General features: G+C 38.0%; 2 protein-coding genes, 1 long non-coding RNA gene and 1 other non-coding gene across 6 annotated transcripts; 3 read left to right on the top strand and 1 right to left on the bottom strand.

Annotated features, from left to right (window-relative positions):
* Positions 1-93,226: 93,226 nt before the first annotated feature.
* On the top strand, positions 93,227-153,533 carry LOC104562333 (bifunctional heparan sulfate N-deacetylase/N-sulfotransferase 3). 2 transcript variants are annotated; one of them, XM_061992626.1, is made up of 13 exons: positions 93,227-94,277; positions 116,917-117,004; positions 119,981-120,135; positions 123,865-124,050; positions 126,670-126,798; positions 140,229-140,411; positions 142,122-142,218; positions 143,051-143,174; positions 144,746-144,920; positions 145,880-146,050; positions 151,284-151,393; positions 151,968-152,070; positions 153,260-153,533. In XM_061992626.1, exons 1-13 carry the CDS (start codon positions 93,297-93,299, stop codon positions 153,377-153,379), a joined length of 2,622 nt encoding a protein of 873 aa, XP_061848610.1. In that variant the 5' UTR covers positions 93,227-93,296; the 3' UTR covers positions 153,380-153,533. The 2 variants fall into 2 exon arrangements, with proteins under 2 accessions (XP_061848610.1, XP_061848612.1); XM_061992628.1 differs by lacking the exon at positions 145,880-146,050.
* Positions 153,534-161,057: 7,524 nt separating this feature from the next.
* On the top strand, positions 161,058-209,194 carry LOC133625119 (uncharacterized). 2 transcript variants are annotated; one of them, XR_009818436.1, is made up of 6 exons: positions 161,058-161,186; positions 161,573-161,634; positions 200,715-200,863; positions 204,258-204,415; positions 208,010-208,084; positions 208,918-209,194. It is a non-coding gene; the product is annotated as an uncharacterized LOC133625119 (long non-coding RNA). The 2 variants fall into 2 exon arrangements; XR_009818435.1 differs by lacking the exons at positions 208,010-208,084; positions 208,918-209,194 and adding an exon at positions 205,093-205,738.
* LOC133625258 (small nucleolar RNA SNORA24) lies at positions 161,294-161,424 on the top strand. The gene has a single exon (XR_009818572.1). It is a non-coding gene; the product is annotated as a small nucleolar RNA SNORA24 (small nucleolar RNA).
* PRSS12 (serine protease 12) lies at positions 169,103-212,184 on the bottom strand. The gene is made up of 13 exons (XM_061992718.1): positions 211,842-212,184; positions 203,176-203,314; positions 200,711-200,889; positions 199,187-199,337; positions 194,569-194,747; positions 193,781-193,922; positions 192,591-192,787; positions 189,661-189,802; positions 182,746-182,951; positions 182,035-182,113; positions 180,060-180,182; positions 171,149-171,429; positions 169,103-169,410 (listed from the first exon to the last, which is right to left on the bottom strand). Exons 1-13 carry the CDS (start codon positions 212,182-212,184, stop codon positions 169,103-169,105), a joined length of 2,469 nt encoding a protein of 822 aa, XP_061848702.1.
* Between the last annotated feature and the right edge of the window lie 11,685 nt (positions 212,185-223,869).

A 223,869-nucleotide genomic window follows, 5' to 3' on the forward strand; every position in this document is an offset into this window, starting at 1 on the left:
GAGTGTAAGGTGTAAGAATGGAAGATTTGGGCCTATAAATATTTTAGACAGTGAAAATTATTTCCTCTTTTTCTGAAGAAAAAGTTTTTATTTTTTTCTGAAAAAGCCGTAAGTATTTATAGTCAGAAACGTAATATTGTAATTGAGGTTGGCCATTATAATGCAGTACAGGAATTCTCTGTAGGTCAGGCTTTGTGGTCCAACCTGTACCTCAAGCAATACACCATAAATAGCCTCTCTTCCTTCTATCTAGCAGAAGTATTTGTCATGGGTATCTGTCTCAACAGTCCAGAGTAGTGTTTGGTTATGAGATCTCAACATAGATATGCAAGAGGGGTTCTGTAGTGCTCTACATTGTTGCACCTTAGTTTAAAAAAAAAAAAAAAAAAACCAACAGAAAACCAGAAAAGCACATGTCAGTAAAAACGAACCCTTTTTTCCACCCAAGAGCCCACGTGCACTTCCCAGGGCACATTCTTCCCAGTAAACAACTCGAAAGTCACAATCTTGGAGCTTTTCTTCTTCACTTTGCTGTGAGTTCCTTGATGCTGGCACAGTCAGAAAGGGATAGGTTCTGTCACCCTTACTAATGCTCAGGAGTCTTTTCCTGTTTAAAGAAGCCTACAGTAATCAGCTGGGCTGTTTGTAGATTACAGTGATACTATTTCAGAAGAAGAGAAATTAAAACTCAGTGGTGTCTCATGCAGTCTTATGCTTAAAGAGAACATTAAGAAGAGCCTCTGAAGCTATTTGTGGCTCTTTAGAGTTGTGTACAGCAATATTTACTAAATTAAATGAATTGTACTTCATTTGTGTGTTACTAGCCAACAAAGCTCAAAGAAAAACTTGATTAAAAGCAGAATTACTTAACTAAGTTGGGTATTTTGCATCTGTGAATAGATGTGGCTGGAAGAAGGGCACAGAAAGAGGAGAACTAGAGTTTCAGCTTTGAACAAGGGTTTGCTGGACTGAAATGGAGAAGTAAAAAAAAAGCATGGAGTTGTATTTTTTTTTTCAAGATGGCTCCTTTTAACTCATCTGTGTGTGGTTTAGAACCTGTCTCATTTGATATAGAAAAAGCCCTTCCTTTTCATTCTTTTACTCTGTTTACCAGCTCCTTGCTTCAAATAAATCCTTTGATCAGACAGTGTCCTCCATTTCCTCATTTCTATTTGCTACACTGAATTAATAGGAACTAAAAGTGTTTTTTCCTCAAAGAAAACATTAACCCATTCACTGCCGTCACCACAAACATTTACCTAATCATCCAAATACACAAACTGCAAGCAGTTCTCTGTGTTCCTAATGCCCAGCTGTTCCACAACTCCCAGCTGTTAAAATAGCAAGCATTCATCATGAAGATGTCTCTAATTCAGTCATAAGTTATCAGTAAAATATCAATACATTAGTAGTGACAAGAATTTAGAGACAAAATTAAATCATATTTGAGGTAAAATAAATAATATTGGCTATTGCAATGACTTTTCAGTTCTGGTTAAATGCTGCAACACTTTTATTTGGACTGCCTAAGATTTGCTGTTTTGCTGTACCAGAGGAGAGCATCGATGCATGATAAAGTCATCATTCAGGTTCAGAAGATTATTGTTGGTCCATGCTAGAGCAAAGGCTGTCATCACCTTCCAGTGTACTTTGGCTGAGAAAGTCCTTGAGACCTATCAGACTTTTCAAGAGTGGTCACTTGCTTTTGGTAAAAAAAATAATCACAAAATGCTAAGAAGTACTTTTCCTATGCTTGTTACTATTGCCCAGTGGATAGTAAATATATGTTGCCAGCCTGAGAATTTTTTTTAAATGGAAAGCTTGTGAGTTATAAAAAGCAAAAGAAAAAAACCCTCTGATTGTGAGGTTTTTTTCTCCACAGTGTTGCTTTTTTTGTTTGTATTTGCTTTTAGAGTTGCATGGCAATATCATATTATTTAATGAAAATATATTTTCTTGTAAAAAAGTCCTACTGTCATGGATTGAAAAATTAGAGGAAATGGAGTCTTTGGAATTCTAAGAAAGAAAGAGAACTCTCTTAATATAAATTAATCTAAATAATCTAAAACTTTTGCATCTTTCTTACACACATACTTTTTTTTAAAAAAGGATTTGAAAAATAAACTGTAAAAAAAAGCTTTCCTCAGAACTTTGCCATTTCTGAGTTCCAACCACAGTCTCTAGATTTTAGGCTTCTATGTAAGATTTATAGTGTACAATTACATTTTTAATTAGATTTAATATAAAAAATATTCTTTTCAATTATGGAAATATTAGTTTTCATAATACCATCTACAATATTTATGCATTTATACTTCTATTTACAAATAAAAGAACTACCATGAATAACAAAAAAGATGTATTGACAGGTAGTTTTAGCTTTTCATTGTCCTATCCTGTACTTTTACTCAGGAAAAATTTCTACTGGTTGAGACTTCTTATAGTCTCTCATCTGAGGAAGATTTATAGTAAATTTAGAAATCTTCAGAATAAAATGTCTATACTATTACAGAAGTTTGTCTGAGTCAGGTAGCTAAAAGCCAAAGTACTTGAAACTGATTCTTTTCATTCCCTATACTCATCCACTCTATCCAAGAAGCCTACTATAAATTTGAGAGTTGAACATCTGATTTTAAATTTCTTTTACTTCTCAGACCTGATGAGTGGAAAAAAAACAAATCTCTAACAGCTTAAAGGGTTTAGTCATTGCAAACACACAATGGAAATGCTCACCAGGGCAGTTGTTCTACTGTTAATTTTTTGTTGCAAGCATATTTAATCTGTTAATATAAATATAGGGGGAAAAAAAGACAGCATATTCTAGCATCTGTTCTGATTCCAACATCAAGGTGTATGCAAAAAGCAGGATGTTTCCAAAGCCAAGTATGGCTGTTTTTCTTGATGAGAAATTAAGGACTGAATTGTGAGAACTTCAGGTCATGTGTGGAAATGTTAGTTCTGCCATTTGCTCAGAAGAACCCCAAAGACATTCTATTGGGATTGTGCTACATTTATTCTTTGTGTGACAAAGTATCTGGAACATATTAGGCACTGTGTAAGGGCAGATTTACATTTATAAATACAAGAGCATTAAAATTCAGTACTTAGATAGGACTTCAAAATAGTCTCACCTTAGTTAATTTGCTAAGAGGAAAGCCATTTCTGGAAGTTCTGTATCACAAAATAGTACTATCATGTTTGCAGTTAGTGTTTCCAGAAATAAGACATTCAGCAGCATCTTCACAGGTAGGTAAGAAAAGCCTTTTCCTGTTTACAAGATTCTGGTAATGAACCATGAAGAATAGTGCTTTGAAGCCATCTGTCAAGCAGCTGATTTCTTTTGGTAATTGAAAGTGATTTCATGCATCTTAGAAAAGAAAGGTTGAATCATGTGCTGTAGTTCTTACCCTCAGTACTTCCTGTACAGAATTGAGAGGCCGCAGTTTTCTGAGGACAATAAGATTGATGCACTCTGCGTACATCCAAAAAGTGCAAATAGACCCTCTGCCTTGCGGTACTAATTGAATGTATTAACAAACACAAATCTTTGCTAGCAAAGAAATTAAAGGTTAATTTCTTTATAACATTTGCTGCCTCCTGCAAACAGAAGCTCTTTTTCAAGTATTTGCAAAGCTTTACTGCACATTTTTTTATAAAAGTGAATTTCACGTAAAGTTCTCCTTGTGAAAAAATTTTCTTTGCACCCTTTTCCAGTAGTAACCCCTCTGTTGTTGATAACATTCATTGAAAGCTTTGCATATCCAAACTTGTATGCATCATGTTAAATTGTTATAATCTTCCCCTACCATATAGTGTATTTTAATTTTCACTGTGCAGGCTAGAGGTTTTCCCACTCCTTGCAGACCTCTAGAGATTATGATTGTGACAGGAGGAAATAATGCCCTTACCCTTCAGTTATATCATCTGTCCTAGGAAAGAAAGAATGATTTAACTGCCGATGAAGATGTCAGATATGTCTAATGAAATGCAGGTTCTTCAGTAAGGGAGCCAGGTATCACACTTACCCATCAAGGGGCTAGAAAGCCTGAGCCACCTCCCTGTGTGAGGTTACACGACAAAGAGAAGTAAATATTTCCAAATTATTCTATCTTGGTGTAAATAATCAGTCTAGGAAAACAAATTAATCCAAGTTTTTAGGAGGATTCCTTCTTCACTAGCCAGAGTAACAGGGAGTAAGATGACAGGTAAAATGAACCCACTGTGGAATAAGATTCTTTGAGCCTTTCATCATCTTTTTTTTTTTTTCCCACAAAGACTGACTGTGCAACTTTTTATACACAGTGTAGCCTGTCCCATACCTATCTCTTGTACTAATTTAGATAACCCTGCTAGTTTACAACAGTAAACACTGGGAATTTAGAGTGGGAAATCTAAGCATGCTTGTTTCCATGCTTCCAAGCATCATGATCAATCTTTATTAGAAGATAGAAAGGAAACAAGGAACTATTTTTAGGTTTATTCCTAAAAGCCTTTATAGTGTAGTGCCTTCTGCTTCCCTAATTAAATACTTTTTAATAAGGAAGAATCTTAATGCACTCTCATTTTTGGGAGAGCAGAAATTGGCAATGTTGATTAGTGCTATTATTCCTCCCATTGTTGCTAAAGTTCAGGAGCTTCTTGAGGATGTGCTTGAGCATATATATGCTTAAAAAGGGAAGGGAAATGTGTATCAAGCTTTCATTTCTGGTTCTAATTTAATCATTTCTTTCCTGGAAAAACATGGACAATACATACAATGTACCTGACAAGCACCTGCCAGAAAAAAACAAAAAATACCAAAAAAACCCCCTAAACAACAGCAACAAAAAAACCCACCTCCTGTTTGGAGGTTAACTATGGTAGTCCAAATCTCATGTTGAAAAAGTTGACCAAAATTAAGACAACTTAACCAAGTGATAAAAACTTCACCAAGCTGATTGTAATTCAATCTAGACTGATCTAAACAGTGGTGTATCATTAGAGTACTAGAAGACAGTGAAAGGGAAGTTCACCTCTTTTAGTCCTCCCGTCCTGTATTATCCTGTTCACTGAAAAACCTTCACGGATGCAAATGTAGCATTATAGATTAAATGGATCATTTCTACATTAGTTCATCTTCCTTGTTTGTGCTTAATTTCCAGCACAAATATCTTGGTTCACCAATTTCTAATCTCTGTTCCTCTTTTCCTTATTTTTTCTTTTCCTTATTTTTTCTTTTCCTTACCATAATTTGTACTTCAAAAGAAAAAAACTTAGTGCTTTTTTATGTAGGACAAAAAAAGAACAATTTAAACCAGATAAAACATTTTTGTTTCTTCCATCTTTACGCAGAAAACAGCTGAACGGTTTAAAAGTAACTTTAAAAATTACATCTAAGACAACTTATATGCCAAGCTTGGGCCAAAAATACTTTTGCAGCCAAATTATCAAGCCCTCTGAAAGAGCGTTTATAATGGAATTGCTGATGCAACCTTTATTATAGGGATATGAATAGCTATAATGAAGGCTTCAGCTGATGTTCTGGCAAGCCTACAGCTAAAAATTGTTCTGAATTTATCTGGCATTCAGAAAATGCTTGAAGTGGCCAAAATGTTTACACCATCATTATCATTTTGACAATACCTCTTTTATCCCAAAGGAAGTCAGTGATGAACAAATTCAAGCAGTGTGTAAGATGTGCATATTTAGCATCCTTTATGCATTCTCTTGGCAGCATTGTTTTATGTAAGTCAGGGCCAAGGGCTCAACCACCAACTTGCAAGCAGTTGTGTTGAATCAGACATTATTGCCTATTGTGTCAGTTTAAAGTATATTAGTGATCTGCATTATGTTTTTTCAGACGATTTTGTTTTGATTTCTAATCTAGAAGCTCCCGTGTCTGAGCAAGAATGTTAAATTCAGCGTGGTAGTATTTTTGAGTTCAGTGTCTTTCCTTTGGTTCTTTAAAACCACCCTTTTGCACAATTTTGAGATAACATTCACTCTTTCTTTTTAGGAAAGTCATATAAAGCTTTGTTGATCGTGGGCTAATTGCAGATATGATATTTTCCTGTGAATGCCTAACTCTAAACTCCTGGAGCAAATCTAGGTAGATATCTGATGATAGAAAGTAGTGGTTGGCTTTTGGTGCATCATAGCATAGGTGCATATGTGCAATTGCATCTTGTAGCAGCCACGTTTCTTTTGCAGGCTTACTTTTTAAAAAACGCCACTTCCTCTACTTCTGGTGGTTTGGCTACTTGTGAGATTGCACTGATTAATCAAGTTTGGGTGCTAAATTGATTTTCTTAATCTCTTGTTCAGGGAGTCATCGGGTGAATTAAACCTGTCTTGTATTGACTTCTCTTAAGTCAAGAAGGGCTTGAGTTATACTAAATCAATATAAATCAAATGTAAAATTATTTAAATGAGTGCACAGAGGTGTTTGCACCAGTATAATGAAATAAATTTTAAAACACAGTATAGAAAAGTTCAACATGATGTAATTCAGGCTTCTGGCTGCATTGTCTAAGGATTTCAGTGCTGATGGCAGTATAATCAGAATGTCTTTTAAAAAAAAACTTCCACATGAAATTTCTTAAAGGATAGGGTTTTTTATTAAGAAACAATTGTTTTCCCTCATAGAATTTTCATACAGCAAATGCTAGAATTTCTATTGGGAAACTTCTGCACTATTTCAGAAATGTCAAATGAAAGTAGTGGCATAGCATCATTTTGAAACAATTTTGTCATTAAATAAATGAATAAACCTTTTTCAATTGCAAATGCTGGTTTGTGTCTCTTATCACTGAAGAATATGATTCTGTAGAAATTGTGAATCCTTTATCTCTCTCTTTCTTCTTTGAAAAATTTGATAAGGAAATTGAGATAGAACCAAAAAAAAATCACTTTAATCAAAAAGCTTTAAATTGTATTTGATTTGAAGAGCTTTACTACCAATTAAATATGCTGATATAATGGTTTTAACAAAACCTCTGTCTCAGTGCAGCTGGGATATTAGCCCAGGAGGAGGGAGCCTCTGATTTCTTTTCTTCTTGTCATGACATTCAAAGCAGAAGATTTTTTTTTTTATACCAAATCATTTTAGATAAGATGGAAAGATATTTGAAGTTTGTCTTGCACAGCCCCTGTACTGAAGGAGAAATTTTAGTACATCTTCGAGAATTAAAAAGCCTAATGTTCAATCGGGAGGGGAAAAAAAAGTTTTCATGAAAATACTTGCAAAATTTGACTCTAGAAATGAGGAAAAAAGTATGTTCTGACATAAGGGAAGTTGCTGTGAAATTGAGTTCCTCTTTGTTGCCACATTCTGGCACGCAAGTCCTATATAGCTCTAGAGTTTTCTTCAGTTGTTCGGATTGCACTTATTCAACACCAATTGCTTGATTTGTCAGGTTACTACTGTGTTTTTGTTCTTATCACCATTTTACCTCTTTCTCTCCCCAAGCAGCTGGATGTCTTTGTTCTGAAGTTTATGATTATACATGAGAAAACTGGAAATTACTAGGTGCATTGTGCAATCCTAATATTTTTTTTCAGGGGCGTGCATTGCGTGGAGAAGGAATCTTATATTGACCAACAAGAAAATACAAAAATTGGCTCTTAATGATGGTACTTGGCACAGTTACAGCTCATTGCAAGCTTAACTGATAGTGGGTCCTTTCTCAGTGTGAGATTTAATTTTCTTCTAGGTAGCTAGCTGTGCTTGGTGTCAGTATGTATAAACCGTCTTGTCAGCAGTTGGTTGCATGCTGAGATGGGAAAGTGCCCCATGGGAAGGAAGAAGAAAGCCATTTCTTAGCATCCTATCATCTATAGGACTCTGTGCAGTGCTGTCATCATGTCAAGGTTGAGCTCATCTGTTATGGATATTGAGCTACAGGATATCTTATAATTTGAAGCAAAGAAGCTGAGGTGCACTGGGAGAGTGGGAGAGAGGGAGAGATGATGCTAAGTACTGCCATAATAATAAGCCACCAAAATTACACGGGATTAGTCAAAATACCTATGACACAACTGAGCCCATAAAACATCTGAAATCAAACCAGTATTTGCCTACTATCCATATATATAAGCATGTGTATATATTTTTGAGTGACTAACTGTAATACTGTGTGTTGTGGTTTTACCCAGCCAGCAATGAAGCACCAGAACAGTCTCTTGCTGATTGTCCCCCATTCACCCCTACCCTCATTAGGATGGAGGAAACTCCAGTGAGATGGGACATTAAAAAAATAGCCAAGGTTGTTGTGGATTGACACAAGGGCAGGGAGGGCTTGCTGCCAATTACAGCCCCAGGCAAAACAGACTCCAGTACTCGACTTAGAGAGGGAAGTAAGGAAAGTTTATTCCACTACCTACAAGAAACAGAACAGAACAAAAAGCAAAAGCAGGGCAGGATGACAAGAAAACTACAACCAGCACTGTCAGATCTCCCTCCCCCATCCCTCCTTTCTTCCCGGGCCCAGCTCACTACTCCCCATATCTCTACCTCCTCTCCCCTCAACAGCACAGGGGGGTAGGGAATGGAGAATGTGGTCAGTCTCTCACAGATGGACTCTACTGTATCTCTCTTCTCAGAGGAGGACGATTCCTGGCATTCTTCCCCTGCTTCAATACAGGGTCCCTCCCACAGAACACAGTCATTAATGAACTTACCCAACATGAGTGCTTCCCAGCCATTACAGCTTCTACGAATATGGGGTCCCTCTGACAGGACACGGCCTACTCTGGGCATAGTCACTGCCCCTTGCATGGGGTCTTTGAAGAAGTGCAAACAAATCTCAGTTTCACCAGGCCTCTCCAAAGGATTCAAGTGAGTCTCTGCTCCAGAACACCTCCTCCTCTCTTCCCTCGCTGACCTTGGAGTCCTCATGGTTGCTTCTCTCTCCCAACTCCTTGCACCACCACCAGTCAGAAAAGAAAAAACAGAACAAGAAGGAACAGGAAACACTCTTCTTGTTCGGCTTCTTCTTAAAAAATGAATGTGGAGGCACTTAATTGGCTCAGCCCCAGAAGTGGGTCTGACTTAGAGCTGGGGAGAGTTTTGAGAAACTTCTTACAGGAGCCAACTTTGCAGCCCCTTCTCCCTTACCAGAAACAGCTCCGTACAAAATCATGACACTTTGATTTCCTTGAAAGTTAATGGAGAATGTTAAAAATAGATAACTGTAGGTCAAAGCAGATGCTACTTGAGGATTTTTTAATTTGAATAGAGATATATATATATATATAAAATATATATATATGTATATATAAAATATTATATATTTACTGTGTGACAGTGTAAGCCTGTTGCAAGCTTGGATTAAAACAAGCAATAAATAAATAAATAAATCGAGTAACCAGAAGAAAACAAAAGGGTTGTATGGAGGCTATTAGCTAGAGCAAATGATCCATTTGTAATCCCTTGGGTACTCTGCGTCTCTCAGGATCGTGTACTTTGAAATACCTGAACAAGTCCAAAACCACATATACAGCTTTACAAAGGATCAGAACATGACAGATCAGTAATGGTCTTCATTAGTCCAAACTTTTCAAAGTTCCCACTTGGGATAAAAGGTAAATTGAAGGACATAAATATAACTCATAGAAACTATATGTTCTCAATTCACAGGAGAGCTGTGAATTTCTGGTTATTAACTAGCATTATCTGCTCCTAAATTGTCTTATATTGTCATATATTAACAGGAGGACATATAGGTTTGGTTTTTTCTTATTTTTTTGAGCTAGCTAAAAGAGCATTTTCACCTTTTTTGAGGGAGGCCTTCTGCACAGAAACATCTAAAAATAGCCACCAAGTACTTTATAGACTTCTAGCATTCAGTCTCTACCAGGTCAGATTTTAACCTTGTCCTCGAAGCCAAAGAAAAAATTTTCACACACTCTGTGTGTCACTGTTAACGTATGTCAAACTGTAGGAATGCTGCTTCTGCTAATGAAGTTGCAACACTTAAAACATACTCAAGTAATCTGCACACAATCCATGAAACTACCTTGCAAACAGAAGTGAGAATTTAGCAGGTAATAAATGGAAGAGCAGCACATACTGTCTTTGATCTAAGGTTACTGTGGGTATTACAGAACACTCACAAATATAATAATGTCAGAAGCAAAGCATTCCCATTGCAAACATTTTCAAGCTTCAGATACTACACAGCTTGATAAGTAATAAAGCTGTTGTATTTGCTAGCTCAGGCCATACACAAGAGGGTGCTGGGAAGGAGCAGCTAGTCAGTGGGAAGGAGATTGATTATCTTTCCCTGGTGCAGCAGGGCAGCCCAGAGTTATGGGGAGTGAGAGATGTTTCTCAAGGCAGCTGAGCACATTCAGATGAGAAAATCTCCAGAAATACCGGAAAGGCCAGACAAGGAAAGAAATTGTGGCAGAGTTGCAGACTGGGAGATTTCTAAAAAAAATAGCGGGCCTGCACAATTCAAAGAGCAAACACAAAATCACACTTTAGAAATGATGGCAAGAACAAGACTTCCCTGGAAATTCAGGCAGAGCTGTCTTGAGGGTGCTCAAGCTGGGAAGCTACTAAAAGTCATTTGCTAGAAGAAAGCCCAGGAGGTCTGTCATTTTATTAGAAGAGTTATAAAACAAGATTTCTGTCTCCCAGTAAAAAGTATCCTTAGAGGCTTTTGGTGTCTTCGGCATATGTACAGGGAAACAGTCCTATTTAAAAAACAGGATTTCTGTTACAAGATTTTTGAAAGGCAAGGTAATTTTTCTCTTGTTCAAAAGTTTTCAAAACAAATATGTACTAATGTGGAGAAAAAAGGCAAAACAAAATATGGACTTGAATCAAATTGGTAAAAGTTCCCATTGAAAAAAAAATGAAAATAAATTTTAAAACTTGTTTTAGAGGTTTTAAACTTTTTACAATTTGGGGAAAAAAAAAAAACCATGGCCTGATAAAAGTTTTGGTTGACCAGAGGGAACTTCAAAGGTTTTTTCTATGAGAAAATGACGAAATTTTGCTTCAACTGATCCAAAATGATTTTTTTTAAAAAAATAGTGGAGGGTGGAGTTACTTACACAATTCAGCATGTCACTCAGTTGAACAGACAAAGTTCTGACAATTTCTGGGTCAACCCTAGTCTTTTGTCAATTCTATAGTTAATATAGATTGACAGCAAGCAATCTCGGATACAATGGTAGTTAGGTGTCTTGTGAATGCCCGACATCATTGTTTACTTTGGAATATGTTTTCTATATTGGTCTTCTGATTGTCTTTTCATAGCAGAGCGGAAATAAACAGACAAACAAAAAAGCCTGCTTAAGCTCCTAAGCCTGAACTGAAAAGATAGCATTGGCAAGAATAAATTCAAGTGTTATGTCTTGTATCTTAAAACTCCAGAGTAATCATGCAGTAGCGTCAACCCAGGAGTGACTGTTGAACGTTGAATCCACATGCCCCATGCGTTTCAAGGGGCAGAACTTCCTGCAATGCTTCATAACTAATTTAAGACTATTGATACGAATTGCTATGAGTGCAGAGGTATTTTCCCTCTGGGGAAAGAAGAGAGTTTTAATATTTTGCTTCTGAAAGATCCATTTTGATTCAATCTCCTTTGAACTAAACCTTTTGCATTTGGGAAAAGTCTTTTACAAGAATCCATTTCACATTACTTTGTGTAACTGGCTTGTTAGACCAGCAGTACTTCTTTCTACAATTTTTTTTCTACAAATTGATTCTCTTTAAAAAGTTTTTTAAATTATTGGAATTTAATTGAGTTTTCAAAAAGGTTAGTAAATGTACTTTGCAAGGATTAAATGTTCCCCAAATGTACCTCCTATCGTATGATTCTTCACAGTGGAATTAGCCAGGTGTAATTTAGGGCAAAGCTGGGCCCTCAAAGGGTGGACCTAAGCCTAGCTTTAAAAGTGACAAATGCATTCAGCAGCAGAAGCTGTAGTTCGTGATATCATATGAAATGTGTTCTAGTCACAGAAAGTATTTAATTTAAATGATTCTAGTACTTCTGATAGACAGAAACCGGGAGGATGGCGTCAAATATTAACAGCTTCATTATTTTTTAAGCTGCCAGTCTTTAGCTAACTTCTCCCTTGTTAATAATAATGCTTGCATGGTTCTGTTCTGAATAATGGATTGAAGATTTTCACCACCAGCAGGCAGGCCAGTGAGCAACTGTAATTTTAAAAAGCAGGTTAGTAAAACTATATTTAGAAACCAATAAAAACAGTTTAAATGGAACTTGAGCTGGATTGAGATGCTTTATTAGGCAAAGGATGCTGACACACAGTAGCAGAACTTGATCTCCCCTACGTGCCCGATGCTTTGAGATTGTAGACTTTAAAAAAATAATGTTTAAAACTTGATTGCTCAAAAGAGTTGTGCAAAGACAAAGAATAATAATGTAACACTACTTTTTGTTTTCTTTTTAACTAGTGTCCTTTCACTGAAAGGAATATTGCCAACATGCCAAGAGAAGGTATCAGGAGCCTTGCAGGAAGAGCTTCCCAAGAGAGGCAGACCCAGTGACCCAAAGAATTATTGTTATGTAAGTGAAATTTTAATTTATTTATTTATACACATGTGTGGTAGAGTTGCAGAGGCAATCTCTTCTTTCAAGAATTCCACATCAAAGTGATTGCCTGACCGCCAGGGGAAAACTGTCTCAAAAATTGTTTGTAAGTCAAAAGCTAAATAGAGAGACAACTCTACTGACTCCTTTACAAGTGCCCTTTACCCCGGACTTGGTAAACAAAATCTCATGTATTAACCCTCAAAAGGTGGAATCCTGCTAGGGTAATAGGTACTTCAGAATGTTTATTGGAAGAACAAGGTTGCTGGGAAATGTACTGCTTTCTGATGGAGTAAGGCAGACTGGAAAATAAGCACATATTAAAGCTTTAGTGTTTCAAAGTGGAGGAAGAATTGATAGTACTCTTTAACATTTTATGTTAGATGGGGTCCAGATGTCAATTTCTTTTTGTTTCTTTTCCTAACATTTCATACAAATATGAATGTGTCATTTACTCTTTGAGGGCCTATGTTTTGCTGAATTTTGCACCTTGGTGAAGTAAACTAAACTAAACATGAGCCAGTAATGTGCCCTCATGTCTTGATGACATCCTGAGATGCATCAAGAAGAATGTAGCCAGCAGGTCAAGGGAGATTCTTCTCCCCCTCTACTCTGCCCTGATGACGCCTCATCTGATGTACTGTGTCCAGTTCTGGGCTTCTCAGCTCAAGAGGGACAGAGAACTTCTGGAGAGAGTCCAGCACAGGGCCACCAAGATGATCAGGGAAAATCTTTCATACAAGGAAAGGCTGCGGGAACTGGGGCTGTTTAGTCTAGAGAAGAGGAGACTGAGTGGGGATCTTATAAATATTTTCAAATGTCAAAAAGGTGGGTGTCAGGAGGTTGGGACATCCCTTTTTTCAATGGTATCTAGCAACAGGACAAGGGGTAATGGGATGAATCTGGAACACAAAAAGTTCCACTTAAATATAAGAAAAAACTATTTCACTGTTCAGGTGAGGGAGCCCTGGCACAGGCTGCCCAGAGGGGTTGTGGAGTCTCCTTCCTTGGAGGTCCTCAAGACCCGCCTGGAAATGTTCCTATGCGACCTGATCTAGGTGAACCTGCTTCTGCAGGGGGGTTGGACTAGATGATCTCTAAAGGGTCCTTCCAACCCCTACCATTCTATGATTCCATGATGCTATAATTTTACAAAGTAAAATGTATACCCTCAGGAAAGAAAGTTGTTTGGTTTGGATTTTATTTGTGAATTATGTGTAAAATTAATCCTACGGAATCTATTATAGAGGGTGATAATTCTCCTAAAACATGAAAATTTTACAGTGATAACAAATACTGCCTAAAAAGGATACTGCAGAGTCCAGAGAAAAAATGTGGTTTTTTTTCTGAAAGACTAGTTAGTAATAAAAATTATCACCAATGCTCTGTGAGCCCAATAAAACACAAAAAAATCTGTGTAATATTAGGATGACTTAAATTATTAAGGTTAGTTGGCATTTTTTCCAAAGTGAAAATCGATCTTTGGACACAAGCTGTGAGCTGTGTAAAATCGCCTCTGCTAAATGTATGCTAATTGGCATATGAATGAGATTTTATTAATCTTTTTCTTAAATAAATAGGTAGAGAAAAGCTGGGAATGAGTACTCATTTCTCCCTCATAAGAAAAAAGTCTTGCTATCAGACTAATTTGTACTAGCAAATAAAATGCAAATATATATTTGTAGATAGAGCAAACAATTAGCAAGCATTATTTGCGAACAACATACCAAAGTACATGTTCCTGCTTTCATCAGACATTTCCAAGGATTAAAATTGACAGAAAATCACCCAGGTAGTACAAATAAAGATGTTGAATACAGTTTTGGGCTCCCTAGGTTTCTTCTACCATAAGAGAAATTTTCCCAAGAAATCGTATATTCAGGTAGATGAGGTGCTCCAATGTCCTAATGGGGCAGAAAATTTAAGTAATGGAATTAAATTTGTGGCTCAATAAGGGTTCTCACTTTTTTGTTTCAATTCACTAACACAATTATAAACTGCTATTATTTGAAGAATAAATGATTGAATGTTTACGGGCTTTATAATCTTCCTTCAGGTTTGGCTTAGTGCAAAGCTGGGGCTACTCAGCTCTCGCACACCTTGTCAGCTTATTACCGGGCACTGCTGCCTGTTGCCTGGCACACTCTGAGAAGGACAAACTTGCTGTGGCCCTGGGAGGAGGGAGCAGCACTGTATCTGTGGCGATTAAGGAGGGGAAAAGGCTGGGAACCATATGGAGTGTGGATCCAAAAATAAGAATGATGGGAAATGCTTTTGAAGGCAATTTCTTCAATTTCATCCCTTTTTGTTTGTTTGACTTTTTATTGGTTCTCCTTCTGGAACAAATACTTTCTTTCTGTTGCACGATTTGTGGTTCCTATACCTTAGCATTTCCCCATCCCCAGTGGGAGATAATTAGCTGGTCAGCCTCACTAGCAAACGTCCAAGAGTTAAACCGCAGCATCACGATTTGCAGTCTTATTTCTTACTCTGGCAACAATTCTGTTATCACTCTGGTTTCCATTTTGTTGAATTGTAGCTTTTCCAATAAGAACAATGTTTTGAGACACTGGCCAGAAAATGTAGTAGTAAAGGATGTTACAGTCATGTTTCATTTAATACCTATTGGCAATATCTTTCTGAACTCTCTAGATCTTTCAGCTTTTGCCTTATTCATAAAATACAAAAATTACATTGTATTAAGCACTACATAGATACTTGCACAGAATCATAACCAAATGTAAGTGTCCATCAGCAGTACTGCATACTGAGGACAAATCTTTACATCTTTAAGGTGCTCAGCCCTATACGTAGCTCACATTTATTATCTCAAAAATGGAAAGTGATTTAGTCTCTCACAGTAATACAACACATAAAACAAAGCAGAATTTCAAAGTGTGTGTGTGTGCATGTGTGCATTTTTTATGTGTGTGGACATAACTGTAATGAGCTGAGCCTTTGCTTAATGAGGCTGAGGTGCTTAATGACTTCTTTGTCTCAGTCTTTAGTAATAGGAGCATTTCCACTGAGGAAAGTCAGCCCCCTAAGCCAAGAGACAGGGGTGAGAAGCAATATGTTGCCCCTATAATTCAGGAGGAGATGGTCAGTGACCTGCTGCTCCACATTGACATGTACAAATTTATGATGCTGGATGGGGTACATCCTAGAGCACTGAAGGAATCAATCAGCAAGGATGCTCAACAAGCCACTGTCCATCATTGATCAGCAGTCCTGGCTGAGTGGGGAGATCCCCTCTGATTGGAAGTCAGCCAATATAACACCCATATATAAGAAGGGATGGAAGGATGATCTGGGAAATTACAGGACTGTCAGTTTGGCTTCAGGGCCCAAGAAGCTGAGGGAGCTTCATCCTAAGTTCAATTATACAGCACATGCAGGACAACCAGGTGGTCAGGCTTAGTCAGCATGGGTTTGTGAAGGACAGGTCCTTTTTGATAAACCCGATCTCCTTCTATGACAGGGAGACTCGCTTGTTGGATGAAGGAAAGGCTGTGGATATTGTCTTCGTTGACTTTAGTAAGGCATATGACACTATTTCCCACAGTGTTCTCTCAGAGATATTGGCTGCTCTTGGCTTGGATGGGCAGACACTTTCCTGGGTGAAAAAATGCTTAGATGGTCAAGTCCAAGGAGTTGTGGTCAATGGAGTTAAATCCAGTTGGCTCAGTATTGGGGCCACTCCTGTTTGACATCTTTATTAATGATCTGGATGAGGGGATAGAGTGCACCCTTAGTAATTTGCAGATGACACCAAGATGGGTGGAAATGTCAATCTGCTTGAGGATGGGGAAGCTTTACAGAGAAAAAAAGGCTCAGGGGAGACCTTATCGCTCTCTACAACTACCTGAAAGGAAGTTGTAGCCAGATGGGGGACAGCCTGTTCTCCCTATAACAAGCACTAGAACAAAAGGAAATGGCCTCAAGTTGCACCAGGGAAGGTTCAGGCTGGATATGAGGAGGAATTTTTCACTGAAAGGTTTGTCAGGCATTGGAACAGACTGTTCACGGAGGTGATGGAATCACCGTCCCTGGAAGTGTTTAAGAGATGGGTGGATATTGCACTTAGGGAAATGATCTAGTGGTTTGTAGGGCTGGGACAAAGTCTGGACATGATGTTAAAGGTCTCTTGCAGCTGAAATGATTCTATGATTCTATGATTCTGTGCTTTGCCTAGGGAATGGCAGGCTGAATACTGGCTGATTTCTTTCCTCTTGGGGCACCATTTTGCATTGATTGGTGGTGGCCAACAAACTTTTTATCCTGAAGACCAATTCTGGTCTTCTCCTCCAAAGGTGGAAGCAATTTTGGATCTTTTTGTTTATAAGAATAGGATAAAAGGCATTATGGGAAGAGCTTCAGCAGTTCGATGGTCCTAAAACCTTTTTCTTCTAGAAGTTGACAAGCCTTCCACTATGATGTTTAATATCCTTTTTTTTCAATAGCATTTCTTTCATAGTGGAAAGAAATTTCAACAACCTGAAAAAAACTGCTAGTGATAGGCTTCTAAGGAAAAATATACACTTATCTATTGCTATATAATCTTTTGAGGGATATATATCTATGAAATTGTATGTACTATAAACACATATATTCTGATTTTCTTCGCAGTAAATTCAATTTAGCTACCTTAATGAAGAAACTAATAGTACCTTATGGTACTTATGCATTTTTTAGCATACCTAAGGCAAAGTTCATTAATTATGTCAGAAAATTACCTTTGTGTAACTTCAAAGACAGCATCTGTTATAAAAATTGTTTAATATATGAACATAATGCTCTGTGTCTTATTCATACTATGCTTAGTAAAAGAGGAAAAAAGAAAAAAAAAATTGACTGCATAGGTCTGTATGTATTTACATCCAATAATATGTTTTCATACTAGTAAGCATCAAAATCACTCATCCTCTCACGACAAATGCAGTTCTCAAAGTAACTTCTTTTTCCTGTGTTAAATTGACAAAATTGAGGAATGGCTTATTAGCTGCAAGGCACGCTTCATTACATAATCTAGGTAGTCCTTCCCACTAGCTTCACAGAAGTGTTGGTAGTATTCACTAGTCACCTTGGCCTTCACTGCTGCCAAGAGTAAAAACATTGTCAGGTATGACATTGAACCTGCAATAGTAAAATCTATTTGCTTTTGTTTATTTCCAGTCTATATCAAAAAATAACACATTATTTTCTTTTTCGCTGATATAAACTCATTATGTAGAGAAATTTGGCCCTAGAGAATAAACTTCATTCAATACTATATATTTCTATATATTTCTTGTCCCACCCTGTAGAGCAAGCAAAGTGATAAGACTTTAATCAGAGAAAGGATTGTCACAGAGGTGTTGAACCCTTGTCTGCATACCCAGTGCGTGAAAACTGACCATTACCTTTCATGTATGACAGGACTTGCCTATAGTCCATTGTAGCATACACTTTTTATTCTTTGTCTAGGCTCAGTCTTATGAAGATATGGGTATCTTTTGTAAATTACCAGAGTTCCATCTTTTTCTCCTTTGTAGGGAACATAAAAAGTATCTCTTACCCCTCTTAGCAATTTGCTTTAGAAACATGTTTTTTAATCCATCTGTTAAGATGTAGTCATGAACAGGGGAAATTATTTTCATTACTGTAACTTGCAATTATTTTATGTTATAAATGATACAATATTGTAAGCTTAAATAGTTTTTTTTATCATTGGAAATTATGTTGGTATTGAGCTAGTGATGTACAATGCTACATGGAGACCTTTAACAGGGCAATGTGATGGTTTTCTCTGAGGAAGGCAATTCAATCCTATCTTGTGGGATCCTCTCTGAAGACAACCCTGATTAGTAGAAGTTCTAGTTTCCCTGTTAGTGTGAATATGGTATGATGAGCTGTAAATAAGTGATAGATGTTGTGTTGTCACACCCTTTGGAAGTATTCTCAGAGGTCAGAAGTATGTGTATCTGCCATGATCCTCCAGTGGGTGATGGGGACCTTTTCCAAGCTAACTTCCCATTTCTGTGACCAGCTCTGGTCTTTGGTATAAAGAAGATACAAACCATGCTGGACTGTCTTGCAGGATGTTGACATGCTCAGAAGCAGCAGATTGTTTACTATCACAGTCCTATAAAGGTGCTCCTGGGCTTCTGACACTGTAGGAGGTCAAGGAATTTGACCTTAAGCATAATGTCAGTGGCATTGGTGCAGGAAAGTATAGACAACAGTAGACACCACAAGAGAGTTGTTGGGAAAGTAGATGCTACTTACTGAGAGCAAGAGTAGGAAAAAGCAGCTTGTAGCAAATTCTTCTGCATAATGAAATAACATATTTGAAAAAGTCAAGAAATAACATATTTGAAAAAGTCATCTTAATGGAAATGAAACCAGGAAACTGTACAAACAGTACAAGCCAAAAGGCATTTTCAGAAAAGAATAGTAACTGGATATGAAGCCATCAAAATGAATGTCACCCCTGTGATCACTGCATGCTTCCCTTATTGAACTACACTGCTCCCACATAAGAAGCTGGCTTGAAACAAACTTTACAAAACAAAAATTGCAGCATAATGTAACCAGTCAAAAAGTGTTCAGGAAGTAGAAGGGTAAATCTTTTCTCTGGGAACAGTAGCTAATGAAATCAAATATTATTAAAAAAATCTTGCAGAACATAGTTCAAAAAGATGATTGGAGAGGAACCTCCTCTATTTTAGTGATGTAAGTATGTAAATAACATAGTGTCTAAAAAAGCCATTTTCTTGATTGCTTATAAAATGTTACTGCAGCAGGCTTTAGAGTCAAGGAAATAATAGAAGCAACAAACTATTTTGCAGTGTTGTCCACAGCAAGAGAGATCTTTCACCAGCATGTCACAGACTTTCTTCAAAGCAACTTTGTGTTACTAAGAGTACACTGACAAGTTTTTTCATTCTATTTTCAACATGAAGCAGAGTCAGAGGGTTTTAGACTATTCCCTTAAAATAAATACATCCCATCCTCAATAGAATCGTGGAATTACACCTAAAATGCTTATGTATTTTATTGTCCATCTGCTTATGCTTCACTCTTGCATCAGGAGAACAGCTCCTTTCTGAAGGCACGTTCTCCAACCAATTAGATATCCACTCTATTTTTGTAGTGGTACTGTCCTACTTGTAATTGAACTTAACATATATTCAGCAATGCACCATTCTATATCCTTTTCACTCCCACCTGTGAGTTGTGTAACAAATTGGTCCAGCTCCTTTGAAATGCAGGGAAAGAAACTTATGGCTAATAAGTTCCATGATGTATGAGTACAGCTCCGTGCTGGTCTGACTTACTGAGTATCTAGGCTGCATAGACCTTTTGCTGACAAATGAGCAGCATTTCCAAGAATGAGAGCAGATAGGATATGCTAAATAAGTACTAATGGGCTACAGAAAATATTGTACTCAGCTATGAGCTCCTTTTTTTTTTTTTCTGTAATTCCAGATAGCAAACTGTATTAGCCATGCTAATGTAACACAGTATTTGTGACTGCTAGGCATTGTCCACGTAAATATTCAGGAAACTGCTTCTTCCACATATCCATGTGCAAGCACATTGTGCTGGCTTAGCGGTAGTCAATTAAGCAGAGTGTTGTCAACTGCAGTTGAAACAAATAGCGTGGGCTACTTCAGCACCAAGTGACCTGGACTCATTATACAAAAACTGGCATTTATAAACAGCTCTTCTGTGAGATTATCTTCAGCTTGATGAGTGACTAAGGTAAGAGGTTACACCCTGGCAGCTGTTGTATTCTATATCTGCTAAGGCACCTTTCACATCTTGTGCTCATTCAGTTTAAACAAACAATCTACATCTGGATACTAGAAACTGCCCTTTTACTTTGTGGTGAGGAGTTTGCAGGTCTGATGTCACTTGTTTATCTGGCAAACTTGAGATTGATAAACTCACAGGGAATTCAGATCTCACACCACGTTGTGCTTCCTAGGGAGGATTAGCCAAAATGAAATGTCTGACAGCTCTGTGTCAGCTTTTCATATCACAAACCCAAAACATTATTTCTTTTCATTGACAGTCTCTGAAGGAAATGAGAGAGATGTTAAACTGCATGTCACTTAAATCTTGGCCATTCATTAAGCAAGAAATGTTATATCAAGTGAGTAATTTTGTCTGTCTGAAGTAACCTTCACTGTTAGCTATTACTTAGGAACATGTCAGCCATTACTGACATAAGCTATTTAGTTTGAAGATCAAGTCTAATCATTAGACCTACCATTTTTACCCCAAAACCTTCCCATGTATAGCACTTCTTAAACTAGTACCTGCTAACGTAGGTTGATATGACAGACTCAGAAGCTTCCAGGTAACTGGAAGAAGTAATCATGGCATATGCTTTTCTCTTTTTTTAAATGAAGATAAATTAATATCTCTTGCCATGCTGTGACACAAACAAAATGCACTAAGCTTTTCTTTTAGGCAGGGGGATTTATTTTACTCATTTAAAAGTAGAAGCAGGTAGGTGGTAGACAGCCTTATCTTTTTCTGAAAATCTCTGCTGATGCTATTTTTAAAGACAAAATGGATAGAAGTCCCTTAGGAGATGCAGAGAAAGACAACAAATATTTCCTATCTCTCTGCCTTTATTTTTTTTAATAACTGCTGATTTAAAAATCTGTCACATCCTGTTTATTTGGATGTGCAAGCTTTCACACTATCTTGCCTGTTATTGTCTTGTTTCAGCAATGCATAGAAGTTGTATTATATTATCAGGACATGAATACATGACATACCATCATTGGCACAGTTTAGGTCTTTAACCCTAGAAGAAAGACCCTTGTTTACCATGTTGTAGCCTCAGCTGAAGTCTTTTCTACTATTTGTCCTCCATCTCTGCAGTAGGTTTTCAGTATCTTAGTCACTGAGATACTTAAACTTCAGGGAATTTTAGAAATGAATGCTTGTTCAGTTTATTTTCAATTTGTTCATAAGTCTGTAGTATTTTGGCATCACATTTTGTCATAGAATCATGGAATGATTTGGTTTGGAGGGGACTTTTAAAGGTTATCTAGTCACATGCCCTGCAATGAGCAGGGAAGTCTTCCACTTAATCAGGTTGATCAGAGTTCCCTCCAAGCTGACCTTGAATGTTTCCACAGCTGAGGCATCTACCACATCTCTTATAAGGATATACATTCCACATCAACGAAAGTAATTTCTGGATGGCAGCAATAAATGCCAGCTGCTTTCACAGGATCTAAACAAAATGGGAAACAAATGGAAGCAGCAACTTCCTGCGCCCAGGTAAAAGGAGACCTAACTAGATCCTCTCGTTGAAGGCTTGGCTGAATCTTTCTCTTAAGGTCAAAGAACTTCTGCTTTGTGTTTGGGTCACATCTCCAACTAGCTGAAATAAAATGGGTCTCTGTGATTCAAAACTCAAAAGAAGAACAGGGAAGCACTGTCTAGTATTTTCAAATGTGGAAAGAACATAGGAAAAACACCAAAACCTCTTATGATTTGGGTTGGTTTCTGTGGAATTGCAGCTTGTCATATCATTTAAGATTGTTACTTTAAAAGCAACAATAATACCGGTACAAAGATAAATTTATTTCTGAAAAACTCCCACGCTTTCTCCCCTTTTTTTAATGGATTTTCTGCATATTTTAGCAGTGAATAAATATTAAATGACTTCTATATTAGATGATGGAAAAGCACTTTAGAACATGAAAAAACATTCTCCATTTCTTATAAATTACTTTGTAGAAAATAAATTGCAGCATATATTATCAGGAAAAAAATCCCAGATTATTTACACTTTATCCTGTTTTGGTGAAGTTTTCCAACAAATGGGGGATCTGGAGATGTTGTTAATCTGACAAAAGTATTTTTTTCCTGGAAATTAGCCTATCACCACTTTTTTTTTTTTTTCCTCTCTCTTTTATGTTTATTTCATGTCATGCTTTCTAAATATCCTCAGACTTTCAGTACCACCTACTGCTGCTATCTTGTGTATCTTTCGGCAAATCATTGGGCGTCTTTTTCAGTAAACTCCATCTGCTGAGTGGGGACAGTGCTTCCGTATCTCTCTGGAGTTGTATTTAAATGGACTGATGTTCATAAAATCTCTTCAATGCCTCCTGTCCAAAATTCAGAAAGGAAAAACATTACACAAAGAGCTGTGGATACTAGCTATACTTTGAAAAAATTGTAAGCAACCTCTTTTAGTCTCCATTATTTACTTTATTTTTTTTAAATGTGGAGACACAGTAAAATCGAGGCAGGAAAAATAGGGAAAAACTCGGACGTGTATTTTGCTGCTGAATTAGAACTTCAAACACAAAGGAAAATAAACCCTTACATTGTTTATCTATCTGACCATTTATCTTTGCCTAGTCCTTGAACTCATTCCTGAAACAGAGACATTTCATACATGTGACATGAGCCAAGCGTCACGTGAAAAGATAGGCTATTCCCGTAACATTGGGATATCTATGTTAATGGAAAGCTTTACTTAAGCTAAAAGAAGCACCTAGAGAGCCTGTGGCCATGTTATTCTTCCATTTTAGACAATTTGTTCTATTGTCTATATATATATGAAAGTACACAGGAGATACATGCTTCCCTATAGGGGATTAATAGAAAAAAGATTTATAGATCACAAATGCTAATTCCACAACGTAAAACCCATATTAAAAGATCCTCAGATATGATAAGAATCTCAGCCTACTGATAGCACAGAAGATTTATGTTAATTAATGGTGACTACTTGCAAAGATGGATCATGTACTGTTTTAGCTATTAATGAGTGACAGTTTCCCATTTTTAAAGGAGTGTGTAAAAGACAAAGTTGAGTAAGTCTTAGAGAATGACAGCTAAGAAGACACTGAAAGAACTAGGAATGCTTTTCTATAGAGACTGGGTGTAAAGAAGGGAGAGAGGTGGAAGGAGAGGGATGGGTAACTGTAAAGGGTACATAAAAGCCTGCTACAAGAAAAATGTACATGTCATGCCCTTGAGGAACAGAACAAGGACACATGACCAAAAGCTGCAGGAAGAAAGATTTAGGGCAAACAATTGAAAACTGTTCTAGTGGTCCAGATAATTGGACACTGGAGTAAGATGCTTAGGAAGACTGTGTAGTCTGCTGCAGATATTTGCAAGTACATTAAAGAATTACATTGCTATTATTCATTTCCTAGAGCAAGGGGTTAGGTTAAATTTCTTGAGGTCTTTTCTAATACTAATTGTCTTTCAGTCTATCTATGATCTTCATAGTATCTTTAGCCTGCAAACATAAAAATTCTTTGCTTGTATCATCTAGAGGTTTAGGATTCTCTAACAATAGATATAAACCTGGTGCTATCTTGCTGACTTTTTAGTACAGTCACATGAATTTACTAAATTAATACCTCAGTATGACTTCTTTGATGAAGTTGAAAGGTAATATTTATGGTATAGAGTTCCAATTCCATTCTGTAACTGTGACTGTGTGTCTGAAGCAAACGGCCTAGAAAGCTGTAACCACATGCAGTTTTGTGGGAGAAATTCTAGAGGTTTAGATTGCTGTTACTTTAAAGTACTGCCAAATACCTTTCTAAGACTTCTCACTTCTGCTAACCTGTCAATGCAAAACAACACACACTAAATCTACTTTATATCAGGACCAAAATTAGTACAAGAAGAATTCTGATATTTGTTGTTGGAAGAGAATGAGAGCAATGTGGTTCAAGATATTATAATCTTTTGGCTATTAATATATATACAGGCTTATCCCTTTTGGTGGAAATTATATTGCAACTCTGGTCATACATATGTAAGGTAAAGCTTATTTGTACATGCAAAAGCATTTAAGAAAAATATACTTTTCAGCATTCATATTAAATTAACTGGAAATAACCAAACCCTGACTAGTAAGTATAATGACAATTAGGAATGTAGTACTACAGCAATTAGTTTCTCTCCACTTAGTAGGATAGCTCAAAAGCAGTTGTAAGTTATTTTACCAGTCCAGGAGTTGTGGACGTATAGCTATCGTGACCTGCTGCACTGCTCATCACATATACTGTACATAAAATAAAGAAAACTTGTATGTCTGTAGCCTATGTCAAGCAAGTCATTCCTGAATTCTAAACCTTTTACTTTTGCTCTATTATTTCCTTAATGAGCTTAAACTCCTGGGAGTCAGTGCAAATTTTCAGGTTTATTTTCTGTAATTTGCATCCCATGTTTTCAGTATGTGCTGTATCTGTCACCTAACATTCTATTATATCCTCAGGTGTGAAACACAATCTGTTCTGTGTGCCAAGTGGTTACTGAGTAATTTCTGCTTCCTCTTAAAACATACTTTTACAGGAAACCCTCCAACATTGACACACTTTGGAAATTAATCTCTAATAAGCATAAATATGTGTATTTGCCAGTGAATGTTTTGCTGCACACTGCAATTCTAGCATTTAAGTTCCATCTTTTGTAGTTCTTTTTTTGCAAAAAATGTCTTTACACAAGATTAAGTTTCACTACCTTTATTTGCACAAAAGGCTCTGTAACATTATTAATAATGACTTTAATCTACAATTTTAAAAATCTGCTTTCCTGCACCTTGCTGTTCGTCATCCTATTTTCTGCTGTCTCAAGGAAGTTTTTAGCTGTGATCTGCAGTTTTCCAAACTACTCCCCATTTATAGACTACTATCCACTCCAGATGTGTATATGAGATCAAAGAAACAAGGTACAGATATTCCTGTTTATCAGGTATTAAGACGTTAATGACATTCTCATTAATTTTAAAGAATTTTAAAGCTTAAAGATAAATGGCTTGAATCCATTAAAGCCCTATTCAAGATATATATTTAAAAAAAGTTGTCTGACCATGGCAACGCAAACCTTTTAAGATAAAGCCTGCTTAAAGGACAGGTACAAGGAGTGGAAAAAAGCTGTGAAAACTGAGCTGACCCCAATTTTGATTATTGGCCCTGAAACTGCAGTTTTAGTCACTTAATTACTCAGGTCCCTCCAAGAAGATTATGGAAGCTGCTTCCAGGTCTGATGGGTTCCCCAACAGGCAGTGCCTGGAGCTGACAGCAGCGCTTTGTCTCCTCCCAGGTACTGGTGTGTATAGCCCCTAAGGGCTACAGTATTAATGAGTGGGTTCTATATAAAGAAAGGTGCTGTTATTGTTACTGTATCATGCTGTGGTTTATAGCTACTGTGGATCATCATTTGGAATGTGTGGTACTTCCTGGGGAGGGGAAAAAAAAATTAAAGGTTTTTTTATGGCTGTGTTCTGAAATGCAAATCTGGCATAGGTCTGAGCTTTCTACTAATGCAGTGAACATTAAATTTTTCTTGCCATTACTGTTAGAGGAATAACAATAATTACACATTTTTTCTTTTCATTAACCTTGTGATTTTGATAGATCTGCTGCTTTTAGAAAGGCACAGGCTAAATCTCTGAAATCCATCTTCTTAAAAACGTCATCCTCTCTGGGAAAAATTCTTCCCAAGACCATGGAAAAACTTCAGCCTGCAGGTTTTTTAAGGATTTTTTGCTGGTGTTCTTTTCTTAAGAAACTGGCTTCTAAGGAGCAGATCTGGTTTCAAGTTTCTTCAAGCTTGTACAAGGAAGAGTGCAACTTATAAGCTCAGGGTCAAAATTTGAGGGAATTTTCTTTTGTCTATACAGTCTTCTGTGTGATGATTTCCTCTCACTCTTTAGGAAGTATGCCTATTACAAGCTAATATAGAGTTTCTAAAATAGGGGCTGAAGGAAAGGACTGAATAAGGCTTGAGAAGATGGATTTCTTTTTGCCAGCCTTGCAGTTGAAAATTTTTTTTCTTGTTATTTTTTTCCTACAAAGCAGGAGTTTTGAGGTGATGAGAGTCTATTTTTTATGTGGGCTTTTCTTTATAGCTTTACCTTTTCCTCCAGTCTATTCTTAATCATGCAACCTCTGAAGAATAGGAATGAAGCAATAACAAGCAACAAGTAATAAAAGTGTCCTTGTTGATATCATTTAAACACAAAAATCTATAAATGCTTTATTGTGATAGTCATTAACTAGACTGACGGCTTTAAAACAAGGGAAGGCAGAACAAGTAGCTAGTTGATTACTGATTGAAATGTTTATTTAATTTAGGAATAATAAAATAACTTAAAACCCTGGTGAGATATTATTAGCATCTATTTGACTAAGACTAACTTTAAAAAATAATTTTATGTTCTTTCAGCAGCCTCCAACACCTCTGCACTTCCTTTGTGTTCTCACAGAACATGTCTCAAGTCAGAGCATCACTCTGAATTGCTGTGCACTTGAGTCTTCTAGAGTGGAAAAGGTTCTGCAGCCTTTCATTTTAGGACTTTTTGCATCTATCATCGTCCTTAGTTCACTTAATTGAAGTAAGCAATGCAAAGCATTTTTCATGTCATCTTTCTACTTTCTCGTGTGTCTTTGAATTGATTTTGGTAAATTCCACCGTTCAACCCTAGTTAACAAACATTAATTTGGGGACAAATAGTTTATTTTGCTTCACTGACAAAGGATATCTTTGAAAATAAAAATATAATCTAGGCTGTTAGAGGTCTGATTTGGTTTATTTTTCTTTCTTTCTTTCTTTCTTTCTTTCTTTCTTTCTTTCTTTCTTTCTTCCTTTCCTTCTTTTTTTGGTATCTTTTTCTCCCCTTTCTTTCCCCAGAAGAGACATAGCAAGCTTCTAGAAAGTATATCTGGGAGCAGAATAAATGGTACAGGCTTGTTTTATGTTCACTAAGGAAAAAGTTTATCAGATTGTTTTTGTTGATTTCTGTAGATTCATTTTTGTGGAGAAAGGTTACCAAAATGTCAGTCAAAGCTTAAGGCAAAGCCTACAGCAATCCTGATGCATTAAAATAAATAAAAAATAAATAGCACTGGTGCTAACCCTTTCAAGCTCAGATTCACTGCTCATTGAATTACTAGAAAGACTTCTCTTTTTTATTGAAGGGATATGGTTGTGCTGGGTCTAGCAGTGTGTATGGTCCTATGGTTTAGATTTGTGATTAAAACAGTGTGGATAACACACTGATGCTTAAACTATGAACGGTGCTTGGCCAGTGTTGAGGCTCTCACTATCTCACTGCCTCCACTACCACCACCACTAAGTAGACTGGGAGTGGGCAAGAGGCTGGCAGGGAACACAGACAAATTGACTAAAGGCGTGTTCTGTGCAATATCATGTCATGCTGAGCAATAACACTGGCTGCTGGAAGAAGGTGAGAGGAATTTTCCTCTCAAGATAGCTGTTGCTCAGAGACTGCCTGGATGTTAGTTTGCTTGTGGATCTTGTTGAGTGATTGCCTTTGCATCACTTGTTCTCTTCCCTCTTCACTTATTAAGCTGTCTTTATCCGGACCGATGAGTATTGCTTTGGCTTTTCCTATCGTCTCCCCTGTCCTGCTGCAAGGGAAGTGAGAAACAACTGTGTTGGTACTTACCTGCTGGCCAGGGTCAACCCACCACAGTTGGACAGAGTATCTCTCATGTTGTCAGCATCAAGGAGGATTTTTAAGTTTTATCTGTACCAGGGTTTGGTTTTGAATGTTTACCACTACTTTTAATGCTGACTTGGCTCCGCGCAAAGTAATGTAAAGCGTCTTCAGACATTTCTAACATAACTGGTCAAACAGAGCTGGAGATAGAACCACTGTCAGCTGTGGAGCTTCAGCTTCTCACAGGCAGGCTAGTTGAGTGTTGCTTCTCTTTTTGGACTGACATCTGCAGTGCAATTCTCTAAGTGTCTCTAACAAAATATTATACCTTTGGAATAGAAAGCACCACCTCCAGTTTATTCTCTGTCCTGTAAGATGAAACTGGGAAACAATTATGTGTGCAGATCCATACAGATTCTTCAGTTGTCTGTGACAGGCCATACATTAACATATCACATAAGCATTTTCCCAACAATAACGTGGAAATAATTACTTTTCATTGGTGGGATAACTGCACCAACTTTCCCTTTAGAATGTCAATTGTGATGTGGTTTTTGAAACTGTATCTCAGGCCCTATATCAACCCATCCACCTTTTGCTGCCCTAAAATTTATGCTGAAGTGTAGGGAAAGAAAATATGTATGATGGATGTGCTCATTCACTCACTGCTCTTGCAGCTTCTCCTTTTTTGTGTGACACTTTGCTCATCAAGCTCTCATCTTGTGTTGCTGAGACATACAGTCAGTCCCATGCTTAAGATAACTTATCTTGCCACAGACAGCTCAGAGGTAGTGGGGAATGGAGGCCTTGTATTTCACAGCATAATAATAAGTTCATGTCCAATTCACTTTGTCACAGTGACCACCAGAAGAAACACACTGGCTTTGGTGTGGTATGTCTGTGATCTGTTGATTGTTATCTTCTTCTCAAGTCATAAAGAGAATCCCCTAATGTTTATATTTAGTTGAAGTGATGTGAAAAATTGATGACACCAGCAGGATCAGATTTCTAGTAAAAAATGCTGAGTTCTCAACAAATATTCACTAGTGTTTTCTTGTTCACAAGTCAAAATATTTCCTAGATAATGAGACGAGAATTGAATTTCATATATTTTATATTTTTTCATGGTCCATGCAAATTGTTTTCTAGCCAACTCTCCCAATAACTGGTATGCCAGTAGCTTCTTACAAATAATTGTGTCAACTAATAGTGGACCATCTGTGGTCCACTCTCCCTAGACTGATAAACAAAGGCAAAAGGAATATTTTTCTTAGTATTTATACCAATTTTAAGTTGAAGAGGTTTACTTCTAATTTGGAACGTATTTCAATCCTTTCAGTTTCAAGGGAGATCTGATTACACATCTGTGAAGGCAGAGGTTTATATGACAAAAACTGAATAAGGGTTTGCACAGCTAGATCCCTAATTACCCAAATGGCAATTACCCTGTCAATTATCAGTTCCCAAGCTTAGATGGCCATTCTGCCTCTGGGTGATCTGGGCTCCTAATGTTTCATGCTGACATGCTCTTTCTTACTGCAATCCAGGCAAAGCCAGAAATTTTTGCTTGTGCCCCTGTAGTGGTTTGTTAGTGGGGGTAGCTACAGGAATGGCTTCTTTACACAAAGATCTGCAAGACGCTTCCTCTGCAGCTAATAGGGCTAGGGCCAGTCAGTTTTACGATGGACTCTGCACCTGACCCAGGCTTGGCTAACTAGTGATGGAGGTAATGCCTCTGTGAATGACATATTTGAGAAGAAGTTGCTGCACAATTGCTAAATTGCAGCAGTAATAGGGAATGAGAATGTGAAAACATCTCCTCAGACACCCAGGCCAGTGGAGAGGACGGGGAGGAGGGTGCTTAGACCCTGAAAGAAAGATTACTCTGTGACTTGTGGTGAAGACTATGGTGAGGTAGTTATCCCACTGCAATCCATGGAGGACCACAGGGAAGCAGAGATGCACTGGCAGCCCATGTAGGACCCCACACCAGATGGGGTAGATGCCTGAAGGAGGCTGTGACTCTTTGAGAAGCCCACGTTGAAGCAAGTTCCTGGCAGGACCTGGAAGCCTATGGGAAGAGAGGAGCCCACATCAGAGCAGGTTTGCTGTCAGGACTTGAGATCCTGTGAGGGATTCAGGCTGGAGCAGTCGGTACCTGAAGGACTGTTCTCCCAGTGGATGACCCACACTGGGGCAGGGTGTGAGGAGCTGTCCCTGTGGGAGGCCCAATGCCGGAGCAGTTCATGAGGAACTGTAGCCCATGGGAAGGATCCATGTTTTTGAGGGACTGTCTCCCATGGGGAGAGACCCCACAATGTAGCAATGGGAAGTGTGATGAGGCCTCCCCCTTCCCCCTGAGAAGAAGCAGTGGCAAAGTCCATCTGTAATGAATTGACTGCAACCCCCATCCCCCATCCCCCATCCCCCATCCCCTCCATGGCTGGAGGGGGAGGAAGGAAGAGGGAGGGTTGGGGTGAGGTGTTTTAAGATTAGATTTTATTTCTCATCTCCCTGTTCTTATTGTTCCTTTATTAAATCAAACCTTTGTCTCCCGATGTTGAGTCTGTTTTGCCCGTGACACTAATTGCTGAGTGATTGATCCTTTTCTCGACTGACAAGCCATTTGTTATATTTTTTTCCCTCTCCTGTCCAGTTTAGGATGGGGGGTGATATTATGACTTGGTGGACACCTGGATAAGCCACCACAGACCTTTTGCTCAGAACCCTCATTGAGCAAGAGGACGCCCTCACTGATCTCCATCAACTGTCTACTTGCTGATATATTGACTTTATTTTAAAGTTAATTTGATTTCAATTACTGACCTAGACCCTTTTCCCTCCCAATTTCTTGGGAATTCCAGCTGATTAACAAAGAAATATATATATGATTTCCAAACACACATTTATTTATTGCAAAAATAAATGGGGGGTGTAGGGTGTGTGTAGTTGCATTAAATTACTTCAGATGGAAAAGCTTACTTTAATTTAGTAAATTATTCTGTGGATAGAGGATCGACCTCTTCTACTTGTGTTCTGACTTTCTGATGGCATCAGCAATAAAAAGCACAGAGGACCTATTTTAATAATTAAAATTGCAAAGCATGTCAGCATGCTCAAGTAAAACAGTAGATGGCATATTTATGTAAGTGCTTTCAAAGTAAGAAATGCTTTTTATGATTGTATCGCTAAAACAATAAAACATGAGGAGTGCAGCAATGAAGTTTTCTATCTTAATTATAACTCAGTTCAATTACAGGTACAGTGTAACTTGCATTTCTGCTTTTCTGCCTATAAAATTAAATTATCTTCATTGATATAAAAGTATAGTACCCATCTGTCAGGTAGATGAGTTAAAAGTAGTAAGAACTTCAGAATTCTGTTCATTTTTTGTACTTGTAACAACATATATTTGAATAGTGGACTGCTGTGAAGTTTCTATGATTTTAATTTAATTTCTCAAGTTATTTCTCCCAGAAGTAAATTAACCCAATGTTGCTGTCTGGGTTGTAAGCCGATTGATTATTACCCAAGTAGAACTAATAAAATGCACATGTTTGCATAGTGATATAAGACATTTTACAGTCTAATGTCAGTAATTGTAACCTAAATGCACATACACAGGTTCTTTCCCTTCTAGAGCAGATCTCCAATGCAACAGAGTAGTGTTGAATACTAATGTGATGTGAACATACATACAAGCTATTGTGAAGTTTATTTGTTTGTAAACGTCTGTGGGGGAATTAACATTCAATCCCGATAGATATTTGCTTCAGACCTGAAAAATGTCACTGTGCTCATTGAATGCAGTAATGAATGCTTGGTTGCAATAGGAACCTGAAGTGAAAAACATGGCTTAGAAATCAAACTTAAGGTGATCAGGAGGGGGCATGATGAGGACCCATCTCCTTCCAACTCTCACACATTGAAAGGACCGTGGCTTTAGTACCTGGTTTGGGCCATGTCTGAATTTATATGGCTGTGCTAGTAAATATTGAGTGAATTCAAATCTATTGATCATGAATAAACTGCTTATGAGGCCTTTAGTTAAGAGAGGGTAAGTGATAACCAGTACCCAGATAAAGTAGGAATAGAATTAAAGGAACATGACAGATATAGTCACATAGTGGAAACTTATTCACAAACCCCAAGGAGACTTTAACGAGACTTTTTCAAGCAGACTGATGTATGGGGTACAAGGTCTTGACTAGGAAGATGAAAGAAGCCAAAATGAATAAATGAGAGAGAAAGAATTGTCCAAAATGTACATTTCAGAAAACAACTGAAAGAAATGTGGATGAAAATTCAGAAAGACAACTGAGGCAGTTTTACCCTTCACTGCTCTTTACAATGAACAGCTCATTGCAAGTTGTATGTGTCACCTGTGGGGAGTTGTCTTAAGTGGATCTATATCTTCATAGTTCATATATGTATTCAAGAGATTGAAAGTAGTGAGAGAGCATTGGTGGGTATAGATTTTCATCTGCTAGTATCTCAGAGGGTTATATTGAGAAAGGGACAATGCAAAAACACTTAGTTTCCATTAACTTTGTCAGTAAACTAAAAAAAATATTTCCATAAGAATTCTAAACTGGGTTTGTAAAACGGAAAACTAAAAAAATCAACAAAAACACAGAGATGTGAGGTTTTTCTTTTTATGAAAATATTTTCCAGGTAGCATTAATGTATCAGCAAGTCTAGAAGAGACAGAAAGATTCAGCATCTAAAAGAAAATAACCAAGTGAGACAAACTGAAACTCTGGGCTATTATTTATTAATGCCATATCTATTCTCGACATTTTGCACAGCTCATGCAGCAGGATAGTAGTGAGCTGGCTTTCCTATGCGTAATCAGTGGGGAGAACAGACTACTGATTGGAATTAGGAAAAAAATTATTTAAAGAAGTCCTTTGTTGAACTCCAGTGATCCCATGTTTGATTACAGAACAATGTCATTAATCTCCCATAGAAAAACTGCCTCTTTCATTCCAGCAGCTTAGTAGCATCCATGTGCCAACAGAGTTATCACACATGCACTTGCTCCCTGATGTTAGAAAAGCAAATGTGGATTAAACAATGTAGAATCAAGCCAGCAGTGAGCAGTATTCCAGAGGAGGTAACTTGTGAGAAAAGATGTGACTAAGTCTATTGGATCTGGAGTGTCCTGAGGACCTGTTTGTCCAGACCAGGGTCCTGGTCAAACTAACCCACAGTTCCTCTCTAGCTCGCTTGGCTAATTATCCTTCAGAGTAAGCCTTGGCACAGGGGAGGGACGAGAAAATAACAATGCTCAAATATACTGAAGTCAGGTTGCCAAAGCACCCACAAGGTCTTGTAAGACTGATGTTTAAACGTATTGAAAAATAACAGTGTAGAGAACATAATTATCAGACAGAAAGGCTAGTGAGCCCTCTCTCTGCAAAGCCATCAGGACCATCCTCATGGTCCCCATATTTATTGTTTTAAATAGATATTAGGCTAAGGAACTTACATTACATTGGTGTGGTTTTTATTTAGGTTTGTTTTCATAGATGAGAGAAGCTGTAATAATAGCTCTGGGTAGCAGTGTTTGCAAAAATAACTGGGTTTTTTTAACCTGTTTCTGGTGGCTAGAGTCTGCTCATTGGCCTCTCACATATACCCAAATGGAAGTACAGACTATCCAGGCAGTGTCACCATAAAATAGTGTTACAAATATAAAGATAATAGTTTATACTGTTTCTGTGAGTTTCTAGCCAACTTTGAAGCATGATCTTATCCACACACCAGCCTTCAAATGAACACCTGTGTACTACCTATGTCTTAGCACTTTTAAAACTTTTAGCTGCAACAATGTATTTTTCTGGACTTCCAAAACATACATCTTCCTATTCTAGTCAGCAATATCACCTAAATAAAACCAGTTATTTCTGAGTACAGCTTAGTTCTATCGTCAGTTGCTCAGAAAAGCAATGTAAGCTGTCCAAAATTTAAGAGGATAAACATTTTTCTTTCACACTATCACATTGATAAGACAAGAGGCAAGAGTTTGGTGTATAATTAACCCTTTGGCTTCTCCCCTGTCCTCTGCACAGTGGGATGAAATTGTTCAGTGAAGAGCTTTCACATACCCCTCAGCAAATCAACTGGTGCAGATAGCACTCCTTCAAAAAATGGGAGAAACGATGTTCCATCAGCATCATCAAACCAGCCACCAGTTAAAAGCCACACAGATACGTTCATGCTTCAAGCCCTGTGTCTAAGAATACTTTGCACCCCTGCATGCCTTCAGCTGAATGTGCTTTATCCCACCCACTGCTTGCAGATATATGGAGTTTTAATGTCATCCTGTTTCAGCATTTTGTATTGCTATTCAGAGTAGTGGGGAGAGAAATACTTGGTTTATAGTTTTGTTTGCATTTAATCGTTTTTCAGCAGACTTTTTCAGTCTCTAGAACAATGTTTAATACATCTTCTACAGATATTTTGAATAAAAACATAGACAATGATTTACCTCTTCCAAATGTTTGGAATGTTTTCCTTGACATCATGTATGGCTATACTTAATATTGCCAGGGAGCTTTTTGGAGATTTCTTTTCCCTTATTCTTTGTTTTCAGCAGCCAGTCCTTGGAATGGCTGCGCTTGTGTTTTGAAATTCTCCATCCTGATCGTGACACAAAGCCTTTTCTCTTGTTTTCTTGTGTTTCTCCATATCCTGATTGCTTGTGTAACACCAAAAAGATTTTCACATATTAACTAAATTTATTGTTTTTAAGGTTAGTGAATTTTAATTATTTGCAGTGAAAGCTTTTCTTGGATCTGTAATGAAAAAAGAGGTAAAAGCGCTTCTTGAAGTCAACAGTTATTCTTAGAAAGAATTAAATGTGCATGTTATTATCTCAACAGCCTCTCCACTTTGTTTGTTGGTAAGTTTTGCTGCTATTTTCAGTATGTATGTACCAAAACTGAGATCCTCTGCAGACTTTAAGCCAGTAGAGGGGAGCAGTGGAGAGGTGAACAATGAATAAATAAACAAGTGACTATAGAAATAGTTTCTCCCTTCTCACTCATTGTATATCCAGCATGAGCCTATAAGAGGAATGCATTCTGTCAGCAGTGCATTCACTGTCCAATATTTCAGGTATTTTCTCTACTTCTGTAGTGCAAATGTGGGGTTCAGGTGATCGAGAGGGCTTTCACCAGTTTTCTGCAGCACTTTAGTTGTATCTTCAGTCCTAATGTGTTTGTCTCCTGTGGTAAAATGCTCTGATGAGACTCCAATAAAGCATCTCCTTGGGCACCTTTTCCCAGTCTCACTACTTGCTGCCCTAGTACCTATGACAGGTTTATAAAATCCCTTGTCTTTCCTTTGGCAGTAATCAATACCATAAGATGTGTGTGTGGAGGTGGGGAACAACACGATTAGCTTGGCTGTTTTGCTGCACATAAGATGTTAAGGGGGCATTCCTTCCTGATACCTTCAGTTTGCACTAGTAATTAGAAATGCTGTCATCTTAAAAAGCTCTAGAAATGTAATTAAAATCAAATATAATACTTTCTGGGGCAGAAATTAGTGGTGATATTGTCTGTTCTCTAGGATATACCAGAAGCAATAAAAATGAACTCTCATTTGTAGACAGATGGGAAGCTTCCTGTGTCAGACATAGGAATATGTGTGGTTGTTTATACCTTCATCTAACTAAGTTGGACCAGAAGTGAAACAAGTGAAGATCTTCAGTCAGCTCTTATCTTCTTTGTGGAAGATGTAGTTTATCTGTCCGAGGGATAATTGGACACCAGATGACAAAGTGAACTAATTTCATAAAAAGGCTGAGGAATAAAGATTTCAGTCTGCAGCTATGCCTAATTCTGTTCTGTTCACAGAAAAAATAATAACACTTTTGACATGGCCATTTTAGCATTTATGTTTCAAGCAACTGGTATGGTAATTTGATAGAAAAAGACATAAAGATTCTTCCTGTATTGCAGCCATTTTGATCAGGATATAAAAATGACCAAGTTGTGAAAGCAGTAATATCTGGGCCATTGAATCAATTTTGCACCAATTTATGACTGTGCAGGGAAATGAAAATGGCAAACAGACAAATAGTCTTTAAGTCCTGTTAACAGATTATATCCATCATTCAAGCTCAGCTTTTCATTTTTGGGATATGAATACCATAAGCATTGGACATGACTCTCAGCTCATAAATCAGTTTTGAAACAAAAATCTTTTGAGATCTACAGGGAGTGTTTACAGAACTGCTGTATAAACCAGCAATACAGATATACAAAAAGTAGATGAAGATTAAACGTTGTATTTATAACCTTAGACTTTGGATAGTTTTAGGAAGGATGTTATCATTTTCATGGGCTGACAAAGGCAGAAACACCATTTGGCTTCTTCCTCATTTGCTCTTAAGATTTCTGAAATTGTTAAGTGCTACTAAATTTCATCAAGAAGCTGAAGTGTCAATCTACCAAATTAATTGAACCTGCTCATGAGAAGCAGTGACAAGTATTTTATTAGAAAATCTGTATGCATGGTGAATAGCAATTCTTTGTGAGCTGCAGAGAAATTCAAGCTGATAGAAGCTCGATAGATTCTGCTTACTGCCTGTTTGGCTGTTAAAGGAAAGAACATGTCAAATCATCCGCTGATAGGAGAGCATGTTGCCAAGACCAAGATATTTTGAGTTAACATTTCTGTATATACAATGTAGAAATGTCAGATGTAGAGCATGTTACCATGTTCCCTTATTAATTTGCTTTTTTATTTGTTTATTGAGACACTGCCTCCACAGGCCCTGCAAATGGTGTTCTTGCTAGAAATGTAAAGAAAAGCTTGTTGCTGTATTTCTTTCTGCAGGCTTCAGTTTATTAACCTGCTAGTTACCTTTCCTGCCACTCTACTTGAACAGTATTATCCTGGACTGGGATTGTAACTGGAGATTTACAGGGCATTTCATGAAATGATGTTGCCAATTTTAATAGCTGTGCTCTGTAAACTGTCACTGAACCAAATAATGACCAGTGCTAGGCCACTCCGTGCCTCCAAACTGGATGGTTTGTCTTTTCTAAGTGTCATCAGAACATTCAAGCATAAAGAGTTTAGCTGAACTGTGAAGTTAATTTTTGCCTATTTATAAGATTTCCTGGGGAACATGTATTTTTTGCGCATTTCTGATCTCACTTGTTGAGTAATGCCTTTAGCACAAGCTGTCTGCTTTCCTATAAATAACTGTATTTTGACTGTGGCAGAGGTGATTGCTGATTATGAAGAAGGGTAGATGGGTAATATTTACCCGTACACAGAAGATCCATTGTCTGTCTTGAGTAGGATTTTTAGAAAAAAGTTTGTTTTCTTAGTTGTTTCTACATCCACAAATAAAATAGTCCACAGAAATATTAGCCACATACAAAATAACTATCTGATAACGTTATGCAAGAACAGCATACCAGTTCATCACTCATGGCTTATTCCCTATACTGAAGGGAACTTGGCTGGAGGGCCATGAGAGTGCAGGGAGTTGTATTTTCATCCTCTTGCACTTTTGTAGCATAAACAAAGTCAAACTCTTTGTTTCCTATCTATAACTAACTTGCACATACAGACTTCTTGCAGATTTGTCCATAGGACAAAGAATCTGATCATCTGAACTAAGCGCACATTGCTCCAAAAGCGACAGTGTTATGGTAAGGCTGCATCTTGCAAAAAATTGATGTGTTGGTGTGTAGTAGGTTCAGTAAAATCTAGTCCTGCTTTCCATGGGATATTCTGAGGTTTGCTAAAGATGCATGTCTTCACACCTTGACTGCTTCTTGATTGCTTGGAGAGGAAAAAGGTTGGGTTTACTTCTATCACTGACAGATATTTTTGAAGTTGGAGTAGATTTTAAATAGCTCAGTGGAGAAACCCCATCCTTCTCTGTCACACACAGACATGACTGTCATGGGAGAGCATTTGGAAAGGAGCTGATGCAAAATCTGAAAGGGGATCTGGAGCTAGGGAGCTGTGCCAGGGCAATGGAAGTGGAGCAAATGAGAGCTCTCTAGAAAAAGATAAATAAGGAGGGAGAAGTGCAGATTGGCCAGCCACCTTGGGCTGGAGGCAGAGAGGAATTGCTGGGGGAATTTTGATGCAGTTCTGACAAGGTGTTCTGACAGTGTAACAGACTTTTGAGAGCTAAAGCCCCCATTTGCTGTTTCAAAGGCCAAAGGACGCCTGCAGGGAGGAAGAGGGAAGAAAGCGTGGGATTTCTGCAGTCACTTCCCAAGCCATTCATTCTGGAAGGGACGTCACGTCACCTGGCTCGCACAAGTACTGCTCACCGTGAGGCTCCTTCTTTCTGGTTTTAGGCTCGTCATGGGTTAGGAAGTTAAGCAGTTAGGAAGTTAGGCAGTTTTAGGAAGTTAATCAGCTGTAGGGCCTCAGGCTCAGTGATGGTAATTTCATTCCTGGGACCTCCCATGTGGACAGTGAGTTTTGATGCTTGGGCCTCTCCTTCTCACGGAAGCAGGGGTAGTCACATTCATACAAACTTCATGGACAAAGGTTTAGCTCTGCCTTTACTGCAAAGACCAGAACTTTTTGTAGGATGAGGTTGAAAACTTGAGTACTCACTTTCATCTCCTGGTAATTTGAGGTTTTCCATTTATGGAAATTCTGCAAGCATGAAGCACTGTTGCTGTTTTATAAAGGAAGTGTCTAGCCTAAATGCAGAAAGGAAGAGGCTTCTAGTGTACTGGCCAGATGTTTTGGTTTCTTGCTGCATCTGATTTCTCCTAATTTTGTGATCATAACTCTCAGATTATCTGCAAATTAGAAACATTTGAATAACTGATCAAAAAGGAGTGTAAATTATACATATTTACAGATAGAGTAAGTGAAGTAGGAGTCCCCTTTTCTCTATTTCTCCTTCAAACTCTTATCCCTCACTTTGCATAGTTTGTTGCATCTGTCTGTATATTTGATCCCTCTTTCTGTACCTCTACCACCAACTCTGAATTTCTGTGGGTTAGCAAGAAATGAGGAACAAGTTTAGGAAAGTGGGTTATCCGTGTGTTAAAATATTTTCCACTTCATTGTCTATGAGCCTGTAATTGGTATATCCTAGAACAGATTTGTTATTCTGCTTAAAGCTTAATCCCACAGAAACAGTGTATTATTTTACAGTCCAAATATGATGCCTGGAGAATAGTGCTTTCACAGATAACTCTCAGGTAGCTCTAAACACAAGTCTGAATTACTGATGTATTTCCATACTCAAGTAATCACTTAGCACGTCTCAAGGGTAGGCAGGTGGGCTTTTTACTGTTCTCTGAGTGTTATAAAGGAAATACTGTCTTCATGAAGCAGTACCTAAAAGAACGTTAGCATGTCATGGAAATGACTTTACTATGATACATTAAAGAACCATACGCTAAAGTTATATGCATGCAAGCACTTCTTCCCCTCCACTTAGCAAGCTGTTTATCTTTTCAAAGGCTGAAAACTCCATTTTCCACAGATTTCCTTTTGGAACAAACAGTATAAATACTACCTGCAAGATGAAGCTTTGGGAATAAAGAGAAATAAAATTGTGCTTAATTTAATTCCTCCTTCCCATCAGTGTCATGTTCCATATTTGCATACAAAATTCATCTCCCACCCTTTCCCATGAGCCTTGTTAGTGTCCTACTGTGCCCTCCCACACACCTTGGCCAATACTAAAAGATTTTTAAATCTGTCTGGAAAATGTATTTTGGGAACTACACTTTAGACAATATTTCTGTTTAAATGAGTTTTTTTCTGTTCCCAAATGTTAAAGAAATGTAAGATAGAAAAGCTAGGAGAAGACCAGGCCCAAACATGCTGAAATATGTCTTTGTTGCAAGTAGACTGCTTGCAATAATTTTCCCTGGACTAAGTTAATTAACCTGAAGTTTTAAGCAGTGAGGTGTGTATGTATATTCATACTCAATTCCAAGGAGCAGAGGAGGGTAGGGAGCTAGTGCATGAGGACCAACATGTATCACCTATACATTACTAGTAAGATGCAGCTGTCACGGAGATTTCTGAACCTTTATTCTCTTTGCTGTAGCTGAGACTTCAGCTAAGATTACCTGTGGTTTGTTATTGCCAGAAGGAATTAGAAGTGGGGCATCAGAGTATCTTGCCCTCTTTCATCTGCAGTTACACATACAGCCCCGACTGAAATCGGAAACCAATTTTATTAAGCATCGTACAAGTTTGTAAACTCAGCTGTTTCTCTAACTAGTGGGAAGCAGCTCTACAGGTGGTTTTTAGAACTGCCTCAAAAGACACTGCTGAAAGCCACAAATAGATCTTGTCTCATCATTCTCAGACAAATGCTCTCACCAGTTGAACATGCTGCAATACAAGCACATTTTAGCACTTTAGTACAGTGATACCAATCTCTGTGATTAGAACTCTTATTTTTTAAAAATTTGTGATTGCTGCAGTATTTGACATTTTTCTTCAAGTGTCAGTTTCTGTACTCAAGCAACTAAATAAGGAGTCTCAACTTCCTTTAGAAACAAAAGTTTCAACCTCTCACAGTTGCAGAAAATTGCTTGAAAATGTGGCTCATTGATTGTTTTTTCAGTTGGTTTTGAAGTGCAGAATGTTTGCATTCTTTTTTTTTTATTCCTTTCTTTATCTTTGCTAACAGCTGTCACTAATAATCACTAAATTAAATATTACTCAACTTTATGAACTAATTTATGACTGCATGGTCATTTGTTATGGCTACACTAAAAAAAAAAGCCTTTAAGGAACACAAGCATATCTTTTTTGCATGGTTGTTGGATGCTCCTCTGCTAAAAGATAGGAATGCTGAGACAGTCAGTTTGCATCCCAGCTGCAGTAAGACATTTCTGATAGGACATCACAACCACCATACCAGCTGCTTTTTCCAGGCTATTTAATCCATCTGTGTCTAAACCTCTTTCCTTTCTGCTTTAAAAGCAAGTACATTTTCTCAAACCTGTTACCATTCAATGAATTCTTTTTAAACCCATTTGGAAAAAATTAATCTGGTCTCCATTTTGTCAAATATTCTGTCAATGAGGCAGGCATGGTTTCTGAGGGAAGCAACCTTGCTGTCAACTAGAGTAACAGTGTGGTGATGGTGCGAGCAATGGACTATCCATACTCAAAGTGTCTCTTGTCCTCTCATCATTTAGTCATCAACTTGTACAGGCTGCATTTTTGCCTGATTTTGAGTGTGTGATCTATGTGGAAATACCTGCGAGTGAAAATGAGGCTAATCCTGGCCTACCTTCTTGAATCAGTGGTGGAAAAATGAGGTGCTTCTCCTTTATTCTATCTGTAGTGTTTTATAATTGTGTTTATTTAAGATTTTAAACAATTTTAGAAAGAGGTATGGATTTCATAGCTGTAAAAACATACATCTTTTCAAACCTTATTTTGAGCCCTTGCCTTCAGTGAACCTGGCAGTGGGTTCATTATGCAGAGCATTGTATCATTTTTAAATTTTTGGCTTTTAAACATCCTCCTTGATCTTATGTTTTAAGAAGGTCTATAAAAATGCATGGCTTATCTGCATAGTACTTTGTAGCCTGGTATCACAGCTTCCCTAAGATGTATCCTCTTTAATCAGAACAGTACTGATCTTCTCTTCCTGCTGCTCATTATTACTGTCGTTTGTGTTACATTATAGTGAGCATTGCACAGACAGAACAGAGATCAGCCCCATAACTTGTTAATTGTCCTTCATATGGAAATGTTTCCATTCCTTTAATCATTTAAGTCGATCCTTTGAGTCTCCTGTCCTATCTCTCTCAAACTTCACGTGTGTGTCTATTACTGATGAGAAGAAATAAATACAGTGTCTTTGCAAAAAAAAAAATGTACAGCTGATTTACACAGCCTCATTTCTTAACCATTCTCAGGGGGTTTTGAAAGGAAAGGTTTTAGAGTCCTCAGGCACCTACCTGCTCTTCCCAACCCCACTGTGAGAAATTTGCTTTTAGAGCTGCTGTGGCACAAAGACAAGAGATTTTCCTGGAGTGTCCCTAATGATTTTATCTAATCTTTCTTGCATATAATTTAAATGCATAGAAAGTGCAAATAGTTCTAAGTTATCATTACTAACAACAATTCTATTTGCTGTCATACTTGTTTGCTTTCTTGGGCTCCTCTGTGTCCTTGTAGAAAACTTTGTTTTCCACATTATAAAATATCACCACATTTGTGTCATGCCCATTTTCCAAATGGCAGTTAAATATATTCAAAACTTGTAGTCTAGAGCCAGTATGAAACCTTATGAATCTCTTTAAACATACACAGTTTACTACTTCTTTCCACTATATTTTCTTTCTTCTAGGTTAGAGCTTTACATCTTGTCCATGCTGCTTGCTGTTTCTGAGTGCATTTTATTGCGCTGATTTTGACTTAGAAGTACAAGGCTGTACATTTTTTGGCATTCATCATTCTACCTAATGTGGTAAAAGTTACTGGAAATGCTAAATTTTTTTATGATATTTCAGTGAAGAGATGAGGAACAGGACTCTCTGAGAGATCCTTTGTTCTTGCAGCTGATTCTGTTCTTGTTCCAAAAGAGCTAGGTTTCCTCTTATACCTAAGGATTTAGTGCTCCATGTTTAGGAGGACACACTGAGGTTTCCCTCATAAACTGCCACAGAGATACTCTTTGAAGCAATTTTACGCATTGTATTAATAATTTAATCACTATCTTTCTTCTCCTCCCAAAGAATGCAGTATAATTGGAAAATTTAGTGAGGGTGCAGGTGGCACGTTGTTCATGAACAAATTCAGTAGCTGAGATAGTCTTGAATTTCATACTGGAATCAAGTCTTTGTTTGGAAGAAGTGAAGACCAGATTTTCCTTGGTTTGTGATTCAGGGATATCTCTGCTAGATATTTATGTTCTGTTAATGTTGTTCCTCTGGCTTTTTAGTCACATAGCCTCCTCTGAAGAGAGAATCCTTTCTTGCTGAGGAAGAAGAGACCCTTTCCACTGCCTCTGTGCAGCTGACAGCACTCCTGAAAGGCCCTGCCAAGCAATAGAGAAGCTATGTGGCATTTTGGTGTTCCCAGGTCCAGATCTAGCTGCTGGATCAAAGTAGATATGTTTGGCTGAGTGTCTCAAATAAAGAACCATGCTGCAGGACCTCTGTTTGCTTCAGAAGTATCCCATATATAAAGCATAACCTACCATAAATATGTGTATGCTTGATTTCCCCCTTCTTCTTTGCTCTCTAATAGTTTTCCCGGAGTTTCTTGAACAACAGAGCAGATGGAAGCCTTATTTAAATTTAGAAACCATGAATACCACATGCTGAGCTCAATGGAGCAATTCAAGTTGATTTCCCTTAAATTATGTTTTTTAATGCGGAATTCCATTTAGAATTTTTAAAATAGCATAAACACGTGATACAAAGTATTTGAAGATACCTGTATTCCTTTCCACATAGTGCCTCACTCATATATAAGGGTGAAAACGTGTCCTAAACAAATTTCACAGCTAGTCATGCTAAAAGACATTAACACTCCATTATTTATTAGAGCCATTATAAAAGAAACTCCTGCACCATCCCTAAAGAGAGAAAATCTGTCATGGTTCCCAGGAAAGAGAAGCAAGGATTATCCTTGAAAGCAATTGAAGGAGAGAATAGTTTTTACCAACTTGTCAGTGGAGTTGCCATGGGCACCAGCCAGAAGCACAGGTTTAAATGTCAGATTTCCCTTCCACTACTGTCTTTTTCTTTTAGTTTGCTTTATTTTTGCTTTCATTCCATTGTTTTCTTTTCCTTTTTATAAAAATTTCTACCTACTTCCTTTTTTTTCTTAACACCGTTTAACTTCTTTTTATGCCTGTCCTCAGATATCATGTCAATCCCAGGTAAAGAAATGTTTGGATTTTTTTTAAAGTAAGACAATATATTCTTGGATACTCGTTTGGAAGTCATTAGCATGTTAATATTTGTCTGGCAAAGAATAAAAAATCAAAGAAAACTGCAGTAGAGACTGACAGAGTTAAGAACGAAACAGCAGCATGGAGTCGGCAGCAGCTCCTCATCAGCGTTATTGCACCCGGTTGTTCAGAGACATGTGGTACGTTTCATTATTTGCTAAAATATTACACAGAGGGGGATGGGGAAAGGAAAAGAGCAGAAGGAGAAAGCTCACATCTGTGGTAACGTCTCTGCAGGGGAAAAAAGAAAAGGCAAATCCTACCATTTGTGGAAGGTATTCATGTCTTGCCGGCTGGCTAAACTGCACATCAATTGCATTAATGTATCCGTTAAATCTAGATAAAAGCTCAGAAGAAGCAGTTTAGAAAACACTTTTTTCTTTTCTATTCTTTTTTTTTTTCCTTTAATTCCTCTAAGCTGGCACAGGACATCTGGGTTGGTTTTGGTTTGTATGCTCGGTTTTGGTTTGCCTTGTGCGTCTTTACTGTCAAAACTCCAAAACAAGCCCAGCTGCCTTAAAAAAAAAAATCCATTTCTGATTTGCTTACTTATTAATACTTTTAGTATGTAAATAAATACATCCAGGCTATAAAGTGAGCAACTCATGAGTGGGTGGAAGGTTCACACCTCCTTTGATTCTATTGTTTCAGTCTGTTTAGCAGCCGGCTTGGTAGGGCCAGAAGAGTACAGCTTTTTGTATAAATGAAGGCAATAGTAGCAAAAAGAAAACAGATTAAGAACCAAATAATGCTGTCATTGACTGGGATGTCTGTAACCTCCAATTGGTCAATAAGTTTGTTCTGGAGAATGATGACAGAACTGCAGCGCTAGCAGATTTTCAAATTTGGATCCCAGGTTTAGTCTCAGCTTTTATTTTCACACTGTGTGCTTCACCGTGGCCATGGAGAATGTGATAAATCAGTACTTGTGGCTTGATACTCTTTTCTGATCTGCCGTCCTGTGAACCTGCTTTGCTTTTAAGAAACTCTGTCTATGTTTCCTTGTGAATTCTTGACACATGAAACAAAACTGAAGTTTCCACAGTTTTTGTTTAAAAATCCACATCTTGAAAATCTGAATCCTGTGAGTTCTATTAACAACAAGTCAGTATCAACCAATCTTTGCTATGAGACTTCGGTAACTCATTTACACTCTGACCTGAAGAACCTCAGCAGCCTTTGGGGGTGCTAGGGAACAGAATGTCCTGCTTCCTCTAAGCTGGATGCTATCAGAGTCACTGGTGCTGACGACTGAAGCCCTCAAATCAGCTCCTGGAAGCTCAATTACAAGCAAAAAAGTCAACCTCTTTCTCTAAAGCTTTAGTGTTCAGTCATTATGGAGAGTTGAAAAAGAAGAAGACCCACCTGGACATGTTCCTATGTGACCTGATCTAGGTGAACCTGCTTCTGCAGAGGGGTTGGACTAGATGATCTTGAGGGTCCCTTCCAACCCCTACCATTTTATGATTCTATGCTTCTATTCAGGGATCCTTTTGAGAAAGACTGAACAAACTGAGCACAAGCATTTAAACAGAAAAAAGAATGATCTCTTCCTGGTGTTATCTAGGGGTGTAAATAAAATAGGGCATGAAATAAAGAACCACAAATCAAAAAACGAGAAAATTAAGATTAAGCATTAAGTTCTTTCAGTAAAGGTTAGTTAGTCACTACAGTAGACTGCCTAGGGAAGCTGCAAAACATTTATCATCAGAAGTTTTAAAAAAATTAGGAGACAGTGTCGAGAATGTTTTCGGTATAATTGTAAAGAAAAGTGCTAAATGTAACTGTCCTGTCATGGGGTAGTGAGAAGGACTGGAGCCATTCTAGCCTAAGCTTCCACAAAGATCCACCGCTTCAAACAGTTGATGAGAAATCTGCCTTTACAGCAGCACTGGTCTATCTACTTATATTTAGAACCAGAAATTATTCATGACCCGGATTCATGAAATCTCCACTCTTCAGCAAGGCTGCAAGTCAGATTAACTCAGAAACCTACACTAATTTCATGGGAAAACTTTTTTTAAAAGATTTTACAGAAGCATGTATCACCATAGTAATCTAAAATCTTTTATGTAAGATTTGTATGCCTTCCTGGCATCTCTGTAACATGTTAGAGAGTAGAGATTCTGGGTATGCTAAAGGTTGGCACTATGTCTTTAGTTATTTCCTAATTTTTTTTCCCAAAACATGGCTGGAAATATGGGATTTTCGGAGGAAAAAATAATTTATCCTGCTCAGCAGGTTAACTGAATGATTGATTCTTATATCTTATTTGTAGTCTAAACCTAAAATAATCCTCACCCTCCCATGCAATACAAATAGTCTTGCTTTTTAATCCCTGTCCATTCAAAAAAATCTGTTTTCGTGTCTCGTTGCGTAGTATCTTAATTTCATTTCCAGTAAAGTATAATCTTAGTCTGAAATAAAATACATTAAAATACATATCCAAAAGATTACCTAGAGATTTTTTTGGTCACGACTTCCTGTTTCTTTATACATAGATAGAAAACTACCTTTATGTCGTTCACAGGTGTTATGCCAGTGAAGTCCATGTGAAGTGCGTTCTGCTAGGGCACCAGCCTTATAACAGGGAGACTCCAGTCCTTTTGAGCGAGACATACCAATAAGGAGAAGATGAAGGGATTGTGACCATAACTTCTAAGATTTTGAAGCCAGAAATCTCATTTTTTATTGTATGTAAATTATGGTACATTTATTTGACTCTGCATATATGATAAATAATGATAGCAATCATATAAAATCACGTATGTTACACTTCATTTGCATTAAAAAGATGTTATTCTTTTTCTTTTCATGCCCTGCCTCCACCATCTTGGAAACATTGCTGAGGAGCAAAAGGCAAAGCAGGTGAAGCTGTATATTGGTTCAGCAACCTTGGCTGTCAGACATGTGAGAGAGTAGAAGCAGGAAATTGGCTTACTACGTAGAAATCTAAAATTGACATAGATATTAATATTTTCAACATTTTCAAGGTGAAGCTTATTACTCTGTTATTAGCAGTAGAAAAACCCAAGGATTAATACCCCAATCCAACACTTAAAAGAAACAACTTGATTGGGAAACAACAGGAAAACTAGGGACTTCTCCTGAAGCATCAGCGAAACTATATGTCTTATCTGTGTGATTAATCTTAAGCTGTTACTGTAGAATGCCATTTACATTAGTTGTGAATTCCAAAGTTATATATAAAGTTAAAATATAAAGCTGTATCAACATGTCACCTTTTCAGGGAGGTTACAAAGCCACTGTTTCCAATGGCTGTCATTCTTAACATTTCTGCATTGGAAGCTGTACATAATATTTAGGCTCTAGTTTAGATTCTAGTTTTGCTTTGATGTATTACGTGTCAGGTTTAAGAATTTTAGCAAAGTTTGTCCTGACAGACATGAAAACGTGTAGTAAGTATAGGGGCTAATTTTACAGCACAAAGCCCAAGGTGCACATCCTGGGAAATCTCAGACATAGCACATATGAAGTAGCTTACTCTGTGAAATGGTATCTGATACCAAGTACAAATCAAAAATAGAATAAAATACAGTGTAGCTGTCCCGCAATAAGATGACTGCCCACAAACTTCTTTGCCAGACAGATACCAATATTCAGAGAGAAAGTAGGATTAATTAGGAGAGGGAACAGTTCCAACCCTGTGCTCAGCTGAAGAGGGAAAGTGGAAGGAGGAAAGGCTGTCAGACTTAGCTGGTTAACAGTAAACTACTTTGACAGCTCTAGCATTGTTCCTGCCTGATTTCAGCAGCTATGTGTGATCCAAGAGATAAATGCATACCTCATCACATCTGAGACCATGTTAGACTGCACAGAGCATAAATACAGTGTCATTCTGGCCTGGCCATCCTTTCCTTGCCAAATGGCAAGTGAGTGTGCCAGCAGCTTGCCCTGACCTAAAGCAGGATTTCACTGAGGTATGCACGCAAAGGTGGGAATTGTGGAATGAGCTGTTCCTGCTCTGTGACAGACTCTAGCTGGGTCTTAGAGCTGTAAGTATTGCAATACAGTTTGATGCTATAAGTGTCTTAATGTCAGGACTGTAATTGTCCCGTGTTACCTGTTCTATGATGTATTTGATGGCACACTAGTAGTTTATTTTTAATGAATTAAGCCAAGATTCCAGGAAGCCAAGTTCCAGTAAAACATGTGCAGGCTAAGTCATACCAGCACACTAATTATAAGAACACAGAATTTGTCTTATTATAGTGGTCTATATATCTTGCTATCCCCGTTCCACTATTGGGAATAAGCACATGCTTGGGGAAGGATAAAGACAGGACAATTTCTTAAAATTGTTTCAGCCCTCACCTAATGGCTGCTCCCAAAACATAAGATGAATGTGCTTTTGCTGTGGTTAGTAACATTTGAGGGGTTCCATGGACTTCAAGTTTCCCCTGAAGTCTCATTTAAACTTTAGCATTCACAATATCCTTATTGCTCATAAGACAAAAATCTGATTAGATGCAGAGTTATTCACGCAAAAGGATTGTTGCCATTAACTGTGAAAATACAAAGTAAAACACTATTCTCTGTCTGAAAAAGGAAAGCCATCTGAAAATGTAGACCAAAACGTTCTGATAGAGGTCTGTATGTTAACATCTATGATTAGTATTTTAAGTGTGCTTCATCATATTGGACTCACAATTTATCATCTCTGCTTATTGGAGAATGATATCATCATGCTATAGTTAAAACATTTGTGCATATGCTGTAGAAATTACAAGAAAATTTAATAGACTTTGTGTGGCAACAGCTGCCCTTCTTATGATGCCAGTATTAAAGATATGAAAAATATAGAAATGAGAGCAAAGAAATCTAAACTAGCGGTGGCAAGGGGGGGAGTGCGGAACCACTGCAAGATTTGTCTTTCTGAAAACTGCCTGATTGCTTTTTAGATCTATACTTTTTTTCCTGTTGACAAGCAAAGCTTGGGAATAATAAGTGCTGCATGAATTAAATCCATCACACTTGACTGACTGGGTACCATGTACTGGATCTTCAGACCAATCTGGGTTCTATCAGTGTGCAGCTATTGATTTCTGTGCTTTGACAGAAAATAGCTGAGAGACAAATGGTTGGGGGGAGGGAGCAGGAATCCTACAAACATTTCTTCTGTTACTATAGCTATAGCTAGTAGATAATGTGACACCAGATTTCTCCTATCTAAAATACCACTGAGTATGTGAGCATGCTTGTGTACATATAAGTCAATAAATTTAAAATATTTCTCTGTTCATACTGCACACTGTTCTTTTGTGTCTCTTTAAAAAAAAAGGATTATTGACAGCAAACCAGGATGGTAGTTACTCTTCTCCACCTACAGCATGTCTATTGCAAAGCATTGTCAGGTTCCCCCTTCACAGTGCAGCCATTCTGTGTCAGAGATACCAGTTGTGAACTCAGATGACAGTGTAAATCCACCCCGTTGAAATGGAAACCAGCAAAGATGTTGCATAGGTCTTTCACCAATTGCAGTTTATTTCACTATAAGTTTTTAATTTTCAGAAAAGTCATTAGTTTTGAAAAGTTTTCCAAATAATTTTGTGGGTTTTGTCTGTTCTGTTTTACTTTGTGTAACAAAGATCACATCCTGTTCCTGGCTGGGCCAAGGACAACTGGGACCAAAAATCTTCAAGAGTTGGCTTGCATAAGGAGTAGCAGAGATTCCTGATGGAGTACTGGGAGGCTACTTCCTTTTTTTTTTTTAATGAAATGTATAATAGAGTAGTATATGTTAAATATTCTCCAGGGTGCACTACAGTTTGCTCCTGGGCATGGGGCATAGTAAGATCAGGGAGTGGAAGGTTTCAGCTAAGTTTTGCTGTTTGCCTTGTGCCACACTCAGGTAAGACACAATATCTTTCTGCCTTGTCACTCATCTCTTCACATTATTAATTGTCTGGGACAGGACTGTTTATCCTGTGCTTGTCTAGGACCTGGAAGAAAGTTTTCATGAGGTATCTGTAGGAGTCACTGTAATTCAAATCATAGATGCCCAAAAGGGAATTATGTATGAATTAATGTGCTGGGCAGGTACACTAATCAATTTCAGCACTTTCCACATTCAGGCGGACAAACAAGTAGCTTTAACATCACACTGCAGTTTCCTTGCAAGTTTCTAGATCTCCTTTTGATTTCTTCCTTCTGATTACTTCATTTTGATTATGATTAAGTCCTAACATTGTGTTAAATGACTTCTCTGTGCATTAGTGAAATCCAGCTGGGTTCATGCCTATTAACATCTGTAGCAGATTTCACCTGAGTGGTTATGGTTATTTTGAATAAACTCTTCATTTCATCAAGGGTAAATATATGTTGCTGTAGAGAATGTATGCAGCAGTCACTGTTTTTCCAAACATCATGTTCCATGACGTTTTCTACAGATGGCTGTGTTGGGGAGAAATGCTAAGCCTTAGGATTTTATCTCTCCTAAGGGAAGGAGAAGACTTTATGTATCTACTTTCTGTTGCCTGAAGTACTACATAGCCTAGAAAATGGAAAAGAGTAAATCATTTTTATGCTTAATAACATACTGTAATAGTCAAGTACAGACCTGATTATGAAAATCTTTCAGTACCTGAAGTGGAAGTTCCTTATTAACACAGGAGTCTGCTCTAAAAACTCATTTGTATAGTACAAATTTACAAGAATTCCTCCCAATGTCTGAGTAATATATTCTAGAATGGCATCACATATCTCCCCAACAGGTATAGCTTAATTTAGCTGGCATGAGAGGACAATACATACTGGTGGCAGTTCAGGAATGCACAGTGCTGATGGAGGGAGTTAAAGTCTCTTCCTCACATGTCAGTTTGTGCCTTACACTGGTGTAATAATAGGATTTTGAATAATATTTTTTTTAAAATCAAACATGGAAGCATTTAAGAGAAACACAATCGTGTCTGCTGCTCGTGGTAGTACTTTGTTTTAAAAAATCCCAACAAACTGTGTAAATCAGTCACACTCCAAATCCCTAATTCTCGTAATCATATTTGTATTTATATGATACAGAAAGTGTTTCATTGTCATATACACAGCCTGTGTCAAGGCTATTGTTTCAGATCTTTTACTTTACTCTATGGCACAAGGTCTCATTGTGGTTCCCTGGAGGTAGCTAGTTTTGCTCTTACAAATTGCCAATGCCACAAGGCAGAAGTGGCCTTGCCAAGAGCTCTAAGGAACAGACTGAATTCTCAAATCCCTCCTAGGGTAGCAGCAGCATCCTTTGTGCTTCCATACCGTGTTGTGGCCATTGAAAACAATGAGCTAATGAGACCATGTCTGATGGGAATTTTGACGCCTCTGCAAGACCTAACCCATTTAGTCTGGTCCAGAACCAGGTTCTCAGTCTGTCTAGAAGGCTCTATGAAAGGTATGTCTTTTTCAGCCTAGCATTCCACGGTACCTTAGACAGCTTGTGAATAAAAGCTTAATAATTTAAAAAGGAAAACCCTTTGGAAAAAATGAAAGCTCTCCTCTCTGCAAGCAGCAGAAACAGTATCAGAGCAAAAACCTTAAGACATAATGCATAATGTATGTCACACTTTCTCAGTAAGCCACTATTTATGACAAGAAATTATGAAAATCAATTTAAATAGCTACTGTTGCAAATACTTTTCCAAGTGGTTTCTACTTTAAAGTTATCTGCATATTCACTTACCAGAATTTTTGGGTATGCTTCATTGAAGAAAGTAATTTTTTCTTTTAAATCTTCTCAACACGAGACAGGTTCCCTATTCCAGCCCAGATAGCAGTTACATTTTGTTTGAATAGTTACAGATCCTTGTGTATTATAACAGTCCTTAGATAACTTGATGCTAACTTTACATTTTCTATATAAATCTTCCCTTATTTTAATAATGGGAATTTTTTCCCTCTGTGTAAGTTATTGTGATGGCTTAGGTTGGAGGAGTTTACCTTTGCTGAATTACAAAAATTTCTCCACCTTCAAGAGACATGTGACAAAGCTCTCAGTATCTCTGGTTCCAGTGATGAAAACATGCAAACAGAAACAAAGATGTTTCCAGTTAGAGCAACAGTTCCTAAGACATGATTAGAAATGTTCGAATTTCCTGTAATGTATGTATATCATATTCCTGTCACCTGCAGCATAGTGATAGGAAACCTTAAGCAGCATGTGCTCTGTGGGAATTTTAAGATGAAATCCAGTCTATATAGGAGAAACATAATGTAGCTATGAGACAAGACATCACAGGTCATTTCCTGAAAGAGTGAAATTTAATCACTTTGGGCAACTTCTGCAGCTACTATTTAGGCATGTTAGCTTCTCTGTCAGAAAGGGAGATGCATGTCAAGATTGTAAGATAACTGAATTGCTGACAACCATTTACTTGCAGACAGCAGATGATTCTCATAGACCATTTGTTTTATTTCTGTGCATTTCATCTTGTGTTTTACTGTCTTTCTAAAATCTATGGCCTATTTATGTTACAACAACAGAACAATAGCAATTATTGTACTTAAAGTATTCCAACAAAAGCAAAGTCTCCTTTCTCCTAAGTTAGTTACCAGAGATCAGTTCAGTTGTTATCTCTACCAGCTTTAAATGTTCTAATTCTAACAGCTTTAGTAACCTCAGGGAAGTGATTTTACAATTTTTGCTTGATAAAAATATTTTTTTCAGCTCCTTGAAGTAGCCAACCTTGTGTGGATTTGACTTTTCCTGAAAGGCTTGCAAGACACTGGAACAAGACATTTAATGGTGTGGAGGTGGGTGACTGCTGCTTTCTAACTGCCAGGCACAGAGAGACATGGGGGGTGAAATCCATGTTATCGCAACATTTATATTACCTGTATTATCCCCAGTTAACATCCTTGTTGCCAGTCTCAGATAACATTCTGTTGCAGCAGTGAAGGAATAGTCATAGTTCCACAAAGGTAAGACATGTCTAACCAGCAGCTTTTGGAATCTTCTGCCGGCCTTTGAGCTGTGTAGTGGCTGCCATTACTCAACAACATTTATTCAGTCTTCCTCATCCTATCTTCTCCTACTGGGATTATTTGTAACCTGCAGTCTCCATCTTCAGTTCTAAGTTGATTGGAGATTGCAACTCAGGGCAAATTTGGCAGAAGGAGAAGGACTACAGGAGGTAAGGCAAGGAGAAACCAATGGGTGAAAATGACATTGTCTCAGTTGCTTTGTCTGAGCTAGATGAAAAATTACATCATTAGCCCATCAATCTCCACATATTGAACAAGTACATTTAGTATTCTTATACTAGTTCTGCAACACCATGTCCACGGCCCAGGCTGAAGTGAATGCTATCCTTTAGAATCAGATTCTTGTCACTGGCTAACAGCACCAACTGAAAGGCCCAACAAAGCCTGTTAACATTGGTTCCACCCTGTGCCTTGCATCCTCTGACACTGATGTGCTTCACTAGCAAGTTATACTTCACTGGTTGGGAACCAGTGCTCTAATTTAGTCCAGGATACTGAAGCAAGAAGACACAAGGATATTCTAGGCTTATTTGTGTAGTCTGGTGAAGGACAAAGGAGAATAATAAACTGCTCCTAAAAATATAGCTTTATTGTAGAGCATAATTCAGGACAGTGACCTAACTGGAGTCTCTTTCCAGGATAAACCACAGATATCAATATACTCCTAAAAGTGAGTAAAGGCACTAAATTGCTTTTTTGAAACAGCACAGTTGTTATAGGGGAGGTGAGAGTTTATTCTAGGTGATTAGCATCCTGCAGACTACTTAGTCTTATCTAAGGCCATGTCATAAAGGAGACTGAAAAAAAATGAAAAAATTCAGGTTTCCATGGCAGTGAATTGGGAATGGCGTCCTAGTTTCAGTGCAGAACATGTGGGAAGAGGAAAATATGATCCAAAGGATTATGGCTAGAGGAAGGAGAGACATTGGGTGGGCTGGAGACTCCATTTGCCAGAAAACATGTTACCGTATTTTCCTCTTTTAAGAGGAAACAATTTTTAAGGAACAATTTTTTCATGAGAAGAGCACTTCATCGCTCAGAAATTTGTTCTCTGAAACGTAAAGGTGCAATAAGAATATGAGGGCACTAGTGAAATGCAGAAACTCCAGTTCTCAAAAGCAGGAGGAAAATAGTATTGGTGGCAGAGAGACTGTCCATTCTTTCATTTCTAGTTGCAATCAGCTTTTGCATTTAGGTGGCCAAGGAATCTTTCTGTTGATATCCATGAGATTTAATGAGGCTATTGAATTGTCAGGGTATCCATAATTTATACAGGTCGAGTTTTGTGATTGATTCTTTTTCTTTTTTTTTTTTTAGCAAATAAAAGCAAATAACATTACAATAATTCACACTCGGAAGAGCATTTTCCTTGTTGCGTTTAATGCAATTTCATTAAGTTAGCACAATCCAAATTAAAATGTGAACAAGGTACTTGTTTAATATATCAAAAGAAAATTAACTCTGGATTTGAAAAGGTGTTTATGGTTTTCCTTTCATAAAATGGAATTAGTTTTAATTTGTCTCTGAAGTTTAAGTGGAAATAAATTTATTGTTGAAATATAAACCAGTAGTTTAAATCCAAACTTAATGCAATTAACAAAGTGAGGAAACTTCATAAGATTCAAATGAATGTTGTTACAGTTACAAGCTGAGAAACAAATCAGCATAGCACAACTGAAATTATTAGAGCTGTATTGGGTAATGCCTTTGAAGTTTACGACCGTGGGAGAGGCCAGGGAAATAAAAACACAAATATGCAGAAAATGTTTGTGTTATCAATAAAATTGCACAGGTAAATTTTGACAAGTGTCCAAAGTGAGATGTTAGTATTTTGAACACATTATCTAAAGTCCAGTATTGGGTGTAAAGACAGACTAGCACTGCAGAGATGTCTTATTTGAGGGTTACAAATTCTCTCTTCCCGTGTTTACATTCTTTTGTTTCTGTTCTTCATACTGTGTAGAGAATGAGTTTACTAAGCCTAATGTGCACACAGTTGGCAAACATAGTGTATAAGCATTTGTCTAAATTACTGGAAACCAATTTTGAATTTGGAAATGCAACTATTCAAGAAGGTTGTAATGGAAAAATACCATACAATCAGTCAAAACTAAATGACAAATACAAACTGGAAACAGTGGACACCTAAACAAGCAGACTAATTTAAAAAAATATTGAAATTTGAAAATTAGGTTGCTCTGTTGGGCAGCTAATTCTGAATTTAATCTGAAGTTTGAGGTGTCTGTCTTTCAAAAGGTTTGTGCTCTTAGCCTCAGGGGTTTTTTTTGTAAAGTTGGAGTAGTGATACTTCCTTTCTTTACAGAGATGGTAAGAGGATTACTTTTTTTCATGTTGCTTTGAGTATAAAAGTCCTATCAAAGCATTCTGTGAAAATTTCAGACAACTCCAATGTTATCTTATTACACATTCATAGGGCTAGTAATGGATAATTGACTTCCTACTTACCTTCATTAGATAAGAGATTTCTCATTTAACTATCAAATAGAAAGATTAAGACTCCTTGTTACTCCAGGAGAAAAAAGTTGCATAGGATGGGAGAAGTGAATAATGGTGAGTATAAAAGTATGGTTGTAAACCAATAGATCTGTTGCAATAAAGGCATTTCAAGACTATCAAATACCCTCTCTAGCCTTTATGGTCACACTTCTAATTCAGTACTTGGAGACACATCACTCTGTATCATGTGAAGCAGAATAAAGCAGCACATTAATTGCATCAAAAATTTACAAGCTGTCTTCATATTTTCACACCTATCACGTGAAGACAGATTACGAGACTCTTCTGTGAGTTAGAGCAGAGCCAGTGGAAAAGCAGTGGGAGCTCTTGATTTCTTGGTTAATTATTACTTATTGTACCTGTGCAAGTTCTTTTTTTGTTGTGATAACACTGGCATGTTTGCTGGGTGTACACAAAACTTTATCTACATTAGAATTCTATTTCAATAGAATCTGGTTTTTCTCTGCAATGGGCAAAGCCTTTTTTAGAAATTTGACCAAAGAGAAGGGTAGAAATTAAGCTTTCAATGTGTGCCAAGTTCATAAATATGTACACAGAAGTGAGGTGCTGTTCTCTCCTTTTGGTTGTCACAGCTTGTGACACTACTGAGAAGGCTTTCCCACTGGAAACTTTCTGCTGTTGGTAGCAGCTGGTACCAGACCTAATTAATAATGTTTTCTGAGGACCCAAAGATGGTTTATGCTCTACTCTGATCAGGCAGAATTTTGATACACAGGAGCAGTTAGTTCTGCAACTCTTGTTGCTTTCTTTGTCTTGTTTTATCCACGAAGCACATTAAAAAGCACTTAGCTTCCAGACAAGTTGGTGGTTTCTGACTGTGCTGTGTCTGTAGAAAACTACAGAAATCTGACAGAGTTTGAGAGTGTTTTTTCCACAGCTACGTGATATTTCTAAACTATTCTTTGGATTTATCTGCAGTAATCTTACAAAAGTAATCCACTTTTATGGCTCCAAAGCTTAATTACTGTAATTCTGGTTTAGTTTTTCTTCCACTGGGGTTTCTCTGCCTCATACAGCTCTAGAGTAGCATTTATCAGCACACTTATTCCTTGAAATAAACTGATGTAGGGAGTTAATGCAGGGTGCTGCCTGTCTACAAAGCATAACTTATCTGGTTAATTTTCAAAACTGGTAACAGAGAGACAATAGTACATTGTAAGGTCACTTTTCTCTATCACCTTCCTCAAAGCTCTATTTGTTTTAGTACTATCCATATTTCTCAGGTTTCCATACTGTCCTTTCTGTAGCAACGAGTGTTCTGTTGCTACTGCGATGTTGAAAAAGCAGTATTCTTCAGAATATTTCTGTCTAATTTGAAATCACCAAAGGGAAAAAGTCTCCCCCACTACACTAATTAAGCAGCATGCTATTTGGGTAATGCTGAAGTTGATGTTATCTGCATCTAGGTTTATAAATAGCATTTCTGTTTATTTCTTCATTTTTCCTGATAAATATATAAGCTACCATACACTCAGCACTTCAGTAATACTAGTAGCAGTCAACCAATATACATGTCCACTGTATGGTATTGATAATGTCTGTGTTATAGATGTATGTCATAAACCATAGTTGTATAAGGTAGTTAAAAGTTCAGTTACCTTAATCTTTCTGTAAACAAGGATTGAGCATAGCTGCTGTCCTTACAGGTCATATCAAATAATAGACACACCATGCAAGTGTAAATGCTGCAACGTTTGATTTCACAGACAGCAGGTCAGATATAGACCCATCCCTCTTCCCATATTGTGCCCATGGCCCAGCAGAACTGCAGACAAACACACATGGGCAGAGAGCAGCTTCCAGAGCTGAGCTTTCCTCAGCCCCTGGAAAATCATCTCCACACAGCCCCAGCTGGACCTCTCTATTGCTTCCTTTCTCCTTTCTGGGTGTTTACTTTGCAGCCACTCCACTGCATTGTTTACACATTTTTAAATAATCCCTGTCAGTCTCTGAAGCACAAACAAGCTATGTTTTTTTTGTGGTGTACTAGCAAACCCTTAAATAAGTAGGACATCGTATTGGTGATGAGAAGAGCAAGCATTTACATAAAGAACAGTTTGACAAACTATACATTTCTGCTGCAATCAAGAAAAAAATAACGCCTCTAGATTCTCCTAGCACAGATTTTAATGATTATTCTATGCTATTATTCGATATGAATATTTTCAGTAAGGCTGTAGGAAAAACATTGCTTGTAGTCATCTCATAAAGGAAAAACATTCATATGGGTCAGGCAATGTCAAGAAGACTGGGAATATATCAGTACACAGCAAAGGTCAGCAAGGTAGAAAATACATAATTATAATCTGGCCGGTTTAATATCCATGGTCAGGGAAAAGTAATCAAAATATTGGTCCATTTTTCTAATTTTATTGTAAATTCTTTTTTCTGCAACCTCTGTACATCTGTCTTGAAAGCAGGAACGGATTAAGAAGTCGCAGACTGATTACAGGACGAGAACCTAGATAGCAGCCATGAGACAGTACATGAGACAGTCAAGGGAAAACACAGCAAACTTAGCTTCTGAATTGTAGCATTTTAATGATTTTCAGAGGCAAACAAAAGTCCTTTCAAAAGTGTATAGATGATTCTCTATAAGAAAGTTTCCTTTGCTGTAGCTTCTTGATACGGATTATAACTCAGAAAGGGAATGTGTGGTTCAAAAGTCAACCATTCTGTGGCATCCATCAACAAAAGGCAGTGACAAAATGAAAGGAGAGTACATGAACAACATCAGTTCCCGTTTTTAGGCATAGACTGCAGAAGAATACATCTGCTTGAGGCTTTACATTGCCATAAAGATATGGATGCCTGAGCCTCTCTAGGGAAAAATGAGCATATTTTATGCACCAGGTACAAATGTAGACCAGTTCATATTTTCCAGACTTCATAGTATTGAATTATAGTGGTATTTTTCAGTTATAAACATTTCAAATTTATGAACAAGACATGATTAAACTGCTCTGTGTAGGAGATGAGATTTTTTTTTCCAGTTAAACAAAATTACTTCTTTAAGTCATTCCGTTAAGAGATCTTTCATTGTGTTGGGGAGGATGGAGGGGAGGATTCTCCATCATAAAGAAATATTGAAAGAAGATGCATTTTGGAGAAGGAAAATTGTTAATAAAATTTGTAGGTGATACTGAGGTGAGAGAGGTGAGAAGTTCTATAAACACTACAGGAATAGAGGCATAATAGAACAAAATAGTGCCTAGTAAGAAAAGTATATGTACTGGAAATACAAAATGAGAATCAACCTGAAAAAAGTGCAGATAGATATCTCCTGGGGAGATTAAACCTGAGTACACACATTCAATGTGCAAGAGAAAATTGGCAAAAGGTGGTAATTAAAGAAACTCTGAGGTGAAGCTAGTCAACAAATTAGTAGCAATATGATACGGATAAAACCATAGTGGAATTTTAGGATATGTCACATTCCTGATATGGTAAATTCCTGGTCAGAGAACTAGTGCAAAGTTTAGACACTAATGTCAGAAGCAAGTTGGCCTTGAGTTTTTGTGGTTCATGGAAGTTCTTATTCTGGTTTACTGCACCAATGAATTCCACTCCTGATGACTGATAAAAATAGAAATTAATTTCTCATAATGTGAAACACAACAGCAACTCTCCTAATTATTATTTTAAACCAAATCATTGTGATTTTCTGATGAGAGAGAAATAATTAAGGAAAATAAGAGGCCTGAACCATGACATTGTTTTTAAATGTATTCAGTTTATACTGTAGTCTGGGAGGAGAGTAATCATTTTTCTTTGTCTTCTGATGGAAAATGTCCTCCTTCCTCCCCACTTCACAATTTTTGGTAAAAAAAAAGTAGCATGATCATCTAGAAAACATCTCAATAGTAAAGAATTGCAATCACCAGTATTATCATGTAAGACCAAAGCAGACATACACTGGTTTGGTGTTAAAGGGCTAAATTCACAAAAGCCAGATTGATCCCTGTATACCACTGAACTCCCTGGTCCCCAGTGGAAAAGAAACAGATAATAAATCAAGTTAAAGAAACACACAAATGTCATCCCAGCACTTTATTTGCAACCTTTCTTGTTACTGGGAAATATGTCATGCGCCAACAAAGGCTGTTAAAACACATCAGTTCAGGGAAGTCCTTGAGTATGTGTTCAATGTTAAACATTGAGCATTATGTTCGATGCAGGGGTGATAATCTGCTGCACTGAGGGCTCATTCCTGTAGTGACCACCTGTAGCTTCAGTGGGAAGGACCTTCAAAAGAAGCATCCAGCTAAAAGCAGATATCAACAATCTTCAAAAATCTGCCACCCCCAAACACCCAAAATGTATTTCCTCAAGAAAAAAAAAAATTGCTTAGACATTGACAGTTGCTTTCAGAAGAAGTAGAAAGTAATTTAAATTTCATCCATGACTAACATTTTCTTAAATTTACAAAGTACAGGGAAAAAATAACTATGTAAACATTTCTTTTTTGCTTGCTTCTTTACCCAAGCTATGACAGCCCAAATTATACTACGGAGCCTGTTCTACTAAGCTTGGCAAAAAATGTTGATCATCAAGAAGTTCAAGATCAGTGCTCTGATTTATGAAAGCTGTATTTGCTTATCTCTAACTTGTGCTCCATTCTTATCCTGCAGTGAAAAAGAACCTTTATGCATCTCTAGTTTACACATTTTTTTTCATTTCACACTGGGGGAAAAAAAAAAGAGATGCCAAACCTAGTTTTGGTCCCGAGTACATTTATCTAAATCTCTGCCAAAATAAATGGAGTGACTTTGGAAGAATATTTTTCCATGGTCTTTGTCCCATTTTGGATTTGTGTTTCCCTGACATTTGTGTCACTCATCCCGCTACATTTCGTGTGATGACTGTCACTCAGAAGGAGAACAGCAGCTTCCCATATAGTCTGACTGAGCAACATGACATTCAGTGTTTTTTTAAATACATAATACAGTTCATGCAGGGACTGTGAGCCCAGCTGATAAGTGAATGTAAAATACAGCCCTTGCTCTTTTAATCCCCCTTGCTTATTTTGCATAAGAACAGAGTCTTTTTAAGTGCCATACTGGAAGCTCATTATACAAGATGAATACAATTCAGCCTCTTGTTTTTATGGTACTTTTGTTGGAGACGGATCCCATATAGACATCCCAACTATAAAGAAGCCTTAATGTAAAAGAAAAACAATGGGATCAGGGACAAGCTTAATTGGATTTTTCAGATGTTTAAAACATGAGGCCAGTACATTCATGTATGTAATGTATATGAGATGAATTTCTGATACAGAACTAAGTGAAGGATCTTATAATGGCATATGGGTGAATTTCCAGGTTTTGGGCTAAAACCCTTTGTTATGGTGAATCATCCATATTAGATCAATAGTACAAGAAGCATGATGCATCTGCACTAATGGTGCTGAGTTTTGCTGTAGTCTAACAAATTTGGGAAAAATCTCCTTAGGTGCAATGAAAAATGATTTGTTACCTGGGAAGATCTCCAAAAAGACTTACACTTGGTCTGCAGAACAGAGAACCTATGTACAGCTCTGTCCTCTGATCTTCTCAAGAGCAGTAACACATGGTCAGATCCTGCTGTCGCTTACACTGATGTCAGCCAGCCCTTTTCCCGTCCTTCACACGGGCTTTGTCCTGGAAGTAGAATGTTGTTCCAAATGAAATCATTTGTCTGATATGCACTTGGTCTTCCTGACAGCTTCCACTGGATCTCTGTGTCACCACAGAATCTTACTTGAACCACAACATTTCTTCTTTTTTTTCCCCCTATTGTTTTTTCTATCCCAACTACAATTTTGGAGCTTTATTGTACGCTGATTGCTTTGTGTGTGCTATTTTGCAGATTATCTTGAGATAGGTTTGTTTACAGTTGCAAAGTAGCCTCAGAATTTAAGCCACCGCAGTTCTAATAGACATTAAATTAACTTTCCAGGGTTTACTTTTATTTTTTACTTTTTCTTCTGTATCAAGTTCCCTTAGTATAACTGTGTCTGAGCAGTGGAGAGTTTGACATTTGGTCACTGATATGCAGAAATACCATTTGACTTCAGTGGATTTTAGATTACATATTCTACAGGGAATATTTTTCATTTTAGAATTGTATTGTGAAATTAATTTCATTGTAAATTTAAAATAATAAATTGAAACTATAATAGCAGATTCAATTTGGTGAGAAAAAAACCCAAAAGAATAATTTTGGTTCAATTCAGGAGTCTGCTTGTATGCATACCTGCTAAAATGTGTTCCAAGCCATTATTTGTTTGCAAATACAGTTGTTCTGACTGCAGTTTGAGTGCAAGAGTAAAACATTATTGAAAATACAACCATGTGTTATTTGAAGGCTGTTTTTGGGTTTTTTTTTTTAAACAGAGATATTATCATTCTTTTATCTATCAGGATAGTTCAATTAGATTCAGGAGGACTTTTTAATACAGTCACTTGCTGAATAATTTCTTAACATACCACATTTCTGAGTTTCTTCAATTAATAAATAAAAAACCCTCATTTTTTAAACCAAGCTGCAACCTGGGTGCTTCCTGAACTGCACCTGAATTGCCAAGTTGAAGCTAGTAATACTGGAAAAGGTCAAAAACCCGTTGCCAGGGCCCTGGTCTGAAAACCGTTATAAATTCTACTATGGTATGCTTTTATTGCACATTAGTTTTAATAGGATATTATTGGTTTGTGATTACCCTTTTCCCAGATGCTCCTACAATGTTGTTTTTATTGCATAGCAGTTTTAATGTGCTTTTACTGCTTTATAAATACACTTTTTCCCATTCTTTCCTTTATACTGTGGTTGTACCAGTATGCTTGCACATTACCATTACTTCTGTCTTAAAATCAAGGTTAAAGCAATCACAGCAGGGCTTTGCAGAATGAATGATAATTGAAAATGCATCTAGCAGGATGCTCTTGATATTCTGTAAACAAACAATGCAGAATCTTTGTTCATTATTTATCACTTGTTCCTTGTGACATTTCTTTACAAGACATATCTTTTTTCCTTTCCTGGAGCTGAGCCAAAACATATGTTGGGCCAGATGTATACATTTACCTCTCTCCTTTTCTCCCAGCTTGAATTAGAATCTCCTGCTCTGCTTAGGTTCTGTCAGCCACAGACAGTTCATCTCACAACACTCTGCTGCGTGTTCATCACACATGTCGGGCTGCTCTTTAGTCCACATTAAGTTCTGTGCCTATTGGTAGATGGCTGCTTGTTTTCCAGGTAGCTGTTTTGGGTCTAGCTGAGTCACATCTTTGCCACCAGAAGGACCTGAGTATACAGTTTTATACAGATCCAATTCATGTCTACTAATTATACCAGCTGAATCTTTACCTAACAATGTCACGTTGCATTTCTCCAGTAGGGATGAAGGTTAAAATTAAGCTATTCATTATCTTTGGAGTTAGTTCAGAAAAGTATAAGTAAATGCATGTTTTTAACCAAAAATTTTAACCAATTTTTATTTCACTTGATTTGCAAAGAAAAACCACAAACTTGTTACACTTTTATTAAATTAAATCTGAAACAGATCATATCTCACCATACCTGTTTTAATTAGTTGGGTTTGATACCTATAGATCCTGATTCCCTATTCTGACCCTTTTTTGGCTTCCAACTTCCTTTCCCTCAGTTTTTGTTTTAGAATATGATTGCCTACAACTTTTCTCTATCTAGCATATTCCTTCAAAGCTTAACTGCAGGTCTTCTGTCTCCTGCACATGTTTGAGGGAGACAATTTAATGTCATAGCCTTTTTTGGGCTTGCAGCTGCAGCTCATTCCTACTGTTCTCCAGAACACAAATTTACCTGTTTACATTTTCACCAAGTTATATTTTTGTTATGAATTCACCATATTTGCAGCGTATGCCATACAAAGGTTTTATAATATTGGCACAAGAGTTTAATACCTTAATGTTCCATCTGTGTCCTGGTACTCCCAGATGTATAAAAAAGTTTATATAAGTAAAAAAATGCCACATTAAAATTTTAGGCTTCTGGGTAGAAATATTCTAGATCTCCTGACTATAAAACTGTTTTTCCCCACAGCTGTAGTTTAGCATCCTCTTTGTAACTGATAGACTGGAAAGCACCTATTTTCACACAATACATGTGTGAACCATCATGTTTTTTCAAACTTCAGAAAAAAGACTGAGGAGGTAATTCCAACTTTTCTTCATCTCAATTAACAACTATAGATACTTGCCTCTGGTCATCCTAGATATGAGTCTTTAGCAACTCATATGAAATTGTACTTTTTCACCTATAATTTGTACTGGTATCTATCTATTCCTCATTTATTCTGTCCCTAGGTTTAGAAGTAGGCTTTATTTTTATTGTTGCCTTTATTTCTGTACTGAACCACAAGTTGGTTGTAATTCTCTACCTTCTTCACAGTACAGGTTTGATTTAAAATAAATTTTAGTATTATTTTTCTATATGAATTTTCTTCTTTATCAGTCTCGCTCATATTTTCTTCTGGCTTGGGAAATTAACCTCTTTGCAGTATGTATATGTATTTTTGTTAGTCCTCTCAAGCTGGACCTAGAAAGGTTGAGATCACTGTCACTTAAAACAACGGCCTATATCTAGACTTATCTGACCTTCTGCGTCATCACTATAGGCTTATCCCATGTGGGTTGCAATACCTCTTAGGTTAGAAGGATCCTTATCAGTGGAAAAAATGTCTGCTGACTTGAATGAGGCCCATGTTTAAAACTATTTTTTGGAACACTAAACTGTTCTATTTTCACCTGCCTTAAAAAAAAAAAAAAAACTAAAAGAAAGAAAGAAAGATAAATGACCCTCCAGAACAAAATTGTTTTCCTATTCTTTTTTCACTCTTTTTGATTGGATCTGATTGGGGGTATAGCTTTGCAGTTCTATGAGGAGTAATGTCTTACCGTCCTTTGCTCTTTCTTAAATAGTGAAGCACGCTGTATAATTCAATACAATTCTGCTATGTACATATCTTCTGATCTGTGAACTAATTTAATTCCAAATTAACTTCTCTCAAAAGTAATTTTTTTTCCCTTCTTCATTTTAACACATCACAAGGCTACAAGTAACTGTGCTCCCATTTTAATGAGAACAATTGAAGGAAATAACTCTAGCTAAATCAGTGTATGTCAGAGTTAGGATTTAATTAATTAAAAAATTGCTTCTTCCATTGAATTGTATATTTTCACCTGTATAAATGACTGTTTATTCAAATATATTTATGTTAGGCCTACTAAGTTATACTGCCTCCTGCAAATGACATTCTTATGATAGCAAAAGTCTTATTGGCAAGGGATCTGGAAGGTATTGAGATTACTATGTAGTAGTTCTAGTACATGAGTAAATTAAATTAAAACACAACCTGTTCATCTTGATGCTTCAAAAAGTGTTTCTTATTTCTGATGGTGAACATACTATTAGTGACTGAAACTAGGTGACTGAAAGACCAGTTCTTGTGTAGAAGGTAAAAATGCTTTTTCCCTCTACTTTGTACACTGCTTACTTATATAGTAGCTGGTACAGAATATCATGCTGTTAGAAAACAATAGATATATTAACACATCTTAATTTCTGTGGTTGGGATTCTGACTTAGGGCCAGCTTTGGGTATGGCAAGGTAGGCAGTTGCCCCAGGGCAACAGTCTAATGGCAGCACCAAAGAGCCATTCTGCCCATGCTGGAGTAGACAGGAGCCTTACCTGTTAGAGTATCAACCATTTCCTAAGCAGCCAGGCTTCCTAATGAACTTTTCCTCTGCACAGTTGCTCATCATCATCCTGCTTCCTTGAGCAGTTTCTCTCTCCACTTATTGGAGCTATGAAGCAACACAGAGACAACAATACAGCTGCTGGTGAGAGGAGAGGAGAAGATAGGACAGGGAAGCTCTGTTACAAATTGATTACTTCATGGAGAGAGGAATGAGAATAAGGAGAGCATCACAGTAATAGGGATGCTTCAAAGCTCAGCTGGATTAGTAAAAGGGAAAAGCAATATTGGGATCCCATCCACATTCAAATATTTTCTCCAGCTTCTCACTGCTCTTCAAAACCCCACTGATACCTTAGCTTTCTTAACCTAGACTTCTCCGACTTTTGTAATCCTCCAACTTCTTCCCCTTCAGTTATTTTGTCTTTATTTTTGCGTGCACTGCTTGGAAGCATTAAAATTACTTCAGATGCTTTTTTTTGTACGTCCTTGTGTCTGTATTTATCTCTTCCCTGCTATTTGCATTCTTCAGTAGACAAAGTCAGTTTTGTTCTCTGTTTGTCCAGCAGCTAACAAAATGAAGGAGTTCAATGTCAAGGGCTTACAGGAAGTAATTTTGGCAATAAATACTAGGATAAAGTGATCAACTAATTCTACACCAAGATTTTTTTGTTAACTCTAACCTTGTTGTGAGTTTAAATGCAAGCATTTCATCAACTTGTTTCTTAAAGAAGATTTGCTGTCATGTTCAACAGGAGTATGGCAAAAAGATTAAGGCATCCACACACATCTTCATTTGAATGGTCACATATTCAGTTCTTGTGGTTTTCTGCAAAGTCACAGAATCTTAAGGATTTGAAGGGACCTTGAAAGATCATCTAGTCCAACCCCCCTGCCAGAGCAGGACCACCTAGTCCTCAGTCTATGCCTTGTTCTTTCAGCCTGTATAAGGAACTTCCTAGATTTCAGTAAAAAACCCACAACCCCAACCATTTGCATAAATTACCAACCTTTCACATTTATCATCTTAATGATACTTGCAGGTTTTACTCTTCTCCCTCCCTCTTTACACATTCAGAGTAATTTAGAGACATCATCTTCACTCACTCTTAAACAGAACCCATCCCAATATGCTAAAAAATTTTGAAAGGTAGAATTGTATACTGTGCAATAAAGGAAATATTGGATGGTAATAAAGTTGGTATTTCCTAAAGCTTCAATATTGATCTTAACTCTGAATTGTGTATCTAATTGTTTATCTAAACTATACTTGTCCTCTTGTTCATACGTTGAGTGCACATCCCTGTATCTATATGAAAAATAAAACCAGGGAAAATAGCTTTTTGACTTTCAGTTAATTGACTTGAACTGGCTTAGAGAAAGTATGAGGTATTTCAGAGCCTCATTCCCATGTATAATATTTCCACAGATTTTACCCCAAAAGAATAACACAAAATAAATAATTTTAAAGGAGATATATAGCTCCATGAAAAAGAACAAAGACTCATTTGTATATTCATCATAATAAGACCATGGAACTTTATAATAATTTAATTTCATTTTTTGAAGTGGATTGCTCTTCAGGCTGCTCTTCTTGAGTATAGGTCAAGTATCAACCAGAAGAAAAGAGTGATCAACTTCAAGTTACGTAAATAATGGAGGTCAAGAGAAGAGTAATAAATCTCTTCATTTTTTTTTTCAGAAAATTGAAATAAAAATAATCCAGATGGGAATAAAACAAATTAGAGTCACCAAACTCCTCCCTTAAATTCTTCAACGGTAGGAGAAAATAGGATTTTGGGTTGGTTTTGGGTTTTTTCGTGGTTTTGTTTTTTTCTGAATGTAATTCAGTATGATCTCCATGTAATGAATTGAAACTAAGGAAAAGATTCATTATCATCACAACATATACTTGTGCCTGAGTTCAAGTCTTTTAGGTTTGACAAAAGAAAAGACATGCTTTTTGGTCACAAGGATAGAAAACTAATTAAGTTTTCTTTGAAAATGACTGCAAGATTCTCTGAAATTAGATCTTTTTTTTCCCCCTAGCTTTTGAATTATTTCCAGCTGCAGCATAGTCTAAAAGTTACAGACCAAGAATACCGAACCAAGCAGAGCAGAACATTCTCTTAAGAACCTCTACTGTGCCTCAGAGAATTTGTTTGTATATGTGATGGTAACATAATTTGTACTTATTCAGGCCACAGCAACAGAGACTGCTTTTAAAGCAAAACAACTCATAAAACTCAGAAGCTGCCAAGGCTGGCTAGAGCTGTCAAGTTGGCACAAAAAGAACCCATCCAGTCATACCTGAGAACAGAGTGGCTGTATGGCTGCTCCCATAGTACCAGTCTAAATTCTAGTAGCAGTTAGAAACACTAGGTTTTGAATTTTAATCATATCAGCTATCAGTAGGGTGAATGGCATTGAAGGAAAAGACCCGTTAAGTTATGTATTCCTTTACTCTCAAGCATAAATAAACTGCGGGAAGCACTGTACATAATTTGCCTCTAAAAGAACAATTTTTAAAAAAAGAAAATTTTGATAATTTTCTAGGGCTCAACCCTGCAGTAATTATTACAGCAATATTGTCATTAAAATCAGTGAAGGTTTTGCTTCATTGAATAAGGTCTACAGGAGCAAGATAATAATATAAGGAAAGGTAAAGCATATATAAAAGGAACAAATTTGTTCTTAAGGAAGTCAAGCAAGTCAAACCGTTATCTCACTGGTAACTTCTGAGAATATATGAAAATGGAATAGTGCCAGCTCTCAGCCTTTCCTTATAGGAGAGATATTCTAAAGATATGCTATGGTTTGCCTTGAGTATTCTGGTTTTGTAATGCTTTTATAAGAAGTCTGATTTGGCCTTTCAGCAGGGAGTGGTGCAGGTGCAATACTTGCTAGGTCAGCATGGTTTCTATTCATCTGAGTTAATTACAAGGATATGCATATTAGATCCTTTATTGTTCTCTTAAATTCCCTTAGACTCTATTCATATACAGGTATATCTCAGATGAGGTAATTTCTGTGTCAAAGAACTGGAGGAAGAGGCAGCAAAGTTGAGATCCCTTATTGGGTGACCAAATATGATAGACTAAAAGAGAACTGTAGCAATATTACCATCCAGCACACTTTTCTTCTAGCTCCTACAGCTCTCAAGAGGCATTATGGGTTGCCCTACTTAAAGCTTGCCTACTTAAATCCCTTTACCCAGCCTATCATGGCACAGTCCAGTTTCACTGAACAGTTCCAGTATCACTGGATCCTTCCTATTCTGAGCTTTGCTTACTCTTGTCACTTTAACCCTTTACATCTGCGTCTAAAGCTTCATGTTTTTGTGTCCTATTGCCTTCATTTAAAAGAGGAACAAAAAATGTAGCAATATATCCTATTGCTTGGAAACCCCACAAAAGGAAATAGTTTTTTTCTCATAGAGGTAAACAAAATTCAGCAGCAATGTGGACATAGGCTCTGCTCATTCTCAAAAGAAATCTCATCCTGGCTTTCTCTTGCTAGAGGAGAATATTGAAAATGAGCCTTTAAGACTGAATTTCAGTCTCACAGACTGACTGGAGTATAGGAAAGGTTTCATTGTGGAGGAATATTTGGAAGGAAGACTTAGTAGATGTTTTTCAATCACTTGAAACACCAGATAGTCTTTTATTGTGCACTAGATTGCACAAAAACTAAAAAAGAATGAAAAAAGTAAATTTGGGCAAGGGGGGAGTTCACTATTTGACTGAAAGTTGTGGGTGACAGCAAAATGAAAAATTCCTGAAAAGAATGATACTAAAGTACCTGATGTTTTTATTAGCTTTCATTAAGCAAAGTGCAAGTAACTATTGTAAATGTTGGAGGAGTACATATTATGAAGCACACAGAAAAGGCATTTTTGAACAAAGACAGATTATACCAGTAACACTGCTGTCTTGTAACAGTATCAAAGAAAAGGTCATGTGTTTTTTGATCAAAAAAGCATGAAGTCCTTCACCTCATTCATGAGCTGCTGACTGATGAATCAGAATGGAAATAGTGGAGGATGTTTTCCAGGAAACGGAAACTAATCTCCCAGAACACAAAAGTTAAGCTACTCCATAGTCAAGATCCTTAGGATATTCATCTTGGCCTGATAGCCCAAAGAGTGGGTATCAGGGTGGATGGATTTTGCTGGGAATCATAGACCGAACGGAGAATATTATGTGTTGCCTGTTATAGAGGGAAAACAACACAGTTTCAAAACAATCAATGCATCAAAAGGAAGCATTTTGCACTATAGAGAGAGTAGCATTTGGGGAGTTGGCCAATGCCAACCAAGTTTTTGTGCTGGTTATTCCATAGCAGTTCTGCCAGGTGTCTTTGGAAAACTGTACAGCTGTTTTTGTACAAACAGAACACTGAAGCTTTCTCTGCAGACTTCAATTTCATTTGTGTCTGATACTTTAGATATTCTGACTATGTCTCTAGAAAATACAGTGCATTCTTAATGATAGAGAGTTTTACCATTTTATTAGATTTTTTTTCTTGAGGAAATAAAGGTAGATCAACATTGGTACAGACTTCAGGCAGCTTTCAGATAAAAAGAAAAGGCTTTGGGCTGAAGTCAGTCAGTGACATAAATTTTGAATAACATTACATAACTAAAAGTTAACAATAAAAGTATGCATGTGGATTATTATAAGGTTGGTTGTGTACGCAATTTGATCTTAGTTTTCAGGGCTTGTGCCAGTAGTTTTGGTTTGGGAAGGAAAAGGTAGCATTGGATGCTGTGACTTTAAAAACTCATCACAGAGGCCTTTCTCATTTGTGTCTTTTTTCTTGTGCCTTATGTTTTCCACTAAGGCTAAACATAGGAGACTGGTGGTGTTACACACAGTGGATTGGAAGAGGGCATGGAATAAAGCTGAGTTTGCGTTGACCTTGAGCATTGAATGATTGCTGGACACCCACTAGAGAGCTCACACAAAATTTCAGTAACCCAGGAATCTGTTTATAATTTGAGCACTTCTCCCTCCAGTATACAGTAAAATTACAAGTAGCAGTTCAGAAAATGTATAATAAACAAATAGCAGAAGAGGAGACCACTTCTGAAATCCTACTTTTTGGTCAATGGTTGAAGACATGAGTTAAACTAAGCAGGTACTATAATTTCAATATCTATTTTGTCCACAACTGTTTGAGTGTGAGGTGGCAGGAGGGTTAATGTGTTTTAACTTCTCACAGTTCTCCTACAAGAATACTGCCTGGAGCTGTTAATTTAATGCAGAAGTAACTGCATGTGCAACATGGTGACAATTTCCCAGCTCTCTAGTTAAGTACTGGATTTTTCCTTCCTTGGTTCCATTAAATACTTTTAAGGACAAAGTTCTTGGTAAATACCTGATTTCAAAACATAAAACTAATGTACTCTGTTTGTGAATGGCTAGAGATATTCTATCTCTCATATGAAAATTAACACTGCATTATACTAACTCTTGGCTTGATTTAGAAATTGGTATTGCTGCCTGTTGCGTAAAGCTGGATTTCTATTCTTCTTTCACCGGGTGGAAGGTGTAATTTAAATGGCATATCTAATTTAAAAAAAGAAAAAAGAAAAATTAAAAGCTTATACAGACAAAAACATGAACAAGCAAATGCTTCAAAATTCAATTAAAGCTGAAAGAAAAAATGTTGCACTGGGAAATGTCTACTGCAAAATAAGGGGACATTTTCTGTGCAGTAGTCATATAGTTTGAAGAATACAGTTGTCATCACACTCATTAGATGGTGTTGAGAATGCAGCCTACTGATTTTATGAAAAAATATTGCTCTTTTCATTTAAAGAGGTGAGAAAAAGGATATGCTTCATTCTTTTTAAAGCAAAGACCTATACAACTGGGTGTCTCAAGGGCATCATTATATTCCTAGAACTTTTTGCTTCTAGACCTGATATTTCAAGCTGGCTTGTGTCCACATCAGTTGGAAATCACTACGATCTGAGACCTGGTCCTGCATTTCTTGGCACACAAAAAATCCTCTAAAGTCAGTAGTAGCTTTGTATGCAGAAGGAATTCATAATAAACCTCTCAATTGCTATTCAGTGGCTTTTATCAAGTGAGATTTCTCAGTTCAGTTCCAAATACATGTCTTTGGCATGGAAAGTCACCAGCACCACTACAGCTTGTTTTGTCAGGTATCTTCATGGGGACACAGTGAATGAACAGCTACCTACCTACCTATCCACTACTAGTTGTGACCCTGAAATCACAGGGCATTGCCTGTTGCAAATGAAGCTATTCAGATTTCCTGTCCATTGTCCCAGCAAGTAAGAAGTGAGAAATAAGTTCATTTGTTGAGAATCTTGTATCTCACAATCATTGTGTAAGTTAAAAAAAATAATAAGACTTAATAAAATAAGAATGTAAACTGTAATTAAAAAACTTTACAAAACATTTTTCTGTTTAGTGTAGAGAAAATCTTCAGTAGCCTCAGCCAATCCATTTCAAAGACAGGCAGATGTACCAGTCTGTGGAGGAATTTCTGTCTGAAAGAGGCCACCGCCTGGTAACAGTGAACAACCCATGCTTTGAGAACTAATGTGTGGATTGTGCTTGAGCAGTTCTCAACTGTGAGGAAAGAAGAAAAAAGAATGCCTACATGATAACAAGCTCAAGCAGGGAGGGGGCTGAAGCAGTATGTGAAACCACAAGGCTTATCACAGAAAAGCGCAGCTGGCTTTTAGAGAAAGGACCAATTAGAAGTAGTGTAAACATGCTAGCTTTGCTGCTGATTATAAAAGTCTGATGCTTGTTAGTAAAATTTGAGTTATGACCTAGCCATATTGGTGTCCGTCATTTCTCCAGTGGTGCTCTCTCCGACACCAGTCTCCAAATGATCCATAAAGCATTGGTCATCACTGGACTGCTCAGATACTTCACTGCTTGGAGTTCTTCTGGGCACAGACAGCTGGTTTTTTTGAAAGAAACTTTAAACCAGCATGCAGGTAGCAGGTTTTGCCTGCTTTGCCAGACTGCAGTGCGTGGTTTTCCTTCCCTGGCGCTGTTCACAAATATAAGTTTGTGTCACATCGTTGATCCACCACCTGTCTGTGGCACTATTTAGATTATATACATGGCTACTGTGAGTGTGGCTGGGTTTGACTTCTTGGGCCTGACTAAGGTAGTTCCTTGCCTTCCATCTGAGTACAATGAGTCGCTCCATTTTGGGGAGTGCAATATATGCAAAGGACTGCAAGACAGAATACCTTTCCATAATGCAAGTACGGCTTTTAGCTGGTCCTTCTCTGGCTTTCCAATCTCATTGCTTTATTCCTAGACTATCGCTCTATTTCTCATTTGCTTTTCTCCTCAGTTCCTTGCTCTTAAATGTGAGTTTTGTGGGTAGACAGAGAATGCCACAGTTAAGTGTTTCTCATACAGATATGTATATTCACACAGTAATAACAGTACCACCTGAAATGTCATTAGAAAATATTAATGGAAATTTCAAAACTATTGAAAAGTATTTTAATATGCTCATCTAAGAACTAAGAGGTAGGGGAAATTCTTCATTACTCGGACAGTTCTAGAAGAAAAGTTCTAGAAATGCTTGTGTAAATATTGACTTCCTAAAAACTGCAATACTGCTTGTCTCACATGAATGCTGTCACTACTTTACCTTTGGAAGAAGGAGCTTGAAAATCTGTTTTATCCAATGTTTACAGGGGTAGACAGTAAGATATTGTGGGAGGAGACAAATTAAATTTGAGATTGATCACTTTGTATTGAAAGCTGAAGAAAAAGAAAGATGAAGGGAAAAATTAGCTTGTCCATTGTTAATTTACTGCTTTGTTGGTTCGAGCAATAGCTATTATACCTGTCCAATGACTAAGTACAAACTGTATTGAGCCTTTTCTTATACCAAGTGAACATATATCAACAATTCAAGCTTCTTGAAATAGATTTTATCTAGACGAAAGCATCAATTATATTTTATATAATACGTGTATTACATAGCTGTGCATGTGAATCCTCACAAGATGCAAACCCTAGGCTTTCTGTCAAATGTCAACAAAGTTAAATTCTTGCTCTGTGTATAAATTGGTGGACTTTTCCCTCAGAAGTGCCTACAAAGGGACAGAGTATCGTGTATCCAATATAAGGATGAAAGGAAAGAGAAGATTAATTATTTTGCTTAAATAACATCATCAACATCTGGCAGAAATGTGGAAATGACATCTGTCACAGAACACAAGAGCAAAATCATTTTTGAGTGAGTGTTATAATGGGAGCTGTATCTTACAGCTAGGAGAGTTTGCTAGCAAAGGAATCTGCTTCAGTGCTCCTTCAGGGCCACGTGTACTGTGCTTGGTACAGCAGAGATCATCAAGTGGAAAATAAAGATAGCATGCTAAAATACATTAGCAGAAGACACAAGACTGAACATCAGAAATCTATAGATATTTTTTCAGAAGAATGTGTCCCTGTCCAGCCCAGTAATTCATCTTTACCTAAGAAGATACAGAGCACAGTCAAGTGTGCATAAATCATTCTTTAATTGTTCTATTTGTACTACACATGGACAGGGTTAGGGTACTTTGGACACTGCTTATGTCTAGAGAAGAAATATTGCAGTGTTAAGAAAGAAGGAGAATGCTCCTGAGCTATAGGCAAAACATGCACCTCCACCAAGCTGCAGTCAGAAACAAGATTCATATGGCAATTATTGCCAGGAAGAGGACAAGTACCTTTTCTAGCCAAATCATGTAGAAACAATGTCCTGTAATAATTGAGAGGGCCTAGTAAGAGACAATGCCTCTCAGTGAAACATAATCTGCCACAGAAGTGTACTGAGGTGGAATCTTCTCAGCAGGAATCAGAGCTCTTTGGTTCTTCCACTGGCTCTGGTGCTCACTCATTTTGAACTTGGGTCTTTTATTTTAACTTCATATGCCTCAGCTTTCCAATGTGCCCAATAGCATTTAATAGATAAGTCCATCTTAAAACCAGTTTAGTATTCTGCCCCTGTACTCCAGTTGGGTACTAGATCAGTGGGAAAAGTTTATAGGGTAAATGTTATCTTGTTCATTACCTGAGGCATGAAGGAGACCAATAGACTAAATAGATTCAGGAAACGTTCAAGCTTTTTCATCATTTCATTGACCATAGCAAACCACTGTGCTTTTAACATTGGAGTTCATTTGACTGACTAGAGGGATTAGGTCTACCCATTGAACAGAATCATAAGCAAAGATGGTCAGTAATCAATCTCCAACTTCACAGTGAATATCACTTCTGCCATTGTATCACAACCCTAGAGATGCTCAATTTCAAACACTTTCAGTGGTTCTACAGTGTCTGTTTCTGACATTGTAAAAGTACTATTTAAATCCTGTAGCCTCTGCAGAGGATGTTCTATTGATACTCTTAAACTTACAAAACTTCCATATCTGCTTTGTATGGAGAGTAAATGAAAGACAGAAGAGAAGGAGAGAAGGTCAGATGCCATGGTGAAATTTCTCTCACTGACAGCTAAGGTTTGCTAGTCAGATGGCTTAGATATTTTAATAGAGACTAATGTGCTAAATAGACATTTGTGTAAATTGGCTTATAAAAGCTGACAATGCTTCTCTGTGGTTTTTTAGAGCATTGCTACTACAAGGTAAATTTTCTCTTTTTTTCATCTAACAATAGCCTTGCTGAGATCAATATTATTGTAGTTCTGTATAATGTGCGTGGCTTTGTTTTAAACACGTACCTCTTATTTTTATCTTCCTTCTCTGGGGAATAAAAAAGAGGGGAAAAGAGGATTTATCTTTCTGCTTTCTAAGATTGCTACCTATTTGCAGCCCCTTTTAACAGGTAAGTTTTAGCTTCAAACCATGGAGACAATGTGCTGGTAGAAGAGCAATAAAAGGGAGAAAGAACAATTCCTGAAAGATGCAGAGAGAGTTTGAGAGAGGAGGATGTAGCTGCTTTGCTGATGTCCCCTTAACAGGCAGGAGCGCATGGTGGCTGCCTCACATGCAGCTCATATGTGAGTTCTGCCCCAGAAGCAAACAGCTCTGCCTAGCTCACAATGATACAGAAATGCACATTCTCCTTGTGATCACGCTACAGAAGCACAGGCCTATCTTTGGCATTCTAGCCCTCCTGAAGTGCCTCTTGAAGAGAAGAGGCTCTGAGAATTAATCAGGGCTTCCACTGTCATGGGAGAATACTACTTTAGGAAACACAAGGTTTGCTAAGTAGCTTGCTATTTTTGTTTGATTTTTTTTTTCTTTATTCGGTAGTGATTCATTTGTCTTCTGGGAGGGACAGACTATCTCCTTTTCCACCCCTCTGTGTTGGTAGGTCACGCAGAGCAACCCAGACTCACCATGGCACGTCATCAAAGCCCAGCCTGCCCTCAAGCACAGAAACAGAGGATGCAGCATGCAGCACTGAATGTGTTTCAGCCTGCTATAGCTGTGGGAACAGACATTCAGCCCCTTACTCAACCCATAATTAATTCCCTTACTCCAGTACTAGAAATATTTGTATTCTCATTGCAGTATTGCAAATTGTGTTGATTCCTTGCCCAGAAATTTAAGCCTGAGATGATGCAAGGGAGAAGGGAAGCAGGGAGATGCCATAAGTGAGTCCAGATCTCTGAATCTGAAGACACAGGGGGATTACTAAACCTCACTGCCACAGAGACTATGCCTATGTGTCCAGTCAAGTGTATACTTGATTTGTTTGCAGGATTAAGACTAAATATGATCTGTACTGGAAGACATAACATAGTATTACAGAATCACAAAAGCATTGTCATGCCACAGAGTGACATACCAGTTGTGCTGCTTCTGCTGAATTGAAGGATGATAGAATCATCACTTCCTGTTAATATATCTATATAACCTCAAATGTGCATGACACATCACAGACACATAATGATGGGCAGACAACCATATCCAAATTTTCTGTAAGTTAGCCTAATTCTATCGCTCCTTCTGCACCCCATCTCATGGGATGACTGATCTAGGAGAAGGCTTGATGCACAAGGGATGCGGCACATATTGAGTAAATAAAATGGCATGGTACATCTGACATTTGGGGCTGTGCCAAAGCACCATTTTCTAGGCACAGCTCCTAGTAAACATCCCAGGGACTTATATACAAAATTTATGGCATTATAAAGCCTTATAATTCACTACTATTATATGACTGCTAGCTGCTAGCTTAAATGTACTACAATTTTCTTCTCTAGAACAACACAAGTTGAAAGGTAGAATTAAACTCCTTGTGATGAGAGCCACCTTTTATATATATTTGCACAATATCTAGTGCAGTGGGCTACTAATAACAATAGGAATTTTCAGCTTTTAATTTTAATCTTCAGTCTTTCTAGGCTAGCATTTACCTTTAAGGTGCCTTAACTTTTTGCATGTAATTACAGGCTTCGGATCCGTGAAAAGAACTGTTTCTCTTGAGTTTTCTGAGTGGAATAAAATACTCTTATTAGCCTGTAACCTTTTTAAATCCCTCTCCTATACAGTATTCATGTGGCATCACATATTACAATATAGGATAATACCCTGGATAATATGTGCTATCATTAATATCCTTACTTGATGAACAGGGAAATTTTTGTGCATGGTGTGTGATTACATATGGGCAACCTATTGGCATAATTTGTTATGATTAAATCAAAATAACATATGACAAAAATAAGAGTTCTACCAGAATATCTGATATTTTAATCCGTTTATGTTTGGGGAGAACTGAAATATTAATAAGCAGGGGGAAAAAAAGGAAGTATTCAAATTATTTCTAGCAAGAAAAAAAGCACAATTCTTCCCTCTGTCTTTTCTTTACCTGTTGACTTCTGGGACAGATGAAAACCTAATATGTTTCCCTGTAGGCTAACATCCTGTGTTCCACAATACAAGCTTTCATGAAAAAATTATGTCTTGGAAGGTGATGTTCATATTCATGTGAACAGAATGCAGGTGCCCTTTTTTGCTAATGCCTACAGACAGCCTGAAACAATCAATGTGACAAACAAAACCCCCCAGCTGTATCAGTTGATAGTAACTTTAAACGTCAACAAGGAGGATTTATTTGTCATTGTTCTTGATCCTAGTACAATAAAATATATAGGGTCAGAGATCAATAAGATCCCTTTTAAGTCATCAATTCAAATCTAACACTAATGAATAATGTCTCGTAGTTGCTCAAGCTCCATCTTAAATGCTTTTTGCCCTCACTGGTCACAGAAGAGTCTGCTTCACTGACAATTTAAAAGCTGCTTCGAATTTCCAATGTAACTACGTGCATTGTTTTTATCCAATCATTTTTATGCCAAAAATCTCTTTCATCTCAAATACTTGTTAGCTACCATTGCATATTTATCTCTCCCCCTCACATGCAGCTGCTACATCACCACACGACCTTCACCTTGCCTGTTATACAACAGGCTGCATATTTTGTCTGATCACAGTAACAGTTCTCTCCACCTCTTCCACTTTGAATTACTTTCCCTGAACTTTAAACAGTGTTACAGGTGAGGACTTACTGCAGCCTTATGCAACAGCTCTTTTCCTCTGCAAGCACTGCTTGTGGTATTTTCTAGACACATCACTTTGGCAGCTGACAGACATTCTTTAACTTGGACTAGTACCCATGTCCTTTCTCACCTCAGTGATTTCCAACTGATGAGCTCTCAGTTTATAGCAGACATTCATGTCATTGATCCTGCAGTGCGTTACCTTGCATTCTGAATAACTTCCCATTCCTGTGCAAACTCCTCTCTTTATTGCTCTTTGTTTGCTTCCTCCAAGGGCGCAGGGAAGCCAGGCTGTGCTTTAGGTGTTGCATGCTCAAGGAGCAGAGAAGGCATGGAGAATTTATTTGTATAGAAAAAAGCAAAGAGCAATAGAAAGTTGAAGGCATAACTAAATTAGCCATGTTCTCCTGGTTTGCTTTGGCTGAGGGAAAGATGAAATTATGATGATTTTTCCAGCTGACTATAAATGACATTCTTCTTTGGGAAGAGTTTGGGTTATTGCTGGACTAAACAGTTGGGTATAGCAATTTCATTTCCTCCCCCCACCCCTGAAACCGCCCTTGCAAATTACAAGATTTTTTTTAGAACTTTCTTACTGATGGGAACAATGAGTTGGCTTTAGAATAATAATGCAAGTTGTTTGCCACCATAGCATGTCCTAATTATATTCCTAAAATCCGTTTTTAACAGAAGTTTTAATTACATATTATTTTCTTTAAAATGGCAAAGATGCTTTAGAATGATGATTGTGCTTATAGCAACTTGGCTTCTTTTTAATTCTCTTCCATCCTCATTATCACTTTCTGGTAACCAATTTCAATATTACTAAGGAGCTTTCACTCAAATTGACATACATTCAAAACAGCTAACTAAAATTAATACATTCTGAATCTATGCTGCTATTTTTTTTGAATATTTATTAACTTGAAACCTACAAACCTGATATAATGGGAAGGAAGAGTCTCTTCTCTCTTTTCAAAAGCAAATTTCCTGGTAAACTGTGACACAGAATATTCAGTCCTCCTCATTAATGAATCTGTCTTACACTTCACATGGCATGTGACTTGAACAGTAAATGATGGTTTGGCAGGTTAGAACAGAAACACCTAATGATTTTTTGAGCTTTACGAATTCCAAAGCTGGCCATTCAATCACTGAACAAAGATGACAATAGTCCCGATACCCTGATTAAAATAAAACAAAACATATTTATAGCAATAGTTTATTCTTGCTTTGAGAATACAAATGTATTTTTGAGAATACAAAAAAGCCTTGAGATACAAATGCCTTTCTACTGCTAAGTAGTCATCACCCATGGCATGTAATTTGCAACTTGCCTTCCAGTGGTTTGAAAGACAATACTACAGTGTATGCAGATAGTGGGATTTTTCAGGATAAAGTATTGAAAATTAAATGGAATCTACTGAAAAGAAATGATAAATGGATTTTCCATCTGAAAGCTAGTGACTTGTTAGAGAAATTACATAAGCATGGTGCATTTCTCGTATTGTTTGCTCCAGAGTAATCTTTAAACACTTCACAAGTAAAGGGTATTGTAATAACATGGAAAAAATATTTTTATTTTATAGTTATAAAACCATGTCAGTGGTTGTTGGTTTTTTTCTTCTGAGACAGCCTCTAGGTTGATTACTTTTTTTAATCACATGTGTTTCTTAAATCTTAGGCCACTTTTTTCTCTTTATTTTACAGACTTTTCCAGTTTAACTAAGGGTAGAAATTAGGTCTTTGCATTTTCAGAACAGTAGTCACTGGCTTCAGAGCACGTCTTTTCTAGCAGTGATATGGTCTCATAGTCCAAATGCAGTCCTGAAGCAAGAACCTCTAACTTGTAATCATCACCTTCACTGAGCCATTGCCCTGATCTTTGGCAATTTCATGAAGTAATATTGTATGTCAAGTATATGGAGAGCAATACAATTATTAATACCCATGACAAAAACACCCTTTAAGATCTCATTAATAATATTTGCATTGTATTTAAAAGAGAAATATATTAAACATTGTGGATATTGTATATTTATTAGATTTCTTTTAAAATCTACTTTCTGGTTAATCCAAAGAGCATTATGACTCTACACTAACTTTGCCTTTTGACTAGTTGTACTTGTAATATAAATAGAAAAATTTCCCCACGAGTAGAAAATCAGGAAAAGGAGGCAATAGGCCTGTGCAGATGAACAAGGAACTACTGGAAAGACTCAAGGATAAGGAAGAAATACATGAAAGGTGGAAAAAGGTCCTGGTTGCTTTGGAAGAGTATAGGAATGTTGCCATAGCATGTAGGGGTGAAACCAGAAAGGCTAAAGTCCTTTTGGAATTAAACCTGCCAAAGGAAGTAAAGGAAAACGAGAAGGGCTTTTTCAAATACAACAGCAGTAAAAGGGAGATTAGGGAGAATGTGACCCTGCTGATGAACAAGGAGTGCCCTGGTGACAGAAGATACAGAGAAGGCAGAACTACTGAATGCTTTCTTCGCCTCAGTCTTCACTGCCAAAGCCGGCCCTTGGAAAGCCCAATCCCTGGGGTATAGTGAGATAGTCTGAAGAATGGAATACTTTGCCTTGGTGGATGAGGATTGGGATAGAGACATGTTGGACAAGCTAAACACCCATAAATCTATGGGACCTGAAGGGGTGTACCCACAAGTGCTGAGGGAGCTGGCTGATGTTATTGCTACACCACTCTCCATCATTTTCAATTGATTGTAAAGGACTGGTGAGGTACGTGAGGACTGGAGAAAAGCCAATGTCACTCCAGGCAAGAAGGAGGACCCAGGAAATTCCAGGCCAGTCAGCCCCACTGCACTACCACCATGTCTCCAGCTGATTACATCTTCAGAAAAGGCTATCAGGTTGGTCAAACATTACTTCCCCTTGGTAAAACCATGCTGACTACTCCTAATGTCCCTCTTGTCATTTACATGCCTGGAGACAGCATTCAGGATAAGTTGTTCCATCACCTTTCCAGGGATGAAGCTGAGGCTGACAGATCTGTAGTTACCCAGCTCCTTTTTGAAGACTGGAGTGACATTTGCTCTCCTCCAGTCCTCAGGCACCCCTCCTGTTCTCCATGACTTACTGAAGATGATGGAGAGTGGTTTACCAATGACTTCCGCCAGTTCCGTCAGCACCCACAGGTGTTTCCCATCAGGGCCCACGGATTTATGTACATCCAGGTTGCTCAACCAATCCTTAACCCAGTCCTCATCAACCAAAAAAAAACTTCTCCTTTAACCTGTCTTCCTCTGGAGTCTGGGGCTCCTGAGGACAGTCTCCAGCAGTATAGACAGAGGCAAAGAATGCATTCAGTAACTCTGCCTTCTCTGTATCCTCTGTCACCAGGGCACCCGCCTCATTCAACAGTGGGCTGACATTGCCTCTAGGGTTAGTTTTACCTACATGTATTATTTACCTACATTGCATGTCTTTGAAGAAGCTGTTCTTGTTGTCCTTGACCTCCCTTGGAAGGCACAACTCCAAAAAGGCTTTATCTTTCCTAGCTGCCTCCCTACATCCTCTGACAACAGCCTTCTATTCATCCCAAGTGGCCGTCCCTTCCTTCCATGACTCTCTTCTTCCACTTGAGTTTGCCCAGCAGTTTCCTGTTTAACCATGTGGGTCTCCTGGCTCCCTTTCTTGATTTCCTATCTGCTGGGATGCTCTGATCCTGAGCTTGGAAACAGTGATATCTGAATAGAGACCAACTATCTTGGGCCTGTTTATCCTCCAATACCCTGTTCCACGAGATGTCCCCTAGCAATTGCTTGAAAATGCCAAAGTTGGCCCTGCAAAAGTCCAGGGTTGTGATCCTGCTTGGTATTCTGTTCCTACCACACAAGATCCTGAGCTCCACCATCTCCTGGTTGCTGCAACCAAGGCTGTCCTCAACCTTAACTGCTTCAATCAGATCCTGCTTGTTCGTGAGTACAAGGTCCAGTACTGCTCCTCTCCTAGTTGGCACATCCACCATTTGCATCAAGTTATCATCGATATACTGAAGGAACTTCCTGGACTGTAAGTGACTAACTGTGTAGGTCTTCCAGCAGATGTCTGGGTAGTTGAAATCCCCCATGAGAATCAGAGCCTGTGATTTTGAGGCTGCTCCCATCCTGATCAGGTGGCCTGTAATAGACACCCACAAGTGTCACACATGCTAGCCTGCCCCTTAATTCTAACCCGTAAACTCTCAGCTTGCCCCTCATCCTCACCTGGACAGAATTCAGTACTTTGCAATTGCTCTTTCACATAAAGAGCAACTTCATCACCTCACCTGGCTGGCCTGTCTCCTAAAAAGAGCATAGCCATCCATGACCACATTCCAGTCATGTGAGCTGTCCCACCATGTCTCTGCAATAACCACCAGATCACAGACCCTTGCCCATACACAGATTTCCAACTCCTCCTGTTTATTCCCCATGCTGTGTGCATTGGTGTACAGACAATTCAAGAAAGAAGCCAATCAGGTAGGATTTACCCCTGACACTGTCTTGCTAACCTTAGGCTCAACTCCAGTGGGCCTGGCTTTATTCTCTTCCCCCTAGATTCAAAACTAGTTCGAAGCCTTTTCTAATGTACCTAATCTTTGAAATAGCAGGACTAGATAAAGTATTTCTTTATTAATTGAAAACTGTTTTTATTACATCCAACTCTCTGACCAGTAACACTTCTCTGTCTTATGGAGAGATGCCCATACTAATCAATCTATCTTTTAGAGAAAAATTGTGGTGGAAGCTGTAATAAAGACAAGACAAGATATAATTCAGTTCATTTGAGAAAGATAAAAACATTGCTGATTACGCAAAAGGAAGAAGGACTGTGTGTAGACTTGAATTTGAAGAAAAATATGAATGAGAAAGAGCATTCGTGCACAGAGGCCAGTAGTAAGAAAGGCAAAAATGCTGAAGCTATCACCAGGGAAGGTAGGTTACCTCTATTTTAAGCCTGTCTTTGTGGCAAGAAAACATGTTTAAACATGCTCCAGATAGAGATAACTAAAAAAAAGCAAGCTGAACTGAGATGGAACTGTTGCTGGAAGTTCTTAAACAGGTTTTTTTCATCTTTTTTCACTGTAGTATTCCAAGGGAAAGAGCATAATCAGAATTATCAGCTTGTGCATACATAGCTATGTAATTTATATAGGTAGGAATTCAGTAAGGTCCAATTTTTTAAGTAATTAGCTTGAAAATAACCAATTTATCAGAAACAGAACAGATATTCAAAGAAAGGATTCGACACCAGGTATTGAGTGGCACTTCAGTGCCTAAGTCACAAGTTTCAGTAGGAGAGTAAAAGCTTGTTGTGTACAAACCATTTTCTTTTTCTCAAGTTTGGTTAATTGACACTGAAGTGACTTGTTTTCATATAATCTAAAGACACCCATTAGTGGGAAATCGGAGAACTAAAATTTGAATGCATGCAGCATGTCTATAGAGGGGCCACAACAGGCTGGAGAAATGGGCCAACACAAACCTCATACAGTTCAGCAATGGAAAGTTCAAAGTCCTGCACACACGAGCAACCCCAGCCACCAGGACATGCTTGGGATCAATCAGCTGAAAGCAGCTTTGCAGGAAAGGCCCTCTACTCAGCCCTGGTGAGGCCATACCTGGAGTGTGAGGTCCATTTCTGGGCTCTCCAGTGCAAGACAGACGTGGAGCTATGAGAGAAGAATCCAGTGAAGGGCCACTAAGATGAAATGAAGTATCTCTTCTATAAGGAAAGTCTGAGAGAGCTCGGACTGTTCAGCCTGGAGAAGGGGAAGATTTGGGGGAGGTCTCATCAATGTGTAGAAATACCTGAATGTAAGGTGCAGAGAGGATGGAGTCAGGCTTTTTCCTTGGTGCCCAATGCCAGAACCAGAGGTGGTGATACAGACCAGTCACTGTCTGACTCTGCCTCTGATTGTGCCTCTGCTTTGCATGCAGTTTAGTAGCCCACCCATTTCCCTCCTGCCTAATTTCTTGTCTGAATTGACTGTTCATTTACGTATTCAGTTATGCCACCTCAGATGTTGTAAACATCCACATTTACATTGTTTGTAGTAGTATGCTGTGGTAATGCAACACCACATTGCTATGGTTTGTTTTGTGAGGTATGGGCAGGGAGACAGAAATCTCAGCCAGAAGCACACTCAGGAATGTCTTAAGATGTGTTGCTAAAAGAATGGCAAAGACATCATGGTCAGTTCATGCTGCAGTGACAGCTCAAGAGCAAAAACTTGAAAAGTAGCACCAAGAAAACCAAAGCTGTTAATATTCCTGCCAGAACCACTTGGTACTACAGCTGCTGACTTGCAGCGATGAAGCCTTCAGCTGTGAGATGTCTAGCACATCTCTGTGAGCATCCAAGTGCTTATGAGGACAAGTGGTATGTAACACTCTTCTGTCCACGTTGGACAGTGATAATTTAAAAACAGTGCCAGTTACTCAGAAAAAATGGTAGAAGGCAAACTATGCACAGTTGTGAGTTGAACTCAGATCCAAGGATTTCAGTAATTTTTGTCTGGCTTTTACCCCATATCTCATAGCATATTGTAGGAAAAATCCTTCATAATAGGATTCAAAACAAGACTATACCACGGTTCCACCCAGTTGAGAAGCTTAATATGGGAGAAAATTTGTATGTGTAGACTATTCCGAAGGCAACGGGATTTCAGATAGACTGCCTTTTCTGTGGATTGATAATTTTATGCAGAGTAAGCCCTCATGTCAACAAGTTGTCTGTCCTACTAGAAGTCTAGTTTATGGGTCTGGGGCCTTGCACAGCTTGTTAGTTTAAAAGACATTCATTCCTTCAGAATGTGTCATGAGACTAAAAGGGAGGAAAAAAAAAAGAGAAAGTAGTAAATAAAGATATTCCTGGATCAAGAGCTGTAAATACTGATGTTTTGAAAAGGAACATTCAGGGGACTTTATTTTTTCACCTTTCAGTTTCTGACTTGAGCAAATCATAAAGTTTTGAACAGACAACTGTCAGTGATGGAGTTAATCTGGTATATTGAACTGTCAGCCATTAGGTGAGCTAACAATCACCATGCAATTGAGAAGTAAATTACCTAAATCAAAGAGGGCACTTGTAAAATTTATTCATTTTATTTCCCATTTGTGAAGGCTAGAAGTCAGCTAATGGGGTTCGGGCGGGGAACCGTAAGTCCCTAACCCACAGTAATGGACTCACCCCATCTCAGGAGTGAGGGATGCAGAGTATCAGTAAAAAATAGAGGGACTAACTCAGTCTAAGATGGGGTTAGAAAATTCAATAAATAAAAGCAGTGAGGCTGCAAACACATTATCGGCATCCTTTCAAGATTTTAACCCCAAGTTGTCTTAAGAAACTACTTCGACCTATGGGATTTCCACCATTGTGTGCTACATTTAAAATGATTCAGAGATCAGTCAGATCTTAAACCAAACCTGTTCAAACAGCGACAGGTTTGACAAGGGGATTTGTGTTAAACTTCGCCGCAGCACTGCTGTAAAAGGGACTCGCTAAGTTTGGGGGTTTTGAGGAAAAAAGAAAAAAAAATACACTATTAATATAGTGGTTTAAAACAAGCCACGACAGAGGAGTTTTCGGCTTGCCAGAGATCGCACAGAGTTGCCTTGGGCGGCAGCCCCAGCCCTCGGTCACCCGTGACGGAGGCAAAGCAGGTGCCAGGAGCTGGGCGCAGGAGAAGCCCGAGGGTTCGGTGTCTGCGTTCCGGCCCCCGGCCCCGGCCGAGCCTCCTGAGAAACAGGCGGCTGCGGCGGCGGCAAGGAGCGAGCGAGCGGCAGCGCCGCTGCTGGGCCGATGGCGTCGCGGCGGAGCCCCCGCCCGCCCCTCGCCGGTGAGTGCGGGAGCTGCGGCGCGCGCCCCTCCTCCGTGAGGGCGAGGCGAGGCGCGCGGCGCTCGCACCCCCGGGCGGGCAGCCCCGCCGGCCGCACCTCCCCGCGGGCGGGCGGGCCGGCCGCGGCTGGGGCGGTGCCGCGCCCGCTGGGTGCAGCCGCCTTCTCCCCGGAGAAGCGTCCACCGCTTCCTGCGCCCGTCGGCGGTGGACGAGAGCGGGAGCTGCGGCGGCCGGGCGGCGGGCGCTCACCCTCAGGCGGGCCCCGGGGCGGCAGCATGTCGGCGGAGCGCGCCTGGAGGTAACTATCGGGGCGGACGGCTCCTTATCGCGGTGCACCCGGGCTTGCAAGGCGAAGTCTCCCAACTCCACGGGCGGGCGGTGCGCGTTTGCCTGCTCCGGCTGCCCCGCGGTCTGCTCCGCTTCGTGGCTTCCCCCTGCAAAGTTGTGCGCCGCCGCCGAGGCGGAGTCCGGGCCGCTCCGCAGGCTCTTGCGCCGCCACCGGGCACCGCCCGGCCGGGAGCGCGGCCGGCGGGGGAGGCTGCCCGGTGCTGGCGCGGGCGGCAGCAGCGCTGCCAGGGCCCTGTCCCCCAGCACACAGGCGCGTCCTACTGCGTGGGGGAGCGTAGACGGTTTTGTTTTGTAGTGTTTCTTCGGGTTTTGTTTTGTTTTTCTTCTTTGCTAGCTCACTTAGCATCAGTCATGCTGTGGTACCCACACCAACCTTCTGTTGGTTGGGCTTTTTCCCTTCTCGTCTCCCGGACTTTTTCTGTGCGACGTTGTTGCCCTCTAGTGTTTGTGGACGTGATTTGGTTGCTGGCTCGGGGAACAAAATTAGTCACGGTAGTGTAGTAATTATTAATAACTTCAGGTGTTCATAGTTGCTTGGATTCCCAAGATCCCACGCAGAAATTAATGTGTATTACTTCTGGCTTTGACTGTCACGTGCAAACACTGGGAAATGGCAGAAAACTGTTATATTATTTAGTTCACTACTTGATGTGCTAGGTCATTGCTTCACGTTTTGATGTGGTGGGGATTTTTTTCTTTTTAATGGAATGGAAAGCAGAAGCACTGTCAGCAGCACCACCCAGGTCTCTCAGAAGGCATGGTGATGGACTCGGGCTTATTGACTCTTTACACTTTGCAGCTGTGGGAGAAAAGAGAATGGCAAGTAACAGGACAGGGACAAGGGAACGTAGCAAACGTTTATCTTAAAGACCTTGGGCAAATCATTTAGTGTTTAGTGAGGTTTCTGCAAGTGCTGAAAAAGAAGATTTGTATCAGGAAAACTGTATGAGATGTAACATGTGTTTAAGGTCCTTTGGTGGAAAGCATTCTATGAAGGGAGGGTAGTAATTTGAAGACCAAACCAAACTTGTGTATTGTGTTATCCAAGCCTTCTTTTAAAGTATTTGAAAATGTCACATATTTAATCTTTATAAATGTCCTTTAATGACAAATTCTGATCCACGAATTCCTGTCCTGTAAGGTTCTCTAGTACCTTGTGAGACAATACATGGAGCTAAAGATAACATCGGTGCAATAGAAACTGAAAGCTGCTTGCCCCAAGAACTTAGAAAAGCATATCTATCTACGAGACTTTTTGTTCTGCCTAAGCCATTCCCCTTTTTTTGGTTGGGTTGTTTTGGGTTTTTTTTTAAGATATACATGAGAGAATGTAATTACTTCAATATTCACACATTACAGGGTTTGTTATGTGATACCAAAGGTTCTCAGTGCCTTCCTTTGAGGTTTCCTGTCTCTCATCACCGTCTTTTCAAACTGGAAATGTTTCCTTGATAGGCAGTCATAAGATCTCGTTCTCAGCGTGGATTTGCTTGTCTGAGTTACCGCTGTATGAATACTTCAGTCAGTAGAATAATGGATACTCACGGTACTCAGTATTTGAAGATGAGTTTCACGTTTTCAGAATTGATTGAAAAATCTGAGCACTACTATCCAGCTCAGGTTCGGTTGTTTTCAAATGCAGTTTGCTGCTTCCTACCATGTCATTTGTATGGCCAAAGATTTCCATTTTATTAACACTAATGTAATGACTTCAGAATACTTCATTTAAGCTCGTATTTTATAGTGGCTGGCCAAAGCAGGCTTTTATTTTCAAAGCAGTTAAATAGCCTTCTCATCAATGGAGATTTAAATGCCCATATAAACATGCTGAACAATTCTGGGTTTTTTGCATTCTTCATTTTAAAGTCATCCTTCATTTAATGTATCAGGAGTGTGTTGTTAGCCCTGTGGTAGCAGCCAGTTTGGTAAAGAACAAAACCAGAATATAATGGTGAGGGTTATTAGAAGAGGAGAGAGATATTTAAAAATATGTCCAGGCATATGTAACCAGACAAACATAATGCTGATGACTAATCAGTCCAAGAACTAGCTCCATTTTTTGGCAGCTCTTAATGAAAAGGATTTTTATTACCCTTTAACAATATTATTTTATGTCAGTAAGTAGGATACAACTTTATTATTTCTAATCAACGGTCACAGTAAACAGTTGCCCTTGCACAAGCCTGACTGAACTAGATTTTTTTTTTTTTAAAGTGGGCTTTGAGAAATGTGATTTGAGAGCAACTTCTCGTTTACATGTGGATATTTTAGTTCAGCACATTGTTTTAATCTTGAGAGTTTATAGTATAACTGAACTCAAGATAAATGTTTCTTGTAGTTTTAAGAATCTTATTGATATTTTTGATACAACTTAATTAGATTTAAAAAGAAAATTTATGTATCTATTAAAAAATATATGTGAAATTTTATGAATTTTATGTGTCTGTATGTGGGTATTTGAGCATCTATTCATTACTGTAGAATGATGTGAATCTGAAATCAGTATCATTTGAGAGTTTGTGGGGTTTTTTAGTTCCAGAAAATATAAATAAATACCGACTATGAAATAGAATAGTTTCTTTTCAACTACTGAGTCAAAAAAATAGTATGTTTGTCCAGTATGTAAAAGCCAGACATACAAAGCCATGGAAAGGAGCTGTGTGGACCATCAAAGTCTTAGTGCAAAAAACATGCCAACAAGAGCACAATGTTTGTGACACTCGCCAAGCAGAGGCTGTCAGTGGCTGCCAGTAACCATGAGCCCAAGGAATGAGTTCCAGGCTGACCACAAAGGCTTCTTGGGAAGCTGTCTTGCTAATCACTACCTAATTTTTACTTCTAGAAAACATAAAAATCAAGACTTATGATTTCATGTTCTTCATGTTCACTTACTGTATGTCATTAATAGGCTAGATCCCCAGCCAGTGGTGTCTCATGTTTTTATTTCCTTTAGCCTTATTGTCCTGAAATGATTTACAGAAAGCCAAGAATTTGATTATTTATGCTTAGCGATGAAACAACAAACTAAGGAAAGCTGCAAGTGGTGTGAACTCACCAGATTCCTTATGTTGCAGTTCAGCTCTTTTGAGTTTATCACAGTATTTGTCCTCTCAGCAGTACTACCTTGTCAGTGAATTAAAAAAAAACCAAATAAAACAGACTAAAAAAACCCAACCAAGCTCGCAGTTTAAGGTCTCTATTCTAATGCATATATTTCTTGCTAGCTGCCTGAAGATACCTATAATTGTGACTATTCAGCAGTACTAGTAACTTTAGAATTCTAAATCTTCCTTTTAATCATACTTATACCCACAAGATTTTCATGTAAACTAGTCTTGGGCTGCAGAAATCAGTTCTCATCAGTAGATGACAATGATATTGAGCCTTACTGCATTCAGAATAAAATGAAAAATGTATTTTCTTGGCTCAGTGTTGTCTTTGTAAGATCTTCTCCTCTGTAGTGAGTCCACAAGTTAAAACCAAAAATCTAAATATTCAGAGATGCTAGTTTTCACTTGGAGATATAAAAATGCCTCCTTGGAACAACAGAGATAAAAGCTTCTGTTCTGAATTTCCAGATAGTGGCAGGAAGATGTAAAATCCTGTAGGATATCAGATGCAGATTCTTCCAAAATGATAAGGGTCTAGATAAAGAACAATGTAGCAGCTTTTATTGCTTCAGAAAGTGGGAAAATACCATACAAATTATTTTATAGGTAAAACTTACTGCAATGTCACTTTTGTGGAACATTGGATTCATATAATGTCTGACACCTATTTTCAAATACTTAGAGGTAGAGATGGGACTATATCTTCTTTTCATTGAACTCCACACGAGTCCATAGAAATCAATAAGCTAAAACTGCCTGTGTGAGCTACCAGTCTTTTTCATGGTTTTTCACTGAAACAATACTAACAAGCTTCAACTCTTGTGAAGAGTTTCTAGACTCTTTGATTTATGTTTTTTGGTTTTGGGATTTGGGTGGTTTTTTTTGTTCTTTAAGGCTTCTTATATCTGAGGGGTTTTTTTTAGTATTCCAGTTAAAGCTATTATGATTTCTTCATTGTTTTGTAAAATATTTTATTAACTCATCATGAAAGTAAGACTCCATAAATACTGTCATGTTCCATAATGTTTCTTCTAACACCTTACCCACTGTTGATACCTTCTGAGTTATGTCCTTTGTCTGATTTAACTGTTGGAAGTGATAGCAGACATCCATTTTCCCCAAAGCCATCTCTAAAGTTGTAATAAAGATCACTATAATGGTCTCAATAGGTCCCACAGGGTAGATCCCCCAGGGTGATACACCCTGAAGATCTCTCTACAGCTGTCAAGTTTAATGCATAATAACTTTTTTTGGCATGGTTCTGGAAGATACCGGTGGAATCTCTAGCAAGTACTGTTGCTCAGAATAAAATGCTACTGTTCCTCTAGAAAAGCCACCGTACCTCATCAAGGCTTTGAAATTTTTGATATTATTGAATGTATGTCCTCTCTGTGTTTTTTATATTTCTTTCCTTGTTCTTTTGAACTCTTGCCGTGAAAAACAGTCCTTAAGTAAGTAAAAAATACCTAAGCATCAAGCTGATTCAAGAGAGCATGCATTTGAACCGTGTGTTTTAATCTGTCCTACTCTCTTTCCTTCTGGCCTTAAGTGGTGAGGATGCCAGGTCAGACTGTGTCCTCCTGGGTCTTGGAGAATTCCTCAGAGCCAGACCTTGTATTTATCTTGGCATTTCCATCCACTCCTCCTTACAACTGCACTCTGTACCCCTAGAAGATGCCTATAGCTTGAAGTAAAGGTTTTCTTGGAGAAAATACAGGTTTTGGGACTAGATCTAGGTTTTCTGCTCCATAGAATGTCATGAGAAACTTCATCCTTGCTGCAAATGTTTCAAGTGCTCCTCCTGCTCACTTTAGTAGCCCTTACGTTGTAACTCTTCTGTAATATCTCATTCAAATAACAATCTTATCAGCCCTTTCTTGCTGTGACCTGAGGTCACTGTAAAGTTTTTCTGCTCCAGGCAGGCTTCTCAGGTTCAGGTGACTGTCAGAAGCACAGGCTGGTAAAGAAAGAAGCTTCTAAATCATGTTTGTGGGAACTTCCTCTCAACAGGACTTCAAGTGGTTACTGTCACGAGTAGGGATGTTTCAGGGCTGTGCTAAAGCAGCTTAGGACTGGAAGAAACAGACAAGCATTGTGCTGGTGGTTGTGTAGTGGTTGACTTTGTGTCATTCAAAGAAGTAATTCATTGTACTTTGTCAGCAAGAGTTCAGCATTGTGAGTTTGCATCTCTTGTGTAAATCAGGCCTGAGCTCTATTTAAGTTAACCCAGCCAGGTCTTTAGTTATTGAAGAAGATAAGAAATATGTACAGCTTTTCTATAGAAGGCAGTAAGTATTAATTTTAGCCACTAAGATTTTGAGTTTGTTGGCATTCAGACAGCTGAATTGGAAATACAAAATGAAGAGAATCTTTTGTATGAAATGAAAAATCAACTTTCTGGAGACATCTATCTGGTTTTACTCATTGAGGATGAAGCTGCTTTGTCATCTGACGTCTTAACATAATATATCTTTTTGGCTATCTAAATATATATTCTTGAAGCTAGTGTGGACAAGAGTCAGACATCTCAATCCTTAAGAAATTTCTTTGACTTCTCATAAAGATATTTTCTGATTGTCGCTCAGGCTTTATGTACTCTTTGACTTCTTTCCAGATAATTGCCTCTAGAAACTGAGAAATTGGGATTTATGTTATTTTTGTCTAACACTGATTAATGAGCCTATATACCTGGGTGATAGGCAGGTCTCTTGTCTAAAAGCTATGTACAAGTCTTTGTGCAGGTGCTGGTAAGATTCAAGGCTCGCTATAAGTCCACCCACATCAGAAAGTGTTAATAGACTGGGATCTGTGAATAGAAGGGGACAGGAGTAGAATATATACAGAAAGCAGGCTTATCTGCTGAGATGTAGGTTTAAAGGGAATCTTAATTATGAATGAGAAAGTTTAGATATGCTTGCTCTTGGTGCATAATTTTGCCATCTTGATAAACAGGATGGCATATAGTATCTCTCTTTTGCCTTATCTCATTTTCCTACTCATTTCTTTTTACTTTGTGCTCATCATGTACCTGGCACAGAGACGATCAATCTTGGGGTTTCATTAAAGTTGTGGAAGTGACATAGCTGGTGTTAAGTACATCATATTTTTTAACTATTTTGAAAACCTGGAGTGAAAGGCAGCCTGCTTTGCAAAGTAAGATGAGGAGTTCTTGTCAAGTGGTTATGTGACTCAAGTACATGACATGTAGGGTTTTTTTATCTGTTGTTTGGTTAGTGGTGTTTGGATTTTTTTCCCTTTTATTAATATGTAATTAATCTTTTATATACCTCAATTTCTTTTGCATCAGAAGATGAACATTTTTCTTCTATTATTGTCTGCTGTTAACCTTCCTTTATAATTTAGGGTATTTAATTATTTTATGCTTATCACATCTTTGAATTGCTTTTCAATAAACTTTTGACAGCAGTTGTACTACTGGCTTAAAAAAAAAAAAACTACTTTCCTTAGGTATCATTTAGAGCATAATTATATCCTTAGGTGATCTGCCTCTTAAGTTAGCTTTTGATTTATTATTCTGTTTTTTCAAATTTAAGAGCTGGATTATGTTATGCTTTTTTTTTTTTTAATATGAAGAAATGCAAAGTGCTTCCAACAATTTACAAAACAGTACACAGTCCAGTAAAATTATATTTGTTTGCATTTAATGTTGCAGGAAAAAATGTAGTTTTGTTTTATAAATACTCCTATAATACATGTAATATAGAGTATTTCAGTATGTATGTATGCAACAGTTAAGAGGTGCGTGTTACCAAGTTTTGTTAAGAACTTCTTGGTTCTTCAGAAATTCATTTAAGACAGAATTCATTTAATCATGTAACGTTCCCCTAGCTTCTTGGGGATGGAAGGAGAAGGGTTATAAATTTTCTTCAGTGTTTTAAGTTATCAGCAAGTGTCTGCTTGGTGTTAACTTTATCTTTTTCAGAAAACCAGTAAAACCAGGAAAAAATTCTTTGCTGCCATATCTAATAATTCAAAATCTCAAAAAGAAACTGTCAAAATTTCTTTGTGACAGCAATTTCTTTGCTCTCCATTAGTTTTAGTGTGAATTAGTTTTAGTGTGGTGATACTTCACAAGTGTCATTCCTCAATTAAATCTCTGAATTTTCTTTTCTTCTAGACTATAACTTCTCTAAAGCTTTGTGGAAGATAGATGCATGTGCTGCAATGGTGACATAAATATTTCAGAGGACTGGAACAAGTTGTTGAGAATCTGTGTTTGTTTTTAATGCTGCTGTCAAGAACAATCTAAGGCAAGTAAACAACATGAGTTTTATCATGAAACTTCACAGACATTTTCAAAGAACGGTTATTTTGCTGGCCACTTTTTGTATGGTGAGCATAGTTATTTCTGCGTACTACTTATATAATGGCTACAAACAGGAAAATGAACTTTCTGAAATCTCTTCAGAAGTGGAATGTGGTGATCCTCAACTGTTGCCATACAAGCTGATGGAGATGAAGACTGTGAAGCCTGTTGATCCCATGAGGACAGATCTTATAGTGCTGGTGTTTGTGGAAAGTCAGTACTCAACATTAGGCCAAGATATAATAACCATTCTAGAATCTAGCAGATTTCAGTTTCACATTGAGATTGCACCTGGGAAAGGTGATCTCCCAGTGCTTATAGAGAAAAATAAAGGCAAATACGCTCTCATAGTATATGAAAATATTCTAAAGTATGTGAATATGGACTCTTGGAACAGAGGCCTTCTAGATAAGTACTGTATAGAATATGGTGTAGGTGTTATTGGATTTCACAAAGGCAATGAGAACAGCTTGCAGAGCTTTCAGTTGAAGGGCTTTCCTTTCTATGTCCACAGCAATCTGGGTATTAAGGACTGTTGCATTAACCCTCATTCCCCAGTGCTTCATCTGACTAAATCTTCTAAGCTTGAGAAAGGTCCCTTGCTTGGAAATGACTGGGCGGTTTTCCAGATTAATCATACATCTTATCAACCAGTGATATTTGCAAAAGTAAAGACGCCAGAAAACCTTTCACCACCTGCTGCTTTAAGTGCTCTCTATGCCACGGTAATTCATGACCTGGGACTCCATGATGGGATTCAACGAGTCCTTTTCAGCAATAACTTGAATTTTTGGCTGCACAAGCTGATTTTTATAGATGCCATCTCTTTCCTGTCTGGAAAGAAGCTCAGACTGTCCTTGGATAGGTACATTCTGGTTGACATAGATGACATCTTCGTTGGAAAGGAGGGAACAAGAATGAATACCAACGATGTACAGGTAAAGTATGTGCACAAACTAATGGTCATTACAGCTAAGAGATGTTATTTTTTTTTTTACCTTGAAGTGAATCGTTATTAATAGTTGGGACTCATGAAGGATGCAGATCAGTAATTACCAATGCAAACTGTTTAGACCTTTAGAAAGAAGACTCTGGTTTTAAGTAGTTACCAAATCCAGCAGTTCCTTCACCCTCCAGACTGGAGGTGAGTCTTTGCAGTTTCACTTGTACCTGTACTCACAAAGAATATGAGATAAGACGATTCACTGGTTACTATCACTTGTTTGCTGTAAAGTGACAGGCAAGTCCCTGCAAAGTTACTTTCTCTGAACAGATTGGTGGACACCTCTAAATTCGTGTTCCCCCTACTATATGTGGAAAATAATCTTCCAAAAGGAAGTTAAAGGCACTAGTTGCTAAGTAACTGATAAAGGGGGTAAGACTACTGGCATGTTCTCATACGCAACAACCCACCCAACATGCACGATTCTAAACATAATTACAGAGTGTTTAATTCTCTAGTCTGATCATAGCTTCTGTCACATACTTCAATGGCATTTGAAAACAATACAGGACTTCAAGGCTGGACCCAAAAGCTATTAACATGTCATGCGCATGTTGCTAGTCTTACAAAGAAAAGATAAATGTGGGGAGCAAAGTATATGTCAACAAAAATTTTGAAGAATAGAATGGATTATTAGCTGTTTGAAATAGGTTTCAGATGTCAGGAGTTAGCAGCATTAGATGTCAGATGTCAGTAGCATTTCACCTTTGTCTCTGTTTCATGGCTCATGCTTGCAAACAAGATCTATGTTAATGTTGGTTTTGAAAGCCTACTAAATTGACTTGACAATTTCTGTTTTAACAGTTTAAGTTATGGTCATTTTTCTCTTTTGTGCTGTTCAAGTAAGGTGATAGTCATGGGTCAACAGGGATAACATCTTAACGTTTCTTGCTGTATACCTCATTTTCATTTTGTGAAGAGCATTATTATATTATTAATTAAGTGGGTAGTTAGAGGTCACCTAGCATAACTCTACTTGATCTAGAAGCTAAAAATCTCTAAGATGTTGATTGTTGCCCTGTTTGTGCTAAAAATAAGGGAGAATGTTTTGTTAGAACTTTCATATGGGAAAGAGGAACTGAGAAAAGGAAAAGCAACAACAGCACTGTGTGCAGTTGATGGTCGTATTTGTTTCACTTTTAACTAGGTTTTTGGATTTTTTCCAGTGTTAGTATATTTGTCAGTCTGCAATAACACCACATGTACAGGTTTCTGAAACAAAAGGGTTGAACTTGTAGTTATAGTTGAATTTGCTTTAAAATTGCAGCATATACCTTTTCCAAAACATTCTCTGAACATACAATTCTAAATAAGGCCTACCTCCTAGATGTATTTCCCTGGTGCAATTTACTCATGCAGTAAAATTGCATGCAAAAGAACATGGATAAAGGTGAAAATAAGTGGGGTTTCTGCATAGAATGTGATGACAGTGTTTAAGTTAGTTGTGTGAGCATGCTTTGAGAATCTCTGAAGTGCAAACTCAGATTGCAGGAAAGAAATAGGGTCTGACCCACATCGCTTGCAAATCTCCTGTTCTGCAGAAGCATCATTTTCTGGCAACAAAATATGTGAAATAAAGTCTTAAAAAATCTCTCGCCATGTTGTGCAGTAGCAGTTTGAAGTGATATGTTTTGTATTGTTTCTCTTTGAGTGATGCCTTAGAATTATCATTTTAGGATAAGTTAGGATGATTAATTGCCGGAATTACGTACCAGTAAGGAAGACTATTGAGACAAATTTAATTAAAGCATATACAATAGGATAAACTATTTTTGGAGAATAATTTGCAGTATGTCAGAACGTTATCTTCTCAAAATAAAACAGTCAAATTAAATAGAAATAATATCAAAGTTGAAGTAACTTTTAAGTAGGATAATTTCCTTTATACAGAACCATGTTCTGAAACAGTGGAATCTGGAAAAGTATTTCTTCTGATTCTTCATCTGCTTAAAGTGTTCTATTAAACATGTTGTTAGGGCTATCAGATGCAATGCATCTTCATTGCTATTAATATCAAAGGAGGTATTCTCTGTGGCACAATGACATGTGGAAGGAATGAAATAAAATCAATTTGTGGTAGTTGAAAATTCGTTATTGTAAAGTTTATTTGCAGATAAATTATATCCCGTTAAACGAGAGTGTTTTACTGAGTTCTGCTATACTGACTGTGACAAAATGCTGCAAGTCTGAAAATAGATTGTTAAGTATAGACTTTGTGTAATTTCAGTACTCAGGATTAACACATTTCTACTAAAATTACATTTTAACTACTAGCAGTATAGAATTGAGTATCATGGTTTGTGTTTTAATTTAGTTCCACATGTTTCCTATTTAATGTTTTCTGGAATTACTCGCATCTGGTAGGACTACGAGCTTACTTACTGAGAGTAAGGTAAACATTTCTATGAGTGCTCTATTAATGCAAAGGAACCTAAAACCCTTCAGAAAACTCCCAATATCCAAAGAACCTCTAGAATTGGTTCTGCTCATTCCTATGGATAGGTCAAAATTCAGAAACTGAAGGATCAATGCAGAACTGGTAGCAAAAATAATCACTCATGATTGACTCCCTAGGTCAAGAAGGCAGCGTTTATCTTGGGTTTTCTGAGACAAGGGTTTCTCTCTCTTGAGTGCATAGAGAACCTATATTGACTTTAGAAGGATTGATTAATTAAGCCCCTAAAGTGGAGGCGCAAGTTAGGTGAGCAAGTCGAAAGCCATGTCTGTACTGTTCCTTTTTGTAAGAGTTAAAATAAAGAAGTATCATAACAAGATATCCCATAGGATTGCAGAAATGCAGGGTAGTCATTACATTGCAATTCACAGAATCACAGAATAGCTGAAGTTGGAATGTGCCTCTGGAGGTCATCTGTCCAACCACCTGCTCAAGCTGTACCATGTCCAGGTATCTTTTGACTATCTCAGAGGAGGGATGTCCTGATTGCATGCAAGATCAGGTGAAAACCTGAAATTTCATCTTTCATCTTCATTGATACTTCAGTGAAATTTGGAAACCAGCCAGAATAGTTAATATTCAGATGTTAGGCTAAAGCATTCTCTTTAAAGTTGGTAATTTGGAGTTCAGCACTTATGAAAATTGCTAACATAAGTGGTTAATTTAAATCAATATTATATGTTGACTTCAGAAGAGGTCAAGTCAAAAGCACATTACTGTCTTCTGCACCTCAGTAGATGAGGCCAAATAGTGGTACTTCAGCTTGACTATAGTGTCATAAACACAAGTGTAAAGAGCCCTTCTGTAAATCTTCTGACATAGTTTACCATCCTAAGTCCTGTAAAACTAATAAATAGTTTCTTTTATTGAACAACAGCTGAAGTTTATTCCAGTTTCGTCACAACATCTTAAACAAAACAAAAAAAGACCCGAATAACTTGAACCTGTACTTCAGTTTTATAACTACTTGATTGTTACAGATTTGCCTGTTGCTGTCTGAAATCTGGTCTGATAGAACATAGTTTTGTAGTGTAACATACTATCTGTCACTGTGCATCAACAGTAAACATCTGTCTTCATATTTATTTACTTTTTCTTCCTCTGGTTTAATTGAAATAATGGAAGAGAACATTTTCATAGTCTAATTGCCTCTCACTATGAAAATAAGCTTGATAATGTCATCTCAATGTTCATTTTTCTGTAACTTTTTTCTCTCCTAATATCTGTCAGACAGGAGGACCATTATGTTGTGACAATGTTATATTTTATTTTCCTTGTATCTTTTAGAAGACTAAGAGCCTGTGCAGTGCAAATAATTCATTTAAATGGACATACAGAGAAAATCTATCTAGATATCCACAGAGTAAGTTTATCTTAGTAGACCATGATTGTCCTGGCTGACAGTCTACTAATTTAATTTCATTTTTTGTTACAGTTGCTCTTTGTGAAATTTTTATGACTATAAAGCATTGAGATTTTTTTCCAAGGGAAAAGCAGCTCATAGTAGGAGGGAAATTAAATATTGTTTTCTTTCCTGGTGACAGTTTGTGCAGTGCTAGCAGTCTAGGCAGTAACTTGAACTACCTTTTCCTTCGTTTCTCTCATACATAGACTTTCTGCATTTCCTTGAGAATTGTCACATTTTAAAAATGAAAAATTACAATAAATTGTTCTGAAATTATTTTTTTTAAATAATTATCTGTATGATCCCCTCCTGACTTTCTTGTCCTTTGTGAGCTTTTCATGAAACATTTTTAATTGAAGTCAGGGTGAGGATCACTTTACTTTCTTCATATAAGCCTAGCCTTCTTCAACACTTGTAATTGCTCTTTCATAACTGCCAAGGAAAAAAGCTTCATATTAACCATATCTGTTAGTGTGAGATGGATGATATATCTTTTTTTTCCCATTCTATTTTGTGAGTACTTATGCAATGTGTCTGTCTATATATGTGGATTGAAATGAGCAATACAAGCTTGAATCTGTAGTTATTTGGCATTAGAGTCATAAAAGAGTTGGACAACAAGAGCTATCATTTGTGTATCATTTGTGCCAAACAGTGTTCTGGTAATGCAGAGGATTTAGCCAGAAAGAATAAACTTGTATTTTAGTTTCCTATCACTTGCAGCATCTGTCATCTTGCCCACGTTTTGAGGTTTGCAATGTAAACAACTATATTGGAGCTAGTCTTCTAACTTTCCATAATAGACAATACAGAAAAATAGCTCATCTTTAGGCAGACACTAGTTAAGTGAACTGTACCTTAGAAGTATGTATTTGTTTCTGCCAGGGTTCCCTTACAGTAAAGAAGTTTTTCCTTAACTTCAAGTGGAACTTCTTGTGTTCCAGCTTTTTTCCATTATCCCTACTCCTATCACTGGACACTACGGAAAGAAGTGTTGCCCCATCCTCTTGGCATTCACCTTTTAAATACTTGTAAGCATTAGTGAGATTCCCCCACCAGGCTCTTCTTCTCCAGGCTGAACAGCCCCAGATCCTCATAAGGAAGATGCTCCAGTCCCCTGATCATCCCGGTGGCACTGCACTGGACTCTCTCTAGAAGTTCCTTGTCCCGCTTGAGCTGGGGAGCCCAGAAGTAGAGACAGTACTCTAGGTGTGGAAAGAAATCAGAACTTCCCATGTAAACCCTAACAGATGTAGAGTGACATGTCTTTGAAGTTACTCCTGCATAGGAATGACCTAAATATTTGCCTCAGAAGAGAGGCTTAGATGTATTTTTTGTTAGACAGAACATCTAAAAGGTGCAAAACATCTAAAAGGTGCAGAACTGTCAAGACACAGGATAGTTCTTGTCACAGGGGTAAGTCTAATCCTGTAAGTTAATTGCTTCTTTATCTACAGGATCACATAGAAGATTATCAGTGAAGAAATGATAGATGTCATTGAATGTGTCAGTTGCGGAACTATCAGAGGTTCTCACATCTGTTTGGTTGCACTGAGCCGTAAATCTTTTTAATCACTTCTTTAAATGACATAAGTAATTAACTATTCGGAACTTTTGTTCTGCTGAATCACTTTACATTCCTAATCCATCAGCTGTTGCTCAGTGTGATCACTGTGTTTGTACATATATTCTTTCTTAATTCGACCTGAAGCTCCTAAGGATTTTTATATTGATTTGACTGAAATGGTAAGTATAAAGTACATTCCATCCTTCAAAAGAGTCAATGAATATTAACTGTGGTGTTTCTGTAGCTGTCTGATACCCAAAGAAGTCTGATTTAACTTCTTGAGCATTGTCGTGCCTTAGGCCCGTTGAGGTACAAAAGACCACAGTTAGACTCAAGTACCAAAGACTTGAGAATTCCTAAAAGGTGGGGGAGGGGGGGGGGACTTAATTGCTGCTTATGGTCCTGGACAAAACAGAGAAGGTTGGGGAAGAAAACAGAAAATAATTTAATCCACCAACAACTAAAACATAAAATCCCAAAACATAACCAACACAAAACAACACAGAGTGGTACAATGATGAAGAGCACAACGAGCCCTTTAAGACCACCTTCTCCCTACCCATCCCCTCTTCCTGGGCTCAGAGCCCTGATCTTGGTGTCTTTTATCTCTTCCCCCCACTGAACGGCTCAGGGGGACAGGGAATGGGGGTTTCAGTCAGTCTATTCCTGATGGTTTCTGCCCTTTGTCTCTCCTCAGGGCCGGCGGGCTCTGCACCAGTCCTCCCTGCAAGTCCATGGGGTACCTCACACACATGGCACCCCTGCACGGGCTGCTCCGATGTGCATTTATCTCAAAGGCTGCAGCTCCTCTCCATCTCTCATGTGGGTCTGCTCTGCAGTGCACAGGCTCTCCATCACGGCCTGCGCCATGGCCGCCTCCTCACAGTCTCTCGCTCATCCAGACGCACTCACTTCGAGCTGCTGGTGGCTCTCAGTCCTGCCATAGCACTGCATGGGTTGCAGATGTACAGCCTGCATTCTCACCATGGGTTCCAGAGGGGTCTCCAGTCTGTCAGTCCTTCCTTCCACCTTCTCTGACTGTCGGGTTTGCATGGTCACCTCTATTGTGTACCACTCCTACACCTCCTCCCAAGCACTTCAAATTCCCTGTGGTAATCACAGAGACACCAGATTGGTCCAGTGTCGTGGTTTGGCCCAGCTAGCACAGCAGCACCACGAATGAGGGTGCTTGGTGGCCCCATTCACCCCCACCCTCATTAGGATGGCAGAGGCCCCAGCGAAATGGGAGTAAAAAGATAAGCAAGGTTGTTGTGGATTGAGACAAGGGCAGGGAGGGCTCGCTGCCAATTACGGTTCTGGGCAAAACAGCCTCCAGTACTCGACTTAGAGAGGAAAGTAGGAAAGTTTATTCTACAAGAAACAGAACGGAATAAAAGCAAAAACGGAGTAGGATGATGAGAAAATTACAACCAGCACTTTAAGATCTCCCTCCCCCATCCCTCCTTTCTTCCCAGGCCCAGCTCACTGCTCCTGATATCTCTACCTCCTCCCCCCTCAACGGCTCAGGGGCCAGGGAATGGGGAATGTGGTCAGTCTCTCACAGATGGGCTCTGCTGCTTCTGTCTTCTCACAGATGAGGATGACTCCTGCCATTCTTCCCCTGCTCCAACACGGGGTTCCTCCCCCGGAACACAGTCCTTAATGATGTCTCTGGTGTGGGTTGTTCCCAACAGCTGCAGCTTCTGCCGATACGGGTTCCCTCACACCGAACGCAGTCCTTGGTGAATATCTCTGGCTTGGATTCTTCACCACAGTTGCAGTTTCTGCAGTTAATGGGTCCCTTCCTCGGGACACAGCCTGCTCTGGCCATAGTTTTAAAGAAGAAAATCACTGCCCCTGTCTCGGGGTCTGCAGTGAAGTGATTGGGTTCCCCCCACGGGACACAGCCTCCTCCAGCCATAGTCACTGTCCCTGGTTTGGGGCCTTTAATGAAGTGAATCGCTGCTCCTGGTCTGGGGCCAGCTTTAGCAAAATGAGTCTCTACCGCTGATGCGGGGTCTTTAAAGAAATGAAAATAAATCTCAGCTTCACCAGTCCTTTCCATAGAATGCAGGGGAGTCTCTGCTCCAGCACACCTCCTCCTCTCTTTCATCACTGACCTTGGAGTCCTCATGGTTGTTTCTCTCACTGTTCCTACTCCTTGCACCGCCACCAGCCAGAAGGAAAAGAAAGGGCAGAAGAAGAAAAAGATGGAGGAAGATAGAGGAAGAAACCTCCTCTTCCAGCTTCTTCTTAAAAAGTGATCGTGGAGGCATCTAATTGGCTCCGCCCCAGAAGTGGGTCTGACTCAGAGCTGGGGAGAGTTGCGAGCAACTTCTTACGGGAGCCATCTTTACAGCTCCTTCCCCCTTACCAGAAAAGGCTGTCATGTCAAACCATGACACCCAGCCGGGCCGGAGGTGGGGGAAAGTCTGAGAACTCTTTGCTGTGTCTTCACTGCAACCCCCTCCCCCTGTTGCCAAGAAAAAATGGCTTCTTGCTAAACCATGACAAGCATGTTTCAGATACAGTAGTGTGGAATCTTATGCAGTGTGAGGCAGGAAAGATTTAGATCTTGAAACTGAAACAAAGTTATAAAAACTAGTTTATGTATTTTATGGGCTGCTACCAGCATATAGAACATTTTATTGGTCAATCACCTTAACATTTAACTTCTAAAAGCAATTTGGTTTACATACCAACTTCTGTGAATTTTTAATCTAGCAGTAAGATTGATACAACTGCTGCTCAGTACAGCTCAGCTTTTATTCTTAAAAGAAGCATACTCATGTTTAAAACAGCTGGATACAAGTCCTGGACCAGAAGAGGGTGGCTGCAGAGGGGTGATGGGAACACAGGAGAGCTGGCTCTGCCTTGGGTACAACACTTCTGGTACTGCCAGAGCGGTGCTGGACATTCCATGCATGTTTCCTCCTCCTGTTCTGCACCTGCGTAGAGCTAGATACAACCAAACCCCATGTAATAAATTTTGCACCAACATGAATTTTACAGCTTATCCATGGTGTATGAAGACAAAAACCTTGCATGTCTAATAATAGCCAGGTTGCAAATCATATCTCTGTGGACTGCCAGGCAAACGGAGAGGAGACTATCTTTTCTGTGTGTTCAAATGCTGCTACTCCCTGCTCTACATTGATACATACATGTAGATACTATATGTGGGAAAGACTGAGGTTCAGAAATGTTTGCACAAACAACACTGCCTAGCTCCCTGGGGCTGTGGGATGAGCAGGACTCTGAACAGGAAGTGTGCAAAGGTAGAGTGTATGTCACAGCAGTGATGACACAGTCCTGTGTACTTACACAGCAAGCCATATTTGTGCCCAAATGCTAAGTGCATTTGTCTATTCTTACTAGTTGGCTCAACTGTCCACTTCATTCATCTATACAATACTTCTCTGGTGCAGCAGTTGTAAAAAGCTTACTGTGTACCCAAGCCATCTTGTTCTGCATCAAAAACGTGAAAGAAATTGAGCAGTTATCGAACAGTGGATATTCTTTCTAGCACAGTTGGTTCCTGTTAGCAGTTCTAAGTGTAAGGAAGCTTATAGTTTCAGTGCTGTGGCTGTTAAGAGGAAACCAAGTTTCAGTCCAGTGGTTTTCTTTAGCTCTGCATTTGCTGAAATTCATTACTTGTTTTGTTTTATTGATGATATTTTCAAGGAATCACAGAACCATTATGGTTGGAAAATAACTATAAGATCATCAAGTCCAACCACTAACCTAATGCTGGCAGGAAAAATAAAGCTGTTGAATGTGGTAGTCCTTAGCTGCACTGAACCTGGGAGAGTCATCAGCTCATAGGCATAGAATTTTATAACTCAGTACTGATCCTTTGAGGCCTTTAACAAAGGAGTGTAAGTTCATTAAGGAGGATAAAACTCTATATGTCTGGTTTTCTACCTTTTCTACCTTTTTGCACCTTGACCTGAAAGATGCCAATTATTTTCTGTTCCAAAGGAAGCCTGTGGAAGATCTGCACATTGAAAAGTGCACAGTCTGCACTCGAGCAGTGTCTCGCACAGGAGAGGTGGGTCAGAAGAGCAGTACTGCCCTATGGTCCCTCATTTGTATTTATCAACTGCTGAGAGACTTGACTACTGAGCGCAGAGTCCTTTGGAGCATTAAGACAAAAGACATCTCAAAAGGACAAGGAAAATCATTAATCATAAAGATGTTTATGTTAGGGTTTTTTTCTGCTGAGTTTTGCAATGCTGGAATAACCAAATCTGGTTTGAGATTTGGGTTTTTTTTTAATTTAAGGGCTGTGACACTATTCATTTTCATTCAAACCTAAATCTTGAAACAGTGGTTTTTCAAGGATTGCACCATCTCCTTGCGTTATTAATTCAGTGGCAGGGAACTGAGAGAAAAGAAATCCATCTCAGTTGCAACTTTTTTACTGTCAAAGAGACAGCAGGTGTGGTAAATCCCACAGGGCGTTCAAGGGCCGTGAAAATGATTTGCTTCAAGCTCTTCTAGTGCAGGACCATGTTTGAATATCGGCTAACCACTCCCTGGTGTTCTGTCTTCATGATAGAACCAAAGTAAGGGAATCATGGCTTCTGTGAGTCCACTGTTGATTTCTCAAATAAGTAGATGTGCACTGGGGATGCAGTCATCTACATACTTCCAGAAAATTACAGCAGGTTTTTTGGGTTGTTTTTTGATATAAAGACATGCTGAAACCTTAGCATACACTGTAAGATGTTCAAACCTTTGGAATAATTTGTCTCTACTGAAAAACCTTTTTCACTGTTTCAAAGCTAGTATTTAAAAAGCCATTTGTTGTTGTTCACTGGGTAACAATGTTCAGAGGGCAAAGGAAGGAAGTTGAGAAAAAGCACTTTTTGGCCATAGATGTTACAAAAAATAATGCACCAGTCTTGGAACAGGGTTCTAGCTCTGTCTGCCACATACCTGGTGGCAGTGAGAGGTTAGTGATTGGACTTGATGATCTTTAAGGTCTTTTCCAACTGTAATGATGCTATAAATAAATATATAAGAACAGTTATATACTGAAACCACTTTCCAACCTCCTGAGAAGTGTATCCCTTAAATATCTTGTCATCTGTCTCTTGCCTTAGATTGCAAGTTTTCTTAGTCACAGACTCTTTTTATTCTTTGCTTTTTGTCTAAAAATCACTTTGATAATACAAGTAATGCAGCTACAGCTTACCCCAAGGCCGTACGAATTCATCACCATACTAGTGGCTGCAGCAAGGCTTATTCAGGGCTTTTTCAGATGATGAGTTAGCCATCCATTCCACTGCTAATGGAATTGAGTAACATTTTCACAATCAACAAATAAAAACACACTGCAGACAGATCTAGAAATCAGAGCAATTAACTGTAAAACATGATACCAAAATTGGGCCTACCGCCATCCCCATCTTCAGTCACATCATGAAGGCACAGTCTGGCAAAAAGAGAAAAATGAGGGTGGAAGTGGGACTCTATTTCATTAGTTTCTTTTGCAGTACGTCTGCCTTTTTATTATTTGTTCAGTCTGGAAGATGCCAACGCAACTACGTGACTGATTTATGGGGATTATGCTTACAAAATAAAAGAAAAGCAGTTGGTTGCCAGTGTATATCTAATTCCTCATGGAATAACAATGCATTATCTATTTCTGATTCCAGTTAATTTTTCTGTGCAAACTACAATGCTTGTACATGGCAGAAGTGTTACTCCCTATTTAAAAAATCGTATTTGACAGTATGATCAATTAAAAAAAAATTCTCTTTAGGAGATTCCTTCTGATACTTTAGAGTCCTGTAGATGACTTAGTGTTGCTTCTTAAAGAGTATTTTCATAATTAGGAATAAATCCTAAATACCCTTTTATTTTACAAAAATTACCCTATAGTATGTTTGAAAAGACAGGTAATGGAGAGGACAAAGAAGGCAGCGGTGACTCTGAAGAGTAAGGCTCCACAGATTCATACCCAAGTCAGTAAATTCATGTGGCAGAGGCCAAGCTGTGCTATACAGAGGTAACAGGTTAGGTCTGGGAGCACCAGTGGCATTTTTGTGGAGCTAATTAACCACACAGCTCTACATGAAGCTCCCATTCACTTTCCCTTTCAATGTTAGCACTCTTGGGAATGACCCAAGTGTCTCTGCTCCCATTTTAATGCCAACTTGGACCAAAAATAACTCAGATTTTTCTTTGATAGAAGTCTAATGGTTCTGGAAAGCACACTGAAAAAAAATTAGCATTTATATAAAAATACTTTTTTTTTTTCAATGGCGTAGAACATTTATCATTGTACTTTCTCACTGCCTTCATTACAGGTAAAAGAAATGTTGAAAATGTAATTCTGAAAACACCCTAAAACCAAGATGGATGCTAAAATGTGCCTGAGTTTGGAATGTAAACTGGTTTGAAATTTAAGCTATGAAAAATATAATTTTACATCAGGAAAGTACTTCATCTTACTTACTAAGGTAGTTTATGGACTGTTGTGCTCAGTTCTCCACCACTTAATCAGATATATTCAGAGTGCTCTGAGATACCAGAATAGGCCGGAAATGTCTGAGCAAATAAAGAAAAAAAAAAAAAAAAGAGGCTAAGGAATTTGGTAAATAGTGATGACCCAGGTGGAAAGCAATAACCTGCAGAAGTCTGCATGGTATAAACAGTGAGGATGGATAAAAATATTTAATATAATGCAGAGAGATGTAGTGTAGGCTGAATGATGTAAGTGATGTAGTGTAGGCTGAATAGCCATTAAAAGTCCAGAACAGAAGCTAATATCCAAAAGGAAGTTAAAGGATTATGTAAGTCGTAAAAAATTAGATTTGGCAAAAGGGTATGAAATATGTTATTGGAAGGAATATAATATTGGCAGGGAATTTGCACTAAGATATGTTCTCAGTCTCTTACAGCACGATCAAATGCAGAGCTCAGTTTAGTTCCTGCCTGTCTGTTGGAGTCTGTAAGTGTAGAATTTGGCCAGCTGTGATATTGATCTGTGTAGATCTAGTTTCTGTGATCTTACCTTTTACTTGCCTTTTAGAAATGTAAACACTTATGCAAAACCAGGAAAGCTGTATAAATCTTGTTTATTTAAAATCTGATGAACAAGAAGTGCAGGTGAGTCGTAGCTTGTCCAGCTCCAGAGATTACTGACCTTGAATAAAAAAAATAAGGCTGAATTTTGTTCATAAGGCTACACTCACAAACTGAGATTGATGTGTACAGCACTGACACCTCATTTTTACTTTATTTCATAAAGAAATCAGATATCTTTCATGTCCCTATTTGCCTTTGTCAGTCCAGCAATTAAACTGAAAGAGGATAAATTTAGGTTGAACGTAAGGAATTTTTCACAAAAAGGGCGGTGATACACTGGAAGAGGTTGCCAATAGAAGCTGTAAATGTTTCATCGTTGGAAGTGCTCTAAGTCAGGTTGGACAGGGCTTTGAGCAACCTGATCTAGTGAAAGATATCCCTTCCTGTGACAGGGGATTGGACTAGAAGATCATTGAAGATCCATTCCAATCCAAACCATTGTGGTATTCTGTGGTCAATCTAATGGCATTTGGACTTGCTGGCCAGTTTCGTTCCAATGTGACAGATAGGAAGAATTCTCAAAGACAGTTACATTCCTGCAGGCTTCCTGGAGTTTAGCATGGGGTAATGTGTGTACACAAAGCAGTGCCTGTGGTGAAGCAGAGGTTTCAGAGCAAGCTTTGCATTTATCCTTCACTTTGACCTGCCCCTGGCTAATTGTGCTTTGTCTTGGAGCTAGTGATAGCATGAACTGTCCCTCTTTGATCTAGATGGGATGTGTGGGGCAGAGCAGGAAAGGGTGGAGAAGCTTTGGAAACCCGATGGCAATGGTAGGACCTAGGCAACAGTTTGAAAGGGAGTACAGGCTATTGCACTGTGGAAATAGTAATTTGGGAGATAAATCTCTAGGAAATGAGGTTTTATGGAATAAATTTCTTAGTTTGTATGCAAGCCATGGTTGTAAAGGTAGACCTGAAATGTAAATTGCAACTCTAAAACCATTGGCATTTTGGACAGAGTAACATAACCACTGACAAACTTACCAGAGTGGAGCAGATGTAGTGACCCAGCTGTACCTTTCTGTGCCTTCAGGTGAGGCCATTATGTTCTCTGCTGAGAGATTAGGTGTAGAAGTTCTTCCAGTGTTGAACCTTCTAGATTATATTAAGCGTTCAGTGGCTGCACAGAGCCACATGCTGTCAACAGTGGGGTAAAAAGAGCCCTAAGCAGCAGAACCAGGCACTGTGTGGTGGGTAAGGGAGAACAAGCTTTGCTGCAGCAGAAGCTCATGGCCAGCCTTTGTGGCAGACTGTCTTGCTTGGAGAGTAGCCCCTATCCTCCAGACAAGATTAGCTTGCTGTGCCCATTGGCAGTAGTGAAAGTGAAAGCTAAAGCTGGAGCTGGTGTGTGAGGAGGCATGAAATAAGAAGCAAATATGTTGTTGATAATGAATGGGGTTCTAAGAACTTTGTTGATCTCTCTTCTTTCTGAGATGGATAATTAAAATTTTGCACCATTAGACTGAATAGCCATGCCATTATTTTAACTTCTATGACAAAGTATTGTGCAATTACCAAACAAGATCTGAAGCTGTAAAAGTCTGGGTTGTATAATGATGGGGTGCAGAGGTACAAGTGCTTTGCATCTGAGAGTAGTGCTTGAGCCTGAGTTTTTGGGGCCTGACATTTACTGGTAGCTAAACAAGTGTCTACATGAATCAGTGAACAGCTCTGACAATTTATCTACTGCTGATGGGATGCACTGGAGACAAGCCAGACTAAGGAGGCACAGCAAAGTGGCCCAGAGGTGAACTACAGCAGAACCTGAACTGCTTTGTCACCCTGTGCTCAGAGCCGAGGCAGCTGTTTGTGGAGAGTGCATGACTTTGTGATACAGCTGCCTGAATGTTTGCATTGTGGCTAATAAACCTCAGTTTCCCACTGCACTTGCTCCTCAACAGTCACCAGATCACAAGATTTTAACTGGATAAATATATAGACATTTTAATTGCATTTTAGTGTCATTTTCTTTTTTACTTTGCGTTCTGTTATGCTTTGATAACTTACCTCTTCATACTTGGTGTTAAAGTGTTAGGCAAAAATTCAAGAACCAACAAGTTTTCGATTTAATCCTGTCTGACCCAAATCCAGGGAAAAATAGCATATGCAGCATGCTATAGGATGTTTATTAGTTCTGTTTCAATTGGCCTGGGGGTTTTTTGACCTTTAATTAAAACAAATCCATGATTTTATTTTTGTTAACTGCAGAATAACGAGATCATTTAGCTGTTTGGTAATAATAACCTCTTTCATCAAAGTATAGTTTAATTAAGAGCTAATAATGCAGAATTTCTTACAGAATTTGGAAAACAGCATGCTAATTACTTTATTAAATACTGCTGGCACCAAGTATTTAAAACCTTCAGCTTAGCCTGCCATAATTAGCTTATTCTCATTAGCTGCAGTCTCAACCTCCAAGAAGCAAGAAGCTGGTGAAGGAAGTTAGAAATATTACTTAAATCCTTTGGTTGTACAAATGATTTACCTAGATGAAAGACCCTAATTACTTGAAAATGTATAATTGGACCATCATCAAGATCATTATTCTATGCGATAGTAAAAAAAACCCCTCCAAATGAAGACCCAGTGATGTCTTCTGATAGTGTTCTGATGAAAAAACTTCCAGTTGAAATGTTCTTGAGACAGCAAAGTGACTACTTACACTTTTAGTATCCTTTATTAGACCCCAAATTCAGATGCCTAGTTGTAGCATCTGTACACATAAAGTTCTGTCTCCTGATGTAACTAAAATCATGTATAGTGTTTCTTATATTGAACACTGGAAAACCGAGATGCACATAATAGGGCTTCAGCCTGTTATCTCTTCTAATTGACATTTTGAAGAGAAGACGAGTTACACAGTTAATTCGTGGAAATTGGAATTCATGGAAAAGACTCATAGTGACTTCTTCAGCTGGCAAGTATGGGCCTTAATATGGTAGGGAGTCAGGTAAGATACTCAGGTGAGTGGATCTGGCAAACAGTCCAAATTAATTCAGGCAATCAATGGGAGCTTTGCCTGTCTTGCACATTAAAGAGCTGGGCTCTAAGGCATCCCTGTTTGATAACTCAAATCTGCAATTACTGCAAGTAATTTTTAAGTAATTGAAACTAGATACTTTGTTTGACCTCCAAGGAATTTTTGCACACATTCTGTTGTTTAAATTCCATCATGTTATATGGCTCTTTGTAAATGGGTATCTTGCTGGCATATGACACTTTTGAAATTTTACTTCTTTTGAAGGACATGGTACACTGATCAAAACCTGTGTTTTTAACTGAAAGAATAATTTGTTTCTTGAAGCTGCTGTTATCTTAATAAACAGGTTGTGTGTGTGTGTCATCTGCCCCTCCACTCTACCTCTTTTAATTTTCTTTTGCAAGGTAGCAGAAATAGTTGTCTTCAGCTCACCTGGAGTCTGTTACTTTATAAACTGGAATATTCATATTTTCAGCAGTTTAGCTTTTCCGTCCCTGTTTCATTAGTTTGTTTTTGCCAGATTATGTCTCCTTGAACGCCTTGTGTCCACCAAGCTGCAGAGCAGTGTCCTTTCCCCACTTGCACAGTTCAGGGTCAATTTATAATTTATGGTTTCTCACAGCTAAACACTTGCAGGAAAAGATGAAAATTTTCTTCTCTTTCTCTCTCTGTAATGTCAACTCTGTTAAGAGAGTGCAGAGTCAAAGAAAATCTAAGCATTCTTCTCTTCTTTGTCTGAAGGATATTTGAAGTATTTTTTCAGATACACCCAGTATACCCAAAGCAATTATTCTTTCTCCTGCATAGATTAAATGTTTATGGTAATGGGTGTCAAAATGCTAATCTTGCAAATCCAGGAAGGATAGACATTGAATTTTAATGATGTTCCAAAATACATAATTTATCATGAGGGAAACATTTTTCCTCAGAAGCAAAATAGCCTGTCTAATAAAATAATGATTCGCAGCCATTTGGGATGGTTGGTCATTTGAGACTGTCTCTAAATGCCCCAAATTCTTGTCCACGGCCTTCTGGCCCCCCAATCATTGCTGCAGTTTCTTGAGCTCCTGTCATTACTCTGTCAGTGCTTCTCCCTTTCAGACCCCTAAACACTGCTGCTACAATGTTTCTCATGGATCCTCACTGCTCTCTTCTCTAGGCAGTGTGTCTACCCTCCTCCTTTTTCTGCCATCAACCTCAGCAGTACCAGGACAAACCTGGGACTGATGGCCTCTGTTATGTGCCATGCCTTGCCTTGTAGTTTCTCTAAGTTTAGGGACTGTCATATAAGAAATGAGAATGCAAATCTCAAAATATATCTAGGAAATTTCAAATATTGATTGTCAGACTTTGAAGAGAGGCACAGTACTCTAAAGACTGCAGTTTTTAAAGGTGCAAGCCTTACTTAGACATGTATATATTATGTTCCTCATTTCCCTTTTCTGTTTCCTCTCCAACTATCTTTGGTTTTCTTTTTGTTTTTCTTTTTTGTTTTTTGTTTTTTTTTTTTTTAACATTATAAGCAAGTGAATTTGCAGTGTGGATAGAACCTTCAGAATAAGTCAGATTCTGCAGAAAGGAAGGTTTCAGGGAGGCAAGTGGTTTGCATATATCTGCACAGGCAGCTTCAGTTGCAGGACTCTCTTCTCAGAGTATAGGTGTGCTCAGGAAAGGAAAATGATGTCACAAAAATCTCCAAAGTTAAAGGGCATCACATCAGTTACAGCTCCTTAGCCCTGTATATAAAGAACTCTGTTCAGAACTTAAAATGGCTTTAGTTCTGTTTCTTCCCTTGCTTGCAGGAGTTAAACTAAAGAGGGACTTTGGCACAGAAAATGAAAACTATTTCTGCATAAGAACTCTCATAAAGGGGCTATACGTGCTTTCTCATTACGCTTTCTATTAATTTGTTTTACCTTTTCAGAAGTTCCTTACCTTTATTAAAGAGCTAGGAGAGCATTAGAAGTTTTTCTCAAAAGGAAAGTAATTTCCAGTTTAATGGCTCCTTGGATAGTATTGTTAGATGTAAAATAGTAAAGCAAGTGTTGAGAGCTGAGTTCTACTTCCCCCCAAAAAAAGGAGGAGGAGAGAGGCTTTTTGGAAATCATGAAGGTGGCCTCTCTTTTGTTACCGACATGAAAGCATGTACTGATTTGAAGTTTAAGATGTTAATGCTGCAGTGTTCTGAGGTTATGTCTGTCTGCTTCATGATTTAGTTAAAATCCATGTGATTATAAATAAAATTAACAGTGTTGTGAACTACTTCACTTTTTAAGGGGTTAAGTTACTTAGCATCTTTCGAGTGGGAAAATAGTCATAAATATGTTGATATGACTACAGAAAGAAGTTGTAGTTCCTGTTTGGTGATGGAGAGTTCAATAAAACATTCTTAATTTATTTGTTTGATCAGCCAAGGTGTTTGAATATTTTTGTTGACCCTGAAGAAATTGCTACTATCTGTTTGCTGAAGACAAGTTGACCCTTGTGACTTCTCTGTGACAGACTATAAAGTGAAATCATGTGAGGAGACATTTGAAGAGAGGAGGCAGGATGGTTTCTTGGCTATGGAAATGGGAAGCAAATGTGGTGTTTAAGTTCTATACTAGGTTTTACTGCTGATTTACTTGAACGAGAGCTTTTGACAGCCCTTTCATCTGTCTGTGCCTCTGTCCCATCTGTAAGATGAGAAAATAAATAAATAAAGCTGTTTCCTTTCAAAGCAATTTTTTTATTTCTTAATAAAAAGTGATAAGAAGAGTTAAATATTATAGTTGTCAAGAGGGAAAGAGGGCATCGATACAAAGGCAGGAGTTTTCATACATTTCCACTGTGTGAATATTTCAGTTAAGGAATAATTCTTGTGGTTCTTTTTGTTCTATTTGTGATCTCAGAATCACAAATTTTCAGTCTGTTGAGATCCCATTGGCAATCATAACAGCTTATATTTTCTGAGCTATTTTGTCATAAATGTAATAGCATTAACTTATGAGATGATGCTGATTAATCAACTGAGAATCTGGCTTTCTTTAAAACACATGTGATTTCTTATATTCCTTTCATTACAGTATAAACTTGTCAAATGCAAGGAGTGAAGGAACTCTCCTGAACTCTGTCAGGATAATTTTTATCAGTTCCTTTGATAGTAACAAAGCCTTTTTATGAGATTATTTTGGACTGTTGATGCACAAGAGGCTTTTTATCATACATTAAATTATCATACATTAATGTGTCACACATTAAATTAATTTCTGGCCAAAGGAGTTTTCAAACCTCGTATGTAAGCTAGGAAGAGTTGAAAAGAAAGCACTTAGTTGTAGCTATGTAGATGAAAGTGATTATGGAGCCAGCCATTTATTTCCCTTATGGTACCTGTGGAAGTATAACATATGTACTAAATTAATTTATAAGCATATGAAGACTTTACTAAACAGTGTTTAAATATAATCTTCACTACTAATGTATTTATGTAATATCTCATACAGATACCCAGAGGGCTTGTCCATAAACCAATCATAAAACATACATAAAATATCACCAGCTTACCTTCAGTATATAAAACAGCATGTAGAAATTAAATTCCAGACTTTTCGTCCCTCTGCTTTTCTCTTTCTGTCTTTCTGATAGAAACTCACAGTAATAGGCCCTGCCATCTGCTATGATATATTTTTCAAGAGTTTTAACATTTTGTTTTTAGAACCTGAAAGATGAGTAAAATGTCAAGTCACCCAGAAAATAATCATAGGCATGACAACTCAAATGTTATCTTAGCTTGTCTGTACAAAAAGTGATTCACAGCAGGTCTGTGCCCTCCCTCTTTGCAGACGGAGCAGGCGAGCAGGTATGCTGTTGCTATTAGCTGGTGTATTTTCAAACACCACCACAGGGCTTTAGCAGAACATCTCCTCTTGATTTTAATAAGAGTAGTGTGGCAAAAAAAACAATGGCAGCACTTTCAAAGTTTATTCTGTAGGAGGTGAACTTCAAATTTCTTTTAGAGTTTCATACTTGAGTGTTATTTGGAGTGTCTTTGTATGACTGCTGGCCTAAATAAAATGGAGCCACCAGGCAGTCATTGAGGCGGGAAGGTGGTAACTACACTAGCAAAATTAATTCCCAGTGAAGAAGTAAACTCTAGGTTGCATATGGGCTTTTTACTACTCTTTTTTCTCCTCTAATTTGAATGCTGGAGTTTGTAGCTCTCCTGTCAGCTCTATAGCTGTAGTTTTCCAGAGTCGTACAGCAAAGATCTCCTTCCAGATAGTGTTCCTCTGGTGTTTCAAGATGCCATTCCTGTACTATTTTTCAATCATGCTGAACTAGACTGGAAATAAGAAGGTACAGGATAAGACCTATATTCAAAGAATGCTCACAGTTCTTAACAGAGTTTGGAGAGAAAGAACTGTGCAGCCCATTCATACAACCTTGCTGTCAAGTTACATTGAGGATCTCTTTCATTCAATGATATGTACTGTTAACATAAGAAGTGTATAGCCTTATCATTTGCCTCCTACATTTTTAACCATGCAAAGATAAGATTATTTAATTCAGTAGGTTCCCAGCAGCTCAGGAATGGTTTTCATAATAAATCCTCTGCAGAATTGCTACCTTTCATTAGAATAAGAAGTCTCCTTGGTGATCTTTGCACTCTCAGCCTCTGCAAAAGCCCTCATTATAGTATTGCAAGATTTTTCTCTTAATATTCCACTTCAGAAGTCTCTGGCTTGTCTTCAGTTATCCCCATTCTGTGCTTCATTTTGCTCATTCCTTTAGAAAGTCACTTGTTCACAAGACATTTTTCAGGCTTTCCAGTGAAATAAGATGGTTTTTACCTTAGTAATACTATTCTTTGAAACTGCCTATACTTTTAGTTTTGGAGCTAAATTGCTGAAGAAGACAGTGAGAGAGACAAGTTACTTTGAGATGTGAGGACTTTAAGAACCAGGAGAAAGAAAAGTGATGGTTCTTTCACAGATTTTGTTTTGTGGTTAATACATATTTGATGAACATGCCTAGGCGTAATGTTCTGGACCACTGAAATGGCAAACAAGGCAAGCACTATCGATGACTCAGAATTGAAACCACTTTCATAAGCCACATCAGCAAAACTCAAATTTGCAACCTGACAGGGACAGGGACAAATGACTGTCTCCTGTTGCTGCAGATCGGCTCCCTTAAGCTCCTCAGTCTCTCAGTGAGGCCAGGTAAAAATACTCAGCTCTGGAAAGGAACTGTTGGGAAAGAAAGCACAGAGCAGGGACAGATACCACCAACTGTGGTCTGTGGCCACCTCTTACTGGGAATTGGAGCTCCACTGGGTCTTTCTTGTACTGTGGGCCTCTCTTGATGCTAGTGTGCAGAGTAGCCTCTGCTACTGTCACCCTTTTGCTTGATTTTGTCATTGTAAAATTGTAGGTACGACAGTGTAAGGAAACAGGCTTTGACACAGTTTGCAGATGGAGATCATACTTTTTTTTAGAACTGATCTAAAGGAGCCCTGGAAAAGACCTGAGGAAGAGCTTGGTGCCCAGAAGTTTCTCTGATAAGGTGGATATCATCTCCATCTGTGAAATGGGCCATATTTTAAGGAACTGTAACTTGACCATGTTGCACCTATGTCTAAAGCTGGACTTGACTTCCGTGCAAACATTTTGTTGTCATTGGCATTCTAGTTAAAATAAAACCAATTGTAAACAGATTATATCATGAAAATGTCCAAAGAAACTGTAATTGAAATTACTGGCTCATCTTTCTCAGGGCACTGAATTTTCATTGAATTTCAATAGTGGGAAGCCTACTAGACCTTTAAACCTTTGAAAATCCTCAGTGATTTTAATCTTTTTGTGCTTTTAAATATATTCTCTTTTTATAACATCCTTAGAGTTACTCATTTCTGACAATAGAAATGCTTTTAGTCACTTGATTAAAATAATGGTGCTATAATATATGTTGATTTTGGAGCTTCTTTGATGACCTTTGAGGTATAAATATACATCTCACTTTCTTTCAAAGGTACTGCATGAGTGCCTGTCTCCAAATGTGTGTGGATTTGCTGTAGCTGGCCACACACTTCTGATGGGCTGTATACAGTGTCACCAGTCTCCAGAGAGTCCACTCTGCTCATAAATGACCAACCATCAAGTGCTCATTTGAAGGCAGGCTGTTTAGGGGAATGTACACTCCAAGTCTCATTTTAGAGGAGACTTTTTGCTCTTCTGTTTTGTTCTTGCTTTGCAAAGTTATATTTTGCTTTGGAAAATAAGGTTTCTTCGTTACAGCTGGAAAATGGAACAGAGTGATCAATGGCAGAGTTTAAGAGTTTGGGAGATAATTCCCGAAAATAGTATGTAAAGCTTGGAAGTAACAAATCAAGAAGAGCATATTGAAATGAAAGAGTGAAGCTGTATCTGTTGAATAATAGCTTCCCCTTTTCTTCCTGCGTACTGCTTTTTTTTTGTTTGAGCTAATTTAGTGCAAGTACATGTATGCTGACAGCCAGTATGTTGTCTGAGAAATGAGTCAGAATTTGGGGGAATTTAGGATTAAGTTTTTTGATGCAGAGTAGGCTTTGTCTAGGTACTTTCTATCTTTATAGATTTTTTTTTTCTTTGCCAGTGATTTTGAAACATGGCTAAAATGCTGCTTGTGTAGTTGACCTGATCTAGAAAAAAATGATTTGAATAGTCACTGTTCACCCTCGTGAATGAAACAGTGGTAAGGGGCACAAGAGATCCGAATTTCATTCCTGGCTGTGTCCCAGTTTTACTGAGTCATTAGTGAAAGCTCTTTCTCCAGTGTGTGCCTTTGTTTTCTTATCTCATGATTCAGAGAGTAAACCAGTATTTAACAGTTGGTCATGTTTATGAGGAAAATGATGAAGTTTGCATGCTATCTTTAATTTGTAAATGGTAATGAAAGTATCTGCTGTTTCTTGGTCATAAAGAACTGTTTTTAAATAGCAAAACCAAATGAAAATACATTTACCTGTAAAAATGTTTATATTGTTCTATTAAATTTCTATGTCAGGTGTGTTTTCTACAGATATGTTTATATGGTGGGTTGTTTTTTTTCAGGCCCTGCTTGACACTCAGAATCTTTTGAGAGCTCAGATCACAAATTTTACTTTCAACCTGGGATTTTCGGGGAAATTTTATCACACGGGTAAGAATGAAATACTAAAATCACTTTAATTTTGATTATGTTATTTGTAGTATGAGGAAAGTAAGAATGGTACAGACTAAGGATCTGAGTAGACAGGTGCTTTCTTTGTAACAGGATAAGTAAAAAAACAAATTGTTCTTTCTTCAAGGTTTCTTTGGGACATACATTTGTGTGATTTACTGTATCAGGTTTTTTTCTTCTAAAGTTATTACACTGGATTAACCTTTTGTTTGAACTGTATACCATCTGGAAATAACCATGTGGGTAGAGTCTGTAAACACCTCTCTGCAGCAACATTTCTCTTTTTTAAGGAAGGGAAAAAAAAAAAAAGGTGCTCATTATTTGCATAATAGCCCAATAAGTAGAGCAATAATGTGGAAGTGAGTGCCAGGCTGTAATCTCTAAGAGAAAGATTAAGCCTTTCAGAAAAGTGTACTATCAGACTATGAACTTTCCTCATTAAGAGGAATGTTCCTCCTCCTCCTACAAGCTGGGACATGCAGAAATGGCAGAGTCACGGGGCCAAGAGGAGACCTTACAAGTAGTCCGAGCTTGGGATGACAGCTTTCTGTAGGGGTTACACATGTTACATATGTGCCATTGGATCACAGCAAAATCAGTCCTGAGGGTGGAGTAAACATATCTCTCTGTTGCTTTATAATTTCATTCAATTGAGCTAGCTCAGATGCTCATTACAGAACCTCTCCTAGAAAATGGGGAGAGGGAGGCATCTAGAATAGGTGAAATGGATTTTTCTCTCCATCTGTTTCCTGAGATGACAGAAAATTTAGGTGGAGGTTTTAGGTCAGCTGGAACGTCTTGGGATGAGACACCTGTAATTCTAATAAACTGTGATGCCTGCATTAGGTGCCAGTGTGGGACAGACTGAATTCCTCCTCACCTTTTATTAAAATTCAGTTCCTTTCAAAGTGTTGTTGAGTGGTAAATTCCACCAATCGAATTCTATTTTCTGTTGATTTCACTGAGATTGGTTGAGGTCCCAGTTTATCCTTTTGGATAGTTTAATCTCTACTGCAGAGATAAAGTAATATATATTACCTATTAAAATAATTCTATACTTAAACCAACTGCTGTGCTTGTTACATAGCAGAGGGATGAGCATCACTCTTCTTGTTTTCAGTTGTGCACCTTGATCAATATTACTTGTCATATTAAGGAGAGAGGAGGCAGGGAAAGAAGTCTGAAACAGCTGGAGAAGAAAGCAGCTGGGACTGCACAGTCCCTCCACCGGCCTGTCTTGGGCTCAGCAGACTTAAGCTATACTTGATAAGGTCCAGCAGTCCAGGTGTCACCTGCAGAGTTCAGAGATTAGAAGTGCCCTGACTTTTTCACATTCAGAACACCACTTGCTCCATCCTTTCCTATCCTTTCCTCCACATTCTTTTGCTTAGAATGGTTTAGCAAATGGTCCTGACTGCCAAGTTTGTCACCTGTCAGTGTCTCAGCAGACAGAGGTACTTTACTTCTTTTGCCTCAGTTGGCAGTTATGATGCTTGGGAGGGAACATGCACATGGGTTTTCTGGTTTTGGCCAAGTAGGATCTCACAAAGATACTGCATGTTATTGTACAAACTGACACAGTTTCTGACTACATTGAGTTGAGTTGAGCTTGTCTCCATTACAGCCCATCCCTTGCTTTAATTTTCTTCCTTTCTTGATACGGTTTCTTCTCCATGATCTAACTATCTAGGCACTTCAGTCACGTTCTTTCATAGCAGGTCAACATAATTTGGGGCCCCACAGACTCACGTGAAGTCTTAAAATCTAATGATCCTACAAATATTGGCACATCATTACATATGTCTGCCCACATCTTTTATTCCCTGCTGTAGTTTCCTAGAGGTAACGAGGAATAAAATCACAACAGTGAAAGTGTGTCAGACAAGGTTTGCTGAAGGAAAGAGGAAAAAGTGGGCAGCATGTAGGGTTAGCAAGAGTATGGCCATACAGATACAGAACAGAAAGTATCAAAGGTGAACATTTGGCTAAAAAACTGCAAAAAGAGAATAGATGGAATAGATATTGCAGAATGCTGACAGAGGGAAGGGATTTGTCAAGTTGTGGTAATGATTGGCAGGAGTAGGAATAATCAGAAAAGCAGAAAGCAGGCACACCATGAAAATATGCTAAGTTTATCAAAGTTTGGTTTATACTGTCTTAATGCAGCAGCCCATTAAGGGGTTATTTAAATTTGTCTGCCAGACAGCTCAGGGACAGAGCACAGGCCTTAACTGCTGCAGCTGCAGCACAAGACATGTGGGAGAACAGGAGGGCCATATGCTGCAGCCCAAGCCATTCCACTTCAGCAGTGCCATAGTTAGAAATGGCTACAAGTCCTGTTCCTCACACAACATCCTTAGGAACAATTAGGAGAGCATCTGAAAGGCAGGACTGGAGCCTTAGAGAATCTCAGTAAATTCCAGCCATGCTTTTAATTTTTTCAAATATGTAGATTTCTGGCAGCCCCTGAATAGGCCATGATCAAAAGGGTAAGAATTAGTGGGGAAGAGAAAAAAAACTGTATTATGCATAATATTTTGAAAAAGCCACTGGAAAAAATACTTCTGTATACCACAAGTAACTAAAGGAAAAGGAGTTTGTTTGGGAAATGAGTTGAGGTTGGGTAAAGAATGCCAGAAAATAATTGTCAACATTTTCATTTTTACTCTGTATTAAACTATCTTGTTTAAAATTTCTTCGATTGTACCATGCATTCAAGAAGCTGTGAAAATGGGGCACTTAGTCTTTTACCTGGCTGTAATTACTTCAGGAAGAGGACTGTGTACTTGGAAATATTTAAAATCCTTAGTTCTTTAAGTGATCAATTTAAAATCCTTAGTTCTTTAAGTGATCACATTTCATTACACCAATTTCTTTATCTTTTCATACATGTGTAAGAATATAATAAAAGTAGAGACTTTGCTCCAGAGATAATCCTATTTTTTTCTTCTTTAGGGACTGAGGAGGAAGATGAAGGTGATGACCTGTTGCTCAGGTCTGTAGATGAGTTCTGGTGGTTTCCCCATATGTGGAGTCACATGCAGCCTCATCTCTTCCACAATGAGTCGTCACTGGTGGAGCAGATGATCCTCAACAAAAAATTTGCCTTAGTGAGTTACACTTTGTATTATACAGTGAATTTAGGTATTCGGAAACCATTATCCCATTTTGTTGGAAAATCATAGAATCATGGAATGGTAAGGTTGGAAGGGACCTTTAGAGATCATCTAGTCCAACTCCCCTGCAGAAGCAGATTCACCTAGATCAGGTCGCATAAGAACATGTCCAGGTGGGTCTTGAAGACCTCCAAGGAAGGAGACTCCACAACCCCTGTTGTAATCTCAATGAACAGTAAAAAAAGTTTTGATAAATGCTTTTTGCAGTCACCTTGTTTTGTGCTACGAAAACTCTGTTTGTCTACAGTATGAGTTTCCTTCTCCCTTGTATTTTGATTTTTTTTGTGTTACTTTATGAATAATTTTGAATGCAAAGATACTTTCAGAATGAAAACTTAATATGTTCCCATCTTCAAAAGTCAATTTAGATAAAAAAATCTTCTGTTTCAGTATTTTCCTAAATAAAATGTTGTCCAAATAACCCATTGTTTAGATTCAAAAGCATCGATTTTTCTGAAAGAATAAATACTCCATCAAAACATGTCAGACTTTATGAAAACACTGCATGTTAGGATTAATGAAGTGTGCCACATTTTCAAAGATGCTTTTCTGCAGTGATACCTAATAACATCTTTTATATTCCTTTTGGATTGACTTTATAAAAACCTGTTTTGAAAAGCTTTGCCTTTACTAATTACTTATTTACAGCAAAACTCTGAGAAGTTTCTGTGAGAATGTTAAAAAATAAGAAAAAATAAAAATAAATCTTTAAGTCATAGTATACAAGAAAAATAGACTTACATTTTCCCTACAGCTAATTTAATACAATAAAACCAAACTGCCATACATCGTATATATCATTTGTCTGAAGAATAGGACCAATGTAAAGACATAAAGAAGTGTTATGTCAGAATATCTCACCCAACATAATTTATTTACTGAAATACATCAACTCTTCCAACAGCCTAATTTTACTTTTCCCTTTTCAAAACACACTGAGTACTCTTTAGTTGGCAGTTAATGACTTTGTTCCTTGAAAGAGCAGGGAAATTTGAGACACCAGAACAAAAAAGAATGCGATTGTGGTCGTGTGTCAGTAAGTAAAGGAGGAAAGTATAGACTTAGAATATCAAGCAATTAAAATGTATATTTGAAAACTGCACTTTTATGTAAGTAAGGTATATACTTTCTTTTGACTAAAGATTTTACCAAGTTTACTGTAAACTGTAGTTGTATTTAGTACAGACCAGCTCAATTTTATTGTTTCCTTTAAAGAAAGCATTTTAGTAGAAGTTATAGCCATAAGAATTTCAAAATCTTGTGTCCAAAACTCCCTTTTTTATGATTCTGTGTACTGTTGCAAGCTGCACTGGAAATTAAAACAATTCTTGTAGTTCTAGTGTAACCCAAAATGTTCTCCAGGATTAGTCTGTAGTATTTAACCATTAAAGTATGTGATTAGAATGATTCCTATTCAACCTTGTTTTGGGCAACTTCATCAATTTGTATTTTCTTCACTACTTTCAATGATCTTTATACTCACAGTTACATTATGTTATGTTTTTCACATCTGAAACTTTGTATAGACATACAGACATGAAGCTACTGTTTGTGTTTCATTTGCTTAAAGTATTTAAATTAATAACAAAGATAAGTATCCTGTTTTCTTGAAAGAGGGAATTGCTGATGCCTCATGCATTATCAGAATGAATGTGTATAATGTGTGTGAAATGCTCAACTTGGGAATTACAGTCACTAAGAAATTATGGAGACACCAGTGCACTGAAGATGATAGGCTCATAATTACAATTATTTTAATTACATATTTATTAGTGTATCTTGTAAAACTTGGGGGAAAAACCTTTAAAAAACAGGCATTTGTTTACAGCTGAAGGAAGGAGATTAAATGGGACATTAGAGAATGCAATTTCTTACATGTTCCATAAAGATTTTCCTTTCTGATGTATATGCATGCTTAAAGGAAGTAGAAAAGATAAAAAGAAGAGGAATTGAACTATCGGAATTAAATAGTGTAAAGCTGTGTAAGTGATTGTGTATCCATTCTTTATCTGCCCATGCAGTAAAACCAATAGGCTGGATCTTACTCAGTCCTGCGTTGGCAGACTACAGGTAGTGCAGCCCAGCTGTAAACCAGCAGATGATGCACTGTCTGGGTGCAGTGGGATTGCTGGTAGAGTCTTTGGATCTTACCCAGAAGCAGTTGGCCTTACAAAAATTCCAAAAGCTGCTGTGGTAGAATCTTATGCCCCATTATGTATGCCAAAAATTCTTAAGGAGAGATTATAATTTCATGAGATTTTTTTAATATACAAAAAAAATAGAGTTCTCAATTGTGATTAAACCATGCCCATCTGATACACATGCCATTACACTTAGTTAAAAGTAGCCCCTTAATGAGGAAAAAAATAGCTTTCTTCGCTTCCAGGCTTAAAATCTCCAAAGTCCTATTTCTCATGTACTTCCAGAGCTGAAGCAAATGATGCATTTTGTGAGTTTGTTTTGTTTTGAGCTGTTAGTAAAGTTGTCATTTTTATGTGCTGACATTATTACATCTAATACTGAAATCTGACTATTGAAGCTTTTTAAGTCCAATACATGAGCTTTCCTGAAGTCCTTCTCCAGAAAAGCAGAAAGATTGTTTCACTAAGGTCACACACTCATTTTGATTTGAGAGAAGTCTTGCAGAGTTTTTCATATTCTTTAGTAACTACTTTATTCAAAGGAAGAGACCCAAGTATCAACCAAGTCTTAGCTATGCAAACAAAGTATGATTAGAAAATGTCAAGATGATCATACCATATAGACACAAAATAAAAATCAGAATTCAAAGGTTATGCTAAAGCAATTTTCCTAAATCATTGCAATACAACAATGTCTTACAAACGGTGTATTCTGCTAATCATAGTATCAAAGAAATACCTGCTACACACTGTTCCTTTGAAGAGTACTCTGAAAGAAAGGACAGAGGGTGTCAAAATTCATTAGAGTATGTTGGAAACCAGAAACTGTACAGAAAACATATTGAATGTCAAGAGAAGGTAACGCCAGCAAGGTCAGTATGTTAAGATAAATTACAGGAGTCTGCAAAAATAGATGATGTACTACAAAAGAGGGTAGTCTACATCATCTGTCTATTATCCTCAGAATTTTACAAGTGATTATCTATTCTCCTCTTTTTAAAATGACATTGAAATGATTAAGCCTGTTTTTGAATACAATTTTATATTTCAAGTGCACTAGAGGGGAAGTACAGTGACTCTGTGAAATTCAGGGAACAATCCAAGTAATTGTGTAGAGACATGTAGTGGAAATCATGCTTTTTTTTATTGTAACTGCCAAATGCTACCTGTTGTGTGAATATGTACTGGGAATTTTCTCTCTGAATTCTTAGTTTGTGAGCAAAATCCTTGTAAGAACTAGAAAGCATGCAGCTTTCTGGGGACTGAAGAACTCAACTTAAAATACATCTATATCACTCTTCCCTACATACTCGTAAAAATCTTTATTAAAAAGACTTTTGTCAAACTCTGTGTTTCATCTCCACCATGCTGCCTTTTATCTCCCTTCCATTTCAGCATGTTTTGATATCACCATTATTTGTATTTCAGACTTGTTCTTTTTCTGTCACAAAGGATTTTAGCAATGCCAAAACATGAAGTTTCTTAAATTTCTGAAAGCCATCATTGTACTGTTATGTTTTAGGAACACGGTATTCCAACTGATTTGGGTTATGCAGTGGCTCCACACCATTCTGGAGTCTATCCAGTACATGTTCAGCTCTATGATGCCTGGAAAAAGGTCTGGAATATCAAAGTTACCAGCACAGAAGAATACCCACATCTGAAGCCTGCGAGGTACAGACGAGGCTTTGTCCACAAAAATATCATGGTGAGTTGTGTCTATGATGTTTGTATTACAACCACTCTGCTATTTTGTGAAGGATTTCTCTTTAAGTGGAGAAACACAGTATCCTGGAAGTTAACATTGTGACAAGCACATATTGCTATGCATAAGTAGCAAGATATATTTGTCAATATCTTGGTAATTAAAATCAATCTACTGCTGATGGTGCTACTGCTGATGAAGGTGGTCTCAAGACATTCTGTTGGTAATAGTTAACAGGCTGTTAACTGTTCTAATCCTGATGATAACAATTGTTCAGTGGTCTCAAGGAAAAAGTCATCTTTGCATCTTTTCAAAGTATTATGGCCTAGCTTTTTAGCAGGTTTTAAATCTGGATAGTACCATTATGCCATCTTAGACTATTTAGTGTCTAAATATTTTATATTCCATTCAAGGGTACACAGTTGCCCTCATTTTGCTTCCTGCCATAGAGAAATGTGAACTCTGCTTTGCCCTGTGACTTAATCCCACAGCGAGGCTGCACCCAGGCAGTGAGCCTGCATGCAGAACAGACACTCAGAAGGCTGGAGGGAAAGAAGACATGCACACACCGCACCCCCTTCCACAAGTCCAATCATGCAGTTTTACTTTGTTACATAATTCACAGTGTTGTTCACTGACAGCAGTGTTTGCCAAAAGGGTTTATACAGGACTGACATGAAGCATTATGCTAATACCATCTGGTCACTGGGGCGTAGGCTATTTCTGATTCACATACTGTCATTATTATCTGAGAAATGTTCCAAAAAAACTCTTCAAAATACTTGGTGGTATGTTCTCAAGTTAACTTTATTTTGGAGCACGTAGGAGAGCAGTGAATAGGAAAGATCCTAATGTGTGTACTGTGTTACACCCTTGGCTGCAACAAGCAGTTTTGGAGGGTCGAATGTGTTAGCGCAAGCCTGCTGCTTAGCTTATAACAGAATTCTGGTATTCTCCTCGAGTTACTATGGATACCACTTTTCTAAGCAAAATAATAATATTTGAAAGTTTTGATCTATTTTTGGATGAAGCAAACTAAAATGATATCCAGACATCCAGGAAAAAAACTTGACAGCATACCAATTTGAGACACAGTTGTTCTCTTCAAAGCAATAGCTACATGTTAAATAATGGGTTTGTGGATATGCTCAGAGGGCATGAAGCATTTGAGGAAGACTGATTGACTCTCAGATCTCCAAAAATCTCTTTCATAAATTTTTGTAAAAACATGTCATTTAAAGACAAATAATGAGATTTAACACAAGGATACTGGAGCCAAAAGTATACTTCCAAGAACAGTCATATAGAAGCACCTGTTTTGAGAGTCTCAGGCTTTCAGTTCTCGAGGGCAAACGCATTCATATTTTACATCTGCTGGCTTATAGTGATGAATACATTCCCTAATCAAATCATCGTGTAAGATTTGCCAGAGCATTTCCCATCCAGTACTGCTTCATGCCCAGTATCTGTGAAGAATTGTTCTCATATTTCATCAGTGAAATCCAAAGGATTTAAAAAACATATGCAAATTTATAGCAAATGTACAAATTCCATACATTTTATGACAACGTAGACTTTACAGTCTGTGATCACAGTATCAAAAGTGAGACTGTATAACCTATACATTACAAAAAAGATGCTGAGTAATGAAACTGCAAGAAATAAGAGTATCTACAAAACCACAGTATTTGTCAAGTAAGGGATTTGTATGCTTATAAGTTTAAGCTATCATATAATAAATGCTCTAAATTGGAATAAAATAAACATTTCAGAACAATTCTAGTTTGAGGATTATACATGAACATCAATACTCAATTGTTGATTTTCCGTTAGAAAGAGATGTAGTTGAAATAATCTTCAGCAAATTATTTTCTGAAGTTGATAGATAACATTTTGAAGTTCTAGTGAAAAACCTAATTGCAGTTATTAGTTCTTCCTAATTGAAAAACTTGTTATTTGCGTGTCTTAAAAAATACTTTTATTTGTGCTACTTTTTATTACAACTGGTCTTACAAAACTTAAACAGTTGAATGAGAAGCAAAGCTTAATTACAATGTAAACATCATCAGCAAAATTCATTGCATGACAGTATAAAATTTTTAGTGGTGGTGATGCCTAAGGAAAAAATAAAAGTTACTTTAAAATTGTAGTTTAAGTTTACAACAAAGCCGTCATTCAAAGGAAAAGTGGAACTGATTAATACAATATAAACTGATAATATTTCAGATTGTGTTTCAAATTATTTTAAAATTTTAGAAATCTTTGGTGACCAGGCTTCAAATACTTGGCGGTAGGGTTGTGTGTTACAGGAAAAATTGGAGGACGTTACTGAATTGTAACTTACTGATTGAGGTCAATCTCTGGTTTCAAACAATGTCACGAATTGTTGGATGTTAAGATTTCATTGATAATAAAATTGTTGTTTCTTTCACTAAGGACTGTTTCTTTATCTGGCAGTGTATTAATTCAACTAGATCATTATTAACTTCTGTCAAAGTTGTGATGTCAAATCCACCCAGCAATTCTCACAAAGGAACATTATTAGTTTCTCTTACTTATCTGTCACTTTTAGTCTTACTAAAAATATAAACATTTTGGTTTTGTGATTTTTTCTTGAATTAGGTGCTTCCTAGGCAAACCTGTGGCTTATTCACCCACACAATTTTCTATAAGGAGTATCCTGGAGGTCCAAAGGAACTAGACAAAAGTATTCAAGGAGGAGAGTTGTTCTTCACAGTGGTTCTCAATCCAGTAAGTACAGCATAATTTTGATTTTTTTCTTCTAAATTAGTTAAAGGAGAAGTTCCTGAATGCTTCAAGACTAATCAGCTAGGTCTCCCAAATAGTAATGGTTAGTCACAGTGAGCTCTTCTGCTTTTTCTGTTAATTAATTTAAGATCAAATATTATGTATGTTCTGTTAGTTGTACAAAGATAGTTTCTACTGTTTTTTTCACAACTGTTTTGTTGGTGATGCAGAGGTAGCAACCTTTCTTATTTTTCTTTACTTTTACATAAAACAAAAACCTAGAGCTTTTATTTTTGAAAGAATTGAAATGTTAAAAACTGATATTACTATGAGACAAGTACCCTTGGGTGAAGTCCATTTTCCTGCTCTTGACAAATTCATAAAAATCAGAAATGTTGGGAACATTCTTTTTTATAAAGTTTCAAGCAATAAGTGCTTTCCTTACGTCTTTTGTGAGAATTTTCAGTTACAAATTCATAATAGCTTTAAAGAAAAGATCCAAGTAAATGAACCACATAGTTAATACATGTACTTAACCTTTCATTTGTCTTTAATGGAAGAATAAACAACAAATGAGGCTATGAGCTACAGAATATTGACCGAAGAGAACAGTATAGTACTACAAAATGACTTTTTAGACCAGCTTTAAAGTTGAGTTTTTCATATGAAGTCCAAATGAAACATATAGATAAAATTTACCCATTTTATACAAATGTAATCACTAGGGCTGTTTTGTTTTGTTTTTTTTTCAGAAAAGCTTGTGTCAGCTACATAAGCAATTTTCATGCAGGTCTATATTTTAAGTCTCAAATTCTTTTAGACTATAGTTTTTGTTCTTTGAGAGGAGTTACTGTGTTTTGTTCTTCTTTTTCACATTCACATATCAGAACTGGGAAACAAAAACTTCACTTCCTCAGCACATAATATCTGTAATTTCAGTCACAGCATATTAACAAAGGTGGGACCTAGAAAGTTCCTTGGATAGAGGGCATTGGTACCATAGTAATGCATTGGCAAGATATGGATGTTATCTAAGTTACTAGTTTAAAAACTTAGAGAGACATACAGTAAAATTTTGTGTCAGGACAACACAGCCACAACTTAGTAAAAAATTATTTTACTGTCTTACAACAGTAGCGAAACACCAAAATTTGATACTATTGCTCAAGGCATTAAAAGGAAGAGAGTGGATGGGGAAAACAAGATAAGCAGTGAAATAATCATGATTATTGGTATTAATCATATAAGTTTAATTATACTTGTGTAACATACTTGAATGTGAGTATATATAGATATTTTTAGTATATTACAATTAGCTCTTCACTTTATGCATTGCAGTGTAGACTGCATGATCACCTAATCCTGAAATGTGATACTCCAATATAATACAGCCTAAAAGGATCCAAGTTAATGCACTATTTTCTAAATAAAATTGTAAGTTAATATCTAACCAAAATTTGCCCAAGACAAATAATTGCAACCCTGTTAAGGATCCTTTGAAAAGATGATACATCTGATTCTAAATACCTGCTCATAAAGAGTTTCCAAAGTTCTAGGCATTAGGCTGGCATATAATCAGTTTTAAGTTTAGGGTTTGCATCTTTGTGGTTTTTAAGTATTACATGTATTTATAGCGTCAGAGTTGGGCAAAGATTAGGCACTAAAATGAAAAATAAGTAGCTTTAAGAATTTGGCTAATTATAAAGTGCAATTCGGATTCCATAAGCTTTCCTGTGTATTCATTAAAATTGGTAGGATTTCTTAATGTAAAACACTCAGCTTTTCAGAGGATGCAAAAGTTCCATTATGAGGCATTTTCTAAATGCTGCTTTTCACTGGTGTAAAACTCCAACCAAGAAGCATTACCTAGGGATATACAGTCTCAGCTAAATAATATTCTCAACAATAAGTACATAAATATTTCATTTTTGAAAAATTGAAAATGTGAGTGTATATTAAATGTAAATCTTAACAAAGACCTTCAGTATATTTCCTGGTTTAATTTGGATAACTGATTGTAAGTGAATATAATTTCTGACGTGTAAGTTTTGTAAGGCTGAGGCTTTAGAAACTGAGACAGTACACTGAAATCAATGCCCCTAAGGGAAAGAATAACCCCATGCACCAGTACAGGTTAGGGAATGAACTGTTAGAGAGTAGTGTAGGGGAAAGGGACCTGGGGGTCCTGGTGGGCAGCAGGATGACCATGAGCCAGGAATGTGCCCTCATGGCCAAGAAGGCCAATGGCATCCTGGGGTGTATTAGAAGGGCTGTGGGCAGTAGGCCAAGAGAGGTTCTCTTCCCCCTCTACTCTGCCTTTGTCAAACCACATCTGGAATCTTGTGTCCATTTCTGGGCCCCTGAGTTCAAGAAGGACAGGGAGCTGCTGGAGAGAGTTCAGTGCAGGGCCAGAAAGATGATGAAGAGAATGGAGCATCTTTCTTACAATGAAAGGCTGACGGAGCTGGGTCTCTTTAGCTTGGAGAAGAGGAGACTGAGGGGTGATCTCATTAATGTTTACAAATATGTAAAGGGCGGATGTCAGGAGGATGGAGTCAGGCCATTCTTAGTGATGGCCAATGATAGGACAAGGGGCAATGGGTATAAGCTGGAAGGTAAGAGGTTTTTAAAAATACAAGGAAGAGTTTCTTCACTGTGAGGGTCACGGAGCACTGGAACAGGCTGCCCAGATGAGTTGTGGAGTCTCCTTCTCTGGGGACACTCAAAACCCACCTGGATGAGTTCCTGTGTGACCTACTCCAGGTGGTCCTGCTCTGGCAGGGCAATTGGACTAGATGGTCTATTGAGGTCCCTTCCAGCCCTTCTGTGGTTCTGTGAAATTTCTTTGCAGTTTGACTGCGTAATGGGAACTATTCACAAGGAAAGCTCTGCTTCCTTATAGTATGCTAAATCAACTGCAGTCTGTGGGATAAACCACAAAAAAGCGCAGGACAATATGTGCATCTGTAAGCTTTCACCATGAGAACCAGTATTATTGCACTGTTCCCAGGGCATTGTACAGTCAGAAAACCTGCAGGTAAGAAAAACATCAGGAAATCCTGCTCTGCAAATGATCTCGGCTAGTTGTATTTTATATGGGAACTAAGTGTTAGTTTGGTGGAGTAGCTAATCTTGCTGTTGGCAAGCTGTATTTATGTGGTATGCATTTATATCCCCACGTGGCTGGTTTGATTGCGATCTGATGGTGGCTGTAAAGTGATCTTGACAGCTATGCCTGTTGTGTTCATAAGGCATCTAGAATGAAGTACCACCAAGATGAAAAGGAGGCTAAGTAGTCATATAACATACCATCTACTCTTCCAGTAGTACTTTGTATGTGTGTCTCCTGTTAAAGATCTTGCTGACTTCAGTAGCCCCTAGGCAAGATCTTACTACATCAGAATCTTTCAAAAAATGTTTTACAGAAAAAAGAAGAAGCCTTCAGCAACTCTGTATTATTAGTATACTGGCATTATTAACCCCACATTGTTGGCTGAATTATTGACTTAGAGAGAGAGATTGTGCAACTTGCACTAATTAAGCTAGGGAATTGTGTTAGCAAAGCCACAAGGAATACATGTGTTGTGGAAGACTTCATTGATGAGTATCTTACCCAGTCAGATAGCTCTCTGGTTTAGTAATTTGCATTTTTACTATTTTTTCTAGAATTATACTGAATTTAAAACATTTTAGCAAGTATTTTTTTGTGATAGGCTTGTTAGAATCTTCAATGACTTCAGTTTGATCCGTCTCTGCATTATTAAGTTTCTGGATTAAAAAAAAAAACAGATTTCTGCTTAATGTCTCTTAGACTGAAATTGTACCTCTCTCCTTAATATGCCTTGTAAATTGTGAAGGAAATGAGCAATTAGATTTTGTGAGTTATATTTAATGATGAGGTAGATATAGACACTGCAATCAACAGTATAATTTCTTCTCAGGTTTCATAGTAAATCTCAATCAATACTGGCAAGAAGTATTGATAAATACTTCTAAACTGCTCTGAAAATAATTAAGACTTAAGAACTAAGCCAAACTAAACATAGCTGAGCTGAAAATGTCTTTAGAAAAAAAAATCATATTTATTTCTGTCTGCCACTGTATGTTTTCCTCATCTGTGATGAGGAACATGCATGCATATTGCTTCTTTATGAAAATACGTCTGTACTAGTTACCAGTCAGTGCCATAACCATTGTTTCTGTAGATAGCTGATGTGGAATGTGAACAATAAAATAAACTAAGAACGGAGACCAGAATAGTTCAAAAAGCATTGATATAATGAAGTTTTCAGAGATCAAAGTTACAAATGAGCTTCTTTTAGATTACACATGTATTGCAATGTATTTAAGTACCAAAAATTGTTTAACTGGCTAAGGCTCCCTATTGCAAAATTGTTTGATACTTCACAGCACTGTTCAGTCATTAAAAGGAGTAGAATAAATCTGACTGTCTTGGTGAGTGGCCATATGTGTTATGATAATACATATATATAAAAGCTATACACCTTTCATCTTTCCAAGAAAAGTAAAACCTGTGGCTGGAACAGGATTCTGTGAGGGACAGCACTGCATATTGCAGTGTTTTCTGTAATGATATACATCATCTCCCATGAGAACTGCTATTAGAGATGAGCTATTAGAGCAGCTATTGTCAGATGAACGCTTGAAATTCACTCACCTGTCCCATGAGGCTGTGGGAAGCTACAGAGTAAGAGGCAAACATACTCAACAGCTTTTGTTCTCCTTGAGGCTGCATGGCCAGCAACCTAGGTTGCCACAAATGGTGTATTAGCATATACTGTGCTACACAGATAGCAAGAAGATGAGTTCACTCTTCTGTGAAAAAACTTGAATACAGTTAAGGTAACTTTAAAAGGCACTATAGTGAACAGCATGTTATATTCCAGTAACAGAGAAGTTCCTGTGTGTGAATTAGTATGTTTGCGTTCTGTGGAATGTACATCATTAAATAATCTCAACATGACAGTCTGTGCGTTTTGCACAGCAAAGTCAGTGGAATTTTTCCCACTATCATCCTATTGTCATTCACATAAGTGGAATAATACATAGGTATATCCATGTTCATTTTTCTTTAAGGCAGAATAATAACAATAATTCACAGTATTGTATAACAAGGTTCTGAAAATCCATGCTGATCTTCAGATTCAATCTTATGGGCAAAACTGAAAGCAGTTGACTGAGGAGGACTATGAAGGACTGAGAAGAACTCGAATTACAAGAGAAATCAAAAGTGACCAAGATTAAGTACATTTTAAGAGATGTGACAACCAAAAGCCACTAGGAAATGGCATGAAGAACTTTGGCAATGAACTTCTGTTGCCTGTCTTAAAACGGAAAACCAGAAGTTAGCGAATTAAATAAGGATGAGAATTTAAATGGTAGTGTTTTTAACGTCAAAAACTTACCAAGACTTGAAATACAGAATTATGTTTCATTGGATATTCATGCCTGTAGTAGTTGGTAAGACATGGGATCCATATGAACTTACATGCTTTATGGAACCCTTGGAAGCAGGGAAGACTTTCATAGGGGATTGTTTTTCATACATCCCCAACTGTAGAGTATCCTTTACTTTCTGATGCCATCTGCTTCTGTAGACAACATACTGCACTAGATAAACAGGCCAAATGTAGGACAGACTTAATAGCTTTATTCATTTCTTTATGTGGAAAATCTTACTGTTTTTCTAAGTGTAAAGTTTTAGTAATAGAAGTGAAGTTCATGGGGATTAACAGTCGGAGATGGAGTATATCTCATCTGCTTTCTACCAGTTATTTAGATTTTATTCCTAAGGTTTTGTGGTGCTTTAGACCTGGCTGGGTGCCAGATGCCTACCAAGTGATTCTATCACTCTTCCTCCTAAACTGGACAGGGGAGAAAGAGGCAGAACAAAAGGTACATGGGTCGAGATAAGAACAGGGAGATTACTCAGCAATTACTGTCACAGGCAAAACAGACTCAGCTTGAGGAGAATTGTTTTTTATTTATTAACAAACAATCAAAACAGAGTAGGGAAATGAGAAATGAAACCCAAATCTTAAAACAACTCCCCCCACCTCTCCTTTCTTCCCAGGTTTCTACCTCCTTCCTCCCAGCAGCACAGGGGGACAGGAAATGAGGGCTACAGTCAGTTCATTACAGATTCTGTCTACTGCTGCCTCTTAGGGGGATGCCTCCTCACACTTCCCACTGCGATAGTGTGGGGTCTCTCCCATGGGAGACAGTCCTTCCTGAACTTCTCCAACGTGGGTCCTTCCTGTGGGCTACCATTCATGAACTGCTCCAACGTGGTTCATTCTCATGAGATACAGTTCGTCACAAACTGCCCCAGCGTGGCTCTCATCCACAGGGGAAGCAGTCCTTCAGGAACAGACTGCTCCATATCACAACTTCTGCCAGCAAGTTCTGGTCCAGCATGGGATCCTCTCTCCATGGGTTCACAGGTCTTCCAGTGTGGTATTGCCACAGAGTCACAGCCTCCTTTGGGCATCTACCAGCTCTGGCATGGAGTCCTCTATGAGCTGTGAGTGGATCTCTGCTACCCCGTGGACCTCCATGGACTACAGGGGCACAGCTGCCTCACCATGATCTTCACCATAGGTCATAAGGGAGTCTTTCTTTCAGGGCCTAAGCACCCTCTTTCCCCTCCTCTCCACTGACCTTAGTGTCTACAGAGAAGTTGTTCTCACTTTCTCACTCCCTTCTGTTGCTGCAGGTTTTGCCTCTGTGAAGCAACTTCTTCCCCTTCTCAAATATATTATTCACAGAGGCATTACCTCAATAACTAACTGGCCAGGCCTTGGTCAGTGACAGGTTCATCTTAGAATGGACTGGCACTGGCCTTATCACATACAGGAGAAACTTGTGGCAGCTCTTTGTTTAAAGAAGCCACCCCTGTAGCTCCCCACTACCAAAACCTGGCCACACAAACCTACAGAAGTTTATTTCAATTTGTTAATCTGTTTGGTTTAGTTTACAAACAATAATGTGGAAGGTATGTTCTGATTCTAAAATACAAATAATCTATTAAACCAAATTTTTAATATACGACTGTAGCTTGGATGCAAATCTTGTCCTTTTCTAGCATCAGTAGAAGTTGTCTCTGTTTAAATTTGTAGGTGTACATAACCCCATCCTGAAATATCCTCTGAACAATGACAGATACAGATCAGGAACTTTGCTGTCTTACAAGATGAATGTTTACGAGAAAACATGTCATGAAAATCTTCTATACCTTTTCTGCCCCCAAGAAAAATAAACAGAACAGAATACAGTAATTGCATTACATGTACTTCCTTGCAAAGTACTATGTGTCTGCAGATCTAAAGAAAAGAGAAAATGCCCAGTGGAGAGGAATTTGTTGAAAGCCTTCAAATGGTTGACAGCCCAACAATGAAACTAATGTGTAGCCAGCTGTGTGTTCTCAGTATAGTTACAGCAGTACTGATCAAGAGGGAAGACTGTTAACAGTTTAGGCCCTGTGTCTGACTGATCTTAAAATAATTGTAATTTTTGTGTGTATTCAGGTCTAAGCATTATTTTCTTCTAATTTTTACCTTTCCCAAGTTACAGTGAGTAGAACTGCTATTAAGCTAATAGACTTGAGCAAGGGAGAAATTATCTCCTTTAGCACTGAAAATGAGAGGATTTATATCTGCATCAGCAGAGTCTGCTGTATCTTAATATGACCCTGAACAAGAAGAATAGTCAGGTTTTGCACTACAGAGGAAAATACAAAACCAAAGGCATTCAGGCTCTGAATGCCTTTCTTTCCTGTCTGTCCCACTTTGCACAACCTTGTATTTAATTGTACTGGGTGTGAGAAGCAGGAAAGCTGACCAACATGTTGAGAAGTACACTGATTTACAGGTACTGCCCTGAGTTCTGACATATGGAGTTTGTTGTAGGCATCCCACAGTAGCACCATTGGGAACATAGCCTGTCCTCTCTGGTGGGCTGGTTCACTTTGGCAGGTTTGGCTCACTTCATGGCTGAGTAAGAAAGATAACAGTTTCGTCTCTTCTCGGTCGTCTCATGCCCATTTTAGGAACTCTTGGGAACTCCAGTGGTTGAGGGAGTTCCCAATTGGGGCAGGGGATTTTGCTTAGAATTTTGGTTTACTGCAAAATACAAGTATTCCTTGCATTCCTATCTGTTCTTCAAAAATCACCAATAAAGCCAGACAGGGTCTGGTATTTTGTGGGTAGAATAGAGAAAATATTAAAAATTCTAAGTGAACAGGCAGGATGGAAACACTGTGGAACAGACAGGTTTAGTTATCTCATTAGAGGTGATTCTTTTTAACAGTGTACAATAAATGCATTGAAGTTGTGGGCAATGAAAAAATGCTACCATTCTGTGATTCTATGATTCTGTGATTCTCAGATGGAAAGCCTTGCACAAGTGGTTTACAGCTATTAGTAAAGCAAGTCTTTGGACAGTACTGACAATTGGGAAGTTGATTCATAAGCAATTTACAAAAAAAGGCAAAAGAAATCTGTGCAACTGTGGAAAATAAATTCAGGTTTCCTGACTGTCAGATTAATAATTCAGAACTACAGCAAATACATAATTTTGTTTGATCTTATAAATCTTCCCTGGCTCTATTATATTTATAGTGGTGACACTGCTATGTAAATCAAATTCAGCTAGTTGGTTTGCTGTCTTTTCAAGTGGACAGATCCATGGCAGCTGTGAAACCAGCAGGACCAGCCTCAGAATAAAAGAGAGCTGCAAGCAGGAATCTCTCTGCAGTGGAATTGAACACAGCTTTTCTGGTAACTCACAGGTCTAAAAGGAATATCTTTCAACTATTAAAAATACATATTCAAACATAGACTGTAATCTAATTCATTATTCTCTCACTTTGTTTGTCTAATGGAGCAAAACCAGCTGTTACTGTGTCTCTGAATACCTGAAACAAAACTATTTTGAGTAACACGGAGACAATATCAGAAACTGCAAACAGAGTGTACACAATGCCAAATTAATTGGAATATAGCAGTTCTGAGAGTTAATCATACTCTTGTGGCCTCTAAACATTTGTTCAGTAGCTAAGATATCAGCAATATACTAAATTAGTAATGCATCTGCTTCTAGTGCCTGGCAGAGATCACATAATTAATTGTCTGTCATAATTTAAGTTCATTTTAAAGTGTTATGCTGAACTTCATTGAGTTGGAGGGCCTCAGTGCTGCCTTTTAATGTTGTTGCACGGATTGGAGGGTGACACGGTGCCACAGATGTCACAGATAATGACTGGTTTAATAGTATGGATTTATTCAAGTTGAATTGGCTGCAATAGCTTTTTATAGGGGAAAAAAAGTTAAAGATGTGTCCAGTCCATAAGAAGTGGGGTTTTTTTAATACCAGTTATTCTAGTTCCAGACTTCAAATGCCAATTAATAGTGTCCTTATTCTATAAGTTTAATAGATTAAGCATCTGAATAATGGTGATTTTGTAATGATCAATATTAAAAGATCCAGCTTGCTAAAATAACACCTGCTGCTAGAAGCTGGGTAACTTGTTGCTTTTCTTCATTTTGTGTGAGTTCTTTGCTAAGCATCTATTGTTTTCTCTGTTCTTGACATGTCAGTTAGATCATGCTGGCTGATCTTCCTTATACATGTGATTTAATAGCAGCAACTCAATCTCGGTCTCAACTGTTAACTCGTTGACTTAGAAGCTATTGCCTCTAATTGGGAAATGTAAGGAAATACGCAGCACAGAATGATCATTCAAAAAGATAAAAGCCATTTATCCTCAAGGCTTGTCCTCATTTCCCTGCATCACTGCAGTACTTGTCAGAATAAAACAGGGACTGGGATGCAAAATAGAAATAGCCCTCTGCCCTTTTTTCTAGGGAAGCAGGAGTGCAGAAGTGGTGAGAAGAAGCTAAAAGGTTCAGGTCATACAGCTGCCTATAAGGCTCTGTGACAGAGTAAAGCAGCTTTGCTACTCTGATCCAAAGATAGGTGGGAACAAGGAAGAAGCTGCTACCCAGAGGCCAGATTTAGTCCCAAACCATCATTTAAAAAATTGTCAGCATTCCATTTCAGTGCCCTCATGAAAGATATGAATCCCATGGAGAGTGTGCATTGAAGTGCAACGAAGATGATAGTTTGTTTATGAGGAACAACTAAAAAAGGTGATCTTTTTCACACTGGGATAAAGAAAATGCTGAGATGCCCTGATAGAAATTATTTTTTAGAAGAGAGCTGGAAATAATAAAATCAAATAAGCTCTTTTTAACTGAAAGAGAGGTTAAAATGCTTGTTAGAGTAAATAGAAATCCAGTCACAGCTGCTTCCCATTTGAAGAAGGAATAAAGAAATACATGAAGTTCTATTTATATTTTACAGCATTTCCCTGAGGTGTAAGATTATTGAACAAATAGTGTTATTTACTGCATCTAGTCTTTTGAGATGCCCACAAAGGACTCCTTTTACATCTCCTGATCAGTGCTTTTAAGAGAATAAATCTTTAATAGCATAGCATGCTAACTATTAGCTGTCACAGAAAGAGTAATCATTCTCATTAGTTAGAACTTGTTTGAACAAAATAGAATGTGGTATGATAGAGCAAAACAAAGCACTGTAACTCAATATGGAAGGCAAAAAGTAATAATTATGTTTTGTCTTGGTGTGCAAATGGAAGGGTAGTGACAGGAGTTCCTGTCCTTTTGCACAGCATGGTTGAAAGGCAGGGAAGTGGCTAGCAACACCATCCCTGGCAGCTTGGCCAGTGCCATGGTAAAATCTCTCAAAATGGCACTTGAATATCATTTTCTCCTTGTAGCCAGGGAAACTAGAGGGTCAGCCAGTGCCATGGCTGTGTAGCGCTTGTCCAGAAACTCACAGGAAGGCTCATAGAGTAGGAGAGAGAGGCTGACAGGTTGGCATCATGTTCCCTAAGCCACCTCTTCTCGGGATCCCTGGTGTGCAAAGTGATTCCAGATCGTTCTCAGAGAAATGAGAACGTGCTCATTGCAGGATCATGCTCCTTTTTGTTACAAAGGCTGCTATCTTAGCCTGTAAAGACCTTTTTCAGCTGAAAGTAAAAGTAGTTCTCAGGTCAGATCAGGTGAATTAAGCCCTGAATCATTGTTCTGTGAAGCACAGGATTGTTATTTGCTAATTTTGCACAGGTAGCAGTAGTGATTTTACTAGGATTTTTTTTGCACAGTATCAATAAGAGAGGAATAAGTTTTGTCCAGATTTTCCTAGAAGATAGTCTCAACTGATTTGTGATATTTTTGATGCCACATATAAGTAAGTAAAGGAGACCTTTTCTACAGTGTAAAGGCATGTATTAGATCATGTATTTGGTTATACCAAGCATAGAGTTCTTTACAAGATTTTGTCATTTGTGTTTTACACAAGCATCATGTTTCTTAAACATGTTTATCATGTTAAACATGTTTATCATGTTTCTTTTTGTTGTAAATGTTTGCCATAAAGTATTTGCCTTAAAAATGTGTTTCATATGCTGGAAATTACAATGATACATCTGATTCCAGCCTCCACTCTGACATTCTTAAAACTACAGTGGTACTCCCTTCAGGGAAAATATAATACATGTTTTCTCCAAACTAGCACTCTTTTCAACTTCTCTTGCTTTTTCTTCTAGGGTAGTGCCGTAGTTGTTGACAGGTAAGGAGTTGCCAGGAGGTGAACTGACATTATAAATGTCAGAGGTCAACCCATGTGTAGGAAAGAAAGAGGCTGTCAAGAAAACTTTTTTATGAAAACCCTCGGATTTTATCTTTGTTGAGAACAACATTGTCCCATGGACTGGTCTGCTCCTGCTTTGAGAACTGAAATGAAAAAGGAAACTTGAAAAGATTGTACGTTTGGCAAAATGCTTATTTATTGGTTGCTTAAAAGACAGGTGTATTTTTTTTCTCATTCTGACTCCTATCTGAAAGTAAAGGTTGTATCCTGATGATTTATCAGCTTATATCTTCTAATTTTACTTGAGTCAGACAAACTGAAGCCCTCAGCTTACTTTATGAACCAAGAGATGTCGCCAAATGACACTATTAATAAAATGCATTTTCTGTGTCCATTCACTGAAAGTACTCTGTAGTGTTACAGTTAGATGTTCAAAAATAGAAGTTTAATAGCTTTTAACATTTTATATCAAAGGAATACTCCAAAACAAAACAATGCCTCTGTAGATTTCATGTTTTCATGCTTTCTTTTTCCTTTTTTTAAATCGAAAGCTGGAATTCCTTTACAAAATATTAATTTCAATTCCTGAACTAATTTCAGAATTTTGGCCATGGATCAGCCATTTTCTTTTTAAAGTGGCATACATGAAGTTTTACTTTCAATAGAAATTGCACATTTGTGGCATTAGATCTATTTCTTAAAAGGATCATGTTTCTAATTTTTTAGTGGAAATTACTCTGGAGAATTTATCTTGGGAGAGTTCTGTTTTTAGGAAAATACCATCACTGCTAGAGAGGCGAGGGTTTGCAGATTTTGGTTTAAGAACAGACTGTTTCATCAGGGAAAAATTACTTGTATGGTGTGGTTTCAGTGTTCAGCCCTTCCTCAGTCCTTGAGATACCATTCTTGCCATCTGTATATCCCTGCTCAGTTTACCTTCATCCAAACATGCCTTTCGTGTGAGAACGCTTCACAGCAAGCATTGCTTCCATTGAGACTGAGAGTGCACTTGGAGCAAGGGATGTAACAAGGAGGATTTATCTGAGTAGCAGTTTCACAGTAAGGTGCTAGAACTGAATACAAGTGACCTTACAACATTATTGAGCTGCTTGGGGTTGGGATTTTTTTATTGAGTATTTTATGCACAATTATTTGGAAGTACTCAATCAGGTTTTGGATTTTTATTGTTTCTTTCTGCATATTTTGACTATTAGCCAAGTGCTTGAAGAATAGCTTTTTAGAAGAGATGAGCTACTTACCTCATAAAACTTACAGCTGGAGCAACAAGGTTTAAATTGCAGCCATAAAAGTCAGCTATCCTCTTGGTAACTGTCTTCTTTACTCTTCCACAAAAACACAATTCACATGTTTAATATAGCATTTGTATTCCACTTGAAGTAAAACTGTGGGTATTCTTTTTGCTTTATTCTCCATTAAATAAATTTACAGAAAGATTACATAAATATGTACAACTCCAGGAAAGTATTGCGTCTCCTAGTTCACTTAGAGCTGTTAGTACCTGTTCCACAATTTTCTTCATCGATTGCATTGAGTTTTCTTGAGGAAGAGAAGGATGTAATGCATTGAAGAGCAAGGATAGTAAGATCTATGGGATTGTGATCTAAGTCTTGCCCTTGTAAATAAGAGCAAAATGCAAATTAAATGTCTGTTACCTGTGGCTACTCTGCCATCTAGTGATACAGAGTTAATGTCAGCTACCTCTATTTTGTTTTCGAAAGATCAGCATCTTCATGACACATTTGTCTAATTATGGAAACGACCGCCTGGGCTTATACACCTTCATGAATCTGGCCAACTTTGTTCATACCTGGACAAACCTGAAACTGCAAACTCTTCCTCCAGTTCAGCTGGCTCACAAGTATTTTGAACTATTCCCTGAGCAAAAGGACCCTCTCTGGCAGGTAAGCAGGCTGGCTGACAAAAACATCAGAAAAAAAATTGTCTTGATGGTGTTTGTTTTGAAACTCTTTGTTTCCTTTTTTTTTCTTTGTAGAGAAAAGCAATAACATTTTTAGATTTATTAGTTGTTTCCTAAAGTAGCTTACCTACCGCTTCAGTATACATGATTATTTTCCCTGTCATTTAAGTCTCTCTAGAAAGGTTGAGTAATTGATGTGTATTAAGATGTGTAATTAAAATGCTCTTTAATTCATTTTATTTCTGAGTTTGCTTGCTTTTAGAAACGTGGGGGATGCAGGAAAGATGTGTTGTGTTATTTCTCCTTTTGGAGCTAACAGGAGTGAAGCATTTGACAGAGAGATTTATGTGCATATTTTAGCAATTGTTCATTAAATAAATGAACTTTTTTCCAAGTGTGTGAGGGCATCCAAAAATGAAAAACACACTAAGACCATGGCCACCTTAATCCTAAAGCTGACTAGCCAAGTAGAAATAGATTGGCTAGATTAGAAAGTTATTCAGTATTGGCTGAGATCTGCGCAGTTTACTAGCACTTACTAGATTGATTAACCCTGCTGCCTGCTGAGTGTCATTAAGGGAGCAAACTGAAAACATCAGGAATGTGAAGGCCTACTAAAGTTGAAGCCTGCTCTCACCTTGCAGTTGACACATATTCAGCCCATCAGTCAACACCAAGAGCACAGTCCCTGAAGAGAAACTGCTGCACTGAGCAGTGAACACCATCATATATTTTTTTTGCACATGCTTGACAACAGCTCAACCATTTCAGTGGAATAGCTGAGTGTTGAAGGTACACGTGTCCCTGCAGTGACAATATATGTCCCAAATATCCTTTTAAGGTGACTTGGTAGAAATTTCCTAACGAGCAAGCTTTACTAAATCAATCATAGATGTGTATTTAAGTTTGTTCACTGAAATGTTTTCTAGCATTAGATACAGAATTGCCAACTTAGAATCTGAGAATGAGGTTGCAAATTTGTACTTAAACACACAATTTGAAATTCGTGCTGTTATTAGATAAAACATAGAACTAGGAGATAAAATCTCAAAAATTTTGCATAATGCTAAATGATAAGGAATTTTAAAACTGGAAATTAGCCTGTAGCCAAGTGACTTAAAATTAGAATTACCTGGAAAAGAAATTTGTAAGTAACAGTGACTAACATATACTGAATGTAGTGGGTTTTGACCATAATGCATATGAAACTGAATACAGTTACTTTTTTAAGCCTAGAAGATTGGTAATTCCCTTTGTCTCAATGCACTGCAACGTCTTTAACATAATTTGTCTGAACATACTGACATTTCATAGCAGAAATGATCTTGTCCCAGGATCTGTAGGGTAGCTAGGCCAACTCTGTATATATATATATATATATATATATATGAATGAATTTGAATGCAAACCACATTTCTTCAAAATAGTTGTCTCATTCAAAAAAAAAACCCAAACAAACAAGCACACATTTAAGAGATATAGTTTGTTTTTCTGTCCTGGCTACATTGCAAGAACCTGAGTCACTGAAATTGTTCTTTGATGCATAACAGTTTTCTGCCATAAGGAAAAATAATGTTTTCTGGTAATAATATTTGTACATTGGTGAAAAAATGGTGATTTATGGAAACATATTTTGAGAACCTTATCAGATGTGATTACCAATTAAATTCTTAGTTGTTGTTCTCCATTTTAGAATCCCTGTGATGACAAACGGCACAGAGATATTTGGTCTAAAGAAAAAACCTGTGATCGATTACCAAAATTCTTGGTTGTAGGACCCCAGAAAACTGGTGAGATTTTATATTATTTCAATAAGATAGGCTATGTGTAAGTTCAAATAATTATACTGATTAATCACTTTTTACTCAGACTGCTGTGTAGAGATCTTGATCATCTAATAGCATGGTTTTATTTTCAGATGTCATCCAAATAGTTTAATAATGTGAGTTACAACAACAGTAGTGGAGGAGCAGGGTTCAGATGTGTGATAGAGTTTTTTAGCTTTATGTCAAAATGAGTAACACTTTGATAGAGGCATCAACGAGATAGACGAGATCTTGTCAAAGCAGAAAGAGGAAAGAACAGTGGTTTTTAAATGGTGAAGATTCTTAACTGCAAGTTCTTTTCTGTCCTGCAAGTAGGAACTTATTACTTCATAGCATTTACTTCAAGTCAAGAAGTTCCCAATGAACAGTCAAATTGCAAGGATGCAGTAGTTTATAAATTAACTTAATGGTTCATTTTCTTCTCTGTAGTCAGAAAATTGCACATGTGCTTTCTTTCATCTTCACCAATCCCCAATAGCTACTGAGTGCAAGATTTTAAAATTATTTTTGTGACAGCCTCCTAAAACCCAATAACTATTTTTAAAACACAATTATTGCAAGTGTGAAAAACAGATTTCACCATTGGCTTTCCAATTTCCAATTGTTAACTATTTACAGTTCCTTAAATGTCTTAAAAGCACAGAAAGCACAGATTCTTAGGTGTGATAAGTCAGCATTCTATCCCTGAAATGAAATAAAGCTGGTTGAGTCCATCTGTGACTGTGACACTCCCCCCCCAAAAAAATGAGTATGTGTATTTTATGTTTTTAATCTTGGACTTTTACCCTATTTGCAGGTACCACAGCCTTGTATCTGTTCCTGGTCATGCATCCTTCCATCATTAGTAACTCCCCCAGCCCAAAAACCTTTGAGGAGGTACAGTTCTTTAATAGAAATAACTACCACAGGGGGATTGATTGGTAAGATGGGTTATTAGTATAAATATAAAAGTTTATATATTGTGAACAATACAAAAATGACATTACTGTTGGTAATGGTAACTGTTTGTGTATAGAGCAAGATAAAAAAATTAAGTGCCCTTCTAAAATGATAAATAAATGTAAGTGAATAGCAAGCTTACTACAGAATACTGTAAATGCACAAACTGTTGCAAGGCCTTCTTGTAAATATCCATATATTAATATATGCAAAACAGCAACAAAATATGTTTCTCATTACACACACCTTTGAAGTTGGAACAGTAATTCTTGTTAGTTGGAGATATGGAGGCAAAAATTACATTCCTTTTCAAAATAAATAATAGTAACTTTTTTTCTCTATCAGAGAGAGGTATCTTTTCCCTAAATGGGATTTAGAAATAGCATTCACATAAAGAGATGGCAGAGGAAGTCTCTCAGAATGTTTTTTTCAAGATCAAGTAATTAGGAGAATGTTAATGTCTCTGTAGGTTAGTCAGCAATGCTAAAAAAGAATCTGTGTCACTGCTGCCATGTTCACTATGGCTACCAAGGAATCACCAGATGTAGTTACACCCATAAGGTCATTCTTGATTTCTCTTGCTTTCTGAAAGTGCTGCAGTACAAAGCACTACAAGATGAAAAACAGTAACCTGCTGTAGTGTCTGGGGAGCACCAGTAAAAGAAATTAACTTTTTCCCAAAAAAAAGTTAGTGTAGTGTCATATTAAATATTTTTCCTTATAAGGCTGTAGTTCTCATTGCCTTATATTTACTCAATCTACCACCAGGACTTCAGTATAATAGTATAATGACACCTAGAGTAGATTTGCCTGTAGTGCCTATTACCTCTTTGAATGCTGGCCTTTTTCTTTGCTGTTGTTGTTGTGGTAAAACATTCTGATATCACACAGTCAGGTTGAGTCATTAGTTTACAATAATTTTATTTGTGGGCAGAAGTTGGTATAGCTTCATCATTTTAATCAAATCAGACCTAATATTTTTGGGATAGTCCATTGTTCAAAAAAACAGTAACATTCTCAGATATTTGCCTTAGCATTAAACAGATATAAACAATAAACTAGCAAGGCAGTGATAGCTTTTCATTATGATCTGTATGGTTGCCCTCTTATTTCAGCTTTTTTACATAAACAAGCTTTTTCTTCTTTTGAATAAAATCAATTCTGATACTGAATATCTTCTTCTTATGGTATTGCATTGTAATTGAGGTCAGCAAAAGGCCAAATTTGGAAAACTCAGGTTCTGCTTTTGACTTTGATAGGTGTTTGTTCTGACTGAAAAGTGAGACTTCACTAATTCTGAGAAGATACATGAATATTGTAACATTTTCATCCAGTTACCAAAAGATAGCTGCAATGTCTAGTTATAAGTAGTGAAAAGAAAAAAGCTAATATCAAGTAAAATATGATAAAAAATGTAAAGTAAACTTCTTCTTGCTTTTATTTGGCAGACTATTATTTTGATTTATTATTCAATACAACAAAATATACTTAACCAATTTTTCTACCTTTGTGTGATTTCTAAGTAATTCTGAGAATGATGTTACTTTCCTAGGTACATGGATTTCTTCCCCACTCCTTCTAATGTCACCAGTGACTTCCTCTTTGAGAAAAGTGCCAACTATTTCCATTCTGAGGAAGCTCCTAAACGAGCTGCTTCCCTCATCCCAAAGGCCAAGATCATCACCATCCTCATTGACCCATCTGATCGGGCATATTCCTGGTATCAGGTATGCACTTCAAAGAACACAGGCAGGCACAAATTAAGGTTTCCACCTTGAATCCTCTCTGTAAATCCTTTCAGTATATATGTGTATATATATGTTTGGATAATACAAGCTTTTACTCGTCAATCAGTGCACCATATGTGATCACCCATGGGCTGAGATATCTGTCAATGTAAACCAGAAATCTTTCAAAGGTTAAAATAACGTAAAGTACCTTTTCAAAAACCCACCCGTAATATAAGCATGTAGAAATGCTTACTTACTCAATTCATTTATTTAATCACCAGGTGCAAAACTTCATGCTCAAAATACAAAATAGATCAAGAAATTTTGTTTTTCTGGTCTGCAGATTTCAACAAGAATTTGGCAAAATAAAGATACATTTTAAAAAAATCCAAAGATAACAAAGTTCTTAAAACTTCTGTGACATTTAATGTTGCTTTTTGATGAGAAGTAATCACAGCCTTGAGTCAGATCCCATAGCTTACCCTGCTTTAGAAAGGAGGCTTGACTAGAAACCTACTGAGATCCTTTCTGACCTGAATTACCCGATGATCCTCATAAATACTGATGTTCAAATTTGCTTTTCTGAGTATTTACCTTATGTAAGCTAGAAAAAGCAAACTGGAAACTACTAGAAGCAGTTTCGTATTATTTGTACAAAATATGCCTCTCAGTTTATTGAAAATAAACATGTATACATCCTGTTTTGTTATTACTATTATCAGTTTAGCTTCTGATTTCTTTTGATACAAACAATGTGTATTGATACAAACAATGTGTATCCTAACATTTTCGATTAAATAATAGAAATGAGGACTTGATAAGTCTAAGTAACTTTTAACATAAATAATCACTTATGGTAAGGTCAGTAAGGCCAGGTCAGTAGGACCAACCAGTTTTATTTTACTTTCCCAACTTCTGTGGCCTGTGAAGTTCCCGCAATGTAACTTCTTTTACAGCATCAGCGATCACATGAAGATCCTGCAGCACTGAAATTCAGCTTCTATCAGGTGATCACAGCTGGACCTCGAGCCCCATCTGAGCTTAGAGCTCTCCAAAAGAGATGCCTAGCACCTGGATGGTATGCTACCCATATTGAAAGATGGCTAACTTACTTCCCACCTTATCAGGTGAATAAGACTGTAACTTGACGTCCTAAATCTTATATAGATTCATATATATAAAATATCCTAAAATATAACCTTTGTCAAAATCTTGCTTACTGAATGATGATCTTCAGGGATATCCTCTATATACTAGAGTATATTTGAAGACATTGATTATGATTCTTCATAGCTATGTACTAAGTAGTTGGTTGACATTGCTAGGGATGTCATGACCTAGCACCTTACAGCTGGGAGCTTCTTCTGCAAAACAAATCAGAACTGCTTGAACTCTCTTGTGCTCTGAACCACCTTCAACTTACAGCTGGTTTTCATTTGCTCATGCTTTCAACAATCCATGTCTGGCTCTTTGCCAGTAATGTCCAGGAAAAGAAAAACAGGCATGCAGTGTTTTGTGGTCTCCTTCTCTGGAAACCTCTAGAGGTCCCTTCCAAACCCCTGCCATTCTGTGATTCTGTAATTCTGTCTCTCTGATGTCAGACGGTCTGTCAGGGTTCCCAAAAGCAAAAATGAATGAAAAGAAAGGAAAGCTGCCCAATATTTCTGTCTACTTTGAGTGGTAGTAAGTATGAGTGGGCTTCAAGGGATGTCGGATGAGATATTGCTTTCCCTGGACAGGTTGAGAAGAGTTTTGATGTCTGAACACTTTGAGTGTAAAAATTATCTTTTCCTTCTGAAACGGGGATTACTAGATGGAAACGGATGTGATCTAGTGGTTTTGTAACACCTTAACATTTAAATGCATCAGTGTCTTCATCCACTTTTTGGGTCTTTCATGCAGTAGTCTCTCATTGTGTCAACCTCCTTAAGCTGTGATTGTAGCAGTAAATAAACCTGTACCTGTGCAAGAGTTTGCACACTGTCTCACTGCTGTCCACACTGCTTGATTTTTAACACATTTCTGTCACAGTTTGGACCATAGCAAAAAACATCTTGCCAAGCAGTTCCAGAGCAGAGTTAGAAAAATAAAAAGAATCATTTCCATTGTGGAGTGTGGACACAACCAATTTGGTTTTGCACGTGATAGAGTTTAGTGAAGCTGTCTCTGATCTGTTTTAGTCAGCAATATAGATAAAAAGCCTTTGTGTACATCAGCATGTTTGCCATTGCAGGCATCACCAGTTATTTTGGTGAATTCATGTTTTTCCTAACATGATTCTTCTGTAAACATCAAAGCACTGGGTCTCTTTTGCACACTTTGTTTTTGGAAATTCCTCACACATTGCTGCCCATAACATTGCATCCATGTATCAGACCCTCTATTGGGACTTACTCACACACTGAAACAGTTTGGTACGTTGGTGTTCCTAACTGTCTGCATTTGCTATCTGTTACTGATCCTGAATCTTCAATATATTCTTTGTATTAAGACGAGTTTCTCTGTATCTTTGAGCCTCAAAGGTTATGCGTTTGTGGATTCATAGGTTTCAGTACAGGTGGCACATAAGCAACCTGAAAATTGAATCTCCCTGCAAGCTTCAGTTGGTATGTAACATACACATCATTAGCCTCCTTCTGGCCCTGTGTAAGATCAAGCCTCAGAAGATGCATGTCCTAAGCTCTGAACATCACGTGTTATAGAAGAACAAGCAGAAAATATCCTATGATCAGTATCTTCTTGGTAGATTTATTTCTGGAATGCATTTTTTTGACATTAGCAGTGTGTCTGGCACTACTCCCTACCCAATGTTTAAAGATTACTTTAGTTGAGGAAGGTTGGCTGCAATCTGAACCTTCTGTTTATCGAAGACTTGCTTGGCTGAGACAAACTGGCTGGAGCCTGTACCTTCTGTTTTCCCAGAATGTGCCAAGGAAGCTTTGATGCATCTGTTTGGTATTATTCTCCACATACTCTCTTTTGGGCCAGCCTTGCAGACTTCATGAGACAACACAATACTGTAATATCATGATACTTGTGTGAAATTCTCCATATTATGTCTTCATTAGTTTTTCTCCAAAGGTAACCCATGAATATTGAATAATATGCATTGTCATACAGATATTTTTGCCAGATCTTACATCATACAGTGATAGCAAAGTACCATCCCTGGCAGCCTTTTATTTTCTCCGTAAAAGTACTAGGGATTAACTTCCATTGCAAAAGCAGTGATGTTCAGTAGGCCACATCCAAACTAGTTAGCAAGTTTAAGGAATTGCTGAAGCATACGTGTTACATAAAGGAGACCTAAAATTGACTCAGCTTAAAAGTACAGTCTTATCTAAAAAAAAAAAAAGAGAGCCTCCCTTCAACTAAAGAGCTCTCACCCAGACTAGCTAAAGCTATCTATTATTTTTAATGCTGTAAAATTTGAGTGTCTCTACATGTGCAACTGAATTGATGTCTTAACAGAGGTTGCCCTGGTGACCAAGGATGCAGAGAAGGCCGAACTACTGAATGCCTTCTTTGCTTCAGTCTTTACACCCAAGGCTGGTCCTTGGAAAGCCCAGTCCAGCAAGGATAATAGGATGGCCTGGACAGCAGAGGACTTGCCCTGAGTGGAAGAGGAAGAGATTAAAGACCTGTTGGCCAAGCTTAACACTCATAAGTCAATGAGACCTGATGAGATGGATCCAAGAGTGCTGAGGAAGCTGGCTGATGTGTTTGCTAAGCCCCTCTCCATCATTTTTGAACAATCATGGAAGACAAGTGAGGTGCCTGAGGACTGGAGACAGGCCAATGTCACTCCAGTCTTCAAAAAGGGCAGGAAGGACGACCCAGAAAACTACAGGCCGGTCAGCCTCACGTCCATCACTGGAAAAGTGATGGAAAAACTCATCCTGAATGTTGTCACTAAACATATGAAGGAAAAGATTGTTATCGGGGGAGTCAACACAGATTCACCGAGGGGAAATCCTGTTTGACCAACCAGATAGCTTTCTGTGATGGCATGACTGGCTGGCTAGATGAGGGGAGAGCAGCAGATGTCATCTACCTTGATTTCAGCAAGGCTTTTGACACTGTCTCCCACAACATCCTCATCAGAAAGCTCAAGCAGTGTGGCTTGGATGAGTGGACAGTGAGGTAGATCGAGAGCTGTCTGAATGACAGAGCCCAGAGGGTGGTGATCAGTGGCACAGAATCGAGTTGGAGGCCTGTGGCCAGGGGAGTTCCACAGGGATCGGTTCTGGGGCCAGTGTTGTTCAACATCTTCCTCAACAACCTGGATGAGGGGACAGAGTGTACCCTCAGCAAGTTCCCTAATGACACCAAACTGGGAGGACTGGCTGATTCCCCAGAAGGATGTGCTGCCATTTAGCAGGATCTCAACCGGCTGGAGAGTTGGGCAGAGGAACTTCATGAGATTCAAGAAGGACAAGTACAGACTCCTGCATCTGGGAAGGAACAACCCCATACACCAATACAGACTGAGGATTGACCTGCTGGAGAGCAGCTCTGCAGAGAGAGACCTGCCAGTCCTGGTTGCTAATAAACTAACCATGAGCCAGCAATGTGCACTCATGGCCAAGAAGGCCAATGGCATCCTGGGATGCATCAAGAAAAATGTGGCCAGCAGGTCGAGGGAGGTTCTGCTCCCACTCTACTCTGCCCTAGTGAGGCCTCATCTGGAGCACTGTGTCCAGTTCTGGGCTCCTCAGCTCAAGAGGGACAGGGAACTTCTGGAGAGTCCAGCTCAGGGCCACCAAGATGATCAGGAGATTGGAGCATCTTCCATACAAAACAAAAGAGAACTTTGCATATTGAACTCCCTCATGAGCCAAAAGATATCCCCATGTCCCAGCCCTGTTGGTAATCAAGCTCATTCGGCAACAGCCATTGTTAAATGGCCAGTTGAATCTGCAGAACTTGGGCTGTTTCTAAGCTTTTCTCCAAACTGTATGTCTTGCTCCTCTCATGGAGTGGGAATGGCACAGGTACTTATCTCTACAGATTTTTCAAATTGAGAATTAAAAAAAATCCTGTCACTCCTTTTCTTGCAAATGGAAATATCCCCCATTTGGGATGCTTTTTGACCTCTGTCCTATGAAGCACTTAAGTCCTGTTTTCAGAACGTATGTCTTAAGAAAGCAGTGAGTTCATTTGGGGACGCAGGCAGTCATCCTATGTCTGATTGCAAAGACTTTTGGAGTGAGCTACTGCTTTCTGAACAGCTTGATTTTTCCACTAATCCGTGTCTCTAAATCTACAAGCTATATCTGGATAATTCCAAAGATTGATCTTTCAAAAGAAAAGACATTTCCTCCCTTTTGATTATGCTCTGAAACCTCATAGTCCTGCAAATCTCTAAGATTCATCCAATCCTGGAAGCAATTCATATGATTTTAGCTTCTCTGCTTGCATGGTAATGTAAGAACAAGCTTCATCACTGCTTGCAGAGGAAGATTGTTGAACCATCTGCAAATCCATTTCCTCTTTCTTTTTCATCAAACCATCTGCAAATCCATTTCTACTCTCCTTTTCGTCACTAAAGCGTGATGGAAAAAAATAAAGCTGTTTCCATGAAAGGAAATAAATGCTTGACTAATCCATTTGGAACCTTGCTTCTCTTCCAGCAGTCACAAAGACCCAAACTTTCTGCACCATTAGGGGTCCATTTGGACATAACACCACATTTGATAAAATTCTAAGGTACTGTCAGTTTCCCTGAATGTTCACCTCCAGGTAAAAGAGTGGCTCTGTCTGAAGTAGCCTACTGTGAGTGTGTCAAGGACTGAAAAGAAGAAAAATAAATTACCTACCAGTGCCTGGCTTTCTTAGAGATGTGTTGCACCCTTGCCTTAATGCCCTCATCTGCCTTTATTCATAGTCTCAAAGATTTTTTTTCATACAATTTTGTTCTGTTGCATAGGTTTTAAAAGTGAAGCATTTCACCTAACATCTACCTACTGGTTTCTGTCTGGTTATTTCCAGTGACAAGTTTTTCAACATACATATGTAAATGTTTGTGTCTATGGGAATTATAGGTTATTTCTTTTCTTTTCTTGCTGGACAAATCTCACTTAGTTTCCTGCCAGTATTTCTTATCTTTCTAGATCCTTCACTGCTATTTCTCTGTTGTCACAACATCTTCCAATTTAATATAATTTCAGATTTAATTAACGTGCCATTTACACTGCTCTCAGGTCATTAATGATGATAACAATTAAAACTGGAACAATTATCATTCTCTGGGGCAGTACTGTCCATATAATGAATGAGTTCAACAGAGGTGGAATTTCCTGCTTGAAGCTTGAAATAATGAATTTTAAATTAAGCTTCCATTTATTTTATTTGTTGTAGTTGCTAATTATTGATGGACAGCAGCTGAGAAGTGACCCATCTACTGTAATGGATGAAGTACAGAAATTTCTGGGAGTCTCTCCTCATTATAATTACTCTGAAGCCCTAACGTGAGTTAATTTAATGATCATTTTCACATGTTCATAAATTTCTAAAGTACTAATTAGTCTGTAGCTAACCTCACTGCAAAATAAAGCCTCATACTTCTCCTTAGAGCTGTCAGTAGGATGTATTCTTCAATGTCTGCAAAGAACACAACTGAGGGTTAGATTTTCTGTGAGTCATCCACTGAGCCAATCAATGTGGAGCTTGACTGTTAGAGAAGTAGACCTCTAACAAAGAAAGTAAGTATTGCTTTGTGAGAATTGTATATGAATTTTGGATGCACTGACAGTTCTGTTTCCGTAAGTGGAACATGGAACACTGACATGCGTAAACAGACAGGAAAGAAAATTATTTTCTCTATTTTTTAATGTTAGCTACAGGACAGATTCAGTGGTGTCATTCTGGAATCCACTCTGTACATTGTAAATACATATGCACACAAGTCCTTTGGATTCTAACATTTAGACTTGGTTGCCCTGATAACCTTAGGTTTACTCTTTCGAGTCCAGTCTAAGCTGGGGAGCTACATCCTCACTGCAGTTATCTCACAGCCTTTACACTGTAAAATATTTGTTTCAGATTCGATTCACATAAAGGTTTCTGGTGTCAGCTCCTAGAAGAAGGAAAAACAAAGTGTCTTGGAAAGAGCAAAGGTAGAAAATACCCTCCTATGGATTCTGAGGTAAACCATTATACTAATCGTCACTATATGGGGGTTCAGTTGCCACATATGGGACACCACACAGGCAAAATCTAAGAAGGGAGAGAAGACAAAATTAAATTGATTTATTTTACTATCCTTCCCTACAAATGAAGCATTTAAGATAACTGTGGAGTGAATAGACTTTTTCGGTTCTTTATTTCATTTGTGAAGAATTTAAGTAATTTAAAAAATTAAAACTGGGCACCCCATAGAAAAATAAACTTGGCAGCCCTGAAATCCACCTGGAAACCTGTTCCATTTACCCCAGTGACTTAAGCAGCAGAGGCTCCACAGTGCATGTTTTTTTTCTCAGCCATGATCAAATATATGTATTTATGTCTGGTCCTTTGTCTTTGAGAGTAGTTAGAGCATGAAGTGTAATGCGGACTCTCATATAATCCCATTTTAAAAGAGGTTAGGTTCTGTTTCTACCAATTTATAAATACGTTCACCAGACAAATACTCCAGTTAAGAAATTTCCATCAGATTAATTGCCACAGCCTGTACCCAAGGGCAGTTTAGTCTTCTATTGTAGCTGTAACTTTTACATTTACTCTATCTACATTCCCATCTAATTTAGCCTGACTAAAATGCAAATATAAACTTGAAGTTTGAACAGCAGTAATTAAGTAAACTGGGATTTTTTTTTCTCACAGTACTTTAAGTAACTGTACACTAATAGTATCCTACTGATATAAAATCATTGGGTGTGAAGGCTTTTGAACAGAGATAAGACAAGACTGTATTGGTTTATTGTTGTGTTTTTCAATTCTAAGTGCTTCAGAAAATGGGCTTACTATTTGATACATGCCTACATAGGAAGATACTTTAGAAGCTTTGGTTTCAATCACACTTCAGTAAATTTAAAATAACTACATTAGCTTCGGTGCTATTCATAATTTACGTGACTATCTGAGAGTAGAATCAGATCCTTTTCTTTGTCTTCAGTGCCTGTTTTGGACAGCCTTTTTTTCTCTTGAAATTAACATTTACAGGTCAGCTCTGAAGATCTTAAACTTGCATGCAGTAGATAGCATAAAACAATACAAATTTCATAAAAGAAAGTAAAGTTTTGACATAGGTAAAACAAACTTTGAAACCTAGAATTCACAGCAACTGCAGTACAGCATTTTACTAAACAAAAAATACTTTCTTTTGTATCCATCAGTGCAGAGCTTTTCTGTCAAGCTACTACAGAGATCACAATGTGGAACTGTCAAAACTGCTACACAAACTGGGACAACCTCTGCCATCGTGGCTAAGACAGGAGCTACAGAAAGTAAGATAGCATTGAAAAAAGGCTTTTTGAAATCTCTCTTCCACACTTCAGTCATCATACCTAAAGTCTCCAGTAGTTACCAAAAGGTTTTGTAAGATATACCTCTTCAAAAAAGAGTAAAAGATAGAAATTATTTCCATATGCTGGCATGTGGATTGTGAAAGTACATGTGATTCTTAGAGCTTTGGTGGGCCCAATCTTTCTAATAAATATTTCAGGGCCTGTCGACTTGTGGACTACTGTGGACATGTGGAAGTTATTTGCAGCTGGTGTAAGCTTCAGAGATACATGACCTATCGAATTTCACAGTAAATATTTACATTTTTATATATCAGTTTAAAAGTATTGTGTCTCATGCAGGTTATGTAGCCCATTGTTAGACTGCTGACAGTTTTTCTTATTGTTTGATTCTTGTCTTGCTTAAAATAGGAAAACTTAATGTAGCTCAAAATGCCAAGTGTACTTCCACCTTTGTAGTCAGCATGCTAGTACTCAAAGTCTGTACTAACAAGGGTAAAAAGTGCAGTTATCACATATGATTTAGCTGTGCACAGCAACAAAATATACAGAGCGAAGTCTGGAAGCCACAGGTAAAAGCAGTGTAGAAAAAAAGCAAACACAAAAACTATTCCCTATGAGTATAGCCTGTAACAGCAAACCCTTACAATGTGGTAAGGGCCTTTGTCCATAATTGCTATGTCTTATTTTGTTCTGACCGAAAAGGCAAAACACAGAACTGAGCTATTACCTGAACAGAAATTTAATTGGATGTGTGAAGCACAAAAGTTGCAGTATAATCCTTATGACAAGTGTCATACTTCAACAATTGTGAACCAAAATGAAGCAATGAACAGGCTTTCGCTCCTGCCTTCTATAAGCAGCCAGATCTGGATCCTGTGTTCTGGGCTTACATTGCTGTGAATTAGGAGTGACTCCACTGAACGGAATGAAAAACTTGTAAAAAGCAGAAACAGATCCATACTTAGATTGCCCTAATTTGCACCACTACTTTTTCCTTAATTTATTCAGCTTTGATCTATGTTTTGTGTATTCCAAGATCCCTCAACCTAACCTGATCAAAATTGTAGCATCTTTCATTAACCTTCAGTTTTATGTCCGCTGCAAAAATCAGATTTCAAGAAGAAAGTACTGGTTCTGGTTCCAAATATTTTAAACTGGTTTGGTATTAAATATTAGGAGAAAGCTTTAGGGGAAAAAAAATAAATTCAATGTGTAATCATGGTAGAAAATTATGCTGTAATCATGGAAAACACAAATATGCAGCCTTACATTTATGTGATACATTTTAATGGTACATTTCACAATTCATCTGTTCAGATGTCAGATAAAGTCTCATTAATAATACTTAAAAGTTGAGAAGATCAATGAAAACTTTAGCTGAGTATGGCCTTAAAGCTTCTCCACTAAACTTTGGCTCTGAGTGTTTCTAAAGGCATGAAGAGGTAGCGGAAACAAAAGAGAACTACAGCACTGAATGCTTTTTACAGTAGCTCTGTAATGTTGCCATAATTTGTTTTAAGGTGAATAGTTAAAAACATGAATCAAATGGTGGAAAAAATTCATATGTCTCAGTGCTGTTTTATGACATTTATGTAATCATATAATTTAATTCTCAAGGTAATGGAATGGAAACCAGTCTGTTTCCCAAAATAGAAAACAGATGTTGAGATTCTTACTGTACCTCTAACTGGCAATCTTTATTATTTATTGATTTTGTCTGTGTAATATGTGGTTTTGATAGGCCTGTAAAGAAAAAAAAACCTAGATAAATTTGCTGTATATAACAATACTCTTTACGCAGCACATTTTTGCTAAGGGAAGATGCATGATTAATGATGAAGCCCTACTAGAGTAGACATTTTTTACAGTGAACATCTTTATTATTTATTAGACAGGATGAGAATTTTCATTACCCTTTAAATAGTCACTATCTATGGATTTGTCCCAAAAACTGACTTGTCTTGAAACACTTCTTATTGGATAGAAGAAACAGTCTGGATTCTGAACATCTGTAGAAGCAAGTACTCTGCATACTCTTGACAGCTCATGCATCCTGAAAGCATTTATATGGATTTGTTACAACTAAATTGAATAACTGGAGAAAATACCTAGGGTTTTCATCCTGGTGTGATTGATTTTACCCTTGATATAACTTGACATAACATCACTCAAACATTTTTTAAAAATCTGCCGGGATTGCACATAACTCCTGTTTTGTGCACTGCTGCCTCAATTACCTATGTTGTAGCAATTATAAAATAGAACAGGAAAAACCTTGGGCAGAGGACCTTCTGCACACAAACCAAGTGTCTCCTACGTGCAGGAGGAATCGCCTTCACATTGCTGGTTTGCTCTTTATACTCCCTTTCTATCGTCCTCTCTGGGAAATGAAGGCCCCCACAAGAATGAGAATGAACGGGCAGCCAGGGACAGATTGGTGACAAGGTCACGGACGCTGGTCACATTGTCCTTGCAGAAATATTACAGCAGAAAGAATGACATGTCGCAGCACTGTGGACTATTGTGAAATTCTCTCTGATGTATGGCAAGGAACCCCCTAATGTTGTTGGTGATCTGGTAAAACAGCCCAACTGCAGTCACCATGTAGCACTGAGAGGATAAGCCCCCCACATGCACAGCCTTGCCCTTGGGTGCACCAGCCTTGATTTGACAGCTAAACATAAAGCTCATGCTCCAAGGACTGCCAGCTGACTCCCAAGTCTTGATGAGGACCACCAGGGTAGAGCTTTCCTATTGTCCCAGTGCACTTCCTAAGGGAAGGAACTGAGGACAAAATGAATTGAGTTCTTAGGGATATCTTCAGCGAATTCCTGTGATAACTTTAGGATTAACAATACCATGTCAATACTATGAACAAAGTAGCTCAACCTTGCATCTGAAAGAGCTGTGCATCTGAAAGGGCATGCTCTTTTATCAGTCCTAGCTCCTGTTTTGATGCAGCTGTTAAGCACCAGCATCTTTAGAAAAGATGCTGCAGGATTAGCAGTATGTCCAGGAGGTGGGCTAGTCTCAAAAGTAACTTCCAAGGCAAATTGCTGGTGCTCATTGCAGTTCTGAATTTCTGATATTTGCTTATTAATTGTTTATGCAAAGATAGTATGAAGCCAATTTTTTTTTCCAGAACTGGTCTATGTAAATATGTTCTTACATTTAACAGGAGACTTTAAAAAACAGAATTACTTTTAATGTGCAGCCAACTTGAAGAATGAGAAAGAGTCTGAGTAAAGGAGACAACAGCTAGATATGTTATTCCCCAAGTCATAGGATGCACATGAGTACAGCTGAGTAAGCAAGTCACACAGCATGAATTATCAGAAAGTTTAACTTCTTCTATTCACAGCTTACCTACAATCACTGTCTCATTTCCAGAAACAGCCTATCAACATTAACACTCTTAACAAAAATACTGTTTCATTACAACAACTTTATATTCACTAGTCAAAGTCATATGTTTTATTGTGGTTAGTAACACAGCCACAGTTTCTGATCCCCTGCTAGATCCCCTGCAATTTTTTTAACAAATGCTTATGTGAGCTTCACATTTATTTTCACAAATATGATTCTAAAATTTGCTTTATGCAGACATCCGTGCCATTAAAAACCAATGTGTGATTATGAGCATAAAGTGACCATTGGGCAGGGGGTAAACACAGAACCTGATATGAAATCACTTAATTATTTGAGCAAACATTGCTGAAAATACTGTGATATTTTCCCAGTTTTACTTGTGCAGAAAGAATTAGTTTTGATCATTTGCAGAATATCTTGTACAGAATGTCCTTTTTCATTGCTTAAAAATGTGAAACTTCCTCAGGAAGAAATTAAATAGATATTTCAATGTTTATAGATGTAATACTTTTGTCATTCATATTGAATGAAAATTGCTGGAAACATTTTTCTCAAAGTTTTTTAAAGTAAAAAATAGATATTATTCTGACAGTGGCATGGTATCTGAAGTGCAACAATAAACTCTGGTAAGAAAATGTAATGCTGTGTGGAAGTGATTCTTTTAGTCACACAAGTTGTCCTTTTGTAGGTTTGTTAGCAGCTTGACATTGAACAACAACACAATCGTAGCACGGGAGCAGCATGAAATGTTTTCAGAAATGAAAAATATTGCTTACTCTCTCTGTGAGTGAATATTACTGCTTTATGCAGATGCTTGTTTTACTGCTTTTACTTCCTGCTTACTTTTTGTTTCTTGTCCCAGAAATTGCTAATGGGCTACAGAAACATTTCCAGAGCTTGCTATTTTTAAGATAACGAGCAGACTTTACACAAATTATTTGCCTTGGGGATTCAATAGTGGTGCCAATGCATCAGCCTACACAGATATGAGAAAACCTTTCTTAGGAGAAACCTCTAAGGATGGTATGAATGTCCAAAGGAAAATTTACTGTTACCAACAAATTCAGAACAGAACAGAAAAGTGCACTGTCTAGCTGGGCAAAAGCTGCTTAGGATCTTCATAGATATGTAGAAAATGGGAAAACTATGTTAACAAAGTATTCTGTTCATTACAGAGAAATGATGCAACCTAAAACTTAGAAGCCTAAGCTTCTTTTGCAGTACTCATCTCTATAACACAAGTGGAACAGTGACGTAATAACAGAAAGGTAGTAAGCAAAGGGAAAAGATCTTGGCTACAAATAACAGCTGACTCCCTGCTATCTCAAATGTATCTGCTTTCATTTAATGATTCTTTTCAGTTCTTCCCAGTCCAAAACTCATAGAGCTTAAAAGCAAAAGACACTTTTTATCTCTGTGGAACATACACATGAAGAAAGCATAACAGTCAGCATTAAAGGACAAATCACAGGAACAGGGAAGTAATTAACAGCTGAAACCAAGGGCTAGTGGAACTGGAATGGAGAAGGAATTTAGATGAATGGTGATAGATTTGAAAAGCATGTCGTGAGCTTGAATCTTCACCACTATCTTTTCTGCCAGGTTACTTGTTTCTTTCTTTTTAATACAGTATTTTCTTTCTTCCCTTCTTATGTTCTGATCCTCTCTTGGTAAATTCACATGAGACATAAAGCTCATGTACTTTTAGTTGCTCAGGTGTCTATCTGCCTAGGAGAGACATCAATCTAGTAGCACAAGGTCACCGTCAGATAACTTCCAAAAGATATGACACAGAAATGGCCTGTGATATAGGGGTTTGGTTCAGAATTACTAGTTCAAATGCTATAACCTGTGCTTCTTAGGAGATAGAGAAATTAGCTCTTTTGCCTTCCCCCATAATTTTACTATTATCTCCCCAGTTATCTCATCAAGACTGTCCGTCTTACTAATTCTCCCAGTAAAACTCCTTTCTTTGGCTAAATTCTGAACCAATTTACTCCTGGCCAAAAATATTCCACAAAACCAAACTAGAAAAACATTTTTTGCATAACTTTTTATATAAACATAGTACGTACATTTTAGCTATAGAACTGCCTGAAAGGCAAACATCATGAGCTAAAGGCAGGAGACAGGTCATTTATGTACATAGAATCATAGAATGGTAGGTGTTGAAAGGGACCTTTAGAGATCATCTAGTCCAACCCCCCTGCAGAAGCAGGTCCACCTAGATCAGGTCACATAGGAACGTGCCCCGGCAGGTCTTGAAGACCTCCAAGGAAGGAGACTCCACACCCTCCCTGGGCAGCCTGTGCCAGGGCTCCCTCACCCACCCCTGAAATAGTTTTTTCTTATGTTTAAATGGAACTTTTTATGTTCAAGCTTCATCCCATTACCCCTTGTCGTGTTGCTAGATACCATAGAAAAAAAGGGATGTCCCAACCTCCTGACACCCACCATTTAGATATTTGTAAATATTAATAAGATCCCCCCTCAGTCTCCTCTTCTCTAGACAAAACAGCCCCAGTTCCCGCAGCCTTTCCTCGTGTGAAAGATGTTCCACTCCCCTGGTCATCTTGGTGACCCTGTGCTGGACTCTCTCCAGAAGTTCTTTGTTCCTCTTGAGCTGAGGAGCCCAGAAATGGACACAGGACTCCAGATGAGGCCTCACCAGGGCAGAGTAGCGGGGGAGAAGAACCTCCCTCGACCTGCTGGCTACACTTTTGTTGATGCATCCCAGGATGCCATTGGCCTTCTTGGCCATGACAGAGTGGAAATTAAATTCCTCGACAGAAATGTTTCAAGGTCAGAACAGCAGAGGTTTCACTTAACAGCACAGGTACTTGCACTTTTGTACAGTCCTAGCAGCAGTTTCATTATTCTACAACATTGCCTGATAGTCATATAATACTACTGAAGGAACGGTATTACATCATCGTCTGAAAATTATGAAAACCATATGAAAAAAATATTTTTTTAGCTTTTCCATAGGAAAAAAATAAGAAATGTGGATACTAAAATATGAGCCAAAAGGCAGCATCCTGCACCGCACCAGTCATTACTTCCAGGTTCTTCAAAATCTCCCTAACAATTCAAATACAAAGTCATCCCACTGTAGCTAATTGTGCCATATTCTCAGTCCCCTGGCTGTGTTAGTTCACTGGTATCTGGCTTGCAAAAGCCAAAATCGCTTTCCTCATCTCTCCAGTACAGCCAGACACACAACACAAACTCACCATTGAGATGTGGCCTTTGCCAGAGAGCAGCTTTTGCAGCCTTGCCCAGCCTTTGAAAACAGCCCCTCTCTCCACTGAGGACAAGGGTAATAATGTATAAATTAAGATGCTGTGGTGTAAAAGTTGTGGTAATTCGGGGAGGTAAAAGATACAATGAAGCATTTCTTTACCAAGAGGATGGTCAAACATGAAGAGGCTTCCTGAAGAGGTGGTCAATGCCCCAAACCTGTCACTGCCAAAGAGGCATTTGAAAAATGGCCTTAACAACAGGCATTATCTTCTGGGCAGCATTAAAGTGTTTGTGCACTTGGACCGCATCATTATTGTAGGTCCCTTCCCACTGAAATAACAATTCTATTCAATAGCGAGGGTGTGGGGATTTGGACAGCATTAAGCAGACACACTGGTTTACATTGACTGGAAAATACTACTGTTCACCTTAAACTGATGACTTCCATTTTCTAGCCCATCTTTTATGACCTTTCTTCTTAGTTCATGATTATCAAATAACAAATAGCAGTTCATCATTTAAAGCCCATCGACACCCACTTTGTATATACACATACACAGACTATCTCCATCAACACACAGGAAGCAGCAACAATGTCTAGGCCAGCTAAAGAGAAATGCCTTGGTTTGGGGGGCAACAGCAGCCTCTTTTCCATAGACGTCTTGATCCGTTTCCTCGCGGGGGTACTAGCAGTTCAGTGCCTCCCAAACAGCCTAGAGATCAACAGAACCAGCTTCGGCCGCACCAACCCCATGTCCACACTCGCACCGCTTTCGCTTGCTCGGGGCGCCGCCCCGTGACGGAGCCGCTGCCCCGCCCCGGGGGTGGGGCCTCCGCCCCGGCACCCACCGCTTCCCGGCCGCGCGCGCGCCAGCGGCCTGTCGGCGCGTGGCTTGGGTGGTGCTGGGGGCTTCTGTCGAGTTGTGTGGCGGGGAGGGGGGGGCTGAGATGCTGGCTGGGGGAGATGAAGAGGGACGGCTGAGATGCTGGCGGGGGATGTGGGGGGGTGGGGCGGCTCAGTTGCTGGCGGGGGAATATTTTGGGGAGGGGGGCGGCCGAGGTGCTGGCGGGACCGATCGGTGGCGCAGCTGTGAGGCACTGTGGCGCGTTCTCATGTACAGGCGCGGCTGGGACCGAACGGAGTTAATGCGGGAGAGAAGTGGAGCGGAGTGAGCAGCAGCAGGTAGGCCCAGTGTGGGGGGGAGGGGGAGAGCCGTCCGGCCGCAGCGGGGCCGGAGGGAGGGAGGGAGGGAAAATGGCGGCCGCCACGTGTCAGTGTGGGGAGAAGTGATCCATGACTCCATGGGGGCTGCCGCCTGTGGCTGTCCCCCTTCCTAGGCATGGAAGAGCAGCTTCTTGCTAATTGGCAAAACTTTTATTCTCTTGTGGATATTAGTCGTTGACTGTGGCAAGGAACAGGCCGAGTCGGCCGACGTGTGGAACAAGGTGGAATTGGTCATCTGCCCCCTTTTGTGGTTTTTTTGCATGTTTATTTTTCTTTTTCTCAATAAGTGTTTAGAGCCCATGTTTTGAACGTGCTCTGTTTTGTTTTGGTTTCTTTATTCTTAGGCGTGCAGAAGCTTAAAGTGTAGAGATTTGTCTGCTGCTGTTGAAGATCTTCTCCAAAAATGGTATGTGAGTAGGTGTGTGTTACATAATAAGTTCTTTATTTTATGTTTAGTGACTAAGTTACTGCGATGGTCTGTGGAAATCAAGATATGGATTTATTTTGTTTCTAAGGCAGGCTTTCTTTGTGTTCTATTGACAAAAAAATATAACTGAGTGCATAAATTAGTGTGAAGAATTGGGCTTGTTTGTAGATGTATTAGACATGCTAGGAGTGCTGGATGATGGTGAAACATGTTACCAATACTGACACTAGCAAAATTGAAAGATACCAGGAAATTGAAAGAGCAGCTTCTTCAGCAAACGTAAACCTGAGCCATAATAACCAGATGAACACACTATTTGAGATATACATCCTGGTCTTATGGGAAGAGTAATAAAAACATAAGTTGCCAAGACACAGGTTTTGTCTTGAGGGTCACTTATGACTCAGGAAGGGTAAAGAGTTAAAATGTATTCTCTAAATGACCGCTAGAGACCCTCATAGACCCACTTTTTTAACTGAGCGCACATGGTGTGTATTTCATAAGTCTCTTGCATATCTATTAGGCTTTTCTAGAAATAAGCACGTAATTCTTGGAAAGTGTATGAACATGCGTCCTGTAACTGTATAAATCTGTGAAGCTTTTGAAACTCAGGTGTGCATGGTTGGCACAGACATGCTGCAGGCACCCACCCCTGCAGGAAACTAATGTCAGCTCTGTGAACTACAGAGCCTGACTTGGAGAGTGATTGTTTGTTAATGGGTTTTGGTAGCTGTACTATTGCTTGCCAAACTAAAAACATCCAAATCCACAGTTTTCTCAGGAACATCTGTGCGAGGTGAATGTCTATTTCAGTAAGCGCATTTCTGATTTGAGTACTAAAAGTAATATGCACCTGTAGGAGCAGAGGCAGATGTCATGTTGATATCAACAGCTTTGTTTCAGAGCAATTTATAGCTCCTAGGAGAACATTGTACTGTTCAGTGATGTTTGCTGTTCTTGTGTATGCTTCCAATAGCAATATTAAACTGCTTCCAACTTGTTTTTGCAGGGGGAAAAATGGTTTTTGAGTTGTGATAACAGAAGAAGATGGAGCTAAATTCCACCTGTGAATTCTAGGAGTAGCTGTGACCAGAATTTTTAATTTTTAGGGTAGGGTGGATCTGTATAATTTCTGGAATTTATGCCCTTTTTGAGCAATATGTCTAGTTATTGAGCAGAGCTAGCAAAAGATAATTTTAGGCAAGATCTTAATCTTGCTTTAGACTTGACAGATGAGATTTTTTTTTTAATGAAGTTGAGACCTGAAACCTGAATTAATATGTTCTGTAGTCCATCTCTCCTCTTCACAAAGAGAAGATGGAATGTAGGTTATTGTGCCTGAAATTAGTCTTCAGTGTTTCCATACAAATACAGTGAGGATGAGTAGATCATTTCCTGCAGCTTTCAGACATTTTTCTAATACTCCTGTTTTGGGGAGTTTTTCACTAAGTCTTCAGCAATTGAAGTAGCACTTTGGATAGCTCGATACCTGTGCGGCGCTCTGTCATGTGGTGATCGTACTGTGGTATTATTAACTTGGATGACACGCATGTGGAGTGGTGGCCCTTCTGTTAGTGTGTTAGGTTGTTACAGGGAGTGTATGTGTACTGCATAAGTTGAAGGTAAGTTTGTGAAGTCTGCAATATCAGTGTGAAATCTACAGTCACAATTTTAGTCTATATTGCATTGTAAAGCATTTCCATGTATGAATAACTCAATAAAGAGACATCAATATGCACTGCGTTGCTTCTTCCTTACAAGGGTACTGATAACCAAGACTAACCTTCATGTGATCTTCAGAATTACTTAGACATGCCAAACCTGCCTGTTGTGGGGTTACAGCTTTCGGTAGCTGGGACAAATGTTTACATCTTTCTATGGCTTCAGGGCAAAGCCATGGCTGTGGCTGGTGCATTGTCTGGGACCCATTCCAGAAGTCACATGATTTTGGACAGTGGTTACTGCTGCTGAGGCGAAACATGACTTTGAATCTAGGTGCTATGACAATTCCAGTTGCTGAGGGACCTTTTTAATCTCTATTTGAGGCCACATCCAGAGTACTCTGTTCAATTTTGGACTGCTCGCTACAGGAGGGTCATTGAGGTGCTAGAGCATGTCCAAAGAAGAGCAATGACAACTGGTGAGGGGGTCTAGAAAACAAGGCCTGTGAGAAGGAGCTGAGGATGTTTAGCCTGAAGAAGAGGAGACTGAGAGAAGACTTTATGGCTCTGTACAACTACTTGAGGTTGTGGCAAGGTGGGTGTCAGTCTCCAAAGTTAAAATATACAAGACAAAAGGCCTCAAGTTGCAACAGCAGAGGTTTAGGTTGGATATTAAGAAAATTTCTTGACCAAAAGTGCTATCAAGTGCTGGAACAGGCTGCCCAGGGAGGTGGTGGTGGTGTTGTCATCTCTGGAGATACCTAAAAGATACTTAGATGTGGTGCTTAGAGACAGATTTTAGTGCTGGTTCTGGTTTCAGTGGTTGTACTCAAGCGTCTCAACTGAAATTACTTTGTGATTCTACTCAAGAAAATGTCAAGCCCCAGTAGATGGTGAGCCATTGTAGAATCAGACAAGATGGATGTTTTAGAAGTAAATTTATTGTCTTGGCTAATACCATCTGTGCTGGCACAATCTCTTGTGGAATATCTTGGGTAAATTTTTTACAAGTCGCTGTAAACTGAATAGCATGAGAGAGAGGGACATTTAGAAAGGACTGGGAAACAAAATCTCTGAAACTAGAACTGAGTTCAGTAGGCAGCCTAATTGCTACTCAGTACTTGGCAACTGAGAGGGAGGTTCCTATTTGAAGTGGGTAGGGGTGAAATTGTGGGCTTTAATTACAAGATGGATTAGATCTAAGGAAATTACTTCCGATGGTGACATTGGTCACACTTTGGAATAAACTTGGGGACATTAGGGAGCTGTCATGGCAAACATTTTTTCTTTTTTTTTTTTTAAGTGTGCTTTTCCTGCCAGTGCAAAAGTACAGCTGAACATATATTCTCTGTGGAGCTATAATAAGTGGTACTACACCTGTTTAATTAGCAGTGTATGATTACTCTTCCCTTTTAAACAGCTTTGCATACAACCCTATCATATGACATCTCTACTGCATAGGATTCCAAGTTTGTGTCTGCCAGGTCTGGTAGCCAACAGTCACAAGCGTGTGCTATGGATTTCCGTTTCTCCAAGAAGAGTGGACTTGTGTAGTAGCTTCAGTGTTTTTAGAAAATAAGTTGACATGCTTTTTCCAGGGGGGCAGTTACTTGCCTATCTTAAGGAAATGGTAGGTGAGAGCTGCTGCTGTCCCAGGGACAAGGTGTGGCTGGGACAGTGCTGTGTGCCCCTGTGGTTGCCTTTCTGGTGGGCCTGCTGATGAAAAGTGACTTCCTTAGTGGTTTAGATTTTTTGTGTTTGTGATTGGCTTTAATCCCATGAAGAAAATCTGGTGTAGGCAAACAAATGGGAAGAAGCAGGAATGTTGGGGATCTTTCATTCTGGGGATCCTGAATGCATTTAAACAATGCAGACTACAAAACTGAGGACTGTAATGTGAAGGTCTGGAGATCTTTTTTTTTCTTTTGTAGTCACTGAAACTTTACTGAGAAGTTTAGGCCTTGTTGTTTTGGTTTTTAGCTACTGTATGGCATAGCACTAATATGGTTGTATGATGTAGTGCCCCAATTCCCTTGAAGCAGCTATCTTTTTTTATCTGTTTTAATAATTTCAGTGCATTACAACTGAACTGTCTTTATACAGGTTGCCTTTTGGAAACTGACTGTGTTTTTTTGCCTTCTATAATGGATCCTTTCATGTGAAACTGTATTTTGGAGGAGGACCATGCAGCTGTCCTAGTCCATTATGTGAGCCAAGTGATAACGTTGCTGGTATTTCCCACCTGAACTATTGGCCCAGTGGCTTGATCTAGCCTGCAGGTTAGATTTGTGAACATTCAGTTTTGACCTCTTCATCAAATATTTAGAACATGCAAAGATGAAACACTGAGTTTGAATCATGAAGATGAAAAACCCACTTTCAAGATAGTTCATGCTTTTGTATTTGACCACAATATTTGCTGTGGAAATCTCTTAATAGTTTTGAGAGATCAGAGTGGTTACATAGCATTTCCTGTAACTGAAGCTTTTCATGAGCTACCAGTCACACACAGAGGGTAGTCAGCAGCTTCTTCATCTTCTGGGTGGTTTCTTCTGCTGCAGTCTGCTACTTGAGCCTAATTGTTATAGCCTTCTTGTATGTTATGTTCTGTGATTTGCTGCTCTGAAATTTTCTAACAGCGTTAAAATCTTGAGTATAAATATTCTAACATTGAAAGCATGAAGTTGTTGCAGTAATACTGAAAACGAAAAGATGGAGAACATTGATTCAGGACTAGACTTGTTAAATATCAGCTACTACAGTGCTGTGAATTATTCTGGAAGACGGCTCAGGTAATAGATACTCTGAAAAGAACCATCATTAAATGGGGTCTTGACTTCATCTGTGATTTACAGATAAGTGCCTCTTTACTTCGGGAAGTTGTTCCGGGTTGAGATAAATACATGTTAAATAGGCTTTGTGTGTGGCAGTAATGTGGTGGTAATGCTTCATTTCTTTGTATGTTCTCTGGAAAATGGACAAAAATTTGGCAAGTTAAGGAGGACTGCATCTAACTATACATCTTCAGGATGTTGGAGAGCCTGGATAGATTACCCATCAGTGTTTAAAATGGTAATCTAATCTGGTGCTGGGTGTTTTCTTAGTCCATGCCGCTGTTACCACAGCCAGCCTGCTTTATACAAAAGCCCTTTAGCGTAGACTGAGAGCAGTTTTTTCTACAGCCTTGTATATATTAAAAACAAAGGGGAGTGCGGCAAGGGTCAAAAAAAAATTTAAGCTGCTTTAAAGAGTGTAGCAAAAACTTAGGTATGACAACCAAACTGGTCTAAGTTAAAGCACATAGTGCTCTAGGAATTCCATTGTACAGATCAAACTTCCATCTCTGAGAAAATATTTTGAGCAGCAGCTAAGCTCCCATCATTTTTACCCAGCTGATATTCCTGCAACATCTGCTTGTGCATCCCAAGGATCAATGTATAAAAGTTGTCAGTGTGGCAGTTTTTATTGTATGTATTTACATCATCAGGCTCATTGAACAAAAATTAGAATGGCATAACACAAAGACATTTTCATTTTATGTTAAAAAGTGAAAAGTCATGCTCTCTGCATGAAAATGGTAGTGAAACATTTAAAATCTAATAAAGCATCCTATTAAAAGAGTAAACCTACTGTACTACATCTAAATGTTTACTAAATTTAGTATGCAGACTTGATTTTCCCCCTCCAAGTAGCATGTTTCTGTGGTGCAACTTCTGAAAGAAAATTATTTCCCTTGTACACACAACACACTGGTAGGTGTTATAGGCACTACATAGCCTACTTCACCCCAAATCTCAAACTAATGGGTCTTGTATAGCAAAGCTTTGATGGTACAAGTAGATAGACTTCAGTTAGATTTACTTCCCCTTTAATTAAAAGGGCTAAGTATAAGTAAAAACAAATGATTTTAAAGTTCTCTAGTGGAGTGTTTCACTTGGGTCTATCTGTAGGTGGTCACAGTACTACGGGTTTTGACATGTTTTTAAATACTTTATGTCAAAATACATTAAAGCACCTTGTGTACTAGTTTAGCACCAGTTCCAACAAGATAAACTAGTCATGCCCCTTGAGAACTAAGTTTGAGGGTCACATGTTCAATCCCACGGGCTTCTGCAATAACACTGTGACTTCCGTATGCAAATTGAGTTGGTTTGGACATCTCTTAAACACTGGAGAGACATGGAACCATACAGAAATGAATGACTGCCCACTTACACCACGAACACGAGCATCCCGCTTTGCTCACAAAAGGCCACTTGACACAATGGTAGCTGGAGTGTTTTGGGATAGGAAACTAGGAAAATGGTCTCTGGTAGTCGCAATCACTATTTGGTGACACACATCTGCCACACTTGTAATACTCGAGTGTTTCATGGCCCACAGAGCTTTCATTTCACCATTTTAAGCAGCATGTTTGTAATGTAATATGTAGAGTGCACTTACAGACAGTGGTCTTAGAGGTAGCACTGAACTTTTCCCTCTTGACTGTAGTTGGTCATCAAGACTGATGCCCATTGGTGTTCACTGAGATGGTGGTTGCTTCCTGTGGTCTGTGTGGTGTGGCTCTTTACAACTTGCCATGCTTTCTAATTAGATTTTTGTCTTGTACATCAAGACATTTTTTCTCACCACATTTTTATATTAAAATATTGAGGTTTTCCTAGGGGAGGGGAACAGTATCTGTAAGGAAATAAATGGAATCAAAATGTGTTAATACTTCTGAAGTCAACTCTCACCTTTCCTGTAATATTGACCTGAACTAGAGTTGCAGCTAAGCAGGAGAGAGTTGTCTAAATATTATCCTGTAGAAAATAGTAGCTTAAGACTTTATAAACCTTTTCAGACAGGTGTTGGCTCAACATCTTGAGTATCTGCATTGTACACATAACTTTTATAGGTTGACAAGGGTTCTTAGTGTTACTTGAGTAAAGCCCCTCCAAAGCCATCAATGAGAGAATTGTGATGTTTGTTAGTCTCATACTCTAAAGACAGCTAGTGGTGAACAGGAAAAGTAAATTCTCGCCAGAATGGTGTATGTACTAAAATATAAGAATTTCAGAAAGAACACAAATGATACTTATCTAGAGGAAAGAAAGTAAGAGGTCATTTGTTTTTTGATCTAGTTCTTGCAGCTGTGCAGGATGTTTGTGGGGAATCTAACTTCCAGTTAGTACTACTTATTTTACCTGGGAATGTACTTTATGCACACTATCAGAATAGCTGGGTATCTGATTATTGACAATTATTTTTCCTTCTAATGTTTAATACATACTCAGAAGTACTTACCAAGTACTGCTAATGGTCTCATTAACTAATGAAATGAGTGAAAATTAGAGGGCTGAGTGTAGCATCACAGGAATAATACGGAGACAGTCAAGAACTGATAAATAAATTAGCCTTAAGATTAATTTTGGGATCTGTAAAGACCTCTAGAGAAGCTTGGAGCTACTCCAATCTTCCTGTGGGCAGGGAATCTTATAGTGACCTCTCCAGCTGTCCTGCTCCAATGTTACTTCAAGCTGGCTATCAATTTTCCCCTTATCTTAGATACGTGGTAACTTGGTCATGCAATATATGATCTTCCTTAACACAGAGGGATTTTGTTTGGATAGTAATCCCTAACTGGAAAGGCTGTGTGTATACAGCTTGGGTTTAACAAAAACACATGAATTGAGGAAAATCTGTCTGTTTCCACCCACTCTGGGCCCCAGCTGTGCAATGTCTGTGCTGTTCAGGTTGTCCCGCCTCAAACTTTGTTAATAAAGTCTGGCCCTCATTACAGACATTCATAGTTTGGTCACACTTTTTATCCAGGGTACGAAAGATGATACTTTTGTGTAGACACCTGGAGAATCTTTCACTCCACAGCCGTAGCCCCAAGAGGTCACACCATACACAACCCAGCTTTCCCCAGGACGTTCGCACATCAGTGGTCCGCCACTGTCTCCTTGACAGCTATCAACACGTTTCTGTTCCTGGATGTTTCCAGCACAGAGCATTCGTCCTGTGAATCTTCTTTTGTAACGCTCTTCACATACCCTCTTGGGAAGTAAGGGAATGGCAGCCTGTTGTAATGTTCTTGAGTAAGCTCTTCCTGAAAAGAGGACCCAAAGTATTGTCTCACTATGATTATTAGTCTTGGAAACAAATGTGATTTAATCCAATTTTTGCTGTCAGTCCTTCATACTGTTTTGTCATGAAATAAAACATCCGAAAACAAAACTAAATACTGAAAAAACCTACTGTGCATTAAGTACAATACTAAAACACTACACAGATCTTGTAAATATGGGATAGAGATGCTTTTAAAAAAACAACTTTCTTTCTAGGTCACCAGTTCAAATCTAGTCTAGCTCAGCCAGATAGGCACTGCATCTTCTGTCAGCCTCCAAGTCAACTATTACACATAGGCCCTCTTAAGTACCTGCAAGCTTGCTTGTCACAGCTGAGGAGGAGTACTGACTGTACTCTGGTAGAGATCAGCAGTATCGTTTGAATCTTTTACAATCCCCATCACTTCTATGTACCAGAGTACTAATGAGATACCTGACCAAAAGGGATCTTCATTTTGTGGGGATGACCAGAACTTGTCCTTCGCTTTTTTTTAATCTGTAGTGGATCCTGCATTGTATAAACAGTGCTCTACTTAAAAATGTCAAGAATTAAATCATTTGGCTTTTTCTATAGCTTGCTTTTCTTTTTCAGTTGGAAACATACGAAATTAAAGCCAATGTTAGGAGCTTTTTTAAAGTAAAATCTTGATACTTTTAAGTATGATTCATATACTAAGTGAGAAGTTTCAACTGAAATACTGCAATAATTTATTACCACAATTAAAGCAAATTATTGCAGTGGTTAATATGACCCTAAATAGGTGTCCCAAGCAAACAGTACTGCAGAACTTTTAGTGATATGTGTAAAAAGCTAGACAGAGCTAGGCAATAAGTTGGCAGTTATTTTTAGGGAAAAGAAAACAAACAAAAAACCTAAAACTTTTGTATCGCAGTTGTATCACAGTGACACAGACATCTGTGCACACAGATTAATGCCTGTAAAGAGGAAGAGCTGGTATTCGGCCTTGCTGCCTTGACTCCCTGCCAGTTTGAGTGAGTCAGTGGAACATAGGCTCAAGTGTGGTTGCTGTCTTGCACTGTATTCAGCACCATAACAACATGACAGTAAAATATCGTTATAAATTTGTAAAACATTTAAAGGACAAAGACCTTGGAAAAGGAAAAATCTTGTACTGACCTAAAAAGTGACTAGGTAGTTTATTCCACAAGCCTGGTTTGCACATTGGGTTGTGGCACTTGTAAATGTTGGCAAGCTGTTCTCTTATTTAAATCTAACTGCTGTTTGAAAATGTCAGTGGTAACAAGAGACTACAAATGTTACTTGAAATTTTATTATACTTTCTATTCCTTTTCTCTGTTGCAGTAGTGTAATTTAAATAACTTATTTAAAATATTAATTGGAATTACCTTAAAAACCTTAAATACATTAGACCTATTAGTTATGTTCTGAGGCAGGGGGTGATAAGCTGCTACTTATGGGTGAGCCAGGCAACAAATAAGCTTTTCATTCATGCATGTCAATCTTAATGAGGCCATTTTACTGGCTGATTCTGTGATTGAGAGTTACATGGTTAATCCTCACTTTTCATAAACAAACTATATTCAGTAAACAAAGTGTTGTCATTCCTGGATAAGAATCAGGAGAGAAAATATTACCCTATATAGAAATAGTAGAATTGTTCCTTTTCAAGCACTTTCTTTAGTATTTGAGCTTGAGGTAATGAGATCAGTGGGTGGAAATCATGAAAACATTTTTACCTGTGTCACCCCATCCAGTGATGTAACAGTTGGGAGCAGTTTTTTGTGGTCTCTCTCTCCTTAATGGCAAACAAGCAGGTAAGACGTGAGTACTGAACCTGGCACACTGTTCCTCTGGCCCCTGTAGCCTCACCAGTGCAATGTCATAGTCGCTGCTGTCAGGCCTGTACTCTTTATGCATCACAATCTGTTGGACTCCAATCTCCTCCTCATACTCTTCTGGTACCAGGGTGTGATAGTCTCCAACTCGCACAGCATAGTTCCGAGTGTTGTTGCCATACCTAAGATTGAGGGGAATACAAATAGAGCTGGCTCCTGCAAAGTCACATCCTAAGCATGAAACCAGATTTGATCAACATCTTGCTCATTTATATTGCTCTTATAAATAACAACACAAAAGTTGTGTTTTAAAGAGCAAGAATGCTTTCTCGGCTATTTAGATTGGCATTCAAGTGTATCATAAAGAATATCAAATAACTTTTCATGAAGTTTCAGGATGGGCTATGTTCCATTTTGTGTGTTTTCACAGGCGAGGTTTCTTATGACTCTGCCTGGCACTTATTTCAAAGGTGCCAGTGAGATGTGCATTATCAATCTATTTAGTAAGGGTAGCACAAACTGCCAGTATTTGTCACAAAAATCTTAGTACTAACATCATTGCAATGCTCCAAATAATTACTGAAATGAAAACAGAGTTCAAGCTTGCTTTGTAGGTTGGTTCAGAAGTGCTAGAAGCTTAGATAACTTGATAAAAAACCTCTTCACAGAATCTTAAGGGTTGGAAGGGACCTTAAAAGACCATCTAGTCCAACCCCTCTGCCAGAGCCGGACCACCTAGAGTAGGTCACACGGGAACTCGTTCAGGTGGGTTTTGAATGTCCCCAGAGAAGGTGACTCAACAACCCATCTGGGCAGCCTGTGCTAGTGCTCCATCACCCTCACAGTGGAGAGTCTTCCTGGTGTTTCTTTGGAACCTCTTATGTTCCAGCTTGTACTCGTTGCCCCTTGTCCTGTCACTGGACATCAGTGAGAACACCCTGGCTCCATCCTCCTGACACCCACCCTTTACATTTTTGTAAACATTAATGAGGTCACCCCTCAGTCTCCGCTTCTGCAAGGTAAAGAGCCCCAGCTCCCTCAGCCTTTCATCAGAAGGGAGATGCTCCATTCATCAGCTTTGTGGTCCTGTGATGAACTCTCTGCAGCAGCTCCCTATCCTTCCATTAACTAAAGTTATAAGGAAAACAAAGCATATGTGCTTCACGAGCACCTATTGTCCAAGTGACAGCCTATAAATCTTAGATTTGTTCTGCATTTAACATGACTCCAATTTCTTTCACATAGTAAATTAAACAGTAAATAACAATTTTCTGTGCTTGCCTTTGGAGATTTCTGGATTACAGGATACACAGTCCTTCTCAGGAAAATGCAAACAAGGGAGCACTGTTGGGTACATGTATTTATTTTAAAATCTATCTAAGCTAATGCAAGTATTTTTTCCTTTGACTTTTCCCTTTCACTCATAGCCTTCAACAGGAATTTTCTAATACGTGTGCAGAAAATACGCTGCAGTGTTCTGTAGCCTTCTAAACTAAGCTTGTTCTTTTTGTACCTGCCAGCAACATGCTGATCTCCATAGGTTGCTAAAACTTGCTCTTGATCTGAAGGTGACCTTCTATATAGGAAACTTGAAGTAACTTGTCTACTGAAAAACTTTTTCCAGGTCCTCCATAATAGTACACTGTGTGAAATACTCTCCAGATATTGTATTTTTCTTGTGGTTGGAAATCAAAATTCGGTAGTAGGTGGAAGTAAAGGGATGCAACTGCTGTAGACTTTTTCAAATTTACAGAGATATTTTAAAAAGTATTAATACCGATTTCCCTCTTGGAGAACTGAGAAAAATTAAATTGTATATTCTATCAAATACATTCCTTATTTCCTCCCTGAAAAAAAATAGCTCAAGAGCTTTATAAATTTGTGGCAGTATGTTTATCTCAAAGATATGTAAGAAAAAAACCTCTATGTTTTATGTGTCACGTTACTAATCTTTATGTTTTGACCACAAAAACACTAGTATTTTATACCATATCACTGAATCAATTTCCATTAGGAATTTTCTATTAAGACATGTGAGCATAAACAGGAAAAGAACATTAAAAAAGGCAGAAGCATGAATCCTGGCTCTCCAGGTGTTCTGACTCCAGTATCTTGGAAGTTCCAAGAACAGAGGTATTTCTTTGTAAGCTTTTTTTAAAAACAAACACATAAATCTCTTTCACTAGGTGTCACGTTCTCATTTCTAGATCATCTTATGCATTTTTGCCATTTTTAAAAGTTCACTAAGACTTCAAAGTTTATACTTTTTCTGATAAAATAAATGTCAAAATTCCATGAATGTAGGGTTGGCATCTAATATTTGTTTTTGTTGCTTTTATGGAGATTCTTCAGAGTAAAAGAAAGGCTGTTAGGTCTTCACTAGTTTCTAGGGTTGTATATATCTATTTATATTTGACCATGTGAAGTATCACATCATTGAAATCCTAAATTCTACATCCCTATAGATTGTCTCAAATCCTTGCTGTGTGCTGCCTGTCAACAGTTTCTGCTCTGACACTGATGAATCCCCTCCTGAGTCACTCTTGCTACACATCTTACATTAGAAATGACTGATCTTATCATATTTGCCAAGACACTTACCAGTCTAAACCTCTGTTATTGTTACTCTGAGCTATGATGTGGGAGCCAATAGAAGTGGCACCGAATACAAAATAGTGGTGGTGTTTTTTGCAGCAGTGCTGTGATCTGATCTGTGACCTTGAGTGAGTTTCTTTTCTGTTTTTTTGATTCTGCCATCTAATTTGGCTTTCCTTAATACAGCAGGGATTAAGACTGCATGCATCTGCAATATATTAAAATACTATATAGCCCAAGAATTACTTAACACAGATTTCTTCTAGTACTATTTCTGTTTATTTCTTCTAGTATTTCACCTTTTTATGAATGAGCTGTGCATCTTATACAATAAAATACTTAGTACATTTCAGTACCAGTTTGTGCTGAATAAGTTTTATATATTTGCTTGCTCTTCCTTCTGGAAAGTTTTAGAAATAATTCAGAGTTTAATTTAGCAGTTTACATATAGACAGACTTGAAAGCAAATTTTCCTGACACATGTGCAAAAATTTTCAGCAATGCTTAGGCAGAACAATAACATTCAAAGTTAGAAATGTATTTTTATATAAAAATACAAATTTAGGGGGAGGAAGTATTTTTTATTCCTCTAGTTTTTTAAAATATTAGTAGGGAAATTAATCTGATTCCTTAGTTTAATATTGTGAAGCTGCATCTGCAGTTTAGTATTTGTATATATTACATGATCATTTGTCTCTTTATATGGAATCTATAGAACCTCATAGGTAGTGTACTTCCTAGAACTACAGCTTACAACTTTCTGAATTGGTTGCTGTACGAGACGCTACCAAATCAAGCACAAATGTATTGATCGCTTTGGCCATCCTTTTCATCGAAGTACCCATAAGGTTGACTGTTTAAAAGAAAGCATGCTACTCTGGTTTATAAAGTAGTTTGAATGCACTACCAAAACCAAACTGACAGACCCCGGTAGCTCATTTATCTGTAAGCTAATCAATGTATTGGTTCTCTGTGAAACTTGCAAAACAGGCTTCTGGAGAGAGTCCAGTGCAGGGCCACCAAGATGATCAGGGGACTGGAACATCTTTCATACGAGGAAAGGCTGCGGGAACTGGGGCTGTTTAGTCTGGAGGAGACTGAGGGGGGACCTTATTAATATTTACAAATATCTAAATGGTGGGGGTCAGGAGGTTAGGACATCCCTTTTTTCAATGGTATCTAGCAACAGGACAAGGGGTAATAGGATGAAGCTGGAACACAAAAAGTTCCATTTAAATATAAGAAAAATCTATTTCACTGTGAGGGTGACAGAGCCCTGGCACAGGCTGCCCAGGGAGGGTGTGGAGTCTCCTTCCTTGGAGGTCTTCAAGACCCGCCTGGACATGTTCCTATGTGACCTGATCTGACCTGCTTCTGCAGGGCAGTTGGACTAGATGACCTCTAAAGGTCCCTTCCAACCCCTAATATTCTATGATTCTATGAAAACACCCAACTACAGAATATTTTACACACTTAGTGCAACTCCTGTGCCCTTCTCCAAAGTGTGCACAGCCAATGTAGAGGCAGGTCGCTGAATGGTCAGGGCATACAGTATCAAACAATCTTTCTCTTTTACAAAATCTATTTACAGAATGTAAAGAGTGTAGTAACACTGGGATGGGTTACACAGACAAGTAAGTACTTCTCTCATGTCTTGGCCAGGCTGAGATTACAAACAATCCTGACTGATGCATTAGCCAGCTTTGTTGGATCTATTTTTCTCAGAGTCAATTAGAGAAGGAAGCTGATACAGGAAGTACTTTAGTTACTATTGCAGTCAAATGGCTGTATTATTTTCGTTTCAATTCCAGTAACTTGCATACAAAACCCCCACTAAAGTTAATGGGATAGTTGTTTTTGTTACTGACATCTCAGATTTCGTAACTGCATGACGGTATTCCACTTAAGAATCTAAAGGATAAAACAGCTGAGCCCCAAAAGTAAAATTATGTCATTTCCTTTGCCTGTTAAACAATGTTTAACAGTTTAATAGTTTTTGCTATAGCAGTTGTTTGTGATGTTCACATCATTGCCTTTAAAAATATCATAAATAGTATTTTGTACCCTAAAATACATTGCAAGAATTGATCTTTGAATATTTGAAAGTAGCATTTTAACAATTTTTGGTACACATGTGAGAGTAAGATCAGAATACAAAAGTACAAGTTCATTAGCATTAAATATATACTTGCTTAACATAATCTGCCAAAAATATTTTGAAAAGGTCAGTGAAAATACTCTCTCATAATTTATAGATACACTCTTGGCTTAGTGCAGCAAACCACACATTAGTGTTATGCCGATAGTTTCTGGACTATGAAAGCTTTTATACCTTCAATAAATATTTGACCATCTAAGTTAACCATTGTGTACATTGATATACAGGCTTTGTATATGTAAACAGAGACAACCACAGTACTCTGCAATTGTGTATTATGATGGAAATCTGGCTCTCAAGTAGAGAAACATAATTTTACATGGATAAATCTTTCTTCTTTATTTCTTAAATGTAATGAATGCCTTAGTATTTTAGTTTATAGGCCTTATCCACAACATCAAATACAGGATTTACCATATATTCCATCCATCAACTTTAATACCTTTTGAAGGGGATAAGGAGTTGTGTGGGTGTTTTCTGTTTGTGTTTTTTGGAAACCTCATGGAAGTCAGAGTACTACAGAGTCAAAAATGTATTATGTGTTTGTTCATTTCTCATCTAAATTACATGCTTCTTTCTTAAACTGATTTAATCATAAAAAGAACTTGATTTTTCAATTATTTCCTTTGATTCATAAGCCTAAGCATGAATGTTGTTTATGACTAGTGATAACAAGTGCTCTTCTGTCAGCTATATATCAAATAATGTAGTAGAAAACTTTCTGCTTCTGTTTAATGTTACATCCTTGACTTTGTGAAAAGGAACAGTATTCCCTTTAATAGGTTCCTGCTGTTTTTCTGTGTTAAGGATGACAGTCATTTATAGCAGAATAATGAAGAAAGGAGATGCAGGAAAGCTTGTCTTAATTAAAAGTACTGATCTTAAACATTTAATATTAATAAGAAGCACTGCTTCTGATGCAAATGTATGAAACTTTAATAGCTACAAGGCTTCTAGTGAGAAGCTTAACAAGCAGTCTTTGCAAAGATTTACTATTTCTGTGCACGTGCACACACATAAGTCTTTATTAAACTTATTTTTTCATCTTTAGACAATTATAGTTCTTCCTTTGTAGGAGCTGGCATTTGCTGAATAAGAAATATTGTAATAGAGTATCAATACATAGAAAGGACAAATTAGTATAGCTCAGGGGTGTCTCGTCTTCCTCACCTAAAAATCACCTATGAAATGGTAGAGAGCACACAACACGTGAAGAGTTGGAGGCAGAGAAGGAGTCAGGGAGTGCTTCATGGGTGAAAAATAATGTTGCTTTTAGGGTATTTCCCTCTGCTGGATGGCTGGGCATGCCTTTTAATGTCTAGTGCAGCCTGGCAATGTTGACCTTAGCACCTCCTAGGCTTACTTCCCAGCCAACTGGAGGATGGATTAGTCATCAACCACCATGCATCAATCATCCTGCTGCCAGTTAATGTAATGACCTTGAAGGCAAATCTGAATTCATCTCACCATCCATGCTAAATTAGAGAAAACTGAATTTTAATTCTGGTGTGTACTTTGGATTCCGGTGTCTTACTAGGTATTTGATTCCACTGTGCCTCAGGGTCCTTAGTTCTCAAAACAAAATTGCCAGGACCATGTTGAAGTGTATGTAAGCATTTAGGAATACCTAGAAAAGCACTTCAATAAGAATTATTAGAGCACTACAATGTTCAAGTAACACAGAATTCCTAAAATGACATCATGGTCATTACAATTGCCTTTTTTTCTATGCCTCATATTTCTACTTAACCAAAGTTAGTATTTTTTTTTTTATGTATAGACATGAAAACTTCCTATAGATGTCAGAACCACTCAGAACAAAACTTGCTAAGATGCGTGGGTTATAAAAGGAAACATAGCCTTAAACAATTTTTTGTCTTAAATTATATGTCTATGATATTAGTGAAACCAGTAATACTGCTGTACTGCTGGCAAACAATTCTAATTATCAAGCATAAAATGGTATTTAATTTTTATCCACAGTACAGATGAGCCCACATTTGTTACTTAAGGAAGCATTTGAATTTCCGGGATATAAGAAATTATATACTGGCCTTTCTCTTGTCTGTCTGTGGAAAATATGTCAAGAAGGCCCTTGATCTATAAATAGCTCTTGGAAACCCAGTCCCTTAAAATCAGTCAGAGATCATTAGAAAGTTCAGCCCAGTCTGTCAACTTAGAGCTAAAGGTGCCTTCTCTCTTTTACAGTAAACAAGAGTGCATCCAGAGGCAGTTAGAGTTGCATACATACATCTAGGCAGTACAGTTTTAAATGCAGCATCTGGGGCAAAAGAATGCTTTGGTCACTGATTCCATAAGTAACAGTTGTAGGATAGCCTGTAACAGACCCTGAAGTGGCTGCACCAATATGGAAGCATCATGGTGTACACTGCTCCAGCTGTACTGCTGCCCCATCATGTGGATGTTTCACCAGATTTTGTGAAAGTATGCTTGTAAGATGAAGAGTTGAGTAACTAAGTTCTTGATTTGTATACAGAAAATAAAACTAACTGCCTTCCTGTGACTTCCCTCTTTCTTTCCTTGAAGAGAATCTTTGAGGTAAAATAGTGGAAAGGAGCCTTGTTTTCAAGCCTTCAATCAAAAGCTTTCTCAAGAGCTTAAGCTGAATCCTTACTAATCACTCTAGAGATGACAAACAAGGAAATAGGAAGCCATTGTCTACATTTTTATGATAGCAACTAAGGTCTTTCATAGCTCCACAAAAACAACTGGGACAGTAGTTGAAGTAGGCAGAAATTTTACTGAGTTTGACCATTTCAGCTTGAAATATTACAAAGGTCCTGCATGATTTTCATGAAACCTGAAAATAAAAGATGTGCACCCAGCACTAAGCAAAGGTAACACTTCCCATTCAAGTAAAATGAATTCTGAATCTTCTTTTTAGTTATTAGTGTGCAAAAGCAAAGACTGAGAGCCCAAAGTTAAAATATTTGCAGCCCACTTGAGCAAATACTAGCCAATGTCCTCAGAACAGCAATGTTGTTCTCTGCTTTTATGCTAGCCCATCCTGCAGCATTTCACGAGGACTCCAAGGAAGTAATTGCTGTTGAAAGCTTAAAATACTAGACCAGCTTCCTTACTGTGCAAGTTGATGCTTTTATACTACAGTAACTTCATTGGCAGTGAAGTGAATTGGTGTCAAAGCAGGGATGTTGTAAAAACTGAATAGAATTACCAGCATATCTGTTTCTGAAAAAATGGGAAAAAAACATTTCAAAAACCTAGGTAATAGCTTAATCAGGGGAATCACAGAAGTTATACCAAGTAGATCAGATGCCATTTACAAGGGAGTGTAAATTTCAAACCAGTTGCTAAACATATGGAAAGGACCTGAATTTGGCATAGTTTTATTAGATACCAGTGTTAGAGAATTATACTGGTATAGCCACTTACATAATTATTTCTCCATTAAAGGTGGTGGGACTTTTGTTTAGATGGATGCAAAAGACAATTCTTCACGTCCTGTGAGATAACATAGTCAGGCAGTTGTTCCAGCCTATTTGTGAAGAATAGCAAACCATCTTGGTCTCACTAGCATCCTGTTAGACTCAGCAAAATATTTGATAGAGCTTTACTCTAAAACTGGGGGGGGGGGGTAGTTCATCTAGTCACTGCGGTGTCTCAGTAAAAATGTCTATCACTGTCAATATCTATCATTGCTGAAAATTATCTGAAATATTACAGTCCCTGTGTTTGCTCAGTTGTCTTCACTATAACCTGAAAGCCATAAGCTGTAGGGTTTTTTTGAACAGAAAGCCGTGTTAAAATGCCAGAAGTACTGTCTAGATTTTCCCATGGAAATGCTGTAGTTGTGAATATAAGTCTTGTTAATGATGTCACACAGAATCATTTCAGTGTATTAGGGTTGGAGTTTTTTGTTTGTTTTTATCTGGAAAGCAAGAAGGTTTTCTGGTAGATTTTTTGTAAACTAAAGGCCAACTCTTTGGAACTATTTTCAGTAGGCTTTAACTAGAATGGTTTGCCTATGCCCAGAAGAACAAAATAGTTTGAAAATACACATCATTGTTGGAGACTTACCTTTTAAAGCAATGTGCAGCAGTGAGGACCCAGCAGCTGCTGATGAGAGTAGCACCACACAAGAGTCTTCCATCACCGTGAGAAGATTTCAGTCGTAGGGCAACCTGCCATGGCCAGCCACCCCTACAGAGGACATAAGACATTGCATTCAGGGTACAACAATGGAAAAGTAAGGCAGCTTGTCAATTGAATGTAAATTTTGTTTAGTTTCTTTGACTGACATAGCTTACAAGCTATGTTATTTATTGAGTAACAGTTGAGAATATCTTTATATTGCTGCAGCATTCAGAATTCTTTTTAACAATGGTTGGGATTACCATACAGATTGTTTGGACATCCAGCAGGCTGAGTACCTTCTCCCACTGCCAATTATTTCAATTTACCCTTCTCAGACTGCATTAATTGTTCTAAAGATACATTTTATGGCTTCCTCATCAAATACTGTCCAAGTCAACAAACCAGAAATGCTTAAGCCAATGTCCTTTCCTGTCTGTGTGAATGTTTCTGTTGGTTCTGGGCTGTTTGAAAAGGAAAGCTGGAAAACCAAGAGGTGTAAAGAAACTATAGAAACCACAAGTAATACATTACTTGCTTATATATATACTTACTTGCTATATACAGTACATATATTACTTGCTATGTATATTATATTATATACATTACTTGCGATACATTACAGGCTTTTTCCAGCCTGTTTTGTATAGAAGATCTGAAATACACATCTGGAGGCCTATCAAGACAGGATGGATTATTTTTTACCAGTTTAACAGATTAGCAAAATACAGAATCGGGGAGAAGGGAGAGAAGAGAGATGTGCCTCTAAGCAGCAGCAACATAGAAGATTAAGTTCCTTTACAAACTTCGTTACACTCATTCTCTTAATGACTCCTTGAGACAATGAGTCCTTTTCTGATGCTGTTCATATGTTCTATTTCTTGATTTTGAAGCATTTCTAGGTGCTATTGGATTTCACTCACCTTTTTCTTTGTCTAATGTCCCTGTGCTTATTTATTATGAGACCAAGTGTCTTGTTTGAAGTTAATTGTGCAATCCATTATTTGTCATCATTTCCTTTCATGCAGTGTCTTTTGTACACGTTCTGAGACAATAATTCTTGATAGTTTTCTGTACAATGCATTATTTTTCTCATTTGTCTCCTTACTAAAGTAAGTAATCCTGCTTTATTCTGTCTGCATTGAAATGTTTTTCTGGGTTTGTTATTGTTACTGTTCTTTGAAGCTCTTCCACTTAGGCAGTGTCTTTTTTGAAATGGATGGATTGATACTGTTCATGTACTTTGGAACAGGTTGTGCAATTACATGTAATGATACTCTGTGTGTTTTTTACAATCCTTTTTGTAAGATTCTGTGAATATATATATATATTTTTGTGGTTATTCACAAATATATATTTTATATATATTTTGTGGTTATTCACAGTGTTAAGAAAATAAGGCTATACTTCTGTCGTAGCATTTAGCAGCAGTAGTATTTAGTTGATCTTTTTATATTAACAAAACGTAAATACGTCATTAAAAGCTAAGAACAAAGTGTTAACAAAAAGCTTGGGTTTAGTCATCAAGAGGCTTACCTGATGAAGGAAAATCAGGTCTTGCATGGTGAATCATACCCAAGATTTCTTTTGGCTGTAGTTAGATTTAAAACCTTGTACTATATTCATAACTTTCTTCATATAATGCACATCCTCATAGTTTGAAAATAAGAAATTTAACCCAATTAAGGACTAAACCCATAAGCATCTACAGATTTTCAGCTAATGCCATGGGTATTTATCAATGAATATTTTAAAATTTCCTACCAAATATACTTTGTGTCTATTTCTGCATCTACCTCATAAACCAAAAGAAAAACGATAAATAAACAAAAAAAAACCCCCATAAACTAGGCATATTGCTTATGTCAAATACATATCTTGGAGCTTTTTTAAAAATTACTTGTCTTTACCAAATATTTACCGTAAAGAATTTTTCCCGCCAATTATTCGCTTTTGTCGACGATGTAGTAACCTCAATCCACAAACAGAAGCAAGAGAATCTAAACCAGAGAGATGTAGACAGCATTAAACTCAAAATGAAAAGTAGCCAATCTTCAATGAGAGTCAAATAAAAAAAAAAAAAAACAACAAAAAGACTGAAGTTATTACATGTTTCATAGTAGTTTTTAACATACAAATTTTGCTCAGGGAAAATACACTGAATTATCTCAGAAACTCTTTTTAGCTGAAATCCTTTGATTATGATCACATAGCAGTTAACACCTTTGTGCTGTGCTGCTGAAGTGGAGGATTTTTTTAATATGGTTCTTCCTTCATGTAAGTGGAGGCAGAGTTTAGCATACCACATAAGTCTCAGTCCTCAGCTTCAGGTAACCTGTATGTTGAAAAGTTAGCTGTTTAGGCTTTTGGATTTTCATGTGCCTTGTACAACCTAAGAAACACGACTGCTGTAAATGTGGTAGACAAATACCCTGTATCATCTGAATAGTCTTTATGATTCCTTAGCACAGCTGGCACAGTAATAAGATCACACAGCAAAAGCAGAGAGGATTTCTAATTCTTTTCACATAACCATTTCCTCTGTGAGGTGGGATTGTTTACATCCATCTTTTCCTACCGTGACAGTTCCCCATCTGAACCTGTTGGTCTGCCACTCACAATGGGGCTTCACCTTTATTGCTGTTCCCAGAGGCCTTCTTGCTTAGGTGGTCACAGATCACCCCCGCGTCCTCGCTGTGCCGGCAGTTGTGTGTCCCAATGTCCTGCTTAATGCAGTCTGCCAAGGATCTCTCATTTCCTGTGCACTTCACATTGTCTACGTGGATCGGGCCTTTGCCCTCTCCAAAATACGCCATTGTCCTTGCTCTAGCTGGACCTCTGGAAACAGAGCATATTTTTTATTAAACATTTTGAAGTATTGTTCTACTGTCGCTGATTCACTTAATGACAACTTTTCTTCTCATTGCCTCAAGTATATAGAAAAACAGTAGGAAAAAAATATATAGGTGTAACAAAATTATTAGTTCATTGATTTTTAAAAAATGCTTTTATATATCAAGTTAGAAGGTACTGTGCAAAGATTGTACATTGCAAAAACATTGCAAAGATCTATAAAGCAAAACATGTGAAAGCTGCTTTTTCATAATCTCTTTAATCCTTACACAAAATCAGCATCTGTGACTGCTAAAAATAATTTGTTCTGGTTTGATATTCAGAAAGATGGGCCAGGTAAATACAGTATATGTGCAGTGTAGTAGAAGCTGTGATTTACAGATCTTTTAGTTATTAATAGTTACTAACATATTTTGTTATCATGCCATTTTTGAAGTGCACCTCACAGATCTAAAACTGTAATGTAATTAGAGAACTACTAAACCCAGTTCAGGTCCAGCACTCAGCTCTTCCTGTGAACAACTCTGTACCTAGTGCTTGTGCAGCATTTCGATACATAACCCTCAAGGCACTTTACAAAGAAGATCAGTATGATAATCCTACGCTTGTGTGAGGATAAGTATCTAACCTAAGTATTTAGGACATTTTATTAGGATTCAAAGTCCTGATCATTACAGTTTCTATGTAGTGCCATGCAGCTTCAGCAATGGCCACATGTCAGTTGTGTGAATGACCTCTTTTGAATGATAAACTTTTCCCAAATAAAGGAGTGGATGAAAAACACATTAAAAAAACCCTGACCTGTGTATGTAGGCATCTCATTTGGTAACTTCTGTGATTGATTATTACTTTTCATTACTTAGGAAAGTGCTTCTTAATACATAAAAAAATGTTTTGCTGTATATGGTTTAAGCGTCAGAAGAATGATGAGTGGGAGACCACTCAGTCAGCTATACAGAGAAGTAGGGCAGGATACCACAGCTGCCTTTAGGTGTGTCTGAACTACAAGTTTACATGTCAGTTAAAAGCAATTTACAGGTATTTTATTGTGATATATATACAGAATCCTAGATAACTAAAACAATGTACTATATTGTAGGTTTCATTTTATAATAGCATATTGTACAGGACAGTACTTCTATGTATACAGAGGGTAACTGCATGTACAATGAAGTGCTGAAGTAGAGAAAGATTAACAATTAATATGTATTAGGCAAAAAAGTATTTATCTTCCTTTGCACTTCTTTTTATACCTTTTCTAATACCTGCAGTGTTAGGAAAGATGAGTGAGAAGGACATAGAGAGTTTATGTCTCTACTGGGAAGAATTTTTATTCATCACACCATTTTCAAAGCATTGTCATACTAGAAGTGTGGCTGGATCAAACTCAAAGAATACTGCCCTCAGTTGCCCATATCCATGTAACTGAAACATGAAAGTAGTACATGCAAGCTTCCTCCTTTTTAAAACTTGCACACAGGAAGCCTTGCCTGTTTGGATCTTTTTGCAAGATACTGATGGGTAGGCAGGCAGGTTTTCTAAGTAGGGATTGTTGGTTAGAATGCATGAATTGCAAAAAGCTAGGAAAGACAAGCAAGTAAAACATCTGATAGAGGTGAAACCCCAAGGTCAACTGTCCTTGCACATTTTTAATTTCCATGGCTAGCATGTATTCGCCAGATAATCCAAAGCCCTAACTGACTTTGGAACCAGTATAGGACAATCTTTGGCTGGTGATTTTAGTGTCATTTAACTTGTCAGTCAAAAGCAATGTGTCTCCTCTTGCTCAAAATATTTTTATTTTGTGAATGATACTCTGATTACAGATAACTAAAAAAACCATCCAACTGTCTGATACCTCTGGGCAGCTGATACACTAGCATAGTGAGACAGTACAGGTGCTGGTTTTGCTATCTCTGTCGAGAAATAAAGTTTCTGCTTTAGAGCACTGTTCTAAAGTTCCTTCGGATATTGAAAAAATCTTGTGAACCACCACAGTATTCTTAGCCTTTCCCACAGAAATATTTATTGCAGTTTAATATAGAGTTACCTCTGCAGACTTACTGAATAATCAGTAAGGACACTGCCTGTGCTGGCTTACCAGATAAATCTCAAAAAATAACTCTGACATATGTGAGGTTGCACATCTAAGCATTTTAGGTGAAAGAGATGTAGAGAGACAAATGTGAAGGAGGGAACTTATTGTGTATGGATTGTGATCATGTATTGACATGAACTGAATCCCAGGGCTTGAACTTCAGAGATTGTTCATACTCTTATAAAAAACCTATTGATCTCAGTATTACTGCGTATCTCTCAGTTTCCTGGTAACTGCTATCAAAACTGTGTGTCCATGCACACTTTTAACCAAAAAAAAAAACCCACAACCCAATGTTTAAGCTGTGAAGCAAATGTCAAAATCATGATGTTCTAGAGCTAGGAGTGCAGGTTAATAGAGAAAATTATTTCATATAATTAGGACATCTCTAAATGTAGAAGTGTTAAGTCTTAACGTGTTTTTTACATGCTGGAATGTGCTTTTACAACTGGTTTTAGTCCACCCTTAACAAACATGCATGTTTCCCTTAATTATTGCTTTCCAAGCCAGCTATTTATGCACAGATGACCATCAGAAAAGCAATATTTTTGCTCGCTCAGAGAGAAGGATGGCTTCAGGTCTTATCTCCGAGATTTCCTTGCACACAAAGCCATGCACAATAACATGCTGAGCTCTTCAGATACAGTATTACTATTATATATAATGTTGATAAGCTAGAAACTCTTTTTTTTTTTTTTCTATAGTAGATCAGTTTTGGAGCACTAATGGCAGGATATCTGTTCATTTGGGTCATGTCTGCATGTGCATTCTTATGAGCCTGTCCTAAATGAAAGGGGTCTAATTTTATTGGGCCATTTAATTCACTAAAATGCAAGAACTTTGTAAACTTTTGCTCTTAGACTATCAATAAATGTATGTTAAAGCAAGTCACATAGAAGATAGTACTTCAGAAAAGGTATGTATTCTTTTAGTGTTTATCTTGTTATGAATATACTTTGACTAGGGTGCTATTAATTACTTTTATGCTTTTATGGCTGGTTTTAACCAACTTGTAGGGCTGTCTTCTAATGTTCTTTATATGATGCTCTTTTAACAATCATGGATTTGACAAACTGTCTTAACAATTTAAAACATCTTTAAAAGTAGTATTACTTTGAATCTAATGATTTTGCTAGCTCAGGCATTTTCCTATTTCAGTCTCAGAATGAACCCTAATGAATGGCCAAGAATGCTCCAAAACAGGATTTAGTAAAATAAAAATACAGATAAGCACTGACAATGTGAACCATATATGCAGGAAAAAAATAGTCCATTTTCTCAGTGTTTACCCTATGCTTACACAAGCCTTCCTTTTTAAGGCAATCTCTTCTCCCATTTGTAATAGTAAATGTGTGATTCCCCTCCCCCAATGAATGTAATTCACCAGTAAGAAAGACTTGAGAATTAAACATAGCATTGCCAAGGGAGTTGAATGATACCGTTTAGTTCTGTGATCATTTGTAATGAAAACTGATGTCGTCAGCTCTCAAGCTTAGGTACATGAACGCAGAAGCCCCTAACTTACTTTGAAACAGTCACTACTAAAATACAGTTTGAACTTCAGCAAAAAGATCTGTGTGTGAACTCCTAGGCCCAGAAGCAACTCCAACTTCATCGGTGCATGCAGAGGCATAGCCAGGTTTGTGGAATGCAACTGTCTAGACATACTGTCACCAAGATCCAGCATTTCCAACAAGCTCTCCCAATTTCTGGAACCTAGTTTTAGATTTCTAAAGCATGTCTGTCCCTAGTCCTCTAGGAAATGTGTTATGTTATATCCTATAATCTTAACTCCCATTCTGACATGATGCAAACTGAGAATCCAGCCAACTGTCTGTCCTTGCAGATTTAAAAACGGAAGGTGCAGATTAAGTGGTTGAGTTTGATTGTCTGAGGGAGATATAAAAAAGTTCCAAGGCTCAGGATGAAGCAGACTAAAGGAATGACTCAGTGGGAGATAATACAAGTCAAGTTTTGTTTTGATGCCATTGTCTACTACTACTTACAAATACACTTTACTGAACTAATACCAGAGAGTTTAAAAAAACATATATTTTTTGTGTTCAGACATAATTTGATAGTATTTGGTTGCACAAACTTTACATTGTTAGATACAGCAAACATAACATGATTCGTATTTCTTAAGCTCAGATTTCTTTACAGATACACTCAGAGAATATATTTCACTAGTTTCCTGTAGAGTTTCACTGGTGTTCTGGATATTTTTCAGCTCATAATAGCTCTTCTATTTATATATCTGCCCTATATGCCTTTCTTAAGTATCCAGAAAAAAAATGATTATGAGTCATGTAAGCCTGATTAAGCAACTTAGTTCAAAAGTAACACATAGACATTGCACTGGTTTTGATTAGAGGGTGTTTTTGTCCTGTCAGGTCTATTCCTATATTAAATTAAGCTTATTTGAACTACTGTCATAAAATACAAACCCATAATTCTTTGTATAACAGTTTAGCAAATCTCTAAACTACATCAAGTGAAGACAGAGCAATAAATGAAAGAAGAAAACCCATGAAACTAGGAATTCAGTAGCTGACATGCTTACATCTGAATCTGCAGAAATCATATCCACAGCTTGTTACACTGGACACTGACCTGTTGCTATATTTCATTTAAAATGTTAACAGTTATGTTAGAACATGTAAGGATTTCAAAGTTATCATTAAGGTTCACAAAAGATAAATATTAACAATATGCAAAATTATAACTTTCAATAAAAGCAGATCAAGAACAGTACAACCATTACCTCTGCAATTTTAGCTAAGTTACAACTTCAGTAAACAGTGGTAAACCAAGTCTAGATTCTGAATATTTTAATTTCCTTTGCTAATGTAATGAAAAAGGCATTTTAAATTGCCCGAAGTTTTTTGAGGTACATTGTTACATGAAATCACTAAAGCACTAGAACTGAGGTACCTTAAGTTCTTCTCTGTTGACTAAAGATGACTCAATATATAAAATGTTACATGAATGAAAATTGTCACCTAAGCATGATGAAATGCAGAGCTCTCACAAAATCAGAAACAAAACAGAGAAATCTACATAATTCATAGAAAATGTGCTACTGCAGACGTTAGTATTAGTTTCCTCCCTTTTTTTCCAGACTAGAAATTTCATTCAAACTTTAAAAGAAAATTTAGAAATATAAAAGCAGAAGATGAAAAAAGTAATTAAGAACAGTTGAAGTGCAAAGAGCACAGAGCAGATGCACTAAATTAAATTATCTTCTTAGTAACAATTCATAACTAATTGTAAAAAAGAAAAAATTAAAAATTAGTGTAATATGTTAATATTGTCTGGACATGTAGCACATTAAGTGACAAATACAATACAGTATTTAGTCAAGAGCTTAGTAATTAGGAATATTTAATATCTAAAAAAAATTTCGTAACTAGCATTAACTTGCATTCAGTTGCCAGTCAGACCCATGTATGCCTTTGAATATTAAAATGAGGGGACAGAGTGTACCTTCAGCAAGTTGGCTGATGACACCAAACTGGGAGGACTGGTGGATTCCCCAGAAGGCTGTGCTGCCATTCTGTGGGATCTCGACCAGCTTGAGAGTTGGGCAGAGAGGAACCTCATGAGGTTCAACAAGGACAGTTACAGAGTCCTGCATCTGGGAAGGAACAACCCCATGCACCAGTACAGGCTGGGGGTCGAACTGCTGCAGCTCTGCAGAGAGAGACCTGGGAAACCTGATTGACAATGAACTAAACATAAGCCAGCAATGTGCCCTCGTGGCCAAGACGGCCAATGGCATCCTGGGATGCATCATGAGGAGTGTGGCCAGCAGGTCGAGGGAGGTTCTTCTCCCTCTCTACTCTGCCCTAGTGAGGCCTCATCTGGACTCCTGTGTCCAGTTCTGGGCTTCTCAGCTCAAGAGGGACAGAGAACTTCTGGAGAGAGTCCAGCACAGGGCCACCAAGATGACCAGGGGACTGGAACATCTTCCTTATGAGAAAAGGCTGTGGAATCTGGGGCTGTTTAGTCTAGAGAAGCAGAGACTGAGTGGGGATCTCATTAATATTTGCAAATATCTAAATGGTGAGTGTCAGGAGGTTGGGGCCCTTTTTTCTATGATATCTAGAAACAGGACAAGGGGTAATGGGATGAAGCTGGAACACAAAAAGTTCCACTTAAACATAAGAAAAAACTATTTCACTGTGAGGGTGACAGAGCCCTGACACAGGCTGCCCAGGGAGGGTGTGGAGTCTCCTTCCTTGGAGATCTTCAAGACCTGCCTGGACATGTTCCTGTGTGACCTGATCTATGTGGACTTGCTTCTGCAGGGGGTTGGACTAGATGACCTTTAAAGGTCCCTTCCAACCCTTATCATTCTATGATTCTATGAAAATTATTTTTCCTCATTATACTAGTTAATGAATACTCCTTTTGAAGGCATAGCCTACTACTTCTGTAATTATTATAAATACAGTTTTCTTGAAGAATGCCAAACAGACACGTTTTAAAAGGCATGTTATTAGATATATGCTGATGATGTTTGGTTGCAGAAACTTAACATTCTTAGATACAGCAAACAGATAACTTGAGAAACAGCTTAATGAGTTCACTTACTTGTAGCCAAGCTGCCGACAGACTACTGCTGCATCCTTATCAGACCATCCATCATCACAAATTGTGCCCCACTGGCCATTGATAAAAATCTCTACACGTCCTTCTTTCTTATTCTCACCATCCATCAGCCTGATGGGAGGACCTGGGAATAAATTACTGCTGTCAACTCACAATGGAAGCAAGAACTAGAACTTTAAGTCATTTTCATCATGTTCAGTATATAGAGTCAACCGATGTTTATGTTCAACAAGTATAATATCAGCTATTAAAGTAGTTGTGTTTGGCAAAAGCTGCCAAAAGGAAACAGTTTGTACAAATTGCAAGACAAATATGAATAACTTGAACTTCAGAATTCATCTGGTTCCTTCATTTCATACAAATATATAACGTAGCTCAGGATTTATCATGATGGCACAGCACAATTGTCCCCCTAAAGGCAGAAAACACTTGAAATCTCTTTGATATGATGCCAAATAAAAGCTGGACATGTTTTTCCTTGCAGAAACTTTGTGGGTGAAATTAATTATAATTTCATAGATCATTTTATAGATTCATAAATCAATTCCCAAATTGGTTGCTACCACTTCTCTTAACCGGTATCTGCAAAAAAAAAGGGCAGCATTGTGTTGAACTTCAGTTATTATGTTATGCAAGCTGATGTACAGCATAATTTGTGTGATAGCATAATGTTCTACAGCACGTTAGTTTAGACTGATGTGTGATTACTCTTCTAGCAATTTAAATTGATTGCTTATTCAGATCTGTTCATAATACAAAATCTCACTTGTGTGGATTAGTCAGACTTAATTAACCATGGCTTGTTCAGTGCTTGGCCTGTAGTTTAATTTTTATCATTAGGCAGAGTACATATTTGATTCTCATTTATGTTAAAACTCCTTTATAGCATGTTAGCAATGCAAGTAGTTATTAATTCCTCTGAGGCTTCTGTATAATGTTTAAGTGAGAATAACTTTCTTAATCTTTAAGTATGTCATACTTTAGAACCCTTAATACACTAATGAGAGTTTCTTTTTAGAATAACTGGAAAGACTTCCTCATTCTTCTAACCTGTCCGTAATCTTTTCTAAATTTCTAAGGATAAGAAATTACTTAATTATACTCTTCTATATTGAGACATTAGCCTGTGAAATTTAATGCAGATTAATTTAGGGTATGAATAACTTGTGTATACCAAACCTTACTCTGGACCAGATCTAGTTAAATCTGCTATAATTCATTATTTAAAAGAGGAAACATCTGAAAACAAAATTGAAGTCTGTTAGCTTCAAATGTCATTTAAAGCCTTTTGTTATACTGGAGTTCCTACTGTCTGGACAGTTACATGAATTAACTTCAACATTGTGTTCAGCTACATTGTCATGATCTTACATACTAAACAAATGTTGTAGTCTATCTCATTTTTAGTGTTCCTTAATGTCTGTATTTCCTGAAGTCATACCAGCTACTAATTTCTCATATTTTCTCACTGCATTAACCCTTACAGGCAGGAAAAAGTCTTTTTCAAAATCTGTTAAGTAAATGGTAACAATAGAGTCTTTGTCCACTTTCCAATCAGAAATCTTGTAGGAAATGTCAGATACACGATCTTCATTTTTATGTTGAAATGATGTGTTATTCTGCAAAAACATGACTTATAGGAAGATTACATTACCCAGCTAGAAGCATGGGATAGTAATGATACAATCTAGCTATTTTATTGTTATCTCATCTTCTCGTGTTTTAGAAAATACTTTTATATATAAGCACAAAATTAATATCACTTTCTAGTAATGGGCTATGTGAGAATGTTACCATATGGATTTATTTAACTGAACCAGACCTCCTTCAGCTAAGATTCTATTTTATAGTAATTTGAGCAAAGCAGCACAGATGGTTTGCATCTGTAAAGACAGCAGCCATGATCTGAATTCCTGTTATTTTTGGTCTGAGAAAATTCTTTCTACCAAATATGATCTAACATCATCTGCACATAAAACATTGGTTGGACTGTGAGAGGTCAAAAAGCTATTAAAAAAGAGACTATAAGTACAGAGAGACTAGAAAAGTACATGTGTAGGTGTGGATTGTTGTTGTAACAGGTAGCAATGTCCTGCAGTAAATCCATGTCATAGTTTGCAGGATAGACCTTCATTCTATAATTTCCAGAGAACTTCAGGCACCCAGGCATACAAATCTATTAGATTTCAGTATAAGCTGTGAATCTAACTCCACTAGTTATAATTCTAATTTCAAAATCGACTGAGATATTGGGTAAACTAAAGCATATCAGCCAGGATTTTGTAAAAGGCTACCTAGTTACAACCTATACACTTTGTATGTAGCAAATTTTAGAAATGAAACTGTTTTTCAGAATTTCTGGGAAACCCATTGTTCCCCTGTAATTTTTATGTGTGTATCTGATAGCCAGAATTCTTGTTTAAGCTTCTCACCCTTCCTTGTTGCTATCTCTGACCTTCCCAATTTCTTTATATCTTTTCTTTCGGATGGTCTGAATGTAAGGCCATAGGAGGATATACTACTGATTCATGTTCCTCTATGCTCAAGTACGTCTCCAACTTTTGATTGCATGAGACAGTTACTTAGAGTGTGCCAAGTGAAATGCAATATACCATTAGGAAATGCTGAATAGGTCTAAAATTTGGTGAAGATTCAGAGAACAGAATCTCTGGAATATGTTACATACAAATTTATGTTGATCTTTAATCTTCTGATTGTTTATGTTCCTTTAAACAAAGCTTGATTACTTCCCGTGATCTTCAGGAGAAAAGTGAGCTTCTTTTCTCCTTCCTGTTCCTTCATTGCCCACGTCTGCCAAATATAGATTTTGAGCATCCTTAGGTGTACTATACTTTGCTTGGATCTGCACCCAATATAATACTCACACTGTGATTTTACCAGAGATACCTTACCAAGAGAGATCTTATGGCTGTCGATATCTGGATGGCAAATGAGTCTGACATCCTCCTGATGGTTGCAGTCGTGCTTTCCCCACTCTCTTCTTGAGCACTGCAGAAGGTTTGTCTCCTTCCCCGAGCAACTCACATCATCTAACCAGATGGGCCCAGAGCTTCCATCTGAGTAGCTTCCAGGTGCACTTTTTCCATACCTACATAACACACACATGTACCTAATGGTTAGGTCCACAGTGATCAGAGGGCATGTGATACTTAAACACTAGAAAAGAAATCTTTCTGAAGAAATAAAGGTTTTTCAAGTAGTAACAGTAAAAAATGTTAAACATGACAGAGCAGATTCAGTTAGTATTAAATTAAATGAGAGCTGCTTCTATGGTAATGTATTTTTAAGGAATTACTGATACGTTAATACAGACTTTATAATGTAATACCTTAGATTAAGGCCTCCCTTCAACCAAGCATATGGCTGCCTCAATGACTTTGAGACTTAAAGCATGTTCTTAGTTTTATATACACATTTAAATGTCAGTGTCTGGGGAAAAACGAAACAAAGTTCTTTTTGGAATATGAGCTGTTATAATCTGAAGGCAAGACAACAATCACCTAGTGAGAGAGTGTCTTTGTAGCCACAGTTAGTAGGAAAATAGTGACAAGTGAATGCATGAAATGGTATTTTTTTCTCAACCATATTTTTCAATACCTAACACTGTTCCAAGGCCAGACTGTGGAGTTCTCTAGATCCAGAAGGGTTTATACCTTAAACATACCTGATTTTTAATGACTGTTCTTCAAGCAAAGATTTTGAAGCACGAGACTATTTATAGGTGAAACAGAACACAACAAATCAGTTTTTCTCTATAGTATATGCATTGATCTCAGTTAGACAAACTGGTGATGTGGAAGGAACTTGGTGAGTAAAGGCTGATTAATTACAACTTTAGTTGAAGCTTTTTCTTCTCCCTAAACAGGCCACAAATAACTCTTCAAGACTGAAAGAAGCAGGTTTTAATGGATTTTAACTCATTACTTTCTATGAAGCACTCGGTTAATACTTAAAAAAAAAAAAGGACCCTTGAATTCAATGTAGGGTTCATGTAACTGTTTGTCATCATTGTCAAGTCAAAGAACCAGATATCTAATATCAAGTAATCTTACTTAAGATATCTAATATCAAGTAATCTTACTTAAATCCCAGCTGCCGGCAAACCACCTGTGTATTCAGCTCTGTCCACCCATCATCGCAGACTGTGCCCCACTGCCCAGTATAATAGACCTCCAGGCGTCCCTCATGACTGCCTTTCCCACTTGTTAGTCTTAATGCACCATCTGTGTCATTAACAAGTAAGGAAAAACAAAAACACAAATCAGTTTTTCTTATGTCCAATGGTTGTTCTAAAACAAAATTAATAACATTGCATTTACTGCATCAGATCAGAATATAACACTAGTAAATCTAGTGCTGGTCACAGGTGTGGATGAAGGAAGGATGAAAGAGAAGATGAAGGAAATGCCAAAATGCACTTGGTCAGCTATGACATGTTGCACAATGCAGATGCTTAAGTGCAAAAGAAAGAGAACAAGCTATTAACCCCCAAGCCCATGTGACATGCCAAGTCCACAAGTGTGGGCCCTGATGACATGATTTCACTGCATGTACACCTTATCTTTGTCTTTTCTGTTATTTCTATTGCTTTTATGCTGAAATATTTACTGCCACTGGGAGATGTGCTACACAGTTAGGGCATGCCCCACATATTAAGTGCAGTTAGCAGGTTATTGAAGAACCAACGCTTTGTACTGAATAAGGAGATTCTCAGTACCTTCAAAATTTCCACACCTAACAACTGGTTCATTTTGATACTGTCAGAACACTTTCTTACTGTGGGCTTTGGGCAAACTTTAAAAATTCTCTTTCCAGAGCTGTGAACTCTGCATTTGTCACTGATTTGCTTTCTGAATATTGATAAAGTACCTGCAAGAGGTGTGCAGGAAACAGCAGCATCTTCTTTGTGGCCACAGTTGTGTTCTTTCCAGGAGCTTTTTGGACACTGTTCTATTGATAGTTCATTTCCTGTGCACTGCACTTCATCCAGTAGCACAGGGCCTGAGCCTTCTCCAAAGTAAGCCTGGCTCCATGCCTTGGCAACACCCCTGTTGAAATATAACAAACACCTAGTCAAGAACAAGAAAGCTGAAGAGTCTGAGACTCAGTGGGAAGAGCTAAAATGTTGCATATTCAGCTTCTAAAATGAGGGATGGCCTGCCTGAACAGCTGCGGAACTGGTAACTGACAGTGCAGCCAGCGTTATCTCATGTAATGTGATGTCATTCCACAGTCAGGTTCAATCTCAGCTGAGACTATGGTGCAATTTAAACACACCATTTCCACACTTCCACAGTTTGAACATATTCAGAACATAATTTTCTGTTAGTTTGTATCTATGGGATTTTCCTTTTCTGTCTCTTCTCATTTTTAAGCATAACTTTCCTAGAAGAGATTATAGATGCACAGGTTGGGTACAAAGATTATCACTTTAATTTTCCTTTATTGTTTATATGTAGTAAAAATAATCTGATATGCTCTCCTACAGTGACTTTAATCTGTTGTCCTCAAAGCACATGAATCAGATCTCAAATACCTAGGCAAGTATGCCAAAAATGAGGCAGATAAAAGTGATTGTTCCCTATTTAGTCACATAAAAACCATGGCAAAGAGATCTTGAGTGACTTGACAATGTCTAACCGTCAATCAGTGGTAAAAATAAGAATAGAAAGCTGACCAATGTCTAGCTTTGTGTGTGTTGTACCCTTCATGTCAGCATAGAGGATTTTGAGTACAGAAACCTACATATATTGAAAATGCTCCATTGTTTCAGCATTGTGGAAATTGTGCAGTGTTAAATACTTAGTGATCTATCAAGATTTTTCCAGTTCTATTTCAGATACCATGTCTTCCATGTGTTAATGTTTTTCATGGTTTGATTTCTTTCTACTCAGTATTTTCTCTGTTCATATACCCAGTCTAGTTTTCATAGAAATATTCTCATTATCTTTCTTCATTTTCAAATGGTAACATTGACATGTGTATCTAAATTTTTTCAATATCATGAGTTACTCATGTAAAGGATCAGTTTAATTAACATACAGTTTGGGTTTGGGGCTCTACACTAGTTATTTATTAATTTGCTATAAGAGTTTTCCACTATAAACTATATATTGTCACGTAACACCTAACAGGAATGGTATGTTCAGCTTATACTGAGAACATGACAGGTCTTGACTGTTTTGTTTTGAGATGTAATCATTCCAACTCTTAACTGGCTTTTGTGACTGTGTGTCAGAATAGTACATTAAATAGTATATTACTATGATTTTTATATTTTAATGTAAGTTTCGGCAGTTCATGGTTTTAAGGCACTGACTCGTTAAGCCATGTATAGAATTAGACGTGGATTTCGTTTATAGGAAAAATAACAAGAGGCTTAAAAATGAAATTAGGATCAGGAAAATTATCTACTAAAAGAAAGGATGTGGAAATCCTTGGTAGACACTGTGTAGATAGTAGTGCTCCGTAAATAAAAGCACATACAAGACAGGTAAATTCATCTGTGTTTTGCATTTTGCTCAAAATAAGTTTGGGTTTAGTATTTTCAAGCTAATATACTTCATTAAACTTGAAAATACATTGACCGTTTTCACACTGTTTCTTTGATGACCATATGTCTTCCTCAAGGGGTGGAGAACATGGAAAATACCAAAAAGCAAGTCTGTCTTACTTATTAGAAAGAGTTAGAATCTGTGATTGCTTCAAAGCAGCAGATAAGCAAACCAAAAATATCCTCAAACACACAGCAGGCAACATTTTAGCAAAACACACAGCTTCAGTCTGAAGTTAGTACCTTATTTTTGAGGGATTTTTAATTAAACATTACCTTTTCTTCTGAATGACCTTTCTAATTCCAAGTAACATATTAACAGATATATTGCTCTAACTTTTTTCTTTAGCAATGCCAAGAAAAAATTTAATAGATCGGAAATTACTTTTTTTCCTGAGATTCGCAACTATTTCTGGATTGCCATTTCTATTTCATTCAGTTTAAATAACCATGCATCTTTATATGGAGTGTTAATTTACTGAACACATGTATTTTGCAATGCTGATGACAGGAAAAAAAGCCAAGTCCTCCTTCTCTCATATTTCATGAAGAGCTGCTCTTCAAACCATCTGAAGTTGTGAATGACTACATAGTAAACTGAGAAAATACAGTCCATAGGATACACTAAGGGTAATTCTTATTTCAAATGTAGGAATCCCATTTATATTTAAGCATCTTGGTTTTTCTGTGTATCCTTCTGCTGTACTCTAGTGTGTTCTCAGCACTACAGGCTACTTTTTTAGAACCTTGTAAATACAGACTGAAGGGCCTACTTTCAGGATACCTACTTTTATTGTTATTACCCTAAATATATTATAGGCGTATTACAGAAAGCCTGGTTTGCTGGTAGTTTTTAAGAGAATTGTACTTAGGAACATTTATGTATATAAGATAAATTATCTTCATTTAAGTTTATTGAGTAGTATTTGCATCTATGAAAACTTTACATAAAAAGAAAATTCTCGTCATAGCTTCTGTTTCTTGTATTTTTTTAAATTCTGATGCTGGTACAAATGTTTAGAAAATGTTAGGAAAAAATCCTTCTTCATTAAGAAGCTGACTGAAATCAAACAGATAATGCTTGACTACTCTGAATGTTGAAATCAAATTATCACAGAATCATAGAATGGTATATTATACCATAAAATTATACCATAATCTAGTAAGATCCTCTGAAGTTCCAAAAGCAGAGACAACATATTATGGTAATTATGAAACCAAATAATGAAATAAATTATTGTTATTTTTCACCTATTAATGGTAGATTAGTATTCTGAAGTTTTATCAGAGTGCTACAGGAAAGTTGAAAGTGTATGGCAAGCTACTTACTGAGATGCTTTACTTGTACAATTTGTGTGATGTTTCCAGATGGAATTAACCATATGCAAATTTAGATTATATTTATTATCTCATAACTGGTCTACTGCCACTGTTGGTAAAATTGCACTTCATAGTAATGAGTAAATTGCCAAGACATCTTGTTTACTTGCAAAATTCTGTAAATCTCTAGAAGTATTTAAAAAATACTTAGCACCATCCTATTTACTCAGAAAAAAAATTCATGTAACTGGAAGCCTCTCAGAATTGCAGTCTCTGAACATTAAATATAAGTAATCAAATGTTTTAGTCTAATCAGTAAGGAGGCAGGTTAAAAGCATATGCCATTAGTATACAGAAATGTAAAGCACAGCTTAGTAACTCCCCAAATTTTTCAGTTGTGTCCCATTTCAGAAGCAGAAAAAGCCTGTAAGAAGACAGACTTTCCATTAGGTATTCCCAATTGAAAATATATTGGGATATATAAATATTCCATAAAATGAACTGGGGCAAAATGAAAATTTGATGTCAGAGAAGCATGTTGATTCCCACACAGCTTACAGGAGAGCTAGAAGGTTTTTAAGTACTGAACAGTTCTCATCCTTTTGAGTTAATGAGCGTGGCACCAGCAATTCCAAAGCCTCAGTTTGACATTACAGAACAAGTATGCTCTGGAGGCCACACATGAATGCCACTAAATTTGCTGCCTTCAGTGCCACTTCTTTGAATTCATCATAATCCCAGCAGGGCTGAAAAGGCAAGTTCTGTTCCAGTCTCCTTTGCGATGACCTGCTTAGTTCTCATCCAGTCTATCTCAGACATAATCCCCTTCTCCTTGGGTTTACATCTTAGTATCAGCTCTGCATCTTGCTCACAGTCTTTCACTCTTCAACCCATCTGGCCTTTCATCTCAGTTGTCCCCATCTCCCTCCTCTCTGACCCAGAAGTTCTCCTCTTTGCCTCCTCTGACTCTGCAGTGTCATTCTTCAAATACTGAATACTTATCTTCTCTGTGGTATCAAAATCACCTCTGGCTTTTCAGAAGAGAAGTAAATCCTGTTCTGCTGCTGTGACTATATTATTAACTATCTTTAGTGCAGGCTGAATCGCTGACAAGTTTAACTGTCAAAGTTTAAACAGATCTCTACTCAGTATATGCAACCTGACAATCTTCAGAGACCTGTGACTTAAAACAAAACTTGACAGATTCACATGGGCATGCCAAAACCTTATCTTTTCTGACAAAGCAGTGCTCTTACTCCAAAGCAGGGAGGCTGTTAGACTCTTAGGTCAAATGCATGCAAGGATTTTAACAATCAACGCAGCTTCTTCACCTATGGTTTTTGATTGCGACTTTACTGAAATCGTAGTGAGTTTTCACTAAAAAGTCAGCATTTATTCTGAGACACATCCTTTGTCCTACAGACAAAATTGCCTCTATCCTGTGACACTGAAAACTGGATCCTATAAATCAAAGTTTCAGGGAACTGAAAGTAATAGAAGTATTATACACAGTAATATATACAGTGCATCTATACATATACAGAACAGAAGGCTGTACATGAACCCTCCATAAATAAACTTAGTTACTGCTTGAACATATGTAGAAAAACAAACCCAAGACCAAGCTGCCGACAGACAACTTCAGCATCTGCATCGTCCCACTGATCATCACAGACAGTCCCCCACTGGCCTGCGTGGTATATTTCCACTCTTCCTTCATAAGCGTTGTTCCCACCAACCAGACGGATTGGAGTAAAGACAGGGGCTGTGATCAAACACAGAAAATAGGAAAAGGTCGTGTCTTTCCCAAAATGTTACCCTTGATAGTATTAAGAAAAAGGCTTAATATTTCTCTGATATCTCTCAAGAACCACACTGTCTTCTCTAGTTAGATGGAGGACCTGAAATTAAACTTTTTAGAAATACATTCCCCTAAGCTTCATACACAGTAGCTGAAGAATATGACACAGGCTAACAATACTGATCATGAGTTACTTAAGTGTCAGAGCATTCAGTTACTTAGGGCTTACTACAATTCTTCATGGACATTCATTTCTACCAGTAAGAGTAAAATTGTCTCCATATAAGGCTTGGTCCCACAGGGTAAAAGCTCAGAAGCAAAAAAGAGGGTAAAAGTCTGAGGCAAAAAATTTTTTCATTGCCACAAAAATAGAAATACATGCCTATATTTTCTCTTTACTTTGGTAATTCATTGAAATTTCATTGACCATGGAATCTCACTTTGTGTAAGTATTGTTCCCTTCTTGTTTCTGAGATTTGGGTTGATTTTTGGTCTTTTCATATCATTAGTCCTTTTCTGGTCCAGCAAGAAATTGTCTTGAAAACATACTTCTGCATAAAGCTACAATAATGGAAACTGCTTAAAATCATATTAAAAAATAATCACTGTAGTATATAAAAGGTTATTTTAAAGTGTCACTACATCCAACAAACTAATTGTTTAAAATGTGATTAAGTTTTATATAGGTCTTCCAACCAGTAATGTTACCATTTCATCAATTTCTTGGCTAAAAAAAAAAAGGAAAATTGAGGGCATTTTTCCAATTTCATCTTACTATTTCACATGTACGAAATTAGTTTCATAAATGCATACAGAATAGGGCAAACAGCTTTGCAATTCCTTGTGTGGTGTCATCCATGTTCACAGTGAGGAATGTCATCCCAACACTCTGTACCAAAGGAGAAGGCATAGCCTGCTTCTGAAATTGCTGCTCCTCTTCACTGTTCAAGAAAAGCTAACAAATTGACATGTAGCACATGTAGCTACCAAAGACAACTTCCAACTAGACAAATAATAAGTAAAGAATATTTTTTTAAATGTGGGGGGAAACAATCCTATTCTTACAGCCAGAGAGTCTCACTGCTTCACTCTTTCTCACAACCTATATCTCAAAGCAGTAATTTTCTTGTTGATTATGGAAAGGTAAAAAGTGATTCAGCTAGTTGCTGCTTGCACGGCATAAAAGGATTTGAGACAGTTAATGATGTGATGATTCAATCTGTTTAATTTCCTGTTCCAAGAAGTCTTAATATTTTTTCTAATTTAATACTGAGTAATTATTACTACTTCTGTTTAATAAGGTAAGGAGTTAACCAAACTATATGTATTTTTTTTACCCAGGGAAGAACTACATGTGACAGCAGCTGCCATTTTTTGAGGACATGTTCCATCCTGCAAGATGTCTTTTTCACAAAGCAGTATATTTTCTTCATCACCACGACAACGCACTTCACTCCAGTAAACAGGAATAAGGCCCAGTCCAGAAAATGGTATGTGTTTTGCTGTACCTTTTTCACTGTAAGAATAATAATCAGGATAAGACGTTAGGGTGGAAGAAGAGGAAGTGGAATATTTTCTCGTATATAAATCTTGGAGTAGAAAAGAAAGGGCTTTCTTCAGCAGTATAAATTCATCACATTTTCATACAGTTCAGCATTGTCTTCTGCACAATGAAAAGTAACAGATGTGACCCAGTTCTCACCATTTTGTTGTGAGATATTTTAGTACAATGCCCTGTTTTGCTGCAGGGCCAGCTACATTCCTGTTCTCCCAGTTCTTAACTACAAAAATCAACAGAGTCCACAGTCCATAAGTGACTCTACAGTACCATCGCACTGCAGTTATACTTCCAGAAGAGGTAATGCTCTCCTGATGAAAGAGTCTTTCACCCTTATGCTCTCCTTTATTAAAAACACAGCAGTACTCTGCTCATAAGCATGTTATTTAATATGGCTGTGACTATGGGGCAGTGAAACCACCTCACACTCCATTATATCAGGCCCATGACTATTATTCTCTATCAGCCATTCTCATCCATCTAGAACGTTTATAAAACAGCTTCTTTTCCTTCCCATACTGAATCTACAGTGTCAGTTATTGAGCCATCTTTTCTTCCATATGATGCCCAACAAAACTGAATTTTAAAAAGAGGCCATATATTGTAAATGTCAAAAGAACAGCACAGAAATGGAAGCACCTGAAAAGCACCAATAAACCTATGGAGTTCACCTTGAGACATATAGATCCAAATTTCTGGCAACCACTCATGATAACATAAACTTTTGACTACTGTTTGCTTAGGGCTTTTTGGCCTTGATTCAGATTTAAGCTATTTATGTTGAAAGGACCAAACCATTCACCCATATAACTGAACTACTTTTGCTAATAGCAGTCTTGTCCAACTGAAATGTTTATGGTGTGGAAGGCAAAAAGAACCTACATGAAAATGAGGAAAGGAGACATTGCACGTAGATAGCTTAAGTCATCAGCAAAATCACGGCCTCCAGATGGCTGAACTTTTATCTCATCTAATCCTCATATTTTTATAAGTTGGCATAGTGTGTCCAGATTAGTACTGGAACATTATAAAACAGCTTAGATTTAGTTCTGGCTAGCAGTCTTAAAAAGAGGAATAATCATTAGGAATGTCACAGTGCAAGTATAGTATAAAAGCTTCTTACTGCTTGTAGCATACGAAATCACTGCTTTGGTATGTGACTCAAAGAAATGTTAGCAAGGCAATAAATCCAGCCATACTGGATTTAGTGAGAATACTGGCTTAGTGAGAAAAGTGCAAACTGAATAGGGTGCAAAGGGGGGATATTCAAGTAATTTGGGTTGCTAACTGGAACAGCATTGATTTTTTTTAAAAGCTGAAATTGCATTTCTTTAAAAAACTAAATGTTCCTTTTGGTATGGGCATTTTCTTCTTTACCTCAGTTTTGTCTTACTATTGCAACTGCAGTATCACTACAGACATTATCTAGGGTTACACAACCAAATTATGTCAAAGGGTCCTGTTGATTAATTCCATTCTGGCAGCAGTGGGAAGCAGTTAGTGGTCAATGCAGGGACTTCCAGCGTTGTCCAACATTACTATAATTTTGTAAAATGTTTCCATGAAAATGTAAAGCTCCAAAACTTGTCTGGTTTTGGGTTTTGTTAACAATGCACAACTCTCAAAGTAAACTATCCAGGTTATCTTGCTAGATGAAGACGTGCACAACAACAATCATATTTTCCAAAAAAAATAGGACAAGTCCCTGATGTTTTTTCACAGGATAGAATGGATAATTACCAGGGTAACCACATGCTCCTTAGAACTTGGAATTTTCTTATGATTAGGACTCCACATAGAGTCTAATTCTGGTCACATTTATGGTTTTATAGATTCAATAACCTCACTGGAGATGTTCTTAATTGACACTTAGATAAATAAGATTGGGATCAGACTTTATATTTCTGCCCTTGTGGATGTCTCCTGGATGTCTAGTAAAGCAGTTTTTGTTTGCCCTAAGCTTTTCTGAGCTGTTACCACTTTTCACTTTGAAAACAAAGCATCTACTCTGGTCTGCTACTCTCTGGATCCGATATGCAGCTTTCAAATGAAATACTGATTCTCACAGCAACCCCTTTGAAGAAGTGAAGGATTCTAGGAAGAACAATCTCAACATTCAACAACTTGCAAACAGAAAAAAACCCAATAAACAAACACAAAAAAAAGTCAGCATTTGCAAAATAGGTTGTCCTTTATACTGAAACAACATTAAAATAACTGATTTTTATTCAGACTGAAACTTACCCAAGTGCAAGCTGTCGACATATGACTGTGGCATCATTATTGTCCCAATGGCTCCCACAGATTGTTCCCCAGATTCCATTCAAATAAACCTCGACTGTACCTTCAAACTCATTCTTGCCACCCTGGAGTCTCACTGACCCTAGTTAAAAAAATTCAAAAACGAAGCCTACATGACATTTCATTGCTAAATTAATGTATCCCACACAGAAGATTCCAAACCTCATTTTCTCTCTGCAGAGAGTTCCTATTTCATGTACTGCCATCTTTGTTCTCTTTGGGTAAGCTGTTTCTAAGAAGTACCCATGCAGATCTAATGTTCTTCTACAGTGATATACAAAAGGAAATAACCTTACTTTTTACATAAAAATATTTTTATTCTTGTACTGAAAATATGTCACATTTCTGATTCTTCTGATGCTACAACTTATTTAAAGACTGAACCAAAAAAAAGTACGTATCGACCACATGTAATTATTTAAATATAAATATAATGCTCTACCCAAAAGAGAAAAAAGTATGTATATGAGTGCTGTACATTTAACTTCCACATAATTCCATCCAGCTTCTGGGAACATAAACCAGCCATATGGATTGCATAGCTTTTCTCTGACCCATATAAGATTATGCATGTCATGGGTGTCAGCAGTTTATTTTAGCCAAATAATGCATTTATTCAAACTTTTTCTTAGTCAAAAAAAGTTCTGGATGTAGTTCTATTAATTCATGACAGGTCTTTACCAAATTCTCACACGAAACAAGCAAAAACCATGAGGAATCATCTAAAAGACAGAAATAAAATTCTGCTTCTTGACAGCTACAGAACATAGAAATGCAAGAAAATTAACAGGTTTTTTTGTTTGTTTTTTAATTACAGTAGTTTTACTTCAGATGCCAGATGCATCTGCTGTTGAAGGTAGCCAAGTGCCATTGGTAAAGGTGGGAAAAAGCTGGTCATAGGTATAACTCTACAGAAGCAAAACAAAGAGGCATAACAGAGCAGTAATTTAACAAGAAAGAATATATTTCCATTAAATTATCAAACATAGTCTAATTGTGTGCATTTCTATTGCCTGAAATCTCAGTTAATCCATCTGCCTTTGTTCTGTGATCTACTTAAAATCAGAAGCTACACCGTCATCCAATTTGCAGATGTTTTAGCAACTGGAGAAAACAGTCAATTATTGTGCCTGCATTTCATAGTTATATGTGTTCCTGTATGCGTCAATAACAACAACAATAGGTAGGTCTACTTTTTCTTCTCAGCTTTCACTCCAATTTTGTCCTGGTTTTAATTTAATTCAGTATACTTTATAAAACCACAAAACCAAACAACTGCCAAACAACTCAAGGAATTAATTAACCTCAAACTTGGTCTTATGTGTTCCTTTTTGCCTCCTATTTACTTTCTCAGCAGTAACTCACTGTGCAGTAAATTACAAACAAAATGTGTTCAACTCATGTTACAGAGTGAGCTATCATTCCAAATAGGGGATTATTAATGAGTTCATTATAACAATACCATAGACATGTTGCACATTGTTTATCTGTCTTTGTAATATTTCCCTTTGTGATCTTCTGTCACATACAGAGTCTGGAATTTGGTTTATTTCTGCTCTTCACTAGACTTCTGCATAGACTATTATTTTTACTTGAAATATCAACTGCAGTCATAGCAAAGTGATTCCTGACATACCAGAAAGCAATTTTGAAGATGTCATCTCCAAAAATAAGTTTATTTTTGTACACAATGCTTACAGTCTTGCACGATACCTACTGAAATCAAAGCAGTGCTCCTTAAGTACACATTACACAATAATTCTATTCAAATATTTGAATGAGGGAGTACTTGGAAGTATAAAATTCTCTTCTAAGGTCTCCATGGCAGAATTTGGCTCACTTCTCTTTCTCTATTTACAGAATACAGTGACAACAGGGGAAGAATTTATCCACATATACAGAGCAAAGGATAGCACAAGACAAAACTTTTACACATCAGAAACTCTTTCCCCAACATGTCAAAATGAAAGAAATCTGAAGTCCTCTGCATCTCCAGCAGAAGCCTTAGGAAAGAAGATTGAAAAGCAGAGTTCTGACTGTGGACACATACCATTAAACTATTAAGAAAATAGCCTTTCCCTCTCCACCCACTCTCCTAAAGAACCCCGGGTGACATCTGGTCCCTGTTGAAGTGGGAAAACACACTACTGGTATCAGTTGGTAGGGAAAAGAAAATTACTGGAAAGGACACTGCTATATTTCCACAGGCCTGTGAAAAAAGACATAGATTAAAACAATAAATCAGAGATTTTTAAAAAAAATTTATCTAATATCTCAACAAAATATTTTGGTTTGCCTTTTTCCTGGAGATTTACTACTGCATGTAGAAACACCAATGTTTTATGTTGGGTAGTAGAATTCAAAACATATCTTATTCATCTCTCAAGAAAGTAAGATAAAGAACCAGCTTCTATGATATAGAAAACACATAAGATGATTGTTAAAAGTAATTTTGTAATGAATTTAAAATGTGATTTTCACCCGATAAGTTAATCTAGAAAGAAATAAAAAGAAAGCCTAATTTACATGTAACTAATATTAAACCTATTACCGTGCCTGTTGTTTAACAGAGTTAACCAGATATGTGGTATAATAATTCTGACATGCTGGCTGCATTGACAGTACACATAGTGCATTGACAGCATCCACATAGGACAGTACGGATATCTATAGCTATGATTAACCTAAACTGTCCAGGGCAAAATCCAGCATTCTCTCCTCAAGCAAAATGATAAATAAAGCAATTTTTCTTTAAGAAAAGTTAAAATTGAAAACCCTCTGAAAGGTTAATATCTCTAACGTGTTTTTCTAACTCCAGTCTAAGTGTTTCTAGTTCAGTATTTCAGCACTGTATCCAACAAGAGGAAAATGATACGCACTTTGAAGTACCAATATCATATGACAAGTCATAATTACCTAGCAAACAAATCAAAGAGCACACTAATGAGGAAATTATTTCTCTGTTGTTTACTCAAAATGCTGCAGTATTCTGACCCCTGGTAGTTATTTTACTGTATGAAGAGACACATTAGTTACAGAAACATGGACACGTCATAAAATAGAACAACTTTGAAATAAAGACTTTCATTTCAGTAGCTGATTTTTTCTATCCAATAGATAACTCTTACTTCGTGAAGTAGCAAATTTTTCAATTCCCTTCATGTATGTTTATGCTGTATTGCAAAGTGTCTGTTTGTTACTCATGATTCAATCTTTGTTATTAAGAATGTGATATCTTATTTGCAAGATAATAAATGTCTGCCTTGATAAAATGACCAGGAAACACTATTTTGCTTCTCAGTCCACAAGAAAACTAATATTTAGTATGATTAAAATGATACTGGTGAATTCTTCACTTCACTGTTTCATTTCACTTCTACTGTAACGTTTTAACACCTCAAGCCCAATATACTGCACCTCAGCAAATGTGCCCAAGGAACTTCCTCCAATGCTCCCTCTCAGGCACAAGAAGCTCTAGAGAAGAGTGCCTGAATTACTTCTTAGAAAACATGTCTGGCTTAAGCGCATGCATTGGAGGCTCTAGGTTTCTAGAGTTGTAGTTATGGTAGAATCTCAAATTTTAAGCTGTAAGTTTTCAGCTCTATTAGTTATGAAGAAAACAAAACATGTTAGGAGGAGAGCTAATGCAGTAATATCTACTGTGGCTTTTATGCAGTGCTCTGAGAAATTCACACTCGCCCATCTCCACCAACTTAATACAGTGTCAAGCCTCTGCTTAAAGTGCTTATTAAACCTTTGCTGCCCCAACATCAAGCTCAACAGCAGGAACATGATTACAGGGATTCTGCCCATGATTCTCAATGCCTTCCTCACACTGGTGTGGAGGAGGAAAGATAAGTGAACTGACTCCAGAAGACCTAGAAACAAGGACACAGGACCATGAAGTAGGATTAACAGGCAGGTCTAGAACACATACTGTGGTCTTCCAACAAACTTAAATCAGCCCTATATTGGAGAATACAAATCTACTCTGTTGACAGAACCTCCTTCATTTATATACTCCAAAAATATGTATGTGGTTCTTCTAATTATGTTCTAGTTGAGGTTACTGACGGTCAATTCCTGTTGTTTACATACAGTCTTGGTAATTTTAGTTGCCCTGGTATCTGCCCAAGTCAGAGTCTTTCCTATCTGCTATCACTATTTAAAAGAGATTAAGTTATACTTGCAAATGCAAGGAAGTAAGGGTATCCAGTGGGTGCTGCTGGGACTTGTTCTGCAACACCTGCCATATAGGCTCAAGATGAGACACACAGGAAAAAAGGGAGAGGAAAACCTCTCAGCCAACTTTTAATTAACTCCAAAAAGCAGAAGAGCTTCAAAGGAATTGTGCTGTTGTGTTTGGCCTATGTTCCTGTGCCATTCTTACATCCAGAGATGCTGGGTAATTTTAAATCCTACTTTATTTTCTGCATTTCACTGAGAACAAGCATTGTTACTGTGTGTGGCTGAATTGCAAATAGAATGGGAATCACTTCCACTTCTGCTGCATGTGGAAGTACTGCAGCAGGGGGTTTATGGTGTTGGCTAAAGGTGTGTCAGTAGTTCCTTCGTAAACACCTGTGTCCAAAGGTTTCTAACTTTGCTGTAAATGTAAATTTGGAAAAAAGGTATCAGAAATAGAAGTTGCCTATGGCTTTCACCCTGGCACCAGGTGCTTTGAAATTGCAAATTTAAAGCAAAGCAAAAGAAGTGTTTTGAATTTTGGAAATTCTTAAAAGCAACAAATATTTGTATTTCTGCTTTCATTTTCAAGGTGTCCCCACAGGGAACAGTGCCATAGAAGGGTCCTACACTGACAGTTCATCCCTGTTGCCTTAGAGTCAATGAGGTAAGTCCAAATTGACATAAAACACGAGGGTCTCCCATTGATATATGCTGTATATCCCATGCAAACACATTAGAACTGATAGTATTTCAGAACACTAGTGGATGATTCCTAATACATACAAAAGACCCTGTCTCAGCTTCAGAATGAAACTAACTCATCATTTTGCACAAGGTACTTGTAAAATGCTACCTGTAGCACAGGCCAAATCAAACATCAGTTCAAATCAAGGGAAACTTCCCCGCCCTTCCAGAAGCAGGCCTGGCTAAAATAAAAGAAACAAATCCATGGTTCCTGTTGACTTCAGCAAAACTATGAATAACACTGCAATCAATGAATGCCATTGTCCATCACTTTCCCAAGCATGCTCAGTATAAAGCTATAATTATTTTCTCCTGGTATTGTAACCTTGAAAAGAGGGTGTATCCATCAGAATTACTTTCTAAGAACTATCTTGGGAACTTTAGAAGTAGTGCATACTCAAGGATGCTTATTTTAGAAGTTTCATAAATATTGTATAAATATTGTATATATTGAGTGTTCAATGTGCTGAATTGGTTCCTCTGCAGCAGTGAGATTCCTCATGTCAACAATCAATAGTTCAAGGCTCTGAAAAAATAAACTGAAGTGTTAGGAATGTAACAGTCTAAAGGACTGCAGTCATCTGATGTGGTACAGAGCTGTAGAAAATGAGGGGTTCTCATGCTGTGAAGCTGTAATAAGAATGGTCCCAGAAAAGCTGTTTTGAAAGGAAAAATTGATATTCATACATAATTTTTCATTATTTTTTCTTTTTTAACTCTACCCTGTTAAAAAAAAAACCAACACCCCAAAAGACCTTCCATCAACTGCCTTGACTACAGTATATCAGGTAAGGAGAATAATTGAGTGCTTAGACTATTAGCCTGAGGCTTGATTGTTCTCTCACGAAAGTTTAGTGGAATTACTCTGTGATAAAAGCAATTTACATGTAAAGACTCTACAATCTGGCCAGCCTAGAGATGGATATTTTATTTGAGCCATTGATTGGTAACATGACCTCTGGCAAAGACACTTACCCTCTCTTGTATCCTTTCCCTTTTGTAAAATAAAGAAAAATATTTAACCCACTTTACACAAGAGCTTTAAATTAGCTATGTAATAATACTGCATGAACAACACATTCGGAATACTGCAACTACATGTAAACATTGTGTGGCAGCAGTTGTTTCTCAGTACTGATGTAGGCTCCTTTTTTTGAAGCATGAATATATTACAGCTTAAATTGTTATTAACAGTAATTAGAACACTAAATTCTGCTGGACTTGCGCTGGTTCTCCAGAGTACTCTCATACTTACTTATTTTCCTCTATGATTCCCTTGGTTAATCATGATAATTTTTATATATTTGTATTTAGTTTACTTGCCATCAAAGTGTGAATAAATAATATTACCCAGGTGTCTCTCATTTAGAAGGAAGGAAATTAAACACCAAAATCTATTATTTTAAGCTATAAAACTGATTGTAGACTGGTACCACATAATATAATTGCAAAGGTGCTTTAATTTTTCATCGTTAACATTTAAATATAAAGCAGTTTAGTACACACACATATGCACAAAGTTTAGCCAATTAAGTTTGCAGATAAATCTTAATATTTAAGCTAGAAAAAAAACACAAGAAATTCAGAGTTAAGGCTTTCAACATGTTATTGTATTTAGTTATTGCAAGTGTCTAATAACTGAGACTAGGCTTCCTTAGCACATGCACTAAAGCAACAGAGATGCAGTGAGTTTATTTCTGAATAGCCTGTCCTTCTCTAGCTATAAACTGCACCGTTAACATTGCCTCACTTGCATTTCTTTGCTTCTTTTGAGAAAGGAATGTACTTCAGAGTTAATGTTATAGTTGCATTTATTTCTGAGCAAATGGCTTGATTTATTCTCATGTTCAACCTTAAGCCTTCTCACACACTCTTTAATACTCTTGTATTGCCTCCATGAAGGCTCTGGACAGACATCTGCCCTGTTGGTGTCACTGAGAGTTTACCACTGAGTCCAACAGAAGTAGATGATCTTTCAATTAGAAAGCACAGAGGCTTTCAGGAGCTACGTTTTCTCTCTTAATATGGGCTAACTTGTGTTTCCTTTTTCTGAGGGAAAAAATGAAAGCAGCATTCTGAAAGGATCGAAGAAACACAGCTAAGCCCAAACCATGTAGTATTTTTGGCTTTTTTTTTACTTAAATCACACGCATGCTGAACTTACAGAGGATTGTGGAATTTACTTTAGTAAGTACAAGACCGGGTTCTTAGCAATAAATTGCCCCATTCTTCTTCACTGTAACATACTAGACCAGGTCCTCATGAAGGAACCAGACTGAAGAATTCTGAAAAAAGCTATAAATATGATAGGCTAAATCAAAGAACCAACTGTTGGACCCTTTCCCACGCTGACACCAGTTAAAAGGGCATGAAGCCTTCTGGGTTCTTTTTCATCTGTGTCTAGTTATCTGTTTTCTCTTCTGTGGCATCAGCTGCCTGGTATTCCTTCCAGAGAAACATCTGTAATGCTTAACATCATTCTATCTTTTCAAAGGAGTACAACATTTGACTTGGAACACAGCTTTGGAAGCTGCATTTTTTTAATGCATAAATGATCAATATGGACCTTGGTGCCTCTATATGCTCTTCATGTGACATTTTATACCAGTACGTATAAATTATCAAGTTATTCCATCTATCCCTTTTTTTCATACAACTTTGAAGGCTACTGTTGGAAGAGAAAGATAACAATCCTCTTCAGAGATCTGAAAGTAAATTAATAAAAAAAGAAAACTTCACCCAAAACAAACTTCCACAAGAAAAAGAATTATTAATAGTAATATTAATGGTAAAGTTCCTTGCTGATCTTGTGATATTAAAAAATATGTAAAAGCAAGGGCAACAAAGAAGGGCATTTTAATTTTTGTTGGAACAATTACACATCATTTTTAATACAGATATAGATAGAACATAATTCTTTCTTAGGTAGGAGCTAACACCAAAGCAACACAGGACAAAATATGAAGATATTCAAAACCAGACTGTACATAAATCTATTTAACACCAACACCAATGAAATGCAAAGCTGATCAGCTTGCTTGAGGGCTGAAATTGCTGTTCGGTCTTCACGCACTGAAAACTTCCACTGAAGTCACTAAGAGCTTGGCTTTGAGTGTTAGGGGCAGCATGGATCTCTTGGCTGGGCTCACTGCTGTCCTCAAGCACCAGCCCTAACTTGCACACAAACTCCCTTATCCCAAGATGTTGGGGGACAGGGGAGGGGGAAGATAGATACTATTTGAGCAGGTCGCGTTTAAAGCAAGGCATCCTTCAGCTTTTCTTTCTGCCACTTCTGTAGACCAAGGGCTTCCCAGAAAAGAGCGCCCTGTTACAAAGAGGCGGATGTCAGTCTTCGTTGGCTATGCCTGCTGAATATTCAGGGAATAGCTTTTTAACGCTATCTACCTGGTATTATAGCGTCAGCATAAAACCCGACAGGACTTTCGTCCATCTCATGCATCTGCTGATACAAAAGTTTGAACTCCTCTCAGAAAAGCTCTCGCTGTCGCTTAGGCAAAAGGCGCCCCGTCCCCCCGCTCCCTGTTCCCTCCAGCGGCGGGGAAGCGGGTTCGGGCTGGCAACAAGACCGCCGCCCCGCCAGGGCTCTCCGTCCCGCAGAGCCTCCTGCCCCGCCGCTCTCCCCCTCCCCGGCGGCCCAGCGCCCCCGCCCCGCTCACCTCGCTCGCAGGCACCGCTGCCGCGCTCCGCCCGGCGCCGGCCGCCCCCGCCGACGCACCCGGGCCGCCCGCCGCCGCCGGGCAGGGCGCAGGAGCTGCGGCGGCCCCGCCGCGCCCGGACCTCCGTGCCCCGCCGCGGGAGGGCGGGCGCCGCCGGAGGCCAAGGGCGCTGGGCCGCGACGAAGTCCCCGGACGGGCAGCCGGCGGCGGGGAGCGGCGGCGGAGCCGAGGCGGGGGTCTGCGGGTGGCGGGCGGCCGGGAGGCTGGCGGAGACCTGCTCCAGCCCGCGGACTCCGGGGATCGCCCCTATCACCAGCGCCACCACGAAGCCGGTGAATGTCATGGTGCCAGTCCCGCCGGCTCGGGTCCATCTCCCTGTCTCATCGCGCCCAGGATGCGAACGGGGAAGGCGGGGCCGCGGCGTCTCGCTAATCCCCCGCGCCGCACACCCCTGCCGCCCTCCCCCCGGTCCCCCTGCCTGCGGGGGCAGGGCGAGTGGGGCCGGCAGCCGCGTTTGCGGTTACCTGCCGCAGCCTTCCCGAGTGCGGGGGGAGCGGTGCGGCCGCCTGGCCCCAGGCGGCAGCCGCTCCGGCAGTCCCGGCGGAGGTTTGGACGGGCCGCGCATCGACCTGGCCGTCCGCGCTCCCCGCCGCGCAGCCCGGGCTCGGGCACTACCTCCCGCTTGCCGCCAACTCCGGGCGCCGCCGCCTCCGTACCTCCCGCGCCCTTCTGGCCGCCCCCCGGATTCATCGCTGCCCGCGGTCCCGCCGTAGCCCTCGCTGGCTCCCCGTCACCCCGCTTCTCTCTGCTATTTGGTGGTCCCCTGCCACCTTCTCTGCCCCCGGCGGTGGCTGCCCTGACCCCTCCGACAGCCTCGCACAGACGAGCAGGAGCCCGGGACGGGAGCAGGAGCGCGCAGCTTGGGGGAGACGGGGATAAAGCGGATTTGCACGGCAGCTCGGGAGGCAGAGGGATGGAAAGACCCTCAGACATGTCTGCGGGAAACAAAGGGACTGGAAACATATGCCATGAGGAGAAATGTCTTCGAGGATTTAGCTTTATCCTAGCCCCATGTGCTCTGAATAGTAATCTGGTTATTCCCAACCTCTATGGACTTCTGTACAACCTGATCATTTCTGACTTCCCTTTTCTACCAAAATGTGTGCCAGTCAATTTCGCTTCTTTGTCTCCTATTATTCAGTTGTTTAGTTATTATGTTTTAATTTACCAGTAGTTTTAATCCATGCTGCTCTTGTTTCGCAAAGTACAGCTCTGCCTGATAGAGCACGTACAAACCCTTTATTTGGCAATTTGTCTGTAGAGTCACCTTTCATTTTTCCTGTCTAATCTTTTGTCTGCAAAGTGTTTATTTGGTTTCTGGGTGAGCACATCTGTATTTCCACAATCCTGACTACAGTCTAAAAGAGAAGGAGAAAGCGTGCTTTAAGCTTTCCATGCAGAATCCCATGTATCTTCTTTAAAGTGGCCTTCCTTTAGCAGCCTCCAAACTGTTCAAAAGGCACAAAATGCAACTTCAGCTGTTCAAGCTTTTGTTTCTAAGAACAAAAGATCTTCAGGGCCAAGGAAAAACAGGCCCTACTGTGTTTGGCATTACCTGTGTTCTTTTTAGTTCTGCTCATCTGTGATTATTATTGCAACATTACTGTTAGTATTTTAATCACTCCCAAAGTTGAAGGACACTCTGCTGGGGTTTCTGCAGCAACATGATAACTATGCTATCGAATGTGTCCATTGCACTTTGTGGATGTGAGTGCACAGATTGTTCTTTCTTTCTGAAGTTTCTTTGGGAGGGATGTATATACATCAGCTTAGAAACTGTTAGGACTGGCTAGAGTTTAATTTGTTTTGAAAATATTTGAATGTATACAAGATGTGTACAAGCCTGAAAGCAACTCATCATGGCTATTTTAAAATTGTCTGAAAATTTGTTGCTGTTGTAACAAGTTGGTTGCTTTTGTCCTTTGGAAAGACCGGTTACAAGCATTCTCAGCCTAGCTGGTTAAGGCTTCCTTCATTGCCTAGTAAACACATTTTGCCATCATGGTAACAGCAATATTTCATTTTCCCTGAACTAAGTTCCCACCCCGCCACTCCACCCCGCACCCAGCCTGGAAGAGGAACGGTTCTGCTGATCAGCACAGGAGGAAGAGAACAGATGAATATGAATGAATCTTGCAAAATGCTTCAGGCAAAGCTTTGAGCCTGGTGCTTATTCATGTATTCTGATTCTGTTTTTCTCTCCTAAGTGTGTGGCCCAGCAGGACTCTTATATGCAGTGAAATTTCTTTGTCTAGTAGAGTAGAGGTGTTTGTGCTTCAGGTTGCAAAATGCTACAAAGCAGGAGGTTGGGGGGAAAGATCAGGGGCTACACAGAGAAAAAGGTTTGGAAATAACTAGAACTATGAATGAAGCATAAAGAAGACAAAGGCAATTGTCACAATTCCCTCCCAAGACAGGATTCAGGTTTAATGGAATGATCTTGAATGTTTTAGTTTTTATCCTGATTGTTATTTTTTACGTAACCATATAAAGAGAATGAGACTTAATTTGTTTAGCAACTATAAATTCACTTTCCCTGTGATGTGAAGTCTGTTAATGCTACAGGGCATAATGCTGTTGTGAGAATATACAAATTAGAGTCTGGCTTCCATTCAAGACATTGATAATAGTGTCAGTAGGAGGGACCCCTTTCTAACAAACAGTGAAACCAAAGCACTTTATTTTGCCAGGATATATGCTTCATGCTTTGATTGCAGCTTCTGTCTTGGCTAGAGCATTTATGAGTGCCTCCATCATACATTCTGTCATGTCTGAACTGTATGAGCTCGTGTTGCAATTTTTCCTTTGGCAATAGCATTTAGAGGCACCATGTGTAAAATCATTCTCATATGCTTGACTACTTTTATTGTATTTGTAAGAAGCTCATTATCTGTGTGACTTCTACCTCTGTCACATTTCTCATAGTTGGTCAAAAGTTAACAGGAAGAGCAAAGGCAAAGCAGCAGTTACATGGACAATGTGTTTGTGAGAAACTTGGTCAGTGAGAATTACAAGAGCATCTAAAATGAAACTGCACTGTGCTTTACAGGTGGGCTTCATCTTCATATGTTTATAAACAAGAAAAAAGGCTTATTACTCTGATTGAGCTGATCCAGCTTGAAAGAGATGCCAAATATGAGATCTTCTTAGTGCAGTTGGTTCCTGTAAAATGTTTTGTCTCTACTGTACAAAAATCTCACTCACAAATTGAATTAGAAATTGAAAGGGAAAAAAAATTATGTTTGTAAAATTAGGAAAATAAGCAAGTTGATCTCTGAAAACCTCAAAAGGTCTCAGAGGATTTGGGCATTACATACGACTTTGATTCTGAAATTGTAGTATACAATTCTATAGAATCATAGAATCATTACAGTTGGAAAAGACCTTTAAGATCAAGTCCAGCCACTAACCTCACATTGCCAGGCCCATCACTGAAATAAACCATATCCCTCAACACCTCATTTGTGAGTCTTTTTAATATCTTCAGGGATGTGGACTCCACCACCTCCCTGGGCAGCCCGTTCCAATGCTTAACAACCCTCTCGGTGAAAAAGTTCTTCCTAATGTCCAATCTAAACCTCCCCTGGTGCAACTTAAATCCATTTCCCCATGTTCTGTCATTCATTACTGGAGAGATCAACCTCCACCTTACTACAACTCCCTTTCAGGTAGTTGTAGAGAGTGATAATATCTCCCCTCGGCCTCCTCTAGGATAAACATTCCCAGCTCCCTCAGCTGCTCCTCATAACACTTGTTCTCTTGACCCTTCACCAGCTTTGTTGCCTGTCTCTGTACATGCTCCAGCACCTCAATGTCCTTCTTGTAATGAGGACTGTGACACAGAACTGGATACAGTATTCGAGGTGCAGCCTCACCAGCACTGAGTACAGGGGGACAATCGCTTCTTTGGCCCTGCTGACCCGCTATTTCTGACACAAGCCAGGATGCCCTTGGCCTTCTTGGCCACCTGGGCACACTGCTGGCTCATGTTCATCCAGCTGTCAATTAACATCTCCAGGTCCTTTTCCACAAGACAACTCTCAAGCCACTGTGTCCCAAGCCTGTAGCACTGCATGGGGTTATCGTGGCCCAGGTGCTGGACCCAGCATTTGGCCTTGTTGAACCTCATGCAATTGGCTTCAGCCCATCACTCCCTCCTGTCCAAGTCCCTCTGAAGGGCCTTACTGTCCTCGAGCAGGTCTATGCTCCCACCCAGCTTGGTGTCATCTGCGAATTTACTGAGAGTGCACTCAATCCCCTCATCCAGATCATCGATAAAGATGTTAAACAAAACAGGCCCCAGCAACATGCAGAGAAACATTGGACATATTAGAAATACTCACATAATACAGCAGCAGCTGCATTATTTGTATATGCAAGGCTCAAAAGGAAACTTACACAAGAGCTTCTTTTATCCTAACAGCTTTCTAAAAGCACTTCATAGGTCTTCCCTGTCATTGTCTTTGCTTTTGCATGAGTTATGTGAAGGTACAGATTATCAGAAGACTAACTTTCAAATGGTTCTTCCAAATAGGTGAAAATATCGATGTCTGGGTTATACATGCAAAAAATGTAGTCCTGCATTTCAAAAACATTTAATAACAAGCATTTAAAATTCATCTGGAGAATCCATCTAATTCTGCTCTCATTTAAATCAATAGCAAAATTCACTGATTAGCCTCTTCCTGTGTTCAGTAAAGCAGCTTACCTTTATTTGTGAGTAGCACATACAGTACACTCTCAGCATAGATTTCACAAGAGCTGAGCACTTCCAGCTGTCAGTGGAATTCAGTTAAAATACTGAAGTGAAGGACAAGTGAAAGTTTGAGTCAATTCCATCTTACTGCCACTGCTAGCCCTATACCAAGGTATTCTGCATTCCCTCCTTAGCAGCTTAGAGTCACACAGCAATGTAGATGTGACAGATCAGAACAAGGGCTTGACTTCAGGCAATGCAATATATGAGAATTTCCCCTAGGAAATAAATACAAGTACAAAGCAGAGAGAATGTAGCTGAGCAGCCAGGCACAACACATTGTAATGGAATAATTTTCAGACCATCCATCTAATAATTTCTTACTATTATTTCTTCACATAATCAAGTATGCTGAGGCCAATAGATCAACCACTGGAATCAATGGAAAAAACTTATGCACATGACCTGAATGAGCTCTAATGGGACTAGAAAGGGGCTGAAATCAGCACTAGAAGGAGAGGGAGCAAGGCTTCACACAAAGGAGATTTCCATGTGCAGAATGGGCCATAGAATGAGGGCTGTAATGAGTCAACATTTTTAGGATGTAAGTCAGCACTCTCATAAAATAATTTTATTCATTAATCTCATTCTTTTTAACAAACACAGGCAGCAGCAATTTGAAACCCTGCCAAGTCTGACTCAAAATTAATTTGGTTTGTGCTTACATGGAAGAGAATAGGCTTTTTGTCTGTAATTATATATAAGCTCCATAGGGTGACCCTGCATTACACAGGATGTTAACTGAACAGGCTGTAATTGATGAGGTTTCCATTACCACATAACACAGTGCTCACAGGAATGAGATCATAGAAAAACCTTTTTTAAAGTGTTAAGTACTTTCTTGTACAACAAGCTGGGTTCAGATTATAAAGCAATAAGAAACTCAATTTCCTGGAACGAGGCAATAAGGATCATAGAATCATACAATCATAGAATGGTAGGGGTTGGAAGGGATCTCTAAAGATTATCTAGTCCAACAGTCCTGCTCAAGTAGGTCCATCTCGATTAGGTCACTCGGGAACACATTACAATTCAATACATAGGGGTATATGTGCCTAACACTGGGTTATACAGACGTGATGAAATAACTGTATTTAAAACTGAAAGGTAAAGTGAGTTTTCAAACCTGGTGAGAGCTTTTTGTTTAACATAGTGAGTGGAAAAATTGTAATTTCATCTGAGATAGTTTTGACATATTCAGAGGAACTACACATCATTTAAAAATTATCACTGCACAAAAAAAAAGAAATGTAGAGATAGTTGTTTGAAAAGTATTTTTAAATAAAACAACAAAAAAGCACTCTACATTCAGTAAAGGTTCTAATTCTTCAAATATGTATCGTCATTCTCTGCATACGGGGATGTCTCCATGTGTAAAGCAGGATACATGAGCACCATATGTAAAACTTCAGAGGACTGGGGACATGATTTCTTCATGCTGTTGCTATGATTTCAGCAACACCTGGGAGTATACAACTAGTGCAGCATATAGTTCATGCAGTTGCAATGTGGTGGTGATTCAGGCTGTGTTATATATTGTTTCCATGAGCAACCACCTAGCACTCTGTAATGTTCATCTCCCAGATGAACCATGTAGCAGATCCCATGTGTGCAGTGCCATGTGGCTGAGGGGAGTGTCAGAGCAGGAGTGCCTCAGACCAACTGTAAATACAGCAGAGGTGCTGCTTTCTTTCCTCCTGCTTAGAATAGGAAGTAAATGCAGCATCACGTATGTTGTGGTCTGTTAACTAGGTGAAAGGTAAGTTTGTGTAGCTGTTCTATAAACAAGCATATTTAAAGAGGCAAGAATATGCCAAAGAGGAGATCTTGAAGAAATGGAAGGGAAAGTGGTATTTGTTCATAAACAATCCTAACAATTAGAACTTCTGTTCTAAACCTAACTACCTTGCATATATGTGGGATTTGGTACTTGATTTATTCAGTCTGTCCTTTAAGGGCAACTGTGTATGTGATTCATTCTGTGCTTATGCTGGGAAGCAACCCACTCAAAAGAAAAAAAAAAAATCAATGGGAAGGCTACATCTTTGCAAAAATTTTTAACATTTGTGGATATGTTTAACATTTTGGTTTAGATTTAAGAGAGAAAGGCTAAAAAAAAAAAAGTATTCATCATAACACATACATTTTAGAATCTTTTTCATGCAGAAAGTGGCCTTTACAAACCAGTCAGCATTAGGTAAGCCTGCCACAGAGAAGGATGAAGCCTTATTTATTCAAAGCAAGCAGTCAGTAAGGACAACTGGTTAATAGAGCTGAGATATATGACCTTCTACAGTTTCCTCTGACATTCATAGTGTAGGAGGTTCTCTGGGGTAAACAATGCTTTATAGATGCAGTTGTTCAAATAAATTCTCTCGCAAATAATCCAGGTAGCCCTCTTCCAATCATGGTAGCAGGTGGATACTCTTTGTTCAGTTAATCTTCGGAAAACATTTCTTAATAATACGTATTTCAGAACTTCACACTTCATTTTTGTGAAGTGTAAGTACAGTGAAAGCTACAAACAGAAAGATAAGTCAAGCAGGGTTAGTTTGTGTTTTCATCTTTCATCTAAGGCAAGTGTCAGCTTCCCATTAGCAGCAACAGAATAGAGGCATTTCTAGTATTTCTTGCGGGAACTTCTTAATGTCCTACACAAAACCCAGCATACATACAATGTGAAAATCAGACTTTTTTTCCTCCAGAGTTTCAGAGGGATGCAGGAATTATGTTAGGGCTGAGCTACATACATGCAATGACCCTTCAAGTATTTGATTTATCTTCACTAACATAATACTCTGTTACCAGGAATGAGAAAGGATAAAGCGAATTACAGCTGTATGTTTATAGTTCTGCACAATGCAAGAACCTATTACACAATTATTAAAATAAAACTATAGCTGTTTAGAACATGTAAAATAAGCATAAAAAAGGGGGAGGGGGAACCATAAATACTTGTTGGAGCAGGAATACTTTTGTCCATGATGCCATATTTAACATGTTACAGACTTTGAATTTCTAGACGGTTTTGATCTTGAAAGGCAGCAAGCACTTCAGATTAGTGCAAAATTTTCTATGAGAGTATTTGGTCTACATATTGAAATGTAAAGCAAGACATGTTCTTTTACCATCTTTCCCTTCCTGTATATGTATGCAACTATAATCTGGCCCATATGTATTATTTATCTAACGAAATATTTTTGGAAGGAACTCATTTTAAGCAACAAAATATCTGTTTTATACATCTGAAATTTCTCTATATACTTCTGCAGTACACTCAAAATATAACTCAATAAATAGGACTTTTAACATAAAAAATACTGCTTTTTTTTTTAAAAAGACATATTAACATGTTTCAATACACATTTTCTCAAAGAAGCACAGATGAATCAAATATAATTCCCCTCTCACTTACTGTTATTTAGTCTCTGTTCATCTCCAGGTGTGGGACTCATTGACAAGGTAAAGAATTTCAAATATTTCCAAAAGGCTATTTTGCTTCTATTCTTTTCAATTGGTTCACAGATAGACTTTTAAAAAGATTTCACCATTGTATACAACTTGAGAAGTCTATTGTATATATGAACCTGAAAACTAGAAAACAATGTGTGACAAAGAACAAAAAGCAAGCACAACTCTTGCAGTTAGAACAACCCTGACACTGTGCAGACCTGTGACAGACATGTGCACTTACATTGCCTTCGTTACCACAGAATGTAGAAAATGTCTGTCAGAAGCCATGGAAAGGGCAAGGAGAAAGGGTAAGGGATGGACAAGGGAAGCAAAGAAGGCAAGATCCACTACTGTAGCTATTGTTAAAGCAACCTGCTTGCTTACAGTTTTCATTGTTGGCTTAATCATCCTTTATTCTTTCTTGACTTCTGGGTGATGTCCCTTTCTTATCTCTTCTCATCCCTCTTGTCCCATCATTTTGATTTCTGAATTGCTATTTTTTCAATAACCTAACAGTGATGTGGAATCACACATTCTAACTTGCTATTTTCATGTTTAGTCATCTAGGTTGGGATAATTATTTGTCAACTACAGAGTAAAAATTAAGATTAAACCCATTGGATTATGGAAAGCCACAAATTTTTGTTATGGATATAGCTATACAAAAGAGATATAGTTACTTGTCCTGTTTTTTTAATTGACGTCCTTAGCATGCCATTTATTTTTATAAATAAATACTATGTCACAGTACACGCTACTTTTTTATACTTCAGACTTTTAAACATTGCTGCTTTACCCAATACATTCAAATACTGTGTAACTAAGTCCCGCTAGACCAAACACCCAGATTATATTAACTTTAGAGATACTGCTAAGTTTATTAATTGTAAAATCTCAAAGACTCTCTCTTTTTTAAAAAAATGCTGATTATTGTCCTGTTTTAGAAATAGGTCTCAGAATTTTGCTATTAGTTTCATCAGAACCTTTGTTTGACCCCTAGAAATCAAATAAGTAACTTCTGCTGGGAGCTGTAGGAGATCTGCAGATTGGATCATGAGTAGAATACGTGTCTTCTTGTTTGTTATGTATATGTAGGTTTTTCCTTCTTGAAGCTTCTTTCTGCATTTCCTAGAACCTAGGAAAAGTAAAAAGCAGTAGAATAACTTCTTTCTCTATGATTTAACTGTAAACTTTATTATTTTTGTACAATATTTTTTTGTATTTCTTCACTGCTGTCTGTCTGTACTTCTGGTGTTTCTTGAAGCTGTGGTTGCACATTTGCCGCAAAATAATCCAAATTGGGTTAAAAGATCAGTCAGATCTTTTTTTCCCGAACTGGGTTATTGCACAGCCACACGGAAGACACAAGGGATAGTGAATTGTCATGAATGTAGAAATAGAGCAGCAGATCTAAGACCTGTTTAACTTAGTATGCTATAAACTTGAGGAAGAAAGCATTAAGACATAGATAATGCAGTAAGGATAGAAGCCATGGTTAACTGGTGACACTGTAGATGCTCTGAAAAATATGGAAGTGAATGGTAGACTGGGAAAAGAAGAAAAACAAGTTAAAGGACAGGTTTTTAAATATTCGGTGCAAATAACTTGCTGATGCAAGATACTGCATCTAATTATTTATGGAGGTATGCAGGAAAACAATAAATAATACTGAAAACAAACTTAAAATGGAAAAGTAGTGACTATATGAGGTAATATATAAGGATGTGTTTTCTGGAATGCAAAGACTTTAGACATCTGAGGTTTTCAGTACATAAACCTACCTTATACTGTAATAGACTGCATAGTATCAGTATCTAGTCATCTTTATTGCTATTTAGTAGAAACAAAACAGCTTTGAGACAAAGTAAGGGTACTATAATCACATAAAATATGCACGAGTACCATATTTAAAGCTAAAAATGTGTGGGATTGTTTTGCAAGCACGATAGGACATAATTTCTGACTGTAAAATAATTATAGCAGTAGAATTTTAATATCCTGTGTGAGAAATATAGGGAAAGTGGAAGTGATCTATAATATTTTCTGATCTCAGTGCTTATATAGAGTTAAGTCGCTAAGTTAGTGAATATTGAGATCTATGGAAATATGTTTCTTTGTTATTCAAAGCATAAAAAATTCACACTTTTTTTATTCTTTGATTTATAGTAATAATAAAGCCAGCAGATGTAATGTAATTAGATTTGCACTGCCCCTGAGGGGAGTGGATCAAATTCAGCTCATCTTTAGAACAAATAATATCACTGAAGTTTGTATAATTACTAGACATTTGCTCCCGCCTCACTAAGGGGTCAATGTTATAACGAGAAAAGGGGCCAAATTCAGGACAGTGTTAAAATGAGGAGTAAGTACAGAGCTTGATACAATACAGCTTAAAGCTGCAGTCCATTCTCTCTTCACATTCTGGGTTTTTTGGGCATATATATAGACATTTCTGTTAAAAACTTCAGTTGTATTTCATTGTCTGAACATGGCAGGGAAGCCACTTGATCCCCAAGTGGAGAACTGAGAGCTCAGGGGACTGCTTTGGCTAAACTGTTCACTAATTTAGAAGGAGGACTGTCAATTAATTTACTGAATTTGTCAAAAGAATGTGTTAATATCTTTGCTAAAATATGGATGTAACTGTTAGCAAGCTATGTGGATGACTATAGTGTGCAAGGTAGCATCTGTGACATCACATATGCCTAACATCTAAATCTTGATAGTGAGAGATATCAAAACATGTCATTAGAGCTCCAGAAAAAAAGATACAGTATCCTACAGTAATGAAGATGAGTTAAGGTCATATTTTGCTGTCTTGACTCACTTTTAATACTATTGCATTGTCTATTCTGTGTGAATAGTTTCTGTGACTTCAGTGGAAGCCTTAATGGTGGGTGGGTTCACGTGAGCTGGGACAGTGCTGTACAGCTGTCTGTGTCCTTATGGGAGTGAAAATGCCCAGATTGTCAAGGAACCATGGGGCCAGTCCTGAGTTCCACTGCTGCATGTGGTTTACCTTAGAGCATATGGACAAATGGCTAGTAGGTTCATAAAATAGATAAAAGAAAAAAATGTAAACCATCTTGCTCCTTTTCCATCGCAAATACTTTAGGTATAGAAATGAACACAATGGATTTGTAGAATGGCTATCCCAGTTGGAAGGGAAGTTAAAGTCTGTTAAGGGCATTGCCCAAATGCCTCTTCAACACTGACAGGTGTGGAGCATCGACCACCTCTCCAGGAAGTCTTTTCTAGTATATGTGTGTGTGTAGCTCTTGACTGCAGACCATCAGAATTTGGCCTGAGACAGGAGAATCCTGACAGGGGAAAAAAAAAAAAAAAGACCACAGATGGCATAAAAGGCTGAGAGCCCCAAACCCACAGCATTCACACAGAAGCAGAAAGGCAGGGAGCATTCTGCAAAAATACCACCACTTCCTTCTGAAACAGTGTACATATGCAACGTAACATCTTTCATAGACATTAGTGTTTGTAAAGATGAGCTCATCTTAGCAACCAGTTCTAAAAAGAGAGCACAGGCTCACACAAACTTCATCATGCCACATCCAGGAGGAAGTGATTTTGTTACCGTGCAGGGACTCTTACTGTATTCATTACAGACAACAGTGTCAAAGAAGTGTGCAATAGTATGAGATAGCATTTCTTTTTTCATAACGTTTCCATAGATAAGAGAGTATAACTAGGCACAAATTCTCTAAGGAGATTAAAATTCACCTCTCAGTGTTTGGGATGTTT

Source organism: Colius striatus, chromosome 3 (genome assembly GCF_028858725.1).
Source record: "Colius striatus isolate bColStr4 chromosome 3, bColStr4.1.hap1, whole genome shotgun sequence".
NCBI classification, from domain to species: Eukaryota; Metazoa; Chordata; class Aves; order Coliiformes; family Coliidae; genus Colius; species Colius striatus.

Excerpts from the sequence above, each read along its gene's own strand:
- LOC104562333 (XM_061992626.1), top strand. The coding sequence starts at position 93,297 with ATGAGTTTTATCATGAAACTTCACAGACATTTTCAAAGAACGGTTATT. Across the intron at positions 120,136-123,864 it reads TCAACAAAAAATTTGCCTTA|GAACACGGTATTCCAACTGA; the intron begins GTGAGTTACACT and ends GTTATGTTTTAG. Across the intron at positions 146,051-151,283 it reads CTTACTTCCCACCTTATCAG|TTGCTAATTATTGATGGACA; the intron begins GTGAATAAGACT and ends TATTTGTTGTAG.
- PRSS12 (XM_061992718.1), bottom strand. The coding sequence starts at position 212,184 with ATGACATTCACCGGCTTCGTGGTGGCGCTGGTGATAGGGGCGATCCCC. Across the intron at positions 194,748-199,186 it reads TGTCGGCAGCTTGGTCTTGG|GGGTGTTGCCAAGGCATGGA; the intron begins GTTTGTTTTTCT and ends ATATTTCAACAG. Across the intron at positions 182,952-189,660 it reads TGTCGGCAGCTTGGCTACAA|AGGTCCAGCTAGAGCAAGGA; the intron begins GTAAGTGAACTC and ends CTCTGTTTCCAG.